Here is a 288,358-nt window from a genome sequence, read left to right as displayed (position 1 = left end):
AGTGCTCGCTCACGCCTTGTCTCTCGGAGCCTTCCATCGCTACGGATTGAGAGGTTGATCAGTTCATTGACGGAGGCAGGCTTCTCCCGGGTGGCCAGCTGGTCCTTGACGGCGTCGCTGAGGCCATTCCGGAAGGTAACATGTAGTGACTGGTCATTCCAGCCACTCTCCGCTGCAGCCAGCCTAAACTCCATTCAGTAGTCAGCGACACTGCCCTTCTGGATACTACTCAGCCGAGTGGCAGGCTCCTGACCGCAGATGGGGTCGTGGAACACCTTCGGTAACTCTGTCACAAAGTCCTTGTATGAGTGACAGAAGCTGGCCCCCATGGACCAGGAAGCAGTGACCCACTGTGCTGCTTGACCAGTGAGCAGATTAATCATGTCAGCAATGCGGGCAGTGTCAGTTGCGAACACGCTGGGTTGGTGAACAAAAAACAGCTCACACTGCATGATGAACATGGCGCAGGTCTCAAAGTTGCCATCAAATGGCCGTGGGACAGAAAGACAGGGCTCAGGAGAAGCCCGGTTGGGTATTACATGGTTAACAGGGCTTGTACCACTGGGGTTATTGCGGCTGAAACATCGGGAGAAGGCGGGTCTTGTGGTCGGTTGGTGAGTGCTGATGTCAAGGCCTGTGACTGTAGCAAAACCTCTTCCTGTTGTTTCGCCAATGCCATCTGCTGGTTAAACAAGGCCTCCACCGTAAGCTGAAGAGGCTGGATTTGAGTCTGAAGGCCCTGTAAATCTACAGAAGTGTCTTGTAATTGCTGGGTGTGAGTAGCGGTCAGGTGAACCTGCTTGACAAGAGCATCTTGAATCAAATCGAGTCCAGATCTGTCTGTGTCGGCTGGGGTCGTCATGGCAAGTTCGTACTGTTATGTGACCCCAATTGCACGACAACAGGCAGGTGTGGTGGAAGCCAAAACTTGGCATTGTTTATTAGAGTCTTTGCAATGTCACTCAGGGAGAAGCACTTAAAATCCACAGAGAAATGTCCACGCAGGAAACGAAAACCTCACTCAGGGAGAAATCTGGGACTTACGTAAATGTTCAAGGAGAAGCATGAGGAGTCCACAGGGAAATATCCACGCAGGAAACAAAAACTGCAGGTGAGGCCAACAGAGCTCACTAGAGGTGGTGACGGCATGAACTTGCACTGATAAACAGCGCCAAGTGTTGGCTTCCACCACACCTGCCTGGTTTGGGAGCCAACTTATACCAGTCCAAAAGAGCAGATTGGCTATAGGTGTGTGATGAGCTGACGAGTATCAGGTGTGAGGTGCAGAGCACCCTGGCTGAGGAGGCTGCCTGGCTGGCCCCTCCCTAACAGGAGGACTCATTTGCTGCTTCCTCCTGAAGTCTTTGTTTTTGGCGGTGTTCAAATCAGTGTTGTGTTTCTGGCACAATGACATCAGCCTGTTGATCTCCTGCCTGTAATATGTCTCATATTAGTGTTGGTGGGATGAGCTGCTACTCAGTCAAAGGTATAAAGGAATAATAACAGAGGGCTGGGAACACCACTTTGTGGTGCACCAGTACTGAGTGTGATGGCGGAGTACCAGTTTGAGAAGATGGGAGCGGTGAGTGAGTGTCGCGAATTGCATGGTCGTAGTTGTAGGACCCCCAAAAGCAGGCAAGAGGCCAGGAGGAGCAGGGTGGAACTGACCAAAATGTATTCAACAAAAATACAAACAGGAGTACACTGGAAAATTACTAACAACAAGTGCTCAAACAAAGTCCTGGAAATCACAAGGAGCCAAAGTAACAAAAGAAACCTGTGACAAAACGTGACAGAAGCGGAGCACACAGACACTCACATACCCACAACCACCCAACCAAGACTGATAGAACTTCGGGAACTAAATACAAGCAAAGTGACGAGACAACGAGAAACACCTGGACAAGACACAAAGAGTTGAGGGAGCTGATTGGTTAAACACGAGGGACACTGATGACGAGAACAGGTGGCAACAAAAAGGGCCCATGAGGAAACAAAACCAAACGTAACCAGACAGAAACCTAACAGTGAGGAAGTGATTTAGGTGCAGATGGAATTGAGGCCCTCTTGGGGAGACCCAAGACGAACACTTTATTTGTGAGGATGTCTGACAAAATGATATTAAACGTTGAGTGATAATCCACAAATAGCATCCTGATGAATGATTCAATTTCTCTGCTTAATCAGTGGGGCATCAGCATGTCTGACTTGGAACAGCCAAGTCTTGCCTTTGTCGTTTGTCAATGGTTGTAGTCTGTGTGGGTCATTGTCCGTCAGGTAGTGCTCCACTGTTTGTTTGTTTAAATAAGCCTCCTTTGATGCCCCTCTTTAAGTGAACTCTGGCAGAGCTGTTCTGTTCTTTGTCCCCTGACCGAAACGCGGTGTTCCATCTTCTCAGGAGTCTTTTGACTACATTTGTCATCCAGGGGTTTTGGTTGAGAAATGTTCTGATATGTCTTTCAACTGTAACATTGTTAATGCAGTATTTAATATAACCCAGGACTACATCTATGTATTCTTTCAAGTTATCGTGATGGAAGATAAGATATGATAACCTTTATTTGTCCCACACTGGGGAAATTTGCAGTCTACAGCAGGAAAATTGGGAGGGAGGGTAAATAAAGTGTTTCATTGCACAAAAATAAATGTTTCAGAAAAGAACTGTTCACAGTTCAATATAAGTGCAATATAAAATAAAGCATTAGCAATATATATTTGTAGAATAAATATTATAAATTAGCAATAGCATAGAAAACACAGCGTAAGGTGGCTGTGCTATTTACAATGGTTACAGGTTTTCACATATGTTTATTCAGCAGCCTGACAGCAGTCGGTCGGAATGAGCGGCGGTATCTCTCCTTCTTGCAGCGCGGGTGTAACAGACCCAAACAGTCTTTTGGAAGCAGTCCTGGAGTTGAGCAAGGATGTTGGAGTGAATTTAACATTATCGGGGCCCTATTTTCATGCTTAGCTCAAGTCTCGCGCAAAGTGCAATATAACTGTGCAGAAGTGGAATTTTGTCTTTTCTTATTCTCATAGGGCGCAGGTAGAAAGGGGTGTTTGCGCCATTGTGGGGGTGAAAACAGCCAACTTACTTCCTGACCAATGAAAGCGTCTCCGCTCATTCACTTGAAATTCAGCGCATGAGAGGCGTGCGTGCTCACAGTCTTTTACATTGTGGAAACAGAGATCGACTCACTGGAGTCTGTACAGAATCTACCGTCCCTGAAATATACATACTCCATTTAGTTCTTGCCCATTTCATTTCATTGTATGAATGTAATAAACCCACAGCGGCCAGGGCAATCCGTTCCTTACTTGACAATCACACCATGTTAATAATAAATAAATAAATAAATAAAAGCACAGTGGTAAATGTCCAAGGGTGATCTCTTAATTTTTTACTGTCAGTCTATGCGTGGAGGTTATTTGCCTGATGTGTGGCAGGGAGTCACTGACTGCATTTTTTGACAATTGACCAATTCATTCCCTTTCAGCTGTGCTGCTCAGTGTGAGGTGGGCCTGAGATGTGCTCCGACACTGACAATGTGAGACAACTATGTACAGTACTTTTGGGGAGGCGCTAGGGCTGTTTCGTTTTTAGGGAGTAAACTGTAAACCAGATGGTGTGCCGGTCGGAGCACAGTTATGAAGAGACAGGACTCGAGGGTGTGTTTCAGTATCCTTTACTGGAGATGTTGCAGTGAATACAGGGAAATACAAACAATAGAGGGTGATGTTGGTTGAGATGATTGTGAGGGATGATGAGGAGGGATGAGTCGGCAAATATGAGAAATTGGAATTAACTTCAACTTCAATGTTACATTCAACATAACACTCGGAATACTGTATTCCTGGATGCCAAGGAACCACATATCAATGGCAGGGTAATGGCACCATCTAGGGGCCACACAAATTAACTACACTTATGGTCAATGACAATCCGATCCGACACACAAATTCAAAACAAATTACACTCGGCCGTCATCAGGACGGGAAGGAGCTACTGTAATGGGAATTTGACACATAACAGCGCTAAATGGAAGTAACTGTTCATACTATTGAACACTGACCAGTTACTTTGCATATAAGCTCATGCACTCAACTGCATTCTGTGTAGCTGCTCAAAATGCTGATTGTGCTGACCTTCGCCCCTCCCAAATAGAAGAAAATAGGATAAAATGACAGCGCAAGACGCGGGGGGGGGGGGGGGGGGGAGGCTCCCTTGACAGATCTGTGAACGGTGTCTCTCCATGTTTTTTTTCTTTCTCAAATAAATCTCTTAATTTTTTTAGAAATACTTTCATTGTCTTGGTTTCCCTGGACAAGACACTACGGCCGTCGCACCATTAACACATAGGAACATAAAATTACAAACAATTCCTCTTTATTATCAGGTTAATCGCCGGAAACCGTGGAGGCCCGATGCTAGCGGGCTAAGGTGGCGAACTGGCTCACGAACACGAGCCGCAACTGACTACATGTGACAAGCGCACCTCGTTGTACTTACATTTTGTCATGAACTCGGGGCTGAAGGAATCGCCAATGAGGTAAGGGATACAAAGGAGTTTACAGGACACAAGGCTGAGATCGATCTGAACGAATGACCTTGAGCAGGATGCAAACCCGGAAACTGGCAACGTGCTGTAATAACGCAATACCTGAATGCGTGAACATGAATGTCTCACGGAAACTAAATGAGCGGGCTGAGCCTTTGCTACAGTACTCCTGCACAAGATAACTGGTTGAATTCTGTGTTTCTAAGTCCACAATGCACATTTTGAATGATTTGGCAAACTATCCATTATCTCAACCGCTTATCCTCTCAAGGGTCACGGGGGGCCTAACCTATTCCAGCTGTCTTTGGGCAGCAGGCGCGGTACACCCTGAACTGGTTGCCAGGCAATCGCAGGGCACACAAAGACAGACAATCATTTACACTCACAATCACACCTAAGGACAATTTAGAGTGTTAACCTACCATGCATGTTTTTGGAATGTGGGAGGAAACCAGAGTACCTGGAGAAAACCCACACGGGCACAGGGAGAACATGCAAAAACCACACAGGAAGGCCGTGGTCCGGAATTAAACCCGTGACCTCTGCACTGTGAGGTGGATGTGCTAACCAGTCGACCATGGGCCACCCATGTTGGTAGTAAGATCATTGAAAACATCATGAGGTTCTTTCAAATTGGTTTAATATTATTTAACTACTTTATAGTAAGGTGGCCTGGTGGACCAGTGATTTGCGCGTCGACCTCACAGTGCAGCTTGGGTTTTCTCCGGGTACTCCGGTTTCCTCCCACATCCCAAAAACATGCATGGCAGGCTGATTGAACACTCTATCCCTAGGTGTGAGTGTGAGCATGGACGGTTGTTCGTCTGTATGTGCCCTGCGATTAGCTGGCAACTGGTTCAGGGTGTTTGTGTATGAATGTGTATATGTGTGTATACATTGTAGTTTGTATGGAAGAGTGTATGTGGGAGATGTCAAAATCACTTATGTACATCCAATGGGTGAAAAAAAAGACTGTAAGAGACTTACATAAACAATGCTGTGGCAATAGTATTTTCTCCCTTCTTGATTTCTGTGTTCTTTGCATATTTATCACACACAAAGGTTTCAGTTCACCAAAAACTTTTTTTAAATCACTCAAAGACTCACCAAGGAAATACAAAATGCAGTTTCTAAATGCCAATTTAATTTATTCAGGCACAAAAAGAAATGGAACTGTCCCAATGTGAAAAAGTAATTGTGCCCCTCTCTTGTTTAATCACAAAGTAATAATAATAATAATAATAATACATTTTATTTATAAGCGCCTTTCAAGACACCCAAGGACACTTTACAATAACAAAAAACACAAAACAATACGGGTTGAGCAGCGGCGGCCAAAACGCGCCAGCGTTCACTCAACCCGAAAGTCAGAAAGAAACCACAAGGGAGGGAGAGGGGGAGAAAAAAAACCCACGCTCGAACTACCCTCATTTGAGGATAATTTGAATGAGGCAAAAAACTCCTGCACAAATATGACAGTTACAACAGGTCACAAGACATAAACAATGAAGACGGTTAAACAAGGGAATGTATGAGGGAGGGGGTGATGGTGGGGGACTAGCTTCCGTGCGTACTTTCATCAGGGGAAGGTCGAGATAGCAGATGTTGTTTTGGTAGCAGGCTGCCCAAGAATTTAAGACAGCCTTGAGTCCGTGGCTTATGTCTCTGTAGTGGCGTCGATCAGCCAAATCCGTGATTTCAGTCAATATTTGAGCACGGATTCCAGTTTCTCCAAGTTCTTGACCATCTTGCAGAGACGCTCCAAAACCGCAACAGTTTGTGGTTGAGCACAGTCTGAGTCTGAGTGTTGGACATCCACACGATGCCATCCTTAGACCGGCAGCCTCTTCACTTCCAATAGAGCCGCTCCCGTCGGTTGAATTTTGCGATAGATCAGGAAACTGCTAACACCAAACAGCAGCATACCTGTTATCGGAAGGCCGAAAATGTAGATGTCATCCACATCCTCAACGGACAGTTTTGACAGGCACACCATTCTCCGCTTCCTCCAAGGATCTAGGGTGTACCCAGCAGCAAAAGTCCCCGTGGGGCAAGTAGGCTCCCCACTGCCTGCTCTTCTCATCAACTGTAACTGTGACTAACGACAGTTTTGGGAAAGCTGAGTTCAATTGGACAGGCAACACCCTAGCACCACATTTGTTGAACCAAGAAATCACATAAATTGAATTTGTTGTAGGCTACAAGATCTCAAAAAACGCATCATGCCACAATCTGAAGAAATTCAAGAAATTAGAAAAAATGTGATTGAAATTTATCAATCAGAGCCATTATCCACAAATGGATAAAACTGGGCAAAATGGCAAACATTCCCAGGAGCGGTCAACAAGCTAAAATTACTCCAAGAGTGCGACGATGACTCATCCAGGATGTTGCAAATGAACCTAGAGCAACAGCCAAAGAACTCCAGACTTCGCTGACCTCAGCTCAGGTCAGTGTTCACGACTCTACCCTGAGAAGGACACTGGCCAAAAATGGCTTCTATGAGTCCTCCCAGGCGAAAAGTACTGCTGTCCAAAAGGAACGCAAAGACTTGTCTCACAATTGCCATAAGACATCTTGATGATTCTCAGGTCTTTTGGCAAAACATTCTGTGGACTGATGAGTCAAAAATGGAACTTTTTGGAAGATATGCGGCCCATTACGTCTGGGGTAAAAATGGCTCAGCATTTGATAAAAAGAGCATCCTGCGAACAGTGAAGCATGATGTTAGCAGTGTAATGGTCTATGACTGCTTTGCTACCTCAGGACCAAGACAACTTGCTGTGATTGATTGGACAATGAATTCTGGTGTCTCCCAGAAAATCCTAAAGGAGAACGTCCAACAAACAGATTGTACCCTCAAACTCAAGCTCCTACTGGGTCATGCAGCAGGACAACAATCCGAAACACACCTGCAACTCTACTTCTAATGGCTAAAAAAACACAAAATTAAGGTTTTGGAGTGGCCAAGTCAAAGCCAGGATTTGAATCCGATTGAGATGCTGTGGTGTGACCTTAAATGGGCAGTTCATGCCACAAAACCTTCCAATATGGCGCAATTAAAGCAGTTCTTCAAAGAAGAGTGGGTCAAAATTCCTTAAATTAAAATACTTATTTTTAACTGGCCTTGTTTCGGGTGTCGGAAGTGCTGTAGTTCAAGGTTAAATACGAAATGCATGCAATATTCTTACGAGCTGATTTAATTAATGCTGACATATTGTTCACGTTTTATGATAAAGCAATTTATTATCAGGATTTATGCGTTGCAAATAATTTACCTTCGATTGTGCAATTCACGTTTGTATTCAGTCGATCAGATATGTTTTGCCTTTTGTGTTTGCTGCGGCTGGGAAGTGAGGTTGATTTCTTCTTCCAGTAGTGGGAGGAGCGACAATCCAGCAGATTTACCGTGAGCAGACGTGGCAACGAATGACGTCATCAAAGTGAGTCTGTGGTTCTTTATGGGAAATCAAACTGATCCAGCTAGCAGGTGAGAACCAAGACTTTGCTTGTTGTATTAACAATTTATATAGACCTACTGTCAACAAGACGTGCTCCCCTTAACTTGAGTCTAACTGTAAAAACATCTTCAGAACTTGACTTTCTTTCTGCTTTTTCATGAATAGCCGTGTATACGTGTACTCTACAGCTGATCTGAACAGTAGTTCAATTGAATTCGCTCGTGAAAATGTGTTCATAATAAAGCTTTGAATTGGAAATAGCGATGCTAATGGGACATCGCTCACAAAATCATAATGTTTCAAAAAAGTAAAACAATTCCGTGAAGTTAAAAACTGATTTATAGTGAACTTAGAAAAGAAATCCCCCGTCATTACTTTGCATTTAGTATTCGGTGGATATGGTAAATTTACATAGACTTGTTTAAATGGCAGGTATTTGTGATAGATGTAGCGTAATTTATTTCAGAACCTTTACTACCGTTAATGTGACCTATATCTGTTCAATTAAATTGAAAAATACATTTTTTTAGAAAAAGGAAGTAAAAATAAACAACTGAGAAATGAGGTTGCACAAATGTGCACACTCTCTTAAAACTGTGGATTTGGCTGTGTTAAGAATGAACCATCGAATTAAAACTGATGTGAAATCGGAACAGAGATGAAAACCCCCCTCACGGTTTGTCTTCAGCCACAGGTTCTTCTAAAGAGATTTTGGTCTCTTTATAAATACACGAGCTTCACTCGAGTGGCGTTGCTACACTTCTACCCAAGAGGCGGGTAAACTAGCTAGCTCATGGGAACTCGTTCAACAGCTGGTTGAGTCGAAGCACCTGTGGCCAAGGTTTTTTTTTTTTTAAACTGAATTTGACACCTCTGAATGTGAGTTAGCACAAAAACGCAACCATTTAAAGTGCCTCCGATGGACCCCAAACTAAGCTAGATGTTCTAGTGGGCTTTTCCCGACATTTTCTGCTCTCTTAAGAGCAGAAGCTTGAATGGCTTGTTCTAACAATGACTTGTATTTGTTACTGTTTGCAATTCCCGCAACATTGACTAAGTTACCTTGGAAGAAAAACAGCCTCAAAGTTATGCTGCCACCACCATGATTCCGTTTTTTTTTTGTTTCGTTTTTTGTACAGTGAGCAAGGTTCACTGTTTTTTTTTTGTTTGTTTGTTTTTGGTGTGGTGAGCAGTGTTTTGTTCATGCCAAACACAATGTGGGAATAATGCTCAAAAGGTTCCACCTTGATTTCATGGAACCGTAAACATTTTTTCCGCATCGAAATGTAGTCAGGCTTGGGTGTAGGATCAGGCTTCGTTTGTGTTTCCATACCCCAGACATATGAAGGTGACAGGAGACTGTTACGACATGGACTAGTGATTGACATTTTATCGGCCGGGCAGATATTCAGCATTTTGGTGCATATCAGAATCATCTCATACATCAATATATAATGAAAATAACATGGAAAAAAATATTACAGTTTCCGTGGACGTTGAAGGTCAAGGAGATGATGGAAGAGAGTGGGATTGAGACTACACCTCCAACCAGCCCTACACCACCAATGAGTGCAGCTGCTTCAGTCAGCCCTCCGCCAATGAGCGTTGGTAGGACATGTTTGGATTATGTTCCTGAGCATTTTTACCGCACAGAAGACACACAGGTTTTCCAGCTACGTCCATGAACATGTACTCCGACTCCCACCTTGTTTGAAACCCCCGGTTCTCAGTGTCCACCTTCCGTTTTGCCATTTTTGATGGGTATCTACAAGCTAACATCACTGCTATGCGTGCGAACGACTGCTGCACTAATATTGAAATAAAGCGGCCACTGCTTGGCGCGTCACCGTTGCATTGTGGGAAATGTAGTATTGGTGCGTGTAAAAGATCTGCGGGCCAGTTCTAATAATAAATCAATATCATCCCAGTGGCCACTGAAAACATTCTCACGGGCCGGATCTGGCCCACGGGCCGGCACTTTGACATTTGTGCTCTACAGGGTCTAGAGTAACTTTTTATACTGGTTTGCGGTGGTGCACTCAACTGTTTATCTTGGGTGCACCAGCGCTAAAGTTAATTGCGACAACATTTTTGACCGCATCACATTCCCAGAGCTGCCAACCTCTAGAAATTACTTCCTGAACAGTTTATTTTAATTTTACTAATGTAAATTGAGAGGTTCGTAGGTTTTGAATGGATGGCTCTACGTTAGGAATGGCCAAAAAGAAGAGATGGACTTCGTTTGAACGGAGCTTTTATTTTTCAACGTCTGCCCCTCCGCAACTCCCGAAAGAACGAGAACATTTTCCTCCAGCTATGAAAACACTTCCTGCTTCTCTTCAGCCAATCAGATGCAACCACCATAAGAATGTTTCAACAATTATTAAACAGAATATAATTTAGGTAACTATAACATAAAGGAATATAATGCTCAAGTATACAATGAAAATAATAATTTAACATAAGCTTACACTAATTTTAAAATTCTGTCAAGAACATTATAATGGGGACTGTGCGCAGAAGTGTTTTACTCTGTGTGTTTAATATTAGTGCGTCAACAAAGAAAATACTCAAAATTAATTACTTCGCAGGGACATTGCATGTCAGTGTTTATGGTCATTTTCACATGATCTTTTCAAAGACCAAAGTAAAAACAAATGATGAAAATATCACTCACCATAGCTACACTTCAACGACCTGTGACCATTTGTATTCCAAGTATTAATTACCGGTAATATTATGACGGTAATGACACAGTCCAGTCTCAGAGCATTTGTTATCCATCCATCTATTTTCTGAACTACTTACCCTCATTGTAAATCAGCACATATTTTTTGGACATCATAATCTGGTGACAAAGCTCCACTTTGCGCAGCAGTTAGCCTCAGTGCGGTTGTACTGAAGTGTTTAGCCAGGTTTCCATGATGAATAAAATGTGACAGTCACGAACATAACAATTTCCTGCTCATATTAGTTCCAGTTCACACATTTTGTGTGTTATGGTAATCTGTCGTTGGACCTCGAGAGACTCGCCAACAGACGTCTGAGTGGCTAGCCATATTAGCCATGAGCTCAGCAGCCCCGCTTATACATATGTATATGTTGGGGTAGTTCCTAAAAAATATGGACCAATTGCGTGTTCAAATGCTATTTTATTTTGAGTGATGAAACCTTGCGGCCAGTTCCTTGTCGTGACATAGCAACAAACTCATTGCGTTAAGGTCTCTTTCGACCCTTAAATTGCATGAGCTTCAAATTGTTGCCATGACATTGCCAAAATGTTAATGCAGCACAATACTGTTTGAGTCCAACGCTGTCCATAATTGATGATATGTCAAACACTTTAAAATAATATCTTAAATTTGTTACCCCACTGCTTCCACAAGGTGGCACTCACTATCTACGAATGTAATTTAATGGACGCTTAAAGCCGGACGACCTGAGTATATTGACCTCGAAGTTCAATTCGTTCGGTGTAAAATATGACTACATTTTTGTAAAACTTTTTTTTGGTTTGTTTGCTTTAATTCCCTGGCAACCAACTAAGCTGTGTGTCAAGCATGACATTCTTTTTATTGGTGAAGAACGAAAAATAAAACTGATAGATTATTTCACAGTAGTTGCCTGTGAGTCAGCAACATTTGAGCGGCGCGCAGTTTAACTGCTGGGATTACGGATTTTGTGAACCAAACTCTGATCACTTCTTTGTGTGTACCGTGCTTGGCAAAATCGAGACTGGGGGCTAGCAGTGGTGATGTGGTGCTCTCAGCCGTGCTTAACCACAGCTGCCAAGAACATGGGCTTCGTGAGGCTAGGGAACTCGACAAGCAGGAGTTGATACGGATCCCTGGTAGTTAAGAATCTCAAAAGGAATAACATGAGCACATCGTATTTGCAGATAGCTTGTGCAGCCTCTAGCAGAGCCATCGCTCGAGCTGCCATTGAGGCATCCAACACTGCCACCACATGAAAGTACTTTGGACCATCCTCTGTTATTCCCCTCAGATGGAACTGGGCCTTGATGTGCTGAAACCACAGCTGTGGGTTGTGTTGCCAAAAATCGACCAAGTTGACCGTGGAAGTTTAGATTGCTTGCGTTGAAATCCGTCATTTTTACTCTTGTCTGTGTCACCAATTGTGGAGATGAGGTTAATGATGAAACAAGGAGGCGAAGCCAAGTCATCTCTCTTTTACTCTCTACACCACAGGTGTCAAACTCAGATCTGGCCCGCTACATTGTTCTATGTGGCCCGCAAAAGCAAACATCAAACGTCATGTTTCTTGCTCAATACTAACAATGCAAATGGTCTTCACTTTTAAAAATGTGGAGATATTGCAAGAATTTTTTGCTTCCAATCCCTCTTTTAAAATAAATGTAACATCAGAAAACATTTTAGAATGAATTTCACATTATTACTCGTCCTCAATTTCAAAACTAGTCTGTCATAGATTTGTTGCGTGTTTAATCTGAGACAACCATACGTTTATTTTGACCTCACACGATGAACTTCAGTCAGAATTCACTTCATTTTTGGGCCCTCGTGTCACTGTCCTGTACCATACTTTTTGAGAACCATCCACAAATAGAAATATTTTTCATAATGAATGTCTAAATGGTTCGACCAACTTTTGACAAAAACTATCACGCAGTGTTAAAATGTGTGTTTCAGATCCATCAAGCCATCCTATTGCTGCAGGCACCAGCTCAGTGTCCATTTGTTCCCCGTCAATCAGTGCTGTTCCGCTTCCTGCTTTCAGTGGTCCACCTTCCATCTTTCCTCCTCCGCCGTCTTCACTTGCCGGCCCCTTTAACACCAATACCTCCGTCTCTGTGCCTCCCCTGGGCTCTTCCACCGGACCACCTTCCTTTTCTTCCGGTGCACCTCCTGTTGGGCCTCTGATTTCTAATTTTTCCATGAGCGCAGGATATGACATTACACGGGGTCATGCTGGTCGAGCACCACAGACACCGCTGATGCCAACTTTTTCCAGCCCAACCTCAATTCCAGGTAATGTGTGCAAGAGCATACTCATATCAAATTCTGTTGAGCCGGTAGATGATGTCATGGCTTTCCCTTCATGTCCAGGTGTACTTTCTAACCCTATGGTTCAGCAGCCTGCCATGACCGGGGGTTTAGACGCCAGATCCCCAATCACTTTCCCTGAGGAGCAGGAGGATCCCAGAGTATCTGCGGACAACGGTGGCAACGGAGGCTTATGGGGCTTTTTCAAGGTTAATGTGTAGTCATGTTTTGGCTTTTTTTCCGCCCCTGTTTACTGAAAGAAAAACTATCAGAAATTGAATAACTGGAAACAGAATATCAAAGGCATTGTTAAATTGTGCTGACATTTGAGTTTTTTTCTTGTTTGCCTACTTGTTTACTCACTGTCAGTGTTGTTTTAAATGTTAATTTTACTTGTGATCAGTAGCAGTTTGGGGAAAACATGTTTTTTTTCTGTCCAGTAAATTTAGATGTTAATGAATATATTTTAGTGGTTCAGTGGCTAGGCGGCCTGGTGGTCCAGTGGTTAGCGCGTCAACCTCACGGTGCAGAGTTACAGGGTTCAATTCCAGCTCAGCCTCCCTGTGTGGAGTTTGCATGTTCTCCCTGGGCCTGCGTGGGTTTTCTCCAATTACTCCGGTTTCCTCCCACATTCCAAAAACATGCATGGCAGGCTGATTGAACACTCTAAATTGTCCCTAGGTGTGAGTGAGATGGTTGTTCGTCTCTGTGTCCCCTGCGATTGGCTGGCGACCGGTTCAGAGTGTCCCCCGCCTACTGCCCGAAGACAGCTGGGATAGGCTCCAGCACCCCCAGTTTTTCATGTTTCTTGTGCAGAGCGTGCCTGTTAAGTCCTAATTGCCCCACGGGGATAAATAAAGTTTCCTGAATCCCCGCGACCTTTGTGAGGATAAGTGGATCGGAAAATGAATTTAATGGGTTCAGTGGCTCCTCAGTCAACCACCATCTGCTCTGGGTTTGCTGGTCATTTGTGATATATATTTTGAAAATAAGTTTGCCCACATTAGAAATAGAAAAAAAATCATCTCAAGCTCACGTCATTGTAAAATCTTAAATTTACATTTCATACTTTTGTATTTTTGTGTTGACTTAGCCCTGATGCTTATTGACCAATCTAGTCAGGGCAGGCAAATATTTCTCGCCCAATGACACAAGCACAAGTGTCCCAACTGACTCACCAATGCAGTCTTTTATTTTGGTGAAGCACTCCTTCAGGGTCAGGTTCTTGTCAGGCTTCAGAGCGATTCATCTCTGTTTATGTGCAAATTCAGAAGACTATTTCTCCTGAAGTTTTACATTTCACAGGCTCCTCAATTTACAGATTTCACTTGCCTTTTAAACAATAGTGAATGTTGGCCCTTCTTTGCCCAGTAAATGTTGTGACAATAGTGTTCTTTGTTTTCTCTGTAGGGCGTCGCTGGGAACCCTGTTGTTAAAACAGTCCTGGATAAGACCAAACATTCTGTAGAGTCGATGATTACCACTCTGGATCCTGGCATGGCTCCATATATCAGTAAGCCTCTCTTATAAGAATTACTCAAAAAAGATACCTTTAAGTGTCACAAAACAGCCAATGATAGTCATAGTAAAATTGCATATCTTCCTTGATGAACAAGGAGATTGACATGCCACAAAATCTTAGCCTTGTTTTCTTGCATATAAAAACAGGTTTTAGATCAACTGATGACAATTAAGTTTAAAGTGTGTGTCCTTTCTCCACAGAGTCCGGAGGGGACATTGACATTGTTGTGACATCGGATAAAGAGATGAATGTTGACGCAGTTCGGGATGCTTTTCAGGAGGTTTTTGGAATGGCCATGGTGACAGGGGAAATTGGCCCTTCCAACATTGCCCCACAGCCTGTGGGTTATGCGGCAGGGCTCAAGGTCTGTTCACTCAGTTAAAAAAAAAATAGATATGTGTTGGTTAAGAACAGTATACATGTGTCATGTCGGTATTTCCCCCTTTGTGATACTTTTTTTGTTTTTAACCCTTAAATATTTCTGATCCTGCAAGTTTTAACCCTTTCAGGGACAGTGGTTAGTTACTACAGTGGACAGCTTATCATGTTATCAGTTTACAGGGTGCATGAATGGGTTAATATCTCACAAAGGCAACTATGGTAAATACTCTCTCTGTCTCTTTATTTATATCCATACATACATACTGTATATGGTTTGAAACCTTTGTGTGTGATAGATATGCAAAAAAAAAAAGGAAGGGGTGCGGGGGGGACACTTTTTCACTGCACTGTATTTGTTTGCGTAATCAGTGTAGACTACAAAACACGCATCAGTATGTTTGACCGGGCATGTAGTGAGCCTGTCAGTGTTCCCAATAATGTTGACATGAAATATTGGGGAAGGGGGGTGGTAAACAAAAGGTGCTCTCCTCTCAATTGTGTATTCAATCCAGATGTAAATACCTGGAAATAATAGCGGAAATGTTGATCACTTTACTTGGAGTCACCTTCGATGTCAAACTGAAATGTGTTTAGTCTACACTGCAGGGGTGTCAAACACATTGTTGTCGCGGGCCACATTGTAGTTAAGGTTTGCCTTATGGATTTTGGGAAACCACATAAATGTTTAATCACCTCCACATATTACATACACAGTGCCCAACAAATAACTCGTTTTAAAATCAGATGTCAAGAATAATGACTTTTATTGTGGATTCCATATGACAAATTGAAGTTTTGGTTCAGACTTTAGCAAGCATCATGGAAGTTGACATGCTTGATTTGCTTTCTCGGGCCACATAAAATGATGTGGCGGGCCAGATCTGTGGTCTACAGCTAAATTAAAGGAATTGACTCCATTGTTCCAAAACTTTTGGAGGGGGATGGATGTCCCCACATTAATAGTATGGTTGCCTCGGAGCAAAGAGGTTCCAAACCTAGTACCATGTAAATAACCTTTTGATCCACCTTTCTTTCTTGTGTGATGCAGGGGGCTCAGGAGCGCATTGATAGTTTGAGAAGATCGGGTGTGATCCACGAGAAGCAGCCAGTGGTCTCAATGGAAAAATTTATTGCTGAGCTCTTTCCTGACAAGTAAGACACTCCTATGAAGATAAATTTTGTACAGCCACTCACACACTCTCTCGAGTTGTGATGACATGTTTGTAAAGAAGTTCAGTTCGCTTTTTAAAACTATAAACCTAGGACAAAAGATTTCAAGATTGCATTGTAACTCTTGTCTGGGGAGGGTATGCAAATCATCACGGAGGAACTTGACATGGGATAGGGGTCTTTGTTGGAGGAAGGTTGCAAGGCGGGATGGCTCACCAGTTTCTACTGGTGTGCCGAGGCTTTCGTTTGGGCAGCAGAGGTGTTTCTATCATCTATCAATGATGCTGCCGCTCCTCCAACATGAGATTGGGTGCGGCCGTGTGTTGCTGCAAACTTTAGTGCTTGGTCATTAGCTGACTTGCTTGCTTCAGCAACAGCCGGTATCATCGCTTGGGGCTTCTGTAGGACGGACTCAATCCTCTTACAGCGGATCTGTGATGGTAAACTGTGTGTTGGGTCCATGACTGGCCAGATTGTACGAGCAGAACCCAAATGCAGTACACCAGACCACCATAATTATTGGTTATGACTTTTAATGTCCGATGTGACAGCCCAAAGAAAAACTCACAATATAGTGTTTGGAAACTGATTCTACAGAATGGCACTTCGTGGTCGTAGCAACAATTAACTCTGCAAATTCTATTTTTCAGAGAATCACTCAGAACAAAATGATTTCTTGATGATTATTTATTTGAATAGTCAAATGATCCCCCCACCCCTCTACATACAGAGACCCGCACTTTGGTTCGTACCAAGATTTGTCTTCATGTAGAAAAATTTCACTACTTGAAAATGCTGGTTTTGTCTACAGGTGGTTTGACATTGGCTGTTTGATCCTGGAGGACCCTGATCATAACACCCGAGTGGAGGTCTTCACACAGGCAACCCCTCTGGCTCTCGAACATGTCCAGCAGGTACACATAAGTAATTACCTCAACACATCACTGCAAATGGATAAGTGAATGACAAATGTGTCATTATTTAGGATAAGAGGATAATTGCAATAGAAGGTGGATGATTGGCTATGTAGTTACGATAGAATACAGTAAACCCCGACCATCACAGGACTTATGTTCCAGGAAATCCGCGATATAGAATTGCCCTATGTAAATTCTCCCTGGGCATGTTTTTTTTTTTTGTATTTATGGCATTTTTTTGTCATTTTTGTAGACCTATAAATACACTTTAAAATCACCCATTTGCATAAATATTGTACAGTGTTGAGTGCCTCTCAGAAAGTGTGGTGCAGCTGTGTGACATGAGAGCCCAAAAATAAGCATGTTCAAAAGCATGCCAAAATGATATGTGCTTTAAATCAAACCTTCCTGCAGTATGCGCTGAATAAATATAGTTCACTGGCCCTCGTGGTCGATTCCATTTTGTCATATTGGAGCACTTGGTACCTGAGCACTCGGTAAAAACAAATAAATATATATGTTTGCATTTGAACACCTTCACTGGCTTCATACATTCAGTTGGAAAAACTCATACAAATTACCACTTGTACAGAGAAAATAAAAGAATGGTCAAATATGGCCGTCATGTTAGTTGTTACTTTTGAGGCACAATAGACACCATCAAATGATTACTGTCGCCGTCGCACAATACGTAATGCCTGCTGCTGAATTGTGTGGCGTTGAAATTCTGCCAATGCACCCGCGTGATTTAACCAAAGAAATAGTGAGTGCAACTAGCATGAAATAAATTTTCAATCTATTTCATGTGTGTTACCAAGACAAAGGAACCCACGCTAGACACGGCGCTTTACGGAACTTTTAAAATATTACGTCCAAGAAATCTGAATATTGATTCATATGTAACTCCCTCAGGATGTAGCATGAAGCACGACACAAAGTGCATAAAAATACCGGGTCTATTCATTGGCAAGCCATGCAAACTGGTCACGAACACGGACATGAAACATATAAATGGCATTTATTACAAAACAATAAATGAAAGACAAACAACATGAAGACAATTGGTTCAACAAAAAGCCACACAAACCTCGTGGGCTCACATCCACAAGGGGCCAAATATCCTTAGAAGTCTTGCTTGTCTCCATCCATCCATCCATCCATCCATTTTCCGAACCGCTTGATCCTCACTAGGGTCGCGGGGGGTGCTGGAGCCTATCCCAGCCGTCTCCGGGCAGTAGGCGGGGGACACCCTGAATCAGTTGCCAGCCAATCGCAGTTGCTTGTCTCCTTCTTCCTTCATTTAGTCCAGGGGTCGGCAACCCAAAGTGTTCAAAGAGCCATATTGGACCAAAAAAAACCCAAATACCGGTATGTCTGGAGCCGCAAAAAATTAAAAGCCTTATCACGAACTCAACATATGCTGTATGTATCTTTATTAGCAATATTAGCCTACTATCAACATGACTAAGTTGGCTACAAATACACAAGCATTCATGATTAAATGATTTTTTTCCCCTGCAGTTCATCCTGTAGAGCAGGGGTGCCCAAACTTTTTTGACGGAAGATCTACTTTTCGATCAACCAATGAGTCCCATTTAAAATGCTTCTCTCAGCCATCCACATTCCCATTCTTTGCCAGTACCCTCGGTGAATTGTGCATGAAATACTGTTTTGTTTTGTTTTTTCATGACAGCCACCTGCCTGATGTCCCATCCTGCTCATAGAAACGTGTGTCGGAGGCTATGATGCAAATCCACGACAGAATTGTTGACATTTAATATTTATTCTACACATTTGTAAAGCGTTGGAAAACATTAAGAATGATTGTCATTTTTGTCCTCCTACAGAAACCATATAAAAACAAAAATATATCTCCCTCACCCATCTTTTTCCATTTTCAAATATTTTTGAAAAAGCTCCAGGGAGCTGCTAGGGCGGCGCTAAAGAGCTGCATGCTGCTCTGGAGCCGCGAGTTGCCGACCCCCGATTTAGTCAGTATCTAACTATGCTTTTGGTATTATCTTTGTGTCAGAATGGCTGCGCAGAGCTCACAAAGTAGTTGTTTGTTTGAATATGTGTTGGCAAATGCTCACGTTGAGAATACCCGAGAATACATTCAGACAAAGGAAGGGACAAACCTCAGTCAAGTTGGTTATTTTATCCCTGCTCTATGTCTGTAATGTTGTAATCAGTAAAATCTTGTGATTGATTGTAAAATAAATGGAAGAAAGTAATAATTGTTTCAGTCAAAATTTTGGTATTGTTTTGTGAGGTGAGTAGAATTAAAATAAAATGACTGAAGAAAGGAATGAAAACACTTCACACATTGAAGGTGTACAGGCACACAAAAGCTCTACACACTACAGGGCACAAGGAAGTGTCTTCATTTTTTTTCTCCACACTTTAATGATTTAGGTTTCTGCTCATTGTTCTGTATTTGCTTGCCGAATTCACATATTTTTTTCCAATTAGTGTGTTTAATTCATTGAGGTCTAATTTTTTATAACGGGTATTTTTCTGAGAAATGCATTTTTCAATTGTTCATCACCGCAGAACAAAATGGCCAAACTGCAGAATAATATGGTGATGTTGGTTGTTTTGCTAACAAGATATAAAATGTGTTTGTCATCTGCATCCAGGCTCAGTCCCTGACCCCTTCAGACTACAGCCTTCGATGGTCCGGTCTTATGGTCACAGTAGGTGATGTCCTAGAGCGCAGCCTGCCCAATGTAGATAAAACAGAATGGCTTCTGGCGATGACTGGAATGACACAACGGCAGATGATCTATAGTGCTGCCAAAGCGTTGGCTGGAATCTACAAACAGAGGCTGCCACCCAGGACTGCATGAGCCTCTGCTGAATTTTGTGTCTGGGAGCATTTCAGGACATTTTGAAGGAGTAGGAAACTGACAGCTATTCATTCGTCAATGAGATCAGTCCCAGCTCCATGTTTTTCCTCATTGAGCAAGACGGTAATGGTATAAATGTTAATTGACATTCCAACACAACTGGATTTTACTCTTGCATATCACTGAGAATAAAACAATTTTAGAAAGTAATCATAATCTGCTCATCTTTTCTGACATTATATATTGGTATGTACTTGATGTGAGGTTTTGTGTCATTGTTTACTTTTTTTTTTTTTGTCCCAGCTGTTGTTTTCAAATGGAAGGCGTTTAGAATCATACAATATTAGCCCAGCCTTTTGCATATGATTCAGTCCGAACAAAACCCAAAACAAATGCTGAAACGGAACCCTGAATCATTGTGCCGTATTGCCTTATTAAAATATTTGAAGGGTCATCTCTGCCACTTGTAAAAATAAAATCAAATGCAAACAAGAGGGTGTCTGGTGGTCCAATTCTTTCCAATTAGTTCACACAGTGCACGGTTTACACACACATCTGGGCGAGCAAGCGATTTTAAAGGAGATATCTAAAATTGTCGCTTCATTTCCTTTTTACTGAGGGGTGAACAACTCTTGCTCTGGAGGACAGTGTCAATTTGACATCACAAAAAGCTGCTATATTTGTTTACGAGTTAGCTTTTTTCAAATCTAGTCAAAAAAATTGCTAAGCGGAGCAACGAATTTGGCGAGACTGAGTCACACTTGCTTTGTTGCAATTCCCCATTCCCTGTCCTTTTTTGGTAAGGAAAGCCTTCAACGTTTGTATTAAGACCGCTTTTTCACTCTCATTTTTATTTACATACAACAGAAGCAAAGCATCAATGAAAGCGACACAAGAGTCATTAGTCATGAAATAAGAAGGGCTTACACATACAGTACATGTTCAAAAAGGAGCGGGAAATGTATCCTTTCCTAGAACTTTAATCTTTGTTAGGTAATGAATCCAGGTATATCAAACATTCTTTTGTAGATTTCATATGCATTTTTTTTTAAATAACAGTCCACAATAGGGCGGCCTGGTAAGCCAGTGGTTAGCACGTCGACCTCGTAGTGCAGAGATAGAGTTCAATTCGAGCTGTAGCCTCCCTGTGTGGAGTTTGCATGTTCTCCCCGGGCCCGCATGGGGTTTCTCAGTATTCTCCAGTTTCCTCCTACATTCAAAAAAAACATGCATGGCAGGCTGATTAAACACACTAAATTGTCCCTAGGTGTGAGTGTGCACGGTTGTTCGTCTCTGTGTGACCTGCGATTGGCTGGCCACCTTCAGGGTGTCCCCCGCCTACTGCCCGAAGACAGCTGGGATAGGCTCCTGCACCCCCGCGACCCTTGTGAGGACAAAGTGGATCGGAAAATGGATGGATGGATGGAAATCAGGAGGGAGGGAAATACTTTTTCACAGCACTCTGTACAGTATACACTGCAGGGTGAGCAAACTACGGCCCGCGGGCCGGATCCAGCCCCTTGGTCTTTTTAATCCGGCCCGCCGAAGATTGGTGCACAATTAAGGTTTGATTGCATTCATTTCGTTTGGACTTGTAATGACAGGTATTTCAACATCAAGTGGCGCAGTTACTTCAAGTTGCAGAGCACAGGGAGGGAGGGGAAGACGAAGAAAGAGGGAGAGAGTAATGACCATGGAAGGGAAAGTGATATGTACAGTATCTGATTAAACAAAGCGGGTAACAAAGTACGAAACATTCAGGAGACGCCTGGAGTCGGAAAGACTCAAATCTACGAGACTTTGAAAAACAAGGAAGCGATTCTTACTCAGTCCGATTCTGGCAATTTCCATGCTCAGAGTGAATTGCTTGTGGCTCGAGTAAATTAACATTTCCCAGAATGGTTTGATTGTTATCGTGTTAAAAACTTTCCGCAAACTGGACCGCTAATAAGAGTCGGAGAGCAGTCAAATGTGTAGAGCGTGAACAACAGGTGGCTCAGTACACATCCTTGAGGAGAACCGGTGCTGAGTGTGATGGTGGAGGAGAATGTTACATTATTACTGGCATACAAAGACATTGTGCTATCTTCTTTATTTTCTATTTCTATATCTAACTTTTGGCCCGGCCCTCCACAATATTTTCTGCTTCTCATTTGGCCCCTTCCGGGAAAATAATTGCCCACCCCTGGTATACAGTATAGTACCGTATGTATTGTAGACACACGCAAACTAGTCAATTAAGCTCAGCAAAATGTTGCTATTTACTTGGTCTTGTTCCTGATTGTATTATAAGTGTGTTGGATGATGTTCTGTAAAAGTGTGTTTTATTTCATGAAACCTTGAATGTGGATTGTATGATAAACATTGGCTTCAATGTTACAGATTGGGCTACACTGCAAGCATATCCGAGTGCGTGCGCTTGCACGTGTGTGCTATTGTGGCCACCCACTCGTGACAAGTTGTCAGCCTGACCATCCAACTGAAACTTTTGGCTACACCAGAGATTTTAATCAACAGCATAAAATGGTGGTGGTTATTTCCCTTTCGTGTCTCTTTGATATTGTTGGAGGATGGTCAAGCAGGGGGAAGCGTGTTGTTGTCGACACGGCATAGTATGTTAATTATATTAATTAGGGGCGGGCAGTCCTTCCCCTCATGTAAAAATCAGAAACAAAGAAAGGTCAATGCAGTTCGATCTTGGCATTTTGACAAAGTACAGACCATATCTGCTGGTCCACAAATCTTGAGATTAGGGTTCCTCTTCGAAGGCACTTGACAGCCTTCATGGACTTTTACGAGGTGGAGGAGGCAAGAAAACCCTCGGGGGGCTGTTAATTAACCAAGTGAAAATAGAATCTAAACTTCACACTACATTCTTTGTTTCAAGTACTTCGGCAGATGTTCAGGACAGAGACTAGTGTCAAAGTCGACCTGTCTATGATACAAAGTTTTAAGCTAAACATAAAACATATATAGGTGATATCTTCAATATGCTCCACCTGCAGAAACAAACAGGGGTGTAGTGGGCGTGGTACGCGGGGGTACGCCGTCCACCCACTTCTCCCGACGCCACATTCAATTTTTATTGAAATGTTTGTTGATCATTGTTCTAATGCGAGTCATCAGTGTTCTAATGCGAGTTATGCTTCACAACGTTGGCCTGTGATTATTTTGGAGTCGTAAAACATTCAATTTAACGTTAGTTCAACTGGTGTTGTAGCCTATGATTGATGTTCTGTATGTATACAGAATCGCGTACACCCACTTAAAAAATCCCCACTACACCACTGGAAACAAACCCTCAGTGATGATCACCTAACGCAACTAACTACAGAGACCTTTAAACCCTTTAAACCGTGCGCAACATTAAGCCACACCATAATATGTATCTTCAAACCTCAGAAAATCACTCATGTATTTGTATTATAAATTCATGTCTGGTGTTTGTCACAAACGTATCCGTGTCAAATTCGGTAATTAATCGAGTTATGATTAAATCCCTGGCACCAAAGAGTTACCTCAATACAAGTGACTGTCAGAAATGGTCGGGACTCCCGGCTCAAAATGGCGGCTCCGTCTGCACGTCCAAAACCAGCTGGGACTGTTTCAGGAACTCCGCCCACCTGTTTCAGAAAGCTGTGCGACGCCCCAATGTTAATTCAAACTGAATTTTAATATTGATTTTCAAAAAATCCATATACATTTTCACAAAACCTACAGAAAGACTATGAATATGTCGTATTATCATATATAAAACTAATGTATAGTATTTTTACTTTGAAAATAAAAGTGAGATGTAAACAGAAGAGAAAGGGTACGCTCGCTTTGGTCACCGCGGGAATATTCGCAACAACTACGTAATGAGACCCCGCCTTTCCGTATTTCCTATCGGGAGACTGTTTATGACCATTTCAAACGAACCCAAAGATGAAAAACGAAAGAGGTAACGCGTTTAGCTATGCCATTGGCTGGTTTTACTAAACGTAAAGGGTCAATGAGCCGCCATATTGCCGAGCCATACCCCTTTCATTCGACGTAGAAAAGACATTCACACATTTTTGGAAGTATCTGGCGCTGCAGTGATTCCATAGAAATCAGGATATCTACGCAAACGCAACATTGGCTTTATAAGGATATTTACATTTTTAGTTTCACAATGTCAAGCGTTATGGCATCTCCAACTGGCCAGAGAAACACGTGCAGTGGCGATGCACCGGTCAGCCCCACCAGAATAACCCGATTGCGAGAGAAGCAGCAGCTCAGGAACCTCAACGACCGTCTCGCCGTGTATATTGAGACAGTCCGAAATGTAGAATCTGAAAAAGACATACTTAATCTGAAAATCAGTGCGAAGGAAGAGGAAAGAAGCCGGGAGTTATGTGGAATAAAAGCCTTATATGACACGGAGCTTGCCAATGCCAGACGATGTTTGGATGATTCCTCGAAAGAACAGGCCTGGCTGCAGATTCAGCTCGGAAAACTCAAATCCGAGTATGAGCAACTTTTACATAGGTAAGACTCGGACATGTATGTGGAATATTAAAAAGGGAGTGGATGCCACGGGGCGCATCACTTTACTGAAGGCGAAAGTCTTTGAATTACGAGCCACTGTTTACAAATATTTTGATTTTAAGGCAGTTCGAACCTGCCTTTGCCTTCTCCAAAAGAGACACATCCACGTGATTTGTTCAAAACTTTTATTCATCCTTGTTCAAAGTTGTAAAAAAAGATCAGAGTCAAGGTAACGTATGTTTTGTTCAGGGAAAATGACGTTAAGCATTTGTGTCCGTGACGGTCATATGTTCAAAACCTTTACTAATCTTTGTACAAAGTTAAAAAAAAGATCAGACAAAAAGTGATGTGTTTTATGTGACGGGAACATGACGTAAGCATTTGTGTCGGTGATGGTTATGTGTTGCTTTAATGTCCAAATTGTCCAACTGTACTGAACACAAAACGTTGTGTAATAGAAGTATATTTACAGCGAGTAAGGACATTCAAGAGAGTTTGACACTGTTCATCATTTAAAATTGATAGCAGGAGGAAATTTGCAGACTGGCATCCAGGTCATGATGAGTGTGAGGTTGCATTTCTCATATGCAATCATTTAAGACTGGATGACCATGCCAGTTTTATGCGTTGCATATTTTTTGGGTGAAAAAAATTCTGTTTCACTTTCACTGATCACGCATGAAATAATCAGGTTACTAAATAAAAATAGAATTGAAAGCCTTTGTCTTTTTCTGGTGTAGCTACATTAAAAGTTGGGGCAAATAATGGGTCAAATCTTAAACAATGTAACACAGTGAGCTGTCAAAACTTCAAGGCTTTGCTGGTCAATAATGCCAGTAATTAACGCCACATCTCCACCTCATACACACTTTTCTCAGAGTTGTACAGATGAAGCGAGGCAACCTTACCTCAACTGGAAAGTTTCGACTTGACACATTAAACAGATCTGCTCGGCTCTATCGGATCGGCCGATTTAAAAAATGTTCATGTTATTTTTTGGGGGGCATTTCATGCACATTTTGTGATTGGCTGTGTAGTTTATTCTATAATATATTACATTTGAAGTATATTTATGATAACGTGATTCATTTGACTATAACAGTATAAATAGTCTATTTAAAATAATACATTTGTACGAGTAGTTTACATTCCTCACCCGCTTATCTCGGGATGTGTCTTCGAATCTACATTAACATAACACAGTTGTTTTATTTATTTTTTTGTCACGGAGCATATACGTTCTAATCGTGAATGTATCTTTTTATGTTAAGTGTTCTTTTGATGGCAGCGCGGGCACCCGCAGCGGCTCCTCTTGTTGTATGTTGTCTGTTTAAGAGGGAGGAAATTTCGTCTGTGCTATTTGACAATAAAGTTGTACTTGATACTTGAACTTATCATTCCCGCCTCCGAGGTAAATAGCACAACTAGTTTGTGAAACATCTGTCCTACCATTGAGTGGTCCCTGCCGGGAAAACAAAAAATTGGTTCGGGACCACTTACTTAAATCAGTCCCATCTTTTTTCTCAATTGAACAGTTCCGCCATTTTAGAGGTGACACAGTTTCGTGTCCCTTTGTATGATCATTTTTTGTTTTGAAAATGTATCATGATAAATAGGTGGGCATTGGGACATTTGATTTAAAAACTGTTTGACCCTTCTCATATTTTCTGCTCCATAAAGATAATGCCACAGACCGCGTCCTACTCAAACTGCGCCAACACATTTATTTAGCATTTTCAGTATGAAAAGAGAAGGGGGGGGCATCAAAACAATCACTGTGATTTTAAATGGATAAATTGAGGCTAAAATGGTTGTGTACTTTAAATGGAAGAAAACCTTTTAAATAACCCAAGACGTTTGGGATTACTGCGGATTTCAGGTTCCCTGGTAATTGCCTGCATTTACTAAATGGCAAGTCCATCATTGTGGCCACTTGCGCGTGGTAACTGTGCTTTCTGAGACCCCATCTCACTTTGGCGTCCATTGTACCCTGTTTTCTCTCCAGCAACCACAAAAAGGACTCTGATGCAGGTGAAGCCCACGCCCGGTTAAAGGATTTGGAAGCTCAGCTCAGTGCCAAAAATGCCAGACTCGCTACATCCTTGTCTGAAAAGACCGTCTTGGAGGCCACCGTGGGTGACCTTCAAGAACAAATTGATAAGGTTAGAACTATTTTAGTATCAGTACATATCAACATAATGTTCCATTTTTTTCTGTTTTGTTCTGAAGAATTGATTTTAACATCATGATTTTAAAGACGGCATCTGTGACGTTTCTTTGTCAGTTGATTTCCGACCTTGCTCAAACCAAGAAGCACCTTACTGACGAGATGCTCCTTCGCGTCGACTTCGAAAACCGCCATCAGAGTCTGACAGAGGAAATCGAGTTTCGTAAGACCATGCACCAAGAGGTGAGGATTTTATTGTGCGTTTGCGGCGATTGAGGTTAGGCATTCATTAGTTTGGGGAATGTGTGGGAGGTTTGTTTACCTTGTTTTCTAGTTGTGAATTTTTAAGAGTGTCAATTTTAAATAGGTGTACCGTCATTTTGTGCAACTCTGACCCACTGGAGATGGAATTCATCTCCAGCGGTGCCTTTATCAGAGATTTTTTTATGTGGAATGGGTCTCATTGTCCGTCATGGATTTCCCAGTATACCGTATTTTCCGCACTAAAAGGCACACCTAAAAGCCTTCCATTTTCTTAAAAGCTCACAGTGGGCCTTAAAATCTGATGCGCGTCATGTATGGTTATTACGGTAATATGTCGACCCACTAAATGGCTCCTTGCTAGAGACATGCTTACAACGCAGAGTTCAAACTTAAGGCAATCGGGTTACGCAGTTGAACACGGAAATAGAGCAGCGGCAAGAGAGTTCAATGTTAACGAGCCAATGTTATAACTTGCTGTTGGTTAAATGAACTGTGTCGCTGCTTTATTAAATAAGTTTTACTGACATTTGATCGTTCTGTAGCAACGCCACTCAACAGCTAAGCTATCTTAGCTCTTGTCGTTTGTTCAAAGCTTCTTTGATCTGTGACGTGGCTTGCGTCGGCGCTGATTGGTGTGGAAAATACGGTAGTCCCCTCCAGAAGTATGAGAACGGCAATGTCATATCCTTTTTGTGTGTGTGTTGTTGTATACTGACTTTTGGGTTTCAGATCAAAAGATGGAGATAACCCAAATGTTCAGAATTCGAGCTGCATTTCATGCTTTTTTTTATGCGGTTATTGTTTTGTTGCTTGAAGAAGCTTCTCTCGATTAGCTTGGACACATTCTTCTGTAAATAGCCCACCTAAATGGTTTTGTAGAGTTCAAATCCATTCTCCTTCTACCAACATGAGTTATGTCGTATAAGATACATTTTCTGCAGGCGCAAAGGTTTCGTTTTGTTTGTTTTGCTGTTGTTTTTTACTAAAGGAAGTGATAGTTAAGATGAGGTTGTCAGTTATGCAGACTATTGGGGGTTTATTTCTTGTTACAGGAAGTGAAGGAAGCATGGCAGCGGTATGAAACAAGTCTGGTGGAAGTGGATTCTGGGCGCAAAGAGGAGTACGAGTCCAAACTGAGTCTGGCACTAGCAGACATGAGGGTGCAGAATGAGGAGCAGATGAAGATCTACAAAGATAGCATGGAAAGCACTTATGCTGCCAAAGTATGGATCCACTGCACGGACATTTGTCATACATTAGATTTGTTTATTTCATTCATTCAACTTTTCACAAAAATGTTCATTTCAAACAGGGAATGTAACGAAGGATTATTTTAATAATCAATTATTCGCTGAATTGGGTGGAAAAAAATAGTTTGATCCGTTTATTGAAAATGAGCACAGTATTTCAAATTGACAATGCAAAAATTGCACTAAAACTGAAGATCATTCATTTACTTGTCTGGGCCCTAACGTGAGAAAATGTGCAAAAAAGTTTGATCCTTGTTGTTCAAAGTCAAGTCAAGCCATGTCAAATCTATTGATACAACCCTAAATCACAAAAGAATCTCAAAAGAGCTTCACATGCCCACAGCTGACAAATATTAACAGCATCCCCTGATCTTAAACCCAGAGGAGGGAAAGGAAAAACTGAACAAAAATAAATAAATGGACCCAAGACTATCTTAGGGGGAATAAGACAGGATGACCAGGCCGCAATGGATGCAGAGCGGCAACATTTAACACACTACAATGTACAGTGGTACCTCTACTTACGAAATTAATTGGTTCTGGAAGAAATTTCTTGACTAGAAAATTAGAGGCGCGTTTTCCATGTCCTAATCCGTTCCAAGCCCCCCCCCCCCCCAAATTTCAGACGTTTTCTGAAGCATAAAAATGCATCAAAATATCTAACAAATAATGTCATAATTAGATTCTTGCACAGTAAACGAGAGTTGTGCATAATGTAAAAAACAAAGAATAGACTAAAGAATAAAAATGATGGCCATTTAACTTTTAACTGCGTCCTAATCATTTTTTGCTCTCTTTAGTCCATGTTCGCTCAGAAGTAGTTTTTGACTGGCGTTTTGTAAAGAACTGATCCGAGGACGTTTGCTTTTGTCGACTTTTAACAATCGTTCGAAAATGTCCCAAGGCAAACATCAGCATCGTGAGCGATTCCCGAACTGGTGAACAATTTTTCTGGGTGATTCACATTTACGTCAAACTATTCGGAACGCCCCATGGCCCCGAGGGTCGCATGACGAGGACGCTGCAGACACATATCTATCTACACACACAGACACATACGGTAGAGGTCACTCTTAGCCAATGGGATGCCAGGAAGGTGTTAGGTAATAGCCAATGGCAGAGCACCTGCAAGGATGTTGCGTTCGGGAAACTCGGAGCTGCTAGCAGCAGCCCATACTGTATTTTTACCTTTCGTATCTTGAAATTTCTTTCATAACAAAAGGCAATATTTTCCTGTTAGGGGTTTCGTAACTTGAAAATTTCGAATGAAGAGACATTCGTAAGCAGAGGTACCACTGTAGTACTATCCACTGTTAAAGTAAAAAGAAATGTAGGTTAAAGTATAATTTCACTTTATTTTGATCCAACGCAAAGTTAAAGGCTCATGTAACGAGCAGTCACGGCTCACCTGTTTTCTGAGTTGGACCTTTGCAAGCTGAGCTCCGAGGTACAGTGATGTCATTTTCGGTCAAAACCAAGTGGCAAAATGGCCGCACTCTGAGATGGGTAAAAACAGGTGTACAGAATATCATTTTTAGACTCCTGGGGCCTCATAGAACATATTGTAATGAAAAGGTATGACTTGACTTCCCCTTTTAATAACTTGCAATTGCCTAATTGCTACAAAATAATTGGCCTAAAATTATTTCAGAACCTTTGACTCCGCAGAAGTAAATGTTTCAGTTTTCTCTTGCTGTGTGTTGATTTAAAAGTTGAGTTGATTTACCTGACTCGTAGTAGTAGAGCATCCTCTTGCAAAAGGGAAAAAAAAACATTTCATCAAATGATCTCTCTTCAACAATTCACGTAGGCACACATAGGACACCGTGAACTAAGATGTGACTTGTCTCTCAAGGTGGATAGTCACCAACTACTGACAACAGGGCAAAGAAATGAGCAAATGAGCTGACATAACCAATACTTCAGTGACTTAACTTCCCGTTTGTTAGGAAGGAACCAGCCCAGCGCACTTCCTCTTTTATTGTGTCAAGACCAAACTACATGAAGTTTGTTTGTGTTTGAAGATGGACAACGTGCGACGGTTGTCCGAAGTGAACGGAGCGTCAGCCAGCATTGCCCGAGAGGAGCTGAGAGAGTCGACCTTAAGGATTGAGAGCCTCACTGCCCAACTGGAAGGCCTGCAGAAAGAGGTTCAATGAAATGTTGTGGTTGGGATTTTCGGACCCTTTTAAAATGCACCATCAGTCTTTGTTCATGGATGCCTAGAAGCGCAAGCGACATGGTTGGCTTTGAATACTTAATTTTCCGCACAATGGGACGCACTTAAAATTATTCAATTTTCTCAAAAGCCAACAGTGCACATTATAATCCGATGCGCGTTATATGTGCAGCACTATACTAATTTCTTGGACGTAGTATTTTTAATGTTCTGTAAAATGCTTTGTCACAGCTGCAGCCGTTGTGAAAGCTCTCTATAAATAAAAGCTGTATTGTATTCCCTTTAAGCGTAGCTCCATCTAGTGGATGCATAACGCAACCACAGCCGCTACTGTGGCTTCTATTTTATGCGCCTTATAATGCAATGTGCCCTACATATGAAAATGGTTTTAGAGTAGGCCATTTATTGAAGGTGCGCTTTATTCTCCGAAGCGCCTTATAGTGTGGAAAATACGGTAAGTGAATGCGCAAAGTGATTGCAAACTTGTAAACAAATGGGTGTTGCCACTGCAGTTGTATTGTAATTATTAACAAATAAAGAATATATTTATCACAAGCCGACTGTCAAGTAGCATCGAATGCTAGTAAACGTATACATTTACAGTGTGATATGTTAACAGGACTAGTTGCGACTGAACTCCCCAAAAAGTATCTGCATGGTGAGCCTTCAGATGCCACTTGAGATTCATAGAAATCTTTCGCCTAGTTTGTGGCCACATTTACCATTTCCAATTCATTGTGTTGCTTTTTTCTGCTGGGTTGTACAGATAGTATGTCCATATATCTTTTCTTCATTTCCAACCACTAAATCCCTTTGTTTACACTGCCGCCATGTCTATCAATGGAAAGCGTGTCCGTGCGTGTGACTATTGACCGCAGATGTGTTGTGTTGTGCCGGCCAGTTGGTGGGCGTGACCAAACAAGGCTGGTTTGCAGCAGCATTGCTGATATTTTTTGACAGACAGATTACATGCACAATAAGAAAATATGTTATGCATTTTGAATATGTGACGGACCGCACGCGAACAATTTTGCCGCTGCACTCCGATTTCTTCCTGCAGACTCGTGGTTGGCGTGGTCGCATAGCAGAACTGGAGGCGGCACTCGCTAAGGAGAAAGATGCAAGCCGCAAACTTGCGGCAGAAAAAGACCGCGAAGTGGCTGAGATCCAAGCAAAGATGTTGCAACAGTTGAATGAATATGAACAGTTGCTGGATGTGAAATTTGCTCTTGACATGGAGATCAATGCATACCGCAAACTTCTGGAGGGAGAAGAGGAAAGGTTAGGGCCAATTCAAACAAATGCACCCCGTTTTCTGTTCAGCATAGCCGGTCCGATGACCCTCCCCTGTCTTTCACCTGCAGGTTGAAGCTGTCTCCCAGCCCTTCCTCTCGTGTCACAATGTCTCGAGTCTCTTCCAGCAGCCGTAGTGTTCGGACAGCTCAGGGAAAAAGGAAGCGTATTGATGTTGAGGAACAGGAAGCTAGCAGCTCAGTGTCTATTGCTCACGCCTCCTCAGCCACAGGACCCATCGTTATTGATGAGATTGACACGGATGGCAAGTTCATTAGCCTCCAGAACACCGGCGATGTGGTAAGATCAAACGCGGTGCTTTTCCACGTGTGAAGAAATCAAAGATTTCTTTGCAGCGTCATCGTACTCCTCTGGATACGCTGTTAACTTCTGTCTTTTGATTTAGGACCAAGCCATGGTGGGCTGTGAAGTGATTAAAACTATTGGAAGTGTGACGGCCACATTCAAATTCACACCTAAATATACATTGAAGGCTGGACATAAAGTCACGGTAAGACCTCAAAGTCCCCCTTGTGAAATCAAAAGTTGAGACACCTTCAGAAAACTTGTTGGGGAAAAAAAATGCTGAAAAATATAGAATTGGGCGGCCCGGTGGTCCAGTGGTTAGCACGTCGACTTCACAGTGCAGAGGCACCGGGTTCAATTCCAGCTCCGGCCTCCCTGTGTGGAGTTTGCATGTTCTCCCTGGGCCTGCGTGGGTTTTCTCCGGGTGCTCCGGTTTCCTCCCGCATTCCAAAAACATGCATGGCAGGCTGATTGAAGGCTCTAAAATTGTCCCTAGGTGTGAATGTGAGCGTGGATGGTTGTTCGTCTATGTGTGCCCTGCGATTGGCTGGCAACCGATTCAGGGTGTCCCCCGCCTACTGCCCGGAGACAGCTGGGATAGGCTCCAGCACCCCCCGCGACCCTAGTGAGGATCAAGCGGTTCGGAAAATGGATGGATGGAATATAGAATTGCATTTAACTTAAGGATGAATATGCTTGTGCAACCACAAGTTAGCCGGGTCGTTTTTTTTTTCCTATGACTTAGCATGTAACCCCTCTAACCCCGCCTTTACCCCCAATCCATCCCCAAATGATTCCGTTTGTTCTTTCAAATGACATTTGGCAGTTGAACAGAGAATTAAATTTAACGATATGGTAGCTTGTTTGCTGCCACAATCAGTCCAGTGCCATGACCACGATCCATCAAACAAGCCATACCTACAGTGAGGCATACTTGGAGGCAGCCTCATACTTGTGGATTGCCTTTCTTCAACTGGAATTTGACAGCTGCAGAGAAAGAGTAACTTCATCTTTCATCATGACAAAGACCCAAAGCATACATTCGATTCGATGAAAGATTGGCTTCAGCAGGAGAAAAGCACGGTTTTGCAATGTTGAATTCCTCTGACTCCATTGATTGAATAGCCCTCGGGTGATGTGAAGAGAGGGTTGTGCTCAGCAAATGTCCTCACAATCTAAAAAACATTGGGGCATTTTTGCAAATGGACAAATAGTGCAACATCGAGGCGTGGTACACTGTTAGATTCCTTGTGTGCTCATGCCTCAACATTTTGTTTCCAATCAAAGAAAAAAAAACGAATCTTGCAAGATACTTGCCTTTGCCCCTTCTTCAGACACTCAGTCACCCGAACACACATTAAATTTGGGATATTCAGGCAACATACAGGTATATAGCAAAGGAACGTGAATTCTAAGGCACAATAAACATACCCAAATTGTCATCCGCCCACATCTCCAAAATTTATGCGATCTGTTCCTCATCCTGTTCATATTTTGCACAACTAAAAATGTGGCACAGCACACGAGCTGCAGAAACCAAATTAATGGCGTCGTGTGCATCCTATTTTTGCCTGGCTCATGTGGCAGAATTATTTATGTAGGCAAAATCGACCGCAAAATTTAATCGACACCAACATTTCAGCCTCAAAACCATCGTTCATTTTTAAAAAATGGTCACCTGGAAGCATGTTTATCCAGTGCAAAGCAGATCTCAAGTTTGTTGCAGAGATGATGGTATCTGACATGCTTGTTCTTCTTTGCCTTGCAAGGGTGGAAAAAAAAACTGTGGTGTGTTTTCTGATGTTTGTTTGGCTTGTGTTTGTAGAATATTAAGCAGTAAAATCCATGCATTTTTTGTCCATTCCAGTGGCCGTTTTCCACCTTGCTGTCGACTGAAAATGACATTACAGTCGCTCGGGTCCGACCAATCATGGCTCAGCGTCAAAAACAAGAAGGTGAAACATGATTGGTTGTTACCTGAGCCATTAGCAACTGTGATGTCATTTTCAGTCGACAGCAAGTGGCAAAATAGGCGTCCCCTCAGATGGGGAAGCACTGCTTAACTCGTATTCTACAAACACAAAATTAATCAGAATGCATATGGAGGTGCATCGAACATAGGATTGTTTAAAAAAAAAAAAATGGGGGGGTGATAAAATGGACCAACCGTACGTTTCCTGAATGAGCCCAAAGACCAACGAAAACTTAAGATAAGATAAGAAAACCTTTATTAGTCTCGCAATGGAGAAATTCCAGATTCACAGCAGCAAAGTTATGAAAGGAAGAAGTAGAAGAACAAAATATAGGAGCTGCTGGAAAGGCAGCCACTCTCGCGGCGCCATTTTGAAGTCAAAATAACAAAAATAACACAACACAACACATAGGACACAGACAGTCATGCAATCTTCACCACTTTTCTGCATACACTTTGTTGTCTGAAGCAGTTCTAGATGAAAGAGGAGAGGATCAAAGTGTCCTTTCACCAGTGGATCAGAGACGTCATGCTGAAAATGTGCACACGTCTGCTACAAGCTAAATTTTGAAATCAAACACGAAGCTGTAGCGTCCATTGACGAAAAAGAGATTAGTTCACTTCTCCTGTCCCATGTAAATCCACTTCAATTCCAAGCCACGACTCCCAGTTCCACATCCGCATCGGCGCTCCACGCTAACGCTCCTTTCTTCTCATCGTCGGCTCCTCAAGCCTTACATCCATCCAGCCGCAGACCGTTCAACAGCACCGATCTCTCCGCTAAACAAAGCGGGGCTGTGAAAAATGCTGCCCATTACAGGCGCAAGACACAAGCGCCCCGGACTGTCCAGCAACGACAGTCAAATGGCGCCGACATTCCTCCCAGTCAAAAACAGTGCTGGTAATACCCATGCTGCCGAGAAGGCGCAACCACCGAGCACACAGTTTCCTCCTTGATGAATGTCGTGGCCAAAAAATGCTGAAAAAAGTCCACATCAGGTCCACACGACGTAACAACAAACACAAAGTGACAAAACAAGCCAAAGAACAACAAAAAAAGCAAGGCTCATGAGAGCACTTGCCGACGGCTGCCTACTCGGGCGCCATCTTGACTTCAAAGCAATGAGACGTCAGAGTTATAATGACCGTTGGAAAAGATATGTCATAAGCAGACGTTTTAAGGGAGGAAAAAAAAATATCGCAATTTGATTTTCCACAATCATTCAGCCCTACTCCTGACGCTTTCCCTCGTAAACAGTAGCAAGCACCAAAACTATTTTGTTGACCAAAAAGAGAGTCTTAACAACAAGGAAAAGTAAGCAGATCATCAAAACAGAAACAAATCAAAACAACCTTAACATTGACATGGATCCATGGAGACGGCTAACTACCTCGAGATAAGCGCTGCAAATGAGGTTTGAACTCAGGAATGATGTATGATTTTCCCTGGCAACAATGTGATTGTGATGATACTTTTAGGAGGTGCAAACACTCAAAAGAAAGAAACCTTCTGTGTTTGCAGCTTTGGACGTCTGATGCTGGCATGAGCTACAAACCCCCGACCGATTTGATTTGGAAGAACCAGTCCTCTTGGAGCTTTGGGGAGGATGTCCATGTGGTTTTGATCAATGCACAGGGAGAGGTGAGGCCATGGGTGAATCTCACTCGGTCAATTGTTTGTGCGCTCCTCCTTTTATCTATTAGCTCCTCCCACCAACAAATCAAGGAGTCCACAAAATCACTCGAGTGGTGAGAAGAGAGGATAATAATATCAAGAAATGAGATTTTCTCTCCTTTTTACTGCCATTTCTTGTAGATTTCAATGAAATAAGAAGTGTGGCAGATTCATTCATTTCCCATGTGACTGACTTGTTAGGATCATAAGATGCAGTGGCTTGCAAAAGTAGCCATACCCCTTGAACATGTCCACGTTTTGTCAATTTACAACCCCAAATAGAAATGCATTTTACTTGGATTGGAATTTTTTTTCAGATATTTATTCTGTGGAGGCGGGCTTCGGGAGTATGGAGTACCAAACCCCCTGATACAGGCTGTACGGTCTCGATACCTCCCAATGTCAAGAGTTTGGTTTGCATTGCCGACATTAAGTCAGAATCGTTTCCAGTGAGGGTTGGACTCCGCCAAGGCTGCTATTTGTCACTGATTCTGTTCATAACCTTTGTGGACAGAATTTCTAATTGCAGCCGAGGTGTTGAGGGGTCCGGTTTGGTGGCCTCAGTATTGCATTTTTGCAGATGATGTGGTACTTTTGGCTCCTCTAAGCAGGGCTCTCCAACTCTCACTGGAGCATTTCGCAGCCGAGTGTGAAGCGATTGGGATCAAAATCAACACCTCCAAATCTGAAACAATGGTCCTCAGTTGGAAAAGGGTGGAATGCCCCCTCTGCGTCGGGGAGGAGATCTTGCCCCAAGTGGAGGAGTTTAAGTATCTTCGGGGCTTGTTCACGAGTGAGCGCAGGAGCGAGCGAGAGATCGACAGGCGGATCGGTGAAGCATCTGCTGTGATACGGACTTTGTATTGGTCTGTCGTGATAAAGAAGGAGCTGAGCTGAAAGGCGAAGCTCTCAATTTACCGGTCGATGTACGATCCAACCCCTCATCTATGGTCACGAGCTATGGGTCGTGACCGAAAGAACGAGACGCTGGATACAAGCGGCCAACGTGAGTTTTCTCTGCAGGGTGTCCGGGCTCTCCCTGAGAGATAAGGTGAGAAGTTCGGTCATCCGGGAGGGGCTCAGAGTCAAGCCGCTTCTCCTCCATGTCCAGAGGAGCCAGATGAGGTGGCTCGGGTGTCTGATTGCTGGAGACACTATTTCTCCCAGATGGCTTGGGCACACTCGGAATCCCCCAAGAGGAGCTATAACAAGTCGCTGGGGAGAGTGAAGTCTAGGCTTCCCTGCGAAGGCTGTTGCCCCCGTGACCCGACCCCAGATAAGCAGTAGTACCCTGTAGTTTATGCAGCGCCATGTGCAATGATTTCTACAAAGGAAAGACCAAGCAGCCTTGACACAAACGCATGGCCCAACATCCCAACATGTGCCTGGCATTTGAATTGGCCAGATAACATCTGTGCTGTTGTGATGCCATTCACTTGACGTGAGACATTTGGAATCACAGCCAAGCTCGATGCAGCCAGCTCAGGAAAACTAGTTGCCGAGCCCCCTCACTCCACAACATGACTGAATTGGTCATTGGCGTTTGGCAGCGTCACTCGGTTTGCGGTTGGCTTTGTGTTCTTTGGCCGCTTCTCAGCACAGCTGTACGTAGAATGACATTAGCTCACAAATACATTTACGGGAAGCCATTTTCTTATTCTCTGGCTTCTGAAGGTAAAGTGGTTGCCCGAATACCTGGACATGCCACACCTCAGAGAATTTTAACAAAAACGAGAATAAAACAATTGATCATTTCTTTTTCTGAGTCTGGGATGTCTAAATAAATTTGACTTGATTTGTGTCTGCTTCATAATTTTGCATCACATGAAATCATGACAAATGTGCAATACTTTTTCAAGCCGCTACTTCTGCTTGCCTGTTCCAAGTGGATTCAAGGAACCTCAAATCTGATCAACACTCGCTCTACATAATGTTACTTTCCGGTCGTTGAAACACGGCACCCACATACTGTGCCATCTAGACGCGAGAATTTTATGTCGACTAGAGAAAGTGAATGAGGCGATTAATGACATGATTCAGTCTGCTCCAAATATAAATGTCTCGTATAATGTGTATTGAAGCAGCGCCAGTCCAGTCAGTCTTAATTTTTGTGTGTCAGGAAGTGGCAAAGAGAAACATTACATATAAGACAGCCGAAGAAGGCGATGGTGTGGAAGACTATACTGATAATGGAGAGGAGATGCTTAAAGACGACCTCTACCAACAGCAAGTGGGTACAAAAGTTTCTTAATGTTGACCACAAACACAAGCCATTTTCTGGCCTTTCTGGCCAGTTGTCTTTATTGCAGGTAGCATTCTTGCCTGCAGGTAGTTCTAAATATCACTGAGCATTTACCTCCCCTCTGTCTTGTTTCTTCTCCCCCATGCCGCAATTAACACCATGTTGTTGTTTTTTTTGTGCGTATGATGCCTCTGTGTTTGTAACTGTTGCAGTGTTAAGTTTGATTTCTTCTTTGTATTTATTTATTTCTAGACAAATATGTGATGTACTTATTTCTTTCTAGACAAATATGTGAATATGCATATGTCGTTGCTCGTTGCCCTAAGTCAGTTGTTGTGTTTGGATGTTTGCCATGGATGAGTTAAGTGGGTGTTTGACAGAGAAGAAATACATACATTAGCGTCAGTCGCCTTTACTTGTTTGTCACCATTGCTTCAAACAGTCAGATCTATTTGCCGAACTAACATCAAGTAAATACGCAATGAATACAGAATATGTGACTTGCTTGTGCGCAGGGTGACCCTGGCAGGGCCCAGAGAGGCTGCTCCGTCATGTGATCCCACCCAAACCACCAGGAGTCAACCGAGCCACCGACTTGCTGCCAACTGTGATGAAGAAAAAGAATCTCTTTTAAAATCTTTTTGAGGATAAATTGCAATTGGCATTTTTCTTTAAGTCCAAAGTTGCTTTCATCGAAATGCAATCCTTCTTGAAACCTAAATACAGTTATAGGCTGAAAGTCCCCCACACCACCAAACCCCGCACCCCATTTTGTAGTGCATGTAGTGTGTCTTCAGGAGAAGAATTGAAATGGATTTTGCTTCTAATTTATTTGAAATTTCATTTTATTGTCTTATTTTAAAAAGTATTTATTCTTTAAACCCTTTAGTTTCAAATCAGGGAAAGAGGTACGTCATTTTGAAACAATTCATATTTTATGAAAGCGTAATGAAAATTGCCAAGTCAGAGTACAGTTTAAACTGGTCAATAATTATCCACTTTGCAACCTTGTGTGCTATTTACTACTCGAAAAAGTCTAAGCTATAACTTTGGGTTTTTTCATAAATTTGCCAATGTGAGTTTGTTCTCACTGATCTTTGATAGAATTGCCCAACAGTTGATTGTATTCCTAAAATGTGAAGTTGTAGACGTACTTTTTGTTTTGGAGTCTTACACTGTATAGTGTGGCAGTAATTGCCAGAGTCTAATTAAATATCCTTTACTTGAACTATTGTGGCTGATCTTTTGTTGTGGTTTTATGATTAATACATAAGACACATGTTAAGGGTCTAAGTAGGGTATTGGTCATGTTGAGGTTAAAAAAAAAACCCTGCGAAATCTCTTTGCCCTGAAGGAAATTATTACAATTTCACACTATTGGCAACATGTGGTCTTCATAGCTACGTGACCTGAACCACAGCGGACACGTTACAAATGTGTATTTTGTACACGTCAAATCGGATTTTCTCATGTTAAAATCAGGTTGATTTTAACAAACAAACAAAGCCATGTGGAGGTAACGACTGTAGCGATCCTCTCCCCCGTGCATAGCATCTGGTAAATAAAATCCGTGATTGGTTTCAGACATGGTGGTGGTCAGCGTCCTCTGTATGGGCGCTCACACACAATTTTGTGTTGTTCAACTGACTGAAATGTTGTTTGAATGGATTTGAAGCAAGTTTTGTTTTTATGGTTGGTCAATACCTTATGACTCCCTGTCACATGCAGCCCAAAATCAGAATTCCTTCACAGTTGCTTGTTCTACCACAATGATTTTATATTTTCTGTTATGGCCCCTAGGACGAAAATAATCCCCCGCCCTCCTTTTCATTTCATCACTATTAAATAGTTTTCCACGTATCTGAAGATTTTGTTTACTGCACTTCATACCTCCTGCTCTGTGCTGTGTGCATGCGCAGACTCTGTCTTTTTGAGACGGAGAGCTACTTCTCAAACACTCATTCATGTGATGGGCTACCAGTTCGATGCACACTGAAATAACAAATCTGTTCAGATTACCTTTAAGAATAATATATCCGTGTTGTTAGTGATATTTTTTTGTGAAGAAGACACTGAGCATGATTTCTCACCGTAAGGCAACATACATATTATGACGCAACACTATTTCTCTTGTTTTACTGACATTTTCAAATGAGCACTTAAACATTTCTAAAAACAAAAAAATCACAATGTCCCATCACTGGTGAATTACTTTCAGAACAGGCATGCTCACGTGGTCCTTGGGGCCTACCAAGTACCCGTGGGCACCATGTTGGCAACCCTTGCATTCGAGCTAATATCGGTCCAGTACTCCTGCTGACAATGACAATGACAGTGCCCCTGACACTTATCGTACCGCATTGGCCTGAATATAAGACAGGGTTTTTTTGCATTGAAATAAGACTGAAAACGTGGGGGACGGTCTTATATTCGGGGTCTCGACATTATACCCATTCACGACGCTAGATGACGCCAGATATCATTGAAGAGAATGCTGAACTTGACTCCTCTGGCCAAAGTGAACCCCTGTCACGAAGAATAAAAATAGCGGGAGCACGAAGAAGAAAAATAAAAAATAGCGGTAAAAAAGAAAAGAGAAGAAAATAATAGAAGAGATAACAGAAAATGGAGAAACGTAGCGACAATCTGGAGAAGAGTGGGTCGAAGATCGGCCAGGTTAACCGGCAGCTGAGGAAGTTATGATGTACTGTAATTTACATTTAAAAAAAACAGAAGTCATTCATTTACGAATGTGATTGCACTTTAGTTTACATATTTAAATGTTCAGATATTAAGATTTGAATTAGACAAAATAACATGCATTTTCTCTCAAATATATTGTTTTAATAATTTGTTTCAGATGCACTGTAATTATCTGGATAAAAATTAATTTGGTGTTCCAAAAGTCTTTTTTCAAACTTGAGTCTTGAAAAAGGGGGTCGTCTTATAATCAGGGCTGTCTTATATTCGGGCCAATACGGTAGTTTATGTGCAATTACACTTTATTCTAACATGGCAAAAAGGCATGTTCCTTAGGGTATCACACTCCACATTTCTAATCTACAGCTTCTGGTACTTCACCAAGCAGGTAAAAAGCCAGTGAAAAGTTACAGCACAGAAAATTGCTGTCCTGAAGCATTTGGTCATATGGTCAGTGCTGAATTAGCTTTTGCAAGTGTCAATCTCAGCCAGTTTCTTCATTGAACTCCAAATGACTTTGTGTCCCACTCCTTCAACAAAAAGCTGCATTGAAAAAAAGAAATTAACCTTTGGGATCGCATGCCTGCTGCTCGGTCAAAGCAATTATCAAAATGTTATCCAATTATGTATGCCAAATCAAGGAGAATAGCCTCGTTATTCTTGATGTAAAATCACAGTCGATATACGAGTTAATGGCTTCCATCTCAACAGAGTAAGCACAGTCAACGGACTGAGTTGTGATAATTCAACATAATGAATTAATAAGACTTGATAAAAAATTACTTACTACCTATGTTTATGACCGTATTCAACATTGATGGTTTTGTTGCTCCATGAAATTACGTGATTAAAGTACTAGTCACAAATAAAACAAAGTTATGTCATTGTGAAAATTGGAATTTGCATATGTACTGTATCTATACACACCCAATTCCAATGAAATTGGGATGCTGTGTGTCGAAGTCACCGATATGGTTAAAAAGCTCCTCGGTGGCAAGGCCCCAGGGGTGGATGAGATCCGCCGGGAGTTCCTCAAGGCTCTGGATGTGGGGCTGTCATGGTTGACACACCTCTGCAACATCGTGTGGTCAGCGGGGAGAGTGCCTCTGGATTGGCAGACCGGGGTTGTGGTCCCTCTTTTTAAAAAGGGGGACCGGAGGGTGTGTTCCAACTGCAGAGGGATCACACTCCTCAGCCTCCCTTAAGGTCTATTCAGGGGTGCTGGAGAGGAGGGTATGTCAGGAAGCCGAGCTTCAGATTGAAGAGGAGCAGTGTGGTTTTTCTCCCGGCTGTGGAACAGTGGACCAGCTCTACACCCTGAGCAGGGTCCTCGAGGGTATGTGGGAATTCACCCAACCAGTCTATATGTGTTTTGTGGACTTGGAGAAGGCGTTTGACCGTGTCCCTCGGGGAGTTCTGTGAGGGGTGCTTCGTGGGTATGGGGTGCCGAACCCCCTGATATGGGCTGTTTGGCAGTGATGGGTCCAGCGACACCGATGCGTTGACGCATGCGCCGGGCTCACAGAGCAAACCACGTGTCGGTGCATGTGCTGCTTCATTACGTCACGTGATTGACACGTGAACTGCACCGGCGCAGTTTCGACTGCATCGGCTGCGTTGACACAGTCTAGGCTGCTAATTGACAAGTGAACTGCACCGGCACAGTTTAGACTGCATCGGCTGCTTGGCACAGTCCAGGCTGTGCCACTTAGTCCAGGGGGCGTCGACTCAGTGCAGGGGGCATTGACGCAGCGTGACGTGTATCTAAGGAAGTGCGTCAGGCGACACGATGCCGACTGCCGAAACAAGCCAGACCTCACCCTCGCTCGAATAAAAATATGTTTGGACAATACGGAAAACACACTGATTATCAGAAAAAATGTGTCCGTCTGACTTCGAGCGTCATGTCGGCTGTCATATAATAGGCTATTATTATATGAGAAGTGCTTTATGAACGTTTGTACTGTACGTCATACTCCAGTTGATTGAGAGGTCCCGCCTATAAGGGGGAGTTCCAGAAAGTGACTGCGAGTGAGCACACCGCATGTTTGATGACTCTGCCACGTTGTTCTTAAAAGTCACATAAAACGTAAACCTTGTCTGCTGACCATCATTACATCGGCTAGGCTAGTTTAACTGTTGTCGTAGTTCAAAGCTTAATATGTGGCGTGGGTTGGGTCGGTGCCGCGAGTACGTGCTCACGCTCACAGCAGAGAGCAGCAGACTATCGACTGCTGAGACGCGCTTCACTCGAGTGACGTTGCTACAGTACGTGCATATTATGGAGCAGCTTCCGGACAAATACAAATTGTCCGCCGTGTAGAGCCATTTTGATCTCCTTTTGGAGAATAAGGTATTTATTAAAATCTCCTTGTCTCACCAAGTGCCTCTCGGATTTTTGACATGTCTTATTCCATTGTGTGTGTGTGTTCTCCACAACAGGGGAAATAGCATGCATTAAACGCAACAGACTGAAATTTAAAACACTGGAGCATCTTATTTTTTTAAATCAAAATTTGTGAAGACAAAGCCCACAAGCATCCTCATTCACATGATTTTCACATTATTGAAACACATTGAATGATACAATATGAATGCATGGATGTGAATGATATTGTCATGGGACAATGTCATCTTTATTGTCAAATATGCTTTATGTATGACATGCAGCATAGATGAAATTTCTACCTCTCAATCCTCAGTGCATATATGCATGCAAACATGCTGTGCATTAAACACACACAGCTAAGAAAGGATAGCAGCTACACTGTATAAAAAAGACATGTAATCTGAACAGTATAGACAATATAAACAATATAAACAGCATAAACAACAACATAAACAATGGCGCTTGTGGCTATTGTGGGTAGAGTGAGGTAGTGCATTGTAGACACGTCATCATCAAATCAGTTTGTTCAGTCTGTCAAGTGGGTTGGCTGCAGGGATTTTGAAGGTCCAGCAGGTGGCAGTGGTCAGCGACACAGTATCAGCACAGTATCAACACAGTGTGTCATTGTGTCGACACGCCTCATGAGGCAAACAGTGTTTGGTCACTATACCACCGATGTCAGATGGTTCCCATTGCTGGCAATAAGTCGTTTCCAGTGAGGGTAGGGCTCCGCCAAGGCTGCCCTTTGTCACAGATTCTGTCCATAACCTTTATGGACAGAATTTCTAGGCACAGCCGAAGCATTGAGGGGGTCTGTTTTGGTGGCCTCAGTCTTGCGTCTCTGCTTTTTGCAGATGATGTGGTACTGTTGGCTCCTTCAAGAAGGGTTCTTCAACTCTCACTGGAGCGTTTCGCAGCCGAGTGTGAAGCGGTTGGGATGAAAATCAGCACCTTCAAATCTGAAACAATGGTCCTCAGTCGGAAAAGGGTGGAATGCCCCCTCCGCGTCGGGGAGGAGATCTTGCCCCAAGTGGAGGAGTTTAAGTACCTTGGGGTCTTGTTCACAAGTGAGGACAGGAGGCAGCGACAGGCGGATCGGTGCAGCGTCTGCTGTGATGCGGACGTTGTATCGGTCTGTCGTGGTAAAGAAGGAGCTGAGCCAAAGGGCGAAGCTCTCAATTTACCGGTCGATCTACGTTCCAACCCTCATCTATGGTCACAAGCTATGGGCCGTGACCGAAAGAACGAGATCCCGGATACAAGCGGCCGAAATGAGTTTTCTCTTCAGGGTGTCCGGGTTCTCCCTTAGAGATAAGGTGAGAAGCTCGGTTATCCGGGAGGGGCTCAGAGTGGAGCCGCTTCTCCTCAACATCGAGAGGAGCCAGATGAGGTGGCTTGGGCATCTGATTCGGATGCATGTCCCACTGGCAGGATTCCCCGGGGACGACCCAGGACACACTGGAGAGACTATGTCACCCAGCTGGCCTGGGAACGCCTCGGGATCCCCCGGGGAGAGCTGGAAGAAGTAGCTAGGGAGAGGGAAGTCTGGGCTTTCCTGCTAAAGCTGCTGCCCCTGCGACCCGGCCCCGGATAAGCGGTAGAAGATCGATGGATGGATGGATGGACGGTGTGTCAATGTCCAATTACAAGGAATTTCAAGGGATTTGATCATCAACGGTCCATAATATAATCAAAAGGTTCAGAGAATCTGGAGAAATCGCTGCATATAAGTGGCAAGACTGAATATTGAATACCCCTGACCTTCGATCCCTCAGGCGGCACTCCATCATAAACCGTCATTAATGTGTAACGGATATCACCACATGGGCACAGGAACACTTCAGAAAACCAATGTCAGTAAATACACTTCAGCGCTATATCCCTAAGTGCAACCTAAAGCTCTAGGATTCAAAGCAAAAGCCAAGTAACAACACCCAGAAACCCTGCTCACTTTTTCCGGGGCCCGAGCTCATGTACTGATTGACTGAGGTGGATTGATGCAAAGTGGAAACGTTCTGCGGTCTGATGAGTCCACAATTAAAATTGTTTTGGCAAATTGTGGATGTTGTATGCTTTGGGCCAAAGAGAAAAAAAAAACATCTAGACTCTTATGGATGCGAATTTCAAAAGCTGGCATCTGTGATGGTATGGGGCTGTGTTCGCGCCAATGACATGGGTAACATACACATCTGTGAAGGCACCATCAATGCTGAAAGGTACATACAATTTTGAAGAAATATGCTGCCTTTTTTTGGACACCCTGCTTATTTCAGCAGCACAATGCCAAACCACATTCTGCATGTTTTAAAACACGGTGGCTTTGTCGAAAAAAAGTAACTAGATTGACCTGCCTGCAGTCCAGACCTGTCTCCCATTGAAAATGTGTCGCACATTATGAAGCGTAAAATACGACAAAAGAACCCCCTGGACATTTGAACAGCTGAAGCTGTACATCAAGAAAGAACGATCAAGAATTCCACCTACAAAGCTTCAACAATTAGTGTCCTCAGTTTCCAAACGTTTATTTAAGATAAGATAAGATATCCTTTATTTGTCCCACACTGGGGTAATTTACAGTCTATAGCAGCAATTTTGGGGGGTAGAAAAAAGAAAAACAAAGTGTTTGCAAGCACAAAAATAAATGTAGAGAGAGCTGTACACTGTTCAATATACGGTAAGTGCAATATAAATATAGATAAAGATATCTACAAGCATACTGTATATGCAACTGGTACAAGGTGGCTGTGCTCCTTCAGCCAGAGACTGCTACACCCGCGCTGCAAGGTGGAGAGGTACAGTACCGCCGCTCGTTCCTGCCGACTGCTGTCGGGCCTACTGAATAGACGCACCTGAAAACCTGGACTCACCCCCACTCACCCATTATATACCACATACCACAGCCACCTTATGCAATATATATGCTTATATATTTTATATTGCATCCTGTCCTGTGTACAGTTCATTTCTACTTTTATTTTGTGCATGCAAATAATTCATGTTTTTCTACTTTCTTCCCTCCAAATTTTGATGCTGTAAATTGCAAAGTTATCCATTGTGAGACAAATAAAGGTTTTCTTATTTTATCTTAGCTTAAGGTTTATCAATGTTGTTGTTGGGTTTTTTGTGGTTGAATATTTTTTGGGGGGTGTGGGAGTTGTTTAGAAAACATTTAAAATACTTTTATATATAATTTTTTCGTTAAGGTAAGGCCGCAGGCATCCAGTTGCAGTTGCCCATCACTGCTCGGTGATGCTGAACACAGTTTAAACGTCACTTGAGCTTCATTCGTACGGATACTACATTACCCAGGAGGCTTTGGGCGGAGACGAAGATGGAACAGGAAATGCGTCAGCTTTGGTGTTTTTAATGTATTTAATGATAGTAATCTTGTTCATTCATCTGAACGGGACACTGGGACAAGTTCGCTTTTATTTTGAAGGTATGCTAGTGTCTATCCGTGGGTAGGAAACGCGGATGCTATTTAGTGTACGTCACTCTCGGTCGATGTTTATCACGTTGAGCATGAAGGTGGTACCGGAGTAGTAGTGGACTATTACGCTCATCCTTCCTTCGTATCCACCGCAGAAATTATGCTCTCTTTTGCTTGGATCTCAGCTCTACTCGTGGGAATTATTTCTGCTCATGTTTTGCAGAAACTTTGTTTTCCCTACTTTTGGAAAGATTTCTTCTTTCTTTTGAGTTTGACTCGGTATGGTATGAAACTGGAGCTGTTCAGACTGACTTCGAGAGTGTGTACAGTCCTGGACAGGTTCATTCAACAGGCGCACCGCAACCCCGACAAGGCTTTTATTATCTACGAAGGGAGCGTCCACACCTACAAAGACATTGAGCAGCGCAGCAACAGATTGGCAAATGTTTTCCTCCAGAAACTCAATGTGACCAAAGGCGACCGCGTTGCCCTGCTCATGAACAACGAGCCGGATTTCGTTTGTGTTTGGTTCGGATTGGCAAAGGTCGGCTGCCCTGTTGCTTTTCTGAATACAAACATTAAGTCGAGATCGTTGTTGCATTGCATCACCTGCTGTGGAGCCAAAGCAGTAATAGTTGGTGCAGGTAAATACATCCTCTTACACCAGTGCGTAGTACTTGTCACTTAAGTGGCTGTCGTGGATATGTTTAAATCCAAAACAAAACTAAACAGTTATGGTAAAAGTAGTTGAAAGGAAATTCATGACACCATGACTTGTGCTAAATGTTGAAATGAGTTATTTTTAGGAATTGTGGAATTTCAAACTTCTTTAAACGAGGCATTACATCGTGTGTGTGTGTGTGTGTGTATATACACACACACACACACACACACACACACACACAGTGTATGAAGGTATCACTAGTTATGACAGTCGTGCCGCCAAGTGCTAACTCCGAGTGTTATGAAGCTAGCGCGCCCTCTGTTGGCCCACAAACCCAAATTCCTGAATAGACAAGTTCCGTCCATGACAGGTTCATTGATTAAGAGCACATTTGATCAAAAAAGCAATCGATACACAACCAACTAGAATTTAACATAATTTCGTATTATGATTTAAAAACCACTTTGCTGATAAGAAGCCTTTAAGTACCAACGTGCAAAATTTCTGCCCATCTTTCATGGTCCTTTTCTCAAATCAAATTACCACAGAGGGTAAAACAAAATCTGATTAGTGAAAGTTCTGAAAATCAACCAACGATAAGATTCTTTGACTTTCTATGACTTTTGACCTCATCTCGGCGTTGATCAGGCCAATGTCGATACAAAGCGAGTAGTTTTTAAGTTCTACAAATGATTGCCACTCAGCTGGAGAAACCACATATTTATTAACAAGCATAGCATATTGGGGTTAATTACTCAGATTTACACTGTGTTAAATGATGGATACAATACAAGTGATGCTTTATTTCATTCCTGTATCTACCTCTTTGTAATGCCCTCTCTCCCGCTTTTTCTGGAAATATTTACTTGTCTTGAAAGGCGCTTATAAATGAAATTTATTATGATTATTATTTTCAGTTCTTTTGACATGTTTACTAATGTGTGAACTCTGCGTTCACATCAATAAATGTGTCCGGCCTCAAACAAAAGAACATGCAAGTACTGATGAGCTGGAGGAGGGGGGCCTTAATTGATATTATCTTCGTAGTACAGTAATATTAATTGGGCATTCCGTTACATTTTATGCCTCCCTCCAACACACACACTTTTATATATGGCGCCCTCTGGAGGCCACAGCAACCTTAGCATTTGCCTATATTGCGTCATGGGCGATCAGTCTCTCGACAACAGTAACTTCCTGCAAAACAACACTGGCAGCAATAATAGAAACTGGATGCAATATGCAAAAGGTAGAGTGCTGATATTGTCTGAGACACCAGTTTCTGTTTTTTTGTGATCTTGCTTTTCCCTAATCAACATTGCGATCACAAGCAACTGTTCAAAACTTAATTTGCATGTTTCGTTCAAGCCCAAACTATGCTGAACGTTATATTGAAACAGTCTTCTTCTGTCCTGGGTTAACTGGAAGTGTTCCAGGTCGTTCAGTTAATAAGAATTACCATGGTGCAAACCATGTGACAGGAAAAGATCATTGCTCAACTAAACAAGCATGATGTTGGTTAAGAATGCTGTCCTCTCAACCCTCTTGCAAAGGCAGGGACATTGGAATAGCTAGAATCATTCAGTAACTGTGCCATGTATAGGTCATTAGGTCTTGTCTGTCATTACAATGATTGGAATGTTGTGTCTGTTTTTCAAATGCAACGACTGATAGGGAATATACATATATATTCAAATGTATGTCAGATTTTGAACGTATGGAATGTCATTTTTTTTCTCTACTCCCAAACTTGTATTCTAACAATGGATGAAAAACAAGTTCAAATACTGAATTTAGTGTTGTGTGTGTGTTTACCGGACAACAATTATGCCAGGACTGCAATGGTTATAGTTGACGTCATTGTTATAGACTTGTATTTAAGTATTCAGAGTCACATCTTGTGGTATCTGGTGTCACAAGCTCTATCAGTTGTGGCTGTGCTTGTTGCATTTGTCAACCAATTTTCTTTAATTGTGATACAATTGGGGATTGAAAGGATGGCAAAAATCACATAAAGCTTTTAGCACTCTTATCTGAGACGAAAGGAAACTCTGCAACTTAAATTATGATTCTAAGCCAGAGGTGGGCAAACTACGGCCCGCGGGCCGAATCCGGCCCGTTGGTCTTTTTAATCCGGCCCGCCGAAGGTCGGTCTACAATTAAGGTTCAATGTGAATGATTGCATTCATTTCAATTGGACTTGTAATGACAGGCATTTCACCGCCAGGTGGCGCATTGACTTGAAGTTGCAGAACACAGGGAGGGGGGGGGGCGGGATCTTTTCGACCACCTAGGACCTCTGTATCGCTCTACTTCTACTGGTCTGATCACAACCCATCTGCAGAAATGCACAGGCTAAAATAGGTCATCAACAACACTGTCGTCATTTTAAAAAAGTATATTAATACAGTACGTTCATGCTTTTGTTCTGTTGATGTTTGATATGGACTGTCAACAAATGCAGTTTTTTTTTTAATGTACCATAGCTCGTGCTTACCTGGCCCTTCTGTCAAATTTTAAAAGTCAATGCGGCCCGCGAGCCAAAAAGTTTGCCCACTCCTGTTCTAAGCCAAAGGTGAAATATCCTGTTTTTCTTGACTGACTTGGTGTCTCAGAAGACACTTGCTGATCATAGTGGATCGGTTTGTGTGCCCCTATGATCCTAGGAACTACGTTGTCGGGGGCTTCATTTTAAATGGACTGCACTTACCATATATAGCGCTTTTTCTACACCAGGGGTGACCATTACGTCGATCGCGATCGACCGGTAGCTCGCGGACTGTTCCCAAGTCCTTCGCGAAGGGTGTAGATGAAAAAAAAGTTTTTGAATCTCTATTCATGTTCGTAATATACTTTATTTGTTAATGCACATTGCACCCTAATCATCCCACCAGTCTCACTTTGACAAAAAAGTATTGCAAAAATAAAATAAAGCAGGTCACCTTTAACCTACAGTGGTGTGACTGCGTCACCGGAAATTGTTAGCACTCAGCAGTCTGCAATTGTAGCTTGCAATCAGTCAAAATTCGTTTCATGTACAATTCACCGATGGCACTCGCAAAGAATGGCAATCTGGAGGGCCGAGAGAGGCATTTTAAAACGGTACTTGTGAGCTACGATAGTTCACGGGCTGCAAAATTGCGTTGTATGCATCTGCGTCAGGCCTCCCACAAAGGTAGGCAGGAAACCCTTTTCACAATCTCATCAGCTCTTGTGTCTGCTTTATTTTTCTCTGATTCGTTCATCTTAGGCAGTTGCTCATCATGGCATGCATGTAAACCTTTGCTAGCGTATACGCACATGCGCAGTAACGGGTCGATCGCAGGAGGTTGGTTGATCGAAAAGTAGAACTTAGGTCAACAAAGTTGAGGCACCCCTGATCTACACCATATGATACTTAAATGACTTTGAGAAGCCTCACATTTACCTGTTTAAGCACACATTCGTACACCATGTACCATGCTGTGGCAAGGCCTACTTGGGAGTAAACTACCTGTATGTCTTGCCCAAGAACACGTTGACACCAGACAGTCAGAGCCGCGATTCGAACCGGCGACCCTTCATGATTGTATTATCCCTCTACCAAATGAGCCACAGCCGCCCTAGCTCTTGGGCACCCAGGGCGAACAGCTCCTTAGTAGGGGGCCAGACAATGCATATCTCAAATGACTTATGACAAAATTATTGGACAAACTTTCCCTGTCCCAGACAGGGGTCACAGGGCCCCTGTCTTGAACTAGGCCTGGACGTGGGGCCTGTTGGCGAACGTCTGATGGCCGGGCCTGTGCCTGTGGGCTCAGCCAAGGCACACCCCGAAAATACAATGTGAGTTGTAGGCTGTAAAATACCAGCTGCAGGCGATCAGTTTTTGGTGATCGGCATCGGCGCGCCACTACTCATCATATGTTGGTGGTGCCAAGGACATTGGCTGCATTGTGGGAAGTACCAGTCCCTTTGAGAGGGGGTGGAATCTATTCTACTCTCAAATTGCCCACATTGAGAGATGCACTTGATTTCAGTTGATGCTGCTGTGGGTGGTCCAACAAGTTACAGTATTAAGTTTCAGAGACAATTGCTTTTTCACACAGGGTTGTTGCGCTAAACAATCAAGCACATTGCTTTAAAAAGGTTCCAGGTCCAAAGGTGGTCACACTCTTTGATGCAAAATACTGTATTAATGATTGATACAATCTTAAACTGTAATGCTAACCGTTCAAAATTCTATCTAGGCTAAAGTATGTAATATCGAATATTCTACTATGTAAAATTAAGTATTTTTAACTAATATTTGTTATGTAAATACTCTACCAAATTGTCTTTGCTCTCACATGCATATTTCATTGTAAGAGTCACCGATGATGTAGAAGTTTACTTGTCTGACTTCCGTGCAGGAACAGGATCGGTATTTCAAAGAAGGCTGAAACTAAAGTACAGAAAGGCAAACATGAAGTAGTTTGGTTTTTGAGCACCTCTGTTCATTGAAAAATGGGTTTACGATTTATTTTTTTATTTTTTTGTATTACCGATAGGAATGCTGGTAGAGTCCGTGATCAATCACAGAATCTTTGCGGAACACTCAGAGGTGCTCTGTTTTTTTGTTTTTTTTCCTGTTAATTAGCCCTAAATATGGCTCCCAAGAAAGTGACCTATGTCCTGGATCCTTGCCGGGTGCCCCTGCTGGCCTTTGTAGAAGTGACTTGGATTAATTCCATTACAATTCATATTCATGGGAAAATTGCTTCAGTTCACAGAACGAATAAATTCTTGAACCACAACTGTACTCATCTTTTCCTAAATTGTGACATGATTGTTTCCTTCTCTCAGATTTAGTAGAGTGTGTTGGTGGTATCGTAAGCAACCTACTGGAGGACAACATTCAAGTGTGGGCAATGAAGAGGCATTGTGGCGACACAAAGATGGAATCCATATTGGATCACATAGATGCTGCCACTGATAAACCTCTGCCGGCAATTTTACGTGCGACCACCTCTCTCAAATCCCCTACCCTCTTCATCTTCACCTCTGGAACTACTGGTGAGTATCTCCTGCTATGTTCTGGGGCACATCACCTAATTTTTGAGCTGATTGGTATTGTCTGAAAAAAAAAATCTGCTTCACCCCCCCAGCAGAGCTGGCGTCATGCAGCAGTCTGTGTGTCTGCTCTGGAGTCACGGTGCTCCGTAGTGAGCGGCACCTTTGTCCCCAAAGCCTGTATTAAAAGTGGCCACAAGTTTTTTGTTTGTTGAGCTGCATTTTGCTGACACAGCCGACAGTCAGGGCAAGCTGAGAGATAACATGGCATCGTGATAGAGTTAAAAGGGACCAGGTTGGCAAATATGGCACGTTTAAAGGATTTACCTTCAAACTCTTACAAGTGTGATATTTTTTTTTGAAAGGTAAACTTGTGCCCCACTGTTTGCAATTGAAAAGGCAATCATTCAATCAATTTCAATCAATGTGTTGTTAACTACTTTATAAGGGAAATCAAATCAACATCAAAATATCAATGACAAAATCAAATGTGCCTTGAGATAGGAGTGACCCAACGTACAAGATTTTGAGATATAAGCCATCATTCGGCCAATTATTATCATTTTAGTTGCTTTGGTGGCAGTGAACTCAACTCACGCCACGGTAAGCGGCAGTTTGGCAAATAAGGAACGCTTATTTATTGGCACCCCCACTTGAAGTTTACTGTCAAACGAGACAGGAATGTTGTCCGCATACAGTATATATCTGATTTTGTCAATTCAATTTTCTCAGTGGTGAGTATTTGCTGTCCATGGCGGGGACATACTGTATTTTGTCAAGCATAAAATATGAGCCTCATTCTAAAACGCTGGATCCAGTGTGGTCGTAAATCCAGAGCTCATCCTCCTAATAATCACACAAGGGGTTTGTGATTCGTTTCTCGACAGAAGTATTTGCTGATCAAGGAGATCAGGAAATCGCTCACACGCCCACCTTGTCACTAAGGCCTCTTTTTCCACTTGTGCATAACGTAGGCAACCGGTCTCCATCCTTCTCCCAACTGTTGCAAGAGAACACCGCCGAGTCCGGATGATGAAGCATCCGCCAATACTTTAATGTCTCTGTTTGGATCATACAATGCAAGCACCGGTGGCAAAATTAGAGCATCTTTCAGAGTTTTAAAGGCTCTGTCCTGGTCTACACCCCAAAACCAGCTGTACTTTTAGTCAGAAGATCTCTCGGTGCTTTATCTTTCTCTGCTAAATGGATAATGAATTTGCCCACTTGGGTCACACTGCCAAGAAAACGTCTTAGCTCCGCCACATTTGTCAGCTTTTTCATCTCTGTGTTGGATTCTGTTTCCTTTGGGTTGGGACTTACGAGTACCTGTAATGATGTGACCAAGGAAAGTCACTCCAGTCTGCGACAGGTCCTATTTTTCCACATTCAGAGTTATACCTGCTTTTTCAAGCCTTTGCAGGGTGTTATGGAATCGGGCATCATGCGCCTCTTAGTTCTGTCTTCATAACAGCACATTATGATACACAAATGTTACAAATGTGAGTACACGTTCAACTCCCTCGATGACCTCCGACATTGTTCACTGAAAGTGCTCCGGTGCAGAGTTGAAGCTGAAAGGGAGGTGAGTGAAGTGGGATCACCCGAAGGGTGTTATGAAAAGGAATTTGTGAGAAGCCCATGTTTGCGTCCAATTTGCTGAACACTTTTGCTCCTGCTAGCATCCAGCTAGATCATTTTTGAATCTTTTAAACTGTTTGCCGCCCTCTGTGAGCCGTCACCTTACTGTGGTGGAGGGGTTTGTGTGTCCCGATGATCTTAGGAGCTAAGTTGTCTGGGGCTTTATGCACCTGGCAGGATCACCCCTGGCAAAAAAGGTCATTGGTGCCTGCTACTATTCTGTCTCATATGAAAAAAATATACAGCACACTCTGAATGCTATTTTATCACTTTATTCTGAAATGGCATTAAACAGACCTATATCAAATGATTAATTCATATCAAATGTAAACAGAAGTTAAGTAACCTACATATTTTGCACAAATGTACCGTATTTTCCGCACTATAGGGCACACCAAAAAGTCTTCCATTTTCTTAAAAGCTCACCGAGCGCCTTAAAATCCGGTGCATCTTGTGTATGGTCATTACGGTAATATGTCGACCCCAAGATGGCTCCTTGCTGGAGACATGCTTACAATGTTATAACTTGCTGTTGGTTCAGTGAACTGTGTCACTGCTTTATTAAATAAGTATTTTGTTGCGGCTCTGAAAAAAGGAGAGCTGAGGTGTTGTTTTTTTTAAAACAGTCTCAACAAATGCAGGTACGTCTTTGTCCGTCTCCGTGCCTTCTCTTCTTCCATTCCACTCGAGAGGCGTTCATGGCCGCCTCCGAAAAATGTAAATGAATGATTACTTCATTGTAACGACAAAGAAAATCAAGCAAGGAAATCACAAAATAAATTCTGTAGGGGGAATATAGAATTTATTTTGTGATTTCCTCGCTCGATTTTCTGTTTTGATGCATTATGTTCAATTTTCGTAGTTTCATTTAAGTACAGTAATAGTTAGTTTACGTTTTTCAGAGGCGGTCATGAACGCCTCTCGAGTTGAACGGAAGGAGCGTAGCACCATCTAGTGGAGGTATTTTAGATTGCGCCTTATAATGCGATGTGCCCAATGTATGAAAAAAAATTACAAAATAGCCATTCATTGAAGGTGCGCCTCATAATCCAGTGCACCTTTTAGTGCGGAAAATACGGTAGATATCAATTGGAATAAGTCAAGATTAAAACTCATAACTGTACTGTGAAAACATTTGTAATATCGTATGCATTTAATACACTCACGACATTTGCATCCATTTTCTGAATCGCTTATCCTCAATAATAATACACATTTAATGTTCTTGGCCACTCCTCCAGGTTGAGTTATGAGATGCTGTAACACAGGGGTGTCCAAAGTCGGTCCTCAAGGGCCGCCGTCCTGCCTGTTTTCCAGCTCTCCCAGGAGCAACACACCTGATTCAAGCACTCATGATCGTTCTAATGCTGCTTCAGAGCTGGCTGATGAGCTGATCACCTGAATCAGGTGTGTTGCGGCCGGGAGAGCTGGAAAACAGGCAGGACAGTGGCCCTCCAGGCCCGGAGCTGGACATGCCTGCTGTAACATTTCCTGTTGAGCTCTGTGCGTAGCATTATTTTGGGTTAATTTTCTCTCCATACACTTATTAAATAGCCTACTAATTTGCTGATCAAAGTTGGAGACGCTCTGCTTTAACGCGTTTCCAACGAGACGCCGCTGAAGTGTCCTGAGTAACCCAAGCACTTTTAATTCAGGTCTGTCTTTAAAGATGACATCAGGTTAGCATAGCAATTAGCATGGCTTCTCCGTCTTTCCCTCTGTTAATTACTCCTCGTCATCCCTTCATGAAAACGATCCTGGTAAGAAGCGTAGTTTATTTGCGGCGATGGATGCGAGATGAAGGAGTCTGTGAATGCTGATTTAAGAGCTAAACAGCAATGTGTTTAGCAGACAGTATTAGCCAAAGAGTAGAAAGGTGCTAAGAAGGGGGTCGGCAACACGCGGCTCCAGAGCCGCATGCGGCTCTTTAGTGACATCTAGTGGCTCCCTGGAGCTTTATAAAAAAATGTTTGAAAATGGAAAAAGATTTTGATAGTAGGCTAATATCGCTCAAATAGATATAGATACATGTTGCAGTTCAAAAAGGAGAGCTGTGGTGTTGGTTTTTTAAAACGTACACTTTATTTATGCTTTTAACAGTCTCGACAAACACAGACATGTCTGTGTCCGACTCTGTGCCTTCTCTCTTCTTGTTCGACTCGAGAGGCGTTCAAAGACAGCCTCAGAAAAATGGAAATTAATGATCACTTCACTGACACTAAGAAAAGCGAAAATAATGCACCAAAACAAAAAAAAAATCAAGCGAGGAAATACAAAATAAATTCTAGGGGGGCGTTTGTGAATACACACCAAAGGAATGAATAACAAACAATTCCGAGACAGTCCAGTCTCCTACATACATCCAACACGTGTTTCCTTCATTGTTTGTTGTTTTATAGAAGGCTTTTATTTTTTTGTGGCTTCAGACATATTTGTTTTTTGTTTTTTTTTTGTCCTATATGGCTCTTTCAACATTTTGGGTTGCCGACCCCTGTGCTAAGTGAAAGCCCATTTACCATTTACTGGACAATAATCTCGCGATGCAGAATAAAAAAAAAAGAGAGAAAGAGAGAGACAGAGAGAGAAAGAAAAATACACATTGTTTGAAACGGCGGGTACCAAACGTAACTCCTGTATTGAATGATCCGATACAGATACATGCATTCTGTTACTGGATATATACTGTACTTTCATTTTTTAGGGGTTGAACAGTTCAAAATTCATATTTCCATGTATCCTGATAGGCGGCCCGGTAGTCTAGTGGTTAGCACGTCGGCTTCACAGTGTGGAAGTACCGGGTTCGATTCCAGCTCCGGCCTCCCTGTGTGGAGTTTGCATGTTCGCCCCGGGCCTGCGTGGGTTTTCTCCGGGTGCTCCGGTTTCCTCCCACATTCCAAAAACATGCGTGGCAGGCTGATTGAACACTCTAAATTGTCCCAAGGTGTGAGTGTGAGCGTGGATGGTTGTTTGTCTCTGTGTGCCCTGCGATTGGCTGGCAACCGATTCAGGGTGTCCCCCGCCTACTGCCCGGAGACAGCTGGGATAGGCTCCAGCACCCCCCGCGACCCTAGTGAGGATCAAGCGGTTCGGAAGAGGAATGAATGTATCCTTTACCTTATTTTTACAAGGAAATCCAATATGCAAGAATACAAATCAAGATATAACAACAACTACTGACAAGAAAAGATACTTTGAACAGACGTGGCGAGAAGCTAGGAGACAAAATGTCAATGACTTGGAGTCATGAGCAAGGCGAATAATCTGACAACCAATTGTTGGCGTGGCCAGGTTTATAAAGGCAATTGGATAATGCAGCAGATTAGTGACAGGTATGGCTCTGGAGGGAACGCCCTCCACTCCTGCCAGACACTTAAAAAACAAACAGGACAGGATCGTGGCACTTCTCTATATTTAGACACGTTCATACTGTATTTCTGTTCTTCCGTTAATGCATTCTATACCTTCAGCCCAAGGACGTCACTTATTTTTATAACTGTGTTGCATCAGTTTTATTTGCACTTTTAAGTTCTTCTCAGAAAGCATATTTTTAATCTTTTCCTCGAAACAGATTTTGCATGTTACCACTCTTTAGTTAACACACCAATTCCTCTGGAAATTTTGGACCGTAGTTGGTTTATGCGGTCAGTTATTAAACCAAAAAAATGGGTCAAATGATGTTGTTTTCCGAATATCACGTTGGAGTTTTTTTCCCTTGAAATGCATCAAAAGAGTGTTTCAGTTTCCCAAGTGCTTTCTGCTACCTTCTCCAGTCATCTTGATAAGATGACATCGGAACGTTGGATGGAATGTTTGATGAAGAATAACAGCACATTTCACACTCCATTCTTTTAGTCCTCTCAGAAGCCATCTTGTTTTGAAGAGGGGGTGTTCTATCAAATGAAAATGATCTACCTCCAACCCACTTGCTCGACTGTTTAACTAATGCTTCGCATGGCAGTTTTTACTCTGATGACTGGGCGGGGCAAGGAGACTGGTCGAGGCAAGCAGGTTCGACTTGCTTCAGTGGGGACCAGAATGTGTGTGTGTGTGTGTGGGGAGGGGGGTTAATTCAAATAATAAAACTGGCATTTAAAGGGTCAAAATCGTTTTAAAAAAAACTATTAGACGTTTGATAGTTTTCTGCAATTCTGAAACTGTTTAAGAGATTGATGAAAACAAAAAGTGAAAAAAAAATAGATGTTTGATGATTTGATAGCAGCTTCTGTGTGTACATTTTTACCACAAAGTTGTCCAAAGGGAGGTAAATTTGTGGAGGGCTCAAGTTCATGTAACGCAAGAAATTGGCACACTGGAACACACGTTAAGTTAACATAAACTCCAACAGGGCATAATTGCAGCGGTTGAATAAAAAAATAAAAAGTAAAGGTCACTCTGTCTTTTGTTTGTTTTTGTTGTTTTTTTCCCCCACAGGACTCCCTAAGGCAGCAGTGATCACTCACCTCCAAAGCTTGAAGGCAGCAGGAGGATGCTGGGCATTTGGGGTGACTGAAAAGGATGTAATATATATCTCTCTGCCACTTTACCACAGCGCAGCATCCCTGATTGGAATTGGAGGAACCATTGAGCTTGGTGAGTAGACGAGCGATAATATGCTCTTTTTAGGAGCTCAGGTATATGAATGATTTGACAATGGAAGGATGGATTCATATGTCATGGATTTGAGAGCAGGCAAGACAATATCATGCTCTTTGTTGCTGCGTTTAGAAACTAAAGACCATTTTCACCACATGATATGCACACAAAGGTTGTCAGAATAGTTCTCGCTACTGATGCATTTCCTCTTTGAAATTCAGGTACTTCGCGGCAGAGGTGTGAGGGATTAAAGTCATATGACTTGACTTGAGTCAGACTCGGGTTGCTATTTTTAGGACTTGCGACTTGCTTGCCCAGAACTTGGGAACGACTTGACTTCACTTGGGACTTGGCATCGAATCTACTCGACTTGGCTGAGGCTTGAATTACATGACTTGCCGAGGCCTCTTGTTTATAGTTTTAAATCTCTATTTTAACACGGTTTGCCTTTTTAAGAAGAAAAGCAAAAAAGAAAGAGGAAAAAAAGAGGGGTCTTGTTCATTCATGCCAACTTGGCAACCCAATCAGAATTACTTGTTGGAGTGAAGTGGCGACGTCAACCAAAAAATTGCGAGGATCGTTAATTTGAATTGATGGATTCACTTGCCGATGACGTTGGCAAAAACAAGATGGTGAAGTGCATGGTTTGCCTCTCATGGAATGAAGACACGACGTTGAACCAAAGAAGGAGAAGCTAACGTCACACTTAAGCTAACGAGACGAACATTGCTTTGGGACCCGTAAAAAATCTGTGATGGTGAACATTTAAGTAACATAAATATACAGTCGCAATGGTTAGTTTGGTTCAACTGTTGTGGTTCCCTTTGCATAGGCATGCAAATCCCCCACCCTTTATTTAAAAACGAGGTGAAGCGCTGTGCACTCTTACGCACCGAAAACATAAACGGCAACCGATGTTGATTGATTTGATGAAACCGTGAAAAAGACAATAGCAAGATACAACGTTTGAAACTTGAAGATAAAGGGCACAACACGTATGTTTCCCTTCATTCATCTGACGCATGTAAGATAGCTCTGTGAACCTTAAATGCTAGCGAGGGTATCTTGACAGTTCAGTTTACCAATGACTGGTCAAATACTTAACATCGGCTCTGCATTTAATTGAGAAGCCAATCAAGTGACAGGTTAGACATAATGGAAACTGTAACAGTGAAATTATACCATTAAAACAGCGATCGTTATTCAAGCCTCGATCCATAGAGTCTAGCAATAGAATACAATACAATACATGCTGATTTATATCGCGCTTTCACAACAGCGGCAGCTGTAACACAGCGCTGAACAAAACAGTTAACAAAGTAAAATAATAAACACAACACATAAGACCTCTGTTCACGAGCCTGTCCGCAATATTTGATGTGGCAGCGCGTCCATTTATTCACTCAACTTCAAGAAGTGACAACCTACAAAGTGAACAAAGTTAATGCCCATTTACACACGCTAAATAGATTTGGGGAAAAGATAGGTGGTTTTTAAATCTGATGATTAAACATGTTTACTCCCACTGTCCCGCATTCAGCATTTTTCAGTATTTATCACCACATTAACAGTGTGTTGTTATAACATGCATTCTTCTAAATAATTTAAGTGTAGACATTCATGTTTTTCATTTCATTTTCAAGATATACAAATGTTAATTTAATTTTTAGAGATACAGTGATCCCTCGCTATATCGCGCTTCATTTATTCCGGCTTCACTACATCACATATTTTTCCAAAGTACTGTACTGTATTCAGAAAAAAAAATGCAGAACGACTCAGAGGTTTTGTACCTGCCTGTACTGTATATGCAAGGGGCACTCATTCAAGGGGGATGATTGGTTCCTGGTGCAACGTCGACCAATGACAGCACGATGGATATATCTCGTGAGCTGATTGGCTGCACATCTTCGCAGCCCTACCCAGCGTGACGAGACACAAGGGAAGCCTCGTGTCTCGTCATGCTGTTGATTCTCTGTGTACTGTTGATTCTTCTGTTGTTTGTTATGTGTGCAGCGGGGGGGGGGGGGGCAATGATTGGGCTTGTATGAAAAACGCAGAACGTGTCTCTTCGCCTCCTCCTCATCAATACCGATTAATTGTCTTATCACAACACATTGGCTGCGCAGGGATAGCTGGCCAGGAGCTAGCTGGAGGCTCACGGCGGCTACACCGTCAGAGCACACCTTCGACGGCACTAACACAAGTCTCTTTGTCTTTCTCAGAAAGAAATGCTGATGAATGTTAAATCTTGAATTATAAAACCTTATACAGTAATTAAGTAAATATGCTGTAGTCTTTGTTCCAAATATGTAAAGTATAATCAATGTTGACATATTTTAAACATGGTGGTACCCATATATACTTACACAAAAATTCCTAGGGGGAGCAAACCCTCCTTAGCACCCTCCTTAGCGGTTTTTCACTTATTGTGGCAGGATCCCGGTCCCTGATAACCGTGATAAGTGAGGAATGACTGTAATGAACTTTTTTCTTATCACTCCAACATGTGACTGAGCAACAGTCCACATAAGACTTGCTTGACCCAAGTAATGACTTGCTTGAAATTTTGTGGCGACTCAACCTAACTCATGTGAATGTGAACCTAAGTTACTAACTCCCACCTCTGCTTCAAGATATAATTTCTCATACGTGATCAACGAGGCTTCCAAGCAGGCCATACCATTATGATCTGGGCCCGGTAACAACCACTGCTGGATGTTCATCTGTTGAGAATTTGTCACCGCGATGCCCTTGCTGAAATGCACGAGTACAGCATTACCATTCAATCACATTTTTTTTCCACCTAAGTCTGAGTCACTTGTTTTTAAACATCTGCGAATACGGAGCCCCAAGTCAAGAAAATGAGTGTGCATCCAGAATTGTCTGAAATGTCTTTTACTTTTTCATTTGAATAAAAGTAACCCGACATGCTTACATTTTGCCTGGCTGTAAGTTTAGTGTAGCGGCTTTTCAAAACCACAAAGGCACAAAATAAATAGCTGGGGCCTTCGCGAAATAGACTGGGTATGCCCTGGACTAGACAGCAGCCAGTAGAGAACATTCACAACTACGGACAAATTATAGTCTGCAATTCATCTGAAATGCAAGTTTTGGCAGGAATCCAGAGTACCCAGAGAAAACCCACACAAGCACAGAGAGAACATAACTCCACACAAGAGCGCTGGAGCCTGGATATAAACCCACAACTGCTGAACTGTATGACTGATGTCCAAACCGGTTGACCACCATGCCACGCATGATGCTAAAACATTATATTTAAGTATCTTGTATCAAAGAAAGTAACTAAAATCTAAAAAATAAAACTCAAAATTTTCAGTGGAGTAACAAACTAAAGTATAGTGCGACATTGTCGAAGTAAAACTTGAGAAAACTCCACGAGAGTTAACTTCACGTGCAGATACAAAAACTCATTTTCAGGATCGGGTGGAATATCAGTTCCATCCGAAAATTTCAGTTGTCTGATATTATGGGCCTCTTCGGATTTTTGTTTTGACTTATTTACGATCGCAATCGACCGGTAGCTCGCGGACTGATCCCAAGTCGATCACGAACGGTGTACAGGAAAAAAACAAAAACAAACATTTGTGTATCTCTGTGCATGTTAGTAATACACTTTTTGTGTTATTGCCCACTGCACCCTAATCATCACTTTCACAAAAAGTATTAAAAAATATATAATAAAGCAGGTCACCGTGAACCTACGGTGGTGTGTAACCTGCGTCACCGGAAGTTGTTAGCGCTCACTAGTCTGCAATTGCAGCTTGGGATCAGGCATGTTGCGATATAGCTTTTATTATTATTATTATGATTGTTATTCTCATACAGAATTTTTCATCTGCATTTCACCGATGATAGTTAACAGGCTGCAAAAGTGTGTCGCATGCCTCTGCGTCAGGTCTCCCACTAAGGTAGGCAGGAAATCCTTTTCACAAATTCATCAACTCTGTCTACTTTATTTTTCTGTTTCGTTCGTTATGGCTGTTGCTCATCATGGCATGTGTGTGCAAGTGCGTGCATATGCGCCCGTGCGAGGTCACGGGTCGATCGCGGGAGGTTGATTGATCGAAAAGTAGATCTTAGGTCAAAAAAAGTTTGGACACCGCTGACGAGCGAGATGACCTGGAAATATTTGGAGGAAAGGTTATTCAAATTCTACAAATGCTTTGGAAGCGTGACTCAATGCAACCTTTTATCCTGCCAATAGAATGAGTTACCCCTGGCCAAACTTGGGTGTGTGCCTGTGTGTGTGTGTGTGTGTGTGTGTGTATGTGCGTGTGCGCAGTCTATCACGTCCCTTCCATTCCAACAATCTTTAATTTCCACTTGACAACAAGAATCTCTTTTGTTGCTGTTCTCGGTCCTCTCTTCTGATGGGCCACAGACAAGAAGAATGTGTCCAATATCATACTGGCACCATTATATGGTCAAAACTGTGGCTTGCTAAACTGGGATGGAACTTGGTGTCTAACTCTATTTGACATTTGAAAATGTATTAGACACTGTCGCACTGCAGTGGAACGGAATGTTGTATTATCTCATCACAGAAGTATGCCAAAAGCTGCATGTCATTGTAACTTAATTACTCCGTGTACACACGGTCCTTGTTACATGTAAAGTTGCAATACAATACATCTTTATTTATATAGCGCACTTTCACAACAGCTGTAGCTGTAGCAAAGCGCTTTACAAAACAGTTAACATCCATCCATCCATTTTCCGAACCGCTTGATCCTGACTAGGGTCGCGGGGGGTGCTGGAGCCTATCCCAGCTGTCTTCGGGCAGTAGGCGGGGGACACCCTGAATCGGTTGCCAGCCAATCGCAGGGCACACAGACACGAACAACCATCCACGCTCACATTCACACCGTGGGGCAATTTTAGAGCGTTCAATCAGCCTGCCATGCATGTTTTTGGAATGTGGGAGGAAACCGGAGTACCCGGAGAAAACCCACGCAGGCCCGGGGAGAACATGCAAACTCCACACAGGGAGGCTGGAGCTGGAATTGAACCCGGTACCTCCGCACTGTGAAGTCGACGTGCTAACCACTGGACTACCGGGCCGCCAAAACAGTTAACATAAAATAACAAAATAATAAAAACAAAATAATATAACATCATATAAAACACAGACAGTCATTCAATCTTAACCACTTTTCCTGCATGAGCTTTGTTGTTTGAAGCAGTTCTAGATGAAAGAGGAGAGAATCAAAGTGTCCTTGCTCAAAATGTGCGCACGTCTGCTACAAGCTACCTTTGAAAGTAAACAACAAGAAGCTGTAGCGGCCATTTAGGAAAAAACGGATTAGTTTACTTCTCATGTCCCATGTAAATCCGTTTCAATTCCAAGCGGCAACTGTCAGTTACAAATACGGATCCACGCTACGCGCTGACGCGCCTCTCATCCTTGGCTCCACAAGCCATCCATCCAGCTACACCAACGCAGTCTATCCAACAGCGCCGACATCTCCGCTAAACAAAATAGGGCTGTAAAACATGCTGCCCATTACAGGCACAAAAAACATAAGTGCCCCCGGGGCTGTCCAGCGGCGACAGTCGAAAAACAAAAATCCTCCCAATTAAAATCAGTGCTGGTACATGCGTGCTGCCGAGAAGATGCAACCACCAAGCACAAATGCTTCTCCTTTAATGAATATCATGGCCAAAAACAGTCCACATCAGGTCCACACAAAGTAACAACAAACACCATGTGACAAAACAAAAACAACAACAACAAAAAAAGCTAAGGTCTTGAAGAACACTTGCAGACTGCTGCCAACTACGCCGCCATCTTGAATAGATGAACTTGTGTCCAGAATAAAAGTACTCTGTTTTAAAGTACAAAATCTTAAAATTAGTTTTCATTTCCATGCATGTAAATGCATTGAGATCAATTGCACATTTGGTTTCTGAAGCAAAACCTGACGAAAATGAGCAAGTGTTTTTAGGTCGTTAATTTGGTTTTGATGCCTTTGTTGCCAAAAGGTTAAATGGTGCAAACAGTTGACGCCTACCCATCGATTTTCTCAACTGCATGTTGTCATGAGTGGCGCAGGTTAGCTGGAGCCTATCCCAGCTAAATTTGGGCATACGCCTGAAAGTGCTTGCCAGCAGGGCACATAGCGAATAAACAAAAAAAAAACCTATTTACAGTCACATTTAAACAAGGACAATTTAGAGTTTATTAATTATAAATAATGTGTATGGTTATCAATCTATCAAAGCCAGAGACAGATAGTGACAGGCAGAACAATGAAATGTTCTTCCATTAAATCGCAGAAGATACAATAAACATTTGCCAATCATATCACAGAATGAGCCTGTCACGATGCATGGGTGGTGGTGGACCCCAAAAAGCAGGCACGAGGGAGGAGCAGGGTGAACTTGAAGAAGTGTATTGATAAAACACAGAAAACTAAATCCAAAACAAAGTCCTAAGAATGAAATGAATCCAAAGTAGCAAACAAAAACCATGACTTAAGCAAAACACTATCAATAACAGAAACATGACGAAAAACATGACCTAAACATGACAAACATACACGACAGCCACAAAGAAACAAACAATGACCCGACACCGAGTGGTCGTGCCGGGAGTCCTTTTAAAGCAATAATTGTATAACGACCAACAGGTGTGCAGCTGCAGGGAGAGCCCTACAGTGCCATCTGTTGGCCACAAACAGAATAATGACAAAGCCATAGTTTCCTGGCTATATCTTATCGAATGGAAAAATGGGTGCCTTGGCTGAATAAAGTTCGGGACACACTATATACAAACACAATTGGAAACGCCACAAAATAACATTTAAGTGAATTAGCACGATCGATTATGCAAAGTCAATATAAAGTCGACAAGCAGCGAGATCGCCTTTTTCAATGCTCGCCTTCAACCTGAAGGCTGCATGAAGGAGGCATTAATAACATGATTAATGTTATTTTTAATGTTAATGTCAAATTAATTTTGAAAATGTGAACTGTTAACGCTTCCATAAGGAAAACAATTAATAAATCATGAAGCGTCAAGGCTATTTTGCTGAGTTGAGGGGAAACTAAAAATAGGCAACCAGCCCCTGGGATTGGCAAAATCTGCTGATGAGCCAAAGCAATATTTAAACCGCAGCATTTAAAATACTCATGGCTTCCAGTCTGAACTTTTTTTTTTGAAAGCTTTACTCGCATTTTGTCTGGAGTGCTATTTCTGACATGACGATTTCATTGAAGCATGATCGAGTTCCTGCAAAAGCTAACTGGAATCACACTTCTGTGCTGCTACTGGACTGCGAGGGTATCTTTGGACCCTCTTCTGAAACTATTTATTTGTGCACAATGTGTTCATTCTGTTGCTGAAACATGCTTGTGTGGGCGATCTCGTGAATGCAGCAGGCTGTACAGTGAATTGTTCCAAAACCGTTCCTTGCCGACATTATCTGTATCCTTTTCCAAGAAAAGTTCAACGTACTTAAAACGGCGGAGGTCAACGTCCCGACTGATGTGATAAACCTTGGACAGGTTGTTGTCCTCTCATATTGAATTGATGATATATCTGGCCAGAGGTTAGCAGTGGCTAAAGTCAGCGCAGGCCAATGAAACTGCTTTGTTAAATATTTGGATTATTTAAATTCTGTGCTGTCACTGTTGACATGTGGTGGTTTGTTTAAACCACACAGATATAACCTTTCCGCCCCAACGGTTTTTCCGTGCAAGAGTAGAGTTTCAGATACTGCCTTTGTGGCCGCTTGAAGTGGGATGAATAATTGTTCTAAAATTGCAGTTAGAATGAGGTTTGAGAGGTGAGTGACAGAAAGAGAAAGAGAGCAGCACAGAGCTCGTGGACCTGAAAGTACAATTGCAGTGTGCTGGAAATCCCACCTACAAAGCTTCGGCAAATACTGTTCTCAGTTACCAAGCGCTTATTGAGTGTTGTGGAAAGGAAAGGCAGACATGCTTTTTTTGGAACATGTTGGAAGCATAATATGTTCAGAGACAGCAAGATTAATGAATAACACAAGAGTATTGTACAAATAGTGTACTATAACATGTACCCCCAACAATGATGATGTTCAAGCTACCTTAAGTTGATAGGACATTCAACTTTGATTAAAACTCATTCAGTACCAGCTATTTTCAGACCTTTTTTACCGTAAGTCTTGAAAAAAAATTGAGACAAAATTGAAATAAGGACGGTATATCCTCCAGCACCCCCCGCGACCCGAGTGAGGATTAAGCGGTTCGGAAAATGAATGAATGAATGAAATAAGGACCTGCGATTGAATGTGTGAATTTAGAAAAGACGTTAAAGATGTTTGTGTCTGACGCTGCAATTTAAATTGAAGGCAATACTGTAGCCTTAACATTTTTATCTGGAAATGTTGAGTGCCTTTTAAAGCGGAATCAACAACTACTGTTAACACGAGTGTAACTTGATGAATAACTGATCATCTGAATCAAATCTGTAGCACGTGGGAAACTTCGAAATCATGCATGAAAGCGGCCCTCGAGGACCGGCGTTTGAGACCCCTGGTTTACACTATGCGCAGTTGCAATACGAATGTCATTTTATCTGCACTATAAGGCGCTTCAGTGAATGGCCTATTTTAAAACTTTTTTCATGTTTAGGGTGCACCGCATTACAAGGCGCATCGAATAGGAGCAACAATAGTGGCTGAAGTTGCATTAGCCATCCACTAGATGGAGCTACGCTAAAAGAATACAGTCTGGCATTTATTCGATTTCCGTAGTAACGACCCTCAAAAGAAAACCGTAGTTATGATGTGGCCCATAACAAAAATGAGTTTGACATCCCTAATCTAAACAGTACCTTTATTCTAAAAAAAAAAAATCTGAAAAGCAATTTTGATGGCAAAAAGGTATTTGCAAATGTCTAGTTACAATGTCAAAATTTGCCCAAAATGTATGAACATTGTATTAAAATGGTTTGTGTGTGTGTTAACCATCTCGAGGAGCATTTTCTTTTTCTTCACGTGGTTGGATGGAAGCACACAATATGATACACACTATATTGTTCAACACTCCACTACCTATCCAAGATCTATTTTTCAAACGGCCACACACACACACACGCGCGCGCACACACATATGCACGCGCATTGCCATAACGGATCCTAATATATGAACGAAACAGAAAAATTAAGTACACACCTGTACAAGAGTTTGAGTTTGTGGAAAGGAAATCACCACCTACATTCGTGGTCGACCTGACACGCAGGCAGCAATGCACTTTGGCATGTTAAGCGCAGAAACATCACTATCGTTTTAAAATACTTCTCCTGGCGCTCCCGATTCCCCTTCTTTGACAATGCCATCGGTGAATTGCAGATGAAACAAACTTTGAATGAGAGGAAACAAAAAAATAGGTACATATTAACAGCTCTGATTGCAAGTTGTAATAGCAGACTGCTGACCACGAACAAGTTCCGGCGATGCAGGTCATGTGCCACCATAGGTTAAAGGTCATCTGTTTTTTTTTTGTATACATCTTTTGGGTGAAAGCGAAACGGATAGTGTACACTGCAGCCTATGCACCCTAACACAAAAATATATAATACACACACACACACACAATTTAGTTCTTTATGTCTTTGTCAGTCTTGATCAGATCCTTGTTACTGTCAAGTTGTTTTGCTTCTCGTAGCGATGTGTTTTATTTCCCAATGTTGTTACTTTGAATTTTCGTCATTTCAGAACTTTGTTAGTACTTTGGGTTTAGTCTTTACAGAGTACACCCCTGCTCGTGTTTTTGTTAATACATTTTGTTTGGTACACCGTGTTTCTCCTGCCTCCTTGCTTTTGGATTCTCTTCCACGCGAGTGTTTTTGTAAATACATTTTGTTCGGTACACCATCCTTCTCCTGCCTCCTTGCTTTTGGATCCTTTTCCAAGCACAACCATGACACATTCACTGAAATGGGGGATAGTCAGTGGTTCTCAGCCAGCCAGAATCATCCAGACGTCTGCTCCCTGCATAGCTTGGACAATATAGAACTAAAATTTATAAAGTACCATAAAATCTATATTGCTGCAAAGTCAGTGATTCTGATGCTGGGTCCACAACCTAATCCATGTTTTTCCAGATTTAAGTTAAGATGTTTACCCTTATATTTGTCTCAAATATGTAAAGTATTCATACTGTTTGCATATTTTAAACATGCTGGTCTAAAAATATATGAAACGTTCTCGTTGGGGGGGTCAAATCCTACCTCGCGGTTTTCAACTTTCGTGGGCGCTTTCTGATCCCCATTCACTGCAAAAAAAAGTGAGGAATTACTGTAAATTTGAAGTTACTAAAATTTAGCCTGGGAACAAGTTCTCTTTTATCAAGTTTCTCTGCTGCTCTCAGCCCATCCCCAAGGGAAATTGTTTGTTTTGTTTGTTTGTTTATTGAACATAAAACATGTACAGTAATAATTTGACAGAAAATAAGGTAAATAAAATAGTAAAAAGGAAAGAGAAATCAGTCATCATTCAACACAGTTATTATGTTCAAGGGAGTAGGAAGAAGTAGAGAACTTATCTAGTCATACCCCGTGTTATGTGTTTATATCTAATCATTTTTATATCAATCAGAAAAGAAAGAAAGTAAGAAGAAAGAAGTCTCCATTAAGGCTCATGCTTTACCCTTACCCGTGATATTTTTACAACTTTTGGTTTGTATCGGGATTTTATACATACACACCCTGGCACTCTTGTGTCAATTTTCTCCTGTATTCATAATGGATATTTCAATACCTTTCTCTATTTATCAACTTAGTTCTGATTTATCATTATATTTAATGTTTAGAATTTATCATTTTAACTCTGCTTGATGTAGGTTGTTTGTGCTATTTTTTTGAATTTGTTTTTGAACTCAGCAAGCGATTTACTCATTTTCAGGTCCGTTTCGAAATTATTCCACAGATTAACACCTTTGACAGATACACTTCTTTGCTTGATGTTTGTTCTTGTTTTGAGTTTTTGTTGTTGGTACCTCTTAAATCATAGCTGCTTTCTCGAATTTCGAAAAACTTCCGAATGTTTTGGCAGAGCAGGTTATTGTGTGCTTTGTACATTAATTGGGCGATTTTAAAGTCAACCAGGTCATAAAATTTCATCGTATTTAATTTGATAAATAGTGGATTTGTGGGTTCCATATATTTTGATCTATTAATAATTCGAATTGCTTTTTTTGTAGTTTTAGAATAGGGAGTGTGTTTGTTTTGCAGGCATTTCCCCATATTTCCACACAGTAGGTCATATATGGTAATAATAATGAAGTGTATAGTGTGTACCAAGATCTCTTATTTAGCACTTCCTTGGTTTTGTAGAGGATCCCTACGGTTTTGGCTATTTTTCTTTTTACGTTATCGATATGTGGCTTCCAACATAGTTTTGAGTCTATTACTAATCCGAGAAACTTGGTTTCATACGCTCTTTCTATCTCAATTGAGTTTACCATAATTTTAGCTTGGTGTTTGATTGGTCTTGTGCCAAAAGCAATTAACTTCGATTTTTTCAGGTTAAGTGACAATTTATTTCTGTCGAACCAGTTTTCGTTTTCTACGGTTGTCAGGAGCTGTTTCAGATTTATTCCAGAACAGTAGAAAGTTGTATCATCAGCAAATAGGACACATTTAAATTGTTTTGAGACCTTGCAGATATCATTTATATATAAGATGAATAGTTTTGGACCAAGCACTGACCCCTGAGGAACTCCATGAGTGATTTTCAGTTGATTCGTTTTTTTATTGTTGAGCTGCACGTACTGATATCTGTTTTCTAAATAACTTTTTATCCATTTATAAGCTACACCTCTCATGCCATATCTTTCTATTTTTTTCAATAATATACTGTGATCTATTGTGTCAAAAGCTTTTTTTTAGATCTAGGAAAACCCCAACAGTAAATTCTTTATTGTCTATATTAGTGGCTATTGCTTCCACAAACTCCATAACTGCCATTGAGGTGATCCGTTTTTCCCTGAAGCCATATTGATTCTCACTTAACAGTACATGTTTTTGTATAAAGCTATCAAGTCTGTGAGAAAATAGTTTTTCTAATATTTTTGAGAATTGTGGTAGGAGTGATATTGGTCTATAATTTGTAAACAGATGTCTTTCTCCACTTTTATAAAGTGGAATAACTTTAGCAATTTTCATTTTTGATGGAAAGATACCAGCTTTGAATGACAGGTTGCATATGTGCATGAAAGGTCGCACTACATATTCTATAATCAGTTTTATTATTGTCACATCAATATTAAAGCAATCAGTTGACTTTTTATTTTTAAAAGTTTTTACAATATTTGATACTTCGTCTTGTTTTACAGCAGTAAGGAACATCGTGGAGGAGTTTTTTTCTACGTATATATCTATTTCAAACAAGTTTGTTGGATCAGGAATTTGTTTTGCTAGGTTACTGCCGATGTTGACAAAGTACTCATTAAATTCAGTTGCTATTTCTGCAGTTTTTTCCAGAATAGTATTTTTGCCTTTGATAAAATACTCTGGATAATCCACTTTTTTAGGACTATTTCTGATTACTTGATTAAGTATTTTCCATATTTCTTGTGTGTTACTTTTATTCTGCTCTAATAGTGCATGATAATGATCTCTTTTACTGGTTCTTATAATATTTACTAGTTTATTTTTATAGGTCTTATATATTTTTTCTGCTTCTTTAGTTCTCAATTTTAAAAACAATTTATATAAATTGTTTTTCTTTTTACGTGCGTTTTCTATGCCTTTCGTTATCCATGGCTTACTTGGGTCTTTATACTTTTTGGAGACTTTAGTTAATGGAAAATGTTTATCATATAAGGAGATTATGGTAGACTGAAATACTTCAACCGCTGTATTTGGGTCTTCGTTTGAGTAGACCTCGGTCCAGTTTTGTTTTTCTAGGTCTTGCTTAAAAGCATCGATGGAGCGTTGGGTTCTTAGTCTTATTTCTGTTATGTGAGTTGTTGACTTAGCTTTTCTATCAAAATAATTATGAAAAACTGCAAAGACAGGTAGATGGTCACTTATATCATTAATGAGAAGTCCACATTCCATTTTATGATCAATCTTATTTATAAATATGTTATCTATTAATGTGGCCGTGTCAACTGTTATTCTGCTAGGTTTCCTGACTGTAAATTCCTCATTTATAGTCAGGATCAGCATCACAAAAGCAATTCAGGTCCCTATCTTTTGTAGCCTTGGTTGAAAAGCACGGTGAGGTAGTCGGACGGTTGCCCCAATGAGTCAGAGAGCCTCAGGAGAGGAGTGCCGTGGGGTACACGCATGCTCTCAGCGTCATTGTTATTTTGATAAACTGATTGCAACCCTGTGTGGCTTTCAACTCTGAAGAGATTGTCTTTCAGTGTCAACTGCCTGTATTTCTGCATGTTTCGATAACACTGCATACTTCCTTTGAACTTAGCCTTACCTCAGCCATTTCTTTCCCATCAGTGTGGGCTTATTCTACTCTATAAACACTACTATCTATGCTCTGATCCAAGGCACTGTTGCCATCTGCTGGCAATTGCACCTTCTTACAATCCTTTCCAAACGTGATACTCTGTGAGGAATTGCATTAATAATAATAATAATAATACATTTCATTAATAAGCGCCTTTCAAGACACTCAAGGACACTTTGCCCTTGTGCGCACAATGCATGAAAAATCAAAAATAATCGAGTTAATGTGTGGATGATGATACGAAAGGTAAAAATACAGTATGAGTTGCTACTCACAGCTCCAAGTTTCCTGAACGCAACTTACTTATAGCTAGCTGCTCTGCGATTGGCTATTACCAAGCAACATCCTGCCATCCCATTGGCTAAGAGGACCTTTCCTGTATGTGTCTATGGAGATAGATTGATCTGTGTCTATGCAGCATCCTCATCATTCGCCCCTCTGGCCATGAGGTGTTCCGACAGTTTTACGTAAATGTGAATCACCCAGAAAAAGTGTTCACCAGTTGGGCGATTGCTCCCTATGCTAATGTTTGCCTTAGACATTTTCGAAGGATTGTTAGAAGCCGACAAAAGCAAACGTCCTTTGATCAGTTCTTTACAAAACGCCAGGCAAAAACCACCTCTGAGACAGAACATGCACTAAAGAGGGCAAAAAAACGTTTCGGACACAGTTAAACGTTAACTCATTCAATCCGAGCCATTTTCACTGGAGCAACCCCCTCACTCCCAGCGTTTTACTGGATTTTGACTTATCTTGCAAGGCCCACAGAATATTTGGTTCTAATGCTATATAAACATGACCAAATACCAAAATGAAGTTTGGACTCTCTTCTTTCAGCAGAAAAAAAATGTTTCTTTTTCCATTCTTCAGTAATACAAAATGGCTAAGTTTCATGAAAATGGCGATTCCTGGGCAAAAAACTGAGAAAAAGAGCTTTTTGTAAAAGCATGCATTTCAAACACCTACTGGTGGCTTTTTTTTACATGATTTACAATGCAAACGGCTTATTCTCATTCACAGATTGCATCAGACCCTCCTCCTCTCTATGACGCAAAAAAAAAAAAAAGACAGACGTACAAGTACGTCTTTGGTAGGCAGGGCCTAATTTTAAAAATACGTACAAGTACGTCTTAAAGAGTTAAATTACTTTTTTTTCTGTATATCCTTTGTTTTTTTACATTATGCACAACTCTCATTTATTGTGCAATAGTCTAATTGCATTTTTATGCTTCATAAAACATTTATGTCTGAAATTGGGTCTTGGAACAGATTAGGGCATTTACATGGAAAATGTGTCTCAACTTATAAAATTTCTTCCAGAATCAATTAATTTCGTAAGTAGAGGTACCACTGTAAACCTGAGTCATGATGTTTCCCAAGAACCTTAGAAAATGTTACAATGCCTTGATGTTGTTAGGGTTTGGATGTGACCCCAATAGCACGACAACAGGCAGGTATAGTTGAAGCCAACACTTGGTGTAGTTTATTGAAAAGTCTTAGAAAAGTCACTCAAGAGGAAGCACGAAGAAGCCAAAGGGAAAATGTCCACAGGAAATGAAACCCTTACTCAGGGAGAAAACTGGGACTGACTTAAACGCTCAGGGGGGAGCACGAGGAGTCCACAAGGGAATGTCCACACATGGAACAAGAAAACTGTAGGTGATTCCAACAGAGCCCACTGGTGTGGTGACAGCACGTACTTGCACTGAGGAATGGTCTGTGTGTGTGAGTCAATTTATACCAGTCCAAACGAGCAGATTGGCAACAGGTGGGTGATGAGCTGATGAGTCTCAGGTGTGAGGTGCAGAGCACCCTGGCTGAGGAGGCTACCTGGCTGGCCCCTCCCTAACAGATGGAAGCATCATCGCACTGCAGCGACAGTTCATTAAACATCCAATTATCTAAAAATTCAACTGCAAACTACTATTTCATATAAGACCATTTCAAGATATTAGATATGGACTTGAGCAGCCACAATTGTAGAAATAACTTAACTGATTGTCTGTGGTCTGCCAGGGCGGGTCAAGATACAATGCACTTGATTTTTTTCTTTTTTTAAATATCTATATACTTAACTCGTGACGCAGTAGGACGTTTCTTCTTGAAAGGAGGGGCCGTAGGAGTGGGAGTGCATTCTAAACTTGGTTCGATATGGGTTTATTTTAAATGTGAAATTGTAACTTTACAGTATTACTTTTAATTGCTCTCATTATTATTTACATGACTATTGTTTTTATTGTCATCGACCCTTGGACGGCAAAATATACGATCAACCTGTGTATCTATTTGGAGCCTTTCAAATGCATTTCATACAAGGTAATAAGTCATGGTTCCCAGCAAATACATCAGCTTTGTGGTTAACTATACAAGCCTAAATTTCACATTAAATAAGTACGAAACCGAGATCATTGTTTCAGTATGGATACTTTTTGTCATTTTTGTGTCTGTGGTTTATCATGAGCTTTTTATTTTGCATAATACGTGTCTTGGCTCCCCAGGTTGGAAAACACAGATTTTATAATTACTCTTCTTAATAAAAGTTAATATTTTTAAATAAGTCTTATATTATGCACTTAAATTAAGATGTGTCATAATTCATATCCAATATGAATAGATTAACGATTATGTGAATTATTACTCTCTACGTATTGATAATTATTTGTGAATGAGCTCATCTGATGCATAAATTTCAATTTTGTCATCTCATCATTCACAGGACAGTTTTCATCTTTTTGACTATAAAAACCACCACAGTGGATTTTCAATGAAACGAACAAGATGTACTTTCATTGCAGACTTTCATCTTTAATTTGAGGGGATTTACAGTACAACCAAATCAGGTGTTATTGTCGGAATCATAAAAAATAGTCAATAAATATGCCTTTCAGTTTGTACGACGGGGGGCTGGCTAGCTGCAACTGGCATCGATTTTCCTTGAATATTAACAAAACACTTCATTTATGAATTTTGCGATCTCCAGCCAGCTGTAATTGCCATGTTCGTTTTGTTAACCTGACGTGTTGGATATAAAAAGATTCGGTAGCGATCGCTTGCAATGCTTGACGCTAGCAAATAGAAATCCCATGGAGATGGTTAACGCTATGACGTTCATCTTGCCTTCTTACAAGTTGAAATAGGTTCAAGTTTTTAATTTTTAACAATTTTTTAATGACAACTTTGAAAAAAAAATCAGTTTCAGCTTTCATTTCAACCTTTGCCGAAACTGTCAGTGTCAAGGCTGCGAACCACCTCCTCCCGCCCCCCACGCCGCTACCATTAAAGCAATGTGTGCCTATTGATGGTGCCATCTCCGACAAGCGGGCGAACGTGTTATCACCCAGCTGGGATGCATTGCCTCGGGGGGTGGCAAGGGGTTGGAGCACAGCTTAAGAAATCAAAAAAAGATATTGCTTCAACAAAAAAAGTTATTGTGAACACAACACTTAGATAAAGTATGCGAGAGAGTCAATTGACTGGCGATGATGCGCAGCCAATCAGCTCTCGGGATAAATCCACTCGTGCTCTCATTTGTCAATGTCGTGCCAGGAACCAATCATGCGTCTTGTTTGAGTGGCCATGTAAAAAGCCTCTGAGTCACATGAGTTCTTTGTTCAGCGGGCAGGGAACCTTTCTCGTGTGCATCAACATGAAACAACGCGGCTTTCCGCAATATGGCTGCCAACATGGCTGTGTTTTATTTATTTATTTTAAAATTACTATTGGGGAAGAAAACGCAAAACACTGAAGCCACAAAACTCAAAGCGGTGAGGAATCACTGTAGAGTGAAGCCCTTAGCAGCCCGACTAAGCAGCAATGTGCCTATGTCCGACACCACCGATATTTTAAACACACTCATTATTTTATACTGAGACAAGACAAGAATGATATTGAGTCACTTTTATCACCACAGTATTATGAATATTGTGACCCCACGAATGTGCGTTCGTGTGTGTGTGTATGTGTGTGTAAAATTGATTTAGTTATTAATTTTGGGCTCCCCATTCAATGGCAAACACTCCACTTTGTTTTGCTCATCAATTTGTTTGTCTCACCAGCCCTGAAACCTCATTGCACGTCACTGTGCCTCACAGTTCTGTGGTTGGGGATTCAAAGCTGGACTCCAACCTTTCTGCGTGTTTGTAGTTTGCGTGTTCTTCCCATCCTTGCGTGGTTTATCCTCAGGTACTCCAGCTTCCTCCCACATTTGCGTGTCGGGTTCACTGAAGTTTAAATATTCCACAGTTGCGAATATTTGTCTGTTTAAGTGACCTGCGATTGGCTGTTGGCCAGTCCAGTGTGTAGCCGACCTTTTGCCCAAAGTCAGCCAGGAAAGGCTCCAGCTCATCTATGACACTAATGAGGACATAGAAAATGGATAATTACAATACACAAATTGTAGATTTCATCAAACAAAACCATTGTGAGACCACAAACACCATTCTCGTGTTTTGCTGGTTCTGTCCTTTGAACAACAAACAAGACGTCTCCCTAATAACAATTGCGAGCCTTGAGTTGGTTTTAATTTCTTAAGACTTATTAAGGGTTAATTTAGAGGGCAACAAAGTTTAAACTGTGATATAGAGGGAGATTACAGTGCAACTATTTTTGTCCTCTTGAATTTAATGTTGTTGGTTTGTCACAGGTGCAACATGCATCCTCAAGAAGAAGTTCTCAGCCTCACAGTTCTGGAATGACTGTCGCAAACATAACGTGACAGTTTTCCAGTATATTGGTGAATTGTGCCGATATCTCTGCAACCAGCCCAAGGTAACACTGCCTGTTATTTAACTGTGTGTGTGTTGATAAATATAGATTGGTATTCTATTTTCTATCTTCTGCATCCTCAGTGAAAATTGATATATCTGTCTCAAGAAAAAGTCTTTCGAACAGCCATTCCGGGGAACCGTCCCAAATGTTTCTTGTGCTCTCCAACACCTCCAACGCCAACACTCTTATTGTTTTACAAACTAGTTCTGATGTTTGATAGCAGCCGAGCCAATATGCTTAGCTAATTTAGTCAAAGACAACCCAGTCAAACATACATACCTATGAGAAAACGTCTTCTGCGAACACCATAAGGAAGTGGCTACTTCACAGCCAGTCAGTCATGCTGGCTTCTCCGTAGAACTATTTACGGCATCTACTCTCAAACCCACAATATCCTCTAGATTTATTTAGAATGTTTTTTAAAAGGAAATTGAACCCCCCCCCCCTCAAATCTTTTGGTGGCACATCCCCAAAAATGAGTTTCTGTCATCGATTTAATTTCACATCATTAATAGTAATTTTAAACAGGAGCTGCCAGGATTTGTTCAACACTAATTGTTCAGTGTCAGCACTCCAGTATATATCTTAAAAGCAAGAAACATATTGAGGGTCAAGGATCGTATCATATTTGGTCACATTTTGCAACAATTAATTCTTTTATCTAGATTTTCCATCGTCTGTGACAGTTGTCTAGTCCAAAATCACCGAGTCGTGAATCACACTATGCTCTGTGAACCAAAGAAAACCGTCTTTTGTTGCCTTTGTTTGCTCCTCCCACAGTGGACACATAGATATGCACGTACGCGTAATATGATGGCAGAGCGCCTTATTGATGCAAGACTGAAAGTCCTCTTTGTCCACTGCCCCTCTGTTATTTTGTTGAGTGGGTGAAAGCTTGGCCATGCCACTGTGCTCATTTGTCGTCGTCAGAATATCAGTAATTAGGAAACCAACAGTTTACACACATGAATTACACCCATCAAAGGACATACTCACGCAGTGAGTCCTTATTACTGCATATATAAAACCTTGACTAGTCGACTGGGAACCCTGATTCTATTATTCTCCCTTTTATTCAAGGGCCTGATATTCAAAATGCAAATGTTAATTAAAGCTATAACTGATAAGACACTAATTTGTTGGTCACATATCTAGCTTCATATGAGGAAACTCAGTCGACGGTGATGGTTGGACCGCTTGTCCTCATTAAGGTGGGGTGTCAGCTGCAGTCTATCTCAGCTATCCTTGGGTGAAAGACTGGATAGACTCGACTGGTCCAGCTTCTTACAGGACACATATTATTATTTGATTACAGTACATTTGATTGCCAAAAGTATTATCTTACCTATCTTAACTCACTTTTAACATCCCATTGTTATTCCATAACTCTTACCAGCTTTTTTTCCCAGTTTGCCAGTTTGTCCTCAGGCCGGAGGGACGTGACCTGAACACCCTTAATGCCTCGGCTGCGCCTAGAAATTCTGTCCATCAAGGTTATGAACAAAATTGGTGACAAAGGGCAACCTTGGTGGAAACCAACCCTCAGTGGAAACGATTCCGACTTACTGCCGGCAATGCAAATAAAACTCTGACATTGGTGGTATAGGGACCGAACAGCCTGGATCAGGGGGTTCGGTAGCCCATACTCCCGAAGCACCTCCCACAGAACTCCCCAAGGGAGGTACCCACCCTTTGTAGCAATAACACCCTTCTAGGAAGGCCTTCAACCCTCATCGATGGTCGCGAGCTGTGGGTCGTGACCGAAAGAACGAGATCCCGGATACAAGCGGCCGAAATGAGTTTTCTTCGCAGGGTGTCCAGGCTCTCCCTTAGAGATAAGGTGAGAAGCTCGGTCATCCGGGAGGGGCTCAGAGTCGAACCGCTTCTCCTCCACATCGAGAGGAGCCAGATGAGGTGGCTTGGGCATCTGATTCGGATGCCTCCTGAACGGGCTCCCTGGTGAGGTGTTCCGGGCATGTCCCACTGGGAGGAGACCCAGAGGTCGACCCAGGACACGCTGGAGAGACTATGTCACCCAGCTGGCCTGGGAATGCCTCGGGATCCCCCGGGGAGAGCTGGAAGAAGTAGCTAGGGAGAGGGAAGTCTGGGCTTCCCTGTTAAAGATGCTGCCCCCGCGACCCGGCCCCGGATAAGCGGTAGAGGATGAATGGATGGATGGATGGGAAGGCCTTCTGCAAAGTTCAGTGGTGTATTTATGGGATTTTTAAAAAAATAATTCACCCTGAGGTCATTTGAGAGATCACATGCTGATGTCAGACGAGAAAGTCTGTCTCTCAGTGTCCACTCTAATTAAGACCAAAGGTGTTCTATCGGTCATGGTCAGGACTCTGCATGGCAGTCAAGTTTATCAACACTAATCTCTAATATCCATGTCTTTATGGACAGTTCTTTTGACATGATTCCGTTCTGTTTAGTCCCCAGTGAGTGGCAGTGGTGTTACGGTCTTTCCTGCTGCACACTTGTTCCTCATTTGAACACAGACGATTTAAGGACATCTCGGATGGCTGTCGAATAATACACCATGCTTATGCAATTAGTTCAAGTGCAGTTTTCTAGACGTTTCAGATATTGCTCCATATTCTCGTTCTTGGTTCTCCGTTTTTCCATAAGTAGTTTGCTTGTGTTTGCTATTACTCTGTTTTTGTATTTTCGTGATTGGGCATCTCGTCCTTTGTTGACAAGCTATTTTCGTTGCAATTTCCCTTGCCTTCTGCAAGTGCTTTTGGTTTCTCTCACTTGTTTGCCGGTATGCCTACCAGCGTCACTTTTTGTACTTTGCCGCTTTTGCGCCATTCTTCCTGTAAAAGATATTTTTTTTTGTGCTGTCAGTTTAGCGCGTTATTATCGGCATTAATTTAAATCAATTTTAATGTGATAAAAAAATTTTATCGCGAGATTAATGCGGAAACACGTCACAGCGGATGTTACGTTGCTCTATATATAAACCAGAAACAAAACAACAAGCGCACTGCACAGGTCCACGCCCATGTCTGTTTTGCCAGCCATGGCAGCGCGAGACACCGAAAAGGCTAAGGTACACCAAGTGGGAGAAGACACTGTTTTGGGAGAGAAATAAGAGACTAGGTTGATGAGCCTCTGGTGAATAAAGAGCAGGTAGCCTGTTGAGTACGTTGTATGCTACTGACACGATTGTTACTTGTTTGGAACTATTTTGTGTGGAAGGTTACCGTGTTCCGTGTCCATATAAATAAAGGGGGTGGAGCTTCCCTGTATTCATCTGACAGTGAGGGTGTGCTGAGGCACGTCGAGAGTTCAGCGGTGTAGTGGTAGCGACCACACTGAAAATAAGAAAACGTCTCCAGTGTTGTGCCTCTAACCAAGTGTTGTCATTCTAAATGATGTCTACACAAAACCATAGAGAGATGTCCGCACAAGAAGGACCAACAGAATCAACATAGCCTGACTGCTGTGTTCAAAGTAAACTTGAGAAAAACGAAGTATGCAACCATGGCTTAAATCCACTGTAGGCTGAGTAGTAGTTTACCTTAGATGTGCACTTTATAATTTTATATTGCTCCGTTTTGATTCCCTAAAAAGAGCTGTTGTGTGACTAAATATTTTTTTCTCTGTTGTTGATGGACAGTAATATTATGCGAGAGATTATGCGTGAATAACTGCTCCAAGTAAAAAATGTTCATGTAAAATTGAATATCGAAATTGTTGTTTCAGTACAGTAAACATCCTCTAGTACGGACTTGTGTTTGCGCTGTCCTATCTGTCCTGATAACAGAAATTCCTCATTTGGGAAATTAGCATGGTACATGTCCTTTATGAACCTGCAAGTATGTTGACAAAATGCACGTGTAACAACACAATCAATAAAATGGAAAGATATACTGTTTAGATAACAAAAACTGCAATCCAGGTGTATCAAAAAAAATGACAACAGTACAATATGTACAGTATTTTAATGTTTATTTTTTTCTGTCTTGGGGAAAAAAATCTATTTTGGATTGTTTTGTTGGATGCATTCTTTGGTTTATGACAATGTTTGCCTGCGTGTCATACAGTTTTCTTGCTAGTTGCAAGTAACTGTCCCGTTGATCACCGATGTCTGGTGATTCTTGTGCATACTGAAGTATTTTTGTTGCCATTTGCATTGCTTCCTTGCTGGATGGTGGCTTGTCATCAGTAGTTGAATCAATGCCTTTTAAGTTTCGTAGATTTGCATATTTCCGACTCCAAGTGTCTCCTGGATGTTTTTTACATTTCAGTCGCTCCGCTACAATCATTACAGTTCTTCTACGTTTCGATGCCATGATCTACACGACGTAAGTGAATAAAGTTAAAATCATTCACAATTACAGTAAAACGCACGCCAATAAAAACTCACTTACACTTCGTTGTTTCGAATCTGATGATCCAAAAACGCGAAGTGAAAACGTGTCTCCTGTCGTCTTTCCGTCGCATCGGAAAGACGACAGGAGACACGTGTCGCGTTGCGTGTATTTCAACTCCCGTGGCATTACGCCTCCATCCGGGTTACGGCTAGTGGAATTTCTGCTTACGTAACATGTAATATCGTAGTCAAAATGTTAATGCATAGATTTTTATGACAGGTGAAGGATATTCCTTTTCATAGAATTCTGGGGATGGGAATATTTACTGTAAATATTTGCATTTTGCACATAGAAAACTGACATGTTGATGAGAGCATTAAAACGGGGAAAAATAGGACAAAAAAATATCAATGGAAATTTAGTAACGATAAAAAATGTGTGAGTAATCACAGTTAATTATGAGTTAATTATGACAGTTGTGTTTTTAATCACAATTAAATATTTTAATCGTTTGACAGCACAAATTTTTTTGTGCCTTTGTCTGAGTCATTGGTTTTGGAGTCCGATTCTGTTCCAGAACCTTCTGGAACCGTGACATCTTTGAACACTGGTGTACAGTCACATCGGAAAAGGAGCGGGCCATCCCCTAACACGGGTCGGCAACCTAAAATTTTGAAAGAGCCATATTGGATAAAAAAAAAACAAAAGACAAATATGTCTGGAGCAGCAAAAAATTAAAAGCCTTATCATGAACTCAACACATGCTGTAGTATCTGTATTCGCGATATTAGCCTGCTATCAACATGACTAAGTTGGCCTGCAAATACACAAGCATTCATGATTAAATGTTTTTTTTCCCCCTGCAGTTCATCCTGTTGAGCAGGGATGCCCAAACTTTTTTGACGGAAGATCTACTTTTCGATCAACCCGTTACCGCACACGCAAGCATACGCATACACTTACACACACATGCCGTAATGAGCAACAGCCATAACAGCCGCTAAGATGAACGAGTAGTACCCTCGATGAATTGTACAAGAAAGGCTGGTTTTTTTTGTTTGTTTGTTTGTTTTTTTACAAGAGCCCCCTGACTGGCATGCCACGCTGCAAATAGAAATGTGTGTCGCAGGCTATGACGCAAATCCTCATTGACGAAATGTTGAAATTTAATATATATTCAAAACATTTTTACAGTATTGGAAAACGTTAATAATGTTTGTCCCCTGATAGAAACCATATTGAAGCAAAAAAATATATTTCCCTCCCCCATCTTTTTCCATTTTCAAACATTTTTGAAAAAGCTCCAGGGAGCCACTAGGGTGCACTAAAGAGCCACATGCGGCTCTTGAGCCGCGTGTTGCCGACCCCTGTCCTAATAGAAGCTGCATGGAATTGAGGAGGGAGGGAGCGAGGGAGGGAGAAGAGAGAGAGAGCGAGAGAAAGAGAGAGAGAGAGAGAGTGATTGATCTTGTATGAAAAAAGCAGCATGTGTCTCTTCGCCTCCTCCTCAACAATACGGATTAATTTTCTTATCATTAACACATCGGCTGCGCAGGGATAGCTGGCCAGGAGCTAGCTGGAGGCTAACGGCTGCTACACCGTCAGAGCGTAAAGTGAGAGCCGCCTTCTATGCCACTAACACAAGTCTCTTCGCCTCTCTCAGGGGGTGGTGTTGATGAATGTTAATTACTGTACAAGGTTTTATAATTAAAGATTGAAGTACATACATTTACAGCTTTCTCAAATATGTAAAGCAGGGGTGCCCATTACGTCGATCCTGATCTACCGGTAGATCTAGGACTCGTCCCAATTAGATCCGAAAGGTGTTGAGGAGAAAAAAAAAAACAACATTTGTGTGTCTTTGTACATGTTAGTAATATATTTTTTGTGTTAATGCACACTGCACCCTAATCATCCTATCAGTCTCATTTTCCCAAAGAAAGATTTAAAAAATAAAATCAAATAAAGCAGGTAAATCTTTAACCTCCGGTGGCGCGTGACTACGTCAGCAGAAGTTGTTAGCGCTCAGCAGTCTGCAATTGCAGCTTGTGATCAGAGCTGTTGCGCTATATCTTTGATCGTCCTTATTCTCATTCAGAGTTTGCTTCGTGTACAATTCACGAGTGCACGGGCAAAGAATAGGAATCTAGAGGGCTGAGGGAAGCACTTTTAAACGGTACGTGTGAGCTACGATAGTCAAGAGGCTGCAAAACTGCATCGCTTGCTTCCGTGTTTGGCTTTTCATCATGGCGCGCGCGTGCGTGCGTGCATGGTAAGGGGCGATCCCGGGAGGTTGGTTGAACGAAAAGTTGATCTTCGGTTCAAAATGTTTGGGCACCCCTGATGTAAAGTATAGTCACTGTTTACATATTTGAAACATGTTGGTACCCACATACACTTACACAAAAATCCCTAAACCCTCCTTCGTGGGTTTTCACTTATGGCCGCAGGGTCCCGGTCCCCATTAACCGCGATAATTGAGGGAACACTGTAATACATTTAGAGATGTATGCTAATTTTGTTTTTCAAAGCTGGTCTGAACCCGGATCAAGTTCTTCCTACCATATCCTGTATTATACAGTACATATATTGAAATGAAAAGTCTGACATTAAGATTAAGATATCCTTTATTTGTCCCACACTGGGGAAATTTACAGTCTACAGCAGCAATTTGGGGGGTAGAAAGAAGAAAAACAATGTTGCAAGCACAAAAATAAATGTAGATAACATACAAGACATTTTAAAAGATTTGGCTTTTTTTTTTTTTTTTTTTTAACTTTGATTGTAATGTAATCTTTCCCACCTTCAGACAGAGATCGACAAGGTCCACTCGGTGCGGATCGGAATCGGGAATGGGCTGCGTCAGGATGTCTGGCAGGAGTTCCTTCGACGCTATGGAAACATCCAAATGTGTGAAGTGTATGGCTCCACGGAGGGAAACCTGTGTTTCATGAATCACATCGGCAAGATTGGCAGAGTGGGGCGTTCCAATTTCATCTACAGGGTGAGTAGACGGCAATCCCAATATCTATTGTAGAAGTACATTGTTTTATGTTGTTGTGCAAAGAGATACCAGTCAAATAAACATGTATGGTTTGAATGGTTGTCATTGGTTTGGCAGTGAAAATGACCTAAAAACTGAAAAATACACTTCTCTATTGATTTATTGCACTTCTACGACAAAATATTTGTTTGAGTGGGTTCGTCCATATTGGCCACCAAATAGGGAACTGACATCACAAGTGTGTCATTTGCTGGTCCGCTATTCATTTTAAACACGGATATTTGTACTGTCAACTTATTCCTGGCGTTTGTTGATAATCGTAGGTGCACGTTTCAAGAGAAGAGAGACCAGAATGAAGACAAACATAGGCACAGGAAGGCCACATTAGACTGCACAGATTTACACTGCACAGATTGTATTTACATGTTTTTTGAATTCTAATTTAGCAATTCCAGCCAAAAAGACAGAAGTCAAGCCGCAATTGCTCACATCATTCATTACAGGAACACACCGCCAACGGGTTGCCAACTTCATAATAAAAGAAGTTTGAACCCGGAGCTTTGGCAGGCTGTCATGTAATGCGTAGTATGAACAATTGTTGGTGTAGCAAGCTTGACTTTGGCTTCTTCATATGTGTCTGAAAACATAAAAAGGATTGACATACAACATGTTGGTTGTGTTGTTGGTCCTCTGGATGGTTGTAACACGGGAAACTAAATTCCTTTTGTGTTTTTTACATACTTGGCCCATAAATTTGATTCTGATAAAGCTATGATGTCCTCGCTTTCATTGTCTTGTTTGCTAATTTGCCAACTTCTGAAGTGGATTTGTGGTTTGAATTCCCACTACAAGCCGCTTGCCCACTTGCTTCCATCTGTGAGTCAAAATCAAATTGGATGGATCTAATTTCATAAAACGGGGTGAATATGAAAATGCAAATACAGTTCAGTTTGGATGGGGTTTCTTTTGTATGCACTATAGACATTTTCTGTGAGTGGAGGAAGGTTTGAGCAATTCGTGATTCCCAACTAACTCACACCATCACAGAGGCTGGCTTTTGAAATTTGTCCTTACAACTTCGAATTGTCCTTTTCCTCTTTGATCTGTAGGCCACGACGTTGATAATTTCTAAAGACAATTTGAATTGTGGACTCATCAGACCACAGCATACTTTTCCACTTTGTGGCAGTCCATCTCAGAGGAGTTTAGACCAGAGAAGTCAGCAGCGTTTTTGGGTGTTAAATAGCTCTTGCTCTGCGTGGTAGCTTTCTTTTGTAGCTGTCGCGACAAATTGTGCTGACTCAAAATGGTTTTCAAAAGTGTCCCTGAGCCAATGTGGCAATATCATTCACACACTGATGGCAGTTTCCAATGGAGTGCGGTTTGAGGAATTGAAGGTCACACGCACGAAATCTTGTTTTTCGGCCTTGATGCTCAGATGCAGAGATTTCTCCAGACTTTCTAAAACCTTTTTACTGTATTATGTAACTAAGATGATGAAATCTTGACATTTTAGGCCAGGTATCCCATTTGACATCACAGCAAATACGGTACAACTATGACCAATCTGCTTTAAACAATATAAAATAGATAACTCAAGTGGAAACCAAGTAACGCTTTTTTTCATCAAATACCATCATGTAAGAGTCTTGCCTATATTTAGGGAAATTTGTTTTCCTCTTGCGGGTAAGAAGGTAAATTCAATCATTGATAATGTTTTTAGTTTGAAATAGACACCAATCAGAGTCAAATCCAGGTGACACTCCATTTTCAACATTGTATTATATCCGAGACTACACAAACTATTTTTTTTCTGAGTGGCACAACACCCACATTCTGCTTTTAACATTGTGGCCTAACTGTTAACGTTGGTACATTTGCAGTGTAGTTCCTTCAGTTGAAATTATTCCCTCACAGAATAAATATTATATCATAAACAGACAAACTTGTCACTGCTTTAGGAGGCAATTGGTTTTCAAATAGAATGAAAGAGTTGAGAGTGACTGTTCGTGTGAAAGCAAATTGATTTAGTACATCGTCAAACGGGTACCCAGGCAAAAGGTCAGAGATGAAGGAATCATCAAAAGAATATACAAGTGCATCAGGGTCTGAATCGGGAGCATTTGACAAAAAAGGTAGAGGAAGACAAACCGAACTGGGAGGAACCAGTGATATCAAAATTGGAATCAGAGTTGGTGTCAGGTGAAAGGTTCTACAGTTCGGGGCTGTCAACGTTAAATTAAAGAACCATTAAAATCGATTAAAATGTGGGTAGGTAACAGGGAAGGGCCAAGAGACAAACTAGCCCAAGGGGGTGGGGGCGAATGACAGAGAGGAAACAATGACAACGCGTAGTGGCTGTGGGTTGGCTTCGTCGGCAAGCTGATGGCATTCTCTGACCATTCATATTTGAGGGTTCATTGTGGTGGCAAAAAGCTAGGTAGACCTGATTGCTAGGAAGCAGGCAAATAGGCAGGAGTAACATGGACTCTCAAAAAGTAGTTACAAGTAGCAAAGAATTCTGGGCAACAAACTGACCACCACATATGACGGGACATGCAATATTGTACAAGGGTCTGAGAAAGCGTTAAGCACACTAAATGCAAATAGGTCTAAAGAGACAACGAGGCACACCGGGACAAGATAAGAAAAGCTGGAGGGAACTAATTGTTTCAGACAAGGGTGGCGGCAGGCTTGATGAAACAGGTGGAAAGTAAAAGATGATAAATAGCAGACAGAAAAGAACCATGAAAACAGAGCAAAGCTAAATGACCACACTGGAAACTGAAATGATCTATACCAATGTTATGTTAAACCAAAAAATAAAACAGATCATGACTTCTTCCTGAATATCACTATCTAATGAAAAACTGTTTTGTTGTGTGCAGCTCCTGCTGAAATATGATCTGGTGAAGTATGACATGATGAAAGAGGAGCCAATGAAAGATCAATATGGTTTCTGCCAGCGAGTGAAAAAGGGTAAGATTTCCATTCACTGAAGTCGCTTTCAACTCAAGTGCCTTACAACTGATCTGACCTTTCTCAGGCGAGACAGGGCTTTTACTATCTAAAGTAAGTGCCCTGACCCCATTCTTTGGCTACGCTGGAAGCAAGCAGCTGACCGAAAAGAAGCTGATAAGGAACGTGTTTGTCAAGGGAGATGCCTACTTTAACACAGGCGATCTGATGGCTGAAGACAACGAGGGCTTCATCTCTTTCAAAGACAGAGTAGGAGACACCTTCAGGTACAGTTGTGTATGATTTGATTTCATTTTAGGTTCAGGACCGAACCGAATCAAATTTTTGGATTCCAAAAATGCAACCTCAGACAAAGTGCGGTAGCAAAAATATTTATTACAGAAACTCGCACTGACAAAGTACAAACTGAAATCACTGGTCACAAGGAGCCAGGAAACACAATGCATAAACAAAAAACACTTGCAAAGGAAAGATACAATAGAACACAGAGAATACACAAACAAAATATCAAAAGTCAAATAATGCAAATCCAAGGATCAATAAAGGAATAATGAAAATACTTATAAAGGTCGATGACAAAACGCGAGCGACTATGAAAGGTATCACAAGGTCTAAAATACAACACTAAAAGTACAACAGCGAGCAAGGTCAATAATCAGACAATGACCAGGCAGCGTCGGCCCGGTGGTCCAGTAGTTAGCGCATCAACCTCACAGGGCAGAGGTACTGGGTTCGATTCCAGCTCCAGCCTTCCTGTGTGTAGTTTGCATGTTCTTCCCGTGCCTGCATAGGTTTTCTCCGGGTACTCCGTTTTGTCCCTAGGTGAGTGTGAGCGTGGATGGTTGTTCATCTCTGCGTGCCCTGCGATTGGCTGGCAACCGGTTCAGGGTGTCCCCCGCCTACTGCCCGAAGACAGCTGGGATAGGCTCCAGCACCCCCTGTGACCCTTGTGAGAATAAAGCTGTTCAGAAAATGGATGGATGGATGACCAGGCAGCTCGGCAGTCTTTAAATACAGTAATCCGTTGCTATAACGCGGTTCACCTTCCGCGGCTACACTGTTTCACGGATTTTTTAGTGCAGTTTTTTAAATGCTTTTTTATTAAACAGTGAATTGTGTTCTGCATCCTGATTGGCTAAGAGACTGACCAACGTGAACAGTCTCCGCACCTCGTCTCTGTACAGCAGGCATGTCCAGCTCCGGGCCTGGAGGGCCACTGTCCTGCCTGTTTTCCACTCTCCCGGCTGCAACACACCTGATTCAGATGATCAGCTCATCAGCCAGCTCTGAAGCAGCATTAGAATGTTCCTGATTATTTGAATCAGGTGTGTTGCTCTTGGGAGAGCTGGAAAACAGGCAGGACAGTGGCCCTTGAGGACCGACTTTGGACACCCCTGCTGTACAGCTTGCCAAATTTACCTTTGCAAATATTTGGTCTTTGGTTTCATTGTATCAGTGGCGGATGCTGCTCTGTCAAGGAGGGGAAGCTCAATTTCGGCCTACATCATAAAATGTGTCCTTTTATTTATACGTGAATTCTCCTCTCCGTTCCTTTTCAAAAAAATGAAAAGGATGCCTCATCATAAGATCGATGATTGGCTCATTTCGCTGTCAATCAAAAAGAGATTCAGCCTCAGACAGATCATCCAATCATCATGCAGAACAGCTCAGCTTCCGGGCCAGCTGATAAACGCCCACTGTCCATAGACTCCCAGAGACGCTGAGCGTCCGATGGGCGGGACAAAACCAGCATTTATCCAATGACTCGTCTCATTTCAATGCATTGGGACAACCTACACTGAACTCTCTTGACGCCCAGCGTCCGCGCGGTCGACGCTCAGCGTCCACACAGTTTAAAGCACAGTGAAGCTGCGGGAATGAATGAGAAGAGAGTCGCGTCGTGACCAGTAATAAGAGGCTGATTCGGAACAAAAGTTGAGCGCGTTGTAGCGCATATTTAGTCAATGACATGTCCACACAGTTGTACGTACACACATATATTTGATCACTTACTTTTTGACATTTTAGGGGAAGCTGAGCTTCCCTTGCAGTCTTAGAACAATCGCCTCTGCATTGTATACATAGTTCAGTATTGTATAATAACTAAAAAATAAAGCTGACTATCAAGTACAACTTTATTGTCAAATGTGCTACATGTGAAACGTACAGCACATTTAAAGTTTTGTCCCTCTCACATTTTTTGTGCTTTTTTTTATAAAATCTACTTCACGGATTTCACTTATCACGGGTTCTTTTTGGAACGTAATCCCCACGATAAACGAGGGATTACTGTACACAGCAAGGCTTGATGGGGAAATGTGGCACAGGTGCGCCCGCTGGAGGGAAACACCCCTCCCTGCAACTGGAGCTGAAAAACAAACCAAGACAGAACATGACATTTATCGTCAAATGAAACTTTTTGTTCATCAACAATTATGACTTTCTTTGATAGTCAAGATTTTATTCAAGTAATACACAAGAATGACAACAGTATCCTTTTTTAATCAAGTACAGAGTTCCCAATTATTTTGCGCAACAGTCAACCGGTTGCACTGAGAGAAAAGGCAAGAGAAATAAAATAATGGGATTTGGGAATGAAAGGTAAAGAAGGCTTGTAACAGGCTAGTATTATAGTATCAATAATAATGCTATGGTGATCAGCGAAATTAAAATTATTCTTGCCACTAAATTAGTTTAGTGAACACTGTTAAACCTTATTCTGAGGCTGCACCTCTGGAAGATAACAGTGATTAAGGAACAATAAATGTACTGTGAAAGTCGTGTTGTTGCTGTCTTCAGCAAAAAGGGGGTGAGGGAGTTACTGACATACAGTATGCGATGAGTCATTACAATAAAATGTGTAAAACCATCCAGTTTAAAGTTAAAAAAAAAAAAAGAACGTGCAGTAACTCTCCATTGTCACATGGATTGTCGGGGTTTATTTATTTTTTAGCTGTCCACGATTATACAAGTAAAGAAGAACACGTCTGTCAGTCAATACACAATGAGAATGAAGAATTGGTGCTGGAGCGTCAGGCAAGACAAGATGGAAGCTCCATCAGGAAGATGCGAGGATTGTGGACTGATCGGGGATTTGTAGTGTTAAATTGTCAGATTGAATTTCCGAATGCAACCAACATGCAAAGAATAGTGACCACTACATGTTTCCAATTCTATTTCCCACTCCGATGGCAAGAGAGTTCCATCCATCCATCCATCCATCCATCCAAGTCTTTGATAAGAATAAGCTAGAAAGAACATCACCTGCGCAAATCGAGAAAAAGAATTGCCGAAAGACGTCTCAAGATCACCATGAGGCCAAAATACCAAGTAGAATTAGAAATTTGTGGCTGCAGAAGTCCATCCATCCATCCGTTATCTGATCCGCTTATCCTCACAAGGGGTCGCGGGCATGCTGGAGCCCACCCCAGTCGTCTTCAGACAGTAGTCGGGGGACACCCTGAACGGGTTGCCAGCCAATCACAGGGCACACACAGACGAACAACCATCCGCGCTCACACTTACACCGAAGGACAATTTAGAGTGCCCCATTAACCTGCCATGCATGTTTTTGGAATGTGGGACGAAGCCGGAATACCCGGATAAAACCCACACAGGCACGGGGTGATAATACAAACTCCACACAGGAAGGTCAGAGCCCAGAATGGAACCCACCGTGCCGCCTGGACCCCAGATCCAAATGATTATAAGTGGTTGATGAAAAATGATTAAAAGTATCCCTCACCATCGCTGCACCTCAACAAACCATTTGTATTATAAGATTAAGATTAAGATATCCTTTATTTGTCCCACACTGGGGAAATTTACAGCCTCCAGCAGTAAGAATGTGGGTAGAAAGAAGAAAGAAGAAAAAACAAACAAACACCGTTCAATTAAGTGCAATATAAATACAAAATGGATAAATCGCAGTGCTATTTACAATTGTTTTTTCACATCATTTAATTATTATTATTATTATTGTTGTTATTTTTATTCAGCAGCCTGACAGCAGTCGGTAGGAACGAGCGTCGGTATCTCTCCTTCTTGCGGCGCGGGTGTAACAGTCTCTGGCTGAAGGAGCTACCTAGTGCTGTCAGGGCGGGCTGGAGGGGGTTGGAGGGACTGTCCATCATAGCTTTTAGCTTAGTTAGCATCCTTCTGTTGCCCACCTCCTCCAGAGTGTCAAGGGAGCAGCCCAGGACAGAACTGGCCTTCCTGACCAGTCGCTCCAGTCTCTTTCTGTCCCGGGCTGAGATGCTGCCTGACCAGCAGACAATGCCATAATGGTCTTTGTTTATTCTTATTCTGTGTCTTTGGGGCTTTTTATCCTATGCGTCAACTCCTGTGTCCTTTTCCTCTTCAAAGCCCCCCTCCCCCCAGCCCCCACTTTAAGAGGATTTTCACTTCAAGAATCCTTCAGGATTAAGATGCTTTAAAAATAGATACTTTTCCTGGATTCAAGGTGACACATTCACAACTATAAAAATTGAATAGATGACTACATTTTGTCACAAATTTATTTGCGGTTGGAGTTTAAAAAAAACCCCTTTTAGATCTGAACAATTTTAGGAAAAGATTGAATTGCGCTTTTTCTCTGCAGCTCCAGCATATGACTTAAATTCCATATAAACGGAATGCCTTCACAGTAACGGTATTGTGATTTGAACTTCAACATAAAAACTACAATCGAAGTATTGAGTCGGTGAGAAATAAATACTGTCGAGGCTAAATGTATCAGATTTATTCTACTCTCTGCTTTTTTTTCATACAAATTTAGCATTTTCGTGTAAACCTACTCAATTTAACAAATAACATTAATATGGAGAAATAAATGTAACAAATAACATACAGAGAGCCAAACTGATTTAAAAAGTAAAAAGCAAAGATTATTAAATTTTCTGCACTCTCCGATTCCAAATAGTGCAAATAAACGCAAAGCTGATATTATCAATGTTCAATATACATCCCATCTTTTTTGGATTGTGTTGCAGAAAATTTTATGATTCCTTGCTCAAACAATAAAGGTTATCAGTTTGAACATTAAATATCTTGTCTTTGTAGTGTATTCAATTAAATAAAGGTTGGGCGTGATTTGTGAATCATTGCATTCTGTTTAACACAGGGGTGGGCAAACTTTTTGGCTCGGGGGCCGCATTGACTTTTAAAATTTGACAGAAGGGCCAGGTCAGCACGAACTATGGTACATTAAAAAAAAAAACTGCATTTGTTGACAGTCCATTTCAACAGAACAAAAGCATGAACGTACTGTATTAATATACTTTTTTAAAATGACGACAGTGTTGTTGATGACCTATTTTAGCCTGTGCATTTCTGCAGATGGGTTGTGATCAGACCAGTAGAAGTAGAGCGATACAGAGGTCCTAGGGGGTCGAAAAAATCCCGCCCCCCCCCCCCTCCCTGTGTTCTGCAACTTCAAGTCAATGCGCCACCTGGTGGTGAAATGCCTGTCATTACAAGTCCAATTGAAATGCATGCAATCATTCACATCGAACCTTAATTGTACGGCGGGCCGGATTAAAAAGACCAACGGGCCGGATTCGGCCCGCGGGTCGTAGTTTGCCCACCTCTGGTTTAACATGACGTCCCAACTTCATTGGGGTCAGGTTTTCTGTTTCAGTTACAAAATTAAGGGGTGTGGTTCAATCTGGCGTGCCAAATGATTCAAGGACGATTCCATTTGAAAGTGGAATGACTAGATTCGGTCTGACTCAGTGGGATTAAAACTCAATTTGATATGGTGTGGTTTATTTCATGAGGTTATGAAGCACTGACTTTTTTGTTGTCATTTTGCATACATTGGAGTGAACTTGAAAGTACTAACTTCCAATAAAAGACGATTTGAGACGACATGATTCTGACATGATCTGTAAACGGACCAGATGGTAAGCAAATCCCTCAAACGTAGTCATACAAACGACGGTACAAAAAATATGTATTTCCCAAAAACGAAGGACTGACAAAGTGCAAACAGAAAGCACTGGTAACACAGAACCAGGAAAAGCCAATGAGAACAAAAATAAATAAATAAATCGCTTACTAATGGCAAGGTAATCTTGAATCCTGACAAATACCCAAAATAAAATGGCAAAAGTCCAATGACACAAAACTTAAATCACCCAATCATTACAAGAAATCCCGAATACTTAGAACACACAAAAAAAAACTATCAAAGCAAGAGCGACTATAAACATGAACGTGGCTTCTAGAAAATATCTCTTGAGCAAATTGTAAACTCAATAATCCGACAAGAGACATGGGAGTTGGAAGTCCTAAATACATGGCTTAATCATAATGATCGAATTGGCAGCAGGTGTGCATGCTGGAAGAGAAGGCCTCCACTGCCACCTGCTGGAGAAACACAAGAACAGGGTCATGACAGATTTGGTTCAATTCGAGGCACTCGCGGCTTTTAAATCAACAATTTCTGGTTCAAGTCAGTTTTTGTGACACTCACATCGAATATGTGTTGTTGTTTTTTTTGTTGTTATTAACTATATGAAACTTGCCGTAACAGAATATGTAATAGATCAAGGTGTAGAAACATCTCAAGGATACTCTGAATCGTTTTTTTTTTTGTTTGTTTTTTGGGGTTTTTTTTGTCTTTGGTGCTCCTCGAGGGGGAATTCAACTCAAACACTGATGTATAGGCCGACTTTGTGTTGCACACCCAACATAGAGCCAGATCACACACATGATGGCATGCAAGGAGAGATTCAAAGTGACAGAGGTGTGGAACGAGTGCTGCAACACCTAGGGTGAGGAGATGAGGAAGATGCCACACCACAGATAGGTTTTGCATCATTGTCCTGGGTGGGTCTCGAACCCATGTCAAAAGGGAGTGTGCATGGGATATAGAAGTGTTTTTGTAAATGTTACTTTTGTATATTGTAGAATTGTATTTTAAGAATCATTGTGGTTTAGTAGCAATATTATTAACTATGGTTCATTTTTTGTTTCCTGGATTCAGGTGGAAAGGCGAAAATGTAGCCACAACAGATGTGGCAGAAACCCTTGGGTCAGTTGATTTCATCCAAGAAGTCAATGTGTATGGGGTGGAAATAGCAGGTACGTTCATGTCGGAAGCAATTCCATATCATACATCTGAATGTTAGGCCCTAGCATTGACTTTGCCCTCCCAAAGAGCTGATATTTACAAAATCTAAAGAATGATACTCAGACCTGACCGATCTGGGGTTTTTTTTAGGTTGAAAAAATTAGAGATGACCAATCAATCGGCTGATTAATTAAAAAAAGATATGTAAGGCATGAGTGGCCCGGTGAATAAGCGGTTAGCGCGTCGACCTCACAGTGCAGAGGCCGTGGGTTCGATCCCAGCTCCTTCCTGTGTGGGTTTTCTCCGGGTACTCCAGTTTCCTCCCACATTCCAAAAACATGCATGGCAGGCTGATTGAACACTCCAAATCAGGGGTCACCAACCTTTTTGAGAGTGAGAGCTACTTCATGTGTCCTGATTGTGTGAAGGGCTACCAAATTGATACATGTCTGAAATAACATTTGTACAAATTAAACTTAATAATATTAGAATGTGTTATTTTTAATAATTAATGATTTAAATTTTCAGGCTCTGATCATTTTAAAGATGTCTCACAATACTGCCAGTGTTTGCATTTTTAAATTATAATTTCTACAAGCAAATCACAATCCTAGCACTGGCGGGCTATTGGTGTAGTCCTCACGGGCTACCTGGTGCCCACGGGCACCACGTTGGTGACCCCTGCTCCAAATTGTCCCGAGGTGTGAGTGTGTGCCCTGCGACTGGCTGGCAACCGGTTCAGGGTATCCCCCGTCGACTGCCCGAAGACAGCTGGGATAGGCTCCAGCATGCCCCCCCCACCCCCACCCAACCCTTGATAACGCAGTTCAGAATATGGATGGATGGTTCAATGTAAGGCATGAAATAATTTCCCTTGATATTGGAAAATTGTACATTTGTGCACATATGATGTTCATACCCCTACCTCCGCTCATTGCTGACATGGACAGAATAAAATTGAAAAAACAACACAAAGAAGAAATCTGGCATGTCGAATGAATACTGTAGTGACTTGTTCTGAGCTGTAAATAAAGAAAAGAAAGAAAAGAAACACAAGACTGATTCTTGAGAATACTACTATAACCATACTTGAAGTTCTGGTACAGAAACAGACAGTGACCCACTTTCTATCCATCCATCCATTTATTTTCCGATCCGCTTTATCCTCACAAGGGTAGCGGGGGGTGCTGTAGCCTATGCCAGCCATCTTCGGGCAGTCGGCGGGGGACACCCTGAACCGGTTGCCAGGCAATCGCAGCCCACTTTCTATTGTATCACTTATCGGCAAGTTTATTAGCTTGTTTAAAAAAAAGCAGTTGTTTCAACTGCCGTGATAACGACACGCAGTAGCAGCCCAGCTCAGTGACATTGGTGGCGGCAACGTTGCCAACAAAGGCAATGCCTATGCATTGAAAAGTCATTCCGGCTCATTTCCGCAACCAATTTTCATGATGCTTACTTTTTTGTCAACACCAAAGCGTGTGCTGACAAATACAGAACATGGTTGTTGTGACGTCCACGAACATGGAACGCGGTGCCCTTAGGAGCGTTAACGTCGCCAAAGGCACAGATGTGTCGTATCTACCTGTCTATGGTAAAGCGAATTGATTGCGAGAATACAGAGCATTTAATTGATAAAGTTACAAAAATCCTTGTCATAGAATAATAATAATAATACATTTTATTTATAAGCGCCTTTCAAGACACCCAAGGGCACTTTACAATAACAAAAAACACAAAACAATACGGGTTGAGCAGCGGCAGCCAAAACGCGCCAGCGTTCACGCAACCCGGAAGTCAGAAAGAAACCACAAGGGAGGGAAAGGGGGAGAAAAAAAACACGCTCGAACTATCCTCATTTTGAGGATAATTTGAGTTAGGCAAAAAACTCCTGCACAAGCATATGACAGTTACAACAGGTCACAAGACATAAACAATGAAGACGGTGAAACAAGGGAATGTATGAAGGAGGGGGTGATGGTGGGGGACTAGCTTCTGTGCATACTTTCATCAGGGGAAGGTCAAGATAGCAGATGTTGTTTTGGTAGCAGGCTGCCCAAGAATTTAAGACAGCCTTGAGTCCGTGGCTTATGTCTCTTTAGTGGCGTCGATCAGCCAAATCCGTGATTTCTGTCAATATTTGAGCACGGATTCCAGTTTCTCCAAGTTCTTGACCATCTTGCAGAGACGCTCCAAAACCGCAACAGTTTGTGGTTGAGCACAGTCTGAGTCTGAGTGTTGGACATCATCCGCACTATGCCATCCTTAGACCGGCAGCCTCTTCACTTCCAATAGAGCCGCTCCCGTCGGTTGAATTTTGCGATAGATCAGGAAACTGCTAACACCAAACAGCAGCATACCTGTTATCGGAAGGCCGATTATGTAGATGTCATCCACATCCTCAACGGACAGTGTTGACAGGCACACCATTCTCCGCTTCCTCCAAGGATCTAGGGCAGGGGTGGGCAATTATTTTTTGCATAGGGCCACATGACAACCAGAAAATATTATGGAGGGCCGGATCAAAAGGATGAACTAAATTCGACATAATATTAATTGTATTTCTTTATTTAAAAAGCAGTATTTTGCATTTTTTGGCACATTTTTCAGACTTTAAGAGTACATTATTCCGTCGTATCAAACGGGATTTGCTTGATTTGGCGCTACTGCGGGCTTCCGTATCGTCTCCCTCTTCCTCCCTATGCTCTGCAACTTCAAGTAACTGTCCAAATGAAATGAATGCAGTTGTTAACATTGAACCTTAATTGTGTACCAACCTTCGGCGGGCCGGATTAAAAAGACCAACGGGCCGGATTTGGCCCGTGGGCCGTAGTTTTCCCATCTCTGATCTAGGGTGTACCCAGCAGCAAAAGTCCCAGAGGGCAAGTAGGCTCCCCACTGCCTGCTCTTCTCATCGAGAAAATTTTAATAAAACTGTGTTTGTCTTAGTAGTTCGTTGAATGTGTGTCAAATTTAACTGTCACAGGATAATGGATGGATGGATTTATGTTTGATTTGTGTTGCACTATGTGGTTTTTATTTATTCATTAACAAATTATTGATTCACTCATCATTTTTAAAACAAACCGTTACTTTGGCTTGTGTGTCAAATTGTGACATCCGGATCAAGTCCTTCGTACAGGTTTCGATGCTCATCTAAATGTTGCTTGGAAGAATTGATTTTATTTTGATTGGCAGGTCCATAGAATGTCGATATTTAACTCTTTCACATGACTGAGACTGAAGAAAGCAGATTTATGGTATCGTTTTCTGTGTAGTAAAGAATGAGATATGTGTTAACATCTGCACAACATTGTAAATTGCTCAGGTGCACAAAGGGAAAACAATTGGCAAACATTGGCCAAATTGCCATTGACTTTTGCCGGTTTCAGAAGGGCTACGATTTAATCGGCCAGCTGGTTCACTTCTTGGGCCATAAATGATATTAAAATACAAATATTTCAATGTTTCCTAAAACGTTAATGCTCAAGAATGATATGTCAACCCTGAACAATGTTTTTTATTTTTTTTAATATAAATATACACATATACTGTATGTATAGGGCAGGAGGGAAGAGCTGGGATGGCTGCCATAATTCTAAGACCAGGCTTCATGTTTGATGGGAGCAAATTTTTTCAGCACGTGGTGATGGAGCTACCCACCTATGCTCGACCCCTCTTCATAAGACTGCAGGTAAGTAGCCGAATCATGTGTAAAACACTAACAGAGGTTGCTATTTTCCATGCTGTCACTTGCTTTCTCCTTGACCATATTTATCACATGCTTTCCTAAATTGAGCGAATGCTTCAACAACCAGTTCCAAACTTGCAACTCTCAGTTAGCTTGTTCGTTATTAGATTAGGAGATTGTTTCGTCACATGGAAGTAGGCCGAGATATTGCACTGCAGGGAGTGGGCAATTCATTTTCCAAAGGAACAATTGTCAATGGCCACCCCAACATGATAACCTAAATTGCGTTCACATTCTTGAAAAAAAAAATCCTTGCATGCATTTAAACATCTCCAACTCTCACAGGAGCATTTTGCAGCCGAGTGTGAAGCGGTTGGGATGAAAATCAGCACCTCCAAATCTGAAACAATGGTCCTCAGTCGGAAAAGGGTGGAGTGCCCACTCTGGGCCAGGCAGGAGATCTTGCCCCAAGTGGAGGAGTTTAAGTATCTTGGGGTCTTGTTCACGAGTGAGGGCAGGAGGGAGCGAGAGATCGACAGGCAAATTGATGCAGCGCCTGCTGTGATGCGGATTGTCGTGGTAACAGGGATGGCAATTTTCCGCAGATACGCTTGTGTCTTGCGCCTGTAATTCTGCCCATTACAGGCGCAAGACACAAGCGCCCCGGGACTGTCCAGCAACGACAGTCAAATGGCACGACATTCCTCCCAGTCAAAAACAGTGCTGGTATACCCATGCTGCCGACAAGGCGCAACCACCAAGCAGAGTCTCCTCCTTGATGAATGTCGTGGCCAAAAAATATTGCGTGCTAAACATTCTAATTCCACATGTCACACTGACCATTGTTTTGTTTGTCTCCTCAGGTCGTGATGGAAATGACAAATACCTTAAAACAGCAGAAGTTCAACCTGGTTCAAAGCGGATTTGACCCCTCAACAATATCAGATCCTCTCTATGTGTTGGATTACCAACAGAACAGCTATATCCCTTTAACAAAAAGTGCATACCAGAGTATCGTCTGTGGAGAGCGCAAGCTATAAGACTGCGAGTGCTCGTGAGCGTAATGGCAGTGATCTAAGAAGAATATGATGATTTGGCCTTGCTTCTTTCACTTTTTCATCTTTCAAGATAGTTTGACAGCCAACATGACAATATCAAAAAGATTACACACCAGAAAATTAAAATGCTAAACGTTAAACAATGAAATTTGAAAGCAGCTAGTATTTGATTAAAATATAAGTATGATTTATGTTGGGGGGAAAAAAATCAGTCAGTACACATTCAGAGTCTAATGGGTCTTTCTAATAAAGTGACAGTGATTGTGACCGTGTCCAAATGCGGCCAGCTACAGATTGGCTGTAAAGCCACGGTGGCGGGAACAAGAGTTTTTGAGACAGTTTACGGAGGTCACAGACAGAAGCCTGGTGCTAAACATTCACCTCTGCCTGATCAGTCTCCAGTCGTACACCATCCTTTATCCACGCTGCCTCCCCCAGCACACGACTGCATCGAAACAAAAGAATCCTGGCAATAAACGGAAAAAAGATCTTCAGCAGGTTATTACAGATGTTGAAAGAGCCTGTTCTTCTCCTCAGGACGTATCTATTCAACATGTTTATCTGTCATATGCACGGTAGAAACACAATGGTTGGACTGAGCTGGGAAATTCTGACTTTGCTATCTCCCTCCGCATTTACAAAGAATATAAAACATTAAAATGAGCAATTTTGACTTTGACCATAGTAATAGTCCAGTTGGTGCATAAAGGAAATCTTATAAACCAGTACATAATTTGCAACGATGGAGACATTCTTGTTTTTGCAGGTTACAAAGGTATTGCACAGTGTAAATGTCCCAGACAAGAGGATTACAAAAGAAAAATATTGCACACTGTGGCTGACAGATGATGTCATTTGTTCAGGAGTCTGATGCTGTGTGGGTCGAAGCTTTTTTTTTTTGTTTGTTTAATCTTGTAGTTCTGGCTTTGACAATTCTGTTGCATCTGACAGACAAGAAAAGTTCAAAGAGAGCCTTCATGTCCTGTACATTGCAGTTCCCATACCAAAATGTGATGGGAGTTTGTCAGAATGCTCTCCACCGTACAATTTGCTGAGCAGTTTGAATAATAAGAATAAGAAAACCTTTATTCGTCTCACAATGGAGAAATTCCCAATTACAACAGCAAAGCTATGAAAGGAATGAGAATTCCATTTTTTCATAGCTTTCCCAAGAAGTACAATCTCTATTGTTGAGCCTTTCTGATAATGTGCTGTGTGTTGTGGGTCCAAGTGATGTTCTTTGCTGATGTGAGTACACAAGTTTGGAGATTTTCACACTTTCCACCTTTAGCCCGGTTCTCACGGCAGGATAATTAGCTTGATTTTGTCACGTTGCGAGGTTGTGGTGGACCCCAAAAAGCAGGCAAGAGGGAGCAGCAGGGTGAACTCGACTAATTGTCTTAAAACATAGAGAAAACTAAATCCAAAACAAAGTATCAAACAAAAAACATGGCAGAAGCTCAAAACTAATAGTAACAGAAACATGACCTCAACATGACAGAACAAACAAACATGACAGCAGCAAAGAAACAGCAACAATGACCCGACAAATGAGTTTTCGGGTGGGAGTCCTTTTATACAACTAATTACCCAACGACCAACAGGTGTGCAGCTGCAGGGGGAGCCCTACAGTGCCACCTGTTGGTCCCAAACCAAATCATGACAGATTTTAGTTCGGAATCTTCCCTCTTGACGATTGGAATGACATTCCGATTAGGGCAATGCCTCAAAAAAGATCATCTGGACAGATATTTTTGCCGTGTGTGTAGTGCTCAGACTGATCTGAACTGCTTCGGAAAGACATTTGGACCGTTCTGATTTCTAATTATTATATATTATATATTATATATATATATACATATATATATTATATATATATACATATATATATTATAATAATTATATTATAATTATTATAGTTATATTCAACTTGTTGGATTGTTTTGACACGACTTCTCACTGTTTGTGTTGTGCCCCTTGGACAAACGAAAACGGACAGTGACGTGCAGCAATCAGAAAGAAATGCTCAGAGCTAACACGGTGGGGAATCCAAAATCAAAACCGTCATGGTGCAATATGGGGCCCTATTTTGGTAGAATGGCACCAGGCATGAATATGGTCGCAGATTCATTTTTGGGCCGTGGCAAGTCTAGTTTATATGGCAGACCATGTGGCACCTGTTTGGGAGTCTGCCGACAACTTTAAAATTTTGCCGTGTGAACCAGGCTTAAGTCTCACTCATGGCAGACGCTGCTAACTGGTCTTTCCTCCACCTTGGGTTGAGAATCATCTCTTTAGTCTTTATAGCATTCAAACCTTTCATGCACCCTGTCACCTGCTAACATGATAATCTGTCCACTGTAGTAACCGCTGTCCCTGAAAGGGTTAACGAGAGGGGTTTTTTTTTGTTGTTGTTTTTTTTTTGCACCTAGAGCAGCTGAGCCACCTCATTCCTGGAAACCTGTCTCTTCTCCACTAGTGAAAACGCCAATGACTTCAGTGTCATCAGCAAACTTGATGTGTCTGTCCCTTCATGGTGCCTCTGTTATCTTGCCAGCCCACTGAGGAGTTGAGCTGAAGCACCTGGTATTTAGATGGCGACCACATCCACCTCCCCGCCTTTAACAGTAACAGGCTGAAAATTGGGTATATTCCTTCTGAAGTCAGCCACCAACCACTTGGCTTTGGAGATCTTCACTTGGAGATGGTTTGTTTTGCATTGTTTCCATATATCCTCGAAGTCTAACAGAATCTTGTACGACTCCTGCTTTTCACCTATTTTGGAAACTTAATCACAGTGTCATCTCGGCCTGAATGACTTCGTGTTTTTTGATCAAAATCAGACCACGTGATCACCAAAGACGATTGTTTTATTTTGGCGCTCTTATCCTCTCCAGCTCACCAATCAGAAGCGGAATGCTACTCATAGACAGGTCATTATAACCAATCAGCTCCAAGCTGGTTTAAAAAAAATGGCACATCAGAATCTGATTTATTGGCCAAGTATGTAAGAAACACAAGGAATTTACTTCCCAGTTATGCGTCGCGCATCGTCACCCGGCTGCTCACGAATTTGGGGAAACACTAGGTGCTAGGCTAACTTATACTGCATAGTATGCCTCTGTTTATCAGCTACAGTATGTGTAGAGCCTCTGCTCTAAGTAATCATTGCCTCAGTGGCCCAAATAAGCTACACTTCTAACTAGTATCACTTTCAGAAAAGGCAGTGAGATAAGGAGTAGCTTAGCACGTGACAAGCTGAGCAAGAAGACATAACAGGAGATGATGGAAAAGACGATGCTAATCGCTAACCTAGTGTCAAATACAAAAGAACTTAGTTATATACCGTAGTACTTTGTTCACAAAAGTCTAGCTGCAGCCACGTCGGAGCGGAAAGTAACCAGGTCTTAACAGCAATTAGCAATTGAATTTGTAGCTCTCAGGAGAAAATAGTTGAACAGCTACATCGTGAGCTCACAGAAAAAAAACAGGAAAGGAATTGGTGAGAGCTTCTATGAGCCAAGACGAGGAGCTTATGAGATCAAATTTGTATTAGTATATTTATATCAGCAATGCTATTTGGTTTGCACTATTTTGCACCAGGCGGCCCGGTAGTCCAGTGGTTAGCACGTCGACTTCACAGTGCAGAGGTTCAATTCCTCCCTGTGTGGAGTTTGCATGTTCTCCCCGGGCCTGCGTGGGTTTTCTCCGGGTGCTCCGGTTTCCTCCCACGTTCCAAAAACATGCATGGCAGGCTGATTGAACACGCTAAAAAATAGTCCCTAGGTGCGAGTGTGAGTGTGCATGTTTGTTCGTCTCTGTATGCCCTGCGATTGGCTGGCAACCGGTTCAGGGTGTCCCCTGCCTACTGCCCGAAGACGGCTGGGATAGGCTCCAGCACCCCCCGCGACCCTAGTGGGGATTAAGCGGTTTGGACAATGGATGGATATTTTGCACCATACGCGTTCAGAAAAGGAGGTGTTCTCCAAGAAAACACAATCTAACCCCCAGGTACAAATAAGTATTGTTTATCGTTCGATAAGCTACACAAATGGTCCAAACAAGCAAAGGGACTATTTCTCTACCTTTTTGGTTGCAATTAAGGGTACATGGGTACTAGTCCTATGGAAATGCCTTCTGAAAGAGCCCACTGTTGTATGGAATGTGATTAAAAGTAATACACAGGAAGAGTCGTAATTTCGACCAGGGATGGGGAAATTTACTTTGTGTACATTTTGCACTTTAAACCAACTGACAACGGTTCTTATGAAGAAAAAAATATGTTTTTTTCCTTTTTGGCCACTACTGTTTATGTCCTGTGATACTCAACTTTATCCATCATAAAGTGGTTAATCCGACTAGTTTTTGTTACCCATAGTTCGTTGAATGTTTATCGAAACTGTTGCATTACATTTAAGTTGCACATTGTAAATATGAAACCGTGACTCGTGAAATACATTCAAATCCGTGAGTTCCATTGATGCAAAGATAACGTTCCCTTAATCTAGTACTACATCTGTATACATGATTGTGCACATCTTGGTATATACTGTACATCTGTGGCAATTTCTCTAAAGCCCGCCCAAAGCGGCAAGGGTTGGGGAGTGTTTGCGCACGGCCCGAATGTTTATTTTTCGTCAGAGTTCATTCAAGGTCACAAACAGTCGAGAAAACTTTCGCCCAATCTTTACGGTCGCAAACAGCTTTTCTTGTCAAAAATAGGCATTCCTAAACAGTTGTAATGGTTGCAAACAGTTTTCAAATTTTGAAGATGTTCAAACTGTTTGAGACCATTAACATCGTAAGCAAATGTTTTTGTGACCATTTGGGACGAACCCTTACGTAAAACAAGACTCACAGAATTGCAAAGCTTCGCGGCTCAGTGGGGTGGATTTCATGCCAACTTCCCGAAAATCAAATCCACTCCACCCACCCAAAAAAAAAAAAAGTAGTATTGTCGTGTGTACAATTCATTGACTGAATATGCGCTCAAATACCTTCATATTCTTTAGAATTCGCTACTTAACACAGGTGACTGACATGACTTCATTCTCATTTACTCTGCGGCGGCACGGCGCTTCGTGAGACAGTCTGACGCTGAGCGGCTTGTGCTTCAATGAGGAAGCGTTGAGTGGGTTTTTGGACAAACACTGGGCTTTATCCCATCCATGGGTTGTGCAGCGTCTTGAGGGTCTATGGGGTAGTGGGCTGGCCCAGACGCTTGGCTTCTGCATGATGATTGAATGATCTGTCTGAAGTAGAATCCTTCTTTGATTGACAGCAAAATGAGTGAATCAGCGACTGTAGCTGTCACACAGCTTGCAAGCTCGATGATGACTGAAGCAGTGCTGCTAATTTTGTCAGTTTCAAAAACGATGAGATAATTATTTTGAAGGAATACGTTAAAGAAACAATATACTGTAGCTCCGGGGTCTTGTAAGATTGAACGGCTGGCGCGACAGCTTTACTGCAGGGATGATGAAATCTTATTTTTATTTTAGTTGCTACGACATGCAATGTTTTTTTGCTTTTCATGCTAATATACGGTTGCTGATGGAAAAAGTTTGGACAGCCGTGTATTGCATAATGTGTGATGGGATAGGCGCCTATAAGCTTGTGCTTCAGTCTTCTCCTTTTGGGCTCTGATTATCATGTGCCGAATATTGAATGTAAATGTATCGTTTGGTGGACCATGCCCAAATAAACCAACTTCAAAAAAAAAAATAAAAAACTGGGAAAAATGAGAAACCTTGAGAAGGGGCCGCAGATGGGAGAATCCCACTTCCAGCATGAAGAGGTTGCAATGAATGCAGAGTGGGCAACATTTTACACAATATTGGACAATACAATGTTAATGAAAATGCCTCAGGGAGACGCCTTCGGAGAGGTGGATGCCCCTCTGAAATTGGCCGATGAAGAAATCTTCATAGCAGCACCTCGAGTGGTCGACCCAGCTACTGTCCACAGCTCTGTGCGATCAATGTTGCCAATCCCTCGTTTTGGGTACAAAATTCGCCAATAAGGTGTACAAATATGGAGCATCCGATGGTACATACAGTATTTTCCTATGGTACAATTTCTCAGAGTACCATTGTGTACCCTATACAATAGGTGTACTCTTGCGGGTATTGGCCAATGGCAAGCCACTGGATCCTTCAAGTTGAGCACCTTTTATCGGAATGTGGCATGCCGAGTTTTGAGATTCGCACACAATTTGTCATCAATTTAGTTTGGGGACTGTTTTCTTTTTCTTTTTTTTTTTTTTATTTATTAAATTGATTTCAGGACATAAAAGAAAATGCAGGCATATTCATGAAAATAGTTAATGAAAAAGCACAGAGAAGAATACATTGAATAAATTTGGACCTTTTTGACAGGAAAAATTTACCTTTCACTCATTCAGAAATACTTTCTCATTTTTCCACTTAAGTTTGATGACATAAATCGGAACTGGAAAGGATTCACTTTATTCCATCATATGAACTTTAGGCTTCATCACTCATCCTTCAGTCACTGTTTCAAACGATTAAGTGTGTGATCAAAATGTAAAAAAAAAACTATTTACACATGCTCTTACATTGATGTACGATGAACATTTATGCAGGATTTTTTTGTTCAAGCCTCACACAGCCTCATGAGTATCCTTGAATGATCAAAGAAATAACTTTGCATTTGTTAAAGGAATTATATCATTTTCTGTCACGTTTGTAAATGTTACTGTACATAATGAATATTGCACTGAAGATTGAAGAAAATCAAAAATTGAATTGAAATCGCTATATCAGTTGAAACAATTGCAATTAAATCTTTTTGCCTTCGTGTTGTCTGAGTATTTTTGCATTTGACAGATTTGAGGCTGCTTCTAGAAGTCTGGTGTGTGAAGCACCGTCCCGAATGGTGAATAGACTCCTTTCTCATGATTGGCTGTTCAGGGTGTACCCTGCCTCTTGCCCGAAGACAGCCGGGATAGGCTCCATTATATCCTACAATATATATATACTGTATACGGTATAAATATATACTATGCATATATATAGAGAGATAGAGAACTCACAAAAAGATGTAAAAAGCTCACACTACATTGATATCATATGAAAGGACATTTTAGTAGAAGGATGCACAGGTGATTTTCTCATCTCAATCAATTCATTGAAACCAAAGTGAACAACAATGGTAGTTACACCATAGCAAAAAATGTCAACATCTCAATAACTCGTCATGTGCCCTTGAGCATCAATAACGACGACGTCTCACAAGTCGACTTATTGTCAGGTGAGGCAAGGCATCGCAGTGTGACTCTTCTGGTCTCGGGATCTCTGGTGATGACACTCTGTGACACTCTCAGCTCAGTGACCACTTCCGTCTGTGAACGTCCTGTTTGAAGCATCACCCCGAAAAGCAGGGGTGCCCATTACGTCGATCAAGATCGACCGGTAGCGAGCGGACTGGTCCCAGGTCGATCGCGAGAGGTGTAGAGAAAACAAACAACTATTTGTGTATATCTGTGCAAGTTAGTAAAATACTTTTTGTGTTAATGCAAACTGCACCCTAATCATCATATCAGTCTCACTTTCACAAAAAGTATTTAAAAAATAAAATAAAGCGGGTCACCGGAAGTTGTTAGCGCTCAGCAGTCTGCAATAGCAGCTTGCGATTAGAGGTGTTGCGATATTTTATTATTATTATTATCAGTCATTGTCCGTTTGGTGTGCAATTCACCGATGGCACTCGAAAAGAATGGCAATCGAGAGGGCCAAGAGAAATATTTTAAAATGGTACGCGTGAGCTGCAGGCTGCAAAAGTGCGTCGCACGCATCAGTGTCAGGTCTCCCACTCAGGTAGGCAGGAAATCATTTTCACAAACTCAACTTTTGTGTCTACTTCATTTTTCTATTCTGTTCATTTGAGGGGACATAATGGCTGTTGCTCATCATGGCATGCGGATGCAAGTGCGTGCGTAATTGCGTATGCGCGCATGCTCGGTAGTTCAAAAACATGTGGGCACGCCTGCCTTAAACCTTGCAGACATTGTTTAAAAGACTTTAAAGCCTTATGTGACAAACCGGCATGTGCACTTTGTTCCATGTTTAACTCCTCTGATAGAATTTATTGGCTTGAATGGTGGTGTAAAAAAATAATAATACAAAGCATTCCCAACAGAAAAAGATCCACATTGACGAACAAGACAGACTGAAATTGTATTTTTAATTGTTTTTACATTTATACAGTATGTATCTTCAATCCAGAGCAAGCTAGACCTGAGAGGGAAGAAATTTCATCTGCACATTTGACAATGAAGTTGTACTTGACTTGACTTGTCTGCCTTCAATTACTTATATATAAATATATATGCCACGCGGCAGCAGATGGCTTGATGTCATCAGGGAGGATCTCAAGCACCAGGGCCTTACCCTGGAGGATGCAGCGAACCTGGCTCAAGACCGTGGTCATTGGCGGGCCCTGTTGAAGCTGATAGGCTCTACGCACTGTGAAGACCCAGCCAAATGAGACTGGGCCTCCGCATTGCAAGAGCATTTATTATATATCCATCCATCCATTGTCCAAACCGCTTAATCCTCACTAGGGTCGCGGGGGATGCTGGAGCCTATCCCAGCCGTCTTCGGGCAGTAGGCAGGGGACACCCTGAACCGGTTGCCAGCCAATCGCAGGTCTTATTATATAAAAAAAAAAAAATCCTCGTTTCACCCCCCTCGGGGGATGTCCGTCCCTCATTCAGCTCGGGTCCTCTACCAGAGGCCAGGAAGCTTGAGGGTTCTGCGCAGTATCCTTGCTGTTCCCAGTACTGCACATTTCTGGACTGAGATGTCCGATGTTGTTCCCGGGATCTGTTGCAACCACTCATCTAGTTTGGGGGTCACTGCCCCGAGTGCTCCGACCACCACAGGCACGACTGTCACCTTTACCTTCCAGGCTCTCTCCAGCTCCTCTCTGAGCCCTTGGTATTTCTCGAGTTTCTCGTGTTCCTTCTTTCTGCTGTTTCCATCACTTGGGACCGCTACATCCACTACAACGGCTTTCCTCTGCCCTTTATCTATGATCACGATATCTGGTTGGTTCGCCATTACCATCTTGTCAGTCTGGATCTGGAAGTCCCACAGGATCTTCACTCTGTCATTCTTCACCACCTTCGGAGGTGTTTCCCATTTTGACCTTGGGGTTTCCACTCCATACTCCGCACAGATGTTTCGGTAGACTATGCCAGCCACCTGGTTATGGCGTTCCATGTAGGCTTTCCCTGCCAGCATCTTACACCCTGCAGTTATGTGTTGGATCGTCTCAGGTGCCTCTTTGCCCAACCTACACCTTGGGTCTTGTCTGGTGTGGTATATCAGGGCCTCAATGGCCCTGGTGCTCAGGGCCTGCTCCTGGGAAGCCAGGATGAGTGCCTCTGTGCTGTCCTTCAGGCCAGCCCTCTCTAGCCACTGATAGGACTTCTTGAGATCAGCCACTTCAGTTATTGTCCGGTGGTACATCCCGTGTAGGGGCTTGTCCTCCCATGACCAGCGCCTCATCCTCTGTTCCCCATTGTCTGAGACATTCTCTGAGTACATCATCCATTGGAGCCTTCTCCTTGATGTATTCATGGAGCTTGGATGTTTCATCCTGGACAGTGGCTCTCACACTCACTAGTCCCCGGCCTCCTTGCGTACAGTCTCAGGGTGCTGGATTTGGGATGGAACCCTCCATGCATGGTTAGGAGCTTTCGGGTCTTAACGTCCATGGTCTGAATCTCTTCCTTTGGCCACCTTATTATTCCTGCAGGGTATCTGATCACTGGCAGGGCATAGCTGTTTATTGCCCGGGTCTTATTCTTGCCATTGAGCTGGCTTCTTAGGACTTGCCTCAATCGCTGGAGGTATTTGGCCATAGCCGCTTTCCTTGCTGCCAGTTCAAGGTTGCCATTGGCTTGTGGTATACCGAGGTACTTGTAGCTGTCCTCAATGTCTGCTATTGTTCCTTCAGGGAGTGAGACCCCTTCAGTGCGGACTACCTTTCCTCTCTTAGTCACCATCCGACTACATTTCTCAAGCCCGAATAACATCCCGATGTCGCTGCTGTAGATCCTGGTTGTGTGGATCAGGGAGTCTATGTATGTGTGTGTGTATATTTCGCTCTTAGCATACAGCTTTATGTCATCCATGTAGAGGAGGTGACTGATCATAGCTCCATTTCTGAGGCGGTATCCATAGCCTGTCTTGGTGATTACTTGGCTTCGGGGGTTCAGTCCTATGCAGAACAGCATTTAGGATGAGTGCATCACCTTGGTATATGCCACATTTGATGGACACTTGTGTAAGTGGCTTGCCATTGGTTTCAAGTGTGGTTTTCCACATCCTCATCGAGTTCGCAATGAAGGCTCTTAGGGTCCTGTTCACCTTATACAACTCCAAGCATTCAGTGATCCATGTATGTGGCATCGAGTCATAGGCTTTCTTGTAATCAATCCAGGCTGTGCACAGGTTGGTACGTCGGGACCTGCAGTCTTGTGCGACTGTTCTGTCAACCAGGAGCTGATGTTTGGCTCCTCTGGTATCTCTACCAATGCCCCTCTGTGCTTCGCTCATGTATTGATCCATGTGTCCACTTATCTTAGCCGCAATGATGCCTGAAATGAGCTTCCATGTTGTGGAGAGACAGGTTATTGGCCGATAGTTGGATGGGACTGCACCCTTTCATGATCAGGATCGTTTGCCCTTCGGTTAGCCATCCTGGGTGAGTCCGATCCCTCAGCAGCTGGTTCATTTGTGCTGCTAGGCGGTCATGGAGTGCTGTGAGTTTCTTTAGCCAGTAGGTGTGGACCATGTCCGGTCCACACCTACGCCTGGTGCTGTCCAGTTCTTCATATCTGAGACTCTTTCCTGTATGTCTGCCACTGTTATGGTAACTGGGTTCTGTTCAGGGAGGTTGCTGTGCTCCTCTCTCAGGGTCACCAGACATTGTTATGTGCAACCTCCTTCTCCCATATGCCTTTCCAGTACCTTTCAGTTTCCAGTCTTGGTGGGTCAGCTCTGTTGTTAGGACCCTGCCACTGAGCGTACACTTTTGCAGGTTGTGTTGCGAACAGCCTGTTTATTCGTCTGGCCTCATTCTCTTTCGTGTACCGCTTTAGGCGGCTGGACAAGGCTTGGAGCCTTTGCCTTGCAACCTCTTGTTTCGAGTGCTTCAGGTATGGTCATCTGGATGTACCTCTCGGGTATCGGCCTTTTCATCACACCTCTCTGGGCCTCCGTCAATTGACTCACATCTTTCCGAGTCGCCTTGATCTTAGCCTCCAACCGTCTTTTCCATGGTGGGTAACGTATCTCATGGCTTCCATGGTTGCTCTTATAGCCAAGCATCTCAAGGATCACTGATGCTGAAGCGTATATCAGCTCATTGGTTTCCGTGATCGTTACGGTAGGGATCGCCCTCAGTGCTGCATTCACACTTTCCATGAGACTTTCAGGTGGTACTTCACATAGCCGTTGTAATCGGTTTCTAGGTTGCCCAGCTTTCATTCTCGCCATGATCTTAGCTTTCAGGTCAGTTGCTGCCTCGCTCAGCATTTCATTCATTGGGGCTGGCCTCCCAATCTCATCATCTGCATTCATTGGGGCTTGCCTCCCAATCTCTGGTATGACCTCCTCCTCTGATCTGGCAGCCTGGGGCCCTTCACCATGGAACCTGCGTTGTACCTCATCAATCTCAAGTTGTGACAGCAGTTGCCATTTGTGGATGTTGGAACACTGAGCTACTAGTTGTTTCGTGGTCAACCGTGACTGTGGGTTTCGAAGTAGGCATTTAGCCCACATTCTCTGCATGTAACTAGGGTTGCTTGAGTAGTAGCATTCCAACAGAGCCATGTTATCGCATCTCGCCCATCTCCGCTTTGTTCCAGTAGCCCATTTTTCATCAAGGTGCTCTGGTTCCCCAGCACCTGACGCAGACCTTGTTTGGCCGGGCGACGTCTGAGCCGGCATGTCATTCATTTTATTGTCTCTCATCATTGTATGAGGTAGGCATTAGCGTGAAAGATCTTGCCCAAGGACCCACACTGGATGGTGTTATGTGCTCTTTTTTTTTTGTTGCCCCAAGCGGGATTCGAACCACCGTCTCCCGTATGCCAAACCGATACCTTACCAACTGAGCTATCCAGCCGCCATGTATATATATATAGCCGCCATATGTACATAACACCATCCAGTGTGGGTCCTTGGGCAAGATCCTTCACGCTAATGCCTACCTCATACAATGATGAGAGACAATAAAATGAATGACGTCGCCCGGTCAAACAAGGTCTGCGTCAGGTGCTGGGGAACCAGAGCACCTTGATGAAAAATGGGCTACAGGAACAAAGCGGAGATGGGCGAGATGCGATAACATGGCTCTGTTGGAATGCTACTACTCAAGCAACCCTAGTCAGAGGGGTTACATGCAGAGAATGTGAGCTAAATGGTTACTTCGAAACCCACAGTCACGGTTGACCACGAAACAACCAGTAGCTCTTCCAACATCCACAAACGGCAACTACTGTCACAACTTGAGATTGATGAGGTACAACGCAGGTTCCATGGTGAAGGGCCCCAGGCTGCCAGATCAGAGGAGGAGGTCATACCAGAGATTGGGAGGCAAGCCCCAATGAATGCAGATGATGAGATTGGGAGGCCAGCCCCAATGAATGAAATGCTGAGCGACGCAGCAACTGACCTGAAAGCTAAGATCATGGCGAGAATGAAAGCTGGGCAACCTAGAAACCGATTACAACGGCTATGTGCAGTACCACCTGAAAGTCTCATGGAAAGTGTGAATGCAGCACTGAGGGCGATCCCTACCGTAACGATCACGGAAACCAATGAGCTGATATACGCTTCAGCATCAGTGATCCTAGAGATGCTTGGCTATAAGAGCAACCATGGAAGCCATGAGATACGTTACCCACCATGGAAAAGACGGTTGGAGGCTAAGATCAAGGCGACTCGGAAATATGTGAGTCAATTGACGGAGGCCCAGAGAGGTGTGATGAAAAGGCCGATACTCGAGAGGTACATTCAGATGACCATACCTGAAGCACTCGAAACTGCCAAACAAAGGCTCCAAGCCTTGTCCAGCCGCCTAAAGCGGTACACGAAAGAGAATGAGGCCAGACGAATAAACAGGCTGTTTGCAACACAACCTGCGAAAGTGTACGCTCAGTGGCAGGGTCCTAACAACAGAGCTGACCCACCAAGACTGGAAACTGAAAGGTACTGGAAAGGCATATGGGAGAAGGAGGTTGATGAGCGCCTAGCAGCACAAATGAACCAGCTGCTGAGGGATGGGACTCACCCAGGATGGCTAACCGAAGGGCGAACGATCCTGATCATTAAAGGATCCCTCAAAGTGTGCAGTCCCATCCAACTATAGGCCAATAACCTGTCTCTCCACAACATGGAAGCTCATGTCAGGCATCATTGCGGCTATGATAAGTGGACACATGGATCAATACAGCACAGAAGGGCATTGGTAGAGATACCAGAGGAGCCAAACATCAGCTCCTGGTTGACAGAACAGTCGCACAAGACTGCAGGTCCCGACATACCAACCTGTGCACAGCCTGGATTGATTACAAGAAAGCCTATGACTCGATGCCACATACATGGATCACTGAATGCCTGGAGTTATATAAGGTGAACAGGACCCTAAGAGCCTTCGTTGCGAACTCGATGAGGATGTGGAAAACCACACTTGAAGTGTCCATCAAATGTGGCATATACCAAGGTGATGCACTCTCCCCACTGCTGTTCTGCATAGGACTGACCCCCCTAAGCCAAGTAATCACCAAGACAGGCTGTGGATACCGCCTCAGAAATGGAGCTACGATCAGTCACCTCATCTACATGGATGACAGTACCTCAGTATACCACAAGCCAATGGCAACCTCGAACTGGCAACAAGGAAAGCGGCTACGGCCAAATGCCTCCAGCGAGTGAGGCAAGTCCTAAGAAGCCAGCTCAACGGCAAGAATAAGACCTGGGCAATAAACAGCTTTGCCTTGCCAGTGATCAGATACCCTGCAGGAATAATAAGGTGGCCAAAGGAAGAGATTCAGACCATGGACGTTAAGACCCGAAAGCTCCTAACCATGCATGGAGGGTTCCATCCCAAATCCAGCACCCTGAGAGGCCAGCACTGTACGCAAGCCGAAAGGAAGGAGGTCGGGGACTAGTGAGTGTGAGAGCCACTGTCCATATGCAAGCTACATGAATACATCAAGGAGAAGGCTCCAACGGATGACGTACTCAGACAATGGGGAACAGAGGATGAGGTGCTGGAAGAGGGACCATCATGGGAGGACAAGCCCCTATACGGGATGTACCACCGGACCATAACTGAAGTGGCTGATCTCAAGAAGTCCTATCAGTGGCTAGAGAGGGCTGGCCTGAAGGACAGCACAAAGGCACTCATCCTGGCTGCTCAGAAGCAGGCCTTGAGCACCAGAGCCATTGAGGCCCAGATATACCACACCAGACAAGACCCAAGGTGTAGGTTGTGCAAAGAGGCACCTGAGACGATCCAACACATAACTGCAGGGTGTAAGATGCTGACAGGGAAAGCCTACATGGAACGCCATAACCAGGTGGCTGGCATAGTCTACCGAAACATCTGTGCGAAGTATGGACTGGAAACCCCAAGGTCAAAATGGGAAACACCTCCGAAGGTGGTGGAGAATGACAGAGCGAAGATCCTGTGGGACTTCCAGATCCAGACTGACAAGATGGTAATGGCGAACAAACCAGATTCGTGATCATAGATAAAGGGCGGAGGAAAGCCGTTGTAGTGGATGTAGCGGTCTAAAGTGAAGGAAACATCAGAAAGAAGGAACACGAGAAACTCGAGAAATACCAAGGGCTCAGAGAGGAGCTGGAGAGAGCCTGGAAGGTAAAGGTGACAGTCGTGCCTGTGGTGGTCGGAGCACTCGGGGCAATGACACCCAAACTAGATGAGTGGTTGCAGCAGATCCCGGGAACAACATCGGACATCTCAGTCCAGAAATGTGCAGTGCTGGGAACAGCAAGGATACTGTGCAGAACCCTCAAGCTTCCTGGCCTCTGGTAGAGGACCCGAGCTGAATGAGGGACGGACACCACCCGAGAGGTGAGACAAGAATTTATATATACAGTATATATATGTATGTGTGTGTGTGTGTGTGTGTGTGTGTATATATATATATATATATATATATATATATATATATGAACTCTGAATGGTTTTTGCCAAGAAGTGTGACAGGTATAGGTGGCAGGAACTGAAAGGGAGTCAAAATGACCAAGTCGAGGAGTACAGGAATGCTGGAGTGTCGCAGCTTGGCAGGAGCGAGTACGGCAGGAAAGAACGCTGATGAACTGGCAAACGGGTGGCTGTTCAGGCTGGCTTTTATGCTGCAAGTGGCTGATGAGCAAAAGACTCGCAGGTGTGTAAGGGAGGCCAGGTGCACCAATTAGCAGTATAACCAATTCACACTGAAAAAGGGAACAACAAAAAGGGAGGGGCGACACCGTGGACAAACAATGCATCCTAACATATTTAGTATAGCAGTGACCATCTTGAGGGTGTTTTTGGGGTCGTTATCATGTTGGAATACTGCCCTTGCAGCACAATTCCCAATTCTTTGCCGTTGTCAGGAAAGAAAAGGACAGATTGTATTTTGGCTAAATGAATGGATGCTGTGGTTTTGTAATTGTAGAATGTTGATTCACTTCCTGCAAATGTAGTGATGGGTCCATGAGGCCTCATGAGGCGTGTCGACACACTGACACACTGTGTTGATACTGTGCTGATACTGTGTCGCTGACCACTGCCACCTGCTGGACCTTCAAAATCCCTGCAGCCAACCCACTTGACAGACTGAACAAACTGATTTGATGATGACGTGTATACAATGCACTACCTCACTCTAACCACAATAGCCACAAGCGCCATTGTTTATGTTGTTGTTTATGCTGTTTATATTGTTTATATTGTCTATACTGTTCAGATTACGTCTTTTTTATACAGGGTAGCTGCTATCCTTTCTTAGCTGTGTGTGTTTAATGCACAGCATGTTTGCATGCATGTATGCACTGAGGATTGAGAGGAAGAAATTTCATCTATGCTGCATGTCATACATAAAGCATATTTGACAATAAAGATGACATTGACCCTTGACAATATCATTCACATCCATGCATTCATATTGTATCATTCAATGTGTTCCAATAATGTGAAAATCATGTGAATGAGGATGCTTGTGGGCTTTGTCTTCACAAATTTTGATTTAGAAAAATAAGATGCTCCAGTGTTTTAAATTTCAGTCTGTTGCGTTTAATGCATGCTATTTCCCCTGTTGTGGAGAACACACACACACAATGGAATAAGACATGTCAAAAATCCGAGAGGCACTTGGAGAGACAAGGAGATTTTAATAAATACCTTATTCTCCAAAAGGAGATCAAAATGGCTCTACACGGCGGACAATTTGCGTTCGTCCGGAAGCTGCTCCATAATATGCACGTACTGTAGCAACGTCACTCGAGTGAAGCGCGTCTCAGCAGTCAATAGTCCGCTGCTCTCTGCTGTGCGCACGTGAGCGCGAGCACGTACTCACGGCGCCGGCGCAATCCACGCCACATATTAAAGAAGCTTTGAACTACGACAACAGCTAAGCTAGCCTCGCCGATGTAATAATGGTCAGCAGACAAGGTTTACGTTTTATGTGACTTTTAAGAACAACGTGGCAGAGTCATCAAACATGCGGTGTGCTCACTCGCAGTCACTTCCTGGAACTCCCCCTTATAGGCGGGACCTCTCAATCAACTGGAGTATGACATACAGTACAAACGTTCATAAAGCACTTCTCATATAATAATAGCCTATTATATGACAGCCGACACGACGCTCGAAGTCAGACGGACACGTTTTTCTGAAAATCTGTGTGTTTTCCGTTTTGCCTAAATATATATTTTTATTCGAGCGAGGGTGAGGTCTGGCTTGTTTCGGCAGGCGGCATCGTGTCGCCAGACGCACTTCCTTATAAACACTGTGTGGCGGGCTTTTGCTGCGTCGACGCCCCCTGGACTGAGTCGATGCCCCCTGGACTGAGTCGACTCCGCCTGGACTGTGTCACGCAGCCTGGACTGTGTCAATGCAGTCCAGGCTGCACCGACGCAAATCACGTGTTGATCACGTGATCTCATGAAGCAGCACACGCACCGACACGTGGATTGCTCGATGCATGCGTCAACGCATCGGTGCCGCTGGACCTATCACTCGGCAAATGTGTTCCCAACTTCCATCCAATACAAAGAGACAGCTTCCTCAACAAGTCTACCCAATGGTTTGTTTTTCTGAAGTTCCTGCACAGTATGTTATGCAAAGCTCTCAACAATCATGTTTCAAGGTCCCCATTCTGCTGCAAAAAAATGAGAGCATACAGCACGACAGTCCCATCAAGCCCAGCAGAACTTTCCATCCCACTCTCTATCTCTCCAGTCTTCTTTTCGGACAAAGCTGGAGAGAATCAGTTTTCACATCCCTCAAGCAATATTTCTTGAAGTACAACCGTGAATCCCACAAACCATCCCAACAAAACATGTTTTGACTCCACTGATTCTTTAGAATGGAAAAAGCAAAGTCATGAAACAACTACCGGTAAATTCTATCTCTGAAGTATTTCCAATTGACAATATTGACTATGGTCTGCAGTAAAACACAAGCTCCATTTCATTGATCCAACACCCTTTGAGCAGAAGGTGAGACCCATTCACACATCAGATTCCCAAATTGCAATGCTATGTTTACAACACACGTAAAATGAACTATGGCATCACGTGCCCTACGAGAGTTTGATCACGAGTGTTCACTTGTGCATTTGTGTGTCACTCACGCCACATGTGCCGGGGAAGAGGTACAGCATTAGCTAATTGTTCAAAGCCGGAATTGTTCGGCTACAGAGTTATCTGGAAAGAGGTGGATCCCAAAAATGTAGACCAGGATAAAATCTCTTTTGACAAGCTGTTGTGAAAGTATAATATAAATAAATATTTTAATATCTGTTTCTTGTATTTGGTGACGTCATAGAGAGGGGACGAGCCAGGTTGGGGAATATTGGCTGTGCCGGCAGTCTGCCGGCACAGCAGGAGAAAGGAAGCGGTCAACGTGCACGCGCCGCTGTCTGCTGGGGTTGTGGACAGCCAGGTCATCTGCTGCGGCGCTGCCCAAAGATGTTAAACCAGCAGGGAAACGGAAAAGGGTCAGTGTAGCCCCGACGACGCGGACCCCTCCAGTTGTTACCCGGGAACTGCAACCTGCATTCAGAGAGGAAGTTCTAATGGTAGCCTGGACGGACGTGGGGGACCCCAGTCATGTTCGCGTGCAGATTTAGGACGTTTCCTGTCCAGCCCTGGTGGACACTGGGCCTTCAGCCACAATTGTGAGGCCTGACATTGTTCCAGTGGGAACCGTCTTAACGTCGACCTTTACAAAACTGAGGACAATGACCGGTGAAACGGCGAAGATGAGAGGCAAAGGGACATTTTTGTTTGTCCTGGGGGTTTGTTGACAACCCACTCAGCTTGGGTAGCTGACGTGAGTGACCCCTGTATTCTAGGACGGGACTTTTTAAAAGCTGCAAAATGTGTGGTGGACTTGGGAGCTGGGGTGCGCACCCTGCCGAGTGGTGAGCATGTAGGGCTGATCACGGCGTCTCGACAGGGTACTCCGGGGGTGGCCGTCAACAATGCAGACCCTGCAGCGGAGAACAGATGTGAGGATGACCCTACCCAGCCTGACCAAGGCAGCATCAGCACTGACTCCTCGACAGTCGACGGTAGATCGGGTAGAGTCCGCTCGCCCCGTGATGGACTGCCTACTGGCGGGGCCAATGACATCCAGCCCAGCCACGTCAGTGGAGTTAACCCCGGGTCGGCCAGCAGAGAACCGGACAGAGAGCGATGGTCTGCGGATGCAACGATTTAACCGCACCATGCAGCAGCAGCTCGCCATCCTCACCTCCAAACACCAACGTGATTGGGAACAGCACATCCCGCTGGTACTGATGGCTAATCGTTCAGCGGTTCAAAGTTCCACAAGCTGTACTCCTGCTCTGCCGATGCTGGGCCGGGAAATTCGGACACCGGCAGAGATGGCGTTTGGAAGACCTCCCGGCTCAGACGACCAGCCGGGGCTGGAGCATACTCGGAGACTGCAGGATCGGCTGGAGGCAGCGCACCCGTTCGCACGGGACCAGCAGAAAGAGGGTGCACATCAAAAGCGAAACTATGACGTGCGGAGCAAGGGGCGGAACCTCCAGATTGGGGAACTGGTTTGGGTGTATACACCTAAAAGAAAAAAAGGGCGCTGCCCCAAGCTAGATAGCCATTGGGACGGGCCATGTATGGTACTTGAGCGGGTGGGGGAGGTAGTTTATCGGGACAGGTTGGCCCCCTACCGGGGCAGTGGTGTTCCTGTATTTGAGGCGGTGTCTGCTTCATCTGCCAGTTCAGAACATGTGGTGGATCCATGTTCCCCAGATCCCACCAGTGTTGTCCCGAGTCAGCCAGCTGAGGGCGGTGTCAACTCGGAGCCAGGCCGACCACAGAGACGAGACGAAGACCACGACAGCTGGAGGACTTTTTTTGTTGACCCCTCACGGCGAGGGTTTCATAAAGGGGAGGGCAGTGTAATATCTGTTTCTTGTATTTGGTGATGTCATAGAGAGGGGACGAGCCAGGTTGGGGAATATTGGCTCCGGCAGTTAGTCTGAGTGTGGAGTTGTGGCCGACAGCAACTCTGATGAATGTGTGTGTTATTGCTCTTTTTGTTATTAAAAAACGACAGATTACATCAGCGACTGCGTGCATCCTTCTTTCCGTATTGAAGGGCATTACAATATGTATTGCAGTTTTTTTCTTCCATACCGGTAGGGAGCAGCAGCACCTAGGAAATTGCCTTATGCTTCGAGACAAGCGACATTTCCGATGCGAGGCAATACAACGAAAGGTATCTTTCATTTTGTTTTACGTTTCCTGGAGATGCAATGGCACCAATGTTCCCTCTAAATTGCGCACTGGTCACACACTCTCAGCACACCTATCCAGCGCAGTGAACGCACTGCAATTGAATTAGATGTATAACTTTTTTTTCCCTGTATCAATTTGCTGTGTAATTCAGTGAGTGACAGGTGTCCAGCCAATCACACGATACGATGCAATGACGCTATGCAGCCAATCACGGCATTGACAGTACTTGTGCATGTTCTCTGCCCAATAACAATAGCAGTGCGGCGGCGATAAGTGACGCTAATGCGATAATCTTTATCATGGCGAAACGACTGGGCAGTGAACGTGATACGTCGACCCCCCAAACCAAAATAAGAATGAACTGCGGTACTTTTAAATTGGAATGGCTGTCGGAGTATGTGCAAATAGAAGAACAAGCAGTGAAACTGGGTGAGATATTAACTTTATCAAGTGAGAAAGGCCTGCTCTGCAAAATAATGCAGCAAAGCTTAAGATGGAAGTAAATGTTCCAATGGTAAAATACGGACTAAATGGAAGCTGGACTACCTCAAGCGACACATTCAGCAGAAAAGTCATTTGAATGCTGTTGGAATTACTGTATACAAAGACTCAAGATGGGTGTAGCTCCAAAGTAACAAAACCAGGGCACGGTTTCCAAATGATGGGTGTTTAATAGTGTCTTTGGGGTTGTCTTTGTACACCAACACCGTGAAAACTGTTGGTAAAATAAAATACATTCAGCAATTTACACTAGAGATACAATATACGAGGCTAATACAAAAAATGTGGGCTAAAGCTAACCTCATTGCCGCCTGCCACTTCGGAGGCCTTGGACAACAAAAAATACACTTTCAGTTTCTAAATGACAAAATATAACAATTACAATCAGGTCTTATCCATTTAGATAGATATACACAGCCAAATAAATCACAAAATACCTTCAACGGCTAGCGAACAGTCCTTATAGCTGCTGCTCTTCTATGTCTTGCGTTCGAGTGTCTGTACGTGGCTGGGCAAAAACCACCTTACCACAGCGTAAGTCTCGCGATAATAGCGATAACATCAAAATAACAAAACTTAATTTGACGAAATAAATATTTCACAATGTGAATAAATAACGTACATAAAACAAACAAAAATGTCCTCTTTGCCTTGAAGTAGAAACAAAATATTATTCATTTTCAATTAAACGATTCTGATGACACTTACAATGGGAAAAGGGATTGGTACAATATTGCGGGAGAGCGCAATAAAAAAATGCGTATAGTAACAATATAACACTTAATTGTTAAAATAAGCTTTTTTCACATTTTCAGGTACTGTAGTGGTATGCCGCGGGATTTTTTCAATGAAAGAAATGTGCCTTGGCTTGAAAAAGATTGAAAAACACTTATGTATTGTATTTTATTTTAAAAAAAAAAAAAAAGGTTTATTTACAAAAAGGGCGCAAGACCGGCAAAGTACAAATGAGATTACAGGTAAGCAGGGCCAGGAGAACCATGAATAACGAAAAGCGCATGCAGAAGGCAAAGGAAAAATGAACGTAAATAGCTTGTCAAAAGGACAAGGAAATCCAATCGGGAGAGAAACACAAAACAAACTACACTATAACTATGAAACGTAACTATATAATAACAAAATAAGATTATGGCAAAAACAGAGAACAAGAATTTGAGTGTCTCGAGATTTGCACTTGGTCCGTGAGCAAGGCAAATAATCTGACAGCAACTTGACAACAAAGCAGTCCTTAAGTAGCCCCAGAAATTGATTACAATGCAAAACAGCTGCATCGCTGGAGGGAATGCCCTCCTCTCCAGCTGGATCTGAACACCAAACACAAAAACAGAACAAGACATGACAGGAAATAAGGGAAGAAGGACCCCGTTCTTCATATTACAAACAACAATGCACAACATAGCAACCACCCTTGCTTTTTTTCTTGTCCTTTTCATACTTTGTTAAACTAATACGTATAAAACACATTTGAAGTTGTTTAGCTGTCAGCTATTTTTCACTGCTTTTTATTGCAATCACGCTGAAAAACTGAATGGAACGTATTGTAGTGACTTCTCTATACATAATTCACTACGAACTGCAAATATGTGAATGCAATGGTTAGAAGTAATTGCGGTCCCTTTAAGGACCGCCATGTTTAGTTTTGCTTGTCGCTATGGAAAATGATTTTCAGCGGTTCTCGTTTTTGGGCACGAGAGCTCGTTTGTGTGCAAAATAAACGACACGCCCTCTTAGTGTGTGAAAGTGAGAAATTGTCGCTTCCTTCGAGTTTTTCCAATTTCCACAGTATCTAAATTGAGTTTGTATTTAATTTTAATCATTACATTTAAAAGCTGCATTATATTTGTACATTTTTGATTTTATTTTATTAGTTTGTAACTGACTTAAACAAAACTTAAAACTGAATTTAAAAGTATGTAATGTATTTCATTTTCTTTTTTTGATCCTCACTAAAAATTCAAGTCCATTATGTTCACTTTCAGTTCATTCAAACTAAATTCAGATCTCTAAATTCAGATTCAAATTAGCTGTGACCATCTTCTCGGCATTTTAGAAATACCGATCCATCTCATCTACGGCACACAGATCTCCTCATCATCCAATCAGCACCTTCGTTTTTGAGAACGTGACAGGCTCTGAGGAAAAAAATGGAGTCTCTTAACAAGCCTTTAATAACCTTCATAACACCTGTCTTAAACCTTTGTGGTAAGTCATTGGATCAGGGAGAGAGGAAAAGGCTCTTCATTTCAAACAGGAAAAGACAATGTTTTGTTAGGTATGCTGTCCTCACTCCGAAGTGTCCAGTTTTTCACCAGTGTAACAGCGAGTTAACGACGTTCCAAATCAGCAGACTTCGATTCCTTTTTGGTTTGGTTTATTTGAACAATGGCCTCAACCATTACCCTCTTTAGGCCATCGTGAAACTGAAAAATAAAATGTGGTAATAGCTAAGCTAACTACCACACAACTCAGTGTCTCATGCTAATAGTGATTTATTATTCTAAAAGTTACAATATTCTAAAATAAATTCAACAGCATAACTTGAACGGTCGGCCTTGCATCCTGCCACATTGGAGTTCTGTGTTTTCAATAAAATCAAACTTTGTTGATTTTCGTACATAAAAACACAAGTCAAAGTGCTGTGTATTTAAAACTTCAAAATTACAACATGAAAAGAAGACACCCCCCCCCCCCACCAACATGCACAGATATATATCCCCATAAGCATGCCTATGCTCGCAAACACATACACGCACACACACACACACACAAAATGCACACATAGCCTGATGACCATGATATTAAAAAGGACATGGCAAAGCATAGAGAAAGCATATGAGGAAAGAAAGCACTCAAGGGGAGCTAATCCAGGCTGGGTGACAGCCGCCACAACACCAGCAAACAATACACCAAACGACCACAGGAGGGAGCACTACTACTGCTATAAATCTACACTACAATTTCACTTTATAAAAGGTAGAATATTAGCATTATATCATAGTGAGGTCCCATACTGAGTATGTTTTGATATCCGGATTTTTTTTGTTTTCGAAACCGCATGTAACTCTATACCTTGGGCTGTACTGACACCTACAGTAGGCGAAGAAACAGCACACAGAAAATATTCATGGACAAGGACTCAAGTCTCTTAACACAGGACTTAAAATTGAAGATTTAATCTTGTATTTCAGTCAATCCGTGATCATTTTTATTTTTTGTACATATTTTGCTTCGTGTCTTTCCAATTTGATTCCAAAAAGACATGATTACACTGCCTGATAGCTACTATGCCTAACCAACCATCTAAGGTTGCAGTCAAAAGTTTTTATTTTCTTCATGTAGCTAAATGCATTGGCAGGCTAATTATTTTACTTGAAGTTTCTGCTAGGGCGGCCAGTGGTTAGCGCGTCGATCTCCCAGTTGCAGGTTGCCTGTTCTCCCCGGGCCTACGTGGGTTTTCTCCGGGTACTGTGGTTTCCTCCCACATTCCAAAAACATGCATGGCAGGCTGATTGAACACTCTAAATTGTCCCTAGGCGTGAGTGTGAGCGAGGATGGTTGTTCGTCTCTGTGTGCCCTGCGATTGGCTGGCAACCGGTTCAGGGTGTCCCCCGTCTACTGCCCGAAGATGGCTGGGATAGGCTCCAGCACCCTCCGCGACCCTTGTGAGGATAAAGCGGATCAGGAAATGCATGGATGGTTGGATGGACTATCGTGAGAGTTTTCCCAACCTCAAATTAACCTGTGGTGATTGATTTGTACAAACCAGTGTTTTTCAATCTTATTCGAGCCAACGCACGCATGTCTTTCATTGAAAAAAATCCCACGGCATACCACTAGCTGAAAATGTGAAAAAAGAGCTTATTTTAACAATTAAGTGTTATATTGTTACTATAAGCCGTTTTTTTTTAATATTGAAAAATAACGCTATATTATAACACCTTGAATAGGAATCAAATCAACATCAATCCAATATTTGGTGCATTCATTTTAATGGCAAGTAAAATATAGTCAATTAGAACTAACTTCCTAAGGGTCTGATTTTTTCTGTGACTTTTTTTTCTCCCGGTCGTTTGCGCTCTCCCGCAATATTGTACCAATTACTTTTCCCATTTTGAGTCTTTGCATCATTCCAACATCATTCAAATGACTTTTCTGCTGAATGTGTCACTTGAGGTAGTCCAGCTTCCATTTAGTCCATAATTTTCCATCGGAAAATTCGCTTACAACTTTAACTTTGCTGCATGTTTTACAGAGCAGACCTTTCGCACTCGAAAAAGAAAAGATCTCACCCAGTTTCACTGCTTGTTCTTCTATTTGCACGTACTCCAACTTAAAAGAACCGCAGTTCATTCTTATTTTGGTTTGGGGGGTCGACGTATCACGTTCACTGCCCAGTTGTTCCACCAGGATAAAGATTATAGCATTAGCGTCACTTATCGCCGCCGCACTGTTATTGTTATTGAGCAGAGAACACGCGCAAGGACAGTCAATGTAGAGCTAAGATCGGCCCTAAAAAATCGAGCCCGACCCGAACCGGCCCATGGGTATTTAAGCCCGACCCGACCCGGCCCGAGCCCGATCACTTAGCTTGATTTGCAGGCCAGAGCCCGAAGCAAACCCGACATTTCATATTTTATTTGTGAGGACTCGGGAGGAGGAGGGGTGATTTCTGATAACAAAGCCTGTCTTTTGTAACGAAATCTAAGTTAAATAAGACTGTATAAACATTTACATCTTTTATATTTCTTTTTCTGAAGAGGTTACATTAACCGACAATTTTCTATCATTGACAGATTTTTTTTAAGAGTGGACGCGGAAAATTTAAGGCCGTCCGTCATTTTGACGGGTTGAAAATTGGGCTGTAAACCACCGCAGCAGTACGTCCTTAAGAATTTAGCGCGGCACTATATGAGAGAGAAGCAGAGAGACAAAAAAGAATAATGATGGGTGGATCACAGACAGAGACAGGAAGGAGTTCTTTGAATTGTCATTGCAAGAGTTTAGTACAGTACGAGTTGTGATGAGGCGACTTCTGTTTTTTTGCGAACCACGGTCTCTCGTGGCCAAAACTATTGACGGCCTCGAAAAAAAAAAAATCAGCGAGAGAGAAGCCCGACCCGACCCGAACCCGAACCAATGATTGACATTTTAAGGCCCGACCCGACCCGAATCTTTCCTCTAAGTCAGTGTCCTGATTGGCTGCATATCATTGCATCTATCGTGTGAGTTGATGGACACCCGTCACTCACTGAATTACACATCAAATTGATACAGGAAAAAAAGTTATATTTCTAATTCATTTGCAATGCGTTCACTATGCTGGATACGTTTTTTTTTGTGTGCTGAGAGTGTGCGACCAGTGCGCATTTGCGCAGCTTAGGGGTCGAGGCATCGACCTCACAGTGTTGAAGTGCAGGTTCAATTCCAGCTCCAGCCTCCCTATGTGGAGTTTGCATGTTGTCCCTGTGCCTGCGTGGGTTTCCTCCCACATCCCAAAAACATGCATGGCAGGTTAATGGAACACTCTAAATTGTCCCTAGGTGTGAGTGTGAGCGTAGATGGTTGTTCGTCTCTGTGTGCCCTGCGATTGGCTGGCAACCGGTTCAGGCTGTCCCCCGCCCACTGCCCGGAGACAGCTGGGATAGGCTCCAGCACGCCCCTCACCCTTGTGAGGATAAGCGGAGCAGAAGATGAATGAGATGGACTATCACGTGAGAGTTTTCCAGGGAAGTTTGATTACGTCTTGCAAGCAAGTGGTTAAATGATGCTGGAGAAAACTGAACTCGAACCAGTGAACTTCAATCATTACTGTACATAAAGGAATGGTTTCAATTTGAAATAGATCAGGGTCGAATTCAGAGGACACACATGTATCGGTGTTGCAGCTTACTTTTTTTGACAACACAGGCTATTTCATTCCTGACTGGTGTTAATGCAATCACCAACATTTTGTTTATAACAGTGTCCCCAAACTTTTAACACTGGTTGATTTGGACTGTAAAGGCCGAAATGCTCTGTAAGAATTGTTCCAGCGTGGAATGTTCAATGATAAAACTGTACATTATTGATTGAACATTTCTGCGTTGTATTGGATTACATTTAATAAAAACTAAATGATTGAATCAAAAATGATGTATGGAATATTTTTCTTGCAAACTCTATGTTACCAGTTTATGTGTATATTTTGCCATTAGCACCTTCTATTTTGACCAGAAACATTTACTGTAAATACAGCGATTGTCTGTTTGTGAAAAAAGGTGAGCGGGTCAGTTGTCCGAGTAAAACTTACATTTCCAATCCTTCTCTTTGGCATTCGACACTTTGACGAGTTTGTTTGTGGTTTGTATTCCACAGTTCGTATCATGGGTCTCAGTGTTGATGTCACAATGTTTTGTGGGTGTGTAAGTTGCTTACCTGGGCCACATGTTTATTGCCTTTCAGACATCTTATAAAGTTGGAGCTGTGTCTTGAGGAGCCTCTATAGCTATGTGGTGTAGAATGTCCTCGGCAGCAGTAATATGGTGTGGCACAGCGGCTGCATGGCTACAGAAAGGAAAGCTTTTCAAAGGATGGTGAGGGCAGCTGAAAAGATGATAGGAAATAGCCTCCCCACAACTACTGTACAGACATATTCATCATCAGATGCATTAAGTGGGCTACATCATCAAGGACCCAACCCACTCTGCACACACCCTCTTCCATTCCACAGGGACGTGCGGTCAGGGAAGACGTGGGAGTCCTTAATTTGCATGTGAAGAGAAAAAAAATTCAATCCAAAACAAAAAGGAATGATTTTTTACGTGGGCAGCAAGGTGATCGACAGGTCAGCACGTCTGCCCATAGTACAGTATCGAGGTCCAGAGTTCGATTTCAGGCTTTAGCCTTCCTGTCTGGGATTTGAATGTTCTCACCATATTTGTGTGGGATTGCTCTGGATACTCCATTTTCCTCCCACATTCCAAAAACATGCATCGTAGGTTAATGGAACATTCTAAATTGCCACTAGGTGTGAGTGTGAATGTTTTTTTTTTGGTCTAAGTGTGCCCTTCGATTGGCTGGCAACCAGTTCAGGGTGTGCCACGCCTACTTCCAGATTACAGCTTGATAGGCTCCACCATGCCACCGACCCTCATGAGGATAAGCTATAAGAGAGGATAATGAATAGATGGATGGATGAATGATTATTACTATAAGGGTCCTATTTTTGTACCGACTGCAAGTCTAGCGCATAGCTCACTGGATGGAGTTTCCTTTCTTTTGGTATTTTGCTAGACTTTACACAGGTGCAATTGGGCATAAAAGGTTGGGGCGGTGCGCTGTCGTGGGAAGGAACCTACCCAAGTGCCAGCCAATCGTAGAAGGCATCTATTATTTGCATTAAAAGCAACAGTCGGAGCGCAGTGGAGAGACATAAATGGACACCCTGTGGTCCATGCATGACATTGGCAGGTAAACTGCAAGATCTCCCCTTGTGGATGATGTAGTTGGCTGCGCATATGACGTGGGCAGTTGGAGACCGCCAAGCACCCCGGACCATGCGTTCATGTGTGACCCCCCCTCAGCACCCAATCCCCACAAAAGTTGTGCTGGAGTGGTGCAATCTACTTTATTTTACCAAATTATTAGGTGTGCCGGGGGTGAGGCAGCTGTGCGCCGCAATGCCCGCTGAGGCTAGATTAGACTTGCCTCGGCACCAGAATAAAGATGAGCCTGTTTTTGTGCCGTACACAGCTGCCTGCCTACCAAAGTAGGGCCCAAAATCCATCCTATTTTTTTTCCCGATTTGTTTTATCCTTACAAGAGTTGTGGGGGGGCCCAAAATTATTTTAGATTTTAGTTCCCTGGTCCACGTTTTATACTGATTTTCTTTTTTAATCCAATAATGTCCATGATTTCGTGATTGAATGTTTTAAATTTACCTATTTCTTGTTCAAACACATTGGTGAGAAGCTAAAGGCAGCTGCGAAAGGCAGTACGCTAAGTGTTACACGCTTAAGCACCCCTAAATTGAATGCCAGCCCCCCCCTCAAATTTAAGAGTTTATTTGCTTTTTATGGCGGCCCTGTAGTTGACTGGTTAGCACATCTGCCGCACAGTGCAGAGGTGCAGGATTTGATTCCGACTCCAGCCTTTCTGTGTGGAGTTTGCGTGTTCTCCCCGTGCCTGCGTGGGTTTTCTCAGGGGACTCCGGTTTCCTCCCACATTCCAAAAACATGCGTGGCATGTTAATGGAACATTCTAAATTGTTCCTGGGTGTTAGTGTGAGTGCAAATGGTTGTATGTCTATGTGTGCCCTGCGATTGGCTGGCAACCACTTAAGGGTGTCGCCCACCTATTGCCCAATGACAGCCAGGATAGGCTGCAGCACGCCCCGTAACCCTTGTGAGGATAAGCGGATCAGAAAGTGGATGGATGTATTTGCTTTTTATTTTTTAATTAATCTTGCCTCTGACCTTAGAATTGCCCCTGTGTATGTCCATTACTGTCTCTCTTTGCTGTATATCGCCAGTACACATATTCATCACAGATGTACTGCACATGCTATGGTTGTGCATGTGTATGACATATTTATTCTTTCTCATTAGGCCATAAATCCGAGTGAAAGTGCATGATTGAGCCGGAAAAGTAGCATGTCACTGTGACAGCTGGCAGTATCTACAAAATTACTTAATGTACAAATAAATAGAGGACCAAAATGTTTTTGTTTTGTTTGTTTTTTCAAAAACAGCAACAGTGAACTTGACCATATCTTAAATATTATTTTGTTTATCTTGCTATCACATTGTTTTATTTTTCAATGGTATGGACCCCAGGAAGATTTGCTGTTCTGTATTGCAAGAGCTAATGGGAAACCAATAAATATCAAACATTGTTGAACAATGTGAAACTGATAGCATAATTACAGTTTATGAAACTTTATGAAAAGGATCATTTCTCCTCATCATTTCTTGTGATGGACTGTATCACTTGACGTTTTGTGTAATATGCTGCTTTGCAGACCAATAGTAGTGCATGCACGAAAATATTTTCACCTGCATTCTTTCTGTGATGGCAACCCTCTTGCTTTGCCTTCACCTTCTTCACTTGTTTGTTTCCTTGTGACAGAAACTGTGTTAACTGCCTAGGCACTATTTGAACCGACCAGTGACACTTACCTTGGCATAGTGTACAATATTTCGGTCTTAGCGCTGTAGCTTTTACAGTAGATACAGTACCATGAATTTTCAATTGGTAAAATAATGATGCATGAATGTGAAGAATTGAATTCACAGAAATACAGTGATTTTTGTCACACATCTAAAGCCTTAAGACAGTTCATGTTTAAATGCAAAGAACACCAATATCTTAAATAGCCACAAAACAGGCACAAACATTTCAGGCCTACATTTCAGGACAAATAGTATGTTGCTGCTAGTATTGAAAATAAAATGCTGGCAAACAATTTGAAGTAAAGCCGCATAGGCATCTCAAGGCTGAATTTCAAGGAACACTGACGAGGCAAAATAAGAACCTGATAGTTGCATCGTAAAAGTAAAACATGATCTTTACCCTTTAATGTTTTTGTAATTTTGTTGACACATTCATCTCTCAGTTTGGTTATCTCTGAGATAGAGTGTTAGAGTTGAGTGGACATGCTTGGTCTGAGCTTGTGTTTCATTTGGAAGTGCTGCCTGATTCTGTGGCCCCGGTCTCGTAACACGAGACACAAAAGTTTTGTGTTGGCTTCTGGAGGAATCAATACAAGAAATAAGCAGTTTCACTTTGCAATTTGCAAGGCGAAATTAGCATTTTGTGCCTCATCAAAACACATTGAATAGAAAAACTGACAATTAACCACCAAGTCAGTCCAAACAGCTTCACAGGGCTCACATCACCTATGGCAGATAGTCAGAGGTTGAGGGAAGCTCTGTGCTACTTACACCGTAGCCGCTAGCTAGAAACAAACTTCAGATGGTTACTAGTGCACCTAAACCTATTGTGGAGTCACTCAAAAATTAGTAATCATCGCTTCCATGGAGGCAGATAAGCTACAGTTCATTTCTGACAAGTATCATTCTCACAAAGGAATGACGAGAAAACACAGAGAAGTCTGCTAATAGCTAACTAAATATAGATTGACATAACTAGCGTGTTTAACGCCAGAATTAAGTGCCAGGATAATCAAGTCCACTTTGCACATACAGTAGATCTGGCTGAAACTGTTAAAGTGGAGAACATCCAGCTTTGAACAGCAAAATGTCTCGAATTTGGAGAGAAAGTCATGCTCGCTAAACAGAGCTGGGAAATTGATTAGCGTCCGTTAAAATGTACATCAGCCAGGAGCAGTGGCTTGTAAGGTATAATTTAGTCCAAAATATTCTGAAGAACCGAACAACACATTTGAACAATACTGAAATTCTCCGAAGGGTCTCCGTAAACCAGTGTGCGCTCGAAGAGTATTTCTGATTGTGCCCAATATTATTAATATCATTTGTTTGTTTTCATAATAGAATCCTGAGTTTTGATATTCAGTGGCGGACCCTCAGGGCCAGCAAGGCCTTCTCTGCTGGCCTAATCATTCATACAATAACATAAATTGAATTCATGTTATTTTATTTTCATAAATATGTAAACAAAATTATTCTCTGTATTCTTTACGTCATAATATTTCCACTTAGTCGAGTGGCTTTCAATGTTATTTTAAATAACATTGAAAGCCACTCGATAAATAACTTATTTATGATGGTAGTTTTTAACCAATCATATTTCAGCTAGCTTGTGTTGCCAGGTAAATTAAATTTGCTCGGGGCCTTCAGATTAAACAGAGCAGGCCCGTGTGCGCTGTAAATGAACGGGCACAGTCAGGTTGCAATAGCCAATCAGATCACGAGTCTGCACACCGGGGCCAGCTAGAATGCTTTATGTCGAGACTGGACGTGGGCGTTCGGTGATTGGATTAGCGCCTGCTAGAGGGAGCTATCACGGCATTTTAACCCAAAACGACCAAAGAAGAAGATGTTGATCTGATTGCTGAACTACTTTCCACACAATTTTCAAGATGGACCTTCCACGAAAAGCTGGATATTGTGCGAAGAGGTTGCCCAACTCCTGCGCTAGCTAGCCTGTCCCAGCAAGGAAAAGGGTTTGTCCGTCATTTTCAGACGAGCAATTATGAACGGTACCCGTGGCTCACAGCCTCTGAGAAACGCTACACATTGTACTGCTGGGAATGCCTATTGCTTGCAACGAACCGCTAGTTGTTTTACCAAGGCAGCAAGGAAACATCAGAGCACGGCTGGGCACTTACAAACTACGGTGCGTTTAAAAACGTTTGGGGACACTCGCGTAGATGTGCAGCTCAGTGAACAGGCACTACATTGGTGAGTAAATGAATTTTATTTTACATTTCTTCTTGTCATTTTATTTCGTTAGTATTAAATTAATGGTAACGAAATAAAATGACAAAGATACAAAAATGTATCAAATAAATCTGCTCACCTGCAATTTATAATGGCTCATTGTAGTCACCTTCGTGCACGAAAGTTCGTTCACTCTCAGCTACTCAACATCGTCAGTTATTTGCTGTTGTGTAGCCGATTCTCAAAATGCAAATGATCTGTTTACTTTATTTTCAAAGAATAGTTTGTTTTGTTATTGTTTGGTTGGTGTCTTATATGAAACTGCGACATTGCGCAATTTATTGGACAGACACGAGATCACACAGCGTAATTTGGGTGGCATTTTATTTAGTATTTTTAAATCATCTTTTTATTTTTGACAATATCTATAAATTTAGTTTCCTGCTCTTAATTGTGAATGCATACTTGATGGTTTTAAATGCTCCTGAAATTAAGTGCTGCTTGACGAGCCTATACTGTATTGTGTTAATGTATGTGACGTCACTGAAGGCCTTAGGTTGAAATGCACGGCCAGCCACTGTTGATATTGATATCTGAGGTCTCCACAATAAATGTTCTCCAATTACATGACAGTAAATCGGATCCTTTTTTCTTTATTTTCTTTTTAAATCAATTAAGCTTTGCTTCTAGACAAGAAAATTCAGTTTGCAGCTTTTCACAAAGTAAAATATAAAAATAAAAAAAAATTAATTTTAGAAAAAAAAGAACACCAGTTGTTCAAACGTGATGTGTCTTATTTTTATTGTTTAGAAAAATCCTTTCTTCAGGTCTCTGGGTTTAACCTTCCCCAAAATTAATTAATTAATTTATAAGTTCTTCCTCAAATGACTTCATTTATTTGCAAAACTGCAGCGAAAAACTAACAGAAACAGAACCATGACAGCAACAAAAATGACAGTTGCAAGCAAACAGCAACAATGACCTGACAATGAGTGGTCGGGCTGGAGTCCTTTTAAAGCACTAATTACCTAATGACCAACAGGTGTGCAGCTGCAGGGGGAGCCCTACAGTGCCACCTGTTGGTCCCAAACTGAATCATGACAGGTCCCTTGTTCATGTCACATATTTGTCTCACCACATTTTTGCAAAATTCATAGTAAGTAGTTATTGATTGTTAATCATAGTCTCAGTTTTGTATTGGATGCATTTTGTATTTTCTTGTCTTTTCACAACAAGCAATTTCCATTTAAATGTATCCTTGACTTTTTACAAGTGTTTTGAGTTTGTCTTCTTTTGCTGGTTATTTTAACCAGCGTCATTTGTTATAATTTGTCGGCATGGACAAATAAAGGATATCTTATCTTATCTTATCTTTTGAATAGGCTCTTTTTGTCAATTTTTTATCAGAGTCTGATTCTGTTCAGATCATTGGGTGCTACTTGTTCAAATGATTCAACAGGTTTCTTGTCTTGTTTTTGACAACATACCTTGCACAACAGCTTCCTCCTTATGTCGCTCTGGGGATGCTTGTGTGGGTTTTCTCCGGGTACTCCGGTTTCCTCCCACATTCCAAAGACATGTATGACAGGCTGATTGACCACTCTAAAATTGTGTGTGAGCGTGGATGGTTGTTCGTCTCTGTGTGCCCTACGATTGGCTGGTAACCGGTTCAGGGTTATCCCCACCTACTGCCCGAAGATAGCTGGGATAGGCTCCAGTGCGCTCCATGGCCCTTGTGAGGATAAAGCGGATCAGAAAATGGACGGATGGATGTTCAACTTGCAAACCTAAATTAGAAAGAAAACCTGGAGTCTAAATGGCTGCAGTGGAGCACATTTCCCCCCCACATCTGATGGAATAAATATGTGCGCCGCTGGTCACGTAACACCACAATTCTCAATCATATAATCACACAGCCCTATTTCCCCATTGCGGGACAAATAAAGGATATCTTATCTTATCTTATATTGCCACTCGACAGGATGGAGGTGGGAGGGGGGGGGGGGGGGGGGTAATGACACCTTGCAAAATAAAACGGAAGAATCTTGGTCTTTTTCTGTGCGGCCCGGTATCAAATGGGACGGTACTGTTCCGAGGACCAGTGGTTGGGGACCACTGCACGAGGGTACACACGGGTTATATGTACCTAATGGTACATATTTGTACCATTGATAGGAGTCCAATAGGTACAGATTTGCCTACTAAGGGTACTGTGTAGACCAGTGGTTCTTAACCTTGTTCGAGGTACCAAACCCAACCGGTTCATATGCACATTCACTGAACCCTTAGTGAAAAATAAAAATATGATTCGAGATGTGTTCCTTCAGTTTTGACGGTGCGAGACAAGAGTTGCTCAACTTGGCATGACAAATTTAGAGGTGTAGCTTATAAATGGATAAAAAGTTATTTAGAAAACAGGTATCAGGACGTGCAGCTCAACAATAAAAAAACAAATCAACTGAAAATCACTCATGGAGTTCCTCAGGGGTCAGTGCTTGGTCCAAAACTATTCATCTTATATATAAATGATATCTGCAAGGTCTCAAAACAATTTAAATTTGTCCTATTTGCTGATGATACAACTTTCTACTGTTCTGGAATAAATCTGAAACAGCTCCTGACAACCGTAGAAAACGAATTAAACAAATTTAAAAACTGGTTCGACAGAAATAAATTGTCACTTAACCTGAAAAAAATCGAAGTTAATTGTTTTTGGCACAACACCAATCAAACACCAAGCTAAAATTATGGTAAACTCAATTGAGATAGAAAGAGCGTATGAAACCAAGTTTCTCGGATTAGTAATAGACTCAAAACTATGTTGGAAGCCACATATCGATAATGTAAAAAGAAAAATAGCCAAAACCGTAGGGATCCTCTACAAAACCAAGGAAGTGCTAAATAAGAGATTTTTGTACACATTACACACTTCATTATTATTACCATATATGACCTACTGTGTGGAAATATGGGGAAATGCCTGCAAAACAAACACACTCCCTATTCTAAAACTACAAAAAAAAGCAATTCGAATTATTAATAGATCAAAATATACGGAACCCACAAATCCACTATTATCAAATTAAATACGATGAAATTTTATGACCTGGTTGACTTTAAAATCGCCCAATTAATGTACAAAGCACACAATAACCTGCTCTGCCAAAACATTCGGAAGTTTTTCGAAATTCGAGAAAGCAGCTATGATTTAAGAGGTACCAACAACAAAAACTCAAAACAAGAACAAACATCAAGCAAAGAAGTGTATCTGTCAAAGGTGTTAATCTGTGGAATAATTTCGAAACGGACCTGAAAATGAGTAAATCGCTTGCTGAGTTCAAAAACAAATTCAAAAAAATAGTACAAACAACCTACATCAATCAGAGTTAAAATGATAAATTCTAAACATTAAATATAATGATAAATCAGAACTAAGTTGATAAATAGAGAAAGGTATTGAAATACCCATTATGAATACAAGAGAAAATTGACACAAGAGTGCCAGGGTGTGTATGTATAAATCCTGATACAAACCAAAGGTTGTAAAAATATCACAGGTAAGGGTAAAGTATGAGCCTTAATGGAGACTTCTTTCTTCTTACTTTTTTTCTTTTCTGATTGATATAAATATGATTTATTAGATATAAACACATAACGGGGTAGGACTAGATAAGTTTGTTACTTCTTCCTACTCCCTTGAACATAATAACTGTGTTGAATGAAGACTGATTTCTTTCTTTTTACTATTTTATCTACCTTATTATCTGTCAAATTATTACTGTATATGTTTTATGTCAATAAACAACAACAACAACAAATCATGCAGATAGGACGCTCTGAGTCCCATCACGTTCTGTGATGCATGTGAATCCATTGTTGTACATATTCGTCGGACCACTTCCTTTTTTTGCTTGACATGGCATGTGTTAAAACTTTTTTTTTTAAATCACACGATGTAAACCACTGGTCTAGACGGTTCGATTCCTGACCTTCCTGTGTGGAATTTGCATGCTCTCCCCATGCTTGCTGCGTGGGTTTTCTCTGGGTATTTCAGTTTCCTGCAACATTCCAAAAACATGCATGGAATGTCACCGGAACACTCTAAATTGCCCCGAGGTGTGAGTTGAGTGTGAGCACAAATGGTTACTTACCTTTTGTGTTTCCTGCGATTGGCTGGCAACCAGTTCAGTGTGTACCACGCCTACTGCCCCAAGGCAGCTTGCATAGGATCCAGCACGTCCATGACCCTCGTAAGGATAAGCGGATTACATAATGGATGGAAGGATCGTTATTATAACATTGTTTGGGCCAGTGCTCACCCAACTAAATTGGAACCAATTTTCTGCTTACAAAAGCGTGACTCTGCTGCCCGGAGTAGTGCTCTACAATTATTCCGTAAATTTGGCATACTTAACCATATATCAAATCAACAAACTTAAAGTTCCTGAATTTGTATTTGGGTCATTGAACAAAACACTCTCTTCCTGTTTTTGTTTTTTTTAACAGCAAATTAATTCCATAGCCAAAGAGCTTTTTGGCTTCATCCTTCCCAATCATGGACTACTTCATCGCAATTTAAAATAACATACGCAGATTCCAGGATATGCAATCCACTTCCCCGTCACCTGGTTAAACTCTCCAAAAGATCATTTAAGAACTCCGTTAAAAACATATTGCATTTCCTAAATGATTGTTTTTTTGTGTATATGCTTCTTATCTTATGTTTGATTACTTTTTTTGGTCTATTCTGATAAACTGATTCAAGGGTGCCCTACTGGTTGAGCCCTTTTATGGCTTTTGGGGGTTTTCCTGGCATAACTGTCATTTTTAATTATTTATTTTCAATTAGTTTCGTCTGCATTTGTTTTTGTGATGTAAATTTTAAAATACAGTATGCCTAAATAAACTAATATAATAATAATAATAATAATAGATTTTATTTATAAGCGCCTTTCAAGACACCCAAGGACACTTTACAATAACAAAAAACACAAAACAATACGGGTTGAGCAGCGGCAGCCAAAACGCGCCAGCGTTCACTCAACAATGAAGGCAACAAAGGTTTTTCTCCTCCTTCTGTAACTTATACGACTCCTTTCAATTTCGGCCAAAAATTCACGTCGTCTACGTTGTCTCAATAGTAGCAAAGAGTTGATCCTCCGCTGCTTTTCGACCATTTTGTGGACGGTAAAAAGCATGATAGAAGAAAGAACACTCGCTTCCATGTTGCTTTGTTATAAGAGAAGAGTCAATTTGGGCCAACATTGATGTCAATAAACATTTAATTTATTGACGTCAATGTTGAGCTGTTAAAATTGTTTCTATTTCTCTTTCTGTACCATGTCAAGTTGTTCGGTTGGATGTTTTGGGGCATCAGTGTGCCTGTAGGGTTGTTTTTGGTGTTCAGTAAATCTAAGCAACGATAAAATATCGGTTACCGGAATCAGACGTGAATCAACAATGCAATACTGTAGAATACAACACATCTTTATTTATGTGGCGTTTTCACAACAGCTGCAGCTGTAAAAAAGGCGCTATAAGTAACATTCACCATCAAATAATAATACAATGGAACACAAAATATAAAACACGGACAATAATATAATCATAACAACTATTTCTGCGTACGCCTTACAGTCAGATAATCAGATGTAAATCGTCACTTAATTCCAACTGGGTATTAAGACCTCCAATCTAAATCTAGACTAGCACCAGATTCAATATTTCTTGCACGTAAAATGGCTTTCATAAGACTTCGAGAAAACACAGGCCACATGGTGAGTACATAGCCTATCCCTTGCAGTCAAAGGTTGAGGCTTTGAAACTTGGCTCTGACCTTTCTGTGTGAAATTAGAATAATTTTCCTGTGCTAGCACAGGTTTTATCCGGGGACCCGGGTTCCTAAATAAGAATATTCTTTAGGTGACATGCGATTGGTTGATAACCAGACCAGCATGCCCCACCCCTCACTTTAACTGGGCTGGGCTCCAGTGAATGTACAGTAATAAGCAGAACAAAATGGACGGAATGGGAATATCAGGAACCAGTCCTGGATAATCTGCACTTTTATTTCATTTTATTCTTATTATACTACGTATTCTACAAGTCCTTAAGAACTCTGCTTTAGGGTGGAAGTGCCATTTCTGTCGAGACACTTCACTGTAACATGAGAAGTGTGCCAAGGGTTTGGGCCCCATGAGTTATTTCTGTGGCCAGCAAGTTGAAATATTCAAGTGAAGCCCCCCAGTGTCATGAAATGCTCCCAGAAGGAACTGGCAGTGAGCTGGATGACCTTTTGGTTAAGTCTGCAATGAGATGTTACTTTGTCACATACACTGGGAATCTGTTGAGTATGTTTAAAGTAAACCTTTTACAGGTAGAACTGGTTTATTTGATCTCTATTTTTGAAACATACTGTAGATATAAGCAACAAAAAACTCAAGATATCACATTAGTTGTTGACAAACCAATTAAACGTTTGTTTTTAGGTGGGCTTGTATTTCAAATAAAGCATATTTGTATCGCTGCAATGATATTCTATTAAAATATCATAAGTGCTCAGAAAACAAGCAATATTGAACATCAGACAATTATAAAAAATGCTTCAAATCAAAACAGAAATTGTATAGAAATTGACTAAACTATATAGATAAATAGATATAGGTGGCCTATTCTCACACAACTGTTTTTTCTGTTTTAGTTTGACTCCAAAAATGTTAACTTCTCACTTTTTTGGGCCGCGTGTAGCTGCACTTTGATTTACTGGAGCCCTGTCCAAGCTGTACTCTGTTTCTTATCCTAAATCAGCCGACATAATTGGGACAGTGAAATAGAAACATCCACATTTGAGCAATGGCAACCACCGCTTGTTCAAAATACCGGTACTCAGAATATTTTAAGATGAAGGTGTCATAAGGAGAATAACATGGGTTATTAAAAACTTCCCAGCAAAGTGCTACATCACATGGTTGTGTATGCAGTTTATGTATCACCACACTCGTTTGTTTTGACCATATCTGTGACCTTTTGGTTAACAGGGTGCTGTGACTTTCACTGAGTGCAATTTAACTATGGCTTTCAATGAGATATCCGAACACCTTTCCCTTTCAAGGTAATAGCTTGACAAAAATAAAATAAAGAAAAACTATTGAGCCTAAGAGTGTTTTTATAGTTATTATAATAGATTCCGATATAGTTCTGTGCAGTTTTTGCACTTTTCTTTTCATTGTTTTGCCATTCTTTTTGGCACTATTTCATGAGCTGTGTTTTCCCTGTATTAAAAAATGCAATGTGATCTGCTGAGATTTTAATATATGGTGCAAGAGTAAACATTTATTTGTTTCCTAGCTTTTAATGAGCCAAGGCACCCATTTTATGTTAGTAAAAATAAAAAAAGTACACTAAAAAACAAAACAAAAGAATTGTCACAAAAATATATGTCCTGAAATAATGATGATCACCTATCAGTTTATTCACAAATTGACTTCGGGTGAAATCTTGGCCTGTTTGATTGAACACAAAGCTGATGTACTCGCAGGAAGCTGTGACTTACTGTCTGAATGGAGACGGGTAGACAGGTTTATTGTAACTTGACCTTCTGACATCAAATGAGCGGCACGTGCATGACTGCTTACCATATCCTCCTCACAGTCAGAGGTCGTAGGTTTGAATCTGGGCTCCAGCCTTCCAGTGTGGAGTTTGCATGTTCCTCCCACATTCCCAATACATTCATAGTAGATTTATTGAAGACTTTAAATTGCCTGTAAGTGTGAATAATTGTTTGTATGTTTCTTGCCTTTTGCCTGAAGTCAACTGGTATAGGCTCCAACACACTTGGTGAGGGAGGGTAAGCGGTACAGATAATTGATGGATGGATGGTTGGACATCTAATGGTGTCATGGTTCTGTTTTGTTTTGTCTCCAGCAGGTGGCAGTGGAGGGTTCTTCCCCGGTTCCGCACCTGTTCTTCATCATATTATTATCTGTCACCTGTTTTAAGACTGTCAAGCCATTGCCAGTTGTCAGAATATTCGCTTTGCTCCCGTCTCATGCTCAAATGCTGATTTTCTACACTTTCAGCGCTCTCTATTTTGTGATTAGACCTGTCGTATTCTGTTTTTTTTATTTTTTATCTTTGGTTAGTTTTTGAACTTGCTATCCTCGGTGTGTTTATGTTTTACTCATTGATTGGCTTTGCCATGTCGTTTTTGGACAAGTGATTTTGAGTTATTATTTCTCTTGACTTTTGCAAGCTTGTTTTATTAGTAGTGTTATTTCACTCCGGGTAGCTCCCAGCGATTTCTGTTGTACTTTGCTGGTCTCGCGACCAGTTTTGTTACAATAAATTCTTTTTTCTATTTGATCCACTCCTGGTATGCATTTGTGGGGATCCGCTTCGATTCCAACTTGGTCCGGAATGTAAACAAATGAAAGATAATTTCATTGTCACTATATCAAGCTGGCAACGATAGATGAACAAACATACATATCGACTAAATAAAAAAAGCTGGGCATTCTGTCTGACTGATGGAGGTTTGTCACTCTTTCCTCCAGTATTTCCATCCCTTGTTGGCGAAAGCCCATCGGCGTCGAAAACGTAATGTCCACATCACACACAGGTGCCGCACAAGCCGTCATGCAGCCAAATAAAGAAAAAAAAAGTAAAATTAAATACAACACACACAGACACACACACAGCAATGTGATTGGTGAAATAAAAACAATATGGGACACATGCCGATGAGGTTTGTGGCACTGAAAGGTATAGAACACTTTTATTTTTTTCTGTATTTGACTGAGTGACAGGTACTACATCACCTGCGTGTGATGTAGTACAAGTCCATTTTCTTTTGGCTGTTGCTGACGACTCAAATGCACTGGGGCGGCCTCAAATACTGATGGAAACTCACTGACGGACTCACCGGACTGACGATGCCTAACTCTGCAAATAAATAATTTATGGACAAATGAACTCTGATAATTTCTTGCAGCTCTCCCATAGCACATTGGCGCATGCCATAGCAACCTGATTTGTGTTTCGAGAACAGCTCTACATAGTGTTTTGTGATATGAATAGTCATTTTGTGTGCTTAAATGACAGCTGTGAGCATCTTGTATTCCATCTGGGCCAACTGTGGTGAATATCTGTCATAAACAAGTTGTGCACATCTTTTTATGGTGTAATATGTTCTTGTAAGAAAATTTCCTATTTCTGCATACAATATTTCACCAGAGGCTTCCTGATCGTAAGGTGTGATGAAACCAAGAGTGATAGAGTTTGGTCACAAATTCAACTGGTAATACGACAACAAACCCAAGATTATACTGCCACCACCATGCTTTAATGTGTGTATGATGTCGTTCAAGAGATGACTAGAGATGACTCGTGTTTGGTTGGCATATAGTTTTTATTTCAAAATGTTCTGTGCTTTGCCGAAGTATTCAGTTCATAACGTGTCCTTTTATGGACCCAGTTCATTGTGCAATTTTAGTATATATTATGTTTGAAATTTCTGATTGACGGCACAGTGACCAACTCAACTCAACTGTATTTATAGAGCACTTTCAAACAGCCATCGCTGCATACAAAGTGCTGCACATGGAGCAATTAACATATACAACAAACAGTAAAGCAAATTGGTAACAAAGACGGTAGAAAGCAACGAACAGCAAAACCAAGAACAAATCTAAGTCATGCTGAGTCAAATGCCAAAGAATACAAGTGAGTTTTGAGGCGGGTTTTAAAGATGGGCAGCGAGGAGGCTTGCCGAATGTTCAGTGGGAGGTCATTCCAGAGAGAGGGACCAGCAACAGAAAAGGCTCGATCCCCTCTGAGCCTCAGTTTAGTTCTTGGTACTTCCAATGTCTGGTCCGCAGACCTGAGGCGGCGGGCAGGTGTGAAGGGGCGGATGAGCTCAGAGAGGTAAGGTGGCGCCAAGGTCATTTAGAGATTTGAAAACAAATAAGAGGATCTTTAAAATAGCTCTAAAATGTATGGGGAGCCAGTGAAGGGATGCCAGAGTAGGAGTTAGGTGCTCCCTCTTACGAGTACCAGTCAAGAGGCGAGCAGCGGCATTCTGGACTAGCTGGAGGCGCTTAATGGAGGACTGGCTGACTCCAAAGTAAAGGGCATTGCAGTCATCGAGCCGGGATGTGACAAAGGCATGAATTACTGTCTGAAAGTGTTCATGAGAGAGGAGAGGTTTTACTTTGGCCAGCTGTCTAAGGTGAAATAAGATGGATTTAACAACGGCACCAATTTGCCGGTCAAGTTTGAAATCACTGTCCAGTTTAAGGCCCAAGTTTGAGACTGTTGACTTAAGATATGTCACGTTAGCAAGGTGGTGGTGGACCCCAAAGAGCAGGTAGGAGAGAGGAGCAGGTTGTACTTTAAGAATTGTATTAAAACAGAAAACTAAATCCAAAACAAAGTCCCAAGAACAAAACGAATCCAAAGTAACAAACAAAACCATGGCAGAAGCTAAAACCTCAATAACAGAAACATGACTGAAACAAACCTGACAGGAACAAACAGCAAACAAACATGACAGTAGCCAAGAGCAAACAATGATCCGACAATGAGTGGTTGGGCTGGGAGTCCTTTTAAAGCACTAATTACCTAATGACCAACAGGTGTGCAGCTGCAGGGGGAGCCCTACAGTGCCACCTGTTGGTCCCAAACCTAATCATGACAAGATAAGGAGACAGGAGGCCCAAGTCTACAGGATGGGATGTACAAGGGTCACTGGGACCAAACAGTATCACCTCTGATTAACTGGTTAGCACATCTGGCTCACTGTTCAGAGGTTATAGGTACGAATCTCGGCTCCTGCCTTCTTGTGTCAAGTTTGCATGTTGTCCCAGTGCTAGTGGGTTTTTTTTCGTCTTGGTACTCCAGTTCCCTCCCACATTACAAAACCATAAATATTGGATCTCTTGAAGACTCTAAATTGTCCTTAAAGTGTGAATGTGAGTATGAATGGATGTTTGTACAATCCAGGATGTGTGTCTCTTGCCTGAGGTCAGCTGGGAGATAGGCTTGAGCACACCCACCCACAAAGATAAACGATATATTAAATGAAAGGAACTGATACCTACTTAGACAGAGAGAGAGAGAGAGAGAGAGAGAGACAGACAGACACACACACACACACACCCAGGATTGTTTGACAGTCATCTGTGATTGGAGTATTGCGTTGGCTGGATGAAAGCTAGTTTTTGAAACACATCTCTTAGTGGATGCTACGATTAATATTATTGAAGTATATCACCGAGAGCCTGCCTGTGGAAATAGTGAATGAAGCAACTGCTCTAACCACAGGGGAGCCCAAAAAATGAGAATAATTTTTCTTTCTTTTTTAACAATTTAAACATATAAACATGGTTTAATGGGGGAGCCCAAATCAAAATCTGCTAAGAGCCCCAAAAGGCTGAGATGAATTTGCACATTAGTAGCAAAAATATCTGTAAAAATTCATTCAAAAAGCATCTTCACTCAAAGGTCGCTCAGTTTCATCAAACTTGAAAGTACAGTACCATGTCTCCTGATAAATAATTCAGGTTGCTCTTTGATTGAAGTACCACTTCTAACTACCACTCTCTGTTAAAACAAAAACAAGGCCTTTATTTGTACACAAACAAACCTGATGTGGAATTATTTACATTCTAAATAGCAGTACTTTTCCAGGGTAGGCATCTAATGAAGGGTCGTCAAGAGTCAGACTTTGTTGTCTTTATGTAGTTATAGCTACGAAGCCAACACATTATGAGTTCGGATTAAATTCTCAAAGTGCACCTACAATTCAACATTATCACCAGAACCCCCAATGACCTAGTCAAGGAATGAACTGCACATGGTAGCTAAAGCTGTAGAATCTGAGACTAAGGTTATTGTAAAGTGGGACATGTTTGTCCGCATGATTTAGATGTCCATTCCAAGGTGTCCCCATTTTGACCATTTACATTTAATAACAATTTAATTGAGAGAAAACCCTCTTATACTTGACTTTGTTTCATAATTTCAATCCATTTGTCTATCTATTTCAATCCATTTGTCTGTCTGTCTGTCTATCCATCTATCTATCCATCCATCCATCCATCCCCACCTGAAATGCTAGGTTTAAAAAAACAGCCATTGAACTGAAATTGTTCTGTTCTGTCGCGGTTTTTTTGGCTTTCTTTTCTTTCAGGAAACTCCAAAACCCTTAGAGGAAATATAAACTACAATGGACATATTCCACTGTAATTAATTCATTCATGTATTTTACAGCACATACTATGTGCGTCACGAGTTTACAGAAATAAAAGAAAAAGTGCTGTCTGCTGTTTCAACCTCTCACGTAAGTACGCCACCCCCACCCGTGTGCGCTTGAAAAATGAGACGCGAACGTTAACATCTCGCGAGGTCACGCGGAGTAGGAACCCACCCTTCAGTGATGCGGACCGCAGTGTGTGTATATTACTGGCGAGGGAGCCGCTAGGAAGCTAGGAGGAGTTGCGGCAAGGTCGACAATAGCATCCTGCTCTGAATTACAGGAAGACGTTAGTTCGACGGACTGAACTTTGGGAGGGGGGGACGAAAATTACCGCCTTTGCGGCTGCGAAAGAAAAAGTCAGTAGGTGGCTGAAAGTTTCCATCTTGTAGCCACACGTTTATCACAGACGAAGAATTGTGGGTTGTTACCGCGGTCCATACGGCTTTCGAGGCGCGTTTCCCCCTCCTGCTAAACACTTAAGAGAACGACACAGTTCTGTTCGTCACGGACCAACTTCTTATAGAATTGCTTTGCGGGCCTAACGCGCTTTTTCGTATACGGGTTATCTGTTAGTTTGTATCGCGTGTGCCATGTCGGCGCCATCAAGCACAGCTCTCGCTCCGAAAGAGAACGCCCCGGCGGAAAATGATTTTTTAGCCCCTGACGTGGGGCAGAAGCCGCCCGGCCCGACGCATAGTCAGAGCCGTTTCCAGGTGGACCTTGTGGCCGAGGCAGCTGCCGCAGTGGGAGACGAGTCGCCGAGTTCCGAAGCTTCGACCACTGTCCCGTCCAGCGATAAGGCCACTCTTGGTGCTCCTCCTGAATACCCGGGGACAAGCGGGGAGGAAGCTAAAGGACGTTTTCGGGTAGTGAACTTTATAGACCCAAGCGGGGCTGGGAGTCCGGCTTCCCCAGAGTCAACGCCTGTCGAGGGGATGCAGAACGGGGACACCGTGATGAGCGAGACGAGTCTACATTCATCGACTGGCGGCCAGCATCACTATCACTATGACACCCACACGAACACCTATTACCTGAGGACTTTTGGCCATAACACCATCGATGCCGTGCCCAACATCGATTTCTACCGCCAGACAGCCGCACCTTTGGGGGAGAAGCTTATAAGACCCACCCTGTCGGAGTTGCACGACGAGCTGGACAAGGTAAGACAGTCAGCCCATGGGCTTTTTGAGTCCAGTATACTGTACAACATTTATCTCCTAATAACGCCACCCTTCTGGGTTTAAACCAACTCACTGCACTTTCATCTTTTCTGTATAAATGCAGTAACTTGTATTTTCAAATTCACGTTAAGTCAATGACTTTATTTAATTCATATGTTGTGCTCAGATATTGTCAGACACAAAGAAGTAAGCATTTGACAATTTTATTGTTACAAATGCGAGACTGCATGGTCAATTTTCAATGAAAGATTGAAGTCCTGAACTGACAAAGGATCATTGCAGACATTGCAAATTGTTTAAATATTTATTTTAACAAAATAATCCATAATTGCCCAGCCCTTTTTTCTATATATATATATATGTTTGTATACATATATGTATGTATATATATATGTATGTATGTACGTATATACATACATACATATGTGTGTGTATGATAACTGAATAATTATGCCTTCAATCAAGTATTTGTGTTTTTCAAACGTTTTGGGGATGACTTTTCTCCATTTAACATGTAGTCAGGCCCAGCAATGATTTTTAGTGGGTTGATAACACCTGCATCATAGTTTCTGTTGAGTATGCTTACCAGTCCAGGCCTCACAAATTTGTTTTAAAAAAACCTAGAATAGGAAAACATTTGTTTTTATATTAGCTCTACTAGCATAGCATGCTATTCATATACAGAACACGTTTGTTCTCTTCTGTAATCTAAATTCTGTCCCTGAGGCAATTTTGGCAACGACTAAACTGACTTTTAAGGAGCATGTGATGAATGATGACAGAGAGCTCCTTCAAGTCACAATAAATACCTTTTAATTAAAATTACAACAATTTCTACCAGAGCATGGTGACCTGGACTGGTTTAATCGGCCTTGACTCGCCTTTAAATGTCAAGGATAAAGTTTGATGAACTTCAAAATTACTGTCCTAATGATGAATTTCAACCGCTTCATGAACAGAGAGCTATTCTCAAGGCTTTACTGTAAACATCTAGGCTATGAATAGATGACATTCATTCAATACAAGTTAAGCTAATTTGAGGTGCAACAGTTAATGACAACTAATCAGTTATCATATTAATTGATAATTATTTTTGATAGTTGATTAATCTCTTGGATTTAAAAAAAATCTCCAAATCCTTGGAATTTCAGCATCTCAACAAAATACTCTCTGATTTCTGTTGTCCTCCATGACCATAGACCAATTTTCTTTGTGTTTAGTCAAAAGAAAACATCTGCTTTTACTTTGGAAAACAACGAAAAACATTTTTACCAAACAAACAATTAACTGACTCATAATTAATTCATTTTCTGTACTCTTAATTTAAAATATGTCTTGTTTTTGAATTAACTGGTGAATTTATCAATCAAATTTATTGATGAATTGAAAAAATAATTAATGGATTAATTGTTTATTAAAATAATCGTAAGCTGCAGCCAGGAAAGTTTGATACCGCTTTTTTTTTTCCAGACCGATACCACCACTCAACTCTTCAGTAGTCACCGATACGACTATTTCGCTACATATTTTTTTTATTCGGCCAATTGCATATGATTTTCAAGAATATCCATCCATTCGTTATCCAAACCGCTTGTCTGCACGAGGATCGTGTTGGAGCCTATCCCAACTGTCTTTAGGCAGTAGGCAGGCTACACCTTGAACTGGTTGTGAGCCAATCGCGTGGCACATATAGACAAACAACCATTTGCACTCACAATCACAGGAACAATTTATAATGTTCAATTAACCTCACGCGCATGTTTTTAGAATGTAGGAGGAATATATTCTATTTTGGATAAAACCAACACTAAAGTCAATTTAAATACATAAAATGAAACACAGAAAAAGTCGCAATCAAAACGTGGTTGTACAACTTCTTTACAAGGGATACAGTGAAGTGCAAAGAATGAAAGTGAATACAACGATGTTCAAATAACATTTCGAAATAACTTCAACAACTACTGCTTAAACAGCAATATAAGTTTGCCATTTTGTTCTGAGGCAAGTTAAATTCAACTGTGAGTCTCACTCTGAACACCGGGTGGGACCCACGTAATGGCAAGCTGGACTTTGACAGAAGAACAAGTCAGACATCATGCACTGTCTATTGAGCCGTAGTCAATTAAAAACAATTCATATATATATATATATAAGAGACTGATTGCTGAGAATGTTATTCACTGACCAAACCCGAATCTCCGGTACAAGCTCAGATAGCTCCCATTGTGAAATTCTTTGCGGGAATCAAAGACTTCCATATGCACTTATCACGAGCGCAACAAAGCCAGATGCTAATGTGAACATCAGTGACTCATTATTCTATCACTTCAGTGATCAGCAAGCGATTGTCTTGTGAAAAAAGCATGAGCGCTGTGACTGCTTTTTCAGTACCAGCCCAGTTTAGCTCTGATATTGGCGGCAGCACCGTTCCCATTGAAGGCAATTCATGTGGCTTTAAAATCATTCGTAACTTGCTCATTTCTCAACAAACTGTCATGACGCTTACGTATTTTTCAACACCAAAGCGTGCACAATCAGTAGAGAAAATGCATTTTTTTATTTTTATTTTTTTTGTTACGCCCCCTAACATGGAACGTAGCGACACTTTCCCCATATGAGCTTCAATGTCACTGCAGACTCTTATGATGGTAAAGGCATTCGGTTTCCAGCATGGCGCATTACATTTAATTATTAAAGTTATAAGGACATCAATTATATGTGTGTTCGTAGTAGTTGAATGTGCGCCATATGTAAATGTCACATTTGCATAGGTGTTGTACTGTCTTTATGTATTTATTTATTTATTATTCTGGTTATTTTTAAAAGTTTTATTTATTCATTTATTTAGCCCCTTATGCCATGTGTGTAAAATAGCAATATCAAACTCTAACTAAGCAATAATATCGACCTCGTATTAGAGAGATGATGAATACACAAATTCAGTCAGTCAGTCAGTCATGCATGCTTTCAAGTTCCTACATCGTAAAATGTCAACAAAAGGGTGGCCGATACTGGTATTGGAAAACGCCAGGAGTACCCAATACCTTAAAATTAGGCTCGTGTTGGCCTCATACTGATACCTGGTATCGGTACTTGCCCATCCCTTATTACAGCCCTAATGTTAACTCTAAAGTGTTAGAAATTAGAAGTGCTTCTCTATGATGTATGTAGAGCTGATACTCATCACCCTGCCAAATAGCTGTTTAAGTTAGAGCAGGAAAAAAATAACTCGACTTTTACATGTCAATTTTCTAATTAGTTGTTTTACGTTGATCACATAAAGGTGTTCTCTGGTCTTTTAAAATCATACCAAACCAAACACAGATACAAGTACTGCAAAGCCCCACTCAGTAAATGGATGACCGTATTTTCCGCACTAAAAGGCGCATTGGATTATGAGGCGCACCTTCAATGAATGGGCTATTTTTAATTTTTTTTTGTGCGCATAAATGTAATGTAATGTAAATTTCCCCAGTGTGGGACTAATAAAGGATATCTTATCTTATCTTATAAGACGCAATCAACAATGCATCTACTAGATGGAACTACACTCCTTCCGTTCGACTCAAGAGGAGTTCATGTCCGCCTTCGAAAAACGTAAATTAACGATTACCGTATTTTCACGACCATTCGACGCACCGTATGGTTGGGCGCAGTCTCATTAATGGGTGCTATTTCTGTATTTTACACATAGACAAAACGCACTGTATTATTTGGCGCAATTTTAAAGTGGTAAAACATACGCCACCGTAAACATATGGCATGCATGCGCGCATGCTAAAAACACGTTAGCTTGTAGCATACGGTAGCATGCCAAGACATACAGATACAAGCTAAAAACACGTTTTTAAAAAGGCAACGGAAAACTGAGTTCCGTTGTATTTTATTTAGCCATCGTACAATGTACTCACATTTTTCGATCAATCATCACCCAGAAATCCATCAAAGTCCTCATCCTCTGTATCAGAATTGAACAATTGTGCAAGTACCGGTAATCCATCAAAAACGCCGTGTTCCCTCTCGTTGTCAGTCACTCTCATTGCCATGTGGCTCCACAGAAATGATGCCGGCTTTGCCAAAAACTCGAACAACAGTGCAAGCAGACACGTTTGTCCAAGCAGCCACAATCCATTCGCAAATTGTGGCGTAACTCGCCCGGCGCTGCCTCTCACTCTTTGTAAAGTTGTGTTTGCCATCGATCATTCATTGTTCCCATGACGTTCGCAACTTTACTTTGAACGCCCGGTCGCAACTTTACTTTGAACGCCCGGTTGATGCCGATGTCCAGCGGTTGGAGTTCTTTAGTCAAGCCTCCGGGAATAACGGCAAGCTCAGAGTTCATTTGCTTGACTTGGTTTTTCACCGCTGCTGTGAGATGGGCACGCATGCCAAAAGCATAACCGATGGCTTGAAGTTTGAACTGAGCTTCGTAGGCGTGTCTCTTTGTAGAATTTTTTTTCGGGGGTTCTTAGAAACCAAAACCGAAGTTGTTTTGCAACAATGCACATAGCCACACTCTATACAGGTGTTGGTACCTGCTTGTAGCGTCCCTTTAGCGTCCACTTACACGCCCACCCTTCACTCATTGGCGGACTTCTTCCTCGCATGCCTGTCACTCACGTCTGCCTTTTCTCTCTCTTTCTCTCCATATATGTATATATACACGCCCACCCTTCACTGATTGGCCGACTTCTTTGCCGCATGCCTGTCCACAGTCACTTCCGCCTTTTCTCTATATAAACAGCGTGTCGGCTGTCAGTCAGGTTTTGGAACTCAGCGCATAGACAAGACGCTCCGCATCATAAGGCGTCCTGTCCATTTTGGAGAAAATTTTTGACTTTTAATGGCACCTTATAGTCGTGAAAATACGGTACTTCAATGAAACTATGAAAATTGAAAATAATGCATTAAAACAGAAAATCAAGCGATGAAATCTCAAAATAAATTCTATAGCCCCCCTACAAAATTTATTTTGACATTTCGTTGATCGTAGCACCAACAGAACGATCAGATGTCAGTAAAATGTAGGAGGCTGGACTGTCTCAGAAGTGTTTATTTATTCCTTTGTTGTGTACTGTATTCACAAACGAGTAAATCACAAAATAAATTCTGTAGGGGGGCTGTAGAATCTATTTTTTAATTTCCTCGCTTGATTTTCTGTTTTGATGCATTATTTTCAATTTTCGTAGTTTCATTGAAGGAATCATTAATTTTCAGGTCCAGGTCATCTTTATTGTCAAATATGCTTACGTATGACATGTAGCATAGATGAAATTTACGTTTTTCAGAGGCGGTCATGAACGCCTCTCGAGTCGAACGGAAGAGAAGGCACGGAGACGGTCAAAGACGTACCTGTGTTTGTTGAGACTGTGAAAACTATTACCGTATTGGCCCGAATATAAGACGGCCCTGATTATAAGACGACCCCTTCTTTTTCAAGACTCAAGTTTGAAAAAAGACTTTTTGAACACCAAATACATTTTTATACAGAAAATAATTACAGTGCATCTGAAACAAATGATTATAACAATATATTTGAGAGAAAAAGCATGTTATTTCGCCTCATTCAAATATAAAGTGCAATCACATTCGTAAATGAATGGCTTCTGGTTTTTCAAATGTAAATTACATCATAACTTCTCAGCTGCTGGTTAACCTGGCTGATCTTCGACCCACTTTTCTCCAGACTGTCACGACGTTTCTCCATTTTCTGTTATCTCTTCTATTATTTTCTTCTCTTTTCCTTCTTACAGCTATTTTTTATTTTTCTTCTTCGTGCTATCCATCCATCCATCTTCTACCGCTTATCCGGGGCCGGGTCGCGGGGGCAGCAGCTTTAGCAGGGAAGCCCAGACTTCCCTCCCCTTATCTACTTCTTCCAGCTCTCCCCGGGGGATCCCAAGGCGTTCCCAGGCCAGCTGGGTGACATAGTCTCTCCAGCGTGTCCTGGGTCGTCCTCGGGGTCTCCTCCCGGTGGGACATTCCCGGAACACCTCACCAGGGAGGTGTTCAGGAGGCATCCGAATCAAATGCCCAAGCCACCTCATCTGGCTCCTCTCGATGTGGAGGAGAAGCGGCTCGACTCTAAGCCCCTCCTGGATGACCGAGCTTCTCACCTTATCTCTAAGGGAGAGCCCGGACACCCTGCGGAGAAAACTCATTTCGGCCGCTTGTATCCGGGATCTCGTTCTCTCGGTCACGACCCATAGCTCGTGACCATAGATGAGGGTTGGAACGTAGATCGACCGGTAAATTGAGAGCTTCGCCCTTTGGCTCAGCTCCTTCTTCACCACGACAGACCGATACAACGTCCGCATCACAGCAGACGCTGCACCGATCCGCCTGTCGATCTCTCGCTCTCTCCTGCCCTCACTCGTGAACAAGACCCCAAGATACTTAAACTCCTCCACTTGGGGCAAGATCTCCTCCCCGACCCGGAGGGGGCAGTCCACCCTTTTCCGACTGAGGACCATTGTTTCAGATTTGGAGGTGCTGATTTTCATCCCAAGCACTTCACACTCGGCTGCGAAACGCTCCAGTGAGGGTTGGAGAGCCCTGCTTGAAGGAGCCAACAGTACCACATCATCTGCAAAAAGCAGAGATGCAATACTGAGGCCACCAAAACGGACCCCCTCAAAGCTTCGGCTGCGCCTAGAAATTCTGTCCATAAAGGTTATGAACAGAATCGGTGACAAAGGGCAGCCTTGGCGGAGTCCTACCCTCACTGGAAACGATTCCGACTTACTGCCGGCAATGCGAACCAAACTCTGACATCGGTGGTATAGCGACCGAACAGTCTGTATCAGGGGGTTCGGTACCCCATACCCACAAAGCACCCCCCACAGAACTCCCCGAGGGACACGGTCAAACGCCTTCTCCAAGTCTACAAAACACATGTAGACTGGTTGGGCGAATTCCCACATACCCTCGAGGACCCTGCTAAGAGTGTAGAGTTGGTCCACTGTTCCATGGCCGGGACGAAAACCACACTGCTCCTCCTCAATCTGCGGCTCGACTTCCCGACGGACCCTCCTCTCCAGCACCCCTGAATAGACCTTACCAGGGAGGCTGAGGAATGTGATCCCTCTGTAGTTGGAACACACCCTCCGGTCCCCCTTTTTAAAAAGAGGGACTCCTACCCCAGTCTGCCAATCCAGAGGCACTCTCCCCGTTGACCACGCGATGTTGCAGAGGCGTGTCAACCAGGACAGCCCCACAACATCCAGAGCTTTGAGGAACTCCGGGCGGATCTCATCTACCCCTGGGGCCCTACCACCGAGGAGCTTTTCAACCACATCGGTGACTTCAACCACAGAGATAGGAGAGTCCACCTCAGAGTCCTCAGACTCTGCTTCCTCCAAGGAAGGCGTGTTGGTGGAGTTGAGGAGGTCTTCGAAGTACTCTGCCCACCGGTTCACAACGTCCTGAGTCGAAGTCAACAGCGCTCCATCCCCACTGTACACAGTGTTCGTGGTGCACTGCTTTTCCCTCCTGAGACGTCGGATGGTGGACCAGAATTTCCTTGACGGCATCCCTTACTGCTGGTGTCCACCAGCGAGTATGGGGATTGCTGCCACGACAGGCACCAACCACCTGATGGCCACAACTCAGATTGGCCGCCTCAACAATAGAGGCACGGAACATGGTCCATTCGGACTCAATGTCCCCCGCATCCCCCGGGACATGGGAAAAGCTCTGCCGGAGGTGGGAGTTGAAACTCTTTCTGACAGGGGATTCCGCCAGACACTCCCAACAAACCCTCACAATACGTTTGGGTCTGCCAGGACGAACCGGCATCTTCCCCCACCATCGGAGCCTACTCACCACCAGGTGGTGATCAGTTGACAGCTCCGCCCCTCTCTTCACCCGAGTGTCCAAAACATGCGGCCGCAAATCCGATGATACAACCACAAAGTCAATCATTGAACTGCGGCCAAGGGTGTCCTGTTGCCAAGTGCACATATGGACACCCTTATGTTTGAACAAGGTGTTCGTTATGGACAATCCGTGACGAGCACAGAAGTCCAATAACAAAACACCACTCGAGTTCTGATCGGGGGGGCCGTTCCTCCCAATCACGCCCCTCCAGGTCTCACTGTCATTGCCCACGTGAGCATTGAATTCCCCTAGCAGAACAAGGGAGTCCCCAGCAGGAGTACTCTCCAGCACACCCTCCAAGGACTCCAAAAAGGGTGGGTACGCTGAGCTGCTGTTTGATGCATATGCACAATACATATGCACAGTGAGGCCGGCAGAGCGGCTGCATAAAGAATTAAAATCTCCCAAAAAAGCATCTTTATTGAATGTAATGCAGAACATTACACTTTTTACTGCAGTAAGAGGGGACGGTGGCCATCTTTTCCTTGTAATCCACCAGATGTTGCTGCGCAACTGTAGACCTTGCCTGGATGGATAAATGGTGCCGTCTCATAAAACAAGCACCATGGATTGGTTGGTCATGAATTCTCTTGCGGCTTTGATAGCTTACAATTTAAACTGTGCTTCGTAAGCGTATCTCTTTGTCGGTGCCATTTTTGAGATGTTGCTTTGGACAATGCACTTACTGTATACTGTGTACACTTACTGGGGGCATGCCTTTAGTGTCCTCTTTCACGCCCACCCTTCCCATTTTAACGTCCGCATGCTGTCCTCAGTTACGTCCGCCTTTCCTCTATATAAGCAGCGTGTCCGCACAACACCAGTCAGTCAAGGGGACCCCTCTTCGAAGTCGCAGGACACCATCCATAGATTTTAGAACTCGGTGCATACACAAGGCATTATTAGGCTCCATGTCCGTTTTGGAGAAATTTTAAGACTAATATGTGCGCCTTATCGTTGTAAAAATCTGGTACTTTCCCTTCCTTTTTTTCCAGTGAAAAGGTCTCTCATGCATAAAACAATCACTCAAAGATGGCAAAAAATTGCAAAACAATGCTTGCCTACTTGCTTCCATCTGTGAGTCAAAAGGGGTGTTCACACGGCAACTTTTACTCCGGTGTAGCACTGGGGCTGCCCCCCGTAGAGCGTTCACACGTACAGTTATACCGGTGTAGCTGAAAACAGCTTACTCTGGAGCATATTCAACCCACCTCAGGGAGGTGGTTTAAAAATTTGCTCCGCAGCAAATGCTCGTTTGCGGGGCAGCACCGATGTAAAATGGTACGTGTGAACGCTACAATTTGCTCCGGAGCAAATGCTCATTTGCGGGGGTGGGAGAGGGGGTGAGTAGCCTTGCTACGCATGAGAAGAGTTGATTACATATGGCGAGAATGTGTTGCTTTCGTGCGCTGTTGTACTTCCGTCATGTGTTTGTTTCATAACACAAGACATGATGGCTGGCAATAACAGAAGCAAGCGGCACCTTGCCTCTTGGGTTATACCATCTCAACTAGAACGGGGGTGGGGGGATAGTCCCCAAACATCATCTTTCCTTTTGTAGGAGACTGGACTGTCTCGGAGCTGTTTGTGTAGTTTGTTCCTTTGTTGTGTGTTCACAACCCCCATAGAATTTATTTAGTGATTTCCTCTCTTGATTTTCTGTTTGGCGCATTATATGTTTGCTTTTCTGAGTGTCATTGAAGTCATTGTTGATTTACGTTTTCGGGGGCGGTCATTGAACGCCTCTCGAGCAGAAGGCACGGAGACCGAGAAGGAGAAGGACGTGCCTGTACAGCAGTTGCATCAGTTGTGTATGTTGTAAAAAGAACCAACACGACAGCTCTTTGTTTTCTATCGTTTTTGCACCGCTGCAGAAATTGCCGTGTGACCGCAAGTGGGGCTGCACCGGTCCTACGCCGGAGTTAACACGCTCAGCGGCTTTGTACGTGTGACCGCTCCACAAAATTTGCTCCGGTGTAAAATATATCGCAACAAAACACATCGGTGCAGGACCAGAGCAAATGTGTGCCGTGTGAACACCCCTCACCTCTCTCTCTGTCTTTCATGGGAACTAACCCATATCAGCACAAATGCTGGCTTATGAAATTTGACCTCTACTTATGAAATTAATTGGTTCGAGAAGAAGTTTCTTAACTACAAAATTTTGTAAGTAGAGAGGCGTTTTCTTTGTAAATGCCCTAATTCGTTCCAAGCCGCCCCCCTCCCAAAATTCAGGCATAAATTGTTCCTGAAGCATCAAAATGCATCAAAATATGGAACAAATACATGTTACAATTAGATTATTGCACAATAAAGTAAAGAATAAAAATTATGGTCATTTAAGTTTTAACTGCGTCCTTATCATTTTTTTGCCCTCCTTAGTTAATGTTCTCTCTCAAAAGTGGTTAGGCGTTTTGTAAAGAACTGATCCAAGGACGTTTGCTTTTGTTGGCTTTTAACAGTCCTTCGAAAATGTCCAAGGTAAACATTAGCACAGTGAGCGATGGCCCGACTGGTGAACACTATTTCTGGGTGATTCACATTTATGTAAAACTACACCTCAGGGCCCGAGGGGTGAATGACGAGGACGCTGCATAAATACATACAGTATATCTATCTACATACTTAGACACATACAGTAGAAATCCCTCTAAGCAGAGCAGCTGGAAGTATGTTGCGTTCAGGAAACTCGAAGCTGTGAGAAGCAGCAAATACTGTATTTTTACCTTTTTGTATCTTGAAATTTCTTTCTTAACAAGAGGGAATATTTTCCTGTTGAGACGTTTTGTAACTTGAAAATTTCACATGAATAGATGTCCGTAAGTAGAGTTACCACTGTATTTATTCATTTACAGTGATCAACTCGTGCAAAATTTTTAATACTATACAATGTTTTTCCTGCATGTCATTCAATATCCCCAAATGAAGAGGCCGGCTCACTTTGCTGCAAGACCCACTGCAGTATCCACTCCACTTTGTAAAGGAGCCAAACAAACCTGGTGTATTTCTCCTGCACGAAGACTCTTCAAGCCGTCACATGAGCCACTTGTTCAATTCGCCATACGTGTTTGCAACACTCTTAACAGCATTAAATATGTCCATATTTTTGGAGGACACAACTCGTCGTGCTTTTTAAATGGACTGTCAACAAAACCATGACTGTGCCTACAGTTAAAGCGAACATTGCATAGTGTTTCACCAGGATTTTTTTCCTTCCTGGTAGTAGTCGCCTTAGCTTATGGAGATTGAGTGCCAGGAGCACTACAATGTGATGTCTGCCATCCTCAGAACTGAAACGGTCAAAGAAACATATCGATAATGTTTGAGCGACCACTCCGAGAGCAGGTGTGTGCATGTAGCTCACAAGCCGTGAGTTGACCATCCCTGAAATAGAAGGATGAATGGTAAAATACATTTAAACGTAATGGATCAAGCCAACACTTGCTTTTAGTCAAGTAAAATAATGCATTGTAATAACAAAAGATTTTGATCATGGATGAAGTAATGATTCATGTATTTGTGAAATGTACAAACACCCATCATCATGGTCTGGTTCTTCTTTGCGTATGACCATTTGGTAAAGTAAAGTTTTCAATAAGGGCGGCCCGGTAGTCCAGTGGTTAGCACGTCGGCTTCACAGTGCAGAGGTACCGGGTTCGATTCCAGCTCCGGCCTCCCTGTGTGGAGTTTGCATGTTCTCCCCGGGCCTGCGTGGGTTTTCTCCGGGTGCTCCGGTTTCCTCCCACATTCCAAAAACATGCATGGCAGGCTGATTGGACGCACTAAAATTGTCCCTACGTGTGAGTGTGGGCGTGGATGGTGGTTCGTCTCTGTGTGCCCTGCGATTGGCTGGCAACTGATTCAGGGTGTCCCCCGCCTACTGCCCGGAGACGGCTGGGATAGGCTCCAGCACCCCGCGCGACCCTAGTGAGGATCAAGCGGTTCGGAAAATGGATGGATGGATGAAGTTTTCAATAGACATACAATTTTTTGTATCTGATCACAAGCTAATGAGCTTGTGATCAGAGTTAAAAATAGTCGTCACTCTTTTAATCCATCAATCCCATTGTAATGGAAGTCCTGTTTTGGTATGAACAAAAAAATAATAAAAAGAGCGGGGCTGGGTTGGTTAAAAAATGTGTGCAGTGGAGGGGGTTCAAGTATTCACTGATTAAAGGCTGTGGTCATATTTTGTCAAGGATATGCTCCAGAAATAGAGCTCCTATTGTATTTTTAGTCAGCATTTTTATTAGTTCTTAAGGAGTGTATGATGCAGTCAACAGCTTGGTTTCATCTGTTTTCATCAGCTCAAAATTACAGCTGGTAGCAAATATGCAGTAGACAGCAGCTTTGGATCACTGAGAGGTTTTGGACTTTCATTGTCGAGGTTATAGCGACCTTGCCGCTTCTATTATTGCACTGGCATATTGTCATGTCTCTGTGGCTCCAAATCTGGAATGGAAATTCCACTGTGTCAATTGGTGACTGCTCACAGTAATCAATAAGTCGCTACTGTTTGAATGATAAGTGGCCTTTCATTGCCTTTCATTGAAGGGGAATCACAAAGTATTTATTTCATGTTAGCAATGGTGAGCTTGAACAGCGCGGTGATGAGGTTTTTGTAAGACTGTGTACTGGAACTTCGAACACTGACGAAAATCTGTGGTTTGAATACAAACAATCGAGAACTAAAATGATCAAAGGAATGATTCTTGGTGGCTTAGTGGAGACTGGAATGTGAAAACGGCTTTCTTGTTTTGAACTCCACACATGCATTAATAAGATCTTCAATCCCTCAAAGGAAGACTTTAATTTCAAAATTTCAATCACATCGTGAGCTGTCACCATCGTCCATCAATAAACTAAAGTAGTTTGTAATTACAGGCATTGTTTATAGTTAGTAGTTGCAACTGAAGTCCCATCATGTTCCTAAGGGCCTGCCTTACACCGAACAACATGTTTGAATGCGATTTAAGATGAACTATCGCAAAATAAAAATGAAAAATAATGACTATGGCTACAGTTATGGAAAAATTTGGTGATCAAGTTTCCCACTGAAAGTTCTCTCGAATAATCACTTATTTACATAAAACACATTTCTGCTTGGTTAAAGAGCAAAATTAATACACGAGAAACTAAGATCTTTCACTTAATATTGAACAACCAATTGTTTTTTCATTTTAAATAATCACCTTTTTTTTCTTAAATTCACACTGTGCACAGAAGCAAACTGGAATTTCTTTCCTAGACAATATTCAAGTGAAGCACAGATAAAATCAATAAAACACAAATATAAATTAACTTCACTTTAAAATTCGAATTTATTGTGTCAAGAACATAAGGCATGAATTTAAAAGCCTTTATATTGTGTAACTTCACAACAGCAGCTGGAATTTTACAGTGTTGTGTCCAAGGACCGGCAACCCAAGGCCAAGGACTTGACTCCGAGGCCAAGGCCAAGGACCTGGAAAATTTTCCGAGGCAAGGCCAAGGACCAAGGACTTGCCTCCGAGGCCAAGGCCAAGGACCAAGGACTGATTTTGAAGCTGAGGCCTAGCCGAGGACATGTATGTATAAAACAATGCTGTCATACCACTTGGCAGGTCTTCATGATTTGCAACACCCCTCCATCATAACCCCTTGCACTCCCTAACGCTTGAATGAAGTGTTTTTATTCAAAGAGTAGAACAGTCAGGGTGCGTGTTATTTATACTGAGAAAAACAAAAATAAAAGCATATGATATACATTTATGAATTAATGTTTTAGTGCAGTAGTATGAAGTAAATCAACACTCAACAGGCATGACATGGCACGGAAGACAAGTTGAGGAATGTCTTTGCATAGAAGTCAATCACTGAGTGCAGAAAAAGCAGTAATCTCTGCAGTGATAATTTTACAGTTTACCGGCAGCGAGTCCCAGGGACTCGCGAATCAGAAGAGTTTGAGTCCCATTATGCATTGAGAGAGTCCCAAATTTTGAATTCTGAAATGGTCTACTTTTTCAATTGCATATGATAATAACACAAACAACAACATATACATACAAATGATAAACAAATGCTGCAAAAATTTAAATAATTCAGTAGCAGGCCTGAGGATTTCGGAAATTCATGGTAACTGTTTTTCGGTTCCGTCGAATTACCCAATGGGAAACCATGGTAACTAATGTTGGGTTCCGTAAACGTTCATCATGGGAACCCATTTTTCTATTTTGACTGATATTGATAATCAAGAATTCCGAAACTCAAAAGTATAATGTTTCAAGGGTAAATGTTTGAAAACGATGCATTAACAATGAACATTACATGAGTAGCTGTGTACTCCAGGTTTATTCCAAAAAATAAATGGATCAAAAACTGGTGTACTCATGTGGCATCATCAGAGTATTTTTTCCAATTTCACACTGCAAAGATTAATTTACTGGTAATCATTAATACAGGTAAGTATTGATGTGGCTTGACATCCTCTTCCCAAGATGATGCATGTGTAATCTACTATCAATTTGACGAAAGAATTTAACACACGTCATCATGAGTTCTACCAACAGTTAACATTAGCATTACTACACCTTGTGACGAAGGTTTTATTCATAAAGTTACCATGCTACAACCAGTAAATTATAGAATAACCAATACTGTTTCATAATATTTTTCATAACGATTAGCCTCTACAAGTGCGGCCCGGTAGCCCAGTGGTTAGCGCGTCGACTTCACAGTGCAGAGGTACCGGGTTCAATTCCAGCTCCGTCCGGCCTCCCTGTGTGGAGTTTGCATGTTCTCCCCGGGCCTGCGTGGGTTTTCTCCGGGTGCTCCGGTTTCCTCCCACGTTCCAAAAACATGCATGGCAGGCTGATTGGACGCTCTAAATTGTCCCTAGGTGTGAGTGTGGGCGTGGATGGTTGTTCGTCCCTGTGTGCCCTGCGATTGGCTGGCAGCCGGTTCAGGGTGTCCCCCGCCTATTGCCCGAAGACGGCTGGGATAGGCTCCGGCTCCCCCCGCGACCCTAGTGAGGATTAAGCGGTTCGGAAAATGGATGGATGGATGGATTAGCCTACAAATCTAATGACCAACTTGCCTCGTAATCGTGCCGCTCGTCGTATCTCGCTCTCGTGTTCTGTGCATACATTCCAGATGAGTTTAGTGATACGCCCTTTGGACGATTCATACGAAAAATCAGACTGGCATTCCCATTTCTTAAATGTCGTAATTAGTACACCTTTGTGAGTTTTTTTTTCGCCGCCATCTCAAACTTTCATCCGCGCGATTCCTCAGTTTGCGGACTAAAATAGCAACCCGCATGCGCACATAAATCTGTTGCATCCCCCGCCCCTCTTAAAGCGCCAGATAAAGTCATCGTGGGTTTTCCTGGATGGATTTTGTTTGATTTCTTTGTTTTTTGCGGTCCTCTGGCCCACTTTATACCTGTGGACGAAGGATTAGAGGCTTGAATCCCTCGTTGTGTCCGAGGACCGGCAACCCGAGGCCAAGGCCAAGGACTTGACTCCGAGGCCAGGACCAAGGACTTGACTCCGAGGCCAAGGCCGAGGACCAAGGACCGCCCTTTGGTCCTCGAGCCCGTCCTCGAGGCCAAGGACCGGCTCGAGGAACACATCACTGGAATTTTAGCATGCAAACTTGGCATTAGGTTCATGGATGTGCAATTAGGATTTTTAGAACAGCTGGCTCGTATTAAGACAAGTATTCTTAAGACTTCTAGTTTAGGAATTAAGACTCCTTTTATAAGCACCAGTCATCCTTGATATTTTATCCTGCAATTTAGAGTGAACCACATTTGCTTGTTCCATCACTGTGGCAGAAGTGACCAGCTAAATAGACCAGCTAATAATTACTCAATTAACTATATCTTGTTTTGATTTTCAGCTTCTTCACTCAACAGCACTGTCCTGAAACAGTTTGAATGAACAGTGTATGAAATAAAGTTATATTCATGGACAAACCTGTTACCATCATAATAAATTCATATTTTCTGATCCACTTGTCCTCACAAGGTGTGCTGGAGCTTATCCCAGCTGTCGTCAGGCAGTAGGCGGGGGACCCTGAATTGGTTGCCAGCCAATTGCAGGTCGCACGTAGACAAACAACCATTCACTCTCACAATCAAAACTAGGGACAATTTAGACAATTTAGAGTGTTCCATTAACCTGCCACGCATGTTTTTGGAATGTGGGAGGAAACCGGAGTACCCGGAGAAAACCCATGAAAGGCACGGGGAGAATATTACAAACTCCACACAATAAGGTCAATCGAACCTTGCACCTCTGCACTGTGAGGCGGACACGCTCACCAGTCGACTGCCATGCCGTAATAATATATATCGTATTTTCCGCACTATAGGGCGCACCAAAAAGTCTTCCATTTTCTTAAAAGCTCAACGAGCGCCTTAAAATCCGGTGCGCCTTGTTTATGGTCATTACGGTAATATGTCGACCCCAAGATGGCTCCTTGCTGGAGACATGCTTACAATGTTATAAGTTGCTGTTGGTTCAGTGAACTGTCGCTGCTTTATTTAATAAGTTTTTGTTGCGGCTCCGAAAAAGGAGAGCTGTGGTGTTGTTTTTTTAACACAGTCTCAACAAATGCAGGTATGTCTTTGTCCATCTCCGTGCCTTCTCTTCTTCCGTTTCACTTGAGAGGCGTTCATGGCCGCCTCCAAAAAACGTAAATTAATGATTACTTCAATGAAACTACGAAGAAAATCAAGCGAGGAAATCACAAAATAAATTCTGTAGGGGGGGGATATAGAATTTATTTTGTGATTTCCTCGCCTGATTTTCTGTTTTGATGCATTATTTTCAAGTTTCGTAGTTTCATTTAAGTACAGTAATAGTTAATTTACGATTTTCAGAGGCGGTCATGAACGCCTCTCGAGTTGAACGGACGCCTCTCGAGTTGAATGGAAGGAGCGTAGGACCATCTAGTGGAGGCATTGTAGATTGCGCCTTATAATGTGATGCATCCAATGATGAAAAAAAATTACAAAATAGCCATTCATTTAATGTGCGCCTCCTAATTCAGTGCACCTTATAGTGCGGAAAAGACGGTAATTAAGTACTGTATTTTCCACCCTATAAGGCCACCTAAAAGTATTCAATTTTCTCAAAAGCTGACAGTGCGCCTTATAACCCAATGCGCCTTAAATATGGATCAATTCTCTGATTTCTTGGACGTAGTCTTTCAAATGTTTCGCATAGCGCTTTGTTATAGCTGCAGCGGTTGTGAAGGCGCCATGTAAATAAAGCTGCATTGTATTGTATTGCCTTCAGCGTAGCTCCATCCAGTGGATGCATAATGCAACTGCGGCTTCTATTCTATGAGCCTTATAATGTGGTGCGTTATATACAGTATATATATCCAGCGGCTGGATAGCTCAGTTGGTAAGGCATCGGTTTGGCGTACGGGAGACGGTGGTTCGAATCCCGCTTGGGGCAAAAATGAGTACATAACACCATCCAGTGCGGGTCCTTGGGCAAGATCCTTCACGCAAATGCCTACCTCATACAATGATGAGAGAATAAAACGAATGACATGCCAGCTCAGACGTCACCCGGCCAAACAAGGTCTGTGTCAGGTGCTGGGAAACCAGAGCACCTTGATGAAAAATGGGCTACTGGAACAAAGCGGAGATGGGCGAGATGCGACAACATGGCTCTGTTGGAATGCTACTACTCAAGCAACCCTAGTTACATGCAGAGAATGTGGGCTAAATGGCTACTTCGAAACCCACAGTCACGGTTGACCACGAAACAACTAGTAGCTCAGTGTTCCAACATCCACAAACGGCAACTGCTGTCACAACTTGAGATTGATGAGGTACAACGCAGGTTCCATGGTGAAGGGCCCCAGGCTGCCAGATCAGAGGAGAAGGTCATACCAGAGATTGGGAGGCAAGCCCCAATGAATGCAGATGATGAGATTGGGAGGCCAGCCACCTGAAAGTCTCATGGAAAGTGTGAATGCAGCACTGCATCCCTACCGTAACGATCACGGAAACCAATGAGCTGATATACTCATTGGTATATATACTGATATACTGTACGTCTCAGCATGCACGTTACAGCCAAGCATCTCTAGGATGTCTGTAAGAGCAACCATGGGAGCCATGAGATACGTTTCCCACTATGGAAAAGACGGTTGGAGGCTAAGATTAAGGTGGCTCGGAAAGATGTGAGTCAATTGACGGAGGCCCAGAGAGGTGTGATGAAAAGGCCGATACCCGAGAGGTACATCCAGATGACCATAGCTGAAGCAACACAACCTGCGAAAGTGTACGCTCAGTGGCAGGGTCCTAACAACAGAGCTGACCCACCAAGACTGGAAACTGAAAGGTACTGGAAACACATATGGGAGAAGGAGGTTGCACATAACAGCAGTGCACAATGGCTGGTGACCCTGAGAGAGGAGCTCAGCAACCTCCTGAACAGAACCCAGTTACCATAACAGTGGCAGACATACAGGAAAGAGTCTCGGATATGAAAACCTGGACAGCACCAGGCCCGGACATGGTCCACGCCTACTGGCTAAAGAAACTCACAGCACTCCATGAGCGCCTAGCAGCACAAATGAACCAGCTGCTGAGGGATGGGACTCACCCAGGATGGCTAACCGAAGGGCGAACGATCCTGATTGTGAAGGATCCCTCAAAGGGTGCAGTCCCATCCAACTATTGGCCAATAACCTGTCTCTCCACAACATCATGTCAGGCATCATTGCGGCTAAGATAAGTGGACACATGGATCAATACATGAGCGAAGCACAGAAGGGCATTGGTAGAGATACCAGAGGAGCCAAACATCAGCTCCTGGTTGACAGAACAGTCGCAGCCTTCATTGCGAACTCGATGAGGATGTGGAAAACCACACTTGAAGCCAATGGCAAGCCACTTACCCAAGTGTCCATCAAATGTGGCATATACCCCACTGCTGTTCTGCATAGGACTGAACAAGTGTCCATCAAATGTGGCATATACCCCACTGCTGTTCTGCATAGGACTGAACCCCCTAAGCCAAGTACACCAAGACAGGCTATGGATACCGCCTCAGAAATGGAGCTACGATCAGTCACCTCCTCTACATGGATGACATAAAGCTGTATGCTAAGAGCAAAAGGGACATAGACTCCCTGATCCACACAACCAGGATCTACAGCAGCGACATTGGGATGTCATTCGGGCTTGAGAAATGTAGTCGGATGGTGACTAAGAGAGGAAAGGTAGTCCGCACTGAAGGGGTCTCACTCCCTGAAGGAACAATAGCAGACATTGAGGACAGCTACAAGCACCTCGGTCTACCACAAGCCAATGGCAACCTCGAACTGGGACGGCTACGGCCAAATACCTCCAGCGAGTGAGGCAAGTCCTAAGAAGCCAGCTCAATGGCAAGAATAAGACCCGGGCAATAAACAGTTATGCCCTGCCAGTGATCAGATACCCTGCAGGAATAATAAGGTGGCCAAAGGAAGAGATTCAGACCACGGACGTTAAGACCCGAAAGCTCCTAACCATGCATGGAGGGTTCCATCCCAAATCCAGCACCCTGAGACTGTACGCAAGCAGAAAGGAAGGAGGCCGGGGACTAGTGAGTGTGAGAGCCACTGTCTAGGATGAAACATCCAAGCTCCATGAATACATCAAGGAGAAGGCTCCAACGGATGACGTACTCAGAGAATGTCTCAGACAATGGGGAACAGAAGATGAGGCGCTGGAAGAGGGACCATCATGGGAGGACAAGCCCCTACACGGGATGTACCACCAGACCATAACTGAAGTGGCTGATCTCAAGATGTCCTATCAGTGGTTAGAGAGGGCTGGCCTGAAGGACAGCACAGAGGCACTCATCCTGGCTGCTCAGGAGCAGGCCCTGAGCATCAGAGCCATTGAGGCCCAGATATACCACACCAGACAAGACCCAAGGTGTAGGTTGTGCAAAGAGGCACCTGAGACGATCCAACACATAACTGCAGGGTGTAAGATGCTGGCAGGGAAAGCCTACATGGAACGCCACAACCAGGTGGCTGGCATAGTCTACCGAAACATCTGTGCAGAGTATGGACTGGAAACCCCAAGGTCAAAATGGGAAACACCTCCGAAGGTGGTGGAGAATGACAGAGCGAAGATCCTGTGGGACTTCCAGATCCAGACTGACAAGATGGTAATGGCGAACCAATACCAGTTTCAGACCCAGTTCTTCAGTAAGAAATTTGATCAAAGTACCTTCAATGAATGAGATTATTCATAATAATTGATGATATTCATCTGTGAAGACGCCGATAATGACATACAAAGTAACACGGTAGAAAACAGATAAATATCAGTATAAAACACCATTTTTAGAAATAAACTATTTCTGTAATCTCTATATACATATTCAAATAATTATTTGTCCAGGATTAGCATTGTGGGTTTTAGTTCAATTATTGTGGCTGGCTTTTATGCTTTGGTGACAATTTGGGTCTACCTCCATACTCTGATAGTGATGGTACTGTGTTGTGGTCAGTTTGATGTGTGTCATAAAACCAACAATTTCAGTTACACTGGAGAAGCTCCAGTCTCTCTAGTAATTCAAAAATATCATGGCATTCATGACATCTCTGAACCACCGGTGAAAGGAGACTTTGATTCTCTCCTCTTTAATCTATAACCACTAGGAATAGTTGTGATTGTCTTATTGTCTTTTTATGTTGTGTGCTCTGTTGTATTATTATTTAATGCTAAATATTCTGTACAGGGCTTTGTTACAGCTGCAGCTATTGTGAAAGTATGAAATAAATAGATGTATTGTTTCAATATTTTGCTTTATGATCGTTAGTAAATTGCTGCACCACTGTAATACTTGATTAAATAAATAAGAATGGAGCAGGAGCAAACGCAAAACCTCTAAATATGTGACGGCTTACAGCACAGTGTAGCTGTTGTGAACTAGCACAATATAACCCTTGTTTGAGACTTTTATATGAGCAAAACTCACCCTCCCTTTTTCTCCCATGCTCCTCTTTCTCTTTGTTTGCTTCATCAAAGGTCACACACAAACAGGAAGTGAAGGACGCCAGGGGTTTGACTTTTGGCTTGAGTGGGAGGCCTATTGTCATAGTGTCATCCATTCCTGGTTGCCTTACAGCTGTAGAAGCACAACACAAGGTGGTTAGCAGCAGTTACAGAAAGACTGTGTCTGAATACTATTTTACCTTCATCGCTATTGAGTGGACATTGTTCATCGCCAAAATACCCATGTGCAATTAATGCCAGATCTATCAAAAAGCAAGACATTATGTGCAGCCCTCCAATCAGAGTAAATTTACATTCCAAGACTAATGTTAAAATTAAGGATTCTACATTTGAAAGTAAGACTTAAACGGAGTTTCCCCCAGAAAACTTGCTCAGCCTGGTAGTAGAGAAGCCGACTTCGTAATAGATATTTCATTCTAGTCAGTGTACTGGATTTCCATTATTTATTGGTAGGCCTGTTGCAAATAAAATTTTTTTTCCGGACGATATATTTACCCAGAGGCTATCACGATAAATGATAGTATTGTATGTTGGTCGTTTAAAAAAAAAAGCTTCTGATACACTGATTAAAATAAAGAAAATTCTTTATAAATGCAATTATCACTCAATTATCAAGGATACGAAACATTTTGCATTGAACTGAAAAAACTTAAAATATCTTGGCTAAATAAATAAATGAAAAAGAGTCAGGCTCTGTTTTTTTAACAACACTCAACAAATATTAACATAACACATACAGCACATTACTATCAGGGTCATTACAGCTGGAGCTTTTTATGTAGTTGCTGTATATGAATTTAATATTAATGCTTTAAGGACTAAATATCAGAATAATTTACTGAGCAGTGACCTTTCAACATTGCCCATGTGCACACATTTTTAAATAAATGCAGGACCCCAAGCATTTTAGTCCTAATCGTCATTTTTGTGTGAAGACATTTTCAAGGACCAAAATAAAAACAAATTATTAAAAAGATCACTCACCATTCTGCAGCTACACTTGAACAAGCTGTGGCTGTTTGTATTCCAACACGTATTCATTTTTATTACGACAGTACAACACAGTTCAGTGTCGTAGCGTTTGCTGTCCATCCGTCCATCCATTTTATGAACCACTTATCCTCACCCAGGTCGCAAGCGTGCAATAAAGTTGTTGTTAGTTTTAGTCTTCATTATTGGACAATATAATCTGGTGATGAAACTTTACGCTGTGCCACCGTTAGCCCAAAGGATGGTTGCACTGAAGGTGAATCTGAGCACGTAGCCAGGATTCTGGGATTAATAACATAGGACAGTCCTGAGTTCAGCAATTTCCTGCTGGTTCTTGTTCTATATGAGCCGTTCTGTGTGTTATGAATCTGGCATCAGAGATGAGATGAGAGAAGCTTGGCAGTGGTGTTTGAGTGATTAGCATTTACATTAGCCTACCCAGAGCCCATCTCAGCAGCCCCACTTTTCTTTATGTTGCCTCCGCCAACTACGGCGCCTGCCAGACCCGACAACAATCCATGCAGTCACCACTGGTACTTTGAAAGTGCAATAAAAATTTAATCTGACTCAATTTGTACTGCAATCCAATGTCAATGAAGTCCACACCACTATAGTATTCATCAGCAAAGGTTATAAAGCCTGTTTTTGTGTATGTGTGCTCATGTGGTAACGGCTTGATGGTTGGTTGCTTGAAAAGTAGATCTATGGTCAAAAAAGGTTGGGCACCCCTGATTTAAGTGAATGTTTGTGGGCCTTGCGTTCGCCTGGAGTGAATGGCTGTTTTGGATGCCTCCGAAGAGTTTTTTGTTGTTGTTTTTGACGTGGGGCATTTTTACAATTACTGCACCCACCCAACTTGGGGATCAAACTCACACGACCACTGTGTCTGGTTCTCTAACATTTCCGCATTGAGTGAGCTGTATGAAAGGAATCTCTTTGGCTTCATGCATACGTTGAGATTTGTACATCTGGAATTTTTTTGTGGGTGCAATGTTTTCTAGATTGGGCCGTACACCGTTTTTTAATATGAAAGCCACGCAGTCTTTCTACCTGAGCCCCCTGATCTCTGGGAATCGTGGAATTTTTTAAATAAGTGACATAACCTTGACCTTGAAAAACATTTTCCCTAGCCGGCAGCACTTACTTTTACAGCCCTGCATGAAAGATTGACTGCTGGCTTTAATGCCTACTACATTCAACATATCATATTGCTATTGGCACAATCAATATTTTTACTCTCACACGAATGGAGAACATGAATATCCACCCTGGGCCACAAACAAGCAACCATTGCCCCACCTCCCTACCTCCAACTCCAACAGTGTAGCAAAACAATATGCTATGGCTGTTGTGAAAACCAACCATATGATAAGTATTATCTGATAATAAATGGCCTCAAATCTTAAAATAAACTAAAATTCTTTCAAACATAATTTACAAAATGGCTGTCATGGTTACATTGTGCAATCATGTTATTGGAACCAAGAGCAGATGTATGTCATTCACATGCAGTACTGTAGCATGTTTGGACACAATGGGACATTGGAAAGATGGTCTTAAATTTCAGATGGAATTAAATCTCACAAAGTCTTGAATTTACTGTAACTTGCCTGAATCTTTAGGAACCCTGCAGCCACCACAGTAAGAGACTCAAATACCCCCAAAGAAATACTAACACTGAAACACTAACTGATCGAATTACAAACAGTATATCGTCTTTAAAAAAATGAAGTTAGTGAAACGACAATATCCCATGAAGAGTACGAGCTGATTATTTTTTTTTCTCTTTGCATTGTAATGCCTTACCCCTCCCTGCGTTAAATGGCAGACAATGAAAAGAGGAGCCTGAAATATGAGCTGCACTGAAGTAAGCAATTTTGTTAGTGTAAATAGATAAGAAGAGCGATTTACAAAAGTATGTTTTTGACCTACCAGTTAAAAGGGAAAACAAATAATCTCTTATTCGTGTTTGTTTCCATATGGGACTCTACAGGTACTTCATCAACATACAGTCATGCCGAACCCCTCGTGTTCGATCGAACCCAGGTTAAGAACCCCTGCTTTATAGTCCCCTTTGAGTTGTTTCCCTGTTCATGTTCCGAGGCCATCTAGTGGTGATTATTAGCATGAACCAATTAATTCTACCCGACACTAATTGACATGTGCATTCGCCAACATGTACTCAAACAGACAACTATATATATTTAGCAGCTTGTGAATGTGAGCCCACAAGGTTTGTGGGCCTTTTTGTTGACTCAATTGTCTTCATAACTTTTGTCTTTCATTTATTGTTCTGTAATGCCATTTGTATTTATGCCAAGGAATGAACCCTGTATTTTTATGGACTTCGTGTCGTGCTTCATGTCACATCCTGATGGAGCTAAATATGGATCAATATTCGTATTTCTTGGACGTAGTATTTTTAATGTTCAGTAAAGCGATTTGTTACAGCTGCAGCGGTTGTGAAGGCTCTATACAAATAAAGCTGTATTGTATTGTATTCATTTTAGCGTAGCGCCATCTAGTGGATCCATCCGCAGCCACTATTGTAGCCTCTATTCTGTGCGCCTTATAATGCAGTGCGCCCTATATCTGAACATAATTTTAAAATAGGCCATTCACTTATACTCCAGAACGCCTTACAGTGCGGAAAATATGGTACTCTTATTGTTATTCTTCTTTCATTTCTTCTATTTTGAACTGGACTAGATTTCAGTTATTGCTGCCAAGAGTAGCACAACTCGTTATTATATTCAAGGGGATATTACTTTTTCATAGATGATCAGAAAGGTTTGGATTTTTTTTTTTGTGCCTTCATGAATTGAATTGTCATTTGATAACTGCATTTTGTAGTTACTTGGGTTGTCTCTGAGTGATATTAAAATTGGTTTGATGATTTTTAAACCTTTGTTTCTGATCGATATGCAAAAGAAAAAATCAGGATGGGAGCAAATACTTTCACAGCAGTGTATTACATACATACATATGCTTTGCTGAAGTGGGATATCATAATTTCGCATATTTAAAATTTACATTGTTGTTAAATTTCGCACATGATCATAGGCACTCCAGAGACCCAACTAATTGTACCCATGCAATTAAAAGTTAATTTTCCCTTTAAAACATTGTCAATCTAGACTGTATAGTTAATATTTGTATGTCAGCTTTAACTCTGGAACAAATAATTCCAACTAAAATTGAAATTCAAATGTAGAAAGTATCTACAGCACTGGTTCTTAACCTGGGTTCGGTGAATCGTCTCAGGGGTTCGACGGAGCCTCTGCCATGGAGGTTAAGACACACTGACTCAACATGTCAATTAGTTATGACACCACCGCTTATCCATCACTGGCTGCAGATGATCATATTACATTGCTTGTCCAATCAGTGCTGTGGGAAATTTAGTTCGCTACGTAGTCAACGTGTGACTGTCATGATAGTAGGTTGTACAATTTAAAAAAAAAAAAAAAAAGGATACTTATCTCTTGAAATTTCTTTTTTCCTGTTTTTAATAAATGCGGTTTTTTTTTTTAGAGCTTGAATTTATAAAAAATATACACTGTATATACAGTCAAACCTCGGTTTTCGAACGTCTCTGTTTTCGACCAAAGATTTCGAGTTTTTTATGCCTTGGATTGCGACAAAAATCGGTTCTCAACCAAACTGAGCGCACTTGAATGCGCCACTTGACTCCTCTCGCCTTCCTTAGACGAGGAAGTGACACTTTCTCGGATAGACAAGGAAGTGACACTTCCTCGTGTAGCGTCCAATCTAAGTGGACGTGTTTAATAAAGATTAAAAAAAAGAGCGTCCAATGTGAGCGGACGTGTTCAATAAAGATAAAAAAAAAAGCATTGTGTTTGTTGACATCTAAGCAAATCGGACTGTTATTTCTGCATTGTGTATCAGCCCCTAAACATGGCACCAAAGAAAGCAAGTGGAAGTAGTAAAGCTGGTGAAAAAAAGAGGAAAATAGTGCGCAAAACTATTGAATTTAAGAAAGATTTGATTGCGAACTATATATCAGGTAGGCGGCCCGGTAGTCCAGTGGTTAGCACGTCGGCTTCACAGTGCAGAGATACCGGGTTCAATTACAGCTCCGGCCTCCCTGTGTGGAGTTTGCATATTCTCCCCGGGCCTGCGTGGGTTTTCTCCGGGTACTCCGGTTTCCTCCCACATTTCGAAAACATGCATGGCAGGCTGATTGAACACTCTAAATTGTCCGGAGGTATGAGTGTGGGCGTGGATGGTTGTTCGTCTCTGTGTGCCCTGCGATTGGCTGGCAACCCATTCAAGGTGTACTGCCCGAAGACAGCTGGGATAGGCTCCAGCACCCCCCGCGACCTTAGTGAGGATAAAGCGGTTCAGAAAATGAATGAATAAATTTTATTCATTTATTAATCAGGTGTACGTGTGTCTGTGTTGGCGAAGGAGTTCGGCATGCCGAAATCGATGATCAGCAGCATCCTAAAAAAGAAAGACCATCTTAAAGTCACTGATATGGCTAAAGGATCTCGTGTTTTTAGCAAGGGCCACAAATATTAGAGGAAGTGGAAAAACTTTTGCTTATTTTCATCAATGAGAAACGGCTAGCAGGGGACAGTCTTAGCCAAGATACGATTTGTGGCAAAGCAAGACAAATTGTATGGAGATTTGATAAAAAAGGATCCTGAAGAGTTTGATTTTAAAGCAAGCAGAGGATGGTTCGAAAAGTTTAGGAAAAGAAGTGGGATACACTCCGTGATTCGTCATGGGGAGGCAGCCAGGTCAGACAAGGAAGCTGCTGAAAAGTTTAAAGTTTAAAGTTGAGTTTGAAAATCTCATCAAGGCTGAGAAATATTTTCCCCAGCGAACTTTTAATATGGACGAGACTGGACTTGTGTGGATAAAGCGGTTCAGAAAATAGATGTAGGGATGTTACCTCGTACCGTAGCGTAGGGTTGCAGAGAGAGTCCATAGTTACAGCCATTACTTTAGGGTATATTTGTTCAAGGTGTAAAATAATGTAATCTACAATTGTCACGATGAGAGAGAGAGAAAGAGAGAGGGATGAATTTTTATGTTACAATGTGAAGGTTTATGTTAAAATTGATAAAAATAAAAAATCCAAAATGTTTGTACAGTATTTTACATATTACCTGCTCTCTTATTACATCGGTATACAGTTTATGGTGGAAAATAGTTTTTTTTAAAAATGCTTTAAAAAAAGTTGTTTTCTAGACTTGGAACGGATTAAAATTGATTACATTGATTATAATGGGAAACATGGTTTCGGTTTTCGAACAGCCTTGTGGAACGGATTATGGTCGACAACCGAGGTATGACTATTTATTTTTCACAAATGAAGGGTTCGGTGAATGTGGATATTAACTGGTTGGGTTTGGTACCTCTAAGGAGGTTAAGAACCACTGATCTACAGTAAGTATATTTCAGGGTCAATTTGATCTAATGGCTTTCGGCTGCTTATTTTAGGCTGCTCAACTTCCTGTTTTCGTCATGGAAAACTGTCTGACATTCTTTTACATACAGTATAAGCAAGCCTCTACATGTGTATCCACTTGCTGTTTACATGAAGTCTGTGCACACGTTTTACTCATTTACCAGGATTCTTATCTCCATCTTGTAAACATAGCTAAGAAAAAAAAATACATGTTAGTTACAGTCCAAAGTGTTGTAAAAAGAACAACAGACGATTGCGACAATGACATGACATTGAGTCAACAAATTACAACTAATACAATTTAAACCTGCAGTTAATATATTAAGTGAATAATCCATCCATAATCCTTCCAAATTAGAACTGATCTGTGTTATCACAGCATTCAGTCCTTCTCGTGACTTCACTTTTTTCATTAGATTCTCTCTTTGAAGTCTTGTTTCATCACCTCTTGCACCCTTGGCAGAGTTCACTTTGTAATTCAGGACTCCTGCAAAACAAAAATCTCATTGTCAGTACTGGTACATGTCATTTTGGTTCGCTCAAGAGGCCTCTTGAAGAGGTTCAGTCTATCAAGCAACAATGAACAGGAGGGTGGGTTAGCGGGTTCTGCCATACAAAGAGGAGATGAGACTGTGGATATCTGATCATTTCTCTTTGTCTCTCTGCCGTTAAGATGCCTGTAATAACTGAGTGTTCACACCAGGGGTGCCCAGCCTTTTTTTGAGTGTAGATCGACTTTTCAAGCAACCGGCCTCCCGCAATCGACCTGCTACCGCACGTGCACGCATACACACGCATGCCATGATGGGCAACAGCTATAACGGCCCAGAACATGAACAAAACAGAAAAATAAAGTCGTAATAGAGCTTGTGAGTTTGTAAAAAGGAATTAGTCGAGACCTGACGTGGTGACATGGGACGCACTTTGGCAGCGTCTTCAGTGCAACGTCACTATTGTAGCTCATGTGTCCCATTTTAAAATGCTTCTTCCGGCTCGCCAAATTCCCAGGGGTTTTTTTTGGGCAGTGCTGTCTGTGAATTGTACATGAAACAAACTTTGAATGAGAATAATAAAAATAAGAAAGATCTATGGCAACAGCTCTAATCGCAAGCTGCAAGTGCAGACTGCTGACTGCAAACAACTTCCGGTGATGCAGGTCATGCGCCACCGTAGGTTAAAGGTAACCTCCATTGTTATTTTATTTTTTAAATACTTTTTTTGTGAAAGTGAAACTCAGAGGATGCTTAGCGTGCAGTGTGCACTAACACAATAATATGGAATATCAATAACACGCACACAGAGACATCTATAAATTTTAATTGTTATCCATTTTCAACTGGACCCCCTGCGGTCCACTTGGGACCAGTTCGGGGGCTACTGGTCGATCGCGATCGACTGGTTGGGCACCCCTGGTTTACATCATCAGTCCATTTCAAGCAAAGTTTGTTTTTAAAGTACAGATTTGTCTGCTGATGTTTTTGAGGCTCTGTCCTCTTAATTGAGTCCAATTTGTTATGGCTGCACATTCACTGATATAGTGATTCTTTAAAACCTTAAAATAGAGCACGTTTCCCAAATTGTTTTGCAGCATGTAGTTTCAGAGCTTCCTGACTCTTATACAACCAAACACAATCCTCTTCTCAGCAAAGCTGAGTGGATGTAGTGACGTCTGTTTTTCCATCACATGGCGTGCAGCTCAGAAGGAAATGGCCCCAGCTTTACTGACATAAACAGAGGGCTTATTGGAATTTGACACCAATATTTTACCGTGCGTTTATATTTTTCCAGGCCTGAAACACAAAGACATAGTTATTTTTGTGCAGGGATATATATATATATTTTTATAAATCACCCCACAGGTTCTGTCCAACAATTAAGTCAGATATGTTTCTCAGATATGTATGTTCAAAATCCTTTAATTTTAATTTGATTCCCAGACAAGCTTCACCAAGTGAGTTAATTACATTTACAGTTTGTCAGTGTTTTCCTTTCGATATAGGGCAAAGGAAAGACCAGATTTGAAATTGTTTCTGTAAATTTAGATTCTGATGGCCGTTTCTCGGCTGTCGGGTGTATTGCAATGTGTCCCCCCCAAGCCGTGTATCATATATTACATTCTGACCAATGCAGAGATCCATGGTAAATGTTGGAATTGCGATGTCAAACGTTTTGGAAATATTTTTTTATTGGAGTAGTATTTTGTGCTCTGGAACTTAAAAACAATTGTGTACATATTATATTTCTCCGTGTAAAGTTTGGATAACTTAAGCTGTATTCAAGAGTTGCTTTATTTCTCAGAATAATTTAGAAATAATTCTCTTCGCAGTATAAGAGGTAGCAGTCAAAAATGCATCATGAAGAAGAAGAAAACATAATATGGGTGGACTGATATGTGTTTGATCAATGCATTGAAGTGTCTGCCCCGCAATCCAGCTACATTGATCAGCACTGGACTAGTGCACATCGTTAGTGGCTACACATCGACACAACATTTTTAGAAGGTAAATTTGATACTCAAAATTCAAGTCAGGTCAGGTGATCAACAGGTGAGTATTTATGACCGTGTCTTGCAATCTTTTTCGAGCCAAGGCACATTTCTTTCACTGAAAAAATCCCATGGCACAACACTAGCTGAAAATGTGAAAAAAGCTTATTTTAACAAAGTGTTACATTGTTATTATAAGTGTTTAACATTGAAGAATAACGTTGTATTATAACTAGAGCTGTCAGTTTAGTGCGTTATCAGCATTAATTTAAATCAATTTTAACGTGATTAAATTTTTTATTGTGAGATTAATGCGGCACACGTCACAGCGGATGTTACGTTGCTCTATAAATAAACCGGAAACAAAACAACAAGCACGCTGCACAGGTCCACGCCCATGTCTGTTTTGCCAGCCACGGCAGCGTGAGACACCGAAAACGGATACTTAAAGAGTTTACGAATGGAAAGTTTACTTTTAAAAAGTTGCCAGATAGTTCCAATGACAAGACCAAAGTTACCTGTATGTTTTGCGGTCGTAAACTGAGCTATCATCATAGCACGTCGAGTCTGAAATACCACTTAATGGCCAAGCACACAGCTGATGTGAGTACTCTGCCCCCTCGTCTAAGACAGACAGCTATGGGTAATTTCAAAGCGAAGAAAATGGATAACACGACGAAGAACAAATTTGCTGAAGCCATAGCTAAATGTATGGCTACTGCATGCAAGCCTGTCAACATTGTCCACAGCCAGACTCGAGCTGAAATCATTCGCATTGCATCTAATGACTCCACTATGGATTGCCAGCGAGAGCCTCCATTACAAGCTATGAACAGAAATTGTACGTAGCGGAGAAGGTTAAGGTACACCAAGCAGGAGAAGACACTGTTTCGGGAGAGAAATAAGAGACTAGGTTGATGAGGCTCTGGTGAATAAAGAGCAGGTAGCCTGTTGAGTACGATGTATGCCACTGACACGATTGTTACTTGTTTGGAACTATTTTGTGTGGAAGGTTGCAGTGTTCCGTGTCCATATAAATAAAGGGGGTGGAGCTTCCCTGTGTTCGTCTGACAGTGACGCATGTCGAGAGTTCAGTGGTGTAGTGGTAGCGACCACGCTGAAAATAAGAAAACGTCTCCAGTGTTGTGCCTCGAACCAAGTGTAGTCATCCGAAATGATGTCTACACAAAACCGTAGAGAGACTTCCGCGCAAGAAGGACCAACAGAATCAACATAGCCTGACTGCTGTGTTCAAAGCAAACTTGAGAAAAACGAAGTATGCAACCATGGCTTAAATCCACTATAGACTGAGTAATAGTTTACCTTAGATGTGCACTTTATAATTTTATATTGCTCTGTTTTGATTCCCTAAAAAGAGCTGTTAAAAGAGCTGTTGTGTGACAAAATATTTTTTTCACTGTTGTTGATGGACAGTAATATTGTGTGAATAACTGCTCCAAGTGAAAAATGTTCATGTAAAATTGAAAATCGAAATTGTTTCAGTAAATATTTGTCACGGTTCTGTTTTCGGTCTGGCCAGCAGGTGGCATGAGCGGACTACTGTGCACACCTGCTGCCAATCTATGATTAGTAGACTGTATTTAAGGACTCCTCTGCTGTGCACCTGTTGTCGGAGTATTGTTTATGCCTTGCTGTTTCCATGCTCATAGACTATTTTGCTATAGACCTCGTCGTGTTTCGCTTTTTGAACTCTCGGTACCAATGGTTTTGTAAATATGGATTTTGTTTTGTGATCTGGCTTTCGCTTGCGTGTATTTGATACATTGTTTTTTGTTTGTCTTCGCGGTCCTTATTTTCCTCCCTTGCCTTTTGTGCAAGCGCTTTTTGTTATTCGTTTTTGTGCCCTCTGGTCCTTGTTTTGACCAGCGCTTTATGTTACCTCTTTGTCGTTGCGATTTTTGTATTAAAACATATTTTTGCTACGGAGACCTTGTAGACGTCTACACTTTGGGGTCCAAACTTAATTCGGCTTGTCCGAAACGTAACAATATTTGCATTTTGCACATAGAAAACTGATCCATGATTCCATGTTGATGAGAGCATTAAAACGGGAACAAATAGGACAAAAAAATATAAAAGGAAATTCAGAAACGATAAAAAGTGTGAGTAATCATAATTATGACAGTTGTGTTTTTAATCAGATTAAATATTTTAATCGTTTGACAGCTCTAATTATAACACCTTGAATCGGAATCAAATAAACATCAATCAAATATTTTATCATCTTTAATATTTATTCTCACTCAGTGTGATAAATCGGATGAACACAGATCTGATATCCTGGCAGCAATTGATGAATGACACAGGAAGCTCTTCTTCCACAGCTCTGTCTTTCTCTGTTTTTAGTTTTTACAGCAGTCAGGCTATTTTTTTTTATCCGCTTTGGGTCCAGACATCTCATTTACAATGGCTTTGCAGGCGGGAAGTATTAATTGCTCTGCCACTGAGACTTTTTTTTATTTCACCACAAGTTCAGCGACATGGTAACTTGCTTTCGGGGCTCTTTTGTTTACCTTTGCGGTTTTTGCTCACGCACGTTGCTTGTTACTCCGTGTGTTCACGCAGGCGAACGAAATACTCCACATTTTTGTTTTGAAGTGAAGGGTGTTTTGTTTGGAGATTGAGTTTAAGCTTACTTGGGAAAATAGCGCTGTTGGAGAGCTTTTCACCACATTCCAAGCACAACGGAGTCGGTGCCGTTGCATCTCCGGTAAAAGTAAATCCAAATGAAAGATACCTTTCGTTGTATTGCCTCACGCCAGAAACTTCGCTTGTCTCTGAAGCACAAGGCAATAAGCTAGCTGCTGCTGCTACCTACCGGTATGGAAGAGTACTACATGATTACTTTGCCAGGCGACAGACCGTACAGGCATACAAAATGGTGCAGAGGAATTTCTTGTGGCAAAAGATGGTGCATAAATTACTGAAGAAAGGAGTCAGTCAGACACTCCACAAACCTTTCAGAGGTTATTTTTACACCTCCTGGGACCCGAAAGGGGCAGGCCAGCTTTCTCCCCATGATTTCGGCTCAAAACATGATTTCACTACCTCCATGCTGATGCTACAACGTTGTTTGGGACATGGAGGACATCCAAAACCTATTCCATCCATTTTGACCATCCGGAGTTGCACGGCACTCATCAATGAACAATGTCATGCTGGAAAGAAAACCTCTGCATCATTGGCTGCTATTGGCATAAAAGGAGAGAAAGTCATGGTCAAACTCATTTTAGCTCAGCGGCCACATGGAGCAAAATCTATTCCCAAATTTGACAGATTGGTAAAATCATGATCTATAACTTTCAAAAAAAATTGGTTGGCCGGCTTGTCCTCTATTGACTGTAAATAGTGGGGGTCAACTGTATACAGTATACTGTTCACACGCACACCAAAAATACCCCTTTTTTAGCACCTGGATATCCTAATACAGCATTTTCCTTAAATTGCACGAAATTAGTGGTAATTTTTAATTATTTCTTTTTGCATTTGACCATAAAATATACATTTTGTATAGAACACCCAATACAACGAAATCAAAATTATTTTATCAATCAAGTTACACAATGAAACGCAAATATCCAGTGGCAGGAAAAATTACCAATTCAAGTTTGTCAAACTTCTTTTCAAATACAGTCACATGCAACGAATTCAAGTGAATACAGCAGGCGTTCAAGTTGCATTTAGGAATAGATGCCATTTAACCAGAGTTCTTTAGTTACTGCTTAAATAAACTGTCGTGACTCAGTCTGAACACTGGGTGGCACCCTCGTAATGATATACATAACTGTCTTTGACAGAAGAACAGGGGTGGGCAATTATTTTCCCGGGGGGGCCAAATGAGAAGCAGAAAATATTGTGGAGGGCCGGGCCAAAAGTTAGAAATAGAAATAGAAAATAAAGAAGATAGCACAATGTCTTTGTATGCCAGTAATAATGTAACATTCTCCTCCACCGTCACACTCGGCACCGGTTCTCCTCAAGGATGTGTACTGAGCCCCCTGTTGTTGGCTTCAATTCTCGCAATGGCGGATAAGCAGCATTGTTCGTCTGTTCATATATATGTCCGTGAATGTTGCTCACCCTGGGCCAAGGAATACTTTAGGAGTTTGTGTGAATGCTCCGACACATGGAAAATTCGAGGGACCATTATTCACAACTTGCTCATTTCATAACTGATTTGAAGCTTAATTCATGTCAGCCCCAAAGAATGTGCTATCAATGTAGAAAATAATTCCTGGATTGTTTTTGTTTTGTTTTTGTGACATTCACGGACATGGAGAACGGAAACACTTTTCCCGTACAAGCTTTAATGTCGCTGCAGGGCATGGGCGTGTCATATTTACCTGTTTTGTATATCCATGGTTCCCAGAATGTATTATGTGGCACAATGCATTTATTTAATGAAGTTCCATCCATCCATTTCCCGATCCACTTCATCCTCACAAGGGTCACGGGGGTGCTGGAGCCTATCCCAGCCGTCTTCGGGAGTAGGCAGGGGAGACCCTGAAACAGTGGCCTGCCAATCGCAGGGCACATAGAGACGAACAACCATCTGCGGTCACACTCACACCTAGGGACAATTTAGTGTGTTCAATCAGCTAGCCATGCATGTTTTTGGAATGTGGGAGTAAACAGGAGTACCCGGAGAAAACCGACGCAGGCCGGGGAGAACACGCAAACTCCATACAGGAAATCTGAAGCCGAGATCATACCCACAACCTCTGCACTGTGAGGTCGATGCGCTAACCCAGGGGTGGGCAAACTTTTTGGCTCGGGGCCGCATTGACTTTTAAAATTTGACAGAAGGGCCAGGTCAGCACGAGCTATGGTACATTAAAAAAAAACTGCATTTGTTGACAGTCCATATCAAACATCAACAGAACAAAAGCATGAAAGTACGGTATTAATATACTTTTTTTAAATGACAAAAGTGTTGTTGATGACCTATTTTAGCCTGTGCATCGCTGCAGATGGGTTGTGATCAGACCAGTAGAAGTCGAGCGATACAGAGGTACTAGGTGGTCGAAAAGATTGCCCCCCCCCGTGTTCTGCAACTTCAAGTCAATGCGCCACCTGGCGGTGAAATGCCTGTCATTACAAGTCCAATTGAAATGAATGCAATCATTCACATCGAACCTTAATTGTGGACCAACCTTCGGCGGGCCGGATTAAAAAGACCAACGGGCCGGATTCGGCCCGCGGGCCGTAGTTTGCCCACCACTGCGCTAACCACTGGACCACTGAGCCACCTTTAATGAAGAACATTAATCCTTGTCATATGTGTATGTGTTACCATTAGTTGAATATGTGTTTTGTTGAACACATTTATGTTAGCTATATGTTCCGCTATGCTTTCTGTTTCAACAAACCGTGACTTAAGGTTTGTAAACTAGATGTCCAGACCAATTTCTTGAATAACTTTCATTGCTCATCTAAGCTGTATTTATAAAACGAAAAAAAAAAAAAATAACACGATGACTGACAGATGAACTCCCTGTACTGTCTCATTATGCTACCTAATGAAACTTTAAAGCTTTATGGTTACTGTAGAAGTGCAGCGAAGTAATCATAGAGACCGTTGTTACTTGTGTATAATTAACCAACCATGTGGCGAATATGGCGCGGCTGTTTATTTAGTCATATGCCTTTTTATATTTGAGAGCCATCTCATTGTTAGATTTGGCAAAATAATTTCGTGGGCTGGATCAAACCTGCTTGCGGGCCGGATTAGGCCCATGTGCTTTAAGTTGGGTACTTTTGCTCTGGACCATCTTGAAGCAAAGGTCTATTAATTGTGGGAAACGGGTCACATCAAAAAGTCAGCTTTGGGAAACTATTCTGATATTTTGCAAATAGGTTAAAGTAGAGAATTTGCAAAAATCACAAGTTCAATCGATGCAATACTTGCGAAAGTGATATCAAATAAGAGCGTCTAAGTTAAAATGCCACTTGACCTGTTCAGATGTTTTTGATTGAAATAGATTTTGATTTCTGCAAATACAAACTCCTCATGCCACAGATTGAACAAATGACGAATTTCAATTCTTTGCAACCTATTGAATGTACATAATAATTTGGAACAGAGCATTTTAACCAATATGTTTTTATTTTTGAAGAAAAAAAATATACTATGATCATTGGGAGGTCAGAACTTTATTCTCTAAAAGTTGATTACTTAAATTATGCTGAGTCCGTTTGCATAGACTTAACAATTGGACAAAAACATTTGGATAGGAATTTGAAATGGGGTGCATGTGTACGACTTCTGCTTTCACTTTTACTTCCTTTTTGCACGAGACAAATACTTTTGCTTCATTCCCGCCACCTTCTGGTGAAGGGCGGGAATACACCAAAAGTATTTGCCAACCGCCAAAAGAAAGTCAACAAAATTAGGGAATGAGAATTTTGGGAGAGTTCTGTTTTTCATATATAAAAGTTGTACCGGAGTGTAAGTTGCGGGATCAGCCAAATTTCGAGAAAAAAAAGTGAGACATATGGACTGTAGAGACAAAAAGAATGGATTTCCTTGCCGGGTGTACAAATGTTCATCATGAGGTCATTGCAGTTGTCACAACAGTCTATCTTTGTGTTATTCAAAGGAAACAATTTTCTCTCTCTCTCTTTCGCACTCTCTTTTCCTTCCTTTTTTTCTGCTATTTCAGGAACCTTTTGAAGATGGGTTTGCTAATGGTGATGAGCTGACCCCAGCTGAGGAAGCTGCAGCAAAGGAAGCCGCTGACTCTAAAGGAGTCGTCAAGTTTGGCTGGATAAAAGGAGTTCTGGTTTGTTACATATTTTATATCCCCACATATTTTATAATTATATATATATATAATTGTACAAACAATTATATATACTGTATATATCTATAATTGTTTGTACAGTGAAACTCCTCGACAACGATACCTACATGGGCGAAAATATCCCCTAGTGTGAAAAAATCTTCATGCATTAACACCATTCCCACTTTCCTGCCCCCCATACAACGAAAAAAAACCCCTGTTGCGTTATATGAAATCTTTTTCTCTGCTCTTGCCTCGCGACGAGATTCACTACAACGAAGTCTAATCCAACAGCGACCTCTACTGCTTTGTTCGGAAACGGCAACAGCAACCACCACACTGGTTTACACATGCGCAGTAGTCCAGGAAGTATTTGTTATTCTTAGTTTCAGACGCAGCAAGAAAGTTGCATTGCTAAAATTGCTACAAAACGGACCTTTGGATGACAAGAAGAGCTCTGACACTGGAAGTGAGGGTAAACGTGATCAAAAGGAAAGACGGAGGAAACAAAAGACATTATCCAAGAAATTGATGTAAGTGAAAGTGAATGCTGATCGTAAATTTCGCAATTTCTTTCCCTTTTTTTCTTTCTACACTGACTATATGAAGTGTCGAATAAGTGTATGCTCATACTTATGCACTATTGGAATAAAAATAAAGAGTACACATACGTTTGTGTGTGTGGGTACACATATGTTTGTGTGTGTGTGTGTGTGTTAACATCTGAGATCAAATTTGCAACAGTAAAAAACCCCAGGTTGTGAAAAATTTCTTGCTGAAAACTTCGTTGTAGAGGAGCTTCACTGTACTTTCACATTTTGTTCTCCAATGCCGACATTTGCTGTTTGGAGTGAAGCATTCGTTATGTGTCCTCCTTTTTTGCAGGTCCGCTGTATGTTGAACATATGGGGTGTGATGCTCTTCATTCGTATGTCCTGGATTGTGGGTCAGGCTGGAATTGGTAAACAGTTGTCTCTTAACGTCATATTGGCATGGAACAGAGGTGTTCATTTAATATGGGGTTCATCTCTTAGCTTCATTTATGATGGTCAACCTCAGAGGTGAGGTTGTGAGGACAACAATGTAAGCAGGGAAGTCCAGACTTTGTCCAGCTCTTCCAGGCAAATCCCGAGGTGCTCCCAGACCAGCTTAGAGACTTGGTCTCAGCAGCTTGTCCTGACTTTTCTTTCGGTCCCCATCCCTGTGGGATACGACCGGAACACCTCAGCAAAGGCCAGGAGGCATCCTAATTAGATGTCTGAGCCATTTCATCTGGCTTCATTCGATGCAGAGGAGCAGCGGCAGCTACCCTGAGCCCCTCTCAGATGACTGAGCTTTTCAAAACCCTATTATTGTTGCACTAAGTAACTGTCCTGGACCTTGATGTTTAGCTGGCAAAAATTACTCAATACCATCATTTTGAAGTCCCAGTACTTGGAAAAATAACACACCCCATCTCTGTGTCAGGAGGGGCCAGTGCCAAGAGTGTTGGTATCCAAGTCGCACACATTTCGAGATAGAAGGCAAAAATGTGATTGTGTTGGGCTACAATGAAGCTACAGATGCTTCCCTTACTGGGCCATAAGACATTTACCCATTTAAATCTGTCCAGCCATTTTTCCATATTACACATTATTTTTGCATCGGGTTAAATCCTTCCCGTAAGAAATGGCTTGAACAATATAAATAAATATCCAGGTCTGGATCTTTACTTTGCCACGTTCACAGCCATCTGACCTAATTAGTAGAGTCGAACCTCGTTTCAACCGTTTTCACTCCTATAACATTCACATTTCAAAGTCACGAAGTAATTCATTTTCCATTTGCCGTTTTGCTACAGCTAACACCTTTATCACGTAAACTTCATTATAACGACCACTTTTTCCCACAAAATAGTGAGAGGGCCTTTGTTACAACAAACTGTGGGAAGCTAACTGCCGCCGCGACCTTGCTGATTAACAAAATGTACAGCGCATGATTCCCCTCCGTTGCAAAGCAATCCTACTGATCGACCCCCTACATTGTTGTACTTCCGGAGGCACGACGCGGTCCTGAGGACATGGTCTGAAAACATGCGTGATAAATGACAGCAAATCTCGCTGTGTGTGAAGGCTGAAATTGTCTCTCACTTTGGAAAGAGAGTCTCCCAGACAAAGCTCAGCCGAGACTACGACTTGGCGGTCGATGATTTCGACAATCATCCGTAATGGCAACAAAATCATGGCAGAGTTCTAGGCCAACAGATAAAAAGATGATGGGAAACGGATTCGGGGCGCCACACATCCAGAATTGATGACAGTTGGCTTCGTTGGCACCACTGTCAATTGCCTATACAATGACAATTGCTGACTGAATGTTTTCAAATATGATGTAGGAACACTACAGTTGTTTGTTTCATGTCTTATAAAATCGTTTTTTTCTTCATACTGTATGCGCTTATTTGTAATTGACATGTCTATACTGTATTACATGTTCATGTTTTTACAATTATCAATGGTCATACTGTATTATACATTGTAATGGGCGGCCATTTTATTGGAAACGATTACAATGAGCTACCACGATACCGTACAGATGTCAGAGGTATGTTGGAACGAGGTTCGACAATTTGGTTTTTATCAATGACATTTTGATCTAGCTTCCTTGATCGCCGTTGTTCAGTGGTACACGGTGCAGAGATTGTACATTTCTCAATTTCATCTACAAGTACATGTGGAATTATACATTCTGTTCAGTACTATTGTGTAACATGCATACAGCCGGCAATTGCTAGCTTCAGACCCGTAAACAAATTTATTCTTTGTTTGAAAGCGGCTGGATCGATCACTCTTGGACCCCTGGTAATTTTTAACAGGTAGATGTTTACACTTGAGTATTTATTTCTGTTATAGTTTGAAATTTTATACTCAACCGGTGTGACATTGACACCCGTGACTTACAGTATGTCGCAATACATTTCTTTGTACAGTACTGCATATATATATATATAATAGGAGTGTTTCAAAATCTTTTTTTTTGTTCAATTGTCCGAAAGTGTTTAAAAATGTTTAAAAGTATTATAATTCCAATAGTTTTTATCTGATCAATGTTACTCTAATTAGTATCCTGATGGCATTTGTTTTTTATATTTTTTGTACAGTACATGAATTTTTGTTTCCTAATTATAAAAGACAAACAAAAAGAACTTTAAGTTCAGCTGTCAGCTATCATTTCACTGCTTTTTACTGATAAAAAAAAATTCCAGTGTCCTTTTAGTACATGTATAGAGGGACTGTAAGCAGTGATATTATCTGAGTTAAAGTTTTAGTATCATGACAACACTACAACAGTGTTGATGGTGTTATGCTTCCCCCTCATGAGCCGCCAGTTTGTGGGCCAAAAGTTCCTCTCAATTATCGCAGGTCTTATTGTCATTGCCCAAGTGAGGATTGGAGCTCCCCAAGCAGAAAAAGTTCCAAGGGAACACTTTCCAGCATCCCCTCCAATGAATCTAATGAGGATGGGAACATTAGGCTGCGGTTTGGTGCCTCACCCGAAATACTGCCTTTCAAAATAGGACATTTTACAGCTGTAATTTTAATACCATGATACCACAATATTTTATCATACATTTAGAATTTAATATCGGCCTGTGCCTCCTCCAGGGTGACAGTCAAACCCTTCTCAAGAGCTTTTGTGTGTATACATGTATATAAGTTGAAATTGAAAGAATCCGCTTATTTACTTCAATAAGTACGAGGAGTCACCTAGACTTTCATACAGTGGCTTGTCGCTATAACTGCATTTTTATTTCTCATTCAGCTCTCTTGGTTATTGGGCTATTTTGATGAAGCAATTCTAAAGATCACACTTTGTCCTCTACAGCCCTATCTTGCTTGATTGTTGCCATGGCCACCGTTGTGACGACGATTACTGGACTGTCTACTTCTGCTATTGCAACCAATGGGTTTGTTCGAGGAGGTATATCTTGTCTTTTCAAATACCGTCCAAGCATCTACAGCATTGTAATTAGAAAAGCCCGAAAAATTAATCAATTGTGTTTTGGTGCCATCCTTCCTTTTCTGGTAACTTTAATTAGAATCAGTAATGTTTTACTGTCCGTAAACTGCATTGTCTTTCTTCCTTACATGTACAGTGCAGACATAAATTATGGTACATATTTTGATTCTTGTCGTTACTTTGTCTTAGTGTATTGTTAAGAGCATTCTTCAGAACTGTTTAACATCTGTTTATATTTATACAACTTTGTTTAAATACGATTACGCCCCTGAAAATTGAGTTACGCTGCATGAAATATCTGTTATTTCGCATTAGCAAATGCAATTTTGACCCTATTACAAATCTGAAACTCTACAGTGAAATCACATGCTGATTGTTTTATTTCATATTCAGTGTTGTTGTACTAAGCTAAGTAGTGGCAAATGCAAAAACGTATCATCCTGGATGTACATGAGGAACTGAATATGGTCCCCGTTGTTCTTTCCGTTAACTGTGACTGTGGCTGACGATGATTTGTAAATGTTCTTGTCTCTCTAGGTGGCGCATACTACTTGATTTCAAGAAGTCTGGGCCCAGAATTTGGAGGGTCTATTGGTCTAATCTTTGCATTTGCCAATGCAGTGGCTGTGGCCATGTATGTGGTTGGCTTTGCTGAAACATTTGTGGAACTTCTTGAGGTAAGTCTCTTCACTTTAGATGCTTCTCAAGGTGGGGGAGAAGAGGGGTAAATAAATGAAATAAAGATTTTGTTATCTCATTTGCTCGAACTCTGCAGGTGTCGCCATTAAGAAACATGCAACACTGAAAAATTGCAGTGCTTTAAACCCAGTAATATATGCTGAACTACTGCATCCTTTAGTATCCTATATCAATGCAGACTTAGGAGAGCTCATATACTGTATCTGTAAATACTGTCGATACAAACGTGGCGGTCAAGATTTAAACGTGGCTTGTGTACTTGAAAAGAAGAAATCCCGATGGGCTCCAATGGGGGGGAAAAGGTTAACAAATATTATTCCCCTGCTTTGATAACTTTTTGAAAGAATATTATGAAGTCATTCACTGCCAGCGACATTTATTTAAATGTTGTCAATTTGAGTCGAAAACGTTTAATCCCACAGACATTGTGTATATTCATTGGGAGGAGTGAGGTAGGTTCTGCTTGTCTGTAATGACGTCAAGCTTGTAACCAATTATACTGACGACTAACAGATGCCAATTGATGGCCTCGCGGCTCAGGATTTGAATACACAAAAGGCCATTGATGTGTGTGCGGCGGGGGCGGGTATTGGAATTGGTGTACTGGGACCCATTTTTCAGGGACTATTTAGGTACAGTAGGTTCAATCTGAGTTTTGGCAATCAAGCTACCATTGCAGTCGATTTAAGTATGCATGCAATATAGAGACTTCATCATTTGCATTTGGAAATCCTTTACGTGTTGAGTTTTTGATGAGCTTCAGGGCATTTTCAGATTTGAAATGGGACCCTGTCAAGTTTTCGGAATGACTGCGTGGGTAGTGTTTGATTCAAAACAATATGAAAATAGGCAATCGTGTTGATCAGTTCAGAAATCCAAGTTGAGCTCCATGAATGTCTCATTTTGCTTAAAACACAATTCTTCTTTCATGGAAGATTAAGATATCCTTTATTTGTCCCACACTGGGGAAATTTACAGCAGCAAATTTGGGGGGTAGAAAGAAGAAAAACAAAGTGTTTCCATCCATCCATATTCTACCGCTTATCCGGGGCCAGGTCGCGGCAAAGTGTTTGCAACCACAAAATAAATGTAGCTAAGAGAGCTGTACACAGTTCAATATAAGTGCAATATATATATATATATATATATATATATATATATATATACACACACACATCCATCTCGTTACCTCTGCGTCCCGCGTCCTCGACGCATAATTTTCCCGCGGGACGCACAGTTCCAAATAATGTGCGTTTTTGGGATGCAAAGAAATTTCTCAGTCAAAACAAACAAAAAACAAACTATGGCAGGCCTGAGGATTTCACGGTAACGATCGTTACCGGGAGCATATCGTTTCCGTGGCATCATTTTGACGGTACCGCAAAATCATCTCACCATAAAAGTCACCGCACATGAGTTGACTGTACGCGATCGAATCTCTCCTGTGTGATGAACGCGATTTCACTGTGCCTGTATGTGTGTTTGTGGTGTGGTGTGTGAGTGTGTTTCTTCTAATTTACTTTCGTTTTGTTTTGTTTTCAGTGTTGGTTGGGACAGAATAGATAACGTATGTCCGCATGCGGGTTGCTATTTTAATCCGCAAACTGAGGAATCGCGCGGATGAAAGTTTGAGATGGCGGCGAAAAAACTCACAAAGGTCTTCTAATTACGACATTCAAGAAATGGGAATGCCAGTCAGATTTTTCGTATGAATCGTCCGAAGGGCGTATCACTAAACTCACCTGTGATATATGCACGAGAGCGAGATACGACGTGAGGCACGATTACCAGGCAAGTTGGTCATTAGATCTATAGGCTAATCGCTATGAAAAATATTATGAAACAGTATTGGTTATTCTATAATTTACTGGTTGTAGCATGATAACTTTAGGAATAAAACATTCGTCACAAGGTGGAGTAATGCTCATGTTAACTGTTGGTAGAACTAATGATGACGTGTGGTAGATTCTTTCGTCAAATTGATAGTAGTTTACACATGCATCGTTTTGGGAAGAGGATGTAAGCCAAGACTTACCTGTATTAATGATTACCAGTAAATTAATCTTTGCAGTGTGAGATTGGAAAAAAATACTCTGATTTTGTGGTATGCTGTATTCCTGATGCCATATGAGTACACCATATTTTGATCCATTTATTTTGTGGAATAAACCTGGAGAACACAGCTGCTGATGTAATGTTCATTGTTAATGCATAGTTTTCAAACATTTACCCTTGAAACATACTTTAGAGTTTCAGAATTCTTGATTATGAATATTAGTCAAAATAGAAAAATGGGTTCCCATGATGAATGTTTACGGAACCCAAAATTAGTTACCGTGGTTTCCCATTGGGCAATCCGACGGAACCGAAAAACGGTTACCGTGAATTTCCGAAATCCTCAGGCCTGCTACTGAATTATTTACATTTTTGCAGCATTTGTTTATAATTGTATGGATATGTTGTTTGTGTTATTATCATATGCAATTGAATAAGTAGACCATTTCAGAATTCGAAATTTGGGACTCTCTAAATGCATCATGGGACTCATACTTTTCTGATTAGCGAGTCCCAGGGACTCGCTAAATAAAGTAAAAATGTCTTATTTCCCTAAAAGGGCTACTTCTATTATTAAGCAGGCACAACTTAACAAAATAAAAGAGTTCCTCTGCCTCAACACAATACCTCTCATTATTTGCTGTGTACTGGCAAAGTGAATAATTGTTATTTTCATGCACCCCATTATTGGTTGGTTGTGAGGAGTGTTGATTTGTATACGCTTGGCTTGACCATACTAAATTGGCATATTGCCCTGCTCCCCATGACCGCCGTGCATGGGACCGGACCTTGGTCTTATAAATATAAAAAAAAAAAAAAGTGGACCTACAGCCTTTCTAGTTGAGGACCACTGCTCTATGGTTTTGTGTAGACATCATTTCGGATGACTACACTTGGTTCGATGACAACACTGGAGACGTTTTATTTTCAGTGTGGTCGCAAGGTCGCTACCACTGCACCACTAAACTCTCGACGTGCCTCAGCTCACCGTCGCTGTCAGACGAACACAGAGAAGCTCCACCCCCATTATTTATATGGACACGGAACACAGTAACCTTCCACACAAAATAGTTCCAAACAAGTAACAATCGCATCAGTGGCATACATCGAACTCAACAGGCTACCTGCTCTTTATTCACCAGAGGCTCATCAACCTTGTCTCTTATTTCTCTCCCGAAACAGTGTCTTATCCCGCTTGGTGTACCTTAGCCTTCTCCGCTACGTACAATTTCTGTTCATAGCTTGTAATGGAGGCTCTCGCTGGCAATCCGTAGTGGAGTCGTTAGATGCAATGCGAATGATTTCAGCCTGAGTCTGGCTGTGGACAATGTTGACAGGCTTGCATGCAGTAGCCATACATTTAGCTATGGCTTCAGCAAATTTGTTCTTCGTCGTGTTATCCACTTTCTTTGCTTTGAAATGATTGATAGCTGTTTGTCTTAGACGAGGGGGTGGAGTACTCACATCAGCTGTGTGCTTGGCCATTAAGTGGTATTTCAGACTCGTCGTGCTCAGTTTACTACTGCAAAACATCCAGGTAACTTTGGTCTTGTCAGTGGAACTATCTGGCGACTTTATAAAAGTAAACCTTCCATTCATAAACTCTTTAAGTATCCGTTTTCGGTGTCTCGCGCTGCCGTGGCTGGCAAAACAAACATGTGCATGGACCTGTGCAGCACGCTTGATTTTGTTTCTGGTTTATTTATAGAGCAACGTAACATCCGCTGTGACGTGTGCCACGTTAATCTCATGAGAAAAAATTTAATCCTGTTAAAATTCATTTAAATTAATGCTGATAATAACGCCCTAAACTGACAGCTCTAATATATTATATATATGTACAGTATATTGTATATATATATATAAAATACAGCATATCATTGGCATTTCAATCACAGTGTGATTATCTGTTTGTGCCTGACTGGGAGCACCGTCTGGTATGGCTAAAGAGGCCGATCCGGGAGTGACAGTCCCTGTTGCAGTAGATGCACCTGAACACACAGTTGGAGGGGGGCACTTGTTTGTCCTGGCTGTTCTTTCTCCTGGCTCTCTTGTCTTCTGCTGATGCTCTCATATTCTCCTCCCCTCGGCACAGACCACGTGCCAGTTCTTGTTTCCAGTTTGGGCGGTTCTGGGCCAGTGACTCCCATCCCTTCACATCTATCTCAACAGCCTTCAAGTCCCTCTTGCAAACGTCTTTGAAACGAAGCTGTGGGCGGCCCTGTGTTCTCTTTGCAACTGCGAGTTCTCCATAGAGCAAATCTTTGGGGATCCTACTGTCCTCCATCCTGCGGACGTGGCCGAGCCACCGAAGGTGACGCTGACTGAGGAGGGTGTACATGCTGGGGATGTTGGCACGTTCCAAGACGTCTTTGTTGGTGGTGTAGTCGGACCACTTGATACCAAGGATTCGCCTGAGGTTTCGCATGTGGAAGGTGTTGAGCCTCTTTTCTTGGCGTGCATACAGGGTCCAGGACTCGCTGCCATACAGTAGGGTGCTGAGAGCACAGGCCCTGTAGACTGCCATCCTGGTGTTGGACGTCAACTTGCTGTTCTCTCACACGCGTTTGGTGAGCTGGGCAAGAGTTGTGGTGGCTCGGCCGATCCTTCTGTTCAGTTCAGGGTCCAAGTCAAGCGAGTCTGTCACCGCCAAGGTAAGTAAACTCCTTGACCACATCCAGCTGGTAGTTGGGAATGGAGATGGTGGATTGGCTCTCCATGTCCTGACTCAAGATTGGTCTTCTTGAGACTGATGGTCAGCTTAAAGTCACTGCACGCCCTCGAGAAACGATCCATGAGATGCTGAAGATGTTGTCCGCAAACAGCATGTCTCTGATCAGGACTTTGCGGATCTTGGTCTTGGTCCTCAGCCTCGCCATGTTGTAGAGGCCGCCGTCAGAGCGAGTATGGAAGTAGACACACTCAGTGGAATTCCCGAAAGCGTGCTTGAGCATGACAGCGAAGTAGATGCCGAAGAGGGTCGGAGCAAGCACACATCCCTGCTTAACACCGCTTTTCACTTCGAAAGAGGAAGATGTTACGCCATCAAACTGGACGACACCCTTCATTCCGGAGTGGAAGGAACGAATGATGCTCAGCAGCCTCCCCGGGCAACCAATCCTGTCAAGGACTTTGAAGAGGCCGTCGCGGCTCACAAGGTCGAAGGCCTTGATCAGGTCAATGAAGGCAACATACAATGACTGGATCTGCTCTCTGCATTTCTCCTGGAGCTGGCGGAGCGAGAAAATCATGTAGATGGTGGATCGTTCCGACCTGAAACCACACTGTGATTCGGGGTGCACCCTGTCAGCGAGCTTCTGGAGTCTGTTCAGGACCACACACTGCGGGGCTTGCTTGGTGGCTTGGCTCGGTGCACCTTCTTGGGCTGGAGTCAGATCTTGCAGCAGACCAAGGAGTGGTCTGTGTCGCAGTCAGCGCTGTTGTAGGAGCGTGTGGTGAGAATGCTGCTTGCGGCGGGTCAAGATGAGGTCCAGTTGGTGCCAGCGCTTTGAGCGGGGGTGGCGCCAGGACTCCTTGTGCTGCGGCTTGCTCGGGAAGTGTGCACAGTTCCAGGAGACGTTGTCCGTTGTTGTTCATGTCACCCACTCCCCAAGGGCCGAGGCAACTGGGCCATGATGTGTGGTCGGATCCAGCGCGGGCGTTGAAGTCCCCAAGAAGAACAAGTTGGTCGGTGGTTGGAACTTTCTGAAAGGCTGCCAACAGCTGGTCGTAAAACTTGTTTTTCGTCTCCTGCATGGAGTATAGAGTAGGGGCGTAGACGCTGAACAGGGTGACAGTGCCAACTGTAGTGTGAAGTCGCAAGGTGAGAATCCTCTCAGTTCCTTCTACACCAGGCTCTATCATGCTCAGCACGGAGTTCTTGACAGCGAAACCAACGCCGTGCTCTCTGGTCTCGTCGGCAGCTTTCCCGCACCAGTAGAAGGTGTAGTCTTTCTCCCGGAGAGATCCAGTTTCGGCGAGGCGGGTTTCTTGCAGCGCAGCAATGTCAATGCTGAGTCTCAGCAGCTTGTTGTTGATCACTGCTGTCTTGCGGGCATCGCTGATGTCCATTAGGTCTGACGTCAGACCGGTTGTCATTGTTTTAACAAGGGCTTGCTCCTTGTGTTTCTTTTGTTGTTTCCTGGTGCATCGGTTTTACAGTCCACCTTTTAAACTATTCCTGGTCCTAATCCCTGCGCACTCAGTAAGGAAGGTGAACTGTGGCGGGGTAGCACCTTACTGTCCGGGGGCTGCCCGGCTTGAAGCGGGCGGTAGCTCCCCAGTGGGGGTACGAGGCCCACTCTACGCTTGCTCTACGCCAGGGGTGCCCACACTTTTTGGACCGAAGATCTACTTTTCGATCAACTAAACTCCCGGGATCTACCCTCACCAGCACGTGCGCGCACACACGCACGCCTTGATGAGAAACAGTCTGAAACTGAGGCATGCGATGCACTTTTGCAGCCTGTTAACTAGCGTAGCTCACACGTACCATTTTAAAGTGCTTCCCTGGGCCCTCCTAGATTCCTATTCTTTGCCCGTGCCCTCTGTGAATTGTACACGAAGCAAACTCTGAATGAGAATAATGACGATAAAAGATAGACTGCAACGGCTCTGATCACAAGCTGCAATTGCAGACTGCTGAGCGCTAATAACTTCCGGTGACGTAATCACGCGCCATCGTAAATTCAAGATTTACCTGCTTTGTTTTATTTTTCAAATATTTTTTTTGTGAAATTGAGACTGATAGGATGATTAGGGTGCAGCGCACATTAACACAAATAATATATTACTAACATGTACAAAGACACACAAATGGTTGTTTTGTTTTTTTCTCCTCGACACTCCTCGGATCTACTTGGGACCTGTCTTAGATCTACCGGTAGATCAGGATCAACGTAATGGGCACCCCTGCTCTACGCCAATTTAGCACTGACTTATCACTGGTATCTGCCACTCCTCGTGTTGTGTTGTCACACGATGACGCTGGAGTGTCCTCTCCAGGGCACAAGCCTAGGCAAGTGTGTGTGGAGGACCTGGCTTTGCCCATGTGCTGGATCCCCCCTCTCCATGCCGTTGATGTTGTCCAAGGGAAGGGCGGGGCCCAAGCAGCTTGGCATCGACATCGTCACAGGAGTTGCCCGGACACTGAGAGAGTTTCCCAACGCACCGCCTTAGAGACTCCAACTCCGGATCTGGCCTCTGGGTTTACTCCCGAAGGAAGATTGCCGACCAAGGCTAAGGAGCTCCTCCCACCCCACTAGATTTCCTGCTGGTCTTTGGAACGGCACCGCTGTCAACTTTGGCAGCAACAAAAGTGTAGTGTCTGTGGCCAGTGGATGCAGCTGGTCTGCTCGCAGCGGAACTTTTACCTCGAGCTGCATCCACATTGTCGGTGGCCGTCCTCTTATTGCGACTTCCACGGAGGGTTGCGGGCCTGGTACCATTTGTCGCCGACGTTGCAGTCGCACTCGACGCAGTCCGGGATGGGCCACTTCCTGCGGGCCTCTTGTGGAGCACCCTGGTCGGGGTCTTGAGGTGGGCACAACAATCGTGACGCTCACTCGTCTTTTGGGCACCGCCCCCACCGCAGATGATTTGGCTGCGGTTTTACCACCCGAGGTTTGTATTGTTGGTCGAAGACTGCGCGTGATTTACAGGGTGATGGGAGGCAACAGCTTCGAGTTTGACTTGGTGGTGCGGTTCCCCGTTTGTCTTGGCGACATCTGCGGGCGAAATATCATTCTAGTTTTCACTACAACCTGGCGACCCTGCAGAGGCTCCTTCCACCTCCATGGCTCCTTTGAGGCTCCCCTCTCCAAGATCATCCATGCTCTCTTTCAATCGGCGACTCGGGAAGAAACACACAGTCGCTCCTTTCATGGGCTTGACTAGAGAGGTGTCGACAGAGGGGTCAATTTCTCCGTCCGGCGTAACAATAGAGACGTGTCCTTCCCTCCATGTTTAAATAGCGGCAGTGGGCGGCAGGCTTGCCCAGCCTGGCTCATAACGGATGCGGTCGGGGCGGGAGAGAGGTAGCATATATGCAACTGGTATAAGGTGGCTGTGCTATTTACAATTGTTACTGGTTTTGGATGAAAGAAATCACGTTACAAAACATGACATTTTATAGAACTTCGGTGCTCAGTGCTACCATTTGTGCATTTACTTGTCGTCTTACTCATGCTTTACTGTATGTGTTTTACCTCAACCAGAGTATGACAGTTTTATTATTTAGTTTCTTGATAATCATATAAAATACAGATGCCCAAAGTCAAGGCCAAGGGGCCAGATCCAGCCTGTCACATCATTTCATTTGGCCCGCAAAAGCAAGTCATGTGTCAACTTCCTTGTCCATTGCTAAAATCTGTATCAACATTTTAAATTGCCAAGTGTAATAAGTAACAATGAGATTTTGAGAACATTGAGAATTTTTTCTTAGTACAGTAATTTGAACAATAACTGAACAAACTTCTGTCCTTTACTTCCGATTTCAAAACTCCATTTTTGCTTCCGGGGTGAGAGGACGTGGGCGTGTATGTCGCTACTTCTCATTCCGAGCTCTAATAAACTTTGATCTTCCTTCTGATTTTTCTGTTTTGGACTGTTTCGACTGTGGGTACTGTGATTGATGCAATCATCACTTCATCCGATCACTCAAACCCCATCGTAACATAGTCCACGGGCTAACACCGTAGCTTATGCTAACCAGCTGTCACTTCACCGGTTTTTCTCCCTCGACATGGGGCGCAAAAACCTCCTCGCCGCCTTTGGCTTACTTTGGATACTCCTGACGTTCTGCCATCATCCAGTGGCAGCACTGCTCCACTATTCTGTCGTGGATCTTCTCCGGATCCGGTGGATTACACCGGGGCCTCCGCCATCGGAGCTGCACCATCATCCAGACATCGCTCGGCTGCCTCGACGTCGCTACATTCACCGCGGGTTGCGCAGAGATGTCGAGTACAAAAATTCCGGCTCAATCAACTCGACCTGGTCCACTTCTCGACGCCCTCCCAGAAACTCCACTACATCAACCGTCATGCATTAGCCCGCCTGGCTAGGTCGGCTAACAGCACTGCCGCCGTCAAACACGACACCTCCACCGTCAACTTTGGTCTGCTGAACATCCGCTCACTCATGAGCAAAGGACACCTCATCCAAGATGTCCTCGCCGACCACAAACTCGACTTTTTTTAACAGAAACCTAGCTACAGACGAACGACTTCGCTGCACTGAATGACTCAACTCCTCCCGGCTTTGTTTACATCTGCCGTCCCCATGGGAACGGCCGTGGAGGAGGCCTCGCGGTAATCAACCGCGAGAAGTGGAAAGTTCTGCCTGTCTCCGTTCCCGCATCAAGCTCTTTTGAATGCCTGGTTTTTAAGCTCCCTGGACCCTCGCCAACCATCATCGCTACAGTTTATCGCCCCCCGAAGCCACATTTTGATTTTATCAATGAATTTTCCAGCCTAACCACACATTTATCCACTCTCTCACCAAATTTAATTTTGCTGGGAGATTTCAATATTCACATGGACAACCTCGACCTGCCACTCACCAGAGACTTCGCATCATGTCTGGAGAGCCGTGGGATACGTTGTCTTATCGACTTCCCCACCCACATCAAAGGCCACACATTGGACTTGGTTTGCTGCTCTGGTCTCTCCCCCTCCAAGCCCACTGCTGATGTACTTCCTGTAACAGACTATTTCCTCCTCCCTTTTAACACCGTACTCTGTCTTTCTACAATCAAAACCCCCCGCCTCATTTCTTTTCGTAACACCAAAAATATCAGCATTGACACCTTCTGCTCCATTATTGACCGTTCCCTGCCCTCAGACACTCTTTCAAACCCAGATGACCTCATTGCTCACTACAATACCTGCCTCACAAACATTCTCAATTCTCTTGCCCCCCCTGAAAACCCGGACTGTTTCATTCTCTACATCTGCCCCCTGGTTTACACCTGCTCTTTGGTCCATGAAATCAAAAAACCGCCAACTTGAGCGACTCTACAAGAAAACCGGTCTTACCATCCACAAGGACATGTACACCACCCATATCACTCAATACAAGGACCAAATTGCACAACCAAATCCAGCGACTACTCCGGCCTCATCCTCTGTAATGAAGGAAACTCAAGAACTCTCTTCTCTGTCATGAACAAAATTCTCCAGCCATCAAATTCTCTCCCCCTCCACCTGTACTCCACAGCAACCTGCAACTCCATAATGGAGTACTTCAACAACAAAATCCTTAAGATCCATCATCACCTCCATCAAAAACCGCCAGCTCCTTGCCCACCTTCCCCACCCCGCCTCCCTTCCCTGCTTCCTTTCATATCTGCCATTATCCACTCCTCACTCTCTTTTGGAATTGTCCCCTCACTTTTCAAAACCGCGGCTGTTACCCCCATACTGAAAAAACACGGCTCAGACCCCAATAACTACGATAACCTCTGCCCCATCTCCAACCTTCCATTTATCTCCAAAATTCTTGAAAAAACTGTTGCTGCTCAACTCCACTATCACCTATCCCTCCACTCTCTTTATGAACCTTTTCAGTCTGATTTCCGCCCTCGCCACAGCACAGAGACTGCCCTAATCCGAATTGTTAACGATCTCCTCATAGCATCTGATTCTGGTTTAGTTTCCATCCTCGTCCTCCTAGACCTGAGTGCCGCCTTTGACACCATCTCCCACCCTATCCTCCTCAATAGACTCTCCTCCATCGGTCTTTCCCACACTCCCCTCAGTTGGTTTCACTCCTACCTCACCGGCCGCACTCAGTTTGTCCAGCTCAAATCCTTGACTTCAAAGCCCTCCCCAGTCACCTCAGGTGTACCCCAGGGATCTGTGTTCGGGCCCCTTCTCTTCATCATCTACCTCCTGCCTCTTGGTCATATCCTCCGCAAATTTAATATCCACTTCCACTGCTTTGCTGATGACACCCAGCTCTACCTTCCCTGTAAGCCAAACTCCATTCTCCCACCCTCCTCCCTCACCTCTTGCCTCTCTGAACTCAAAACATGGTTCACAACAAACTTTCTTAAATTAAATTCGAATAAAACTGAAATCCTCCTTCTTGGCACCAAATCCACTTTATCTAAAGTAAACAGTTTCTCCCTCAACATTGACATCTCCTCAGTGTCCCCCTCCCCTCAGGTTAAGAGTCTGGGCGTCATTCTTCATAGCATGCTCACCTTCCACTCACATATCAACACCATCACCCGCACTGCTTATTTCCACCTCCGCAATATTAACAGACTTCGCCCTTCCTTCACCCCCCACTGCTATTCTTGTCCTCAGTCTTGCCACATCTCGCCTAGATTACTGCAACGCTCTCCTCTTCGGCCTACCTCAAAAGTCCCTCCATAAAATCCAGATGGCTCAAAACGCCTCTGCTCGCATCATTACAAAAACACCCTCCCAGCAGCACGTCACCCCTGTCCTTCAGCAGCTTCACTGGCTCCCTGTCCAATACCGCATCAACTACAAACTGCTCCTATATCCAAACATGGCCATCCACAACCTGGCCCCTCCCTACCTGTCCGACCTTCTTCAGGTGTGCAGTATACCCCCACTCGCTCCCTCAGATCCTCATCCTCCCTCTGCTTACTTACTTAATAAGTATTATTATTCTTCCACTTCCCATGTCTTGTGATTTTATGTCCTGTTTTTATATAATATTACTCTTATCTGTTTTTATATTGTATTTCCGCATTGTCTGTACAGTGTCCTTGGGTGGCATGAAAGGCGCTTTTAAATAAAATGATGATTATTATTATTATATCAGTTTGTTCTGGATTATGGAATAATACAATGAGTCGATTAAACATTCATTTGCTTTCGCTGCCGTAACAGCCCTCTTGGGTAAGCCGTAACTACAAAGTGGCCCCGTGACATCCTTGAGTTGGTTTAGTCTGAAACGATTTATACCCCACCCGCAGCCTACCACCATTTCTGAAATGATGGCGGCGCCCCTGCCACACACTTCCACACAATCCTGCAGCTCCACTGCAAACCTCTGAATGTGAAACTCAAATGTGCCGTTTAAAAAACGGCATCAACACAATGTTAAGAGCATACTGTTGCTGACATGATACTCTCTGTGTTATAGACTTTTATATCACACAGAGACAGCGAACTGGTTGACAGCTCCACTTGCATTACAAAAAAAAACCCTCTGCATGTTTAAAAAAAAAACACAAAAAAAACAAATATACTTAAATTTAATCATCGAAAGGTGGTTGTTCCATTAAAAGAAAAATGAATGAGCAGATAAATCAAACGGAGCCAAACAGTCACATGACTACAGTGTCTTGGTCCAGCCCCACAGAGAAGTTTTCAATTACTGAATTGCGTAATACATGTTAGAAATCGATATTTACCATTACATGTACATTTGAATGATGGCACCTGCCAATAGTCTGATTACTTATACCGTTAAATTTAAATGGAAATTCAGTGGGGCATGTCTTTCTTCTTACTGATCAAATTACATGAAAATGACCCATATACTTATATTGTGTATTTATGACCGTATATTCTGGGTGAGCCTATTGTGCTGTTTCATGTGTAAAAACGAAGCACGCTAATTTAAGGTCATTTATTGTGTCTTAATTAGAGTTGATTACTGTTATTTCATTCAGAACAATACCGATACTGGGCAATATTGGAATGTGCATATTCTTGTTTTGTATAGTTTGTGTGTTTATGTATTTGCACGATTTAAAAATAAGTTACACCAGTGACCCAGTGTAGTAATTTGTAGTTTTATTCACTGACTTTTACCCTTAAGTAATTTATTGGAGAACTATTTTTTACTCTGCAGAGTAGAACTTGATTATCAAACATCCTACTGACAGGCTCGACAATTTAGTAGTTTGCAGTAAGCACAAGTTTCCTCTACTCTGATAGCTTTTGTCAGTTAAGAATTTGAATGGGCCTCGATTCTTGGTTGTGTCAGTTTTCACAATCCAGCCATAAGGCAATTTGAAAAACACAAATTCAGTTCGTACCCATATGTTTTCATGCAGATTTTGAAAGGAAGGCCCTGATTAAAAACTAAAACAAAATGCATAACATTCTTGATGAATATTTTAATTGCTCTCATCTTTCAGAGTGTGGATGCCATCATGACAGACGAAATCAATGACATTCGAATTATAGGCACCATTACTGTAATCCTTCTCCTGGGCATATCTGTTGCAGGAATGGAATGGGAAGCAAAGGTATGAGTCTTGTCCAATCTTTCATACTTGGAAAGCCTGCATGAACTGTGTACATTCTCAGGAGATGTGATTTGCATTTTAACCCCCCCCCCCTTCCCGAAAAAAAAATCAGACTTTTTATAAGCTAAACATAATTGGTGGATTTTCTCCTTTTAGGCCCAGATCTTCTTGCTCTTTGTACTCATCACAGCAATCATCAACTACTTCATTGGAACATTTATTCCTGTTCAGTCAAAGAAATCTACAGGCTTCTTTGGCTATGACGGTATTCCATTTTGTTTTTATATGAAGCTACTGACAGGCAATGATGGAACATTTGTGGAGATGAATAAAATTGCATTTGTCATTCTACTCTGATCCACTGCTGACTCATTGTTGATCATAATGATTATTGATAGTCTTCTTTTTGTAACAAGCTTTTTTGTGTTCTCTTAGGTTCTATCATGTGGGAGAACATGGGTCCTGACTTCAGGGAAGAAACATTCTTTTCTGTCTTTGCCATCTTTTTCCCTGCAGCCACTGGTATCCTAGCTGGGGCCAACATTTCTGGAGACCTTGCAGTAAGTCAACAGTTTTCAAATATATATTCTTTTAGAGGCCAGGTTGACATAAGAAGTGGAGACTCGTGACCAACAGTATGGTTTCATGCCTGGAAAGAGCACGAAAGTTGCTACATTTGCACTGAAAATGCTGATGGAGAAATCTGAAATGGCAATATGTTAGACGAGTCCAGGACATGTATGAGTGCAGTAAGACAGTGGTGAGGTGAGCTGCCAGAGTAACGCAAGACTTCGATGTGACAGTGGGGCTGCATCAAGGATTGGCTCAGAGACATTTCTTATGTGATACGGTAATGGTCAGATTGCCAGATGAGGTCGGACTGGAGTCTCCGTGGACGATGATATTTGCGGATCATATTGTGTTTTGCCTCTCCGTGAGCCGTCACCTTACCGTGGTGGAGGGGTTTGTGTGTCCCAATGATCCTAGGAGCTAAGTTGTCTGGGGCTTTATGCCCCTGGCAGGGTCACCCATGGCAAACAGGTCCTAGGTGAGGGACCAGACAAAGCACGGCTCACAAAGCCCCTTATGATAGATAAAATCGATGGCACTCAGTTTCCCTTGCCCGGACGCGGGTCACCGGGGCCCCCCTCTGGAGCCAGGCCTGGAGGTGGGGCTCGTTGGCGAGCGCCTGGTGGCCGGGCCTACACCCATGGGGCCCGGCCGGGCTCAGCCCGAAGAGGCAACGTGGGTCCCCCTTCTCATGGTCTCACCACCCGTGGGAGGGGTCAAAGGGGTCGGGTGCAATGCGAGCTGGGCGGCAGCCAAAGGCGGGGACCCTGGCGGTCCGATCCTCGGCTGCAGAAGCTAGCTCTTGGGACATGGAATGTCACCTCTCTGGCAGGGAAGGAGCCCGAGCTGGTGTGTGAGGTAGAGAAGTTCCGACTGGATATAGTCGGACTTGCCTCCACACACAGCCTGGGTTCTGGTACTAGTTCTCTCGAGAGGGGTTGGACTCTCTTCCACTCTGGAGTTGCTCATGGTGAGAGGCGCAGAGCAGGTGTGGGCATACTCATTGCCCCCCGGCTCAGTGCCTGTACATTGGGGTTCACACCGGTAGACGAGAGGGTTGCTTCCCTCCGCCTTCGGGTGGGGGGACGGGTCCTGACTGTTGTTTGTGCATATGCACCAAACGGCAGCTCAGCATACCCACCCTTTTTGGAGTCCTTGGAGGGTGTGCTGGAGAGTACTCCTGCTGGGGACTCCCTTGTTCTGCTGGGGGACTTCGTATTGTGAGGGTTTGTTGGGAGCGTCTGGCGGAATCCCCTGTCAGAAGGAGTTTCAACTCCCACCTCCGACAGAGCTTTTCCCATGTTCCGGGGGAGACGGGGGACATTGAGTCCGAGTGGACCATGTTCCGTGCCTCTATTGTTGAGGCGGCCAATCTGAGTTGTGGCCGTAAGGTGGTTGGTGCCTGTCGTGGCGGCAACCCTCGTACTCGCTGGTGGACACCAGCAGTAAGGGATGCCGTCAAGCTGAAGAAGGAGTCCTATCGAGCCTTTATGGCCTGTGGGACCCCAGAGGCAGCTGACGGGTATCGACTGGCCAAGCGGAACGCAGCTTCGGTGGTCGCCGAGGCAAAAACCCGGGCATGGGAAGAGTTCGGTGAGGCCATGGAAGCCGACTTCCGGACGGCTTCGAGGAAATTCTGGTCCACCATCCGACGTCTCAGGAGGGGGAAGCAGTGCACCACTAACACTGTGTACAGTGGGGATGGGGCACTGCTGACTTCGACTCGGGACGTTGTGAACCGGTGGGCAGAGTACTTCGAAGACCTCCTCAACTCCACCAACACGTCTTCCTTGGAGGAAGCAGAGTCTGAGGACCCTGAGGTGGGCTCTCCGATCTCTGTGGTTGAAGTCACCGATGTGGTTAAAAAGCTCCTCGGTGGCAGGGCCCCAGGGGTGGATGAGATCCGCCCGGAGTTCCTCAAGGCTCTGGATGTTGTGGGGCTGTCCTGGTTGAGGGTCTGTCAGGAAGTCGAGCCTCAGATTGAGGAGGAGCAGTGTGGTTTTCGTCCCGGCCGTGGAACAGTGGACCAGCTCTACACCCTTAGCAGGGTCCTCGAGGGTATGTGGGAATTCGCCCAACCAGTCTACATGTGTTTTGTGGACTTGGAGAAGGCGTTTGACCGTGTCCCTCGGGGAGTTCTGTGGGGGGTGCTTCGTGGGTATGGGGTACCGAACCCCCTGATACGGGCTATTCGGTCACTATACCACCGATGTCAGAGTTTGGTTCGCATTGCCAGCAGTAAGTCGGAATCGTTTCCAGTGAGGGTAGGACTCCTGCCCTTTGTCGCCGATTCTGTTCATAATCTTTATGGACAGAATTTCTAGGCGCAGCCGAAGCGTTGAGGGCGTCCGTTTTGGTGGCCTCAGTATTGTATCCCTGCTTTTTGCAGATGATGTGGTGCTGTTGGCTCCTTCAAACGGGGCTCTCCAACTCTCACTGGAGCGTTTCGCAGCCGAGTGTGAAGCGGTTGGGATGAAAATCAGCACCTCCAAATCTGAAACCATGGTCCTCAGTCGGAAAAGGGTGGAGTGCCCCCTCCGGGTCGGGGGAGAGATCTTGCCCCAAGTGGAGGAGTTTAAGTATCTTGGGGTCTTGTTCACGAGTGAGGGCAGGAGGGAGCGAGAGATCGACAGGCGTGGTGAAGAAGGAGCTGAGCCAAAGGGCGAAGCTCTCAATTTACCGGTCGATCTACGTTCCAACCCTCATCTATGGTCACGAGCTATGGGTCGTGACCGAAAGAACGAGATCCCGGATACAAGCGGCCGAAATGAGTTTTCTCCGCAGGGTGTCCGGGCTCTCCCTTAGAGATAAGGTGAGAAGCTCGGTCATCCGGGAGGGGCTCAGAGTCGAGCCGCTTCTCCTCCACATCGAGAGGAGCCAGATGAGGTGGCTTGGGCATCTGATTCGGATGCCTCCTGAACGCCTCCCTGGTGAGGTGTTCCGGGCATGTCCCACCGGGAGGAGACCCCGAGGAAGACCCAGGACACGCTGCAGTGACTATGTCACCCAGCTGGCCTGGGAACGCCTCGGGATCCCCCGGGGAGAGCTGGAAGAAGTAGCTAGGGAGAGGGAAGTCTGGGCTTCCCTGCTAAAGCTGTTGCCCCCGCGACCCGGCCCCGGATAAGCGGTAGAAGATGGATGGATGGATGGATTGTGTTTTGCGGTGGAAGTACGGAGCAGGTGAAGAGAAACTCAAGTGGTAGTCGTAAATGATGGAAAGATGAGAAATGTTGGTAAGTCACAGCAAGAGGGAAAAGGAAGACTAAAGAGTAGACTCATGGATATGGTGAAGGAAGTCTTGCAGACAGCAAGAGTGAGAGAAGGAAATGCAGTGAAAATGGGGAGATGGTATGGAGAATGATAAGCTGTACAGCGTTAAGACGAAAGAAAAGAAGATATACAGGGAACCCCCCACCCCCCCAAAAAACTTTTCGAAGTCGAATAATTTTGGCAAATCTTGTTGAAGTATCGTTTTTCTCATAGTTTGGCTGGGGATGCGACTTCTACGCTGGAGCGACTTATGTGTGAAATTAACACATTCTCATCATTTCACGTTATTTTGACATTATACCGCAAGAGGGTGCTCTAGGTCTGTGTTGACACTTTCCACATTGGCGGTAACTGATAAAAACAACTATGAGTCTGACGTAAACGACGTAGAAGAGGAAGCTCTGTATCTTCTACCTCCGGAGTTGACGGAGTTTTTTTAAAGTGACACTGAGGATGAAGATTTCATTGGATTTAGGAGTGACACTGATGGTGTGGTAAACTTGTTAGCATGTTCTTTATGCTATAGTGATCTGAATAACTCTTAATATGTTACGTGAACAGACCAGGCATGTTCTCAGTTGGTTGTTTATGAGTCACGTAACGTGAGCATATTTTACACTTATTCAGCCTGTTATTCTATTTTTATTTTTATTTGCCTTTCAAGATGACATATCTGTTCTTGATGTTGGATTTTATCAAATGAATTCACCCCAAAATGCGACTTATACTCCTCCCCTCCATCCATTTTTCGATCCGCTTATCCTCACAAGGGTCGCGTGACGTGCTGGAGCCTGTCCCAGCTGTCTTCAGGCAGTAGGCCGGGTACACCCTGAACTGGTTGCCAGCCAATCGCAGGGCACACAGACAAACAACAATCGCACAGACACACTCACACCTAGGGACAATGTCGAGTGTTCCACTAACCTGCCATGCATATTTTTGGAATGTGGGAAGAAACCGGAGTACCAGGAGGAAACCCACGCAGGCACGTGGAGAACATGCAAACACCGCACATGAAGGCTGAAGCCGGAATCGAACCCTGCACACTGCACTGTGAGGTCGACGCGCAAACCAATAGACCACCGGGCCGCCCACTTATACTCCAGTGCGACTTTTTTTCCTTCTTTGTGTATTTTATTAGTGCTGTCAAGAGATTAAAAAAATTGTGAGATTAATTAATTCTGATCTGTGAATAATTGATCTAAATTAATTTTAATCTCATCTAAAAATGAGAAAAAAACGTGTATTTTTGTTTCAGATTCATTACATTATTGAGCGGAGGCAGATCAAAAGATTCACATCACCAAAAAGTGGTATAAAGTATTTTATTATTTTTAAACAGACTTGACCGGATGCAGTCCAATCCATTTACTTTCTTCTGTATTTGAAACTAATCCCAAAATCCTACCTGCAATCTTTAGTTTCGACCACCAGGGGGAATATCACTGTTTTGTTTTTGTAAATCTCCAAATAATTACAAAATAAAAATAAAAGAAAACACCAGGTCCATAAAAAATGCTTAGGTTAACATATCAAAAACAGTAAGAACACTTTTTTGAGCAAAAGTACCGTATTTTCCGCACTATAGGGCACACCAAAAAGTCTTCCTTTTTCTTAAAAGCTCACCGAGCGCCTTAAAATCCGGTGCGTCTTGTGTATGGTCATTACGGTAATACGTCGACTTCAAGATGGCTCCTTCCTGGAGACGTGCTACCAATGTTATAACTTGCTGTTGGTTCAGTGAACTGTGTCACTGCTTTATTAAATAAGTTTGTGTTGCAGCTCCGAAAAAAAGGATAGCTGTGGTGTTAATTTTTTAAAACGGTCTCAACAAATACAGGTACGTCTTAGTCAGTCTCCGTGCTTTCTTCCGTTCGACTCGAGAGGCGTTCAAGACTGCCACCAAAAAACGTAAACTAACGATTACTTCAATGAAACTACAAAAATTGAAAATAATACATCAAAACTGAAAAGCAAGCGAGGATATCACCAAATAAATTCTATCCCCCCCCCTACAGAATTTATATTGTGATTTCATCATTTGTGAATACACAACAAAGGAATAAATAACTACGACGACATCTTGATGTGTTATTTTGACCGCGAGAGTGGCTGCCTTTCCACCAGCTCCCATTTATTTTGTTCTTCTACTTCTTCCTCTCATAACTTTGCTGCTGTGAAGTGGGAATTTCTCCATTGTGAGACTATTAAAGGTTTTCTTATTTTATCTTATCTGAGTTGTGGTTGTGGGTTTTCTTTTTTAACGCAGACTTTATTAATGGTTTTCACAGTTTGAACAAATACAGGTACTGTACGTCTTTCTCCGTGCCTTCTCTTCCGTTCCACTCGAGAGGCGTTCATGGCCGCCTCCGAAAAACGTAAATTAATTCTTACTTCAATGAAACCACGAAGAAAATCAAGCGAGGAAATCACAAAATAAATTCTGTAGGGGGGATATAGAATTTATTTTGTGATTTCCTCGCTTGATTTTGTTTTGATGCATTATTTTCAATTTTCGTAGTTTCATTTAAGTACAGTAATAGTTAATTTACATTTTTCAGAGGCGGTCATGAATGCCTCTCAAGTTGAACGGACGCCTCTCGAATTAAATGGAAGGAGTGTAGCACCATCTAGTGGAGGCATTGAAGATTGCACCTTTTCATGCAAAGCATCAAATGTATGAAAAAAATTTACAAAATAGCCATTCATTGAAGGTGCGCCTCATAATACAGTGAGTATTTTAGTGCGGAAAATACGGTACTGAACACGGAACCTTCTTCAGATAAATAAAACAAACCCTTAAAAGCACAGTGCTGTAAGTTAGCACTTGAGAAATAACACTGTTCATCATGACAAAATAACGTCAACATCAACCACTTCTAATAGGCTACAGAGAGGCAGCTATGCTGACTTCATGCATGGTACGCGGGGTGTTCTCCTCGAGTTTAGTTTGGCGAAGAGCTTTGCTATGGCTCCCTCGATTGCTAATGCTTTCTGTGCTAACGTTAGCCGTGGCTGCATTCGCGACTGGATGCTTTGCATTGATATAGGAGGCTAAACATGAGCTGCTTCGGTGGTAAGCAAACTCCTTCTGACAAATTAGGCACAACACTCTACCTTTATCAATAGTGCCGTCAGGGCGTTTTTGGAATGTAAATTGTCCATTCATTGTGCCAAGAACTCTCACATTGCTCCTCCATTTTCACCTCTCCTCTCCTCACCGCTGCTGACTTAGCCCACCCAACTCCAATAGGAGCCAATAAGCTTATGCTAAACAAGCCCAAACATCATGACAGCCAATCAATGTCCGCTTCAGGCTGTGACTGACGGTTGTTTCCCTACCCTCAACAACTCGAACACAGGAAGCGAACATATAAAAAGGGATATTAGAAAAAGGCAACCCACCTACAGAAACAATCAAGTTTGAGATTAAAAATTAGATTAACACAATTAAAAAGCATAACATTAAATATGGCTGTGATTAATTAATCACAATTAACTCGAAAATTTGACACCTCTACATTATATAGCTGGTGTGACTTATAATCAGGAGCGACTTGTAGTCCGGAAAATACGGGAACAGAATTTTTTTCCAGAATATGCAGAAACCAATTAATATTTTATGTTTGTTCTTTTTTTTTAACTGTTCTTTGTTCCTTCCTCCCTGCGACCATCGATGAACTCATGCAAAAATCACTTCCGTACTAGATAATGTTATCAGAGACATGCCACGTGGTGCACACATTGAAGCCTTCGGTCCCAGAATAAACTTAGGATGCTCAACACGTGAAGCATTCAAGATCATTGAGCTGAGATTTTGTCGTTTTCAAGATCATTGCTTTTGTATTGATTTTGAGAACATCTTGTACTGCGTTTCGGAACGGATAATTTTTCATTTGTCTCTGTGATTGGTAATTTAATGCGTGTCTTTTTCTTGGATGCTTTTTCCAGGATCCACAGCTGGCCATTCCCAGAGGAACTCTTCTGGCCATATTGATCACTGGAATAGTGTATCTGGGAGTTGCTGTTTCTACAGGTACTTGGTACTTTGTATATCCTTTACAGACAGATGATAAGATTGCCTATTTTTTTTTTTTTTCATTTCAATAGTATCCAATTACTTTTGCGCGGTTGATACTTGCCACTCCAGGTTCATGTATCGTGAGGGATGCCAGTGGAAATGACACAGTCAGTTCTCAATTCCTGGTGAATTGCACTGATGCTTCCTGCAAATTTGGCTATGACTTTTCTTCTTGTAAGAGTGTCAAAGGTAGCTGTCGCTATGGCCTACACAATGATTATCAGGTATGAGGCGTTCTCAATCGTTACTATTACGATTATTTCCGAATCAAAATTAGTTGATTTATTAGGTGCACAACATAAAAAATCTTTTAACTATGTGTCCAGGTTATGAGCATGGTTTCGGGTTTTGGACCCATCATTACAGCTGGAATCTTTTCTGCCACCCTGTCCTCAGCACTGGCATCGTTGGTCAGTGCACCCAAAGTATTTCAGGTGAGCCATCTTGTGATTTTGTGGAAGACTTTGTCAGGATAATACCAGGACAACGTTAAACAAAAGACGACACACAGGGAAGATTGTCTTTGCAGTCGGCGGAAGCATGATTTCCTAGAGCAAACGACGGCAGTTCCTCCGCAATCACACTTAAAGTTCCTCGTGCTCCTCGTCGGACTTTTATTGTTTACATATGCAAAATACAAGAAAAACACTGCCCCCGATATTTGCACACCATGCCCCCAGTCCAGCCCTCGGCGGTGATTCGATTACTTTTGTCGAGCTTTGAACCACAGATACAGTCATCTCGTTACCTCTGCGTCCCGCGTCCGAGATGCATAATTTTCCCGCGGGACGCACATTTCCAAATAATGTGCGTTTTTGGGACGCAAGGAAATTTCTCAGTCAAAACAACAACAACAACAAAAAACTATGGCAGGCCTGAGAATTTCACGGTAACTCTCGTTACCCGTAGCGTGTCGATTCCGTGGCGTCATTTTGACGGTACCAAAAAATCGTTTAACCATAAAAGTCACCGCACACGAGTTGACTGTACGCCACCGAATCTCTCCTGAGTGATCAACGCGATTTCACTGTGCCTGTATGTGTGTTTGTGGTGTGGTGTGTGAGTGTGAGTGTGTTTCTTCTAATTTACTTTCGTTTTGTTTTGTTTTCAGTGTTGGGGATGGAGGGGGAGGGGACGGAACAGATAACGTTATGTGCGCATGCGGGTTGCTATTTTAGTCCGCAAACTGAGGAATCGCGCGGATGAAAGTTTGAGATGGCGGCGAAAAAAACTCACAAAGGTCTACTAATTACGACATTTAAGAAATGGGAATGCCAGTCTGATTTTTCGTATGAATCGTCCGAAGGGCGTATCACTAAACTCACCTGTGATATATGCACGAGAGCGAGATACGACGTGAGGCACGATTACGAGGCAAGCTGGTCATTAGGTCTATAGGCTAATCGCTATGAAAAATATGATGAAACAGTATTGGTTATTCTATAATTTACTGGTTGTAGCATGGTAACTTTATGAATAAAACATTTGTCACAAGGTGTAGTAATGCTAATGTTAACTGTTGGTTGAACTCATGATGACGTGTGTTAGATTCTTTCGTCAAATTGATCGTAGATTACACATGCATCGTCTTGGGAAGAGGATGTCAAGCCACATCAATACTTACCTGTATTAATGATTACCAGTAAATTAATCTTTGCAGTGTGAGATTGGAAAAAATACTCTGATTTTGTGGTATGCTGTATTCATGATGCCATATTTTGATCCATTAACTTTTTTGAATAAACCTGGAGTACACAGCTGCTGATTTAATGTTCATTGTTAATGCATAGTTTTCAAACATTTACCCTTGAAACATTGTACTTTTGAGTGTCAGAATTCTTGATTATGAATATCAGTCAAAATAGAAAAATGGGTTCCCATGATGAACGTTTACGGAACCCAAAATTAGTTACCGTGCTTTCCCATTGGGTAATCCGACGGAACCGAAAAACGGTGACCGTGAATTTCCGAAATCCTCAGGCCTGCTACTGAATTATTTACATTTTTTCAGCATTTGTTTATAATTGTATGTACAGGTATATGTTGTTGTTTGTGTTATTATCATATGCAATTGAATAAGTAGACCATTTCAGAATTTGAAATTTGGGACTCTCTAAATGCATAATGGGACTCATACTTTTCTGATCAGCGAGTCCCTGGGACTAGCTGGCGGTAAACTGTAAAATTATCACCCTTCATGTCTGGTCTGCCACGAATAAGCAAGTTGCGGATGACAAATGTTTGCCTGGGCGCGACACTTATTACCAGTTCCCAAACCGTCTTTTGATGTTCTAAAACACTTAGTTCCTCAACTGTTTACTCCCACTGCCAAGCTGAGTCTAGCCTCCTTACATCTGTTTGCACCCTTGCTTTAATGTGATTACTGTGGACTTTAAAAAGCCCACCGCCCGACACTCTTGCACACAGGCATACACTCCAGAACGTTTAGACATGTCCAAATTAAATGAAACTTTAAACATGATATTGTTTCACTCGTAGAGTTCTCTATCAGCCTTTTACAAAATTGAACCTGTGCCTCACCTTGGCAGAGTTGAGTGCAGTCCTCAAAGGCACCGTAGCCATGAATGGAGGTTGGTCAGGCATGGTCTGCAGCACACTCATTCCTCCACCCATAGCACTATGTTAGTTAAGGAATTGAATACAGACCCTTTGGTTACAAGGCGCATTTTTGGCCACACGCCATAGTGTAGATATGTCCCGAAACAAGTAAACAAGTCAAGTTAAAATAGGCTCACAGTTATAAGAAACATGCTGTACTGTATATATTAACAACACGATTATGTTTTTTTACAGGCTTTATGTAAAGACAACATTTACCCTGGCCTTGGAATGTTTGCCAAAGGTTATGGCAAGAACAATGAGCCTCTCCGGGGCTACATCCTGACCTTTGTGATCGCTCTTGTGTTCATCCTAATTGGTAAGGTAGCTGCTAGATTACAGATGCAATAGTGCAAAATAATTAGCGATCCAAAAGTATTACTCTTATAGATTTATCTTAGATAAACATTTGAGTTTGAGGAAATCAGAGAGAGTTTCTGGTTGTCCTGTTTGTTGTCTGTGATACAAATCTCACATAAGTTTGATAATTAGATAATTAGGCTGATCCTAGTTTAAAAAAAAAAAATCAGCAAGAAGGCATTTTATGGCTGCTGGTGTCTCCGAAGTCCCAAGAACCTCTCTCCAGGATATTCCAAAGCTTTTCAGTCATTTATAAAGCTATAAATACCACATGGATGGGTTATTGGGAGATGGTCATGCTGTTCCATCAAGGCTGCATCGTTGGCAAGGAGGTGGTGGAGTCATGTTTTGGGCTGAAATATTGAGAAGTGAAATGATAAATCTCTTTAGTGTAGATGTATTGAAGGTGTCAAAACTGTTATGTTCCTCCTCGGGTAAAGAAAAAAAGAGGAAAAATAACATGCCTTCCACAGTAAAGTGATTCTCAATCACGATGAAGCACCATCCCACACTTCAAAATATGAACAAAAACAGCATCTACTTCACCATTCTGGACTCATTGTAATTGTCCCCTATTAGAATAAACATGGCCTTGAACATAGTCCTGATGATTGAGGGTATATATTAGGGTGATACTATTCAAATCCACATTTTTCCATACAAGTTTATTCGAGGAACAGAGAAAGTGTAATCCTGTATTTAAGCATGTGAACAACTGGTCATTTATCTTTTCTTTGCAGCTGAGCTGAACATCATTGCCCCGATCATCTCTAACTTTTTCTTGGCCTCCTATGCATTGATCAACTTTTCCGTGTTCCATGCCTCATTGGCTAACTCACCAGGTAAGTTATAGGAAGATAGGTGAATTACTGTAAAAGTAACCTATTCGGGCTGGTAGGAGTCAGAAAATTAATTCAACATTTGAGTGGGCACAATCCAATCGATTTATTTTTCCTCAAAGGCATTACGTGAGCACATTCTAAAATGTTTGCAGGAAACATCTGACTAGAAATTTTGGAGACAAAGCTAATGAGGCCGAATTGAAATGATTTGGACATGTGAAAAGGAGGGGCAGTGGATATATCGGCAGAATGATGCTCCCGGTAGGGCATAGGTGTCAAACTCAGGTCCTGGAGGGCCGCTGTCCTGCATGTTTTCCAAGTCTCCCTGTTGCAACACACCTGATTCAAATGAACAGGTTCAATGTCAGGCTTCCGCAGAGCTTGCTGATTATCTGATCATTTGAATCAGGTGTGCTGCAACAGGGAGACTTGGAAAACATGCAGGACAGCGGCCCTCCAGGACCTGAGTTTGACACCTATGCGGTAGGAGGCAAAGAGGTGATTTATGGATGTGGTGAAGGGAGATAGCTGAGTTGTTGTTTGAGCAGAAAGTGCAGAGGACAAGGTGAGGTCTATAATGATTTGCTGTGGTGACTTCTGGATACGGTAAAGCCAAAAGGGAAAGAAGAAAAAGCCCCCCACCCAAAAAAAAGAAAATGAATCAGCGTATGCCACCCAGAATTTTTTTTTTAATGTTACAGTATGCCTGAAATTACCAACTCATTTTAAATTCAGTGTGCTTACTCGTGAAGAAGACTAAGATGATGACAATTTAGTCGCGTACTGGATCAACAAGCTTATTTTGAAATAGAATTAAAACAACATGGTAGGTTTCACATATGCTGCAGTATAGCATGGAAATATGCTATAAGAGGGAATATGATAATGACGTTGATATGTAGAGTACGACAGAAATCATTGATAAATCTTACTATTTCGAAAATACCTCATTCTTTTCAAAATAAGATTTTTGGTTGGTTTGTTCTAAAAAAAATCAATCTCAAAAAATATTTGTTCACATTTGAAATCTGCAATATAGTGAGGGCTACTATATAGATCAGGGGTGCCCATTACGTCGATCGCGATCGACCAGTAGATCAAGGACTGGTCTCAAGTCGATCCGAGGTGGAGAGGAGAAAAAAAACAACAAAAAAACATTTGTGTCTCTGTGCATGTTAGTAATGTATTTTTTGTGTTAATGCACACTGCACCCTAATCATTCTATCGGTCTCACTTTCACAAAAAGTATTTTAAAAAGAAAAGAAAATAGAGCAGGTTATCTTTAACCGTGTGACTGTGTCACCGGAAGTTGTTAGCGCTCGGCAGTCTGCAATTGCAGCTTGTGATCCGAGTTGTTGCGCTATATCTTTTATCGTTATCATTATTCTCATTCAGAGTTTGTTTTGTACAATTCACAGAGGGGACGGGCAAAGAATGGGAATCTGTAGGGCCGAGAGAAAACGGTACACGTGAGCTACGATAGTTAACAGGCTGCAAAGGTGCATCGTGTGCCTCAGCGTCAGGCTATTGCTCATCATGGCATGCATGCGCGTGTGCGTGCGTATGCGCGCATGCGTGCGTATGCGTGCGTGCGTGCGCGGTAACGGGTCGATCGCGGGAGGTTGGTTGATCGAAAAGTAGATCTTCAGTCAAAACGATTTGGGCACCCCTGGTATAGATAATAGTACCGTACCTCAGTCATGTTCAGAATGCTGAGATTTGGGTGGGGATGTGCACGGAACACCTCTCCATGAAGGTGTCCAGGAGCTAGATGCCGGAGCCAACTCAACGGGCCCTTCTCAATGTGGAGGAGCAGCAGCAGCTCTACTTTTTGCCCCTCCTGGATGACTGAGCCTCTCACCCTATTTGTAAGGGAGAGTCTGCACACCCTGAGGAGGGAACTCATTTCAGCCACTTGAAATCAGTTATCTCATTCTTTCGGTCTGGTTATCCCAGTGGGCTGCATCCGGGTGAGGGAATAATATTTTCTCAGGTGAATATTTTATTTGTCATAAAGAGTTGTGAGCTGTGCGGGTTTTTTTTTTTTTGTTGTTTTTGTTTTGGAGGTGGGGTACCGTTTACCCTATGTGACCTTATGCCCCACGACAATTTATGGGACACTCTCAGGTAAATGGCTTAAACGGGAGAAATGAAGTATTATTAACAAAGACTTGGTATTTTAAATACCGTACTGATAATTAAATAATGGAACTCCTCAAAGCACAAAAATCAAGCAGCAAACAATATGTGCTGTCAGTTATGCCCTATTATGTTAGTACGACTGTCCCTTATATCTCACGATGCCATTGATCAAGTGGTTAGCTGCATCTTAATACAACAAAATCACAAACAAAGCTGGTCTAAAATGAATACAGCATTACAGTCGTGGAGGTTTTTGTCATAGCGACTGCTTCTTTAAACAGCACTGTCTAGTGAGTTTTCATTGTTTTATTTTCTTGTTTCACACTCAAATAAGTTCAAAGAACGGAATACAAATATCATCGCTATGTCAAATCTATGATATTTGCTAAATAAAATATAACTAAAAGAAAAAATTGCAAAATCCTTGAATACATCCCAAATTGCTTGGGGTATACAGTAGACCTTTCAGCATGTCCTTAATAGATTTTGATGCTGTAGAAACATCAAGAAGCAGCTTGAAAACTGCACTGTACGCTTATGATTTATTTATAGACACTTACAAGAAAGAAAGGTGTGTACGTTATTTTTCATGATATGCTCTGATTTACTGCAATGTTTCTTTTTTTGTACATATTGAATTCTCTTTTCTCCTTTAACCCCAGAGCGCTAGCTGTGCTCCAGGTACAGATTCTCTGTCTTGCGTCTAATTCCACCAAGCAGATGATGTATTTATTTACCTGGACATAAATGGTACATGGCTCAATTTGAGGCTTACAATTTTGTAAATATTGAGGAAATAGACTAACTGTCTGACAAGATCTTGCCACCTCTCTAAAAGCAATTTGAAAATAAAGTTTTAGTCTACCAATTACCAATCTCACTCAGGGGAAATCCTTACATAATGCTGAGTGAAGTAGCATGGTCAATGTACCCTTTGTGTTGTGGTTGTAGTCATTGTGTAACAATGCAGTATCTCTGTGTCCCATCACTAAAATCCTACTACTTCAGTTTTTGTGGAATTCCTACGATGAGTGAGTAAATATGGTCCTAAATAGCAGGTGTAACTTTATGATCTCATGCGTAACACTGATACCTCATTCTTTAACCCAATACATTCAACATCAAGATGCTCTCTCTCTCCATGCTCTTTGTAACTTGTTTGTAGTTCATGAGTATAATTCATAAAGAAAAGAAAAGAAGGAAAAAAACAAGGTTTCTTATGCTGTATCCCCTTTTTGTCTTGAAAACTGCTCAAATTGTTTCCTCGTTGGTGTATTTGACAAACCTACTTGAGTTTAACATCTAATAATTTGTTTCATCATTCTAACAGAAGTATTAGTTTTGCAGAGGTTTAGATATGGATATGACAGTGGTAGTTTTAATATTTTTTCGCATCTTTGTTCTGAATTGTGACTTGTGTCATTGATATCACAGGGTGGCGTCCCAGCTTCAAATACTACAACATGTGGGTTTCGCTTGCTGGAGCTGTACTGTGCTGTGTGGTAATGTTTGTCATCAACTGGTGGGCTGCTCTCTTCACCAACGTCATTGTTCTGGCACTCTATATTTACGTCAGCTATAAAAAGCCAGGTAAATGTGTCATCTTTAAAATTATCTTAATTTTATTTCCCTGTGTATCCCAACGATTCCCGACCTACCATTTGAGAAACACCATCTTAAATCACATCTGGTTTGGTTGCATAGGTTTAAAATTGCTGTTATTGTATTTATATGATGCACTTTTTGGTGAGACATATTTGAGAGAGCGGAAAGAAAAATTATATGAACCCTTGGAATTTATTAAATGTTCGCATAAATCGATCATAAAATGGAGTGTGAGCTGTATCTAAATCACAAGAATAAGTCAACAGAGCTCGCCTAAACAAACATCACACAAACAATTATGTTTTCATATTTTTTTTTGAAGTAAACATTCACAGCACAGGGAGGAAAAAGTAAGTGAACCTTTTGGATTTGAAAACTTCTTCTCCATCGTGTGAGTGTTTACAATACTTGTTATACTCTTAAAAAATATGAAAATACAATATTCTCTTGGAAGGAATCATACTTGCGTTATCCAACCTTTCCTTGTAACAAAATTTCCTTATGTGGGAACCGACTATGGTACATGTCCTTTATGAACATGCAAGTATGTTAACAAAATTCATGTGAAACAACACAAGCAATAAAATACAAAAATATATGGTTAAAAAAACTGTATAACACAAAAACTGCACCATACAGTACAGGTATATGAACAAAATACAGCATAACAAGATGGGTCTCAAAATTAGGACTATTAGCTACAAAATGAGACTAGTAATAGACTTAGTGGCTATTCCTTCCACTCACTTCCCTGTCTCTGACTTTACCTCCCCTCGATCAGCACACAAGACAGCATTGCTCAGCTGATGTCAGGCAACGAACTTTTTAAGCCAGGCACAGGACGCGTCGAAGTCCTCTATGCCCATAGTTGGCACTAAATAGCGGCGCGGACATAGTTACTATTCCGTAGTATGGAGTGGGACTTGCTTGAGTTTGTGCTACTGCGGGCTTCCGAGTTCCAGGTACCGGAACCTCTGTTGTCATGATTCAATCGTTAATGTAATATCGTAGTCAAAATTTTAATGCATAGGTTTTTATTTTTCGGTTTGATAGAAGTCTGTAGGTGGGAATACTTATTATATCTAATTGTTGAATGGTACTGGTATAAGAAGAGTATTTGTGTGATTCACATTAAGACCACAGTTTATGAACAATTTATGCAAAAATTAATCTGGCATTGTATTCAGTTAAATTTAAGGCCCAGAAGTTTATATGCTGATGGAAAAACACATTCAACTTAAAGAAAAGGTGTTTCACATGATCGTGGTGAATTGCATACTCACTTTTAGCTTTAATCGGATGAATAATTCTACCGTAGTTATTCAAGCTCCTAATGTTGCAGAATATTAAGGTACGCTTTATGGTCTTGATCCTCACTGACACATAACACTTCGTCCAAAAACTGGAGTTGATACAAGTCCTCATGTGATACATCACTGTCACGCTGCAGTGTGCCCTTGCAACCTCTACATATGTAACACAGGGTTTATGACTTGGAACACACCTGTGTGCACAGTTTGACATGCAGCTATACATACATACAAGACTTTCTTATTGCCTGTAACGCCACACGTGGCAGATGCCCTGTGGTTCAGCAGAGTGACCCACAAACACACTTCCTAATTCCAATATGTGTTTCTGTCTGCATACTTTCTCTCGTCCAGATGTAAACTGGGGCTCATCGACCCAGGCTTTGACCTACCATCAGGCTCTCACCCACACTTTACACCTCAGTGGAGTGGAAGACCACATTAAGAATTTCAGGTATAAAAGACAAGTAAGCACTCGTTTACCGGTCATTGAAATTATGTGGATCATCTTTGTGTTATGGTTAGATGAAGTTATCGGAAGCTGAGTGGTTATTTTACCATCTACAGATCAGATGGAAACTAATAAGCAGTATAAAAGGAATCAAATAGTGTCTTAAGGATGGTTTGTGTGCTCTCAGGGTTCATTCTCATGTCCTCTCACCACCTATCCATAATCCCGAAGAGATTAACATATTTGCTTTGATTGCGCTAATCTGCTTTAGGTAATCACCCCGACCCACCAATACTGCCAACCTCACTATCATCATCATTCTCTTCCGCTTTGAAGTTGGATAATGTGGGTAGCAGTTTACTCGGGGAAGCCGTCCCTCTCCGTATCCACTTAGTCCAGCGCCACCTAGTCGATCCCGAGGTGTCCCCAAACCAGCTTCAAGACATAGTCTCTCCAGTGTGTCTTGGGTCATCCTTGGGCCCTCCTCTCAATGGGACATGCCCTGAACACCACACCACACCTTATCGCTAAGGAAGAGCCCGGACACCCTGCGGAGGAAACTCATTTCGTCCGCTTCCATCTGAGAGTAGGAACGTATGTCTCACAGGCCAAAAAGGCCTTATATGGCTCCTCCAGTCTGACGGCATCACTGACCGCAGGTGTCCACCCGTGGGTTCGGTGATTACATTGACCACATTACGACCACAGCTCTGATCGGCCACCTTGACATTGTAGGTGTGGAATATGGTCCACTTGGACCCTGCCTCCCTCAGGAAATGAGAGAAGTTCTGCCAGAAGTGGGAGTCAAAACTGTTTCTGACAGGGGATTCTGCCAGATGTTCCCAGCAAACCCTCACCATGTGTTTGGGTCTGCCAGGTCAGACAGGCATCTTCCTCCGCCATCAGATATAACAGATGACCAAGTGGTTGACAGCTCTGGACCTCTCTTCACCTGAATGTCCAAAACAAACAAAGATCAAACTGCTGCCTTGGGTGTCCTGCTGCCAAGTGCACATGTGGTCAACCTTATGCTTGAACATGGTGTTCGTTATGGACAATCTGTGATGAGCACAAAAGTCCAGTAACAGAACACCATTTGGGTTCTGGTCAGAGGCGCCTCCAAACCAAGCCGTTCTAGGTCTCAACGTCATTGCCTAGATGAGCATTGAAGTCCCCCAGCAGAACAAGAGAGTTCCAAAGGGGAGTGCTCTCAGCACACTTGCAAGGCCTCAAAAAAGGGTGGATACTCACTCAGAGGTGCTGTTAGGTGCATAGGCACATGCAACAGTCACGATCCGTTCCCCCACTGGAAGGTGGAGGGAGGCTACCCACTCGTCCACCGTGGTGAGCCCAATGGGTGCAGGCCCGGCCACCAGGTGCTCACCAACAGGCCCCACCTCCAGCCCTAGCTCCAGAGGGGGACCCTGGTTACCCGCGTCTGGACAAGGGAAAACAAAGTTAATTTATACTTATCTTTATTAGGGAGCGGCCTAGTGGTTAGCGCATCGGCCTCACAGTACGGAGGTACCGGGTTCAATTCCAGCTCCGGCCTCCCTGTGTGGAGTTTGCATGTTCTCCCCAGGCCTGCGTGGGTTTTCTCCGGGTACTACGGTTTCCTCCCACATTCAAAAAACATGCATGGCAGGCTGATTGAGCACTTTTAATTGTCCCTAGTTGTGAGTGTGAGCATGGATGGTTGTTCGTCTGTGTGTGCCCTGCGAATGACTGGCAACCGGTTCAGGGTGTCCCCCGCATACTGCCCGAAAACAGCTGGGATAGGCTCCAGCATGCCCTACCACCCTTGTGAGTATAAGCGGATCGGAAAATGGATGGATGGAAGGATGGCATTACAAGGATCATAGGAATCATGTTTTGTCTGGTCCCTCACTTCAGACCTATTAGCCATGGGTGACCCTGCCAGGGCCATGAAGCCCCAGACCATTTAGCTCCTCGGTTCGTTGGGACATACAAACCCATCCACCATGGTAACGTGACGGCTCTCAGAGGGATCCTAAGACCAGACCACAGAAAAATAAAAACTGTTTTCTTCAGCAATTATGTACTGTACATTTTTGCTTTTTATTGTAGACCCCAGTGTCTGGTGATGACTGGTTACCCTAATTCCCGTCCAGCCCTATTGGACCTGGTCCACAGCTTTACCAAGAATGTTGGTCTGATGATCTGTGGTCATGTTCGCACGGTGAGCAAATTCTTCTTTCTGGCAGAAAATTTCAAGCAGTAGTATCGTATGTTATTAGTGTGATGCATTTGCAACAGTATTGGATACACCTCACCCATTAAATAAAGACAAAAATGTGAAAATAATAATATGCTGCTGTCATTTATATAAATGAACATAGCCAATTAAGTATGTTTTATTCTTATTATTATTACTACTACTATTGCTTCATTTATTTACATTACTGTGTACCATACGTGTCTGTGCCACCTTCCAGGGTTACAGAAGGCCAAACTTTAAAGATCTGGCAACAGACCAGTCCCGGTATCAGCGTTGGCTGCTGAAGAATGAAACAAAGGCTTTCTATACGCCAGTGTTTGCAGAAGACATGAGGCAGGGAACCCAGTACCTCCTTCAGGTAGGAAGACATGGCTTCTGTCATAAAGTGGCAATTGCTGAATCGCTTCTGATGAAATGAGCACATGTAGTAGGTTTGGGTGACTTAAGGGGTGTTCACACGGCAAGATTTGGTCCGGTGCTACACCGGGGCTGCCCCAGTAGAGCGTTCACACGTGCAAATTAGCTCCGGCGTAGCCCCGGAAAACAGCTTACACCGGACCAAATTTGATCCACCTCAGGGAGGTGGTTTAAAGATTTGCTCCAGAGCAAATGCTTGTTAGCGAAGCAGCACCGATGTAAATCTGCACGTGTGAATGCAACTGGGTTAAATTTGCTCCAGAGCAAATGCTTGTGAAGAGTTTACGTACGGCGAGAATGCGTTGCTTTCGCGCTCTGTCGGACTTCCGTCATGTTTGTTTAATAACGACACAAGACTTGGCTGGTAACATCTTTCCTTTTGTAGGAGACTGGACTGTCTCGGAGTTGTTTGTGTAGTTTGTTCCTTTGTTGTGTGTCCACACCCCCCCCCCCCCCCCCATATAATTTATTTTGTGATTTCCTCTCTTGATTTTCTGTTTGGCGCATTACGTTTTTGCTTTTCTGAGTGTCATTGAAGTCATCGTTGATTTACGTTTTCGGGGGCGGTCACTCTCGAGCAGAAGGCACGGAGACCGAGAAGGAGAAGGACGTGCCTGTCCAGTAGTCGCTTGAGTTGTGTATACGTTTTAAAAAGAACCAACACGACAGCTCATTTGTTTTCTGCCGTTTTGCTCCACTGCAGAAACTGCCGTGTGAACGCAAGTGGGGCTGCGCCGACGCTGTGCCGGTGCAGACACGCTCAGCGGCTTTGTACGTGTGAACGCTCCACACAATTTGCTGCGGTGCAAAATATATCACAACAAAATACATCGATGCAGCGCTGAAGCAAATGTGTGCCGTGTGAACACCCCTTTATTCTTTCCCTTGGCTGCATCGGTTTGTCCCCATTTATTGCCACCCAAAAGATCAAGACAGCTGAGAGGGTGAAAGAGTTTTGCGCTAGAACTCAGCAGTACTAACTTGATCTCAGTTTTTGCCGACGTTATCAACACCTGTATTATGCATAATAACCCTTGATCAAGAAACCTGGTCTTGATCCAGATGTGCTGTCCAGTTTCAGGCCCATTTCCAAACTGCCTTTCATTTCAAAAATTCTGGAAAAAGTGGTGCACATGCAGTTGAAATTTTTCTTGGATGAACATAACATCTTGGAGGTCTTCCAGTCAGGTTTCAAGACAATGCATAGCACGGAGTCAGCCCTGTTACGCGTTTCTAATGTCATCCTCCTGGCAAATGACACTGGAGACCACGTGTGTCTAGTTTTATTGGACTTAACTGCAGCATTTGATACAGTGGATCACAGTATTCTGCTGACTCGTTTGCAGCACTTGGTGGGCATTGGCGGTAGTGCTCTTGAGTGGTTTAGGTCCTATTTAGCTGACAGAACCTTTTGTGTCAGCCTTGGCTGCTCTGAGTCACGCACTGCTCCCCTGTCATATGGTGTTCCACAGGGCTCAATTCTGGGGCCTCTGCTGTTCTCGCTGTATCTGCTCCCATTGGGTTCCATCTTAAGGAAACATGGTATTCCCTTCCACTGCTATGCACATGACTGCCAGATTTATGTCCCACTAAGCAAAAAAGACGCCTTCTCGTTAAGGCCACTTCGATCCTGCCTGGAAGAAATCAAAACCTGGATGGCACAAAATTTCTTGAATTTCAATGAAAAGAAGACAGAGGTGTTCCTGTTTGATCCCAGTGGACTTGTACATCCCATCCTGTAGACTTGGGCCCGCTGTCTCCTTATCTTAAGTCAACAGTCTCAAACTTGGGCCTTAAACTGGTTTAAGGCCAGTGATTTCAAACTTGACCGGCAAATTGGTGCCGTTGTTAAATCCAGCTTCTTTCACCTTAGACAGCTGGCCAAAGTAAAACCTCTCCTCTCTCATGAACACTTTGAGACAGTAATTCATGCATTTGTCACATCCCGGCTCGATTACTGCAATTCCCTTTACTTTGGAGTCAGCCAGTCCTCCATTAAGCGCCTTCAGCTGGTCCAGAATGCCGCTGCCCACCTCTTGACTGGTACTCGTAAGAGGGAGCACATCACTCCTACTCTGGCATCCCTTCACTGGCTCCCCATACATTTTAGAGCTATTTTCAAGATCCTCTTATTTGTTTTCAAATCTCTAAATGACCCCGCGCCACCATACCTCTCTGAGCTCATCCTACACACCCCCCCTACACACCTGCCCGGCGCCTCAGGTCTGCGGACCAGACATTATTAGAAGTACCAAGAACTAAACTGAGGCTCAGAGGGGATCGAGCCTTTTCTGTTGCTGGTCCCTCTCTCTGGAATGACCTCCCACTGAACATTCGGCAAGCCTCCTCGCTGCCCATCTTGAAATCCCTCCTCAAAACTCACTTGTATTCTTTGGCATTCGACTCAGCATCGCTTAGATTTGTTCTTGGTTTTACTGTTCGGTGCTTTCTACCGTCTTTGCTACCAATTTGTTTTACTGTTTATTGTATATGTTAAATTGCTCCATGTACAGCACTTTGTATGCAGCGATGGCTGTTCGAAAGTGCTCTATAAATACAATTGAATTGAATAAATATTCACATGCTTTATAGCAGGGGTGCCCAACCTGTTTTCACCAAAGATGTACTTTTCACACACAAATGCACGCACACATTCATGCCGTTATGTCCAACAGTCATAACGGACCCTAACATGGACAAAAACAGACAAATAAACAAGATACAAGACTGGGTTTGTGAAAAGTAAATTGTTGACGACCTTCGTGTAGGGGTTGGGAACCTTTTTGACTAAGAGAGCCATAAAAGCAAAATATTTGGAAATGTATTTCAGGGAGAGCCATATATATACATATATATATATATATATATATGCAGCGGCTGGATAGCTCAGTTGGTAAGGCATCGTTTTGGCGTACGGGAGACGGTGGTTCGAATCCCGCTTGGGGCAAAAATGAGCACATAACACCATCCAGTGTGGATCCTTCACGCGAATGCCTACCTCATACAATGATGAGAGACAATAAAACGAATGACATGCTCAGACGTCGCCCGGCCAAACAAGGTCTGCGTCAGGTGCTGGGGAACCAGAGCACCTTGATGAAAAATGGGCTACTGGAACAAAGCGGAGATGGGCGAGATGCGATAACATGGCTCTGTTGGAATGCTACTACTCAAGCAACCCTAGTCAGAGGGGTTACATGCAGAGAATGTGGGTTAAATGGTTACTTCGAAACCCACAGTCACGGTTGACCACGAAACAACTAGTAGCTCAGTGTTCCAACATCCACAAACGACAACTGCCGTCACAACTTGAGATTGATGAGGCACAACGCAGGTGCCATTTTGAAGGGCCCCAGGCTGCCAGATCAGAGGAGAAGGTCATACCAGAGATTGAGAGGCAAGCCCCAATGAATGCAGATGATGAAATTGGGAGGCCAGCCCCAATGAATGAAATGCTGAGCGAGGCAGCAACTGACCTGAAAGCTAAGATCATGGCGAGAATGAAAGCTGGGCAACCTAGAAACCGATTACAACAGCTATGTGAAGTACCACCTGAAAGTGTGAATGCAGCACTGAGGGCGATCCCTACCGTAACGATCACAGAAACCAATGAGCTGATATACGCTTCAGCATCAGTGATCCTAGAGATGCTTGGCTATAAGAGCAACCATGGAAGCCATGAGATACGTTACCCACCATGGAAAAGACGGTTAAGACGAGGCTAAGATCAAGGCGGCTCTGAAAGATGTGAGTCAATTGACGGAGGCCCAGAGAGGTGTGATGAAAAGGCCGATACCTGAGAGGTACATCCAGATGACCATACCGAAAGCACTCGAAACTGCCAAACAAAGGCTCCAAGCCTTGTCCAGCCACCTAAAGCGAAAAGAATGAGGCCAGACGAATAAACAGGCTGTTCGCAACACAACCTGCAAAAGTGTACGCCCAGTGGCAGGGTCCTAACAACAGAGCTGACCCACCAAGACTGGAAACTGAAAGGTACTGGAAAGGCATATGGGAGAAGGATGTTGCACATAATCGCAGTGCACAATGGCTGGTGACCCTGAGAGAGGAGCACAGCAACCTCCCTGAACAGAACCCAGTTACCATAACAGTGGCAGACATACAGGAAAGAGTCTCAGATATGAAGAACTGGACAGCACCAGGCCCGGACATGGTCCACACCTACTGGCTAAAGAAACTCACAGCACTCCATGAGCGCCGAGCAGCACAAATGAACCAGCTGCTGAGGGATGGGACTCATCCAGGATGGCTAACCGAAGGGCGAACGATCCTGATCAGGAAGGATCCCTCAAAGGGTGCAGTCCCATCCAACTATCGGCCAATAACCTGTCTCTCCACAACATGGAAGCTCATGTCAGGCATCATTGCGGCTAAGATAAGTGGACACATGGATCAATACATGTGCACAGCCTGGATTGATTACAAGAAAGCCTATGACTCGATGCCACATACATGGATCACTGAATGCTTGGAGTTGTATGAGAAAACCACACTTGAAGCCAATGGCAAGCCACTTACCCAAGTGTCCATCAAATGTGGCATATACCAAGGTGATGCACTCCCTCCACTGCTGTTCTGCATAGGACTGAAGCCCCTAAGCCAAGTAATCACTAAGACAGGCTATGGATACCGCCTCAGAAATGGAGCTACGATCAGTCACCTCCTCTACATGGATGACATAAAGCTGTATGGTAAGAACGAAAGGGACATAGACTCCCTGATCCACACAACCAGGATCTACAGCAGCGACATTGGGATGTCATTCGGACTTGAGAAATGTAGTCGGATGGTGACTAAGAGAGGAAAGGTAGTCCGCACTGAAGGGGTCTCACTCCCTGAAGGAACAATAGCAGACATTGAGGACAGCTACAAGCACCTCGGTCTACCACAAGCCAATGGCAACCTCGAACTGGGAACAAGGAAAGCGGCTACGGCCAAATACCTCCAGCGAGTGAGGCAAGTCCTAAGAAGCCAGCTCAATGGCAAGAATAAGACCCGGGCAATAAACAGTTATGCCCTGCCAGTGATCAGATACCCTGCAGGAATAATAAGGTGGCCAAAGGAAGATATTCAGATCACGGAAGTTAAGACCCGAAAGCTCCTAACCATGCATGGAGGGTTCCATCCCAAATCCAGCACCCTGAGACTGTACGCAAGCCGAAAGGAAGGAGGCCGGGGACTCGTGAGTGTGAGAGCCACTGTCCAGGATGAAACATCCAAGCTCCATGAATACATCAAGGAGAAGGCTCCAACGGATGACGTACTCAGAGAATGTCTCAGACAATGGGGAACAGAGGATGAGGCGCTGGAAGAGGGACCATCATGGGAGGACAAGCCCCTACACGGGATGTACCACCGGACCACAACTGAAGTGGCTGATCTCAAGAAGTCCTATCAGTGGCTAGAGAGGGCTGGCCTGAAGGACAGCACAGAGGCACTCATCCTGGCTGCTCAGGAGCAGGCCCTGAGCACCAGAGCCATTGAGGCCCAGATATACCACACCAGACGAGACCCAAGGTGTAGGTTGTGCAAAGAGGCACCTGAGACGATCCAACACATAACTGCAGGGTGTAAGATGCTGCCAGGGAAAGCCTATATTGAACGCCATAACCAGGTGACTGGCATAGTCTACCGAAACATCTGTGCGGAGTATGGACTGGAAACCCCAAGGTCAAAATGGGAAACACCTCTGAAGGTGGTGGAGAATGACAGAGCGAAGATCCTGTGGGACTTCCAGATCCAGGCTGACAAGATGGTAATGGCGAACCAACCAGATATCGTGATCATAGATAAAGGGCAGAGGAAAGCCGTTGTAGTGGATGTAGCGGTCCCAAGTGATGGAAACATCAGAAAGAAGGAACACGAGAAACTCGAGAAATACCAAGGGCCCAGAGAGGAGCTGGAGAGAGCCTCGAAGGTAAAGGTGACAGTCGTGCCTGTGGTGGTCGGAGCACTCGGGGCAGTGACCCCCAAACTAGATGAGTGGTTGCAGCAGATCCCGGGAACAACATCAGACATCTCAGTCCAGAAATGTGCAGTGCTGGGAACAGCAAGGATACTGCGCAGAACCCTCAAGCTTCCTGGCCTCTGGTAGAGGACCCGAGCTGAATGAGGGACGGACACCACCCAAGGGGTGAGACGAGGATTTCTTTGTTTTTGTTTTTTGTGCGTGTATAAATAACTATTTTAAAAGTGAATTCAACAAAATGTCACTATAATAAGCCTCTGAATGTATTGTTTTAAATAATTTTGTGACAATACTCACCATTAATGTGAATGGTTTTCCGTTCCTCACAATTGCTAAAAATCCAGCAAAACTAGCAGAATTATAGTCAGCTTGCCAGGTCCATATGCGGAGTGGCTGCTGGCTAGCTTGCACCCTGCTCAGCAGCTTGCACACTTCCTTTCCGCTGTCTCTCACAGGGTATTTTGATGAGAACGCAGCATGGCGCATGTCAAAGGGCCGCTTTACGTTCGACCGTTTCGTCGATTGTATTTTGTCATTGCAAATCAGACACACCACAGAACCTGTTCTCTCCACAAAGGCGAATCCTTCGGTCCATTCATCCTGAAGTCTACCATACTCGTCAACTTTTTTTCTTTTCGCCACCTTATTCATTTAGGATTAGCTTTGAGCTAATGACAGAGCGGGCTGATTCAAAAGGGGGCGTTAACCTGTGTCTGCAGCAACGGCCAACGTAGGCCAGTATTATCCAATCAAATTTGCTCCTGGAGCCAACTGCAGCCCCGAACAGGAAATGAGCAGGGAAAAAAATCGATGGATGGATTAAACAAGCGAGAATATTTTGTTTTATCCGCGAGCCAGATGCAGTCATCAAAAGAGCCACATATGGCTCGCGAGGCTCCCGACCCCTGCCTTTGTGGGAGACCTGACACGCAGGCAGTGATGCACTTTTGCAGCGTGTTCAGTGCAGAAACGTCACTTTTGTAGCTCACGTGTATCATTTTACCGCTAACAACTTCCTGTGATACAGGTCATACGCCACCGTACTTGTAGGTTAAAGGTGACCCACTTTTGAGGGTTTTTTTTTTACTCTTTCTTGTGAAAGTTAAACTAATAGTATGCTTAGGGTGCAGTGTACACTAACATAAAAATCTAGAATATTAACACCCCCCGTTTCTGGCTACACCCCTCGCGGTGTACTTGGCACCAGTCCACGGACTACGGGCCCACCGCGATTGATCGGTTGGGCAACCCTGTTTTACAGCATAAGTGTCAAAGTCTGGTCCTCAGGGGCCTCTTTCTGCATGTTTTCCATCTCTCCCTGCTCCAACACATCTTGATCATTTGAGTCAGGTGTGTTGGAGCAGGGAGAGATGGAAAACATGCAGGATAATGACTGAATCAAGTTCAATCTGTCTCTTACTTATAATTGAAGTTGTTGGTTCCTTTATCCCACACATTTGAGGGAGGGGGTTGTTATTTACCTGACATGTTTCAGCAGAATAAGAAATCAATTGAAACGTGACACATGTACCTGTGGTCTTCAGTGCTTTGGAGCAGTCCCTCTGCAGCCCTGGGTGACTTTCCGCTCGTCAGTGTTTGATTATCCTTCTTTTTCACACACCTTACAGAAAAACTCCTCACCGTGTCAAATACAGGGGAAGTTACCAAACCACTACGGTTTGATTGGAGAATTTATGTCGCAATTAAAAGGTTTTTCGACTGTGTGTTATTCTTCAACACAAGAGAGGGCCATTCATAATAAGTTTTATGTGACTTAGGAGCAATACAGTTCGTTATGCGACACAATATTTGCATTTTTATCAATTCTAGAATCGCAATAGGAGTGCTAAATAGGTAACGCCTGCTAGCTTGACACCAGCAGTAGATGTAAACAATGCGTCATTTTTTATGTCGATATAATTTTGCGTCACTTTGTACAATTATATTATTAAGAGATTCAGTCAAGGAAAGGTTAAACTGTTTTTTGGACTGATTTTAAAAAGGCAAGATTGAAACGTATCCCTTTATAAAATATCAATGACTTGTGTGCTCCAGGGATTAACTTTGTACATTGAAATGGCAGATATTACCACTTTACATGATGCTGCTTTTGTTGATTTTTTTTAAACCTGATATCTCTTCCCCCTTTAGGCTGCAGGGTTGGGCCGCCTAAAGCCCAACATTCTTGTGCTTGGCTTCAAAAATGATTGGAGAGATGGTGACATGATGAATGTGGAGACATACATGAGTATGATCCAGTAAGTTTTAGCCATTTTATTCATCATATAAATAATAATCCCTCACCCAAGCAGGCCTAAATGTGTTTAGTGTGATTTTAATGTATCCATCAATATTAGTTTTTTTTTCTTAAAAATTAGGCTAAAACTTGTCATATTTAATTCTGCTAATTGATTTGAGTTTGGTGATTTGATAGCCTGTTTTGTTTTTATCCCTTTCTCAGTGATGCTTTCGACTTTCAGTATGGTGCTGTTATTTTGAGATTGAAAGAAGGATTGGATGTGTCGCATATCCATGGACAAGGTATGTTGCAAAATGTTTTTGTTCTCGACCAAAATTTGTTGGATACATATTTTTTCATTGCTGTATCCTGCATACACTTTCAGGCATCCTGGTGAATCAAATCAAGTTAAAGACACTGTCAAATTAATTTGGAGATTTGATTATACATACAATTCATACTGTATAATGCATGTTTGCAGAGAAGTAGTGAAAATGTGGAAAGACTGTGGTGTGGGAGGGAAAGGGTTTTTTCTCTCTCTCTCTGTCTCTTTCTCTCTACCATCTCTGTTCTCTCTCCCCCTTTCTCACTGTTGTGTCTCTTCCCCACTCTCTCTCGCTCTCTCTCTCGCGAAGCGTGTATTGCAGTCCACAGTCTTCTTGTTTTTTCCGGTTTGCTTCAAATCAACTGTTGTTGCAATGCGATAATGTCACGTGGCAAGCGGCAGTGCTGCAAGTACCGTTAGTATCCAAATCCTATAGTATAGATTTTTTTGTTCCCCCCGGGGGCAATGCTGTCACCTATTCTTCTGTGAAGTGAAAATTAATAACAAATAGTTTGATATTGCAGTACTGGTTGAATCTAACCTTCTGTTAAATTCATAGTAAGGTTCATAAAAAGTAAATATTTGGCTCAAGATTTTGGGGAGGCCAGTGGCCCCACTGAATGATGCATGTTTGTTTGAAAACAAGAATGTGTGCTTCCTATCCTCTCCTGCCTTGCCACCCAGTGTAGAATGCAAGTACTGTAATACAATGCAGGCAAATAACATGGGTCGTATCAAATGTTCATTTTAGTCTATGCTACTGGCAGCTAAAATAATGGATGACTGTAATTTGAACACCCCTGATTTAAACCACGCAAACCTTTTGGATGCTGCCCCCTAAAAGAATCAGAATCTAGCATTGTTTGGAACCAGAATTGAAACAAGGAACCGGATATGAAATTGCAATTGTTCAAATTTAAACAATGCCCAACCCTAATCATACGATGCGATACGAAAACCTTTATTAGTCTCGCAATGGAGAAATTCCCAATTCACAGCAGCAAAGTTAGGAAAGGAAGAAGTAGAACAACAAAATATAGCTGGAAAGGCAGCCACTCTTGCGGCGCCATTTTGAAGTCAAAATAACAAAAATAACACAACACAACACATAGGACACAGACAGTCATGCAATCTTCACCACTTTTCTGCATACACGTTGTTGTTTGAAGCAGTTAGAGATGAAAGAGAAGAGTGGGTTTATTACTAGTATGCAATATATAATCAAATGTCATGTCATGTAGTGATTGCCACATGCTGACAATTATGTACCATTGTGTTTAATAAATAGTTCAAGTTCCTTGAAGTGTATGACATAACCAAGCTGACTAGCAGCTCAGTCCAGATGAGCGCTTCCCAGCCAATCACATCATGGAGGAAACAAATGTGGGATCCAACGAAGGCGGCACAAACGGGGTTGTGTGTGTGTGTGTGTGTGTGTGTGTGTGTGTGTGTGTGTGTGTGTGTGTGTGTGTGTGTGTGTGTGTGTGTGTGCATGCGCGCATCAAAGCGTCCTCGGCTGGTGCGCCAAGCATATCGTCTCGTTGCCATGGAGACAACCTTGGCCATCTCAGTCCAGGACACAAGTTGGAGGGCGGATGAGATAAGAGGAGCATCCAAAGCAATAATCTTTATCCGGGGGAAAAGTCGAGATAAGTAATGTTTTGGGACCAGGCCGACAACAATTTGGTTGACCTCGACTCCTTAAGCCTGTAACTCTCAGTGGGGCTTCAGCTCGCCATATTGTCAATCAATTGCTCCTTGGTGGTTGCCATTTTGTGCAGGAACTCAAAAAGGCTGAGTGTTGATTGCAGCTTTTTCTATCCTAATGAAGCTGCTGTCATCTGCTGAATTATGCAATAGCTCAGGGAACTGCCACTTCCAAATAGCAGCGTGCCCATTCTCAGAAATCCAATCATGTAGATGTCCTCCACATCCTCTATGGACAAAATTGTTTGGCGCACCTTTTTCTTCCAATTGCCCCAGTAATTTACGGTCCACCAAGCGGCAAATGTCCCAGAGAGGCAAGAAGGATCCCTCTTCTCGTTAAGAAAATGTTGATTGATTTGAGTGCCCAACTGATCAATTCTATGGTTAGTTTTTTGAGGGGGATAAAGTACAGTAGGAAGCTAGGATTATAGTTGAGACAGAGGATGGTTGGAGGAAGAGGATGAAGTAGGCAAAGCAGGGAGATGAGGGTCTGAGAGGGAGCAGAGCAAAAAGCGTCCACCGCCGTCGACTGCCAAGCAAATCTATCTTCTCAACTCAAACATACAGAGATGTGCAGGCAACATATTTGATTGAAAGTTCAAAGTTTAAAAGAACTTACGATTTGATTCAATATCGTACGACTCTGTTCGAGACGTTACGATGCAATGACTTTTTTTGTTCTCATTTTACATATACTTGAAATTGTCAGGACTGAAAATGTCCCATTTCCTTCTCAGATGTAACTCTCCAAAAAAAGACGATTGGAAACATATCTCAATGTATTTCAAAATAGAATAATTTGTTCAATTCAATGCGCACACGCACCTCTTTTAAATTTAAAAAATATATATATTTTCCATTTGTTAAATCCCGAATTCAAATTTGGCCATCTTGTTCACACGTGTCAGTTTAATAAGACATTTTCACTTTACGGCGACTTTTAATCCATTGAACGTCTTTTTCCTGCATTTCTTGCAGACGACTTGCTCTCATCCCAAGAGAAGTCCTCTGGAATGAAAGATGTGATTGTGTCCATTGACACCAGCAAAGACTCTGATGTGGATTCATCCAAGCCATCTTCCAAAGCTACAAGCCTCCAAAACAGTCCAGCTATACAAAAGGGTAAGAAAATTCATGAAAATGTTGACTGCACCTGTTCAGGTGGACTTTTTTACAGTTTACTTTGGCAGAAGCCTGGTGATGTCTTGTTTAATTTATGGACTCATTTAAAACTCTTAGAAGAAATGGCTTCCAATTATTTTGAATTTATTCAATGCATATAATGAGACTGGTCAATAGGTTTTAAAGCGACCCATTTTGTTAACAGTGACAATAGCCCTTGTGGAACACGAGTGATTAAATATGTTGTCAGTCCTTTTTACACAATGTCTTCCACAATCAGAATTGTGCTAGGTTATTCATAACCGTAGTCAGTGGTCTGTCGATGTTTATTGTTTTTGTTTTTCTGACTCAGAGGGTGAGGGGTTTTTGGTCAAATGTTGAGTTTGGCTATATCGACTGTAGCTAAGTTGGCTCATAGATCACTGTCAAAAAAAAAAGTTATTTGGTATGTAGATTTGTCACAAGCTGATCAAGGTCAAGAAATTGCGCATGTAATTTTTCAGCTGATCGGTATTGGGTGAAAATGTTTTTTTAGCTGTTGTTGTTCTTTTTTTTTATGGTCACAAAGTGGTAAGGCAAACAAAAATTCCAAATGAGGTACAAGCAATGATAATACATTCTCTAATTCTAAGAAATGGCCAAATAGATAGCAGTTTAGGCTCACAGTTTTTTTTCCTTTTGCTGCTTAGCTCTCAGTGCCCGGTCCAGGAACGAGTAATGTGTGGAACAACACTGAAATATGAATATACCAGATCTCTATGTTTTAAAATATGATTCTCAAATCAAAATATCAATACTTTTAACACTTTAGTGATTCAAGCAGTAATGTACAGCACTGGTCTCCAACCACCGGACCGGAACCGGGCCACTCCACATTTTGTACAGGGTCACACAGTGGGATAGACTGTTATTAGTATTGTTTATTTATTTTTATATATACTGTACATATACAGTACATCACCGCTCCTCAAACCCCACCCTATTGATTACCTTCCATAGGGCAATATAAGATGGGCTGGGTGATCATATGATTGAGAATCATGATATTACAGCGATCAGCCGTGAGCAGTTACTCCATCCAACACTGAAGGAGGAAACTCTTCGTTTGTAGTTTGCAATATATCTTTAGTGACACCAGTTCTGGAACTTTCTGACACAGCTTGTAGTGTGTTTGTTTTGCTCTCTTTCTTCCTATTACACAGGTTTGCCACTTTCCTTGATCCTCTCAAATAAAATCAATAACAAGTGGCAGTTAAAGTAACAACCTCATTTAATTTAACCTTATACTAGATTTTTTTGTCTTTTCAAAAAACATTTTCATGGTTTATAGTTTGAAAATGTTCACCGTATTCAAAATTTTGGGGGGGAGTTTGTCTTTGTTTTTTGAAAGTAGTATTTAAGCCTGACCGCTCCCTGTCAGCCATTTTTGAAATTATGCCATGAATGTACATCAGAATCAGAGAGCAGCAATCTGTTTTCAGCGATGAGCTTCTCCATTCAGCCTTTTCGATTAGAACCAGAGCGTGGTCAAAGACATGACGAAGCCCGTGATAAAATGTAAAGCCGATGTCATGTTTACCCAAGTAATTGTTGTCCATGATTCGGACATTCATTTCTCTGTCTGAGTGGATGCATCTGTCATCTGTCAAGCGGGGAACATTGTAAGCTTACAGATGTCAGGCTGCACTAATGGCATTTAGCATTGTTCGTTTCCTCCGTTGCAAATTTGGTGGCTGAGGTGCATCGGCAGCTGCAGCTACTGAAGAAACAGATTTTTCCAGGTACATGTCGAACACCCTCTGTCTTTCATGTCTTTTCACTCGTCACTTGTGGGAATTTAGCCCTCTTCTCAAGCAATATGGTAGCCACTGCATTTGGTTTTAACTGTCGTTTATAGCCAGACACACCAGTGAGCTCTGTCATGAGCTCAGGGCGATGAAAAGTCTTCAATCGGTCTGGCTCAAAGTAACAAGAGCACAATGGAAGGAGGGACTCTGGAAGCTTGTGTACAGATGGGAAAAGTGTGTGACAGTGCTGGGAGACTATGTTGAGAAGAAGAAAAAAAAGCAACCACCAAGCACAGTCTCCTCCTTGATGAATGTCGTGGCCAAAAAATGCTGAAAAAAGTCCACATCAGGTCCACACGACGTAACAACAAACACAAAGTGACAAAACAAACACAAAAACAACAAAAAAAGCAAGGCTCATGAGAGCACTTGCTGACGGCTGCCTACTCGGGCGCCATCTTGACTTCCTGTGCACAAATATGCCGGCCACCTGGCCGCAGGGCTGTTGAAGTCCACAATTAGCACGTCAATGCAGGTGGGCGATCAGAGGAGAGAGTGCTAGACTCGGTCACAAAGGGGGAATGAATAATTCGGGAACAGCGGTTGAACAACAAAAGACAATCTGAGAACACCCGTCGCGCCTAGGCGACATTCGTCGTCCGCAAAGTCTGCAACATGTTGATTCAGCGTAGACCAGTACCGGTGGTTCAAAGCTCAAACCAAGGTAACTACCGAGGGGCCGTACTGGGGGTGCAGTATGCAAATATCGGGGGCAGTGTTTTTCTTGTATGTTACAATAAAAGTCCGAATTGACGGGAAGGGAGCTCGAGAGTGTAATCATCGGGCCAGCTACCGTCGTTCGCTCTCAGAGATCTCTCCCGCCGATATTAAAGACATTTTTCCCTGTGAGTCATTTCTTTAACTTTGTCCGAGAAAAACTCTGACAGTCACTCAAAAAGTTATTACGTGGATATCATTTGCTTTGTACTGAAACCTCAAAAAAACACATTCATTGTCCAGCAACCGTTTGGAAAACAGTTCAGCTCGACTGTGCCCGTTCGGTTCACGTCTTGTGCGCGTGCGACTATCTTGTGTTTTTAGTGAGATGCAGCAGTGTACAGTATTGATAATAGTCAAGAAGCTCGCCATTGTTTGGCGAACAATGTTTACGGTGCTCTTTCTGCATAATTTCATGACTAGTTTATGTTCTATGAGTTCTGAAACCATTCATGATCCCCACCAGAATTTGAAAAGAGTGGCACAAGATGTTTCGAGTGGCAAATGACCAATCAGTACCTGAGCACGAAAAGTGGTGGTGGGAGAGACAATCTCAGATGAAAAACAAAACCAGATGTATAGCATAAAAGGACGGACACATAATGTTGTCTTGTTCGTCTTCTGACATTTTACTTACCTCATTTTGACAACTTTTTTTGTCCCTTTTTTTTAATGATTTCATTACATCCCGAGTCATGTTATTTTTCCAAACATCAAAATGTATATTAATAATTATATTTCATTTGCATGTTTCCATTGTTTATGGAAGTCTCTGAAGCAATTCTGGTCTTCAAACAGTTCAATCTCTTATAGCAATTGAATCCGCTTTGGAAATGAGTTACATTTTCTCTCCTTTTGTCTTACATTTCCCAGATGATGAAGATGATGGCAAAGCTACAGCCCAGCCCCTGTTGAAAAAAGGCAGGATATCCACTTAAATGAGTGACCATATGTCTTTGTCTCGCAGCGTAATGCTTTCCTATCTCCATTTCTACTCTTTTCCTTCCTCTGTATGAAACCAAAATTTTCCTTCAGCTATCTTTTAAAATTACGATTAGTTAAACTACTACAGTGATACCTTGACTTACAAATTTTATGTGTTCAATGATCAGGCAAATAGCTCACTTCACTTTTATATCGGATCAGTTTTCCACTATGAAATTCCATGAATCCTTTCCAGCCTCCACCACACAATGTATTTTACGATCGGAAAATGGATGCATGGATATATTACACAAAGAAAAAGATCTTTGTCATCTATGAATATAAGGAGACTCGAAAGACATAAACTGTCTTAAATGGCTTAATTAAGGTAAACCGAAGACCCAACGCTTTAGCTTAAGCGCTGTGCCTTTAACTGGGGTGAGGGCTCGTGAGTGACTCTCTGTGAGTCTCTGGATGTAAGTTTGACCGCTACTGTATTTTTGGGACACACATAAAGCAAGGTATCATTGTGCAGAATAGGGTGTATAGGAACCGGGCCGGCCTGCGAATAGGAAAAATCTGCGTCTGACTGACGCTCATTGATTTATTTATTTTTTTCAGCTGTGGCCCCAACTCTTTTAAAATAAATTGCTTGAAAAACTTCAGTTTTCCATGAAAAACGGTGCGGTAGTGGTGGAATTGAGGGAAGAAATGGGGAAAGAAACAAAAAGACACTTTAAAAAAAGAAATTTAAAAAAAGAAATTCTGTGAATAAGCTAACCCGCATGTGCCAAGCCACGAATATGTGTGGGGTCAAATGTTTCCGTTCGGGCTCTCTGCTGTCTTTCATGATTGTTTGTTGTTTCTGCTTGACAAACTGGCTGATACGTGTTCCTTTCCTGCCATCCAAATACTAGCTCAAGACCATTTGCTCAATTTGCGTGTTGTAGTGCCTAAAACCTCACCCAATTTTCTGTTCCATTTGTTACTTCCAAATATCTTCAGTCTGCTGCTTCTCTTCTCTGCAATTGATGCATTGTTTTAACATGCACTGCTGAGGATGAAAATGTCTCCTGTTTGTGTGTGTAGTTGTGTCTGCCAACTAGACAAGCCAAGAGTGCTTCAAAGCTTGAAAGTTGTTTGTTGTTGATTGTTGATATTTCTTCAGTAATGATGCAATATCTGTTCTATATTTTGCTGCTTGGATTTTCAATATTGTAGACTATTAGACACTTGCTGAGCAAAGACAGGTTCAAATGTTGACCGTATTTTCCGGACTATAAATCGCTCCTGAGTATAAGTCGCACCAGCCATAAAATGCATAATAAAGAAGAAAAAAACATGTAAATCACAACACCGTGAATGGCCATGTCATCTTGAAAGGCAACTTAAAATAAAAATAAAATAAAGAAGAGGCTGAATAAATGTACGATATGACGTTACATGACGCATAAAAAACGAACTGACAACCTGCCAGGTATGTTCACGTAACATATTAAGAGTTATTCAGATAACTATAGCATAAAGAACATGCTCACAATTTTACCAAACCATTAGTGTCACTCCAAATCACTAAATCCATTGAAATCTTCATCCTCTCTGTCACTTGAAGAATTCCGCCAACTCCAGAGCTTGAAGATGCAACGCTTCCTCTTCTACGTCGCTGACGTCAGACTCATCGTTGGTTGTTTTTATCAGTTTCCGCCAATGTGGAAAGTATCAACATAGGCCAAGAGCACCCTCTTGCGGTTTAATGTGAAAATAACATGTGAAATGAAATAATGCATTAATCATTACCCCCTGGCCTAACTATGAAAAAAAACTGTCATTTATAATCCGGAAAATATGGTAATTTTACTGCTGAGATGCATTTATTTTTTTATTCATTTTCATGCGATCATTTGGCTATTTCTGGGACATTCTTTTGACCAAAGTTATTACAATCAAATCATAGAATATACCAAGTTAATCCAAGGTTTAGTTGTTCACACTGTACATTTCCTTGTGTTTGGTTTGAATTGAAAACCAGCCCTAGATAACGATGATTATGTAAAATCTATTGCCTTCAAAATGAACATTTTCGTTTGTTTGTTTTCTTTCTTTGTGCTGTCCTGTACATGCATGTGTCCGGCAACCATCCCTGCAGATAAGAAGAACATGACAGTACCACTTAACGTGTCTGACCAGAGATTGTTGGAGGCCAGCCAGCAGTTCCAGAAGAAACAAGGGAAAGGCACAGTTGATGTCTGGTGGCTGTTTGATGATGGAGGTGAGGCTTAAAAAGAACGATAGCTATAATGGGCCTAATTCACAAATATGATTGAAAGAATATTTTAAAGGTCACTAGTGTAGTTTTAAGCAGTGTTAGACAGTTCTCACTCAATGATGGTGTAAATGTAAGATCAAAAAAGGTTCAATAAGACAGTCGATTACAAATGGTTGTATGCGAAGACATGAATGAAAAAAATAGCTTGATAAGAACAGTTGCCTCCCTGCCACCAAGAATGAGTTCAGTGTGACAATGCAATATTCGTTGTTGACAGTTTGTCATGTTTCAGTCATCTTTTTAATTCTTAAATAGGTACAGTATTTAACCCTGAAGAACCCAACGGGTCAAATTTGGCCCTAATCCTAAATTAGGATTAATGCATTGAATATTTGAAAAAACATATAATTTGGTGTTCAGTGAACATATAGCAGTCATTTAATGTATAATTCATCATTTTCCAAAGAAGAAAAGGGTTCTTGGGTTCTCCAGGGTTAAAGTGATTTTTTTGTTTTTTCTGCTTTTATTTAAATGTATTTGTTTTCTTTTCGAACAGATCTGTACTATGATCCCAAAGGAGGATACCCTATGTTGATTATGGTGATATGTGCACAAACCTTCATAATTAAGTTCATGATTTCTTTTTATTTAATTATTTTTTGGTCTTTGTTTTTAAGATATTTCCAAATAGTTCTAGATATACCAATACAAATGGAGTTTCAAAGTTTAGGAAATCAGGCAGTGATGGCAGTCAAGCTCCAGTTCCTTTTTTTTTTTTTTTTGCTTTGCTCCTATATAAATAAAAATGTATTTTATTGTATTGTACTGTTTTCCGCATAGAATTGAGGAGAACAGACGGGCAAATCTCAGCAAAGGTTATTTTCATAATTTTGAAAATTAATGAGAAAACGGCTCGTACAAAATCACAAAATTAGCTTGCAAAGGGCAGTCTGCTAATTTCCAACCCAAATTTGAGTGAAAACCAGTTAAAGGACATCAAAGATGATAATAATAATCATTGTGGCATGGGACCTATAAGAAAACATACATTGGTGAATACCATATTCTTTTTTAGAAGAGTGTAGAGGAACTTTAAAATTAATTTTGTTCATGAATCACACCCATTTTCTTTGTATCCAGAGAATTGGGAGAGAGTTATTTTAATCCCCAGGAAATATGACCACAATTGTCCGTTTATTTATTTATTTATTTTTGGTTTTGGTTTTGTGATTTTTTGGGGGGCGGGGGGAGGGGTGGTTGGGTTAAGTTTCAATCTTTTAACAATTGCTGTCCTGTATACACAGGTGAAGGATGAAATGCGCTACAACTATTTCAGTGCTGCCCTCAAAAATGAAATTACAATTATACCACATGGACAAGAATGAATCTGCTGATTTTTTCATTCATTTTTGTTACATTTTTCTTATAAAGGTTTGACACTGCTTATTCCCTATCTCTTGACCAACAAGAAGCGATGGAAGGATTGCAAGATTCGTGTTTTTATTGGTGGCAAGATAAACAGGATCGACCATGACCGCCGAGCGTAAGTACTGTTCAGTCCTTTCCAACATCTATTTGGAGTAAAATATGGTTTAAGATCAAATTACTTTGACACATACTGTACATACTTAAATATGCACTCGTATGTATGAGATAAACTAATATGTCCATGGAAACACAATGGCACGATGCACGTGCATCAGTAGAACAACAGTGAATTGATGCAATTTTGGGATGAAATTAAGATACATCTGATTTTACATTTACATTGTATTTAAATACAATGATTTGCAAATCATGTTCAACCGGTATAGAATTAAAATGCGATTAAGACAAGACACCTAATGTTCAAACTGATAGGTATTATTGTTTTAGCAAATAATCATTGCTTTGGCATTTTATGGCTGGAACACATTCCAAAAAAACCTGGGGCGTACAATTTGGGCATTTCTGTCACACTGAGCAGTGCACACTGAAGGGAATACAAAGACGTAATGAACATGCATTATTCCCTTTAGACTGTAGGGTCCAAATTTCTACCTTTGAGCAAATTCATACATTATAGTGACAATACCGTATATTACGCGCACCCCAAACTTCAAGCACCAATAATTTTGAATAAATTACGTGTCTTGTGGAATTGTGCTTCAAATAAGCTCTATCTATTTATTTATTCATGTATTTATTTATTCATACATACATACATAAAATGCACCTCTGAAACTGCAATTTTAAATATGAATGCAGTTGAAAATTTTGGTGTACCTAAGTTTTGTGCCAGTGCACCAAAGAAAAAAATTTGGGTGCACCAGTGCAAAGATTTTGTCTCGAGCCCTGCGTAAATATGTATACGCCTGTCGATAACAGCTTAAAATTTACTCACCAATGGCTCAGTAAGAAAATTGGTTGTGTTGAACATCATTACAGTAATTTCGGAGTTTTGCTCATACAGAATGAAGCATGTTCAATTAGTTTTATTATTATAGTCCATTACTTTTCTAGTTTTAAAAAAAATCATGAAAAGTAGTGTGAAAGATAAGGATATAAACCTAATTTAAAAAAAATATTTGGAGCAATTAAGATATGAAACGTTTCATGTAAATGGTGTTACAGTATCTTACAAAGTAACATGAATCTGGCTGTTTCATAGCTATTTCCATCCAACCGTGCATAAAAGCAGCCTACCTGTATAAACCTGTGACTTCCAAATTTAGTTTGTAGTATCAAGGTTCCCTCTCTTCTGTCACACCAAATGTGCATGCACACGGGCACCCACACACAATGCCTCTATGCCTTTGTCTTTCTTTCTCTAATCCTCTTCAGCTGACTCCTTTTGTCCTATAGAATTAACACAAGCCCAACCATTAACTCATATTAGTGGTTCTAGGTTGGGACTTCCAAAGCATTAGCTGTGTAAATGCTTGCATTCCCTCCACCGTGCAGAATGAATGTGAACAAAGTGTCGCCGGTTGTTGGCCGGCCTGGGCAAGGGCTCGGTGGTAATCTGCCGACTCGGCGGCTCAAGCCGCTCACATTTCCCAGCATGTCACACATGCTCCTACCGGCTATTAAGGCAACTTTGTTCTGGGACTTGCATGGACTGAAGACCATTTTACACTGTACTTTGTTTTCATGGTGTTCTCTGCTGGGCGTGGCGCAGCAACAGCAAACGGCCACCGTCCACATTGCCACACCTTGCCATAGCACCAAATACGCAATGAATGGGTTTGTCCATGGCGCACTACCTTCTGCAAAGTGCAGTGTGGGGAAAAAAGGCCTTCATTCTATTTCCATTCATTTTAATGGGAAAAAAACTGCTTCGTTTAGCTAAGAAAGTCGTGGAACACATTAAGTTTGTGAAGTACCACTTTACTTTAGTTATCCCATGTTTTCAAAATTAATTACCGTATTTTCCGTACTATAAGGCGCACCATAAGCATTCAATTTTCCCAAAACCCAACAGTGCATCCTATAATCCGTTGCGCCTTATATATGGTGTCAGAGTCTCATTATATTCACCATTAACAAGTTGTTTCCTTGTTAGTGTCTTCTCCTATGCCATCTAGTGATGATTATGAGCAGGAACCAATTGTAACCTAAAAGGGTTCTTCCCAACACTAATTGACATGTGCATTCGCCAACACATACTCAGACAACTTTGTGAGATCTGCACATCTATTCTGAAATGAAGATAATACCAAAAGCATAGTTAACTGACTAAATGAAGGAAGGAGCAGACAAGCAAGACTTCCAAGGATATTTAGCACCTTGTGGATGTGAGCGCACGAGGTTTGTGTGCCTTTTTGTTGAATCCATTTTCTTCATGATGTATGTCTTTCATTTATTGTTTTGCAACGCCATTTGTATCTATATGTTTCATGTCCATGTTTGTGACCAGTTCTCATTGTGAAGGCTCTATGTAAATGAAGCTGAATTGTTTTGTATTCACTTTAGCGTCACTCCATCGAGTGGATGCATAACGCAACCGTAGCCATTATGTTAGCTTCTATTTGTATGCACCTTATAATGCAGTGCGCCCTATCTATGAAAAAAAGTTGAAGGTGCGCTTTATATTCCAAAGCGCCTTATAGTGCGGAATTATTATTATTTTTTTTTTCCAATTCATCAGCTCTCATTTCTTGTGTATTTCCTGTGCAGAATGGCAACTCTGTTGAGCAAGTTTAGGATAGACTTCTCAGACATCACTGTCCTTGGAGACATAAACACCAAGCCCAAAAAGGAGCAGTAAGTCTTTCCATTTTATGGTAATTTAGCTATCCTTGGTATAATTATCTTGTTCACAGTTTTTTAATCAGATGACAAGTTTGCGACACATTAATGCTCATTTGAATGTGAAATAATTTCTGAATTCAAGATTTGTTGATCAAATCTAAGTTCAAAACTCATTTTGGTTGTAAACATTTTTTTTTTATGACTCACCGACTGTATTAAATTGGTCAACAAATCTGTGATGCTGTGTAAACAAACATTTGCTCTTACAAGCTGTTAAATTTGTTCTATTGCTGGCAGCACAGATGCTCATATTTGTGTAATAATGCCCCGCTTGGCAGTCTATTATTTTTGGGCCTTTTTTATTTTTATAAGTGGAAGGTCGAGGTATTATTCTGTTAGTCCGAGCTTGCATTCCAGATTCATAGCATGACTGTTTTCTCCATTCAGCATTTCTGCCTTTGAGGAGATGATTGAGCCCTATCGATTGAAGGAAGATGACATGGAGCAGGAGGCAGCTGAGCGTTTGAAAAACAGCGAACCATGGAGGATCACAGACAATGAGCTGGAGCTTTATCGTGCCAAGGTCTGAAACCAATATGATTCTTTTATAGTTGTTTTCACCTTGATGATTTCCTTAAACAGCAAGTCACACGGAACACAAAACAGGTCAGAATGTAAAAGTGGAATGCTGCCAAGTTTGAGTGAGGTTATATTTGTGATATTTACTCAAGACAAATGTGCAGCCGGCGCTCCCAACAATCAAATCCTCAACCCAGGTCAAGTAAGATTGAATTGAATTGCCTTTATTGTAATTACACGTTCGTGCAACAAAAATTTCACTTAACAGGCACGCTCTGCACAAGAAACATGAAAAACAATGACGAACATGGGATACAGTGCAAAGGGCCTGTCGGTACTCGCTATGTGAAGTGCCCCGAGATCTTAGTTCAGAAAGGAAACCACTATGGAGGGAGAGGGGCTGGAAAAAAAACATGCTCGAACTATCCTCTTCTGAGGATAATTAAAGTCTAGGGAAAAAAAGACCCCAGCACGTAAACAAGCGTATGACAGTTACAACAAGTCACAAGACATGACATGTAATGAGGGGGCGGATGGAGGGGGGGGGGGGGTGATGCGGCCCATCCGACCAGCTGCTCAGTTCATTCGAGTGCTCCGCAGATCAGTTTATGTCGCAGGGAGAAAAAAACAGGACCAATGAAGGCGGTGATACAAGGGTGTGTATGCGCGTGTGATTGTCTGGTTGTGTGTGCGTCAGGCCGCAGCTGCTTCGTCAAGGTCTTCTCATGGAGACAGTCCTGGCTTATCAGTCTATGGCCGAGAAGGAGGGGGTGATGGTAGGGCACTAGCTTCCATGCGTACTTTCTTCCAGGGGAAAGGTCCAGATAGCAGATGTTTTGGGAACGGCTGCCAACAATTCCAGACAGCCTTGAGTCCGTGGTCTGTGTCTCTTCAATGGCGTCGATCAGCCAAATCCGCGATTTCTTTTCTGAGCGTGGATGCCAATTTCTCCAAGTTGTTCTCCATCTTGCAATGACGCTCCAAAACCGCATCCATTTTGCGGTTGAGCTCAGTCACCGCTTGGGTTTGAGTGTTGGACACCCGCGCCGTGCCATCCATAAAGACCGGCAGCTTCTTCACTTCCAATAAAGCCGCTCCCGTCGGTTGAATTTTACGATAGATCAGGAAACTGCTAACACCTAACAGCAGCATACCTGCTATCAGAAGGCCGATAATGTAGATGTCTTCCACATCCTCAACGTACAGTATGGACAGGCACACCATTCTCCACTTCGTCCAGGGATTTAGGGTGTACCCGGCAGCAAATGTCCCAGAGGGGCAAGTGGCCTCCCCACTGCCTGCTCTTCTCGTCGAGAAAATTTTGTCGATGGCATCGAGAGACCAGCCAACCAATTCCATGGTTTGTTTTTAGGATGAAAATACGGCAGGAGGCTAGGAAAGTCAGACAAGGACAGCACATAGACTGAGTGGCGAGCAAGGGAGGGTGAGGGGAGGACAGGAGCAGAGCAAAAAAGCGTCCGCCTTGGTCGAGAGCCAAGCAGAAAATGATGCAGTGAATCAGAACACTTCCAACATCTGAGTACATTTGAGTAAGCCTCCACACGTTTCCTATTTCATCTGTCTGCAGAATATTTTGCCAGCTGTAACCAAAGTTGCTTGGAATTACGACTTAAATGTTTAGGATATTTATGACAAGAATCGAAGAAGCTTTTTGAATCTTCTGGCATAGTTCGATAGCGCCTCCCCGAGGTAAGGAGTTGGAAAAGGCAGTGACCCAGATGTGGAGGGTCTACGAGGCTTATTATTATTATTTTTTATTTTTTTTATTTTTTTAATGAGCCTTTATAAAGATATTTTGCAGAAGAACCCGAGGACATCCATCCATCCATCCATTTTCCGAACCGCCTGATCCTCACTAGGGTCGCGGGGGGTGCTGGAGCCTATCCCAGCCGTCTCCGGGCAGTAGGCGGGGGACACCCTGAATCAGTTGCCAGCCAATCGCAGGGCACACAGAGACGAACAACCATCCACACTCACACCTAGGGACAATTTAGAGCGTCCAATCAGCCTGCCATGCATGTTTTTGGAATGTGGGAGGAAACCGGAGCACCCGGAGAAAACCCACGCAGGCCCGGGGAGAACATGCAAACTCCACACAGGGAGGCCGGAGCTGGAATCGAACCCGGTACCTCTGCACTGTGAAGCCGACGTGCTAACCACTGGACTACCGGGCCGCCCCGAGGACATTCGTCATGCAAGTGGTTTTGCAGCAGGACAATGATGCATAAGACCGAGGCAAATCAAGAACAAATCAGAAGAAGAAAGTACCTCTTCTGGATGACACACTCCAACTCTTTGACCACAGCCTGATGAAGATGCCGCAGCTTGGTCTCAAGAGTTATTCACTCCAAGCATCCCAGGAATCTTGAAAAAAAAAATCTGACTTTTGTGAAGAGAAATGGTCCAAAATGCATCCATGTAGTTGCTTACATGTGATCTGTTAATACAGGAAACGTTCCGTTTTTGCATTAAGTTTTCTTCCCTGTCCTGTTAATGTTCACATTGTGCCCTAATGTAATTGTTTTGTGTGGGGTTAGTTGAAGCACACTCTGCCTGTTTAGTTTTGTGATTTAGAAGATCGAGGCTACCTGTTATGACCAATTCCAAAAAGGTTTGTGTCATTTTTCCTTCCACTCTATCTGCATCACACTGCTGCCACTGTCAGGCTAAAGCGTGCACACCACAATACTCTGTGTAGCTTAGAAAGCTTCGTAGGTGTTGCGTTTGGACTGGTTGGCAAGAAGTTGTTTCTTAACGCTGCAGGTCTCTGTGTGCGCATACAATTTGTTTTAGAAAAATTGTTTAATGAGTTTGATCGACCAGATGTGATGTTTGTTTTTCAGACCAATCGTCAGATCAGACTCAACGAGCTCCTGAAAGAACACTCCAACACAGCCAACCTCATTGTTATGTAAGTCTCATTCTGACCCCTCTTGCTTGAGTGTTTGCGCTTGTACGGTGAGTTGAGTATCGGTGGATTAGAACGGCAATGGGTGCAGCAAAATTGTTCATCTTTACAAATAGGGCACTTTTTTTAAACTTGCGAACGGCACAGGGGTTTCCAAAATCAAAGTGAATGTATCGTCTTTTGTTTTCTTCAGGAGCCTGCCGTTGGCCAGAAAAGGTGCAGTGTCCAGTGCTCTGTACATGGCCTGGCTGGAGGTGTTGTCGAAGGAGCTGCCACCGATCCTCCTGGTGCGCGGCAACCACCAGAGTGTCCTAACCTTCTATTCTTAAAAAAGCAACAAAAATAACACCTAAGGAATGAATTCTCACATCCACCTACTGTGTCTGTTAGACGAACATAACTACAAACTGTGTGTGTGCAAATTCAGTTCAAAAATAAAGTATAGTGAATAAAATGCCGAATGGATTGAGATGAGGAAAAATACATCGAAATCAAATGGTGAGTGCAGGGTGCTTTTTCAAATGGACCAACTCTCTCTATTTTTGTTCCGGAAATGTCTGGATTTTCTCATGTATCGCCAATCGGATTCACACATGGATATGTCAGTTTTTCTCAAAACGGTTTAATTACTCTTGGTTTGGTTTTTTTGTCATTGTTGTTGGCGGTGGTGTTTTTTTTTTTTTTTTTGTGCACCATCTTCACCTTGTTGTGACATGGAACGGTCACCCTTATTACATTTATTGGACCTGGTTTTAATGTTTGTGTAGTCTCAATAATTAATGACCTTGCTGCTTTCCTTAAATATTTGGAGAGAAGCACGTAGAATGCTTTGGAACACTTTTTTAAAGCCTTATGGATGTGCCTTCCAGTTTAATCAGACAATAATCTCTATTTAGATGACAATGTTGCTTATTATATTGCATCATAGATGGAATGATTTTCAACTATGATTCCTTCTTAGTGGACCACATTGCATGAATAGAAGGTGTCCCTTTAATGATGGTAAGAAGACTTTCGACGAGTTCTTCACCCTTTGTTGTTTCGGACGGTTGTGTTTTTTTCTCCATTACCATTTGAGTCTTCCTTTTTAAAGATGTGAATATTTCTAATGCCTCAACTACTCTGCAGAGGACACCGTGAGGCTTTCAGGCAAATGCCTAAAGCATTCATGCATTGACCTTGAATTAAAGATTTTCTTTGTGGACATAATTTTTCATTAGCTACCGGACGTCACATTAAAAGAGTACCACGTTGTAGCTCATGTAGCTTTACATGAACTAAATGGTTTCATTCAATAAATGCCTATTCCTTGATTGTTCTTACCCTGAACGCAAATGCCACTATCCCCCAAGCTAGGGAACTTTGCCTTAATACCTGAGCTAACGATTCAAGTTTTGGTAAGCCATACCGGATAGGTCACGTCTTGTTTTCTGTACCACGGAATAGACCACCACATGTATGTATTTATGCAGCTGTATGTAATCACCGTCCGCCCTTATTGGTCTCTTATCGCTTAAAGTAGCTGAGCTCTGTTAGTAGCGGGTTTTGTAGTGACTCAACATACAGTAAAACACATCCAGCGTTAGTGCCACAATATACTTCAGATTTACTCAAATACTCAGGCCCCTCACAACCCTTTCGTCATCGTGTTTGCTCTAAGGATGTATGATGAAATTCTAGTCTTGTCCATACTGACCTTGTTTCATACTTGGAAGGCTCGCAGTTCTAAATAATGTAACATTGAGAATGATTCACATCTGAAAAACGTATACCTCTATGCATTTCAGTTTGTGTCACATATGTAATAAAAGTCTGTATCTGAATTTGAAAGGATCCACTCGCTTGACTTAATTTTATGTAGAACACAAGACGTGTTCTGATTCATGTGAAGGGCTAACACTTCTGAAAATAAACAATCATTTCTTTTTAATCATTAATATTCATCTATGGAAAATGTTACAGTTCCAGAAGCGTCCAGAACATACTGACTCTTAAAATGTAGACTCGGATGGAATCTGAACAAATAGGACTGATAAAGACAAAAATGCAAGACCGACAAAGTATAACAAAGGGCACTGGTTACAATAACGAGAGAAAAACAAAACTAACCAAAAACTAGTGATGAGTCCAGCAACACCGATGCGTCGACACATGTGTCGAGCTCACAGAGCAATCCCTGCGTCGATACGTGTACAGTACTGTATTGCTTCAAGACAATCACGTGACCAATACATAAACTGCGTTGACTCAGTCCAGGGGGCGTCGACGCAGCGAAAGCCCGCCAAACTGTGTTTATAAGGAAGTGTGTCGAGCAACGCGATGCCGCCTGCCGAAACAAGCCAGACCTCACCCTCGCTCGAATAAAAATATATATTTGGGCAAAAAGGAAAACACAGCTTCTTTGACGTGTGATGCGTCGGCGCTGATTGGTTGAACCACATGAGTATGTGCTCGCGCTCATGCGCGCACAGCATAGAGCAGTGGACCATCGACTGCTGAGGCGTGCTTCACTCGAGTGACGTTGGTACAGTACTTGCATATTATGGAGCAGCTCCCGGAGAAATGCAAATTGTCCGCCGTGTAGAGCCATTTTGATCTCCTTTTGGAGAATAAAGTATTTATTCAAAACTCGTTGTCTCACCAAGTGCCTCAGATTATTGACATATCTTGTTCCATTCTAATTCAAATTAATTTCAAGGTAACTCTTATTTCACTATTCACATGTTTTATTGCAGGTGAAATGTCAAGATTAGTCTAAATCGAAGCAATGTAGTAAATTTCAATTTTCAGTCACAAAGGCTGTCGTTAAGGGGAGAGGAAAAATGAGATGAAAAAACTGGCCATCATTTGCCCCACTAGCAGAAAAAGAAATATTCCACTGGAGTGGGTCAGGTTGAGACCATGACATAAATTCGAGATGCAACAAAGCTTATCCGCACTGACACTTGTCGATAGAAAATCCCATTAACCTTCTGTTAGGACCAAAAATATTTTGTGGCCCGTCAGTTCTGTTTGTTTTTGTTCTTGTTGTGTGTGTGTGTGTCATGGGTCTTTGTCTCTGTGCAGGACTTTTTCGCCTGCTCTTTCCTAATTGGTGCCCTCATCCTAAACTCAGTGCAGGAGAGAGTGACCCTGATTAGCAAAATTTTGGGTGTGCCACCAGCTGCGCTGATTGCCCATCACAGTTTAAAAAGGACTCTGTTTAAAAGAAATTAAATTGAGGGTGCTTTGTCGCACATGCGTGTACATGTGTGTTTGAAAGTCCCTATGCCTCCCGTTTGTTTGTACCGATGTCTTTCATTTCATGGCACAAATTAGTTCATCGCCATAGCCATCATACATTAATTCATTTAGCCCAGGGGTGGCCGACCAGTCAGAGACTAAGAGCCTTTTTTTTTGTGTTACTGCAAAAAGCCACATCATGCACATGGGCACACGTGAACAATACTGCATCCCTTACGAGCGCACACACACACACACACACACATGATAGCCCGGGAGCTGCATTGAACCAGCCAAAGAGCCGCATGCGGCTCATGAGCCGCGGGTTGGCCATCCCTGGTTGAGCCACTCAATTCATTTGTGTGTTCGTATTGTTTTGTGTTTTTTGTTATTGTAAAGTGTCCTTGGGTGTCTTGAAAGGCGCTTATAAATAAAATCTATTATTATTATTAAGGAACTTCGCCGTGATAGGCTTTGATTCATTTGTCCCCTTTGATTCGTGTGTTGCACTAAGGCAGTGAGATCGGGATTGTTTACTCCAATTTTGTGGTGTGTCGTGTGCCCCTTTGTTAAGTTGTTGCCCCTTGTGGTTCGATAGTCCTTGATAGCGCACCACGCTTCCTCTCAACTGCCACACCTAAGTGAGACCCTTCTTTTGTTGCCATCATGTGGAAGGATCGCAATACCTTTACTCATTTCATCGTCACTTTCAAACTTCGTGCCAACTACTGTGAACTGCTGAGGCAGGTCAAGAAAGACAAATGCAAATGCAGGGGTCAACAGTCAGAAGGAGTCATCTTGCATCATGACAACGCAAGGCCTCACACAGCAGCCCAAATCATCAACGAGCTGGGTTGGGAAATACTCCCTCATCCCCCATTACAGCCCAGACCTTGCCCCTTCAGACTTTTACCTGGTTGGTCCCTTAAAAAGCTTTCTCGAGAGGCACCAAGTTTAAAAGTGACAATGAAGTCAAAAGTGTATAGACAAGCAACCATCCGTGCTCACACTCGCAGTTGGGGAATAATGTAAGCTCTCGATCAGGGGTGGGCAAACTTTTTGGCTCGGGGGGCACATTGATTTCTAAAATTTCACAGGCGGGCCAGGTCAGCACAAGATACGATACATATAAAAACTGCAAATGTTGACAGTTCATACCAAACATCAACAGAACAAAAGCATTAAAGTATTAACATAATTAACAACTATGGGATATGTCCTGTATGAAAGTCCAAGTATGTTAACAACATACATGTGGAACAACACAAGCAACAATATATTGCCCAAAAACTGTTTATAACACAAAAACTGCAGTATACAGTACAGGTATATGAACAAAATACCTGTGTAACCCGGATTATGGCATGAGGCAATGGGGAGTGGACTTAACCAAAATCTATATTGACTAAAAGAGTAGCGTCGTTAAAATTTGCTTAATTAAACAGAACTGAATATTGCCGTGGCCCGAACGAATCAGGGCACAGAATACTAGTGGGGTGTCAGCGAATGAGAGGTGCCGTTTTTCACCTTCGTGACGTCACGAACGTGCGGCGCAACCTATCTCGCTCTTTTTTCTGACGGGACCTGAACGCGAACGGACGTATTCTTCGACTGTTGTAAATAAGTGTTTCGGAAGAAAGAGAGAGTCATTCTACGCAACCTCGAGCACTGTGCCTGGCTAACGTAGCCGTTAGCTTTCCGTACCGCTGGGATATCGCCGACCGTATAACGTCGTCGGAGTCTCATTCGACATTCTTCTGGCCGGGTCTTTTGTGGAGTTCTAATTGAGGACAGCGCTGGGATTAGCGTGCCTTCAGTGGAGTGGATTCCATTACGGTGCCCTGACTTCTACCAAGTGCTGGAAAAGGGGGTACAGTGGTGGTGGCGAGCCAACCAAAGAACATACAGTATATTACATTTGATGCACTTTATTTTATTTTATTTGTGTTGGTGATGTTTAGAAGAATTTATTTTGTACGACAGGAGTTGACAAGAACATTTTGTGCTTAGTTATTTCATTCAGATTGAAAGAAAAAAAAAAGAAACTCACACCGGTGTTGAGAAAGGTGATCACCAATTATTTTGCTTGAAGGAAAGGTCAACTAAGAGGTTGAGACTAAATTGGATTTATTTACCTTTTTGTCACTGTGTTTGTCGTGATAATAATTTTGTTGTCACGTGTTTATGTTTGATATAAAAGGTAATTGTTTTACAACTGTTGTCTTGTTTCTTTGCCCATGCCACCCCCTCAATGGTGACATCATTGGCTCCAGTGAATCGAACCTAGTGTCCCCTTACTGGTCCAAGTAGAAACCCGTTGTCTGCCCCAGAGTGTTTCATCATCTCTAGCAATTATAAAACAGACGTAGCCCGTGTTACACCTGTATAGTATAAAAAAATAGTCCTATGTGCTACAAAATGAGACTATTATCAGACCTTGGTAGCTTTTATTTCCACTCACTTACTGTCTCTAACTTGATTACCCCTCGATCACCACACAAGACAGCGTTGCTCAGTTGATGTCATGCAACCAACTTTTTAGCCAGCCACAGAATGCTTCGAAGTCCTCATGATTAGCGCTATGGAGCTCGCCTTTTCTCTTATTAGCGGTCCAGTTTGCCAAAGGTTTTTAGCACGATAACAGCGAAACCATTCCAGGTAATTTTCATTTACTCGACTGTCCGCCAAGCCGCAAACAATTCACTCTGAGCAGGGAAATTGCCAGAATCGGACTCAGAAAGAATTGCTTCGTTGTTTTTCAAAGTCTCATAGATTTGAGTCTTTCCAACTCCAAGCGTCTCCTGAATGTTTTGTAACCCGCTTCGCTTAATTAGATGTATTTCACTTTCTCTTCCGTAGTCATTACCATTTCTCTTCGTTTGGATGCGTTAATGTAAATAAATTAAATTTAAAAAAAATCGTGATTCCAGTAAAACTCACTGCAATAAAGAGTCACTTGTCGCAGATTTGGATCCAATGATAGAAAATAGCGGCGCTGACACATTTATTCCGTCGTATCGAGGGGGAGTTGCTTGAGTTGGTGCTTCCATTGTTATGAATCGATCATTAATGTAATATAGTCGTCGAAAGTTTAATGCATTTTCCGCACTATTGGGCGCACCAAAAGGTCTTCCATTTTCTTAAAAGCGCCACAGCTCTCCTTTTTTCGGAGCTGCAACACATACTTATTTAATGAAGCAGCGACACAGTTCACCGAACCAACAGCAAGTTATAACATTGTAAGCATGTCTCCAGGAAGGAGCCATCTTGGAGTCGACGTATTACCGTAATGACCATACAAAAGACGCACCGGATTTGAAAGGTTTTCTTATTTTATCTTATCTGATTGTACTGTTGGAGCTACGATAAAGGAAATGCCAAAGGATTTTTCGGAGGCGGTCATGAACGCCTCTCGAGTTGACCAGAAGAAAAGAAAGGAAGGAGACTGACAAAGACACACCTGAGTTTGTTTAAAAAATGAGAGCTGTGGTTGTGGTTTTATTTTTTTTTTTTAACGCAGACTTTATTCATGGTTTTCACAGTCTCAGCAAGTACAGGTGCTGTACGTCTTTGTCCGTCTCCGTGCTTTCTTCTGTTCCACTCGAGAGGCGTTCAAGGCCGCCTACGAAAAACGTAAATAATTTCTTACTTCAATGAAACCACGAAGAAAATCAAGCCAGGAAATCACAAAATAAATTCTGTAGGGGGGATATAGAATTTATTTTGTGATTTCCTCACTTGATTTTCTGTTTTGACGCATTATTTTCAATTTTCGTAGTTTCATTTAAGTGCAATAACAATAGTTAATTTACATTTTTCAGAGGCGGTCATGAATGGCTCTCAAGTTGAACGGACGCCTCTCGAGTTGAATGGAAGGAGCGTAGCACCATCTAGTGGACGCATTGTAGATTGCGCCTTTTAGCGCGAGGCGTCTAATATATGAAAAGATTTTACAAAATAGCCATTCATTGAAGGTGCGCCTCATAATCCAGTGCGTCTTTTCGTGCGGAAAATACGGTACATTTTTTTGACTGGGTTTGGGAATTTCTCTCTCTCTGTCTCTCCCCCTCTCTCTTCCTCTCCACCTCCCTCCCTGTACATTGCAACTTCAAGTCAATGCGCCACCTGGCGTTGAAATGAAGGCGGTCATTCACATCGAACCTTACTTGTGTACCAACCTTTGGTGGGCCGGTTTTAAAAAGACCAATGGGCCAGATACGGTCCGCGGGCCTTAGTTTGCCCATCCTTGCTCTAGATTGTAGAACGTTCCATAAACCTGCCACGCATGTTTTGGAATGTGAGAGGAAACCGGAGTACCCGGAGAAAGCCCACGCAGGCACAGGGAGAACATGCAAACCCCACACAGGAATGCCAGAGCCGGAATCGAACCCCGCACCTCTATACACTGTGAGGCAGACGTGCTAACCAGTCAATCACCATGCCGACTCAATAAATTCCATTGTGAAGGAAAAATAATGTGGTATTTAATTTTATGTGAGATACATTCTCATCTTTACATGGTGCAACATTAAAATAACAAATTATTATTATAGAGTAATGATTATGTTGTGTAATTGAAGGGTCTCACGTTTTTTAAAAATCCTTTTATAAAATGTACTGCGGTGACTGTGTCCTTCGGTAATGATCTTGACAGGTTAAAAATCGGAAAATTCAAACAAATTGCTGTGGAAGTGAATTTTGATAGGTTGGCAGCTCTGTAATCTCATTGGAAGTGTTGCATTAAAATGACTGTTCCTTGATTTTCACAGAGTTTAAGCACACATCTGCTCACCGATGCGCACCATTGCGCTCACACACTCTTGCTGCTTGCTGTTCTTTGATGGTGGATGGCGAACAATGCACTATGACCTTGTAGTGTGCTCCAATAATATCCATTGACGTTTTAATCGCACATTACACCATTTATTTACTTTTTTTCTGTTTTATGCTTGTGTTGACATCTCCAAAACTTTATCAAACATTTTTTTGGTTCATAACGTTTGAAGGACCTGCACTGTCAGGTTCTAAACAAAGCGAATAATGTTTCGGATCCCAGAAACGTTGACACCAAACAAAACCCCGTAACAAAAATATTTATTTACAAGAACAAAAAGCGCATTGACAAAGTATGAACAGAAATGGCTGGTCAATAACAACCAGGACAAAAACAATGCATGGACAAAAAGCGCTTGCAAAATGCAAGGAAATAATTCAACTGAGAAGAACAACGAAATGTCAATAATCCAATTCACATGCAAAATAAAAATAAAAACAAAGTCAAATGACTAAACAAAGACAAAAACGTGGTAATAAGGGAACAAGAACGACTATGGCAAGAGGAAGAGGTCGAGAAAACAATCCCTTGAGCGAGAGCAGCAACAAGGTCAAAATAATCCGACAAACTGTCGGCATTTTGTCAGTCCTTAACCCTGGAGAACCCAAGAACCTTTTTCTTCTTTGGAAAATGATGAATTATACATTAAATGACTGCTATATGTTCACTGAACACCAAAATATATGTTTTTCAAATATTCAATGCTTTAATCCTAATTTAGGATGAGGGCCAAATCTGACCCTTTGGGATTTAAGGGCAGCATTTGAGTAGCAGAATTTATAGGGGCCAAATTTGACCCCGTGGGTTCTCCAGGGTTAAAAACAAAGCTATTGATAGCATGCAGCAGATGTGCACACTGAAGGAATGGCCCAAGTCTGCCACCTGCTGGAGACGCACAATAAGAGGATCATAACATGCAAACTGCATTTTCAATTTCCATAACCTTTCCAGGTTTTAGTGATGACCGTACGAACTAGATCCTTCTGTGGTATGGAAAGGCAAAATAATTACCAACACAGCCAGGGAAGACTCAAAAACATTTATTTTCCAACTGTGCAAATGTTTTTAAGTGTCACACTCATTGATAAACCATTTCGTGTCATAAAAACATCCAATGTTTTTTTTAAAAAGCAGTCACACTTTCTTTTCTAGCACCACAACTGGTACGATAATAACAACAATAACTACACTGACAAACAAACCTATGACAAAAAGTAGTCTGTGAAGTCTTTTCCTTCGCTGTTCTGCTTCTTTTTTCTTCAATAAAGCATCAAATCCTGGTGTGTACAGATCTTCTAGCCAAAAGTCCAGCTCCCTCGGTTTCTTTTCTTTATCCTGTGCAAACAACATACAACAAAACACTTAGCGATAATATACGCACAGTGTATGATGACAGGGCGGCATGGTAGTCCAGTGGTTAGCACGTCGGCTTCACAGTGCGGAGGTACCGGGTTCGATTCCAGCTCCGGCCTCCCTGTGTGGCGTTTGCATGTTCTCCCTGGGCCTGCGTGGGTTTTCTCCGGGTGCTCCGGTTTCCTCCCACATTCCAAAAACATGCATGGCAGGCTGATTGGACGCTCTAAATTGTCCCTAGGTGTGAGTGTGAGCGTGAATGGTTGTTCATCTCTGTGTGCCCTGCGATTGTCTGGCAACTGATTCAGGGTGTCCCCCGCCTACTGCCCGGAGACGGCTGGGATAGGCTCCGGCACCCCCCGCGACCCTAGTGAGGATCAAGCGGTTCGGAAAATGGATGGATGAATGGATGTATGATGACAATTCATTCAATTTGCCACAGATGGTATATGGCTCTATCTACAGAGATGTACCCTGGACTGACCTTCTCACAGAACCTTTTGTCTTAGCAATTAACCAAAGCCGCATTGACTAGTAGAGACTGCATCTGGAGTCACACAGGACTTTGAAAAGGTTCAACAGTAATCTTTCTTGACGTCCTCGTCTATGACTTGTTTTCCCTGGGTGACACAAGCAGGAGCATGAAGCTTCTGACAATTAAGCTCTGACAACAAAAGCCCCTCCACTGCGTTAAGGTGACCGCTCAGGGAGGAGAATGCTGGGAGTTCACAAGATCACTTTTGTGGGATTTGGCAGTTTTAAGAGGGTGGAAGCTCCCATGACTGTTGCCAAGAAGAATCTGAAGACCTGACTCAATCTCTGTTTCTTTCGTTTAACTCTTTCATGCATGCTGTAACCTGATAACATGTTAAGATGTCCACTGGAGTAACCGCAGTCCCTGAAAGCGTTAAGGATGCCGCAACAGGAATAATTCTAACTTTAATATTCACAGTGTGTTTTCGTTCTGTCACCTGAAATTAAACAAAACCATCTTCTGTGTTCATGTTTCCGTTTGTCATTGTTGTTGTTGTGCTTTTTTTTTCTTTTTTCTAAGTAATACCCAAATCACCTTTGATGCTGTAATCGTCACTCACATTACACCCCTCATCTTTTCCTGAATTACCTGTAAAAAGTCTTTTACTTTGCCATGGCCTGTATGCATGGTATAATCCTTGATAGTCCAAGAAGGCATGACCTTAACCACGTTCACTGTATCCGTCATACTATACAGAGGGTTTGTTTTAATGTTGGACTGCAGACGACCAGGGGTGACATGCTTCTCAAGGTATCTCTCCACAAACACCACAGGGTCTTCTTGAGAGGTAGGTAAACTGCTTTTTATCTTTGCTCTCTGCTCCAAGACACTCTATGGATAGGACACACACACATGATTCACCAGTTTAATACATTTGTTGTAAATCGCCGTTACATCAACCAAGGTTCCTCTTTCTGATTTATGGAAAATGTACAGTACATCTTGCATAAGGAAGGGCATCGAACGTTAAAACCATGCACCAAAAAACAAAACAAAAAAACGTGAGTGGCTAAAATTAAACAACCAAGTCATTCTTTCGTCATTTACCTGTTTCTGAAAATATCTCTTTGAGCAAACCATTCTGCACTTCCATTTAATTGTAATGTAGAAAGTGAGCTAATTTTGATAATAGCTAAACCCATACGGAGTATCTCAGCCAAATCCGTCACCGACCAGACCCCGCCCGTCGACGGAGGCAATGCAGTATGTGCATTTGCGATGTTACTATCTTCAGAAAAGAAAAAAATAGTATGGAGCCATTCGTGGATGGTGGAGAGAGCGCGGTACGGACTGTCTATTTTCCAAAGAGAACTTTCAACAAATACATTTGTGACACTACGTTTGCGACTAGCATTGCAGTTAGCAAACGTAGGACGAGTTGAAATGCTACGGATACTTTGGATTATTTCCCCTTTTCTTCAAGTCACTTTTTAAACACATTTTTTGTTTGTTTGTCTCTCATCATACGTTGGAGGGCACTGTCTTCCTATTGGCCGAAGAACAAATCGAAGAACAATGGAGGACATGTCACACTCGTCGTCACGGTTGTGAAGCATCCCAGACGAGAAGGGTCCAGCTGCAGACCCGGAGGAGGCCGATTCAGGGAAAGGTAGGTTTAGTCGTGATGTGTCGTTCGCGAACGAACGGGCTCTTAGAGCCGGCTCTTTGAAGTGAACGACAGGAGTCGGCTCCTAATAGGGAGCCGCTCATAGCCGACCTTTTTTTTCTCCTGTTTTTTCCCCCCCTTTCGGTTAAAGCCGCACGTGATTGGTCAAGATCCGTGGTAGAAGAGGGAGGGGAGGGTTACACACACACACACACACACACACGCTGCAGTGAAGAGAAGGGGGAGGAGTTAGAGACATTCACAGCAGCACACTGTCAGCAGCACACGAACAGGAGAGACAGGGAGACGAGAGAGAGCTCGATAGCGCTACAGAGAAAAAACAACACGGTGGAAAGTGGAAAGGTGAGAAAATGGATAGGGAAACGCAGTGAAATTTGGACTCATTTCAACTTATTTGATAGTTCAAAGGCAGCGTGTAGACTGTACAAGGTTAAAATATCCAATATCAAATTTTAATTTATGATTTGTTGTGTGGTAATCAAAGCTTACTTATGTCGTTTTACTGTAAATAGTTAAAAGCTTATAAATATACACAGAGATTGGAACTTTTTGTTGACCTTGTTTTGAGATGGGTCTTTGTTTTTGTACTTTGTAATTTATTTTTTGTAGCACTCCATGTTGTACTTCATGTTGAGTATGTTCAGAAGAATATATCCATCCATCCATTTTCCGAACCGCTTGATCCTCACTAGGGTCGCGGGGGGTGCTGGAGCCTATCCCAGCCATCTCCGGGCAGTAGGCGGGGGACACCCTGAATCAGTTGCCAGCCAATCGCAGGGCACACAGAGACGAACAACCATCCACACCCACACTCACACCTAGGGACAATTTAGAGCGTCCAATCAGCCTGACATGCATGTTTTTGGAATGTGGGAGGAAACCGGAGCACCCGGAGAAAACCCACGCAGGCCCGGGGAGAACATGCAAACTCCACACAGGGAGGCCGGAGCTGGAATCGAACCCGGTACCTCTGCACTGTGAAGCCGACGTGCTAACCACTGGAATACCGGGCCGCCCCAGAAGAATATAAATAAAGCCATATAAATAGTAAATATTATATATTCTGTATATTTTTTTACATTAGTAATTCATATTACACACAATTTTACGTTATTTTTGGTCGTAAATTAATTTCAGCAACAAAAAAACTGAGGAGCCATTTGGGAGCTGAAAGAGACTCTTTTTACTGAGCCGAGCCTAAAGAACCGACTCTCTAAAAAGAGCTGGAATTCCCATCACTAAGGTTTAGGCAAGTAATTTTGCGCTGGATATGACATCAGAAGGATGATGCCCGATTCCGAAGTAAGTCGCATGTGGATGTTAAAAAGTTTAAAAGGCCCTGTAATTGTAAGATAATTTAGCAGCAAAATCAACTAAAAGTAAAATGGAGTTGTGTTATTTTAATGCACGACAACAATTACGACGGGAATATTCAGTCGATGAGCGTCAATGAAAACTTTATGCTAACTTGAATCCCGGCTACACTCACATTCTCTCGACGATAGAATATATAGCGCAAGAGAGGATGTTTTAGCACGCCTAGTTGTTTATTAATTAGATGATAATGTCAAAACGACGTTGACATTAATAATTTAATTTCGGATGAATATTAGTTTGTGAATGGGTAAATACTGGTCATTTTTAAAGAGCTTTGGGCTACGTCAAAGAAGTGCTAAATGCGCAAAATATGTGCATTCAATTAAAAATTGACTGCGCATTGTGTCATGTTGATCAGTTTCAAATATTAGATTTAAATGCATCTGTGCTAATGCAGAATTTTACGGAACATTATTTTCGCTGTACCTCTATATTAATGTCCTCCTCGTTTCTTTGTGACTTTAAAAAGCACTGGGAAAAACACGCAACGTCGTATGGGATCCCTAATACTTTTAACAGTAGCAATTTAAAAAAAAAATCATCGTTTTATTTTTACGGCCTTAGTTTTCTGTAGAATTATATTGACATAGTAGATTTCACAATTCATTCTCTTTATTTTCCAGATGCATGTCACAATACAACGAGGGATATCTGTCCCTGAGCTGCAAAAATGCAACACATGTTGCAATATGTACCACTGTCCATTCTGCCAGCCCGCATGGTTTAAACCCTCATACTACTGCAAGGTAAAGGACCATGTGGAGGGCCAGTTTAACCAAGCAGTATCACATGAAGGTAAGTTTGCGAGACACAATTTGTGTGAGTCACAGTATAGATCATTTTTATTTGGATGGCTCCTAACCAATCACTCAGTGACCTGTTGTAGCTGATCATTTGTAAAGATGTTGTAAATGATTATTTAAAACGTTTAAGCTCTATTTTCTATTACAGGGTATACCATTCATTGATGTGGGCTACAATGCCGACCAAAACTGCACTTTCATTGCATCTATTGCCGTGGAATAATAATGCGCCGGGTACCCTTCATAAATCACCTTCGCACGTGTAAGGAAAAGCACCCTGCTTTGATGGTCTCTGCTGCTGCTGCTAAGGCGCCTGCATCCCCAAGACCCACCGCGGTCTCACCTTTTGCTGCCCCACCCATCGCTGCCCATCCCTCTGCTTCCCCACCCTCTGCTGGACCTTCTACTGCTGGACCTTCTACTACTGGACCTTCTACCGCTGGACCTTCTACCGCTACGCCACCTGCTGATGCACCACCGTCTGTGCTGCCTGATGTGGCTGCATCATCCATTGCTCCATCTGTTGCCTGACTCTCCACTGCACCTCTTGCTACTGCGCCATGTGCTGCTGCATCCTCTGTGCTGCCTGCTTCTGCCCCACACAGTGCCTCGCCACCTACAGTGCCCATACCGCAAGGTGGACGGATGAAAAAAATCCGTCATCGACAGATGACTCAAAAATGTCCCATCTGCCGTATTATGTTCAATAAGAAAAACATTAAAGAGCATATTGAAAGAAAGCACACTAAAAGGCAAAAGGATGTGACAACAATGCACCACCTCGAGAATGAGTGCATCGATCCCATTAATGGAATATATGCTGTTTCAAAGTCTCACTGTGGTACTTGTAGTGGTATTTCGCAAATGTCCTTTTTTTTAACCTTAACTGAAGATTTACATTGTTTCTTGAGGAATGTTATTAGCTACCAACAGAAAAATATGTGACTTGTTTATCAAGCTTTATCATTTCTAAATGGTTTAAAAGGAACTGGCATTTGATGCCTATTTGAATTCACAAAATGACCACACAGGCCACTTATGCAATTTCCACAAAATTGTCAATAGGATGTACTCAACGACAAGCCAAGATATTTTAAACATGAGTGCTGAAGGTGCCTGTCTACTTGGACACAGAGGAACACCGGGATGTCCTTTTTAGACATCTGAGGGGCATCGTGGATCCAGAAGGAACTCCCAACAACATTGTGAATGAGGTGGACTTTTTGATGGATGTTCTATTCCCAGAGGTAATGTTATCCCCAGCTGCTCCACACTTTCAAAATAGATACAAAAATATAGATTTTTTTTGTATTTGTAGATTGAAATATTTTAGAAAATATTTACACAATGTACAAATCCTTTTCTCTTATTAGGCTATTATTTATGGTCTCGCCGTGACCCACAAGGTCTCAGTGGCACATGCCGAACACTTATTTATTGTTGGACAAACGTAACACACAAGGTAAGAATAAACTGTCTAATTCTCTTTCAACTAAAATGCAATTAAATCCTTACTCCCTTTCTCATGTACCGAATAATACATTTCAAAACATTTCAGTTTATGTTGCATTTCATGTTTTACAACCTTAATTCAGTGAAAGAGAGGAATTTGCGACAACATGGGAAGTGAGTGAGTGAGCAATAAAGTGCTTTTTCAAAAATACTTTTTGTGTTTTATTTTTGAATCCTACAGTGCTTTAGAAGTGAACATGGATCATTTAGGGCAGGGATGTCCAAAGTCGGTCCTCAAGGGCCGCCGTCCTGCCTGTTTTCCAGCTCTCCCAAGAGCAACACACCTGATTCAAACACGCATGATCGTTCTAATGCTGCTTCAGAGCTGGCTGATGCGCTGATCATCTGAATCAGGTGTGTTGCAGCCGGGAGAGATGGAAAACAGGCATGCCTGAAACTGGACATGCCTGATTTAGGGAATACTGTATAGGTATACATTTTGGCGGGGATACAGAATCTGGTTTTATTTTATCTATTTTTTGTTAAACTTAAGAACAGTTCCATCAAGCTTCATACATGCTGGTTTGAAGTTGTGTGATATTGATATTTTCAGAATTTGTTTTATTTATTATAATGCATAAAAAGCCAGGTGTTTTGTAATTATTGTATTACCTGTATATTAAAACCTTATGAATTTTGATTGTACTCCTCAAACCTGTTATGTTAACCACGGAGTCTAAGAGCTACTAATTTTAGTTGTATTGCAAAGTAGGTCATCAAATATGTCAAAGTAATTCTATCTCAAATTAGTTTGATCATAAAATATTAATAATCTTAACTTAATTTTTAAAGAAAGATAAAATAATTTAAATTCCCTATTACAATTAATGAACATTTCACTTTCATTTGCAGTCGTATATATATATCTATATATACATATATAGATTTATATAGATAAGTCTTGATAAGTGTACTGTATAGTTAAGATAAATGCCTAATCGGGAATTTCTCCATTGCGAGACTAATAAAGGTTTTCTTATCTTATCTAAACTTACCACAGCCACTTTGGGACTTTATTTTGAAAATCCATTTGCCTAACCTTACCGCAGCCACTTCCGGGGTCTGTCTACCATTGCCTAAAGCGACCTCCTCCAGTCTGCAGCTGGATACTATTGTCCCAGGCGCCAGACGTCCAATCGTTGAGTATGTCACACTATACGAGCTATGATGCGTCAAGACAACTCAAGTTTGAAAGTGAAGATAAAGTCGGCGACTGGCTGAGACATCACTCCTAAGATTTTTACGCTGAGGGAATATGGAAGCTTGTACATAGATGGGAAAAGTGTGTGACAGTGCTGGGAGACTACGTTGGAGAAAAAAAATAAAATAAAGTGAGCTTCTATCTGTATTCGAAGTCCTGATCCAGAAACATTCACCTTATTTATTGAATGACACTCGTAGTTGCCGAGTGTTTCCATAGAGAACCTGAGATGGGAGCCTTCAGCCTTGTAAGGTGACAATGTCGGCAAAGAAATACTCACTTTGGAAAATACTTCCACACACACACACACAACGGGTAGGCTGCCTACCTATGGAGCCCTTTAAGGTGACATGAAAGAAAACATAGAATTATTGCTTACTTGCCAGCTGCTGCACATTCCCAATAAAGCCAGTGCACCAGTCACTCCGTTCTCCTCTCACTTCCAGATGATACCTTGACTTTGCAGCATTCTTTCTTGGACTGATGCCATAGTCTCCTGCCTGCTGTGCTCCGGTTTGTCTGCCGCACTGCTCATTTTCCTAATTCTGTACACTGAGCCACATTTTCTGTCATAGCTTGACAGCCTTGAGTAACTTAGTGTCACAGCCTTCCTTCCTTTCTCCTCTTCCCTCCACATCCTCTGTATTTCCCTGGCTGGAAATCCTCACTCTTACACAGAGACTGCAGTGTGATTTTGACCTCCTGCCAAGCCAATTTTATAAGCAGCAAAGGACCACAATAAAAGTTATTACAAATTTAAGTGACCTGTGTTGTGCGACAGTCGGTTTCTGAGCACACCTATAATAGATTAATAGTTGATAATGATAACCACATGACCCAATGAGATTTTAAAAAAAATAGAGTGACGGTGGACTCTTTCTGATCAGTTTTAAAATTGAGTCTTGAATATAGAATTCAACTGTATTTATCGAGCACTTTAAAACAATCACCGTTGTATACAAAGTGCTGTACCTGAAGCAAAATTAATTCATACAACAATCACACCATAAATTAATAACAAAGACAGTAGCAAGCACAAAAACTAAAAATCAAGTGTCATTCTGAGTCAAAAGGCAAAGAATAAAAAAGAGTTTTAAGATGAATTTTAAAGATGTGCAGCGAGGGGCGCTTGTCAAACATTCAGTGGGAGTTCATTCCAAACCGAGGGACCAGCAACGGAAAAGCCATCATTCATTGTATTCTAAAAATCCTCTTATCCAGACAAAGTATTTACAGTAAGTGAAAATGTGATTATGTTTTGGAAAAAAATGTACAATTAATTCACATTGAGTTCTTCACATTGCAACTTTTGGCAAGTCACTCATAGCAAGTCTCAATAAGCAAAAGAATTTTCCGTGTGAAGGGAAAATACACACCCACGCAGGTAAGATCACAACAGAGAGTATAATCTCCATTTTTCTTTCTGGCTAAACATGACATGACTGTTCCAACCTGAACCATCCTGTCAGTGCTCGGCAGTATCTTCACATCCAGCTTCAGGAACTTCTGTGGGTGATTGTTGTTTGGTAGAACAGGGGTGAGCATTCTGGATTTGTCGTTTCATTTACACTGTCAGCTTGACCCTCCACCAACCCAGCACTGTGTGTTTCATCATGGTAACAGGTGTGCTGTGTAATAATACATGAGGAGCGGTATTTATGAGCCCGTATCACTTGCACGTGTGTGAAACCCAATCAGATCACTGTGAGAGGCAAGTACCGTCGCGCAGCAACAGCAAACGCCCACCGTCCACATCGCCACACCTTGCCATAGCACCAAATACGCAATGAATGGGTTTGTCCATGGCGCACTACCTTCTGCAAAGTGCAATATGGAAAAAAGGCCTTAATTCTATTTTGATTCGTTTTAATGGGGGAAAAAACCCTGCTTCGTTTAGCTAACACAGTCGTGGAACAAATTAAGTTTGTGAACTAAAGTACCACTTGACTTTACCCATCCCATGTTTTCAAAATTAATGACCGCATTTTCCGCACTATCAGGCGCACCTAAAAGTATTAAATTTTCCCAAAAGCAGACAGTGCACCCTATAATCCTATAATAAACAGTGAAACTCCTCTACAATGAAATCATGTTTGCAGCAAGAATTTTTTCACAACAGGGAGTTTTTCGCTGTCGCAAATTTTATCTCAGATGTAATAATAATAAATAAAAAGATAGATAATAGATAAAATTATAGATAATAAAAAACGATGAGTTAAACTAAATATGCCATTTTAAATAGGTGGGTTTTGAGATGCAAAGATTAATTTACTGGTAATCATTAATACAGGTAAGTATTGATGTGGCTTGACATCCTCTTCCCAAGACGATGCATGTGTAATCTACGATCAATTTGACGAAAGAATTTAACACTCGTCATCATGAGTTCAACCAACAGTTAACATTAGCATGACTACACCTTGTGACTTTACTTTTATTCATAAAGTTACCATGCTACAACCAGTAAATTATAGAATAACCAATACTGTTTCATCATATTTTTCATAACGATTAGCCTGCAAATCTAATGACCATCTTGCCTCGTATCGTGCCTCTCGTTGTATCTTGCTCTCGTGTTCTGTGCATACTGTGGACTTTGAAGTCAAGATGGCGCCCGAGTAGGCAGCAGTCGGCAAGTGCTCTCATGAGCCTTGCTATTTTTTGTTGTTTTTTGGTTTGTTTTGTCACTTTGTGTTTGTTGTTACGTCGTGTGGACCTGATGTGGACTTTTTTCAGCATTTTTTGGCCACGACATTCATCAAGGAGGAGACTCTGTGCTTGGTGGTTGCGCCTTCTCGGCAGCATGGTTTTACCAGCACTGTTTTTGACTGGGAGGAATGTCGGCGCCATTTGACGGTCGTTGCTGGACTGTCCCGGGGCGCTTGTGTCTTGCGCCTGTAATGGGCAGCATTTTTCACAGCCCCGCTTTGTTCAGCGGAGAGATCGGTGCTGTTGAACGGTCTGCGGCTGGATGGATGTAAGGCTTGAGGAGCCGACGATGAGAAGAAAGGAGCGTCAGCGCAGAGCGCCGATGCGGATGTGGAACTGGGAGTCGCGGCTTGGAATTGAAGTGGATTTACATGGGACAGGAGATGTGAGCCAATCTCTTTTTCGTCAATGGACGCTACAGCTTCGTGTTTGCTTTCAAAACTTAGCTTGTAGCAGACGTGTGCACATTTTCAGCATGACGTCTCTGATCCACTGGTGAAAGGACACTTTGATCCTCTCCTCTTTCATCTCTAACTGCTTCAGACAACAAAGTGTATGCAGAAAAGTGGTGAAGATTGCACGACTGTCTGTGTCCTATGTGTTGTGTTGTGTTATTTTGACTTCAAAATGGCGCCGCGTGAGTGGCTGCCTTTCCAGCACCTCCTATATTTTGTTGTTCTACTTCTTCCTTTCATAACTTTGTTGCTGTGAATTGGGAATTTCTCCATTGCGAGACTAATAAAGGTTATTCTTATCTTCTTATCTTATCTTTCCAGGTGAGTTTAGTGATACGCCCTTTGGACGATTCATACGAAAAAATCAGACTGGCATTCCCATTTCTTAAATGTCGTAATTCGTAGACCTATGTGAGGTTTTTTTTCGCCGCCATCTCAAACTTTCATCCGCGCAATTCCTCAGTTGGCGGACTAAAATAGCAACCCGCATGCGCACATAACGTTATCTGTTGCAACCCCCGGCCCCCCCCCCCCAACACTGAAAACAAAACAAAACGAAAGTAAATTAGAAGAAAGACACTCACACACCACACCACAAACACACATACAGGCACAGTGAAATTGTGTTGATCACACAGTCAACTCGTGTGCGGTGACTTTTATGGTTAAACTATTTTTCGATACCGATAAAACCGGAAACGACACGCTATCGGTAACGATTTTTACCGTGAAATCCTCAGGCTTGCCGTAGTTTTTTTTTTTGTTTGTTAATTTGTTTTGACTGAGAAATTTCCTTGCGTCCCAAAAACGCACATTATTTGGAACTGTGCGTCCCGTGGGAAAATTATGCGTCTAGGACGCGGGACGCAGAGGTAACGAGATGGCTGAATCTCTAAGCATTCTCTGAGTACTACTATTATTACAACTACCACTAATACTACATTAATTAATACCTTCAACTTCACAATAATAATAAAAAATAATTAAATCAACCATGATTTTACACTATGTATTATCAATATTCATTATTCTAAACACGAGGAAAGCATTCGGCAAACATAACTGGAATCGAGCAAAAGGACTCCAAATTCCAACGGCCAAACCCGGAAGTGAAGTGCCGACATTATTGACTCCAGCTGTAACGCAAATTACTTGGTTCAAACAAACATTCTAGTGCGACCGCACAAACGTGACGACTATGCAAAAATAACTAAATAAAAGACACCACTGTTACAGAAAGGCTTTACACACTATTTAAACTGCCGATCGCGAACGGAATGAACCGTGATTGAAACTAACTGTGATGCCGCTTTTTACACCTTGTACCTTGGTTCTGTGAATCCGGAGAAAATAACTCCGGATTCACAGAATGAGATGGTGTGCGTCGCATTGTCGACTGCGCTGTGCTGCCTAAGTTCGGCCCTGACCCCTCAACCCAAGGCCGGCCATGGGTATATGGCGAACAAGGCAGTCACACTGGCCACTATCAAGAGGGGGCCTTTAAAAAAATTAAAAAATTTAAAAAAAGCTTGTTATTTCCACTTTATTGATATTAAGTGTGTTTTCTCATAAATTCTAAACCAATCATGTAAAATGTAGAATTAAAAGTATACATATATTTGCAAAACTCTGTGATGATGGCGCCCTGACCAAGTATGCAGCCAAGGCCGATGTAGGTATCAGATCTTTTTTTTTTTTTCATTCAGAAGACATTCATTTTGATACAGTAGAAAGAGAAAAATTACCTTTCCAAGGCTTTTACGAAAATAGCTTTATAAAAACAAAATCTGTCAGTGCAGAAAAACACAAAAATAAGTAAAATCAAAACAAATTGAAGGCAATACAATCATTGAGACTCTTCACATGTAAACAGATTATATTGTGTTGCGGTGTCACTTCTTTCTGCCAGTAGAATTCAAGATTGGAAATATTTGTTTCGCTCATTTTTTAAACATATTAGTGACAGGGATTTATTTCTCCATTTGCTGGAATTAATATGATATTTACCCAGTATAATTATTATATTTATGAAATTTGACAACAAAGGGGACTTGTCTTTGAAATTTAAAAAATCAGTTCTTTGTTAAAGAATATATATGTAAAAAAAAAATCCTCGTCTCACCCCTCGGGTGGTGTCCGTCCCTCATTCAGCTCGGGTCCTCTACCAGAGGCCAGGAAGCTTGAGGGTTCTGCACAGTATCCTTGCTGTTCCCAGCACTGCACATTTCTGGACTGAGATGTCCGATGTTGTTCCCGGGATCTGCTGCAACCACTCATCTAGTTTGGGGGTCACTGCCCCGAGTGCTCCGACCACCACAGGCACGACTGTCACCTTTACCTTCCAGGCTCTCTCCAGCTCCTCTCTGAGCCCTTGGTATTTCTCCAGTTTCTCGTGTTCCTTCTTTCTGATGTTTCCATCACTTGGGACCGCTACATCCACTACAACGGCTTTCCTCTGCCCTTTATCTATGATCACGAAATCCGGTTGGTTCACCATTACCATCTTGTCAGCCTGGATCTGGAAGTATTTATATATATATATATATATATATTTTTTTTTTTTCATTCATTCATTTTTCGAACCGCTTAATCCTCACTAGGGTCGCGGGTGGTGCTGGACCCTATCCCAGCTGTCTTCGGGCAGTCGGCGTGGGACACCCTAAACCGGTTGCCAGCCAATCGCAGGATACTGTATATATATATATATATATATATATATATATATATATACTGGACATAAGTGAAAAAGATGTTCAATTAGATTGGCCATTTCATATATTTTACATGTTTGGCTGAGATTCTTTGAGTTCATTTTGCTGGTTCTTATGTTGCTAGTTATTAACTGAGATCGATGAAGAAAATTTCTTTCAATCTACAGCTTTTATATTGACCAATTCGAATGTCTCGTTAAGTTATCTTCACTTCTAAATGTGAAAGCGTATTTTTTATTTGCTGAGCTCAGGGGAGCTGAAATAGCATGACATATTCTTCCGTATTCTATATACCAGTGATTCCCAACCAGTGTGCCATGAGAGATCATCTAGTGGCCCGTGTTATCCAGTCACAGTTATGCGGACAAACACTATTTATTTTCTAATTACAAAAATGTTAATTTCCCACCTATCGTAACAGGCAGAACAGAATGCCCTTACCCATACCTGTCAACTCATACGGTTTAGCCATAATTCATTTTTCTGCCGTTATTTTGACATATAAAATGCTTTGGTATGTTATAAGGATTTTTTGCTCTTTATAAGGATTTTTTTGGTAGTTTATACAGGTTGGCGCTCCAAAAAGTTGACAGGTATGCTTACCCCTCAATGAGAAGGTACATAATTAACCTGTGTTTGCACTTTTTGTGAATCGTTTTGCTAAGTGGTGCGCCGTGACATGTGTTTCGATATACATTGATATGGTTTTTCATTGTCATAAATGGCCCTCATAGAAAACCGGAAATGTGGCACGCGAAAAAACATATTCGTTTAACAACCACGCACTAGAGGGAGCACGCACCATACTACACTTTGGGAACCACTGCTGTGTGCTGTTTTTTACATAACTAACTGTTCTCCATGTGACCCTCAAAGTATACACCATATTGTTGAATGTATATTTGAAAAAACAAAAAAATTTAAAAATCGTCCTGTGGTGCGATAAGACACCTCCCCCTACACACACAAACACTATTCACCCCAAAGTATGGAGTTGAATTATTTTATCGACACTAATTACTCGACAAAGTCAATGAATACAATTTGTTATTTCCGGGGTGTAAGTTGAAAGTGAAACACAACGGACGATGGAATCGGCATCCACATGCCCGGATCAACGTATGGCTAAGGGCAACCCTTCGCCGCAGCAGAGAGCTGGAGTACTGACCGGAGAAAGGGAGGGGAGGGGTGTGTTCGGGGGAAGGAGACTGGGTTGCGGTTGCTGCAAGATAGATGCGGATGGTGCAGCGAAGATGCGCAGCCATCCACGCTAAGACAGGCCGAGCCTTGTGAAGGGAGCGAGGGCGAACAACAAAACGTCTAAGCAAAAAGGCGTGTTTTGCATTTGCGCTGATGCGTGACTTTCTCGATCCCTCGTATAAAAAAATGGATACACTCAGAGTGCGTCTACGAACTGATGTGGTAAGATACGAAGCATTGGATTCGTTAAATGATGTTGACATCCAGTCACGATTGATGTGCGTGGAAATACGGTATTATGCATTTATTCTTCTAGCAACGCTGCGCAGTTATCGTTTGACACTCATTTTCAGTTTGGTTTCATTTGTCATCCAGGCAGCGTTAGCCTATTATGCATGCCCGCAAAATGCGTATCATCTACAATTTTTAGTCAGAATGAATTCGACGTTTGGAGCATGCAAAGTGTCTCGTTTTGTGTGTGGATGCTGTGTGCTCGCGCGGTGCTGTCGCTGCTGCTATTCAGTAATCACGTTGTTTGAAAGATTCCATCTTTTCCACACATGACATCATCCTCTTCTGAAATCCAGCTACGGGTAGTGAGGCTCTCCATGCAACGCATATGCATGAATTAACCGGGAGTTTTGTATCACATCTGCTGATTTTATTCAGATTGGATGTCGAAAAAAATGCTGAAATCTCTATTAAATAGCATATCACAATATTTGTAGTTCCTCAACCAAAGGCAGACACCGTAGATGGATGGCACAGACTTATTCGCCCAAAAATGTACATCGAATCTGTAATTTCTTTTAACTGAGATCAATGAATCTTTCAAAACTAAAATATGTTATCATAACATGTCTATTTGGGCTGCAGTGCCATACGTACAGATGCCTACAAGCAATTCCATGATTTTACTACATGCCAAAAAATGCCACTTGTTTTGTAACCATGCTACATGCATTTATACTATGTAGAGTGTTTTCCTAACTTATTCAGATAAAAGATAATTTAATACAGTTGCCTCATTCTCATTTTGCATTGTGGTGTACTGTATATTACCATTGTTGCCCCGAGACAGCCATTTGAAGCCATATAAATTACCGGTAGTCTAACATGATTTTGGTGCATTTGATCAAGGCACAGGCCAACAAATTTGGACTTATGTGGTATGCGTTACCAGATTCCATTTGTAAATATCACACCGTGTGGGATGATCCCTTCAATTACTGTAGAAATCAATTAGTTTAAGGAATTAATAATCATTATCATCTTGAAAATATTTTAATAGCACCCCTGTTACTATTTGGGGGGGGGGGGGGTCATTCACAGACACACATGATCAGGGTTGCAAGGCAGTTCCCAATTGCCCATGTCTCATACACGACCACGACTACATCATCCGCAAGGGAAGATCTTGCCAGTTTCACTACCAACGTTATGCACAGATCCTAGCAACTCTATTTCTGTTTCCTTTATGTCAAACATGGCATATTCGGGCGTACTGTGCTCGGACCTCCCTGATTTGGATGCAAATGAGGGATGCTGCAAGGACTGGCCGGAAAAGTATATGTTCCATTCCACAATGGCGCAGAGAGGCACCAACACCCGTTACACCTAATTCTACATTTGCAAAGTCTATCAAAATACCAAAAGATAGAAAACTTCTCCCATGCGCAGTTAAGATTGCGTTTTTTTGCCAGACTTGCGCTGGGAATGAAAATGGGGGCCAAGATGTCAAAGCAAAAATTATAGCAAATTAAAAGTTTCTTAACAATAAAATTGGCTTGTACCATTATGTCACATAGAATAAATCGCATCTGACAAATACAATTGCGGTGTTATTTGTGGTATCCCATCATGTATTCAACAAGAAGCATCAAAGACAAAATAACATAATTATGAGATATCTGCAAACACACATAAGTTAAGAGTCTAATATGTGCAACCACATGTGCTATGCTTTACCATTATGTGGATACAAATTTACATAAATCAAATGGCTGTATCGGTCAATGTTTTCCAAAAGCTCTTTTTTTTCAGCCTCAACATGTGGACAAAAGACCAAAATGCATCAAAAATCCCTGTGTCCTAGTGCAAACCCTGTAAAATGATTCCCATATGAAAATGTACACCATTAGGACATCCAGTAGAACAAAACCAATCGAGGACAACTGTTTACTCTTTCTATCTTCTTTCTCTGTCTGTGTGTGTTGAATATGGAATATACAGCATCCAATAAACATATAGCCGCTTGAATTTCAAAGGACAGAAGTGAAAGTGATGTATTAGTTCTGCAAAGGGAGTCATTTGTTTAGTGTTTAGTACCAATCGTACAAAGGTACAGTGCACAACTGTGTTCATACCCTCAGAAAATACTCTTGATGTACCATGAAAAAAAAGCCCTCTACCAAAATGCTCAATGACCTGAAAGTAAATCACGATGGAGTGACATCATTGAGATGGAAAGTCTCTTTTATATCCCATAATGTACTGACCGAGTGACCGATTTAGCTCTTTTGCAAACCACCAATTTTACTTGATTCTTTCAGAAAGACTAAGAATGTTTACTGACCTTAGAAATGTTGACCAACCTGTTCTGGCTATTATTCAAAATAAACTTAAGTAAATAACGACCATGTGGTATTTGACTTTAAAATAAATTGGTGCTTTAGTCAATAGCCTTGCTGTACGGCATTTGTTTGTTCTCCCATGCCCACATAGGTTTTCTACGGGTACTCTGGTTTCCTCCCACATTCCATAAACATGCATGGAAGATCTAAATTATCCCTCGGTGTGATTTAGAATTTGTCTGGTGCTCTGTGGTTGATTGGCAACCAATACAGGGTGTAACGCGCCTACTGCCCGAAGACAGGTGGCTTCGGCTCCAGCACACCTGTGACCCTTGTGAATATAAATCAGATCTGCGAATGATGGCATTACTATTGGCATCATCTTTGAGTAAAGAGGTAACCTAGTCAATTATTTGGCATGGCAACATCATAGCCAATAACGTAACATGCATTTTAGGACAAAGCACCGCAATATAAGCAATTTAATAATATTTTTGTTATTTACAGTCTAATAGTGAACAATTAAATTTGTTGTATGGTCTTCAGTCATGGTTTTGTAAAGTGGAACGCTAACACGTCCAGAATCTTGCTCAACTTATTCACCGTGAAAATGGGAACAAACATAAATTAAAAAGCAATGTTCAGAATTATGAAGAGTGAATAGATATTTGTGTCGTGGAGCTTTTTCCATCTGATTTGAATGAATAAGCCACCAATCTCAGTACACAATATGGTATTGGTAACAATCACTCTGATTGGCAGAGACAAGCTGGGCACACTGCTGAGCAGTGAATTGATATAATTCAATATGTTTCTTCATATTGAACATTTAAGATTTGAATCAAGCCCAGTGCACTGTGAAATAATACACAAATACACAGAGCCCGATCAATGGCAAGATTTTGATTTTGTTTTCTTTTGCCTTTGTTTTCCATTTAAGTTTACATCGGCACCTTTATGCAGTGTGTGCATATTACTTATTTCATTTAAGTTTAAAGCATTTTTTTCATTCGGCGGCCCGGTGGGCGAGTGGTTAGCACGTCGCCCTCACAGTGCAGAGGTCGTGGGTTCGAATCTGGTTGCGGCCTTCCTGTGTGGAGTTTGCATGTTCTCCCCAGGCCTGCGTGGTTTTTCTCCGGGTCCTCCGGTTTCCTCCCACAATCCAAAAACATGCATGGCAGGCTGATTGAACACTCTAAATTGTCTTTAGGTATGAGTGTGAGCGCAGATGGTTGTTCGTCTCTGTGTGCCCTGCGATTGGCTGGCAACTGATTCAGGCTGTCCCCCGCTTACTGCCCGAAGATGGCTGGGTTGGGCTCCAGCACCCCCCACGACTCTTGCGAGGATATAGCGGATCCGAAAATGGATGGATTAATAGATAAATACATTTTTTAAATTTTTGCATGTGGCAAGTTGGAATCTGCAATCTGTGGAGTTAAGATAAATGCCAAATGTTCTAATGTATGTTCAGCTATTCCATACATGTTTTCACTAGAAAACTAAACACTAAACATCATCGGGAAAAAAAAATCATAACTATTTTGCCGAGTAATTAATTGCTTTTACAAGGCTGTAACTGAGTTAATTACTCAATTATCCATCCATTTTCCGAACCGCTTGATCCTCACTAGGGTCGCGGGGGGTGCTGGAGCCTATCCCAGCCATCTCCGGGCAGTAGGCGGGGGACACCCTGAATCAGTTGCCAGCCAATCGCAGGGCACACAGAGACGAACAACCATCCACGCCCACACTCACACCTAGGGAGAATTTAGAGCGTCCAATCAGCCTGACATGCATGTTTTTGGAATGCGGGAGGAAACCGGAGCACCCGGAGAAAACCCACGCAGGCCCGGGGAGAACATGCAAACTCCACACAGGGAGGCCGGAGCTGGAATCGAACCCGGTACCTCTGCACTGTGAAGCCGACGTGCTAACCACTGGACTACCGGGCCGCCCATTACTCAATTACTTGTTTGAAAATGTAATTTTTAACCAGTGAATTACTTTTTCAAACGAAAATGCCCAACACTGTATGTATGTATGTAATGCGTGCGGGTAAGAGTGCCTGAAACAAATACTGTACAGACAATCATCTGTGAATTTGCAAACTTGTTTTTAGTGACAGTTGAGGAACACACTTCTGGAGTGCGAACGTAGCCAAAGATATCTAGTGGGGGGGTTTTTGTACATTATTTTGTGACGTGATGGTGTTCTTTAGTCAAGTCAAGTACAACTTTATTGTCAAATGTGCTGTTTGTTTGTTTATTGAACATAAAAACGTATCCAGTAATAAATTGACAGAAAGTACGGTAAGTAAAATAGTAAAAAGGAAAGAGAAATCAGTCATCATACAACACAATTATTATGTTCAAAGGAGTAGGAAGAAGTAAAAAAAACTTATCTAGTCCTACCCCATTATGTATTTATATATAAAAAGATCATTTTTATATCAATCAGAAAAGAAAGAAAGAAAGAAGGAAGAAGTCTCCATAAAGGCTCATGCTTTGACCCCTAACCGTGATATTTTTTACAACTTTTGGTTTGTATCGGGATTTTATACATACACACCCTGGCACGCTTGTGTCAAATTGCAGTACCTTTCTCTCTTTATCAACTTAGTTCAGATTTATTATTATATTTAATTAATGTTTAGAATTTATCACCTTAACTCTGATTGATGTAGGTTGTTTATACTATTTTTTTTAATTTGTTTTTGAACACAGCAAGCGATTTACTCATTTTCAGGTCAGTTTTGAAATTATTCCACAGATTAACACCTTTGACAGATACACTTCTTTGCTTGATGTTTGTTCTTGTTATGAGTTTTTTGAATAAATTGGTACCTCTTAAATCATAGCTGCTTTCTCGAATTTCGAAAAACGTCCGAATGTTTTGTCAGAGCAGGTTATTGTGTACTTTGTATATTAATTGGGCGATTTTAAAGTCAACCAGGTCATAAAATGTCATCGTGTTTAATTTGATAAATAGTGGATATGTGGGTTCCGTATATTTTGATCTATTAATAATTCGGATTGCTTTTTTTTTGTAGGTTTAGAATAGGGAGTGTGTTTGTTTTGCAGGCATTTCCCCATATTTCCACACAGTAGGTCATATGTGGTAATAATAATGAAGAGTATAATGTGTACAAAGATCTCTTATTTAGCACTTCCTTGGTTTTGTAGAGGATCCCTACGGTTTTGGCTATTTTTCTTTTTACGTTATCGATATGTGGCTTCCAACATAGTTTTGAGTCTATTTACTAATCCGAGAAACTTGGTTTCATACGCTCTTTCTATCTCAATTGAGTTGACCATAATTTTAGCTTGGTGTTTGATTGGTCTTGTGCCAAAAACAATTAACTTCGATTTTTCCAAGTTAAGTGACAATTTATTCCTGTCGAACCAGTTTTTTAATTTGTTTAATTCAATGTGCTGTGTGTGCAACATACAGGTCGGTGGGGTCACGAAATATTCACTGAATGGTTAGATTGAAAAGTCACTGCCTACCACTCATAAATCAATCAATAAATAAAATGATTTCCTCGCCCACCGACAATTGTTTATATAGTCTCCCTTCCACCGAGTTCTCGTTTGCATGTGCTTCTTGCCTTCCTCCCGTTGTCGATCTTCATACTTTCTGTTGTTCTTTATTTGTTTTTGATATTACTACTTAGCTGGACTTGTGTAGTTTATATTTTGTTTTCTAGTGTTTCTTTCCCAGTCTTAGCCCCTATTCACTTGTGCAGTGTAGAGAGTAGAGTAGTTCTGTAAAAAAAAATTCTTTGCACCTTGTTGCGTTCGCTGTCATTCCTTTTTTTGTTCGATTATCTACCTTGTTTATTACGGTTGCTGTTTTTTTCTTTCTCCCTTAGTTTGTACATCGAGTTCAGTGCCTACCTTTTTGTAGGCATCTTATTTTAGTTATGATTGTTTATGTTCACTAGTTAGTGCTGCATTGGTTGTTGAACAAAAGCTCCGTTAAATTGCTCCTGCTTGGTTGTATTCCTTTGGGGCCTGCATTTTGTTAATACATACCTGAAAAAAAAAGAATGGTTTTCTGAAATGGAAAACTGCTACCCTGGTTTTCCCTAGGAATGAAACTGCTAAAGGAGCAGAAATCCAATCAGCTATCACCTATTAATTAGTATTTAGGTATTGTTTTTGACCAAAACCTGTCATTTAAACCACATATTGAAGGTCTTGTTCAAAAAACCGATTTATTTTGTTGCGATATATTTTACTGCGGAGCAAATTTTGTGGAGCGGTCACACATACAAAGCCGCTGAGCGTGTCAGCACCGGCGCAGAGTCGGTGCAGCTCCACTTGCGGTCACACGGCAGTTTCTGCAGCGGAGCAAAACGACAGAAAACAAAGAGCTGTCGTGTTGGTTCTTTTTAAAACTTTTACACAACTCAAGCAACGACTGTACAGGGACGTCCTTCTCCTTCTCTGTCTCCGTGCCTTCTGCTCGAGAGTGACCGCCCCCGAAAACGTAACTCGACGATGACTTCAATGACACTTAGAAAAGCAAACATGTAACGCGCCAAACAGAAAATCAAGAGTGGAAATCACAAAATAAATTCTATAAGGGGCGGGGGGTTGTGAACACACAATAAAGGAACAAACTACACAAACAATTCCGAGACAGTCCAGTCTCCTACAAAAGGAAAGATGACGTTTGGGGACTATTCCCCCCCGTTCTAGTTGAGATGGTATAACCCAAGAGGTGCTTGCTACTGTTACCAGCCAAGTCTTGTGTCGTTATTAAACAAACACATGATGGAAGTCCAACAGAGCACGAAAGCAACGCATTCTCGCCGTACGTAATCAACTCTTCTCGAGCATTTGCTCTGGAGCAAATTGGAGAGTTCACACGTGCAAATTTACATCTGTGCTGCTCCGCAAAAGAGCATTTGCTCTGGAGCTAATTTTTAAACCACCTCCCTGAGGTGGATCAAATTTGCTCCGGTGTAAGCTGTTTTCTGGGGCTACCCCGGAGCAAATTTGCACGTGTGACCGCTGCACTGGCGCAGCACCGGAGCAAACGTTGCCGTGTGAACACCCCTAATGGCAGCGATTTAAACTGTGTTCGTTGCTGGAAAAAAGGATTTACCGAAGTTTATTTTTTGTTTGGTTTATTTATTTGTTTATTTTTACGAAGAAGTTTCCTTGCGTCCCAAAAACGCACATTATTTGGAACTGTGTGTCTGGCAAGAAAATTATGCGTCTAGGACACGGGGACGCAGAGGTAACGAGATGGCTGACATTGTATAGTGTGATTGTGTACGATATTTTGTTTTACTGTTGTCACAATGTCTTGGCTGCCCCATGGCCAGGTCACTCTATAAAAAGACATTTTTAATCTAAATTTTTTTTTGTTGTCTTTTTTTAACCTGGTTAAACAAAGGAGAAATAGCTTTTGAAATGTCATGGTAATTCTATATATTTGACCATTTTTTACTATTGAGTTATTTCAATTGTTGAACATCGAGTAACAGAATTTCAGTATTTCAATTACCAAGAACACTGAATCAATGTTGCCAATAACTGACTGAAATTCTGCACCCAGTACACCAGAGATTCACTCATATTTCCAATTCCAATCAAGAACATTAGACAACATTGCCAAAAAGTCAATGATGCAATGTTGAAAATCCCATGTTGACTATACATCTACGTTGCACGTTGAATAAAAGTGAAATAAGTGAAAGTGACTTTTTTGAATAACTAGTAATCCGTCCCGCTATTATTGAATTACTAATTTGATTAAACAGTTCTTAGTCTACCCTCACAACTTTATAGTGGCCACACAGTGCTGTGAAAGACTATTGCAGCCCTTCAGAATAATGGAGTGTCATGTAAATATCGCTGGGGTGCAGAAACATCACAGTGTGGTGCATGCATAGTTTGTACATGCACCAAAACGAATAGTTCATGAATACTAAAGTAAAGGAGGAAAAATGCACCCTTGGTTCACCAAAACAACACAAACACATGTACATTATGAAACACAAAAAAACATCTTTAATCATGAAGCATTATGGAATGAGGTCAACCACTGGAGGAGTGATGTCATGTTTGCGCAAAGTCATGTTTTCGGCACGTGGACGTCTCGTGTACATCAAAGTGGAGGAAGGAAAGATTTGCATTTTCAACCTGAAAATACAGTCATGATGAGGAGTTTGTGTCAGCTCAGTATGATTCAGATTCAAGAAACTTTATTTACCCCTATGGGGTCATTTGGACTTAACAGGCACGCTCTGCACAAGAAACATGAAAAACAATGACGGACAAGGGATACAGTGCGAAGGGCCTGTCGGTACTCGCCGTATGTACAGATCTTAGTTGAGAAAGTAAACACTAGGGAAGGAGAGGGGAAAAAAACATGCTCGAACTATCCTCTTCTGAGGATAATTTAAATCTTGGAGAAAAAAAATACCCTGCACATCAAAGCATATGACAGTTACAACAAGTCACAAGACATAACATGTAATGAGAGGGCGGATGGATGGGGGGGAGCGCGACGCAGCCCAACCGGCGTGCTGCCAGTCCATTCAGCGCACAGCAGATCAGGTCACATCACGAGGAAAAGCCAGGAACAATGAAGGCGTTATGATAAGGACAGGCCGCAGCTGCTTCGTCAAGGTCTGCTCATGGAGACAGTCCCGGCATAACAGTCCATGGCCGAGAAGGATTGTTGGTTATATTCTGTGTGCTGTCGACAAAGTGTTATCTAGGTTTAAAAACCGACATCAAATTTGAAGAATTTGATGAAACGTGGCAGCATGACGGACATGAAAGCTTGCTGAGTTTCTTTCTGTGAAGCAGAGCTCCCACTCAGGCAGGGGGTCCCCAATTTTGATCTGCATAATGTACACGATAGTTATGAGTAAATACAATTCAATTTCAGTAACATGGAGGATATTTTTCCAATGTCATAGTCATCATCAGATACCATCAACATTATGTTGATTAAATGTTTATCAATGATATATCAACATCAACCATTTGTATAAAATACGAACAATCACTCACTGACCTTTTATGTGGGCAGATTTAAGTTCAGTTAAGTTTTTTTATGGCAACTAGTCTTGGTTCAAACATTCCACTGTAACAGATAAATTAGAAAAAAAAAGAAGTTTCTGTAAATCAACACATGACTTATTTGTAAAGATCCGTATTGTTCCTAATGATTTTTGTTGTTTCTCTTCTAGGCAACATCCACAACCATTGAGCTTGATGGCGAAAACTAAAGGAGTCCTTTTAAGATGACACTCACAGGGCCACCTGACCTATTGGTATCAAGTGTGCATCGAGACATAAAAATTACCCGCATTTCATCCCTCTCCAAATCCTTGCAACTCTCCAAAGAATGTAATTCTTTAAATTGCAGCACATTGGAAGACATTAAAAACAAGGACGATAAGCATCACTGCCGTATTTTGGAATACAACTCACAGGAATACCCAAAACATCATAAATACTCAATGCATTCCCCACACAAGAAGAAGAGTGACAGGCATGGAACTAACCCAGATATTGTCTGGAATGCCCTGGGTCATCATCAGCGGTACCGCTTTTCTGCTCCAGACATTTTCAACTATCGGTTAACAGCTCAACCAATGGATTCCAGTATAAACAGTGAGCCTGCCGTCCCTGAGCAAAAACGAAGAGCTCGGTCAAAAAGTGCGCCTCGAGTCCAAACTAATCTCACCCCTATATCATTTGAGTCCACATCCTCTGGGAGGAAGGGAAGGGAGTCCCGATGCACCGTTGGAGAATCTCAATGGAGACCTGCTTTCTCACCACGTAAGGAGTCCTCCTATGCAGCTAATAGAGCTCATGAAGGACATCCTGTTGGACTTCAACCTCAAATAAGTAGTAACAATATATATTCACCACATTACGTAGCTAATACGTATGAGGAGGCATTGCTGGATAAACCGGCAACCAGCCCTCATGTCAGATGTCGGGTAGACATCAAACCAAATGATTTGGCATTACATCACACTGGACATAAACCTCCTCCTCCTCAAATGGACATCTCCTGGCAAAGACACCACAATTGGGGGGGTAGGAGCCTGACCGTGCCCCGCCATTTCTCCTATTCCAGAGTACCAACGCCCACAGATTCATTGGGCACAGAGAGTCAGCAAGCTTCTCAAAATTCCTACAGTCTGCCAAATAAGTACAAACACCAAATGGAAGTTCCTTTCGAAGGGATGTCTTCTTCTGGATATGACATGGAAAACAGGACTCACTCCAGCCCTCACATGCCAATCCCATTGTTTTATGAAGAGGATCCTAGTAGATATGTTACCACTGCTCCTCCTCAGCCCAGTTCTTATTTTCACAATCAACGTAACACAGGACAAGCCTCCAAAGTGCAATATGTACACGATCAAAGAGGTCGAGCGGTACATGCTGTGGGTGCAAGGCCTTACTACAATGAAATGGAGCACTATCCATACACTTTACAGGCAGGGTATCCAAAATCCTTTGCAGCAAATGAGCCAGGGCCATATATCATACAACCGCAACCAACAAGAATATTTTATGGGGATGATCCAAGGACTTATCAAATTCAGACTGCTCCGCCAAGGTTTTTTTATTCACGGGACATTCATGCCATGCCACCACAGCACCATATCCCAGCAAGGGCACATTATACAGACAACCAAAAAAATGTGAAAATTATTCCGGCACACACAGATGACTGGTACAGTTCATATGGTTCTAGATATTCCTCTAATCCGGTATCTTATGTGTCCCAAATCACTCCAACCAGAGTCCAACAAGAGGCCGTATTCATGCCTTGGTATTCTAACCCTTCCGCAGAAACTCAAAGAATTGGCACAGATTCTAAATCCTACTCAAGATCATTGGATGATATTCTCACCTCGCATCCAGAGAGGGAACAACACCCTTCTGTTCAACGGCATCAGAGCTATCATGATCTCGATCCACGGAAACCTGTAGGAGCCTCAGATGACAAACCACAGCCAGTTGTCGTCAATCTCTCCACTTCACCAAGACGTTATGCAGCTTTATCCATGTCTGATAACTGCTTGATTGACCAAAGCCCTCCAGCAACATCGACAAACACAACAAGCAAACAGTGGTTAGTAACTCCCGAGATTACAATCACTGATAATGACTTTCGGACTGGGAATCTTAGGAAGGCTGAAGGCAAGTCTGCCAGTTGGGAGATGCTAGACTCGAGAGGCGCTGAAGGTCAGAATGACATTAAAGCCTCAACCAAAGAAAAGCCACATGACAACTCTCTACAGCAAAGCCTTGAACAACTTGATGAGCTGCTGGCTGATCTTGTGACTGACTACAAACCGCCCAGTCGAAGGGCGAGCGAGGACATACTGGATCAGCTGAAGAAGCTAATTGACGAGGAAGAGGCTGTATGTCTGTCAAGGAAGAGCTCGGAGGCTGTTGCAGAAGAACCACCTCCTCTTGACAAGCAACCGACTTCAATAAGATTAAATCCCAATTCATTTCAAGATATGGATGGCGCAAGTGATGCAATGAAGGGGGGAGATGAATGCTCCCCGGATCAGAGTCCGGATGAGGATGACACAATGATGTGTTCAAACAACAAATGCCGGAGAACCGAAACTCTGTTCAATGCTTGCCTTTACTTTAAATCCTGCCACAGCTGCTACACCTATTACTGCTCTCGCAACTGCCGAAGAGAAGACTGGGACATTCATAAAGAGAGTTGTGTTTATGGCAGGATTGGCAGCTCATGTCGACATATCATCAAACACTGTCGTGAGACTATTGAAGTCCACAAAGCCTTCTCCCGTCTTGCCAAAGTTGGTTATCTTTCTCGAGGTAGAGGCGTACTCTTCCTAGGTTTCCCAAACACTTTGTCTTCCAGTAACTTTTTGCAGGCAGGCCTGGATAGTCTACCTATGTCACCGACATACTTGTCCCTAAGAGAGCTTGAAAGTTTCAAAGACAACCTCGGAGAGTACTGTAAAGAATTGCAAGAAGCTGGAAAAGAATATGACCCAAATGAATGTTTTATCTTGAATGTATCCATTGCGGTCGGTGAGCAGCTGCCTGATGGACCTTCACCAAGGAATCAATCTCCAGCCGTAAGAAAATATGCAAAGGTTGCTCTGGCTTCTTTTAGTCCTGACAGAAAGATCCACAAGAAACAGGGTGAGATGGAAACCCTGATCCTAACTCCACCGCCAGGAACAGCAGATATTGACAAAGCAGGAGAAGAAGGCAGGAAGGCCAGAGAAATCTGTTTTATCAATATACAACGAGAGTTAAGGATTCGAGGAGTGTTCTTACGCCATGAATACCCTCAAGTGTATGAGCAGCTTTGTGACTTTGTGGAAAATAACCTAAGATTCACCCCCACCACTATTTATCCGATTGATAAGAGGACAGGTAAACAGTTTATGTGTATGATTATGGCTGCCTCTGAGCCAAGAACATTGGACTGGGTAGGGACTCCGCATCTTCTTGATGACATCATTTAAATGCACATATGTGTTTGTGCACACAAACTATACTGTACCTTTTTTTAGTTTATTTATTTTATCAGTCTAATTTTTTTAACAGAATAGTGTACATTATTTTTAACATACATAGTTTTTAATCCAAGTTATTGATCTGTATTTTGGCTGCTTACTGTTACATAGACAGCATATTTCCTTCACAAGGAGTGTCCCAATATTTAATAATAGTTTATCAAGAAAAGATTCATTGTTGTGTTCTTGACATCAAAGGAAATTCTATGCAATGCCGATTTCTGAGTTAGGGATGACATTTTATACACACACAAACAATTTTATTGCTGATTATCATTATAATATATTTGGGTGCAAGTAATTTAACATAAATGTATGATATAAAATCAGTTGCAGTAATGTTAGGAAGAGAATTATTAATTCCGAAGGGATGGGAAGAAAAGAGGCTTTAGCAGCTCTTGAATGACCACAGAGTTTGATGGGTTAATAAATGAAACATAAAAATGAAAAGCTAATTTTAAAAAAATGAAAATGAAAAACTATATTATCTTTAGATGGATTATCCATACATCAATTTTCTGATCCGCTTATCCTCACAAGTGTTGCAGGCGTGTCGGAGCGTACCCCAGCTGTCTTCGGGCAGCAAGCGGGGTACACCCTGAATTGGTTGCCAACCAATCACAGGGCACACAGAGACGAATAACCATTCGCGCTCACAATCACACCTAGGGACAATTTAGAGTGATCCCTTTGATCCATTAACCTGCAATGCATATTTTTGGAATGTGGGAGGAAACCGGATTACCTGGAGAAAACCCACACAGGCACGGGGAGAACATGCAAACCTGACTACACAGGAAGGCCAGGGGCTAGAGTCAGCCTTATGTATGAAGGCTCGTTTATCATGTGTTGAGCCTGGAAGACGAATGAAACCTGGCACTTTTGAGAAAAAAAAATTAACTGCCGTTCACAGCCGCCAGGATCAGCATGTTCGCTAAAGGGTCATTCCAGAATTGGAGGGAGATTTTACATTCCGCCCATCAAATGTTAAATAATCCACATACAAAATCTTAACGGGCAGCCCCATTGTTGAGTGGTTAGCATGTCAACTTCATGGTGCAGAGGTATCGGGTTCAATTCCAGCTCCGGCCTTTCTGTGTGGACTATGCATGTTCTCCCCGTGCTTGCATGGGTTTTCTCCAGGTACTCCGGTTTCCTCCCACATTCCAAAAACATGCATGGCAGGCTGATTGAACACTCCAAATTGTCCCTTGGTGTGAGTGTGAGCCCGAATGGTTGTTTGTTTCTGTGTGCCCTGCGATTGGCTGGACAGCACTTCAGTGTCCCCCGCCTACTGCCCGAAAACAGCTGGAATAGGCTTCAGAAACCCCCGTGACCCTAGTGAGGATAAAGCGGTTCGGAAAATGAATGAATGAACAAATTACTAAAACATCCAGATTCTGCATACATTTATTTGTCCTGAGAACAAATCTGAAAAAAAAAATGAAAAAAAACTCAGAGGAAATAATGCTTGAAAATATTTTTTAAAATACCAAATAAGTCTGGAGTATCCCTTATGATGGCATTTTTCTCTTGATGATGAAATTCAGTCTCCAATAAAAGAGTTCAAATGAAAATTACCTTGCTTTTTTTTTACATATTATTTGTTCATTGCTGTCTCTTGTAACTGTGGGAGCTTTAGTTTTAATGAATGTAATATTTGAAATAATTATCATTCGAACGTGTGTCCCACAACATGCATGGAAACCGGTTAACATAACCTTTTTTAGCATGGTACAAGAAGAGGAAAGCAGTGAATCACATGATATAGTGGACTTGACATTATCAAACAGTTTTCCAAAAGAATGGATTGAGCAAAGGTATGTCCTCTTTTGTATTTTTCGGATTTCTATAAATATAGCGTTGCTTGATTGTCTCACTCTACCTCCTGCAACATTGTTATGGATGTGGTCATTTTTTCCCTACTTATTTACAAAAGTAAATTTGTCCTACATTTGCTCACCTAACAGCTAACAGCTAGCTAAAAAGCCAGCTCCTACTCCTGAGCGAAAGCAAACATTCGTCCAGATGTGCAACTGTTACTGTGATTACAGTGACAGGAATTATAAACACCATATAAATCATGTCATAAAACTTGTACCATTGATCTCAGCTGAGCTAATCGAGCCTTGGTAGTTTCTTACTTATTATTGATGAATATGTAGCAGAAAACCAAAAACGTGAAGGTTTATTTTTCAAGAATTTGGAAGCCAAAATGTCCCAAAATGTAGTCGACATGCTAAGCACTCGACTACCAGGCCGCCCTGATTATATTATATTATATTATATTATATTATATTATATTATAATATGAAGCCATTTTTCCACACTGCTTATCTTCATTTGGGTCAGGGGTGAGCTGGAGCCTATCCCAGCTGACATTGGGCATACCTTGGACTAGTCACCAGCCAATCGCAAGTCACAAAAAAAAACAAAAAAAAAAACATTCACACTCACACCTATTAACATTTTCATCCATCCATCCATTTTCTGATCCGCTTTATCCTCACAAGGGTCGCGGCGGGTGCTGGAACCTACTATCCCAGCTAACCTTGGGCAGTAGGCGGGGGACACCCTGAACCGGTCACCAGTCAATCGCAGGGCACACGTAGTCAAAGAACCATCTGCGCTCACACTCACACCTAGGGACAATTTAGAGCATTCCATCAATCTGCCATACATTTGGAATGTGGGAGGAAACTGGAGTACCCGGAGAAAACCCACGCAGCCACGGGGAGAACATGCAAATTCCACACAGGGAGTTCAGAGCCGGAATCGAACCCTGCATCTCTGCACTGTGAGGTCGACGCACTGAACCAGTCGACCACTGGGCCGACATTTTAGAGTCTTTAAATAACGTGTCATCCATGTTTTGTACGAGGAAGCCCGAGCCAACATTCAAATGAGGGACCTTTGGATGTGAGCTAGTTGTTCACCAAACACCCCTGCCACTTCCTTTATTAGATGGTTTTATTATTTAGTACTTTTATATAATTAAAAATAATACAATAATTGCTCAGATAATAGATGGTTGGATGGTTTGGGCAATGTTCATTCAATTCACATTTCGTGACAATGTGAATGGAAATGTATGACATTGGGAAAGTGTTTGCCGCATAGGTGTCAAACTCTGGCCTGCGGGCCAAATATGGCCCGCGGTGTAATTATATTTGGCCCGCAAGGCAATACTAAATTACTATTAGAGCTGGCCCGCCGGTATTATACAGCGCATGTACCGCTGATACTACAAATCCCAGAATGCTCAGCTGGTGTTTTGGCGCCTCCCTCGGGACCAATGAACACTCTCTCCGTTGTTGATAGTATACATCGCTACCTCACGCAACTACTGGCACCGCGCTACCTCTCCCAAAAATGGCGAAAAAAAAGGCAGGAAACAGGACCTTTCTGGACAGGTGGGAGACAGAATATCTTTTTATAAATCTAAAAGACAAACCTGTGTGTCTTGTATGTGGAGCCAACATGGCTATAAACAAGGAGTACAATATACGACGACACAATGAAACAAAACACGACGACAAGTACATGGACATGGACACGACTCAGCGGCGCCAGAAACCGGAGGAGATGAAAAGACGTTTGGCGACACAACAGACTATGTTTAAAAAAGCCACATCGCAAAGTGAGGCTGCTGTGGCGGCAGAAATTGCGAAATCAGCGCGGCCCTTCAATGAGGGAGAGTTCGTGAAAAAGTGCATGATGAGAGTTTGTGATCTCGTGTGCCCAGAGAAAAAGAAAGCATTTTCAAATGTGAGCCTGAGCAGGAACACAATCGCTGCTCGCTCATGTGAACTTGCCACCAACTTATTTGAGCAGCTGATGGAGAAGGGAAAAGATTTTGTTGCATTCTCCCTTGCTGTGGATGAGAGCAGCGACACATGTGATACTGCCCAGCTGTCAGTCTTCATCCGTGGAGTGGACTCAAATATGTGTGTTACGGGGGAACGTTTGGGATTAAAATCAATGCATGGCACCACCACAGGAAATTACATATTTGAAGAGGTTTCCACCTGTGTCACTCAAATGAAGCTGCCGTGGGATAAACTTGTGGGACTAACGACAGATGGCGCGCCAGCAATGTGCGGTCAAAAGAGTGGACTGGTGGGCAGGGTTCAGGAGAGGATGCGGTTGGAGAACTGTGCAGGTGAGCTAACTGTTTACCACTGCCTCATACATCAAGAATCACTGTGTGGCAAAGCCCTAAAGATGGAACATGTTATGACCTCAGTAACACGAGTAGTGAACTTTATAAGAGCAAAAGGTCTGAATCACCGCCAGTTCAAGTCTTTTCTCGAGGAATGTGGTTCAGAATACGAGGATGTGCCGTATCACACAGACGTGAGATGGTTAAGCAGAGGGAAAGTAATGAACCGATATTTTGAGCTGCGTGAGGAAATATGTCAGTTCCTGGACAGCAAAGGGAAAGACACTGTGGAGCTCCGTGAGCCAAAGTTTTTGTGTGAACTGGCCTTTCTGTGTGACATCACAAACCATCTTGATGCACTAAACCTGCAGCTTCAGGGGAGGGAACGTATCATCACAGTCATGTACGCTGCAGTGAGGGCCTTTAAAACTAAACTGTGCTTGTGGGAGAATCAGATGCTCCAAGGGAACCTGGGCCATTTTCCCTGCTGCCAAACCATTTCAATGCACATCTCAACCACCGTGTTTCCATGTGCACAGTTTGCTGATAAACTCCGCGCACTCTGTGCTGAGTTTGCCCGGCGATTTGCCGACTTTGATGTCCAGAAATGTAGGTTTGAACTACTGAGCAATCCGTTTGCAGTTGATGTGGAAAATGCACCAACCAACCTCCAAATGGAGCTGATTGAACTCCAGTGTAGTGACACACTGAAGTCAAAGTATGACGCTGTGGGTGCTGCACAGTTTACACATTTCATCCCTGACACAATGCCTCAGCTCCGCACCCAAGCTGCTCAGATGCTCTCCGTGTTCGGCAGCACTTATCTATGTGAGCAACTATTCTCCTCGATGAAGATGATCAAAACAGCTCACAGGAGACGTCTGACTGATGAACACCTTTGCTCAATCCTAAGGATTTCCTCAGCTCAGAGCCTGACCCCAGACATCAATGAACTGGCATCCAAGAAGAGATGCCAGGTATCTGGCTTGAGCACTTCAGAGTAGATCAGTGTGTTGCAAACTGAGTAATAATTCATGTTTTCTTTGAGCACTTTCTTGCTTCTTCTCCAAGGCATGGACTTGAATGGTTGCACTTTCACTGAAGGATATTATTGTTAGTTAATTTATTATTAGCCTGTGGAAAAAGTTTACTTTTGAAATTTAAATCAGAAGGCTGCAAATAAATAAAAGGCATACAATTTTCATTTAAATTTTATCTAAGGAATAAATGCCATTTATGTGTTTTTTTAATTTGAAATTCAATTTTGCATATGTGCAATATTATGCTATACATCATAAAGTATTCAGCTTTGCTTGTTCCATATTCAGTGTTTAAGCAAAAGTTGTTTGTGTCCAAATGCACAGGTTCATTGTTATATCTGAAGGAAAAATTTCAATAAATATCAATGTTGGCCCGCGAGTTTGTCCAAGTTTTAAATTTTGGCCACTGTGTATTTGAGTTTGACACCCCTGGTTTGCCGTGTTCGTTGACTGGCCACCAGTTTAGGCTGCAGTCAGCCTTTCACTCAAGTCAAATTTAAAAATATGTTTTCTATGCTCTTTGTTGCTCACAGAATATTCCTCCAAGTTTTGTTTGATTGAAGCAATACTGGACATGATGGCTATCTTTGCAATGAATGTTTGCATTGGAATTTTAACAGTGAAAATAACTTGACTTCTAATGCAAGACAAAATAACTGCAATGCCCTCACATGACCGTATTAAAAAACATAGCAGGTATAATTGTCGTTAGAACAAAGTGACAGAGATGTGCCATAATAGATACTGTATGTACTCCATTAAATTTTCAGTGTTCAGTGGTATTTTTTGGGCTGTGTTTGTTGCGTGTGATTTATGTCTTCAATTTTACATTATAACCATGACATAGCTCCTTTGTTGCATGAGTTTTATGGCGAGGGAAACGGGGCAGCGACCCCATCCTTCCACTGAGGGGATGTGGTTGGGGTATTACAGTTCCCCATCCACCTCCACCCCTGTCAATGTGAATGAACAATAATTAAGTACGCGTATAATGTGTTGCCGAGCAATGATAGTTTAATTTGCATGTTAAAGCTCCAGCCTGCTGGGATGGAGGAGCTATATGCTTCGGGAAAGTATGTCCCCACACCACTTCCTCTCGCATCAAGGAAAATATGGATAGTAAACATCACTTCCGATGCCTTTTGAAAGGGTTTTGCGCTTCGCTGGCGGCCTGGAATCTCAGTGGTCAGCACTCTGCGCTAGAAAACCGGAAGCAAGGGTTTGAACGACGAGTTGGGTGGGGGCAACAACAGTAAATCTTCCACCACCCCAACCACCTCTGCCACCGTTGGTTCGGGCATGCGGCACGCCACCAGGAGGGCAAGTTGATCAGGGATGTTCTCCTTCCTGCTCCTTTGCCAGCCTGGCGCAAGCGGCGTGGTGGACAAGTCAAGACCTGGGCCACCACGATGAATGAAGACCTCGCGTACCTTTCCGGCCCCCAGGTGGTGGGTCTGCAACGGTTGAACCAGGACTGGCTGAGGCTGTCGGTTGACCTGGCACAGGATCGCCGCGCTTGGGCCGCCATGATCAGGGATGTTGTGCGTGCCAAGGAAGAAGCCGGCTCAACCCGCCCAGGGTGAAGGCAAACACCTTTGCCACCAACCACCTCTGTATAACAATGTTTTTTTTTACCAGTACAATCCTTACAATTCGACACAAAGCTATTTATCGCTTTTGTCCCCAACAGCTTTCGTTGAATGATACGATACGATAAAGACGATTTTGATATATTTTGAAACAGTAAAAGGGGCATTTCAATAATTACACGTATAGTAATTAAAGGTAAGTCCAAATAAACACAACAGAATGATGTTTCATTGGATTTTATTTTCAAACCAACTCATCTTTGCTGATTCCAAAATGAAAAAAACCCCAGCATTTTTCAGACCAAGCTAGTTCTCTTTTAACACACTCACCTACCTTCATATCACAATAAGTAATAAGCAAACCCTTTTCATAAAATGCTTCACATACTGTTTCTGAATGATGTTCAAAATTCTCTTCATCCATCCATCCATCCATCTTCTGCCGCTTACCGGTTCGCGGGCGCAGCAATTTTAGCAGGGAAGCCCAGACTTCCCTCTCCCCAGCCACTTCTTTTTGCTCTTTCCAGGGGATGCCGAGGCGTTGCCAGGCCAGCTGGGTGACATAGTCTCTCCAGCGTGTCCTGGGTCGTCCCTGAGGCCTCCTGCCGGTGGGACATGCCTGTAACACCTCACCAGGGAGGCGTTCAGGAGACATCCTAATCAGATGCCCGAGCCACCTCATCTGGCTCCTATCGATGTGGAGGAGAAGTGGCTCAACTCTGAGCCCCTCCCGGATGACCGAGCCATCCAGAGCCTTGAGCAACTCCGGGCGGATCTCATCCACCCCTGGGGCCTTGCCACCGAAGAGCTTTTTAACCACATTGGTGACTTCAACCACAGAGATAGGAAAGCCCACCTCAGAGTCCTCAGACTCTGCTTCCTCGAAGGAAGGCGTGTTGGTGGAGTTGAGGAGGTCTTCGAAGTACTCTGCCCACCGACTCACAACGGTTCAAGTCGAGGTCAGCAGCGCCCCATCCCCACTGTACACAGTGTTAGTGGTGCACTGTTTCCCCCTCCTGAGACATCGGATGGTGGACCAGAATTTCCTCGAAGCCGTCCTGAAGTCGGCTTCCATGGCCTCACCTAACTCTTTCCACAGCCGAATTTTTGACTCGGCGACCACCGAGGCTGTGTTCGGCTTAGCCAGTCGTTACCCATCAGCTGCCTCTGGGGTCCCACAGGCCATAAAGGCCCGATAGGATTCCTTCTTCAGCTTGACGGCATCCCTTACTGCTGGTGTCCACCAGCACGTACGGGGGTTGCCGCCACAACAGGCACCAACCATCTTACGGCCACAACTCAGATTGGCTGCCTCAACAATAGAGGCATGGAACATGGTTCACTCTGACTCAATGTCCCCCGCCTCCCCCGGGACATGGGAAAAGCTCTGCCGGAGGTGGGAGTTGAAACTCCCTCTGACAGGGGATTCCGCCAGACGATCCCAACAAACCCTCACAATATGTTGGGGTCTGCCAAACAACAAAATTGTCAATCCCATCACAGTGGCTACTAATGCCAGAGTCCCTTGTGAGCAGACTAAGGATAGCTGTAGCAGGTCGGACCAGCATCTTACTCCACCATTGTAGCCTACTCACCACCAGGTGGTGGTCAGTT

The 288,358-nt window shown here is 42.3% G+C and overlaps 7 protein-coding genes and 2 long non-coding RNA genes across 16 annotated transcripts; 7 read left to right on the top strand and 2 right to left on the bottom strand.

Annotated features, from left to right (window-relative positions):
• The first annotated feature begins 7,946 nt into the window (after positions 1 to 7,946).
• Positions 7,947 to 20,375, top strand: prrc1 (proline-rich coiled-coil 1). Its single transcript, XM_086135193.1, has 9 exons — positions 7,947 to 8,049; positions 9,505 to 9,628; positions 12,691 to 13,029; positions 13,108 to 13,253; positions 14,455 to 14,557; positions 14,767 to 14,930; positions 15,996 to 16,099; positions 16,929 to 17,031; positions 19,674 to 20,375. Exons 2-9 carry the CDS (start codon positions 9,532 to 9,534, stop codon positions 19,881 to 19,883), a joined length of 1,266 nt encoding a protein of 421 aa, XP_085991319.1. The 5' UTR covers positions 7,947 to 8,049; positions 9,505 to 9,531; the 3' UTR covers positions 19,884 to 20,375.
• A 901-nt stretch (positions 20,376 to 21,276) lies between these two features.
• On the bottom strand, positions 21,277 to 29,959 carry LOC147192178 (uncharacterized). 3 transcript variants are annotated; one of them, XR_015103520.1, is made up of 5 exons: positions 29,803 to 29,959; positions 29,485 to 29,573; positions 24,025 to 24,199; positions 23,402 to 23,519; positions 21,277 to 22,711 (listed from the first exon to the last, which is right to left on the bottom strand). It is a non-coding gene; the product is annotated as an uncharacterized LOC147192178 (long non-coding RNA). The 3 variants fall into 3 exon arrangements; XR_015103518.1 differs by having other exon boundaries at positions 21,277 to 23,519; XR_015103519.1 differs by lacking the exon at positions 24,025 to 24,199 and having other exon boundaries at positions 21,277 to 23,519.
• Positions 24,040 to 38,971, top strand: lmnb1 (lamin B1). 2 transcript variants are annotated; one of them, XM_086135186.1, is made up of 11 exons: positions 24,040 to 24,395; positions 26,401 to 26,557; positions 26,680 to 26,805; positions 27,879 to 28,049; positions 30,101 to 30,226; positions 31,316 to 31,536; positions 31,620 to 31,848; positions 31,955 to 32,059; positions 35,349 to 35,468; positions 37,621 to 37,731; positions 38,259 to 38,971. In XM_086135186.1, exons 1-11 carry the CDS (start codon positions 24,040 to 24,042, stop codon positions 38,298 to 38,300), a joined length of 1,764 nt encoding a protein of 587 aa, XP_085991312.1. In that variant the 3' UTR covers positions 38,301 to 38,971. The 2 variants fall into 2 exon arrangements, with proteins under 2 accessions (XP_085991312.1, XP_085991313.1); XM_086135187.1 differs by having other exon boundaries at positions 37,621 to 37,735.
• A 7,359-nt stretch (positions 38,972 to 46,330) lies between these two features.
• On the top strand, positions 46,331 to 105,382 carry slc27a6 (solute carrier family 27 member 6). The gene is made up of 10 exons (XM_086135182.1): positions 46,331 to 46,906; positions 51,751 to 51,960; positions 58,027 to 58,185; positions 76,310 to 76,434; positions 83,566 to 83,760; positions 86,649 to 86,739; positions 86,807 to 87,005; positions 93,728 to 93,825; positions 97,378 to 97,508; positions 98,369 to 105,382. The coding sequence occupies exons 1-10, from the start codon at positions 46,423 to 46,425 to the stop codon at positions 98,543 to 98,545; spliced, it is 1,869 nt and encodes a 622-aa protein (XP_085991308.1). The 5' UTR covers positions 46,331 to 46,422; the 3' UTR covers positions 98,546 to 105,382.
• Positions 105,383 to 142,916: 37,534 nt separating this feature from the next.
• slc12a2 (solute carrier family 12 member 2) lies at positions 142,917 to 245,106 on the top strand. 5 transcript variants are annotated; one of them, XM_086135177.1, is made up of 28 exons: positions 142,917 to 143,873; positions 157,187 to 157,339; positions 180,392 to 180,511; positions 181,397 to 181,472; positions 184,376 to 184,471; positions 185,048 to 185,187; positions 198,390 to 198,500; positions 198,657 to 198,765; positions 198,936 to 199,060; positions 206,292 to 206,376; positions 206,491 to 206,645; positions 206,748 to 206,855; positions 209,236 to 209,359; positions 210,141 to 210,242; positions 213,819 to 213,974; positions 215,654 to 215,753; positions 217,839 to 217,950; positions 218,207 to 218,347; positions 226,547 to 226,653; positions 226,857 to 226,936; positions 229,645 to 229,788; positions 233,226 to 233,273; positions 235,423 to 235,545; positions 236,974 to 237,085; positions 239,701 to 239,787; positions 240,223 to 240,358; positions 243,219 to 243,286; positions 243,477 to 245,106. In XM_086135177.1, exons 1-28 carry the CDS (start codon positions 143,301 to 143,303, stop codon positions 243,610 to 243,612), a joined length of 3,627 nt encoding a protein of 1,208 aa, XP_085991303.1. In that variant the 5' UTR covers positions 142,917 to 143,300; the 3' UTR covers positions 243,613 to 245,106. The 5 variants fall into 5 exon arrangements, with proteins under 5 accessions (XP_085991303.1, XP_085991302.1, XP_085991304.1 ...); XM_086135176.1 differs by having other exon boundaries at positions 157,157 to 157,339; XM_086135178.1 differs by lacking the exon at positions 233,226 to 233,273 and having other exon boundaries at positions 157,157 to 157,339.
• Positions 245,107 to 252,101: 6,995 nt separating this feature from the next.
• minar2 (membrane integral NOTCH2 associated receptor 2) lies at positions 252,102 to 261,292 on the bottom strand. Its single transcript, XM_086135200.1, has 3 exons — positions 261,200 to 261,292; positions 253,816 to 254,058; positions 252,102 to 252,674 (listed from the first exon to the last, which is right to left on the bottom strand). The coding sequence occupies exons 1-3, from the start codon at positions 261,290 to 261,292 to the stop codon at positions 252,474 to 252,476; spliced, it is 537 nt and encodes a 178-aa protein (XP_085991326.1). The 3' UTR covers positions 252,102 to 252,473.
• On the top strand, positions 254,200 to 258,659 carry LOC147192174 (uncharacterized). Its single transcript, XR_015103525.1, has 3 exons — positions 254,200 to 254,836; positions 256,855 to 257,026; positions 257,183 to 258,659. It is a non-coding gene; the product is annotated as an uncharacterized LOC147192174 (long non-coding RNA).
• Positions 261,293 to 266,845: 5,553 nt separating the features above from the next.
• Positions 266,846 to 280,600, top strand: ajm1 (apical junction component 1 homolog). Its single transcript, XM_086135181.1, has 2 exons — positions 266,846 to 267,044; positions 276,609 to 280,600. Exon 2 carries the CDS (start codon positions 276,663 to 276,665, stop codon positions 279,900 to 279,902), a length of 3,240 nt encoding a protein of 1,079 aa, XP_085991307.1. The 5' UTR covers positions 266,846 to 267,044; positions 276,609 to 276,662; the 3' UTR covers positions 279,903 to 280,600.
• Positions 280,601 to 282,728: 2,128 nt separating this feature from the next.
• LOC147192171 (general transcription factor II-I repeat domain-containing protein 2-like) lies at positions 282,729 to 285,902 on the top strand. The gene has a single exon (XM_086135185.1). The coding sequence runs from the start codon at positions 283,326 to 283,328 to the stop codon at positions 285,117 to 285,119; it is 1,794 nt and encodes a 597-aa protein (XP_085991311.1). The 5' UTR covers positions 282,729 to 283,325; the 3' UTR covers positions 285,120 to 285,902.
• Positions 285,903 to 288,358: the final 2,456 nt, after the last annotated feature.

This window comes from Hippocampus guttulatus, chromosome 17, assembly GCF_054856545.1.
Source record: "Hippocampus guttulatus isolate MCC_2025c chromosome 17, RoL_Hgut_1.0, whole genome shotgun sequence".
NCBI lineage: Eukaryota > Metazoa > Chordata > Actinopteri > Syngnathiformes > Syngnathidae > Hippocampus > Hippocampus guttulatus.
This window is presented reverse-complemented; position numbering and strand designations above follow the sequence as displayed.

Excerpts from the sequence above, each read along its gene's own strand:
- prrc1 (XM_086135193.1), top strand. The coding sequence starts at position 9,532 with ATGATGGAAGAGAGTGGGATTGAGACTACACCTCCAACCAGCCCTACA. Across the intron at positions 14,558-14,766 it reads TGGCATGGCTCCATATATCA|AGTCCGGAGGGGACATTGAC; the intron begins GTAAGCCTCTCT and ends CTTTCTCCACAG. Across the intron at positions 17,032-19,673 it reads CTCTCGAACATGTCCAGCAG|GCTCAGTCCCTGACCCCTTC; the intron begins GTACACATAAGT and ends ATCTGCATCCAG.
- lmnb1 (XM_086135186.1), top strand. The coding sequence starts at position 24,040 with ATGTCAAGCGTTATGGCATCTCCAACTGGCCAGAGAAACACGTGCAGT. Across the intron at positions 30,227-31,315 it reads TGGAAGGCCTGCAGAAAGAG|ACTCGTGGTTGGCGTGGTCG; the intron begins GTTCAATGAAAT and ends TTCTTCCTGCAG. Across the intron at positions 37,732-38,258 it reads ACGACCTCTACCAACAGCAA|GGTGACCCTGGCAGGGCCCA; the intron begins GTGGGTACAAAA and ends GCTTGTGCGCAG.
- slc27a6 (XM_086135182.1), top strand. The coding sequence starts at position 46,423 with ATGCTCTCTTTTGCTTGGATCTCAGCTCTACTCGTGGGAATTATTTCT. Across the intron at positions 46,907-51,750 it reads AGCAGTAATAGTTGGTGCAG|ATTTAGTAGAGTGTGTTGGT; the intron begins GTAAATACATCC and ends TCCTTCTCTCAG. Across the intron at positions 93,826-97,377 it reads GTATGGGGTGGAAATAGCAG|GGCAGGAGGGAAGAGCTGGG; the intron begins GTACGTTCATGT and ends CTGTATGTATAG.
- slc12a2 (XM_086135176.1), top strand. The coding sequence starts at position 143,301 with ATGTCGGCGCCATCAAGCACAGCTCTCGCTCCGAAAGAGAACGCCCCG. Across the intron at positions 209,360-210,140 it reads TCTTGTGTTCATCCTAATTG|CTGAGCTGAACATCATTGCC; the intron begins GTAAGGTAGCTG and ends TTTTCTTTGCAG. Across the intron at positions 243,287-243,476 it reads ACAGCCAACCTCATTGTTAT|GAGCCTGCCGTTGGCCAGAA; the intron begins GTAAGTCTCATT and ends TGTTTTCTTCAG.
- minar2 (XM_086135200.1), bottom strand. The coding sequence starts at position 261,292 with ATGCTCACCCCTGTTCTACCAAACAACAATCACCCACAGAAGTTCCTG. Across the intron at positions 254,059-261,199 it reads GCACTGACAGGATGGTTCAG|AGTGTCTTGGAGCAGAGAGC; the intron begins GTTGGAACAGTC and ends TCCTATCCATAG. Across the intron at positions 252,675-253,815 it reads AAGTAAAAGACTTTTTACAG|GATAAAGAAAAGAAACCGAG; the intron begins GTAATTCAGGAA and ends TTGTTTGCACAG.
- ajm1 (XM_086135181.1), top strand. The coding sequence starts at position 276,663 with ATGACACTCACAGGGCCACCTGACCTATTGGTATCAAGTGTGCATCGA.
- LOC147192171 (XM_086135185.1), top strand. The coding sequence starts at position 283,326 with ATGGCGAAAAAAAAGGCAGGAAACAGGACCTTTCTGGACAGGTGGGAG.